The sequence below is a fragment of the Cupressus sempervirens genome, chromosome 2, assembly GCF_028749045.1.
Source record: "Cupressus sempervirens isolate cs-2001-9-10 chromosome 2, ASM2874904v1, whole genome shotgun sequence".
Classification (NCBI taxonomy): domain Eukaryota; kingdom Viridiplantae; phylum Streptophyta; class Pinopsida; order Cupressales; family Cupressaceae; genus Cupressus; species Cupressus sempervirens.
This window is the reverse complement of record NC_143119.1, coordinates 1,188,373-1,476,730: the sequence shown is the minus strand read 5'-3', so window position 1 is coordinate 1,476,730 and position 288,358 is coordinate 1,188,373. Positions and strand designations below refer to the sequence as shown.

Genomic DNA, 288,358 nt, shown 5'->3' with positions numbered 1-288,358 from the left:
TTTTTAAATGTTAAATTTAGTAAGTATTATCATTTAAGATTTTATTTGAGTGAGATGTTTAGAGGTATAAATAAATTAAGATTACTATTAGTTAAGTAGGTATTAAGAGTACATAATAAAGCTGGTAAAGGTTGGTTAGTACGATTTTAGTGTTAGATATAATGTTAATTGTTGGTGTAGGATTAATAATTAGTTTAGTCAGATATTTAGTAAAGTGTAATTTAAGTTTTTAGTTCTAATACTTAGGATTATAAATTAGATAATATTAAATGTAACTAGATGATAATTTTATTTAATTTTAAAATAATAATTAGTAATTAAATAGTGTTTATTTCTTTTGCTTGAAGGAATGAGTTATTTTAGAGGTTATGTAGATCAAGCTTAATGGATGGTGAGTCGATGATTTTATTATGTTATTTTTAATTCTTAGTATTTAGGGTGAAGATTAAACTATGTGTATTAGAATTCTATAGTAATATATTTTAGTGGTAAGTGGCTTTTAATTTATTTATGGTGTAAGATATCGAATTAGCAATAGGGTTAAAAGTTATTAATGTTTGAGTTTTAGTTTTTAATATTGAATATTTTGAATGACCTTGAAAATTTTGATTCTTAATAGAGATAGTTTGATAAAGTATATTTTATGTTACGACTTAGAAACCAATTGTTCAACTGGAAGATAGAACTCTAGAAAACCTAATATGACTTATGCGTTTCTTTAGTCAAACTGGTATTAACATAGTATATTAATTAAATTTTTTAAATAAAAAAATCATGTGTTTATTCCCCATTATTTTGGGCATGATAGATTGTTAGGAGTGCACATGTAAAGCTTGATGAAAGATTTTAGGTAAAATAGATAAAAATTATTTATGAATAAGATGCAGAAGAAAATCAAGAGAGCACCAGTGTCATAGTCAAATCAAATTCAAAATTAAAATATAGAGCAAGAAGAATTCTTTGATATTGACAATGGGATAAATTTTCAAATTGGATAGCTAAGAGAAAAGAAGAGAACATCAAAGTATATCAAATGTAAGTAATGGAGTACTAACTACAAAAAGAATGAGAAATGAATTGTGTTTAGATTCACAAGTTGAAGCTAAGAGTAAAAATGGAGCATGTGAATATGAGTCATGTATTAACGCAATGAAAGAAGAGCTAGAACATTTAAAAAGAATAACACAAGGGATTTGGTTTATAAGATTAAAGAAAAAAAATGTAAGAGGAACTCAATGGGTATTTGGTGTCAAGATAAATGAACAAGGTGAAGTTGTTAGGAACAAGGTGAGATTGGTATGTAAAAGTCATTTTTAACAATAAGGTGTTGATTTTGAGGAGGTATTTTCTCATGTGGCTAGAATTAGAGTAGTAAGATTATTTTTGGCATATGAAACTATTAAGAATTTCAAGGTATATCATATGGATGTGAAATAAACCTTTTTAAATGGTAAATGAGAAGAGGATGCATACATTGAGAAACCTAGTGAATTTCCTTTCATAGATCAAGTTAGACAAGTATTTTTTGTATTTGGGTTTCAAGAAAGGTAGTGTAGATGGTAACTTATATGTAAAAATTAATCTTGAAGGTCTTAGATGTGTATGATAGGTTGAATGAAGTACTTTCCTGGACTATAAATACCTCAAAATAAAGATGGCATATTCACATCAAAAACTAAATATCTTAAGGATGCATTGGTACAATTTGGTATGGAAATTTGTAAACTATTTAAAATATATATGGTAACATGATGCAAGTTAAATTCTATTGATGATTCTTCTAATACTTTTTATACTAGAAACAAGTCAATGATTAGAGGATTGAAATATCTAGCTCACAGAAGACCTAACATAGAAAATGTGGTTGGATTTTTTTTCTAGATATCAAGCAAAACCTAAGGAATCACACTTAGTAGTTGTGAAAAGAATATTTTGATACTTGAAAGGAACAACACAATATGTTCTATGGTGTAATATATCTAATGATTTACCCATATGCAAAAACTAATATAGATTGGGTACGAAACATTCATGACAAGAAAAACACACATGGAGGAGCATTCTTCCAAGGTGGAAAATTAGTTTCATGGCTATGAAAGAAACAAGAATGTACATTTCAATCTACTAGTAAAGTAGAGTATGTTGTTGTTGCAAAAAATTGTACCCATTTGATTTCGATGAAGAATATGTTGAAGGACATTGTATATCCTTTAGTAAATTTTTTATTATGCATTGTAATAATATAGGCACTATAAATATGCCAAATGATCCCATTTCATATTCAAAGACTAAGCACCTATCCATAAATATAATTTTCTAATAGAGAAAGTGATAGAGAAGGAAGTAAGACAAGAATATATAAGCACAAATGAATTAATTGTAGATATTTCTACTAAGCCTTTACCTAAATACACATTTGAGTATCTCAGAATTATACTTGGTGTGATAGCCCCTCTCAATGGAGATTAATTGGTGCAAGAATGCATTAGTTCAATCAAAATCACAACATATTCACACATCTTGATGTGATGCTTGGTATTGCGCTTAAGGGTGAGTGGTCAAATTGAGAAGAGCTAAGGCTAAGAACTCTTTTACTCATATTTTGTCAAAGTTGTTTGTTGGAATTTGATTTGTGTATTTTGGTTGTATATTTGCTTCATATAGGAAATTGATGAGATTGGAGGAATTGTATATCCTTTTTTGGGGAACATATGAGTTTAATAATAAGAGAGGTCATTATTTCATGTTTTTGACATTGATATGGCACCCTTTTTCCTTGATGTCAAAGGGGGAGTGATTTATATGAAAAACCGCCATCTAGCAAGCAAAGACTCATGAGAGAGATTCATGTGTATGAGACGCTAGGGAGATGTATATGTTGAGGATATTCTGAAATTTGTATACATAAGACTTTTGGATTTGTGGTTTTTCACCATATGTTGCCATTAATGCCAAAGTGGGAAAATTATTGAGAATATAAAAGGTTATTGGTACTTGGAGAGATTGTTGAGATGATAGTCACATCATACTGATGATAGATTTTTTTCATTGATGTCAACATATGCTCTATAGTTTCATAGAGACTTAGACTATGTATGATGCAAGTTATCGACCAGTACAATACAGACAATGATTGGTAGTCTTGAGTAGGAGAGAATAATTTTATGTTGGAGGTTTATTTTAGCCATTATGTCTATTATTGTAGTTCTCATGTGATGTTTTGGATACATTATTGTTGATTTAGTAAAGACCAGTTCCAAACTAGTGGATAGGGAATTATGGTAGAGTAAGTTGTTGTATTTTGGTTGTAGCTTAATGGTGAGATGGAACCAATAGATCTAAGCATGAAATATGGTAGAAGACTCTATTGTACACATATCTTCAGAATTGTGGATCATTTGATTTGTGTTGAAATGCTTGTTCATGTATAATGTAGGATGTGTTTCACTAACAACCAACTGGATGGGATAGTGTTGTTGACCTTTGTTAGAAAGAGATAATTATGGATCTTAGCACATGGGTTACATTATGTAATGGTTGTATACTTGTTTAAGGAGGCATGTATACCTAGTGTAGTCATATGTATTTATTTCTGCAGTGGGGAAGTCCTAATAAGATGACCTAATTGTGTATTTTTAATTTGTATAAAATAAAGATTTGTAATGTATGGAATCGTATGGAATGATCAATTTTTACTTGATCCTTGATGCTAGAAGATTAGAGAAAATCTTTATGATTGTTAGATTCTTTGAGAAGAGGTATGAGTGGAATCTATCATTCCTAGTGGACTTCAAAGGAACTATTTGGGCATTCAAGTTGCAAGTTAGTCAAGTCAAGCTTATAGGTTTTTTTATTCAAAACTAAGTCTAGTTTAACCTTTTATCCTTGAGAAGTGAGCTCAAATAGTGGGCCTCTTCTATTCCTAGAAACTCTTAATAGGGTTGTCGACCTTCTACCAAGGGTTCAAGGTCCTTTAACATGGATCAATAATTTAATAGGGGTAATTATACTAAATTCATTGTAATTGACCCCTAACAAGGTCACATCCTTTAATATAAAATTTATATATTAGCACATCATCTAGTGGGTATCATACCCACTGAGATTTTCCCCTCTATTCAAGATTTTTCCTTGAGAACAAAAATCAGTGTGTTATGATGTTGGCTTTCATATTATTGTTTAGTGTTATTAGTTGGTGATCATTTTTGTATTCACTTTGTTTATCCACAATTGGTTCACCTTCCCGCCCCTTGTGAGGTGTGAAATTTTCTTATTAACAAACCCATCATCTCTCCCTAATGGAGACTAAACCATCATTTAGCCTTCATAGATGCCAAATTGTTGTTGGCTTTGCAAGAGACCAACTAGCATTACCTCTATAGGGTCCAAATCTTTCTTGCCTTTGCATGGGCCAAATTGTTATTTCTTTCATAGGGGCCAAACTATAGTTTCCTTTGTAGGGGCCAAAATATCAATTCCTTCACAAAGGCTAAAATTTCACTGGCTTTGTAGTGCCAATCTGTCATCATCCTCCTTTTGTGGGGGTCAATCCATACATCAACACTTACAAGGTCTTCCTACCATATGAATCAGCATAATACAAATTGACAACTATATCAATGTACCTACTAGTGATCTCTATAAGAGGTGTCAACATCATTTATCATGCTACAGCATATTAGATCCATCTCAATATCACTACATGGCTTCTTCACTAGGGTAAACCCTATGTGATAGAATTCTTGATAGGAAATTCATGTAAATTCTCTTACTTTATTTTCTCACCTCTTTGAATGTATGATATGCTCACTAAAGTGGGGAATAATTTTAATGGCTTAATTTTTTACCCCCTAGTTGGGCAATTTGTGCATCTTGTTCCCCTTTAGCCTAGGACATAAATTTGAAGCATTAACCCATTTATGTCACTTGCAAACCCAAACATTAGCCAAAAAGCCACTTAAGAAAGCATTGTCAACTATAGAACTATGCACATTGTGGAGACATTTGCATGCCACGTTTGCATCCATAAATCTACAGACATGTGGAAAGTCATTTGAGCATTTGAAACATCCCACCCTATAGTTTGTAACAGCTAAATGATGGCTTCATGTGTTGATCCAATGTAGGTTTAATAAAAAATATTCATGGAGGTTATTTTACTCTCTCTAATCTTTCAATCTTTAGATCTTGTAGTCTCTACAAGCTCCCTAACATTTGAATATCTCTCACAAGCTTTATTCACACTACTTAATCACTAATATATATTTCCCAACCTCTCTGAATCATTCCTGCAATCAATACACCTATTTTATAATAGGTTAACCTCCATTATTGTATGTTCAAACACTCTACTTGGCTTCACATCTTGTATCCACACTCTCCATAGTATTTGGGGAGGCTTTCTCTACTCTTTCCTTACATAATTTCAAGAGTCCATGAGAATATCTTAGTTTTATATCTCATTTTTCTTTACATTATAGCATTTATCATTGTTGTCTCTTTTATTTCAATCTAGTTACCTATCACCAATTATCATATTCATATCCCTTTGGTTATCCATTGAGGTGGGAAAGTCAAAATGGAGATTTGATTAAGGAAAACCTCTCAAATGGCCTCAACATTTTTCCTTCTATTTTATGTGCAAGTTTCAAGTTCCATGGATTCTTGATAATTTGTGAAGATTGCATCATTGACCACTAGATCTAGTTCGATTTGCTCCCCTCTTTTCATTCAATATCTTTTTATAGTTTCATAATAAATCTATAGTATTTTATTTCATCATTTATATATCATATTAGTAGCTTTATTTCATTCTATAATCTCAATTATTGTTTACCCTTTAGTCATTTTAGCATTTTGGGATTAATCCCCTTATTTCCTATTTTCTACCTGTGACTTTATAATCTATCTATGCAAGACAATGATGTATGACATATACATTCCTAAAACACATAGAAGTTCTCTAGACTTGCATATCTATCTATGATAGAGCTAATTGATTATAAGTTCTCACATCCTGAAATTGTCTTTTCAACCTCCGTGATCAAAATGTTTTTATATGTCTAGTATTGCCTTCTATTTGCACTTATACACCTCAAACACACTAAAATCCCACACACATCATCCATTTATTATTCATAAGAATTAATTAATTAACTAAAAAATAGTTGGACTTAATAGAATAAATGTAATCTCATGATTAGTAAATTTATCACAAACGTGTGGACTCCTATTTGAATCCTTGACTCTCTTAATTGTAAACGTCAATCATATAATCACTTAACCATATCTTCCCAACACTCTTGATAGGTGAAGTGAGATGGTTATAAGGGAATCATGTATCCCTTTGAGGCTCTAACTTATCTCTAGGGGGTGCACTATTTTCTCCTCCACAAAAAATACAACTTGGAGTACAAAAGGCCAATAAAGGCCAAGTGCAACAAAGAACTACAAGCTCCAACTAAACATCTACAATGTTGGTACAAAAATTGTGATCCATACATGATGTGGGGCACAAAGGATAATGATGACATAAAAAGAAAACCTACATTCAATGAAATCCCACACCTACCTTTTGCACACTATTGATGTATCCAAAGCCTTTACATTGCAAACAAGAACCCTCTAAAGAAATAATTCTCCCAGCCGCAAAAGCCCTTCTCACCTCAATAAAAAAAAGGACCACCTAAATAAGAGAAGGCAAAAGTAATACCAGCTACATGAGAATCCTACTATTAATTTGATTCACCTCCCAATAACCAAAGACAGGGTTCTAGATCAAGCAATATGTGTCCAAAACCTTCACATGGCAAACAAGAACCCTCTAAAGAAATCATTCTCCTATCTACAAAAGCCCTTCTCACCTCAATAAACAAAAGGCCCACCTAAATAAGAGAAGGCAAAAGGAATACTAGCTACACGAGAATCCTACTATTAAGTTGATTCACCTCTCGATAACCAAAAACAGGGTCCTAGATCAAACAATAGTTGTTGATTCCACATAATAAATCTCCACCTTTATAGGAGAAGTCTCCACCTCTATGGGAGGAGTTTTTGGGTCTATAGAAATCATGGAAGGAGCATTTATCTACAACAATTAAACCCACACCCTACCCCTCAAAGTACAAATCACATCTTTAGGATCAAAAGTAACCCTTGAACAAGTCACATCTATACACTAAAAACACAGTTAGAAAAATCCTTTTAAAAACTATCAACAATCTTTTGGTCAACAACAGATAGAAAAACACTACCCAAACTCAACAAAAGGGACATGTCACCCAAAAAGAAGCAAAAAAAAAATGTGAGAGCAACAATAACTAAAATTCAAATAAAATACAAACATTACAAGTCTTGTCACATCCATCATAGCAAGCCAAGAAATAAGCTTAGGTTACAAGAAGCTTGTTAACCAATCAATACTCTAGGTTAAAGGGTTGACTACTTAAAAAATAACAACCTTCATAGGATCTGCAAGCTTAAATCCATGTCTCCAACACACTCCAAAGAAACCCATAGGTACAAAGTACAACCCCAATGGAAAGGGCTAAGATGCAGACCAACCTTAACAGCAGAAGGAAATACAACAATGTTTGTTGGCATCCAATATTTCATCAAAGAACATGCCCACCAAGCATATGGAATAACATAAATCATAATCTCAGTAGTCTACTCCAAGGGAAATAGTCTTCTACACCACCTTATCAAACAACAAGGAAAAGAAAGCCTCATCCACATAGCCCCTCAAGCCCAAGGCTTCATCAACTCCCTAAGGGTCTATTTGGTTCATGGAATTGTAGAAATTGAGTTCTCTACAAATCTCGATTCAACAAAATCAAGGTTTTGCAAATCTTCATTCTTTTTTTTTGGATTTTACTTGTATCATTTGTTTCACTTGGAAGATGAGTGGAAAGATACATTTTTATGTGTAAACTTGGAGTTGAAGCCAGACTCGAAAAAATAGTCTAATCTAATTTTTTACACTCCTCAAAAAGCATAACCAGGTTGTGATTTTCAATTCCTAATCGCTAGTGGGAAGTCTAATAACCTAATTTTGAGACAAATTAGAAGTCTAGTATTCTAATTCCGTTTTGCCAATTTTGAAACAAACACATAATTTTTCAAATTTGAATTATGAAAAATTTAATTCCCATCATCTTCCATGAACCAAACAAACCCTAAAAGATCATGATAGAGCCAACAATGAAGTTGTCACAACCTATAAGATGATGGAGCAACACTCCACTCCCCAAAGTAAGTGGTGTTAATGTGGAGAAACATAAGCATCAAAGGCACTTATGCACCCAAAATGAACATGTCAAATTGGCCAAAATAATGTAAGAGAAATCATTGTAAACATCCTAAAAAAGATCCAAAACAGGAAATTGTAAAGTAAAGTGCACAAAGAGAAAGAAAATCCTAGGAGAAATGTCTCATCTTCCTCAACAATAAAGTGAAAAATCATAGTACCATTGGCTATTTGAATACAACCATAGTCAATAGGGAAGCCAAGTGAATGAAAGAGTCTACAGTACCCTAAAACATCCCTTAGACCAAATCCTACCTAAAGGGGACTCAATGAAATAGCTAAATTCATTCAACACCACCCACATTGTTGTTAACATTAATGACAACTTTGAGAGTAGACCCTTCTAAAAATAACCCTCTAGAATGAAAAGGTGCCTCCAAACAAGTCCAAATCAAAGCTCCCTCAAAATAAGCACGCAAAAAAGGTACCCTCAATGATAGAAGACCAAGAATTCAAGCGAGGTTCAACATTCCCAAAGAAAACTAGATGACCATCAAGTAGGACAAAAAATGCCACATGGTTCAAGATAACCCCATCTGCACAACCCTTGCCCAAAACCAAAAAAAAGAAATAAAGTAGGAAAGATACCACTGTCTCAAAAAAAATACTTCATCATCATCTAAAATTGAATCTTCACCCCCATGAAGCTTAGAATTTGAAAACCCACACCCCTCCTTGTCACATTCAAAGCCATGACCCTCTTGTAGACACCTAAAAATTGGTAAAGACCTAAAACAATGCAAATTTTGATCAAATGATGCAAATTAATGATAAAATCAGAGGAAAACAATAGACTTTCAAGTCAATCATTACATCAAGTCATTAATCAATCAAATCACCTATTAAATCAAAAAGGACTTAAATCATTTTAAAAAGAGGACAAACAATTCATGAAATCATAAAATAAAAGGAAAAAGGAAAAGACAAAAGACAAAAGTTGAAAATAAATGGAACATTTAATAAATCAATAAAAGTCATTTATCCTTACAAAAGTGAAAATCCTCCTTTTTACATTTAAAAGAATTGGAAAATCATCATTTATCCTCACAAAATAAGTCTGTTGGAATCTTCCTCTTAGTGCCTTATGAGATATTTATAGTTTCACCATTACCATCTAGTCAAAAGTAAAATCTTAATCTTTACCACAAACCCCTCTGAAATTCTATAAATAGGAGGGAAATTCAAGAACAAAAGGACCCAAGTTTGATGCATATGCACTATAGCCATATTTGGAGTTATCATGTTATCATGTTAGGATTTTTATTATAGAAAATTCATGCCATTCTAGTATCTTTTTAGCATTGTTGTGTTGTTCATTTGATATCATTTAGCACTTGTTTAGTCTATTGCATGCATATATCATAGCATTCTAGAGTTATTATATTTGTATAATTCACATACTCACATAGATCTTGCATAGACATTTGTAAATCTACATTTGTAGCATACTCCCATTCTAGAACTATCACTTAGATGTTGGTCTAAGGGCAACCTTAGCCGTTGTAGTTAGGAAAACATGGGATGTTCATAGAGTCTCTATTTGACAATGATTTCTTGGGTCTAGATTAGTCTGTTGTCATTCTATTTTCTCTCTTCTCTAAGGTCTCATGAATATGCAATTCTATTATGTAGAAATTGGCACCCACCATGGGGCTTCATCTTAAAGCCTCATTGATCTTTAAGTTTTCTTTCTAATCTTCTATTTTTATTATAGATTTGTCTTTTTCTTTAGTTTCTTGTGCAGATTTGACTGGTTGCAGGTTTTACAACATTTAGGAAGCTTCATAATAGGAACAACAAACTTTTAAAGAAATTTTCAAGCTTGCGTAGACCAAATCTGCAATTTTCCTAATGTCACAGCACTTCTAAACATTGTTTAAATGCTTCTGCATAGTCTTTTAATGCATTTGAATTTTTTTATAACATATCTAAAGTTTTCTACAATGCATTTGAAATATTCTATAGCATATTTACTAGACTATGTAGTGCATTTTCATATTTAAATAGTGCATTTGACTATTTTTATAGCGCATTTAAAAATTTGTGTAACACATACACCATTTTCTGTAGCACATTTGATCAGAGTTGTAAATCACCATATCTAACATATAGATATGATTGCTAGTTGTTTATAGATCTCTTCTAGGTTAACAAGAATTCTTAGGCTGCTAAAATTGTGAGGCAGGAATGAAGATCCTCAAAAATGTGCGTCGCCTTTTCTAGCATCAATTAGGTAAGTAGACCTAGACCCTCATCAATTAGATTGTGGATTTTCTAAATTCATAACCTAGTTTAAGTAGAAATTTTGGTTTTATTGATCTATCCAGAAGTAGGCCTATGCTCTCAACTCATTAAGTTGATTAGAATGCCAAACCTTCTATGAGGGTCAGTAGCAATCAAGTGGGGAACAAAAAAAAATACATAGAGTTAAGTAGGAGCCTCCTATTTTTGATATGTAAAGGCTCGCAATTGAACAGTATTTGTCTATCATGTTTGGGGAGATCAAAAGTAATAGGGATAGGCTCTCTCTTTTAAAGTGATCAAAATACCAAAACTATTTTTCATTTTCTATTTTGCCTTTTTTTTACTAGCTAGATTACTTAGTCATAGAAGGGCTACCTCTCGCGATTTTCCTTAGCAAGGCTAATGAGAGGGATTGCCTTCCATCTTGCATTCCCAATTGAATGCAAGCTAATCATGTTTAAAATATATCCTTCCTCTAGTAGTCTTGCAAGAGATTGCACCAAACCTCCTTAACGTTGGTGGGAAGCTCTCTATTACAAGAGAGGTAAATTCAAACATTATTGGTCAAACACTAAAACCCTATAGTCACCAACTTTAACCATCCATTCTTAGGAAGCCATCTCTTTCATTTTCTAGGTGTGTGTGATTTTATTTCATTGTCATTTATGCTATTATTGTGACTGGATGTGTCTACTTTAATGCATATTAATAAGACTTCAGATCACAATCCTTCTAAGGAAATGCAACTACAAACCAATGCAAAGCTAAATACAAACACTATTTTTTTCCTTGAAATAACACATTCACTACTTGAAATAGTACATTTGACCCTTTCTGTGATGCATTTGCCTTCTGTAATAGAGTATTTGACTCAAACAAAAGTGCATTTGGAAACTTAAACAGTGCATATACCCCACAAAAAAACACCTGGCACCCCATAAAACAATGCATACAAGCATTGAAATAACACATTTAAAGCTTTCTATAGCATTTTTAAGGAAAACATTAAAACAAAGGCTATCTGCCCACACAACATTTGTAAACAAACAATAGATTTGAATACCCTTTTTCCTTGTCAACATTTTTCAAAACTAAGAGATTCTAAAATTGACCATCACCATTTTTGAAACAAGCAACATTACAAGCTCCATCTAGAGATTTTAATCCAATAGTTATCGTTACTTTAACCTCACATATCAAGCTAGAAATGATGAAAACACACATTTGTTCCCCACCTGACTTCATGAAATTGAACTTACCATTAACAACATTAGTAAACACCCTTTCAAACATAGCTTGCTGCTCCAACGAACTACAATCTAAAAGAAATCCACATCTCATGCCACTATGTAAAACTAGTGTAGCCACAAAATAGAAAGAACCAAAATGATCACCTATATGGGTGAGTTCTAGGATAGCCAAAAGTACCATCAAATACACACAATCTATAGGCCTTATTAATCCTATCGCACCAATGGACTATTCATCAAATATAGCTACCCACAAATCACCCTTGTTAAACCAAAACTTAGAGCCCTTTACCAAAATGGGTTCATCTAATGCATGGGATGAAAAGAGTATTGAAACCAAAATCGAGGATTTTCAGCAAAATTTTAAGCTTGTTGATATCATGGAAAAAAATACTCAAAAGACACAAAAATGTTACTTAGCTAGGATTAGCACAACAAGGTGTGAAACTATTGTCTGACTTTGATGTAACAAATCTTAAACAGGATGAAGAAGAATTAGCCTTTGAAGTTGTTACACAAAAACTCCAAGATTTACAACTAGAAATGGAAAGGATGAAAAGAAGGAAGATCCAACCCCTAGAATTCAACCTTGAAAAAGTGTGTCCCCTTCTGTTCGATAAAATTATCACCTTTACACTTTTCCTACAGAACATGTAACTACCAAAATATGATAAGTATTTTGGTACATCTAATCCTCAAGATTACCTCAGACAATTCTATACTCTAAGTATGGAATTTGTCCATGACACTACTTACCTAATGTGACTATTTCATAGAAGCCTAGGAGGGCAAGCCATGGAGTGGTTCTCTAAGATACCCTCCAACATTAATTCATTTAATCAATTGGCTTTAGTTTTTATTGCCTAATATTCTTACAATATTGAAAGAGAAGTAACTATGATTGATTTGTGCAATACGAAGCAATTCCCTGGAGAATCACTCAACGTCTTCTTGCAAAGGTAGAGACACACATTTTCCAAATACCATCAAGACATCCTAGACAAGGAGAAGATAGAAATCTTCATCAATAGCCTCTCAAAACCTATGAATTACTAGCTCCAGCTTCAAGGACCCAAAGACTTTAAGACTACTTTAGAAAATGTTGCTAAAGTAGAAGAAACTATTAGCCTCAAATTGGTTTTGACATTTGACTATCAACACACTTAACCAACTCTTCAGTTAATGTTGAGTATAATATAGAAGTCAAGCTACAATGTATGCCAAGCCAAAAAAATTCAATAGGTGCCAAGTAAACTTCAAGCACTGAGCAATATTTAGGTGTCAAGCAAAGTATAGATGCCAAGTCACTATAGATGCCGAGTGAAATAGAATAGCTATAGGAACTGAGTGAGCCAATTTTCCTATATGTGTCAAGCATCAGCAACTAGTATGTGTCGAGTAACACAGAATTGGCATATGAGTTTGTGTCTTCACAAACTTAGATGTAAACCATTTTTGAAGCTGACATGGGATGAATCTCGAAGGATCTTGAAGATAAGATCAAATCTCTTGTATTACCTATGTAATCAACATGCAACCAATAAGAAAAATGCAAAAGGCATGCAACCAATAGGAAAAGTGCAAGAAATGAGTGAGAAATGAAGATTTAATATTGATCGTAGATTCATACCTAATCCTAAGTCTTCAAAATCTTCAAAAAGAGAAAAAAACCCCATTATGTGTGTGCAGGAGAGGATATGTGTGGGTGAAATATAGCAAAGTTTAAAAGGGTAAAAGACTTAGTGAAGAATGGAGCAGCAGTGTACAATCTAGTTGATGAAGAATAGAGTATCAGAACTTCATAAAGTGACATATCAGATCAAGCAAGGATTAGATTAGTAAGAGTAGAACAAGGATCTGGAATTAGCAATTAAAGATTGCAAAGCTATTAGGTCAAAGATTTTCTAATATTCTCTATCAATTGTATTAGATATAGAAATCCTATGAACTTAGGTTGGCCTAGCAGCCAATTGTAAATCCTTTAATAGGGTGGCATTCCAAGTGAATGCACAAAAGTCCTTTAACCAGGCCTACTTTTAGTAGGGTAGTGAAATTCTTTAACCAAGTCACTTTTAATAGAGTGTAAATTCTTTAATAGGATAGGCCTTTCACAAGGTAGACTATTGGAAGTGGTCAAAAATTGTAACCTTGAATAGTTACACATTGTTGCAATGATATTTTTTAGGTATCATCCCTACCCTAGTTTTACCTTCTCATTTTGGAGGGTTTCTAAGTCACCAAACTTGTGTGTTATCTATTTAATGCATGTCTTTACTTTCATGTTTAATTAGATTAGATGCATGTGAATGGTTTTAGTTAAAAGGATTTGAAAAGGTTAAAGTTAGTTACTTCTAATTCACACCCCCCCCCCCCCCCCCCCCTTAGAAGTAAATCTTTCCCCTTGTTAATTCCAACAATTGGTATCAGAGCCAAGTTCTCACAAGGAGAAGCCTCACATCTTGGAGAAAAGATCTGGAAATGGAAGTTTACAAACTTGGGAAGATCATAGAGAATTAGGCAATTGACATACAACTTGCTTTACATTCTTTGGAAGAAGTTGGAGGAGAACTGAAGAAATCCTTAAAAAGAAGAAGAGAGATTGCCATAGCTAAGAATGACACACAATACAAGGAGATTGACACCTCAAATATGTTGTCAAATGGAGAATCCAAAGAGTTTGATGCAGCAATAGAAAACCTAATGGAGAAGAATAGAACTCAAGCAAAAGAAATCAAAATACTCAAGCTTGAACAAGAATCACAAGCCATGATGCTTTTTGGAGTGACTGAATAGAAGAAAAGAACCATTGAAGGCAATGTTATGCTAGAAGAAGACAAGACAAACCTTGCCAACAGACTGGGAGAAAAGTCAATTGAATTAACAAGAATTTCAAACATATAGCTAGACACCCTAAGTCAAATGATGAATGCACATCATGAACTAAATGTCAAGGATATTGAGATCTCTACACTGAAGATGCAAAATGAATAGCTAAAAAATGACCTAAAAAGAGAGAAGGAGATTGTAGAAAGCTTCAACAAACCCAATGAGACCATCAAGTACTTTGAGCAACTATTAAAATCACCAAGGGCTAGCAACGATACTTCAGGACTTGGTTACACTAGCATTGAACAAGGAGAATCCTCCAAGACTACAAAAGAAAGGAGTAACAAAGGTAAGAACACTAAACCTACTTGTCATTTCTATGGTAAAAAGGGACATACTTCTAATGTATGTAGGAGAAAAAATGCCCATCAACATGACAAGCCTAAGAATGCAAGTTATTGTCATAAGTGCAAAAAGCAAAGACATCAAGCACATAACTGTAAGACTAGGACTATTAGAACACCAAAATTTGAATGTCATTGCTACAATTGCAAGAATTGTGGACATAGAGCTTTTGAGTGTAGATCAAAACCTATGTGGACACCAAATCAAGCAGCAAGGGAAGGTAACCATGGTCATCACTACAATTGGGACTACAACACCAAGTATACTTGTCATTACTATCAAGAATATGGACACATTCCTAAAAATTGCATAAGGACACATTTCAGAGGGAACTACAATAGATGGTTGAGCCAAACCACATGTTTTAGTTGCTTGAAGACTAGTCATATCAATAGGAATTTCCTAACAAATTCAAAGGCACCCAACTCAAAGAATGACAAAGGTAAGAAGGAGATAGATGTAGAAAACATCAAAGGAGAAATGAACAAGACATGGAAGAAGAAAGACGGGAGTAGCACATCCAATGAAGGGATCACTTCACCTAATAGGTCAAGTGGTCACACTTCATCAAACTAAGCAAGAGAAGGCATAAGGGACTAATTGACAAAGTTTTATCATACATCAGTTCCTAGAAAAGGACGTTCTGAAAAAGAATAGATTAGCATGAACAAAGATGTAAAGTTAAAAATTCAAGATTTCACAAGTGTTGTCGAGTTACCCTCAGATGCTGAGTAAAAATCTAGTACAAGCTGAGTTGATTGTCAAAATAGTAGGAGCCAACTTGATAAAGGAAGCCAAGTGAAGAAGAAATCTTAGTTGAGGTCGAGTGAGTAATACTCTAGTGAAAGTCGAGTAATGTAGAATCCTTCAAAAGCGGAGTGGATAGTTATAAACATACTGAGCATTAAATGTGATGAAAATAGGGTATATTATCATATTTTCAATCATTTTTCTTCATCAAGAACAAAGAGAAAAGATGAGAAAGAGTGTAGAGTGAATCCAAAGCAGTGAATCTAGCATATAAGAAGATTGCAATAGCATTCCAGCATGATTCCATCGATTTCAACGTACTTACAACTGTCTCGAGCTATGCAATTTCATGTTTTCTTCATATTAAAACCCTTGATTGTGTAAAATGGCTTCTAGCTCTAGAAAAAATCAAGAGAAGGAATCATTCAAAGTCCAACTAGTGTTGAAATGGTTGTAATGGTTCAAGATGTAAGGAAATAATGGATTAGACTAGTGTTGAGAAAAATGCATGATGGAAGCTTATGGTTGGAGGATGGCCCTATAAAAATCACAAAGATAATTGTTCATAGAGTGGTAGGGTACCCAACCCTAGATCAACTGAAGACCCTTAGGAGTGACTCTAAGGAGGCAACTGAGAAAAACATAGGTGCAAAATGGAATAAGAGAGGGATGACAATTGACACTATCCAAGGCCCTCTAGTTGACTTTTCTGTTAGGGTCATTGCATAAAAATTCTACCAGTCTAGCAGACTCAATAATGTGCCTTGTATTGCAGTAGATGAAGGATACAAATTGGTGAAGAAGGATCATACATATGATCTTGCAAAGCTACAATAGCAACAGATCAATGAGAATCTAGCAGCAATCAGGAGAACAAAGGGAGCCCAATGCAAATTTGGTGCCATTTTGATATGTATTTTCTTTTATGTTTAGAATGAATTTCCTTCTTTTGGCAAAGTGGCATGGAAAGTTGACAGTTCATTTATAGCTCAAGTCAATGAATACATAGAGCAGATAAGAGCTAATTTTGAGACCTTGATAACAAGTTATTTTGAAGACTTTAAGAAGACAATGAATCAAAGGCTCAGAATTCCAGTTTCCTTAGTAGAGAAACATGTAAATGTTGTATATTTTCTTGTAGATATAGACTATACATACATGCAAGCTGCCATACCAAGAGTGAGATGGTTAAGACCTCTTGGGTATGAGATAAGCATAGATGAAGCATCAATAGCAATAACTACATTATTAGCAAAAGAAATTGACAAGGATGCACCACATTTGGAACCTATGACATGGTGAGATCCAAAGTGGATATGGATTTGAAGACTACCTCCACTTTGAAAAAGAAAGATAAGATAGTCAAGAAGCTAAAAGCTAAATTTGGGGAAGGTACTACAAAAGAAGCAGAGGAAGAAGGTGAAGATGTCAAGGGTGATGAAGAAGAGCAAGATCAAGGGCCACTTGCCTTAACCCAAGGTATTGGAGAAGATGTAGATGAAGAAGATAGTGTTGAGGAGTAAGCACCCAAGGCTGAGAAAAATAAAAGAAAATCTCAGAAGCAGCCAACTACACAGCCCAAGGGAAAGAAGAAGGCTACAAAGCCAAGTCCACTTAAGCCAACTACAAGAGTTGACACCAGGGCTACAACACAAGGGGCAAAAGAATAGGAAAAATAGAAGGCAATAGAACAAGGAGAACCTGCAGAGCAAAAAAAGAGAAGAAAGTATGTTGCACCTCCAGAATTAGACAAGGAGAGGACAGAGTCTAATGAAGAACAATTTAGATTGGTAAGACGCTTTACCACATCTAAATTAGAAAACATTTCTAATAATATTAGAGATAATGTAGATTTATCTGATCTAAAGACCATAGATTTCAATAAGTTTTCAAAAGAACAACTAAACATAGTGGAAGAGTCTATCTACACTATGATGGCTAAGTTCAAGACCACCCCACTTAAACTAGATAATTCAATGCCTAAGGAGCTAAGCTCATTAGTTGAGAATAAATGGCATTATTGTCTTAAAATAGAGAAAGAAATAAGAGAGTATACATTGGCTCATGTAATACCAAACCTTACTAAAGGTCAAATAACAAAGGCTAGTAAGAAGCATGGGAGTAAATTTTCACCCAAATATAGAGCCTTCAAAATTTTGCAGAATCAAATAGAAGATGTTGTCCAAAAGTCCACACAAATGTGGAAACCAATATATAGTTTGACAACTATGAAAGAAGGGTAGGAAGACCCATTTGAGGGTAGAAATGATGATGAAGAAGAAAAGGAATAAAAAGAGAAAGAAAAAGATGAAGGAGAGAAACAAACAGAAAAAAGAGACAGTGGAGAAGACACATGGTGAAGAGGAACAGCAAGAAGAACAGAGTGTCCAAGATACCCAACTGCCACCACCAAGTCCTCCACACACAATACCTATAGAAATAGTAATTGTAAAGGATGTTCCTAACACCTTAGGTCAAAACATCAATCCTTTAACTTCAGAGAATCTCAAGAGGATCCTTCGCCAATCTACATTGCAAGCACAACTTTGTACATATTTAGTTTAGGTGAGTGTTGATGAGTTGCAAAAAGTTGTAGTAAAGATGAAAAGGGAGAAAGAAAGCACACAAGAAAAACCTACAAAACCTCCCACAACCACAACAAATCAACTGAAAGAGCAAGAAGAACAAGACAAAATTGCTAAGGTTGATTATACAATAAAAGTGACAACAACTGCCGAGGAGCAAGCAAAGAAACAAATAGGGCAAGATGTTCCTACTGCACAAAGTCAAGGTGCACCTCCACAAATTAGCACTATTGATCAAGGTAGTAGAAAAGAGGAGAAAGAAGAAGAGAAAACCCATAAGGAGCAAGAGGCAATACAAAAATTGGTGAACTTTCCTACCTTGGGGACTCCTAATAAGAAGTCAAGCACTGATGCAGTACCATTGTAGATTTTAGCACCAGTCTCAAGCTCTACCAAGGTTGCAAGGGTACTTCACTATGGAGACCCTACACTTGATGAAGAAATAGTCATACCTAGTTATGACTCAAGAACCATGAATCTACAATAGACAAATGAAGTGCAAGAGGCACTAGAGAGGAGGAAGAAACAAGAAATAGTTAGAAATGAGTTTAGGCAAAAGCAAGCACTGGTGGAAATCAAGGACATATTTCTTGATGCATTCAACTTGCAAGTACCTAATGAAACCCAACCCATCATGGAGGAATTGTCCAACATTGTGGACTAGGTATAGAATGAGGACCTAGAAACTAATGTTAAATTATTAGAATGGTTAGAAAAGAAGTTTCAGATGAAATTAAATGAGAAAATATCAAGTGAAATAACACTTTCACAAGTTGAACTTGCAAAGAAGATTGAAAAATTGAAGAAAGTACTTGAGAATGTATTCTCATTGTACACCAAGTTGTGTGATTCATCATATTTCACATAGGAAATGAGCCAAAGGATACTAATCTTGGAGCGAAATCTAAAGATTTCCAGCACTCAGCTACCAAAAGATCCAGCTCAGAATGAGAAGCATTTTGCAGCTACACTTCACACAGAAAGAATTAACTATGTTGACAATAGAAGAGGCCAATATTAAGGCCAAATTGATGCAAATCCAATCTTCCCTTATCCCACATCTGGATGTACTCCATAAGGAACAAGCCTATGCAAAGAATGTTCTAAAGAAATATCCTAATCTTTCTACTTTGGAAGGCCTTGTACATCTTACAGCGGAGACAACCATCTAGCACAAGTCATTGGAGATAGCTTTAGATAATTGGGATGCTTCTCTCAAGATGATTATGGAGGTAAATAAAAAAATTTTGGAAAGGTATTCTATTCATCCTTAAGACCCTTTGACATAAGTGTTAAAAAAGGGGGAGAATAAGAATGGGGAGTAATTCAATTCATTATTGCATCTAATAAGAATGGGGAGATATAATGTTTTGGGGAAGATGTAAATAAGAATGGTTACATGATGCATTCTTTGATGGAAGCAATAAAGACATTAACATTTTTAGGAAGTAATAAATCCAAAAGGATGAAGAATTACAAAGAAGATATGACAAGGAATAGATACAGAGTACAGGAAGTAGAAACAGGGTGTACAAATATAGATTAAGGTAGATAAGGTAAAGAGTGTCAGATATATCAACATGAGACATATTCAGCACAAGAATTTTGGTTACAAGAAAGGTAATGGCACATCAGCTTAGGGGGAGTTACAAAATTTTGAGGTATACAAAATTTTGAATAAGTTTTTGAAGTCTTGTACATATGTCAAATATAATATGTAGTATACTCATAAAGATCATATTTATAATGTCTAGTTAAGTGTTTTTGCCACTCATATGAAAGGGGGAGGTTGTTAGTCTCAGTTTGGTTTTGACATTTGAGTGTCAAGACACTTAACCAATTCTTTAGTTAATTCTGAGTATAATAGAAAATTCAAGCTACAATGTATGTCGAGCTAGAAAATTCAATAGGTGATGAGTGAATTTTAGGTGCCGAGCAATCTTTAGGTGTCAAGCAAAGTATATATGTTGAGTCACTATAGATGCCGAGTAAAATAAAATAGCTATAGGAGCTGAGTGAGCTAATTTTTCTATATGTTCTAAGCATCAACAACTAGTATGTGTCAAGTAACACAGAATCAACGTATGAGTTTATGCTTTCACAAACTCAAATGTAAACCATTTTTGGAGTCGACATGGGATGAATCTCGAAGGATCCTGAAGATAAGATCAAATCTCTTGCATTACCTATTTAATCAACATGTAACTAATAAGAAAAATGTAGAAGGCATGCAAACAATAGGAAAAGTGCAAGAAATGAGTGGGAAATGAAGATTTAATATTGATCGTAGATTCATACCTAATCCTAAGTCTTCAAAATCTTTAAAAGGGGAACAAAACCCCATTATGTGTGTGTAGGAGAGGATATGTATGGGTGAAATATAGTGAAGTGCAGAAGGGTAAAAGACTTAGTCAAGAACAGAGCAATAGTGCAGAATCTAGTTGATGAAGAATAGAGTATCAGAACTTCGTAGAGTGGCATATCAAATCAAGTAAGGCTTAGATCAGCGAGAGTAGAACAAGGATCTGGAATTAGCAATTGAAGATTGCAAAGCTATCAGGTCAAATATTTTCTAATACTCTCTAGCAATTGTATTAGATATGGAAATCCTATGGACTTAGGTTGGCCTAGTAGCCATTTGTAAATCCTTTAACAAGGTGGCATTCCAAGTGAATGTACAAAAGTCCTTTAACCATGCATACTTTTAGCAGGGTAGTGAAATCTTTTAACTAGGTCACTTTAACATAGTGTAAAGTCTTTAACAAGATAGGCCTTTCACAAGGCAGACCATTGGAAGTGGTCAAACATAATAGCCTTGAATAGTTACACATTGCTACAGTGATATTTTGTGGGTGTCATCCCCACCCCATTTTTACCTTCTCATTTTGGAGGGTTTCTGGGTTACCAAACTTGTGTGTTATCTATTTTCATGCATCTTTACTTTCATGTTTAATTAGATTAGATGCATGTGAATGGTTTTACTTAAAAGGATTTGAAAAGGTTGAAGTTAGTTACTTTTGATTCCCACCCCCCCTCAGAAGTAAATCTTCCCACTTGTAAATTCCAACAAAAACCTTGATAAATAATGACATCATTAAGCTATCAAAAGATGGAAAAAGTTTCTCTAACAACTCCTCACAAACATAGAATTCATATGACCAGTCAGTTGATAAGAAAAAATCATGGTGGGGAAATAACAACAAAAATATAGTTAATGATGGGGTGGTTGAAATAATCATGTTAAACCACAAACTCAACCCCATCCAAACTAGTAGAATATTATCATCAATAAGACCAATGTAAATACTAGAAAAAACCCACCCAAACAAGAGATGCTTGTCCATTTTACTGACATAACGCAGCTACTCCTTCAACTTCCAATTGGAAAGTAGCCTATAATCAAGCTCCTCCCGAGAGAGGATACCAATCTTCTGACATACCCAAGGAATACACACCCATCAGTGTGTCTAACAAGAGTGCATTGAAAAAACTCTTAGTAGATGAATTTATTGTACTCCCAGAGGCCAAGCCCTATGAACCACAAGTTAAACCAAAGTAGAGTGACAAACACTTTTGTGCTTGCCACCAAAATAGGGGGCACTTGACCAACAACTATTACACCCTTAAAGGGGATATACAAAATTTGATCAACATTGGAACTATCAAAGTCAATAACCTCTACAAAAATGAAGACCACATTTCCTTGAAAAACCCTTTCATGATCCATGAGAAGGGTGAATCCTCCAAAGCAAACTAGAACACATCTTCCCATGATAAAGTTAATTATGCTCATCACTACAATAACACTATCAATATGATCTCAAGGTTTGACGATGTTGTAAATGTCATCATAATTAAAGACAAATATAAGAAACAACTGATGAATGTTGTTACCTGAGGTCAATCTTACAAGCTCATTCTACTAGGGCCAATGACTAATTCAGACTAGGCAACTACAAGTTCCACTATGCCCAAATATAATTTAGTTAACCAGTTATTTAAAACTCTTGCCCACATTTCCATCTTTGAATTGCTACAAATATCACCAAAACATAAAGAGATCCTCACCAAAGCCTTAGTGCCAAATGAATTGGATGTTAGAAGACTTCAAAACATGGTAAGTAACCTTTTTTCTCCCCATTGTGTATCTTTTTCAGCCCAAGATGACATGTTTGTCATTCACCCACAAAACTCTTCATTACACATTGAGGTCTTTATTAACAAAAATAGAGTCAAAAGAGCCTTGGTTGATGGCAGAGTGGGCCTAAAAATTTGCACTTTGAATTTGGTATGAACCCTAGGATACACAGAGGATGATGTTGACCCTAAAAAGAAGATTATGATCAAAGCTTACAATGATGAGGAGAGATCCTCCAATGGAATGATCATTCTACCAATAAGGGTTAGCCTTGTAGTAATGGAAATTTTTTGCCAAGTCCTATATTTGAAATTTGACCTACAACATCTTGTTAGGTAGGCCATGGATCCATGACATGCAAGTTTTCCCTTACACCTACCATCAATCTCTAAGATTTCCTACATGGATCAAGAGGTAACCATACAGGGGGGGGAAATAATGCCTAGTACTATAATGCTCTCGTCCCTCACAACAAGGAAGGGGTAAACATTATGACAAGTGTTGTTAGACAATTTACACTAGCAGACACCTACGCATCCATGGGTCAAGACATTGACTATAATGAAATAAGACTCACAACCTCCTATATATACCTAACTATGCTTAGGTTGAATAGACACAACCCTACACAATACCTAGGCCAACCTACCTACCTAAATAATAATATAATAATGATAACATGACTTAATTAAGGATTAAGATAGCCACGAGTTGACTATTCATAACCCTATATACACCAATATAAAGAGTGTAGCATGCCCCCTCTCTTGAAAGAAGCATTCTCCTCAATGCTAACCAAGTGTGGATTCTTTTGAATGAACTCCTCATCCTCCCATGTGGCCTCTTTAACTAATAAGTTCTTCCATTGGATGAGATACTAAGTCAAGGTTCTCTTCCTCAACTTCTTTGTGTGTGTTTGAAGAATGCACTCTGGTTCAAAAAGTATTCCTCCTTCTTCATCAAGTTCTGGTAGTATTGTTTGAGTAGGAATATTCTAACCAATTACCTTCTTCAAACAAGAAACATGAAAAATTGGATGTATCTTTGTTATTGGTGGCAACTCAAGCTTGTAGGTAACACTACCAATCTTTTGCATGATTTGGTATGGTCCATAATATCTTGGAGATAACTTAGTGCTCTTCTTTTGTTGCTTCATTGAGATTTGTTTATAAGCCTACAATCTCAAGAAGACCCAGTCCCCAACTTCAAAATTTCTTTCACTATGATGTTGGTCTTCTTGTTGTTTCATTCGATTTTTTCCTATACCTAAATTATCCTTAAGTCCTAAAAGTACCTATTGTTGATGAAGTAAGTGGTCCTCTACTACCTGAATTTTTGGTGACACCTTTAATGATGATGTGATGGAAGGAGGATGATATCCATAAAGTGCCAAAAATGGAGATATTTTTTATGAGCTATGAAAATAAGTATTGTACCACCGTTCTGCAAGAGGTAGCCAATCTACCCGTTGAGATTGTTTTTTTAAAGTGAAACAATGTAGACATCCTTCCAAACATTTATTAACAACCTCAATTTTCCCATCTGATTGAGGATGGTATGAAAAACTGAGCCAATTGAGTACCCAAACATGAGAATAAATCTTTGCAAAAGTGACTAGTAAATATACGATCACAATCACTAACAATAACCTTGGGTGTACCATGTATCTTTTGGATATGCTCCAAGAAAACTTTTTCCACTATACTTGCTATAAAAGGATGTGATAATGCATTGAAATGTGCATACTTAGTGAGGCAATCAACTACTACCATGATGACATTATGACCTTTAGATTTGGGAAGCTCTGTGATGAAGTCCATGAATACCTCTTCCCAATGTTGGCTAGGAATAGATAAAGGCTACAAGAGACCTAGTATCTTAATTGTTTTCCCCTTTGACAAACCAAACATTTAGCCACAAATTTTTTAACATCACCTTTTAGCCCTTCCCAATAAAAATCTCGCTTGACCCGATGATATGTCTTCAAAAATCCTAAATGACCACCAATTGGGGACTCATATAGCTCTTTAAGAATCTTATGTTTAAGAGTGTAATTCTTGCAGAGATACAAGTGCTCTCTATACCAAAGAATATCCCCCTTTAAACAAAACTTGTCTGAACTACTAGGGTCACTTTTTATTTGTTGGACGGGATTACTTGTTGCAACATCATTTTTCCACTCTTCTTTGGCTTCTACCACCCAATTTTCTTATAACATTGAAAGGGCACACAATAAGGCTTCATCTTTTTCATACTTCCTAGAAAGTGCATTGACCACAATGTTTTCCTTCACTTTCTAGTATACAATTTCAAAGTCATATCACAACATCTTAGTGGCCCATTTTTGTTGCTCTTCTAACAGTAGTCTTTGTTCCAAAAAATATTTTAGTTTATCATGATTTGTTTTAACCTTGAAGTGTTGATCCATTAAATAAGGCATACATTTGTTAACTAGATGAAGGATTGCTAGCATTTCCTTCTCATAAATAGGTTTGAGTTGATTTTTACCTTTTAATTGACGACTCTCAAAAGCAATTGGTCGACCTTCTTGCATGAGAACTACTCCTATCCCATTTTTAGAAGCATCACATTCCACAATGAATTCCTTGGTGAAGTCTCAAGTGGCAAGCACTGAAGTTGTACACATAGTCTTTTTCAATTTCTCAAATGATACATTAGTAGATTCATTCCAATGAAAAGAATTCTTCTTCAATAGAGTGGTAAGTGGTGCTGCTATATGACCATAATTCTTCACAAATCTTCTATAGTATCTTGTCAATCCCAAGAAACCCCTCAACTTCTTAATAGTTTTTGGAATAGGCCATTCCATGATAGCCTTAATTATGTTAGGTCCACCTTTACTCCTTCATGTGAAACTATGTGTCCTAAATACTCCACCTCCTTAAGACCAAAAGCACACTTGGATGGTTTAGCATAGAGTTGATGATCTTCGATTAATTTTAATGCTTGATCTACATGCTGCAAATGTTCTTCCCAAGTCTTTCTATAGATTAATATATCATCAAAAAACTATAGCACAAACTTTCTCAAGAACTTCTTAAAAATGGAATTCATCAAACTTTGGAATGTAGATGGTTCATTGGTAAGACCGAATGGCATCACAAAAAAATCATAATGACCCTCATGAGTTCAAAAAATTTTCTCACAAATATCTTCCTCCTTAATTCAAATTTGGTGATAACACGATCTAAGATCTAACTTGGTAAAATACATAGCTCCATTTAATTCATCTAGAAGATCATCAATGACTAGAATAGGAAACATATCTTTGATGGTGTACTTGTTGAGCACTCTATAATTTGGACACATGCATCAAGTTTCATCCTTCTTACACACCAACACCATAGGTGAGGAGTAAGCACTTTGGCTATGCCTGATAATTCTTGCCTATAACATTTCCTAAACAAGTTTTTTTATCTCATTTTTTTGTATGTGTGGGCACCTATAAGGTCTAATGTTTGGTGGATGACTCCTTGGAACTAGTTGTATTGAATGGTCATGATCCCTCTCAGGAGGAATTTCTTTAGGTATATCTCCAAGAATCACTGAGTGACGACCAATTATTGCTTGTAAATCTAGATGAGTAAGAGCATTAGATTGAGAGACTTCTAATGAACATAGTTGGGCCACAAATCCATCCACACCTTTCATAAGAAATTTTTACATTTGATTAGAGCTTACCATTTGTGGGAGTTTTTCCTTCAATCCCCTTAGCTCCACTACCTTTCCTTTTGATTGAAATTGCATGAATAGTTCTTGGAATTTCATCTCAATTATTCCCAATGTAGTAAGCCATTGTATTCCCAAAACAATATCTGTTGCACCTATGGATATTGCATACATTGGGGTATCAAGTTGATAATCTCCCATGGATGATTTGATGCTATAACACTTCCCTGAACAACTAATTGTGCCCCCATCTGCAATCAAAACCTAAAACTCTAGGGTTGGATATATATAAAATAATTTAGAAGAGTTGTCAACCTTTTGTTGATGAAATTATGAGTACTACCTGAGTCGGTCAACACTGTTACTTTTTGCTTCTTTAAGAAACCACTACCTTGAGAGTTTGTGGTGCACTGAAACCTAAAAGTGCATGACAGGAATTCATTGGTTGAGAATCATGTGATTCCTCACTTGACTCCCTATCCTCCTTTGATATGGGTTCATCCTCTTCTTCCTCACTTGTACCTTCAATACAGAACAATTTCTTTTCACTACATTTATGTCCTCAACTATATTTGCTATCACAGTTGAAACACAACCCTTTTTTTCTTTTCTCCTCAATTTGTTGTCCAGTCAACCTAGTAGGTTGAGGAAGAGAAGGTGTTGAATATCCTTTTTCTCTTGTAACATAAGCCCCTCTCTTTCTAGGAATCAAGAACTTCTCCTCTACCCTACGTGCCAATATAAAAGACTCATTTACTAAGCTAGGGAAAAACATGTGTACCTCATGTTGAATGTGATCCTCAAGACCACCCAAGAATAAATATTTCAATTTCTCCTCTGTAATTGTATCCACTCTTAAGGATATATTTTGGAATTTTTGAATATAATCCTTAATTATTCCTATTTTTTGAAGCTTAGCAAGTTGGCTAAAGAATTTTTCTATCACACTACTACTATATTGTTCTTGGAGTTCTTCTGTAAAAATTAACCATGATACAGTGGGACCTTTTTTCCTCCTATGAATACAAAGACAATGATACCAAATGAATTGATCTAGTTCTAAATATAAGAAAGCCATCATGACATTTTGTCCATATGGGATTTGATGTACTTTGAAAAAATTCTCCATTTGATTTATCCATGTTAGAGGATCCTTGCCATCAAATATGCCCATATCCACCTTTGAAAAAAAAAATCTACATCTCGTAGGATTAATAAAATTAATGTCATTATTAGTCAACTTGAAGGTTTCACCTTGATTGCTTGAGAGCTCCTTCCTTGTTTCATTCATATAGGTGCTTCACATGCTCCATATATCTAATATATCTCCTTGTAGGTCACACATATCCCTATTAACCTCTTCCTTGAACTTACTTAGCTCCTCAATGGGATTACTATCCTCTGTTGTCTCCCAATCTCAATCTAAGAATTTCCCCAATGTGGTAGCATTCTTTTTACCTCTTGTTGAAGGCCCCGTCATGATGGAAACCAATATCTTTGAAATAAATGACACAAATGAAATGTAAATTCTCTAATTTATTTATTTATTTTTTTACTATAACTTACTAGAGCCAAGATACCCTTACTCGAAAAAAATCCAATTTTCTTTTAGCAAATTTGTTCCCTTGAGAGAGAGTTTTCCTGATTTTGCAATATCTTTCTTATTTTTTCTTCAATTTCTCCATGATTTAAAATTTAGGCTCCTCTAATATGTATTCAAAAACCTAATACAAGTTATACTCCAATTCGGCAAGATGTGAGATATATGAAGATCTCAATAAATTGTGTAGAAATAGCAATTCTGTAATAATTTTCTCAAATTTACTCCAATTCCTCTAAATTTTGGACTATAGCTTCTTTAATATGGTCTTCAAAAACCATTTAAAAATATTTGAAAAAATTCACTAAAATATGAAAGTTATGCTCTTCCCAAAATCCTCCCAATATTGAGAAAAAATCTTGCCTCTATGGTGTCAAGATCATACTTTGATACCACTTGTAATGAAATAACTTTCACAATAGAAGAAATAATATGAAATATTATATAAATACTTGATAATACTTGAGAGTAATAGGCCACTTTGAGTGGGCAACCTCCAAATATCTCCAATGAGAACACTCTTCACAATATGATGTTGAAATAAGACTCACAACCTCCTATATACCTAACTATGCTTAGGTTGAATAGACACAACCCTATATAACACCTAGGCTAACCTACCTACCTAAATAATAATATAAAAATGATAGCATGACTTAATTAAATATTAAGATAGCCACAAGTTGACTATTCATAATCCTATATACACCAATATTAAGGGTGTAGCAACAACCGCTTATCTACATATACAAGGGTAAAGAGAAAGTAGGTTGTTCTAGTTCTTCCACTCCTTCACCATCATCATCAAAAATCTCTAAATAGTCACATTATGAGTAAATGGATCACTTAATGAAAGAATTTGATCTCAAGTGAAATTGCAACACAAAGGTGTGGGAAAGTATTCAATCTTATTATTTGATCCTCCACTATCTCTGAGATCTCATGGCAAACCATCTTCAACCACTAGTCCTTATCATGATCATTTTGTCAAAGAGAGTAGTGTACCTTTAAGTTCCACAGAGGAAACAAGAGAACAAATACAAAATATTGATATTTCCCCTCACCTCTTTTGAAAAGGTTTTGATCAAATGAAGAAGATGAGTTACATGGATGATGGTCCTATAGGGAAAGGAATCATTAAACCCCTAGCAGCACAATTTAGGTCTTACAAATCAAAAATAGAGGTAGGATATTCCTCCTCTTCCACCTTGGTATGGGTACCCAAGGAAAAAGACATCAACAATCAAAAAATAGATAATGCAAAGAATGTGAATCCATCCTTTCCTAATTTACATCATAGATGAGAACCATCTGTGGATGCCCCTAACAATGAAGATGATGATGATTCCACCAAGTGGGAATTTGACTCATTATTTGAAGAATCCATCCATAAAAAAAATTGATTTTGTTCACATTCCTACACCCAATAGTTCCATAGCACAAGGATCCACTCCTCATTTAGACCTTACTTTACCAAGAGTCAATCAACATCAACACAACTTAGAAGAGGATACAGAATAGACATGTGACATCGCATCACATGAGGATGATGAACCCAATGATGGGTTCTAGCTTTAGACTTTATTCCTATACTTCTTTCCAATAAAATTTGAAGATGAATACTATAAGCCACTCACAAGCTCTACTTTCCCTAACGCTTTAGAAGAAGCACACATTATAGATCTAATTGATATGGCATATGAGTCATCAAATGAGGTCATGTCTTTGAACCCTTCTGAATCCCATCCATACTATGAGTCACTATCCTCAATCCATCCCGAGCTCATCATCTAGGACACAACTGAACCTCACAACATCCCAAATTTTGACACTGACCAAGATATTTTTGTGTACCTTAACATAGTTGAACCATCTCATGCACAAAGAATAGGAGAAATATCAATCATCTCAATCTTACAAGAAAGGACCGAACACATCAGAGAACCAATGACCCAAACCACCTAGTGGCTAGTTTTGAGTAGGACATTCTCCCTCAAGGATGGTTTTTCAAGATACAACCAAATCAGAATAGCACTAGAGGACCAAGAAAAGTTAGCTTTTACTTGTGTATGGGGCACGTTCTGTTGGAATGTCATGCCTTTTGGGCTCAAGAATGTAGGGGCTACCTATCAGTGGGTCATGACCACCATTTTCCATGACATGATGCACACTTTTATGGAAGATTATGTAGATGACCTCCTTGCCAAATCTCACACCCAAGAGGATCAACATCCTATCTTAGATAAGATATTCACCCACTTAGAAACCTTCAAAGTTAGGCTTAACCCTAAGAAATGTGTCTTTGGTGTGAAATATGAAAAGCTCTTAAGGTACATTGTCTCAACCAAAGGAATTGAGGTTGATCCAAAAAAAAGTATAAACCATTATCACATGCACCTCCTAAGGACTTGAGCCAGCTATGCTCCCTTTAGGGGAGACTTCAGTCAGTTCGGTGCTTCATATCCCTGCTAGTAGAAAAGTGTGTGTCTTTCACCCATCTCCTCCACAAGGACATAATTTTCAAATGGGATGGTCAATGCCAGATGGCCTTTGATCTTCTTAAAAATTACCTAATGAATCCACCTATTTTGGTACCCCCGATGCCACACAAACCTTTGCTACTCTATATCTCTCTGATAGAAAAATTAGTAGGATCCCTCTTGGTGCAATAAAATGATCAAGGCAAAGAAAGAGTTATTTATTACATTAGTTGCACCTTGGTCAATTATGAGCTAAATTACACTTTTATTGAGAAAGATTACTTGGTCGTAGTTTATGCTTCACAAAAACTAGGTCGCTATCTTCTAACACACAAAGTTAAGCTCATATAAAAAATTGACCCTCTCAAATATCTTCTTTGCAAGACAACATTAATAGGTAGATTGGCCAAATGGGTAATGATCCTGACTGAAATCTGTAATGCCTTGCCAAGGGATCCAAAAGAATTAACCTAAAGTTTTACTAAGTTTGCTGAAATTTTTTTTTTTTAAAGTAAGAAATTATAACATACACATCAAACACATAGTAGCAGAAGCAATAACATGTAATTATCAACAAATATACATAACATGTTACATTCCTTAAGGATCCCAAGATGTTGAGTCACATTTAAATTTAATCTAATCCTAAGTCTAACAACTACCACTTCCACATGAAAGAATAATCAAAAAGTCCAATGTCCATATAATATACATTTGTTCTGAATGCCTTTTGGCAAATTAATTCGAAATGCTCATTCATCCACTGTACATGTCACAGGGTATGGAATGCTTAAAAGAATATACATAAGTAAAAATAGATATACATCATCCTCTTCGGATCCATGATACACATGCAATAAAATAAATGAAATCATTCACCATACATGATACATCCATAATGACAAAACATCCATCATAAAATCTAACCATTCATCATAATAATCCATGAACTGAATGAAGGTAAATGCCAACCAAGAAAGCTCCAGCCACAGTGACCATGAACAGATCTCAATGGTAAGAGTAAAAAGCACTACCACCTGACCGCGTGGAACCTAAATGGTCCACTCCCACAGCGCTAAGGAGATAGTCTCAAGTCCCAAATAGGATACCAAAACACAAAACACAAGTACTCTCTAAGTCTGGGAAATCCTAAAAGTACACTAACTCAAAAGTTCCAACATAGATAGACATCTAGACCCAGAGGCACACAAAGACACGTAGGGAATCTACTATGCAAACGAGAAAGTGTCATCGCAAAAGTCACGTTGGAAGTTACCCGAGCATTCCCCTAGGAATCCTGGGTCCCCTATGATCCTGCGGCCACTAGTATCCTCTTGTACTGATGAGGCATACTACGGAATGCAAGGTCACAACCAAGCATTCTCTCTACCCCATCCTAGTCTAAACTAGCACTCAAGGCATGGGAGAGAACATACAGTTATCTTATTAGGTTCATTTAAGTCAGTATTTAGGTGAGATGTTTTCACTTATTTAAACAACTTACAATGGGTTTCTCCAGGCAGCCTCTTAGGGCTCCAACCCCCATTGCAAGTCACTTCCCGACACTACACATAGATAACCTACCCTAGGCTCATGAAATCATAAATCAAAGAATCATAATAAAATCACCTCAATCCTATACAAGTGACTGAAAGCATCATAAATATAATCCACAATAATCACATCAGCTCTCCACGAGTAACTGAAAAGCATCAAATGATAATAATAATAATCACAACAGTTCTCTATCAGCAACTGAAGGCATCAATGATCAATCACAATATCCAATAGTTCTCCAACAAGCAACCAACAAGTATCCCAATAATAGATCACAATACTAATCGAAGACTCCAAAATGGTCAAGTCAAAACATGATATCATCAAGAGCATAGCAAAACACTTCAGTCCCATCAAGGCGACTGGAAAGCAACACAAGTATAACTGATCGATGACTCAAAAATGGTTAAGTCAGGGAACTCAAATACATACACCTCAGCTTCACACAAGGAAATTGGAAAGCAATAACAAACAGTAAATACATCCATCACAAAGCACTCCATCACATTACCATGGTCGGGTTAAGAAAGATCGAGACCAAATCATCATAACATCAGATTCAGAAACCCCAAGCCTCTGGTAACAACCTAAACTAGCCAACATTAGGACAAAGCCCAAAACCCCAAATCATAGACAACACATAGAAAACATCAAAGTCGCTCAGTTGGTTTGATTTGAAAATACAAAGTTCAGAAGAACAATAAAGTTTACGTTTTCTAGTGTTACAATGAGTTCCTTAGTTAACCCGTTCAATTAAACCCTGTCTCGTTCTTATAATAAAAGAAATCGCATCTTGGCTTTAAAATATTAATAATCATTTATTAAATTAAAATAATAATAATTGATTATAAAATAATCCCAATTTCATTAAATAAGTTTTTAAATAATAAATATAATTATGATATTTATTATTAATTCCAAATAGTCTCAATACCAATTTACCTTACTAAATTAATAATTATTAATCATCTAATAATTAATAATTAATTAATTATAAATATCTATTAACAAAACTCTCTAAATAATATTGGTAATCATTAATTAATTTAATAATATTAATAAACTATGATTAAGATTCATTTAACAAATAACATTTAATAATTTAATAAATAATAAACCTAATCTAAAATTTAGTAAAACTTACATGGAATTTTATATTAAAAAAAATACTAATTAATCTACATATGGAAAATCGAATCTAATATTAAAAGGGCATATGAATTAAGTTTTGTTTTAAAAAGCATGTTACAAAGTGATTAATATAATCGTTGCCTGCATATAGTACTGCAATGCATGACTGCTGTCGCAATCGGCCTACATCAGCAGGTACAACTGCGCAGTAGTTAGCCTGCCTTTTATTATAAAGGGCGTGGGTGGGGTAATTCCCCCCACCAATTAATTTTATTTTATTTTTTAAAAGTTTATAAACATACATTTAATCATATTAAATTTTATAAAAATTGTCATTTAAATATATATACAATTATTTATTTTTAAATTAAAACTTTATTATATTTATAAATTATCTAAACAGTATTATTTTAAATGTAAATTTATTTGTTTGATGAAATTAATAAGTATCTAAAATTTATTAAACAATTTGAGTATATATATATATATATATATATTCTAATAGAGAACATATTATTGACCATCCAATTTTATTTTATTTATTCAAGTTTAGAATTTCGTCTTTAAATTCAATCCCTTCCCAAATTCAAACCTATTGTCTTTAATCTACAAGACAGGTTTTTTTTTTTTTTTAAATAATTTTTCAATCTAGATTTACAAATGAACTCAAATAGCCAAAGAATCGAAAATGAAGCGTAACAAGATTCATGCAACAAGGTTTGAGAAAACAATCTTCTTACAGGCACGAAGTAGACATAACATATTAAATTTCATAAATCATTTAGGGATCAAAATACCAGACCCTACCTGAACCTGATGCTAATACACAATCCCCAAAAACTGTGAGAGAATTCGCTCCTCTTCAATAACTTTCTTCTGAAAATCTTTCCTAGAATTCTCCTTTTGAAATTCGCTTCCAAAAGTTGTCTCCCAAAATTCTTGTCTCCAAAATTCACAGTCCCCCAAAAATGAACCCCCAAAGTTGTGATAAAGAGTTTTCTCCTCAAATCGAGGCACTAATTGTGCGTTCCCCTGAGAGAACTCTCCGCTCACCAGACTCAACTTCAAATTAACTTTTATTATCTTTGCTTTATCTTTTAATGCACATTAAATGAATTATTAAATAACTTTATTTAATATTTCACTTGACTTCTATTTTTAATTAATTTATTACTTTAATCTCATGTGCACTTTATGAAATTAAAATAACATTATCATTTTCTCTTATTTTATCTTTTTAATTAATTTCTTTTATTTTAAGCTCATGCTTGCATCATGCGATCTAGAATCTTTTAATAGTTTAATATCTTTTTACTTTTAATTTATTTTAGAAACTTAATTGATAAAATATTTAATTAACTTAAATAACAATAATATTTAGCATTTATTTAAAAATGAACTCTAAATATATTATTATTAAATTAAATAAATATTATCTTGTTCTAAATTTATCCTTAAACTTTTATCTCCAATTTCAATTCTTTTTATTTAATTAATTTCTCAATTAATTAAATATAATTAAATATTAAAATGTCATAATAATTTTTCATTAAATTAAATCATTAATTAATCTTTTAATTAAACTTAATTAATAGAAAATACACCAAAGACTCAGAAAGACAACATTCAAAAACCCATCATAGAACAACACATACAAAATCAACTAAAGGGTTATAATCACGAATTAACGTCATTCGACGCATTCGGAGGGTACTCAACTTAGATACTTGTCCTATTTATCAATTAAGACAAATGGCTAAAGGGTTTAGGATTTGGACTTAAGATTTATCTCCCCTCTCTTACCATTGAGATAATGCGATAGGGTATGCTCATCCTAGCAATTCAGGGAAGTTGATACTCAGTACCTGCAACCTACATAAAATCCACGCATGTACAGATGCAATATTCTAAGCTAAACAAGAAATGGTAGGAAGTGGTGCATCATGCAGATCCTGACTAGTAGGTGACTACGACTCCCTTCCTTAACCACATCAGAAACACCATACATAAAGAAAACAAACACGCACACCATACACATGCAGTATGGAGTAAGTATCCATAAGAAAACACATGTGATAATAAACCATCTAACTAATCATCATCGATAACTGAAAACATTGAATAATCATCATACATACATGAAATATAGAGTACCAAGTAATCTCATCATATAATCAACTAAATTTGAAACAATCTCTAAAAATATAAAAGTAATGCTACTAAACATCAAGTATAAAACTGACCTAAAAGAGTTTGGCAATGATAACTGAAATGCGACTTAGGGGCAGGCACTACAAGTTCAACATTGAGTACATTGATTGGAAAGCTATAAAAGGACAAGCCATTGTAGATCAATTGGCAGACGCACCCATAGAAATCCAAAACCCTATCCTAGCAATCTTTCTAGACACATTCTCCAAATAGAACCGGGCACATGGAAGTTTTACTTTGATGGTTCTTACACACACTGTGGTTTAGGTGCTAACACATTGTTCATCACACCTCTAGGTCTCATCATCCCCAAGTCTTACAAACTTCTCTTCCCATGCACAAACTATATGGTAGAATATGAACCATTGGTTTTGGGTCTTAAGCTAGCATTAGAATGGAAGTTAACAACACTTGAAGTCTATGGGGACTCTCAACTAGTCATCAATCAAGTTACAAACATGTATCAAACCAAAGATGAGAATTGTTACCTTACAAGTATATGGTTGATACACTTAAGGCATTCTTCGTGCATATCACTTTTGAACAAATTCTTAGAGACAAGAATAGGGCAGCGGATGCCATGGCCACCATGGCCTCCTTGCTTCAGCTACCAGATCAACATGAGCGATATGAGTTCTTAATGGAAGAGGTGGTTCAACCCACGTTTATTCAACCCAAATCCCACATTATTTTCCATTTAAATACCCTAGACTCCCCTTGGTATGACTCCATTACTACCTATCTTTGTGATAATATTATCCCTTCTAACCTCTTACAAAACCAAAAATGTAACTTCATCTGATAGACCTCGCCTCACACTTTGGTGGAGGATATGCTATATAGGAAAGGTATCAAAAATACTTTATTTAGATGTCTTGAAAAAGATGAGTCTAGGGTTACTCTACAAGAGATTCACACAGGTATTTGTGCGTCACATTCTAGCAAATTCACATTAGCAAAGAAAATCCTCATAATGGGTTACTTATAGCCAACCATGGAAAAGGATTCTATTGATTATGTAAAATCTTGTAAAAAATATCAAATCTAGGGCAATCTCATTCATGCACTAGCACAAGAAATCAACCCTTTGGCCATGCCATGGCCTTTCTATCAATAGGGTTTTGATTCGATTGGTGCAATCCACCCACCTTCCTCCAGCGAACATAAATGGATCATCACCGCAACTAAATATTTCACCAGGTGAATCAAAGCCACTTGCAGACTCTACTGGAAATCAAATATCTTCCTTCATACTAAACCATATTATTTATTAGTTTGGCATACCTCATGCCATCCTGACAGACAACATCTTTTATTTTAAAAATCAAATAGTTGATGAGTTATGTGAGAAGTTTCACATTATACACCAGTCATCGTTAATCTATTATACCCAAGGCAATGGCCAAGCAGAGGCCACCAACAAGAACATCATCAACATTCTCAAGTGAACGATCAATGATATTGGTCGAGATTGGCACTTGTAGTTAAACCTTGCCTTATGGGCCTATAGGAGCAGTGTTCGAACACCTACAGGTGTTACTTCTTTCTCCTTGGTCTATGGTAGTGAGGCCATTCTTTTGTTACAAGTTGAGATCCCATCTTCGAGAGTTACCCTCTGTGATATCCTATCAAATGAAGATTATAGAGTGGCCCATTTAGAGCAGCTAGAACTCATAGAAGAACATCAACATACAATGCATGAGCATCTCAAAGTGTATCAGAATAGGTTGTCTAGACACTACAACAAAAAGGTCAAACCTTGTTTCTTTCAAATTGGAGACTTAGTCCTCTAGGAAAACCATAAGAATCGGATAGCTAGAGAGAAGAAAGGAAAATGGGAGACCAATTAGATTAGTCCTTACATTATCACAGGATCCTTTGGGACTGGTACTTATAGGCTTTCAAATTGTGATGGAGAAGAACTAGAAAAACCCATCAGCAACATCCATCTCATGCAATTCTATGTCTAGGCTTTGAGGAAACACCTCATTACTGGAAAAATCAAAAATATCAAATAACCAAAAATCAAAAAAAAAAAAAAAAAAAAAAACTTCTATAAAAGGATTGTGATATGTTACCTTTCGTCTAAAAGGAGGAAGAGATAACACCTTTGGACTTCCCTAAACAACACAAGTCTTTCAAGGTGGAACTCCTACAAGAAATGTCCCAAACAACCCTCTCTAAGACAAATTTTTCTTGTTTGTGGACCTTTCCACTCCATCTCACCTCACTATCTAGCACAGTTGAGTTAATTTTACACATGCCCCACTGAGAAACACTTGTGAGTTATAGTTCAATGGTTTCTTGGCATCAGACATAGTTGATAGTAGTAGAGATAGACAGCAAAACAACAACAAAGGGATGATAGGAAACTCGAAGGAAACATGAGTCTGATTATGTTCTAAGATATCACAATCATGAATTACAGGAAAATCTGTGCACATCTAAAAAATCTATTGCAACCAGTCTTTCCCAACATCCATTTTAACCTTCATGAAATCCATTTGAAGTCCCAGAAATCCTTTTTTACCTCCATTCTCTCAAATATAGCTCTTTGGGTCCACTGTTTGGCCTTTCTAGGCCACTTTTGGTCTCCTTGACTCTTTATGTGCTCCAATAAGGCCCCAGTTATCTCCATATTCCAACCAATCTCACACACATCCTCCTTTTCCTTCCCCCAGATCAAAATTGTCAAAAATATTCAAAATTTGTCAAAAACATTCAAAATTTGACAAAAATTATCAAAAACATTTAAAATTTTTCAAAAATCACCAAAAACAATCAAAAAATCTTGAAAATATAAAAAACAACCCAAAACTCGGGCCAAACAGGCTATTTAATTTTACATAAATTATTTTTATATTTTCCAAACTAATGATCCATAGATTTCATGTCAAACTAGTGTCCATCTATAATTGTTATTCCTCCGAGATAGGTTTGCGTACCTTAACCAATTTTATATGGAATCAATGGTGAGGCCCACTATATTTAAAAATATTTAAATATCTTATGGCATATTTTATTGCCCTATTACCTTCAACAAAAATAATAAACAAGAGCAATCACTAATTAAAAAGTAGCATAGTTATGTCTTGAAACATCTCGTTGGGCTTTGGAAAATCTGGCACAACATGGATAGCGGAAAAGCTTTCGACAATGCCCCTTTCCTTTCCTCCTATCAAGAACAACAACTCTTGATAGATTTCTAGTCTTATTTATGTTGCAGAGACCATGATTGATCCAACGCCCTTCAACAAATATATCAATGTTGTCCCGAAAGGCCCAGATATCTACCAGACTCTATCATCATCATCTAATAAGGGCTCAAAATAAGCGTATGTTTGAGAGACTATAAGGTCCTCAAGTACCCTTTTCGGCCCCCAACGCCTTTTTCAAGGCCCAATTTCACCTTTTCAAGCTCAAATTCCTTTTTCAAGGCCCCTCTCATGCCTTTTTAGGCCATCAATGCCTCCTATAGGCCCAAATGCCTTTTTTCAGTCTTGTTAACACCTTTTAGGCTCAAATGCCTTTTTCAAAACCTTATCTATGCCTTTTTAGGCCCAAATGCCTTTTCACAAGCCCCGTTAGTGCCCATCTCAACACACACCTATAGAAAAATCCTAACTTTGGCCCTAAGCTTGTCTATAAAGGCTATCAATATATACAAAATTGTGCCTTGCAATATGTGGTTTAACACTTCCTACTTCTTCCATCTTGAACACCACGGCTCTCCAAATGTTACACAAGTTTGTACTCATCTTTTATTAAAAGCCTACATCAACATTCGGTTCCCACACATAAGTGAAGGTCAATCTTCCTCTACATATCTCATTGTTCCCACTTTTATGGAGATTGACAACCTTCCAAATATTTGAAAAATTTCCAAAAACATCCAAATATTCCCAAAAAATTCCAAAAATTCCCAAAATTTTCAAAAAAAAACCAAATATTCCATAAAAATTCAAAAACATCCAAAACATATCCACAAAATAGAAATGATGATGTTTATTGAAAATTTCCATTCCATTGTCCATTAACATGAGCCGCAGTGACCCCTTTTTTGATTGCCACAAAAACAACACTCTCTTTTATCCTATTATGATGACAAAGACACTATTACATTCAATATAACATATGGTGGATCATTTATTCCAACCTCCCTTAGGGAGGTGGTAGGACAAGATGTCTGATTAGGGGTATTTTCACAAAACCAATCCCAAAGGATGAGGCCTCTGGCTTCAATCCTCCCCGCACTCACACATCATCCATGGGAATTAGAAATACCCCACCATGCAATTGAGTGTTCTACAGTTGTGTAAATTCTCTATCTACAAACTAAGTTTCTTGTTACTTCTCATTGGGGACTAATTGATGATAAAGCCTCGTATAATAGATAGCTTCCTGGTGCACTTTCATTGTCCATTGCATATCCACAAACACATTCTCTGCCAACTTAGTTATACCTGATACAATGATCACTCGTTGGGCCACATCCCACTTATGTTGTATCTCATCAATTGCCATTCTCCAGCGCTCCACATCTACTTTTGCTTCATTTAATCAATGTTGTAACTTCCTGACCTTTGACTCAAACACTAGCCACTCTTACAATTGCAACAATAGGGTGTTTAATTTTGCAATTGCCTCCCTAAAAGACTCAGACTATGTTTGCAATAACACCAGTTCATTCGCTGCACTTTCCAAACCCACTTGCACCATTTTCAGCAACTCCTGCAGTCTTTGTGCTCATGATCGCTTTGTCCGCAAACCCGCAACATTTCTCTCTACTTGTGTCTATTCCACTTGTAGTTTTGCTTCCAACAACCGCACTCAAGCCCATTCTAAACTCACCACCACCTAGAGTTGCTTCACTTCTATTTGCACTCCATCCTCATGTGCTTTCTCTATCAACCCTGGGAAAAATGTAACTTCCTGCTCTACATTATCCATCTAGACTCTCTCTACGGCCAACATTTTCTATAACTCCTTCACTTCACTTGTTGTTTGTGCTTTGCTTTTTGCCTCTAGTTATGGCTCCACCACACTCAATCTACCCCCTCCTCTTTCATTGACTTCTTCCCTGAAATCTCGAGGCTAACTAACTGACTTACCATTCTCGTCACCTCCCCCACACTGACATCTTATGTCATCCTCTAGGCTTTTTCTGCAATCTTCTTTGGATAGTTCATTTTCCTCGCCTCCGTCGCTGCTTTTGACATGCTCTTCATCACCTCTAGCAGACTATTCTTTTCCTACATCATCAATTCATCACGTAGTACCACCTACAATCCTTGTTGTGTTTCACTCCCCAACAACATCATCAATATCAACAATGGTGTTTCTTCCACCCTAACTCCTAAACCTTTAGGTTGTACTTGCGTTAGTCTCGCATGACTTGATTCACTCTACTCATGAACTAACACTTGAAGTTCAAACTAATACACCAGCTCTCCAGATGTCCGCCAAATGTGTTTTTCCCTTTGCCCTTGCCTCACCCATCCTCCTTGGCTGATATTACCCTCATGTTGCAACTGATCTGGTGAGCCCAACATGCTTTCAACCACACACTTACTAGACATTTCAAAATAACTAAACATTTGCGCTATCTCCTTCAATGTGCTTCCTCTCATGGACACATTCCTCATCATTTTATAGTCATCACTGACCATGCCTTCCACTTTTCTAACCTTACCACGCATCCACTCTATGCATCTTGTCACCCCAGTACCCGGTACACCTGTCACTTGGCTCTAACAATGAGACACCCTAATCCCACTAACACATCTTCCACCACAATCACCAGATCCTGTTGTTGAATCGCTACTGACACATCCCACACCTTGTTTCCAAACTCCTACAACAATTGCATCCACCAAGAATTGAACAAACTTGACACTATTGCTCACAACTATCAGCACCATTGGTCCATATATAATAGTATTTCTACAGTTCTACAGTTCTAAACTTCTAGTACCTTGATGATGTATTTGACTAGAGGTACTGGGATGAAGCAATGATCTTCTATTTGTCTTTTGTTTTTCACTATTTTTCTCCAATTATCCTTTGATTTCATGCATTATTAGTGTCCACTTGTAATTGTCTCCTCTTGTCTAGAAGGCCATGTGTACCTCAACCAGTTATGCATGATATCTTAGGTGAGGCTATTTATCTAATATGTGTATGTTTGTGTGCTTGTTTTCATTTACTGTGACTATAGTTTATGTTATTAATGGTTGTCCTATCTTTCATGTACATTGTTTTTTTTCGTAATTCTCAGCATGATATGGTATTTGTATCAGCATAGTTGAGCTAGTGGTGGTTGTACTATGTCACTATTATTTAGGCACTCAATGATGGCATTTAATTTGCATATCTTTACAAAAAGTGATAGTTAGTTGCATTCATCTAGTTTGCATTTCATCTTGGGTACCTTAACAACAAATGGTTGGCACATAAATTAGGATTACACATGTAAGCCTACACAACATCATTCAACAAATCGGCAACACAATTCAAGACCAGTTATCAAATGGCAGATAACAACATCAACATTAAGGCGAGCTTTTAACACTCAACTATTGTGGACTTCATCTCATCACAACACCACCACTATGCATCACGCTTCATTATCCCATAGTTTTTATTCCACCTATTGCATTGTGTGACCTTCGAATCTCAAACAATTTTGGTCACTATTTCCCCTTTTCACATTTCTTCCCCTCATCATCCTTTCATATCATCCTACTACATTGTGTGGCCTTCGAATCTCAAACAATTTTGGTCACCACTCCCTGCTACCACACTTCTCTTTCTCCCATCATTCATCACATTCCATGCATCCACTATTTCACCCTTCTCACTTAGGCTTGAAGGTTCTTTTGGGGCTTTCGAATCTCAAAGGTTGAGTTACTTCTCTTCATATCATTCCACCCCTAGCATCATCATTTCATCCATTACAATTCCTCATTTGCATTTCATTGTCATTCTTATTCATGTTCATCTTTATTTCTATTTTTATATCATTTCATGTCCACTTCATTTGGTCATTTTTCATTTTTCAATTTCATCACACTCCATCTTCATCATATATCAAACTTTAAGCACTTGCTTTTTATTTTTTACATTTCCTTCCATTTTTCACTTTCATTTCACTAGGATCATTTTCACTCTTCTATATTAGCTTGGGTTGTGATTCCATTTCATTATTTTTATCATATTAGTACAATTCCACAATTCTCATCATTATCATTTTTCATATCCATTATTCGTTTCATCTTTCCTTATTTATTTTACATCATAATCATCTTTCATCATTGTTAGTTTCTTTTCATGCCATCATTTCAACCATTTTCATTATCATCAATTCCATCCTTTTATTTTTCATGTCATGTCATTACATTACATTAATCATTTCATTACATCACATTTCACCTTATTACATTTCATTTATACTTCATTTTCTTTTCATTACATTTCATTTATCTACTTCATTTCTACATTCACTTTCCACATATCAAGCATCTCTACGCTACATTAATCATTCATGTTACATCAACATCTACAACTATAATATACATTAAATCACAACATCACACACATACACAGATCAACCCTGTCTCTCACCACCTGCATCATTTGTATGTGTCTAATACGAAGGTCCCTATGTTAATGCAATTTTTTTTAATTCCTAGTGGGTTATTTATTTTTCCCTATATTACTAGGTTTTTCCTACACCTTTATTGATCTCGCTTAGGTTAATAAAGCATGTCTTATTAAGTGAATGGTTGCAAGGTGTCACCTTCCTACATGTGAGCATCCATTAGCTATCTTAGGAAGATACTTTGCTATCTTTAGTCTAATAGATGGATGCTCCTCATTGATCGGTGTTGCCACCTCCTCCCTCTTCCTAGCCTATATAAGCATGCTACCTAGCTTGTATTTGTGTCTCTTGCTTTTGCATCCTATTAATGCTATTTTGCTTCTAGCGTTTGCATTACTCTCTTGGAGATTAACTCTGTATTGCTATTTTGATTTTGTATCATTTGCATTCATAATTTAGATATCTATTCTTTGTGCTAGTTTTCTAGATTATTAATCTTTTCAGATTCTAACATGGTATCATAGCTTTTCTATGTAAGAGTAGATTTTAGTTTCCTTATTTGAGAGATTTGGTGGGGGGCTAATAAATCTTATTATAGTTTTTTGAAAAACCCAGTATGCCCTTCTCTTACATCTTTGGATGATCTTGAGAATTAGAAAAGTTTGGCAAAAAAAGAAAATTAATCTTTGGGGTTTCAATCTCAAATCTCTACATTTTTTCATCATGGATCAAACAAATATACCTATCCTAGCTCCATACAATTACTTTGAGTGAAAATGGAACATTATGTTTGTTTGTTTCTCTTGACTTGCTATTTCACATTGAGTCTTTGGATACACCAAATGAAATATGGACAGAGCTAGAAACACTATTTGGCACACAAGATTCAATGAGAGGTCATACGTTGGAAAATGAACTAATTAGTTTAAGTCCAGGCAATTTCAACACAATCCAAGATTTCTTCACTAAACTGAAATCACTAAGGCTATAGTTAAAACAATGTGGAATTGAAAAGAAAGATGAACAATTGATTCTTAGTATTCTCTCTAAGCTAAGTTCAAAATATTCTATGTTTGTCTCTACCTTCTATGCTACTAAGGGTGCACTTGGTATCCAATTCACCATGACATCTTTAGATGATTTTGCTATCAATCTCACTTGATAATAGGACAAGCTAATCTAGATGGGCACTCTTAAGTCCTCTAAGTCACATTCCTTGGTTGCCAACGAAGGTACAAAAGAACAAAAAGGACAAAGTAGTAACAACAATAATAAGGATGAGAAACAAAATAATAGTAAGGAGAAGAAGGATCAAATACCAGTTGCTTCAAAAGAAACTATTGATACCCCATCTTCCAACGGCGATAAGCCTAAGAAAAAAAAAGTCCAATGTATCTATTGTAAAAGACTCGGGCATGATGAACATAAATGTTTGAAGAAACAAATTGATCACTTGACACACATTCTTGAGAAGAATCTATTAAAGTTCTAATGAAGGGTCTAACAAGGCAAAAGAAAATGGCAAGGGGAAAGGAAAGGGCAAGGTTGTTGTTGTCATTTCTTCCTCACCATCCACTTGAGTTCTTGATTAGGGTTCTTTGCACCACATGGATTCATCTAAGGAAGAACTTGCATCCTTGGAGTCGTGTACTATGCCTTCTATTTTGATGGGTGATGACACTCCTATTGAAGTGTATGGGAGAGGGTCTGCTGATGTGGGGGATGGCACATTCCATGATGTTCTTTGTGTACCCTCATTATCAACTAATCTCCTATCGGTATACCAAATTACTCACACAAGTTTAGGCAAGCGGGTTGAGTTCACCCCTGATTTAGTGGAGATACGTGAGTTGCACAGTGATTCTATAGTTGTAGTTAGGAGAGTAGATCATCAGTCACGACTCTATCTATTTTCTCACTTTGTTCCTGATCCTCCTTCGACTGTTTTTCTCATTCACTAATAATGTGAGTAAATTATGGCATGAACGATTTGGCCATCTTAACTTTCGCTACTTGCATCAACTAACTAGCAAAGAATGGTCATAGGGTTGCTTTCAATTCAGTTCTTAGGTGTTGTTTTCCAAGGTTGCATTCTTGGTAAGCATCCTAAGGAAAAGTTTGACAAAGGTAAGGCATGGAGAATTTCACAGATACTAGAGTTAGTTCACAATGATTTGGCTGGTCCATTTCAACATCCTTCTTTTAGTAAGGCCCGATATGTCCTTACATTCATTGATGAATTTTCTTGATATACTTGGGTGTACTTTCTCAAACAGAAGTCAAAGGTATTTGATCATTTTCAAGACTCCAAAACTTTTGTAGAGAAGCAATCCAAGAAAGCCATCAAAGTTTTGTGCACAGACAATGGTGGCGAGTATGTCAACCATCGGTTTGAGAGATTTTGCACTTCAGAGGGGATTGATTTGCAGCATTCAGTTCCATACTATCCTTAGTAGAATGGTGTTGCAAAATATAAGAATAGATCCTTGAAGGAAATGGCAAACTGTATGATTCACTCTAGATCTCTTGTACCACAGTATTGGGCAGAGGCCATTAACTATGCTTGTTATATCTAGAACAGTGTTCCTCATCAAGCCTTGAAGGGAGTTACTCCTTTTGAAGCTTGGAGTGGTTGAAAACCATCAGTTAAGCACTTTCAAGTTTTTGGCTCTCCTAGATGAGCCCACATTCCTACAGAGAAACACAAGGCCTTAGATCCGCATAGTAGACCTTGCATATTTGTAGGTTATCCTGATGGTGTGAAGGGTTACGAGTTGCTCCACCCTACTACACATGATTTGTTCATTGAGAGGAGTGTTTAGTTTGAGGAGGGATGTTCAAGCTCACTTTCTATCACTTCTCCAACTCCTACTTTGACATTGGAGTCACTTGGAATACATGACAGATCTTTCAATGAGTCAAATTCACCTAAGCAATCTTCTACCTCCACTTACGATGCAGAGAGTGATTCAAAGAACTCACCTCCTTCCTCTACTAGTCATCATTCAGAGGTTAGTGATTCCCCTCCAGATTCTCCATCTTCCAGTCCACTTTGGGCTAGACAAACATTGCATTCTGCAGGTGATTAGGTTGGGGATCCATCGGACACCAAGCGAACTCATTCATAATTCCAGGATGCTCCACATGTCTTCATTGCTACTACCTTAGATTCACTATCCTTTCATGAGGCTTCTAGTATTCCTGAGTGGGATAGAGTTATGCAGGAAGAGTATAGTTCCTTGGTGAGGAAACGCACTTGGGATCTTGTCCCTCTTCCTAAGGGAAGAAAACTTGTTCAATGTAAGTGGATCTATCGAACAAAAGTTGTAGTAGATGGGTCAATTGACAAGCATAAGGATCACTTGGTTGCCAAAGGATTCTCCCATGTTCCTGGGATTGACTACTCTAAGACTTTTGTACTAGTTGCCTGAATGAATTCCATTCGACTTGTTATTTCCATTGCTACAACTAATCATTGGGAAGTACATCAAATGGATGTGAAGAGTGCTTTTCTTCATGGTGACCTTCATGAGGAGATCTACATGGAGCAGCCACAAGGTTTCCTTCAAGATTCTTCACTTGTGTGCCATCTTCGAAAGTCTCTTTATGGCCTCAAACAAGCTCCCCACGCTTAGTATGCCAAGATGGACTCCTTCCTTTTATCAGTTCGGTTCACTTGGTGCCATTCTGATCCTAATGTCTACATTCTACAATAGGGTGATTCACTCCTATTTTTGGTTTTATATATTGATGACTTGTTGATCACAAGAAGTTCTTCATCCACCATTAAGGCTGTCAAAGTTTCCCTTCAGGATAGTTTTTTGATGACTGACTTGGGCTTGTTGCATTACTTTCTCAGGATTGACATCTTTCAGTCTCCTTCTAGGATCACCATCACACAGTCCAAGTATGCTCTAGATTTACTCTCAAGGTTTCATATGGCTAACTATAAGCCTGCTCTAACTCCCTTCCTTTCTAGAGTCAAACTTGAGGCTCAGTGTTCTTCTCCACTTGTTGATGGCACCTTGTATCGCCAACTTGTTGGGAGTTTCATTTATCTAACTCATACGAGACCTGACATCTCATATGTTGTAGGCATGGTCTCTCGATTCATACAGAAGCCTCATGAGTTGCAGTGGAAAGCAGCCACACAGATCCTTCACTACATTCAGGGGTCTCACAGTTATGGGATTCACTATACAAAACAAGTATTGAGCTTGATTTGGTGGGATACACAGATTTAGATTGAGTGGGTGATTCTCAGGATCACAAGTCTACTTCAGGTTACAGCTTCTCACTTGGTTCAAGTCTTGTTTGTTGGTCGAGCAAAAAGAAGTCTACTATTGCTCTATCTTCTACCAAGGCTAGGGGGCTGTGAATGTTGCCACTAAGGCCATTTGGCTTCAACATCTTCTCACTAAGTTTGGCATCCAAATCCGAGGGCCATAAGTCATATTTTGTAACAACTAGAGTACCATTCAGATCTCACGGAATTTAGTCCATCATCAATGGACTGAACACATAGAGATCCACATGCACTACATCCAGGAGCTCATCCATGGTCATGTCATTAACCTTCACTATTGTCCAACTTCCAAGTAGGTTGCTAATATCTTCACTAAACCCTTCACTAAGAGCACGTTACTTCATTGGCAAGCTTTGCCGAGGATGCATGATGCTTCATCTTTTGGGGGGGCCTCTTCCTCTCACTTGAAGTCATAATTTTTTTTGGGGGTCTCTTTTCTCTCTCTTTTGGGGGAATTTTATGTACATGGGTACCTCATCAGGCCTGACTTGTCAGGGACTATTTCTACATCCACCTAAGCTTCGCTTATGGGGGGGTGTTAGTGTAGTTTTTTTTAATTTCTTAGTGGGTTATTTATTTTTGTCTATATTACTAGGTTTTTCCTACACTTTTATTAATCTCGCTTAGGTTAATAAAGCATGTCTTATTAGGTGAATGGTTGTGAGGTGTCACCTTCCTACATTTGAACATCCATTAACTATCTTGGAAAGATACTTTGCTATATTTAATCTGATAGATGGTTGCTCCTCATTGGTCAGTGTTGCCACCTCTTCCATCTTCCTAGCCTGTATAAGCATGCTACCTAGCTTGTATTTGTATCTCTTATTTTTGCATTATCTTAATATTATTTTGCTTCTAGCATTTGCATTACTCTCTTGGACATTAACTCTATGTTGCTATTTTGATTTTGTATCATTTGCATTCATAGTTTAGATTTCTATTCTTTGCACTAGTTTTTTGGGTTATTAATCTTTTCATTTTCTAACACCCTGCTCACTAGGGGCACTCATCCCATCTGTCAAATGTATGAGAACCCACATTTGTCAATCACCTATCGATCGACCGCTAATGATTTGTCAACTCTCCAATGGCCATGTGTACAATCCCCGAACTATGAGGTTGCACCCATGTACCTATTTCATCAAACAATCAAACAACGACGTCAATTTTTATCACAAGTGATCATCCTACATCAATCAAATATCAACATCTAGCTATTCAGCTAATGGTTCTATCTTGAACCAATTATTTGTCCTACTCTATATCTTAAGATGGACATGTTAGTTTTCCCTACTTTGTATCCTGGGGGGGGCGCACTTTTTCTATCAACATTATCTGATTAATTATACACATTACTTTGTGCCTACATCTACCCCACTTTACTATCATTATTCTCATCAATGTTTTTAGAAATAAAATTGGAATATCCCTATTTTTCTACAACAATTTTTCCAATTTCATTTCTGAGGGGGCAGTATACCAGATTATCAAAAAATTTCAAAGGCAGTATACTAGGGCATCTAAACAAGTTATCCTGAAAGAAGGATTTTAAATACCACAATATCAGATCAAACATCAAATCATTAGCAATCAAACATCAAATTATTAGCAATTAGACATCAAATCAACTTTGAATCAGCAAAACATCATTTACCAGATAATCAAACATCAAAATTGGCTAAAAATCAATAAATCAAGACAATCTTCGAACTAATATGTTTCACATATTAGTTCAAAGACAAACATTTGTAGACACCTAAAAATTGGCAAAGACCTAAAACAATGCAAATTTCAATCAAATGATGAAAATTAAGGATAAAATCAAAGGAAAACAATAGACTTTCAAATCAATCATTATATCAAGCCATTAATTAATCAAATCACCTATCAAATCAAAATGGACTTAAATCACTTTAAAAAGAGGAAAAGCAATTCATGAAATCATAAAATGAAATTAAAAAGGAAAAAGGAAAAGACAAAAGTTGAAAATAAATGGAACATTTAATAAATCAATAAAAGCCATTTATCCTCACAAAAGTGAAAATCCTACTTTTTACATTTAAAAGAATAGGAAAATCATCATTTATCCTCACAAACTAAGTCAGTTGGACTCTTCCTCTTGGTGCCTTATGAAATATATATAGTTTCACCATTGCCCTCTAGTCAAAAGAGAAATCATGATCTATAGGAGGGAAATTCAAGAGCAAAAGGACCCAAGTTTGATGCATCTGCTCTATAGGCATATTTAGAGTTATCATTTTAGCATGTTAGCATTGTTATTATAGCAAATTCATGTCATTCTAGTATCCTTTTAGCATTGTTGTGTTTTTCATTTGATATCATTTAGCACTTGTTTAGTCTATTGCATGCATAAATCATAGCATTCTAAGGTTATTATACACGTATAATTTGCATTCTCACATAGATCTTGCATAGACATTTGCAGATTTACATTCATAGCATACTCCCGTTTTAGAACTGTCACTGAAATATTGGTCTGAGAGAAATTTTAGTGGTTGTAGTTATAGAGACATGAGATGTTTGTAAAGTCTCTATTTGACAATGATTTCTTAAGTCTAGATTAGTCTATTGTCATTTTATTTGCACTCTACTCTTAAGGTCTCATGGATACTCAATTCCACTATGTACACTTCCAAGTTGATAAAATAAGCTTTCGAGCCCATAAATGTTCAAACTCATCAATTTTGTTTTCACATTTATAAAGATTTGTTCAAGAACTTCTATTTAAATTTCATCATAAGAAACTTGTATTTACCCGTAGTCTCACACGGCCTTGTATTAGATCCCAAATTTTGTAAAATTAAACGTAGTCAACTTATACATATGTTGTACTTTATCATTTTCTTCCCACAAATATAAATGAAACTTAACCTAATACTAAATCACTCCATTCACATGGGTGTCTTTGATTTGACAAAAATGGTTTCCTCTTATATGGTCTCAAGCCCACAAATGGTATTTTGATTTCAAACTCATCAATTTGTTTTTACTGAATGTCCTTATATTGAATCCAAAACTTGTTAGATTAAACTTGATTCAGCTTATACATATGTTGTACTTTATCATTTTCTTCTTACAAGTGCACTAGTACATGCCAAAAATAATTGTTTCTACCCATGTTCCTTTATAGAGTCTATTAACACTTAGGCAATACAAATTTCTTTTCAATTTTGAAAATAAAATTAGAGATTAACACTTAGACAATACAATTTTTTTTCAATTTTGAAAATAAAATTAGACCTATCCTATGTAATACTTATAATATAATTATAATATAATAATATAATTGAAAACTATTTATTTTAAAATAACATAATATAATAAAAATAATAATAAGCTTAATTGAATTATTCAATGTATATTTCTTATGGTGGCCGGTCATTTCTTTAGGGATCTTTTTATTTTGTTTGTCTAGCTCCTTTTGCAACTTAGTATTTACAAGGAATAACGATAAAGGATTATAAGCCAAAATGTTTACTACTGGAACTTTCCATTATAGTTTTGAAAATCAATGCAAAATTTGGACTTCCTTAGATAGCTTCAGGATTATAATAAATAACCACTATGCTACTTTTGATGTATTTTGTTTAGGAACAAGGACATGTGACTTAAAAATGTGTTCTCCCTATAACTGCGTGAAGTTGCCCGTGACAAAACGGCCGAAGATTTGCACCAGACATGACAGTTATCCGAATTAAATAATTAATTTATAAATCACATAACAGTTGTTATGTGATTTATATATTTATTATTTAATTCGGAAAGTTGCGCGTGGCTAAACAGCCGAGGATTTGCACCAGACATGCACTCCTCAGTGAGCTAAAGACCATGCAAATGCAACTTTTTGGCCATCCTGTGGTACATACATAGCCGCTTGCAAAGAAAAAAAAGGTCATTACAAACAGAGATTTGTTCATCTCCACTCTCACATACTTTCCATTTTATATCTGAGAAACCTTGTGGCAAGAAGAAAACAAGTGGCCGGAGAAGGAATTGAGCACCTGTTTGGCGATTTTCCTCCGCAGTAAAAATGTTATTTTCCATGAAACCATATTACAGGCTTAGTCAAAAAGCTGAAGAAACCGGTTAAAAAAAGGGATTTCACCTTGTTATCTGGCTCCACTGTAAATGAAGAATAGTTATGCTAATAAACAAAATAGTAACTATATTTTCCTTTTAGCACACCGCCAGCAAGCAAAACTAAAATTCCACTCACCACCATGGCGGAAAGGGAAAGACATGCCGGAAAGTAAAATAAAATAAGCAGAAAGTAAAAGCTACGCACCAATAACCCCTGCACATTGTTTCTCAGTTCTTTGTTAGAGTTACTAACAATACTGCTTCTATGGAACAATATGTTGGTGAGATTTGTGGGGATTTAATGTTATTAATGTCTTTGGCCTTTTTAACACTGATATTTTTCCGTCCTCTCACATGCATAGTAAATACATTCGCTGCGCTTTCACTTCCATTGTCAAATACATAATAAATGTACCCGCTGCACTGTCACTTCCAGCATTTTTTCCTTCATTTTCTTGTCCCCAATAAATCAATTAACCCCCAGGAAATTATCTATTGACCAATTGGAAATTAGCATTTTTCATCACGAAAATATTTTTTAAATATAATCTTTACGTATTTTGAATATGACATATGCTTAACTAAAAAAATTAATTGCAACAGAAACCAACCAAAACATTAGTTCCCTGCCTTATACATTAATAAATATGTTTTTTATTATAATCTCCATCACCCCCTTGATTAGGTATTACATAGACATTGAAAAAGACTTTTTTTTCATATATTCACACTTTAGAGTCGGAATCCTTAACCTCAAAACATGCCTTCTCATCAATGTGGATTCCTTCCATTCTATAAAACAAGAAATCGTCGAAAATGTTGATAATTCTGTCAAGATTAAAACATGCACACTTTTAATATTCCCCAACCTTTTGTTGTTGACGGTCATACAAGCTTTTTAAATGCTCCACAATAATAAATTGGCTTGCAAGGGAGTAATTTACCTTGGTGTGTAGGAATTGTCTTCCCACATTTTTTTTTGCTCTTAAAGGTTCTATAATATTTATTATCTATTCTGCTCTCTCGATTAACTTAATACTTTGCAGTTTTTGCCTCTTTGCATTGTTTCGTACTAACGTTTTATAGGTTACAGCTGGGAGACCTCCATCTCGACAAGTACTTCACACTTTCCTAAAGCATATTTTGTTATTAGGAAATTGAGATATGTTTTTTCTTGTCAATGTTAAATTATATTGAAACATAAATTAACAGCTTTGATAGTAACATAATATACACAAATTTCCGATTCACAATAAGTTGTAATTCTTTAACAACATTTCATTTTGGAATATGAGGCATACAAGAATAGCATGATCAAATCTGACAACTCATGGTACAACTAATTCAACAAAGAGAACATTGAGAAGTTTGGTGGCCTTATCATATCAGCCTTCACAAAAGGTAAACCGAATTAACAAAATCGATGCAGTGGGAATAGTGTCCCATAGACTATTTTCAGCCTCGTGGACATTAAAATCTCATCTGATCTAATCTTATCTATAGCTTGCAATGACCATGTCAAAAATAATATTTGTGTAGATAAGTACCCAAAACTTCGTGTTATTCATGGTATGGGCTTGAGCAATGATTTTCTAAAACATTTTAATGACAATTAAACATCATCCGTCATTCCGACCTCTGCTCCCTTGCAGATCTGGCAAAACCTTGAACTACCAGCCGTCTCATAAAAAATTTGAAATCCACACAAGCCAAGATGCAAAGCAGAGGCATGTTTAATTCAAAATGCAACTTAATGCAGATTAAGCATTCTGTATTTTAAAATAACTCTTGAGTCCTTTTTGTTTAACACTATGTCCTGATAAAATTTCTGCCGGTTTACGTTTCTTTGAAACCTGGGACTTCTGTCGAATTGAAGCTGATGGCTCTCTCGAGACGTTCTTTGGCACATTAGCTTCTGCAGGAATTTTAGCTCCAGCAAGTCTGTTGGATTGACTGTTCATCTCGTCACCTGCCCCCCCAATTGGTGGGCTCTCTGTGTGATCAAATGAGTTGGGCATACTATCAGTAATAAGCTGTTTTTGTGATTCAGTTAACTGACAGTTTACATTTTCAATTATGAACACTTCATCCGTGTCCAAAGATATCGCTTTCTGGGATTTAGCATGTGTTAACTGAGAACCTATTTTATGCTTTTTCTCAAGTTTCTCCACAAGTTCAGAAGCAATTGACCGATCTAGATGCGTCTCTGATACATTGTTTACATCTACAGAGAGGTTCTTGTTTGTAAATAATGTAGTTTCCTTTGAGCCATCCAGGTTATATTTTGATACTTCGTTTGAGCTTTCAATATGTCCTTTTTTGCAGTCTGCATCCCTTTCCAAAGTGTTATTATTGCTTTTTAAGGATTGGCAGGCTTGGTTTTCCTCAGACACGAGTTCCTTCTGGTTAGGTGTCATTGACTTCAGTGAACGTCCACCAAAAAGGGCAGTGAGTTTTGTCTGCCCAGTATCCTCTTTGAACCTTTTCATTCTCCGGGAGCTAAGAGCAGGTATAGGGTGTAGAGGCAAAGACGGTTGGTCTTTCAAACTAAGCACTATAGCAGCATGGTCACTCCAACTCTTAGGCACCATCTTCACAATCTCCACATCTATTACCTGACCCAAAAACCCTCTACTGCATGCAGCATAGTCAATCCTACAGGGGAAAAATCTGACTGTTATAAAAATATTTGAGAATTCATAAACAAATGATATGAAAACAATTCTCTGTGATTAAAAAAGAAATGAAGCAGCAAAATGATAATAACTATCTGCTTCTAATTTCTTTGCTTGGAAATAAAGCCATCATGAATGAAATGAAGCTCCTATCACAACAATAATCAATATGGAAACCACAGGATTGTAATTTTACAATATCAATTTACAACCATGTAATGCTAGTTATAAATTATTATTATATGATGCTAAGTAAACATGGACCATAGTAGCAATGTCTTTTCTAGATTTCCAACACTGAAAAGAGGTAAAAAACAACTAAGTGCGAAGAAATTCCAATGTACATTGGCATGCTCAAAAATGAAGGAAATCCGATCCAGTTATCAAATTCCCGTTTAGGGGGTGCAGATGCAAGCCTCAGCGAAAAACATTGAGCTTACATTAAAGTTTGAAAATCCCATTGAGAGCATGAAATGAGCACCTATATAAAGGACAAGTAAACATTCAAAAATCATAGTGTAAAAGTGTGCACCTAATGGAAGAGATAAAAATTCGTCTGATGTTACATTGGAAAGGGCATACCTAGAGGAGAAGTATACACCTTAACAAATGCTTGAATTCAAAATCCAAACAACAAAAAATGCCTTTTGCCAAGTGCATGTCTGAGGTACAGGTGCCCACCTCAATAACAAAATGCAGTTTCAAACTTAATTTATGAAATCGAGTTAGCTGACTTCAGCCCCAAATCAGAGAACTCTAAAAACATTGAAACTCAAAATAACTTTCAGTTTCTTCATCTGAAAACAGGATGAACTATTTTTAGTACAAGGTAAAAACATAATTCTCAAGCAACTCGGAATGATTCGACAAAGCTTTCCTTGCAGACACTCTAAGATCACTGAAAGCTCTATAAATTCACTATCACTTTTGAAACTGAATACCCTGTTTACCGTACTGAGATAATGAATGAATCAATGCATAGAACTCCTTGTTTTATTCACATATGCCAAGAGATTACATACAGATGATTAGATGATTTACAATGACCTAAAAGGGTGTATAAATACTTTCCGAAGAACCTTCCCAAAGGGGTCCATCGGCTACATGACAATTACCGAAGGGCCCGTCAGCTACATAAAAAGAACCTTCCCGAAGGGACCCGTCCGCTGATACACACAATTTTACTGACAACATACCCATCGTTTGTTTACTTCAAAAAAAAAAATCTCTAGCAACTCCAAATGATTCGATGTAGCTTTTTGGCCGACCTTGTTGAGGGGCTGTATCTTTTGGTGAAAACGTGTTTTGTGGAAGGTATAAATAAAGGTTTGCTTGAGGGTTAGAACGCAAGAATTCATTATAGATCTTTTAAATAATAAAAGCAGATTTATTTAAAAAATCAGACATAGTTTGGAGCAGATATATTTCAGATTTAGGAACAATTGTTGAAGATCATATGCAGATTTGTGTGAAGAAATATTTCAGTTTTATGAACATTCACTGAAGATCATATTGCAGATCTAATGGAGATTTTTAATTTTGCAGTTTTAAGAGCAGAGTTTCAAGGCAAATTTTGGTGTAGTGAGCAGATGTTTGAATATAATTACAGCAGATCCTAGACTAAAATAAACAAATTGATCTATTGTATTTTGAAGCATGCCTTCTATTTTAAGAGATTGGGAGGTTGGTGCCTCTCATTCAAAGAGATTAGTGTCTCTTCCTCAGATGGCACTCGATGGAAGTAATTGGTGTCTCCTATGGGTTGGTGTCTATGAAGTTTGTAAGAAATTCCCTATATAAGAAATATTTTGCCATGGTTTTCTTCTGGAAGAATTTTCATGCAAATTGTGTGTGCATCTTGTGTTCTCTATTGTCAAATCTCATTCGTATGAATGCGTTCATTATTTTATTACAGATGCTAAAGTCTATAATAAAGCAAAAAGTTGACCTTATACTGATTCACATGGCAAATCAAGCAGGGTTCTTGAACGGAGCCCCATAATTCAATAGGTTCAACTATGCTTTTTCAAGCACAAGAATGTGTACCTATTTGGTGGTTCATGGTTTTGATATATGTCATTTTGTTTTGGATGGCTATGTGGCACCATCTACTCAACCTACAGATCACCCGGAAAGAGGGCAAGTGAGAACAATGCTAAAGCTATGAATGTGATTCTAAATGGCCCAAACAAATCGAATTCATCAAAAGTCAAAGTCATTCATTGCACATTGCAAAACAAATGTGGGGTAAGCTTCAAAGGACCTATGAAGGAGATAACAAAGTGAAAAAGAAAAGATCTAAACCCACGAGACGATTTAAAATTTTAAAGATGAAGAATGAAGAGAATGTTGCTGCCTGTTGCTCTGCCTAGATGACATCATAAATACTATTTGTGGTCTTGGAGAAAAGTTTGAGGATGAAGTAATCCAGCAAAAGGCTTAAGATCTCTTCCCATTAGATTTGATGCGAAAATTTCTGTCATCAAAGAAATGACGGATTTAGACACTTTAAAGATGGACAAGTTGCACATTATCTTCACCACTTATAAAATGAGGATTGAGAAAGTGAATGTTCCCCCACAAAGAGAGCAAACTGTAAACCGCCTAGGAAATCTAGTTCACTTGCCTAGGACCCTGGTACTGGTCCAGTTTGTTTAAAGTTTCAGATTTCTAGCAACTTTGAAATGAGTTTCTTATGCACATAGATAATTTCTGATTATTTATTTGCAGACAAAGAAATTCTGATTCAGAGATAACTTTCTTTCTTATAAGAATTAGTACTTTCCAGAAGAATTACACTATATGAACTTATCTGAATATTGATAATCTCACGATTTCTGGTCTTCATAGACAATCGACTTTGTTTTTAATTCTGATCCAATATGCAATGTTCCTCCTACAAGCCGTCTTGATCAAATATCTGAATCAGATGCAATATGCTCCGAGTTTGATCGTCTATCTGATATTTTGAGATGTTTCTGAGCATTTGTAATTTCTGATCTGAGCATAGCAATTGTTCAATCTCCTTTAGATTATCTGAGTGTTCAAATATAGTAGTCTGATAATATCGATCAATCTTCAGGGCATTTGAACAATTTTTCTCTGCTATCGTTAACACTGCTCTGAGAGTATATAATATAAGTTGTGTATATTCATATTCTTGTAAAGTGTCTCTCTTAATATCCTGTCGATGATATGATGGACCCAATGTATATACCTATGTCAAAGCGGTTTGAGCGGTCTGAGATTTCAAATGATGTAAGAGTTGTGGCTGCTCAATAATGTATTGATCAGTTGTAATTAATGTTTAACTATGAACGGCGAAAGTTTTAGTCTAATAACATCCACTTATATTTGGCATTATGTTGACTAATTGTAATGGCTGATAATTGCATAATGACATTATCAATATTTGATTGATATTAGAAACAGTAATCAAATAGAGGATATCCTAGATTTAGATTAATGTTAATCTCTATTATAATAATCACAATCACAGTCAGTATGATATTAATGTCCAGATTCGACTGTTAATGTTTATAATACTTATTAGAGATATGAAATTATAGCTTATCAAAGACATTAAATGATTTACATAATTTATTTGTAAGAGGGATATGCAGTTAAATATTAAAATAATCAATACATCATTGTAAATCAGATATGTAAGCCTCCTGAAGCTAACTTCAACACTACATCTTCGCTAGGGAGGATTCCATACATAATGAACGTATCATTATGTCTCACCAAAAACATCACAATGAATTCTCCTAATATGTTATCAGATATCATCTCATGTGCTATTGAACATTACTACATGGCATGTTCTTGGATATCACCTCATGTGATATTTAAACATTAGATTATGTCATGTTCTCTGATGCCACCTCGTGTGATATTGAACATTAGATGTCTATCATTATGGCATTTCTTCATATACCACCTCATGTGCTATTGAAAATTAGATATCTATCATTATGTCATGTTCTTTAGATACCACGACATATGATATTGAACATTAGATATCTATCATTATGGCATGTTCTTTGGATATCACCTCATGTGATATTGAAGATTAGATATCTATCATTATGGCATGATCTTCAGATACCACCTCTTGTGATATTGAACATTGGACATCTACCATAATGGATTTCAATAAATATATGTAAGTCATGAAAATGACTTTATAAGACATCAACCTTCATTGTGAGATCGTCACCTCACAATGAAGATAATAGTGTACAATTGTCTTATAATAGTGTACAAGTGTCACCTCACAAGGATATTCATATCATAGGTACAAAAAACCAAGAATTTTCAGATTAAATGAAAATACATTAGTATATATACAATATATATAAAAACAAATTAATGAGTCGGAGTTTTGATCAAGCTTACCTCGAAAGTACTCAAACTTAACTCTGAAGAGATGCTTGGTCAGAATGTCTATCGTTTGTTCTTCAATATTAATGTATCTTAACTTAATGGTATTCCTTTCTACCATGTCTCTTGCATAGTGATACTTGATCTCCACATGCTTTGTTCTGTCATGAAACATAGGATTTACATAAAACTTTATGCAGCTTTGATTATCACAGTGAATGATAGTGGGCTCTGAGGGTTTTCCAAACAATCTTGTAATAAAACGCTTCTGGAACCAAACTGCTTCTTGAGCTCTCATACATGCTGCAATATACTCGGCTTTTGCAATGCTTTGTGTCATTGAAGATTGTTTCTTGTTGAACTAGACAATCCTAAACTAAAACAACAACCGGAGGTGCTCTTTCTATCAACAAAGCAACCTGCCCAATCAGAATCAATGTATCCATGCAGCTTATGTTAGCAGAATATCTGAGCCCAGATACAATTGTGCCTTGTAGATATCTTTGAATATGTTTTGTTGCAACTACATGTATTTGCCTCTGTTCACACATAAATTGACTGAGGGCACTTATTGCATAACAAATATCTGGTCGAGTATTTACCAAATATGTCAAGGATCCAGTTATGTGCTTGTATACAGTAGAATCTGCCAGTTTTATATTAGTTGAGGCTTCTTTTAATTTATGAAAAATTGTTTCCATAGGTGTGGACATGGGTATACAATCCATCATACCACATCTCTTTAGTATGTCTGAGGTGTACTTTCCCTGACTTAATATAATCTCACCAGATTTCTGACATACTTCTACTTCACCCAAGTAGTGTAATAATCGAAGATCCTTCATCTCAAATTCAGAGCCTAACTCCTGTTTACATTTAACAAGAAGATAATCTTCACCCATAATATGTAAATCATCAACATAAATTACTAGGATTAATGTTTCCCCATTAATTACTTTGAAGTACAAGTTTGGGTTTGCATCATTATTGGAGAAACCCAAGCTCATTAGATAGGAGTCAATCCTCTCGCACCAAGCTCTTGGAACCTTCTTAAGCCCACACAATTCTTCAATTACACGATTAAGGTAAGATGTTTTTGTTGAGATATTGTCATTGATGTCAAAGGTAAGATTGGAAAATTGTCACTGATTTCAAAGAGTATTCAAATATGTGGTACACAAGATTATCATGAATATGTGAAAGATTGATTATAATCATATAACAGAGGACTAATGCCTACGATGGTATTAATGTTCAAAGCAATATCGTGGTGTGATCAAGAAAAAAAGTAGCCATGTGAAGATAATATGGATGTATCTAATAGTATTATGAGATGACCAGGGCCCTCCTATACATGATGCTAACTGTTATTAAGACCAAGATTTTAGTTGAATTATGCAAAAATAAATATATCATAATACAAGCAATGAATATAGCAAAGTCCAGAAACTTTTATAATGAAGTTCTTCAGCATATAATAAGTATTAAGGATTATCTGAAGTCAATGATGCAAGACTGGATGCACATCATACAAATAAGTGGACAGATCATTGAACCATATGCAGGACTACAATAAGAAAAAATACAGAAATAGTCAACTATAACAAAACAGCGAGAGTTCAAAGACAACTTATTTGAAGACAATTTGTTCAATCTGTTTGAAGACAATTTGTGGATTAAATGGAAGTCCATTCATACAATTAATGGAAGATAACTCATATTCAGTAAATGAACAGAAGGGTGGATGGTGATATTAGTAGTCTTATCTGCAATGATGTTGAAAAAGAAGACAAAAGTTCAAATGGTTGAGTGTGATAATTGCTGAAGCCCAGTTCAAGTTCATAGCCGATATATATCTACAGCAAATGAAAATACACATACGCATATATTCAGAAAAGATGACAGAAGCTCGATATGTTTTTGGAAAAGACCCAACAAAGTAAAACGAGAAAATGATGATCATATTAAATCCAAGTCAGATGCCCATAGTCAAGAAACAATGAGATAGAAAGGCACAGCCATCAGCGATATATGCTAGATAGTTTGAACATTGTACAATGACAAGTATCTAACATAGTCTAATCCAAGCCATCAAATAATAAATGACAAAAAGATAATTGTGTCATGAGACGAGTAGAGTATTTATAATATTGGCGGCAATAAAAGAAGCTGTGATATCATAAGAACACATCAGAAAATTGCCAGTAAGGAGATGATTCGGTTGTACAGTCATAAGACAACAGAGCATGATCCACACTGTAGAAATTGTTAAAAGACATTGAACCTGCATACACAGTATTAAAATTTGTGGAATCAACAGAGAAGTTCTCATGTCAATTCAGGGGGAAATGCAGATAATCGATGGAGAAAGGTACTGAGAACAGTCCAATAAAATATATCTGCAGGCACAGTTATACCATATTTATACGATATACCAGTGTTTGTATGAGGCAGGGATTGTATTTCCATTCAATACTGACATTAAATATTGAGTTCTGGATATACTATTAAAGAGGAACATTTAAAAGCCAGTATACTTCAAGCATATAAATCGTCCGTGAAAAGAATCATTACCATGAAACAATAATCGATTCAAAGAAAGGGAGCAATTGGTGTTAACAAAAGGTGCAATTATCATTATAAAATATAAAGTCAACAAGGTGCAATTACATTAAAATGATAATGATAAGGTATGAGACATCTCTTTTGCCAAGAGACGCATCTTTTTGGAATAAAATATACATATATAAGATATTCTCTATTTTGGATAGAAGAGTGGAATCAGAAGAATATCTGAAAAGAGAATAAGAAGTGTTTATATATATATTTATATGTATGTATGTATGTATGTATGTCAGGATATGTTGGTTGATTGAAAGAAATTAAGAGTAGTGAGAAGAATAAGAGTGTGAATAGATATAAATAAGACTTGTATGTCCATAATAGAAGAGTATCCAAGTGCAAATTAAGAAAAGAGAAATATAAAGAAGAGAATAAAGAATTGATTAAATTGTCCATCATCCGTTGAAGTAAGCAACAATTTCAGGGTGGAACAACAGTTTATATGTAGTGGCTTGGTACTCATGAAGACAGCAATGAGGGTTGGTCCTTCAAGTAGGTCAGTGCCTGCAAAGTGTGGGAGTTGGAGCTTCTAGTGAGTCAGTGCTCATAGACTTAGAGGTTGAAGCCTTTAGTAGGTTGGATCCCACAAATCATTGTAAAAGAACAAGTTTATATAAAAGCAATTATTTGCCGTGGTTTTCTCCCGCACTGAGTTTCCACGTAAACATTGTGTTGTGTTCATGTGCATAATTTTTTATTTCAGTATTTGAAATTATTGTTTGGATACAAGTTTTAAATTGGTAAAGTTGTTACACTGCAAGACTATTTGCTATCACTGCAAATTCATTTGCTAATACTGAAAATACTCCTCAAACTTGTGTTCCCCAAATGCCCCCTGACCCTCTTTTAAACTACTCATGTTGGAAAACCAACGATCAAGATTGATTCTCAATCAATGGCTAAGATCTAAAACAATTTAACAACCACTAACAAAATTGATTGCAAGGTGTCCCTAAAGAGCCAAATAATTAAACAAATATTTGTTTTGACACTAACCAAAGTTCCTAGGAAAAGAAAATATTTTCTAATTATTGCTAATGGATGAATAGCTTTCAAGCTACCCAACTAACACTCCCTCTTAGCGAGGAAGTTGTTATGCACGACACCCAACTTATCTCTGAAGAAGATTAATTTTTCCTTCCCCAATGCCTTAGTCAGAATGTCTGCTACCTACTCTGAACAATCCTTCGTTGTACACAATCTCTGATGAACTGATATCTAATGTCTATATGTTTGGACCTATCATGAAACACTAGATTCTCAGACAACTTGATGCAACTTTAATTGTCGCAATGTATCACAATAGTATCTACTATCAACCCTCTGACCAAATAAGACCACTAACAACTTCCAAAGTCATATAACTACACATGTCGCCATGCTAGCTGCTATGTCTTTTGCTTCCTCTGAACTCAAAGCAACAAACTTCTACTTCCTACAAAACCAAGATACAACTCTTGATCCTAAACTGAAACAACACCTTGAAGTGTTCCTTTTGCTTGTTGTACTTCCTACCCAAAATGTGTTAGTATAGCCTATCAACTTGATACCTTCACCTCGAACATATCTGATCCCATACTCAACTATACCATGTAAGTAATGCAGCACATGCATAGCCACTATCCAATGCATTCTATTTGGTTCAACCATAAATTGACTAAGAGAGTTTATTGCAAATGCTATGTCTAGTGTTGAACAAATACATGAGCAAACCGATCAACTGCCTATATAAGGTGGGATCTACATCCTTCTCCCTAGATATATCTACCTTCCTCCAATTCGTGATCATGGGTGTAGACATGGCTTCACAATCCTCCATCTCAAATCTCTTCAAGATTTCAATGCAATATTTCCCATGACCAAGGAAAATCTCTCCATCTGTCTACCACACCTCCATGTCTAGAAAGTAGTGCATAAGTCCTAAATCCTTCATCTCGAACTCTTCTGCAAGGTCCCTCTTGCAATCCTCTATGAGCCCTAGTGAACCTATAAGAAACAAGTCATCCACATAAAGAACACAAATGAGTGTAATGTCCCCAATTTTGTCGGCATTAGAGTTTCAAGAATTAGCCTATTATTGTGATCCTTGTAGGCTAATTATTGTGGATAGAGGGTCTTCTGTGGCAATGGCTTGGCTTGGAAGGGTCTTAACTTTTCCACATCTCAATAAGCTACAGGTTGGTCTTCGTTTCGCTCAAATCAAATTTTGTTTGGGCTTAGTTTTGCGTACTTACTATTAGTGGTAAGTTGGTGTTGATCGAGATGGACCCTTTCTATTTTTGGAAAGTGTATTTGGTCACATGGAGAAATAATAGGGGTATTACTCCTATTTCAGACAACATATTTAAATGATGAGTATTTTTGGAGTTATTATATTTTTAGTGGTCAAATTATTATTAATTATTAAATGACTTATTATAAAGTTATAATTTCACTTGAGAGTTATAATTGGAAAGTGCCATTTATTAATTAGTTAAGCCAAGTGAGATAATCTAATGGAAGCTTCTAATTCATGTTGTGTGGAAAAGCTTCTTGAGTGAAGTTACATTTTGGCAACAAAAGAGAATCTAGGGGTTATAAATACAAGCCCCTTTGTTGAGGAAAGCACGCTTGGATAATTTATTTGCTTTTGTTGCCTGTGGCTTTTTCTGAGATTTTGAATTTTGATGCCCTTGCTGAAGTATAAAGGTTTTGAAGTTGGGATGTGCCTTTAATCCATAGTTGAGGTATTGTGCATAAAAGTTCTGAAAATTATTATCGATCTCTCTTGCTATATATATTGTGGTTGGGAGATATTGTTTATTGCTTGATATTTCCTAAGAGGGATGTGAATCTCTTAGTTCTACATTTCATCTATTGCTGAAGTATAGCAGATTGAAGTTCAACATTGATTGCATTGGATTGAGAATCCTTCCTCTTGTGTTGTAAATCATTGGTGCTGAGAGTTTGTGGCAGATGTAATACTGTGGATTGGTCAAGCTGAATTCAATTGCATTGGGCTGTAGTCGGCAATTGGTTTGTAGTTGACATTCGGTGATTTAAGTATTTAATACTTGTGTTAGTGGGTAGTTAAGAAGTGGGGAGTGTGTCAATTGGTTTCTAACCAATCGACCCCTTTATAAGCAGATTGATACGTGGACATTGTACATTCATGTTTTGGTGATATTAATTTTAAAAAAACTGTTCCTCGCCTCCATTATGATAACATTGTGGTATTGTATATTGGTGATTCTGAAGGTAATAGTTGTGTGATATTCTATAATTTCTGGTAGTATTTGCTCTCTATATTGTTGGCGTCGTTGCCTAAGTTCGGATCTGGAGGTATTGTGCTAGACAAGATGGACTAATGGGACGACCATTTATACCTTGCATCCAAATTACTAATAGCGACAGAGAGGAGGAAATAACTAGGGAGGATCAGTTGACACGCAACCTGGTGACAGCGTGGGAAGTTGCAGTCGGACTATACGTGCAAAGGGAAGCCTGTGAGAGGACAATTCCTGAGAGCACGGTTTGCGACAAACTCTCTATGCCACCGGTGGTGCATGATCTCCTAGGACAGATTCCTTGGCTTTTGGCAAGGAACCTTGTACATATTGAGGATGAAAGAGCACAAATCGAGAGGGAAAGAAGAAGGCAACAAGTTCTTCAACGGTTTACTGAGAGGACGCGGAATCATAGAGTAAAGGAACCCAATAAGCCAAGATAGGGAGATAGGCACTGAATTACTTCATGCCCCTAATTCCAAATAAATACCGGAGGACAGCACCAAAGGACAAAACTAAGGAGGAAGTCGCCCTAAGAACCTTAAATCTCCAGCAGCAACAAGAGAGACGTCGTAACTAGAGAACACAAGGGGATTCCCACCGAAGTCAAGAAGGGTGGATTGAACATACCATTGAGGAACTAGCCAATTTGGTTATTTCGAAAACACCAAAAAGATAGTTCGGGTGCCAAAAACCAAAAACCCCTAAACAGCAAGAACTTCGTCAAGAGGAGATAAGGAGTCAGGAGTCTAGCCCATCGGGGAGTGGTGTTCCATCGGAAGGTAAAATTCCATCAAGAAGTGGTGTTCCATCTGGAAGTGGGGTTCCACCTGGTGGTGGTGTTCCCTCGAGAGGAGGGGTTCCATTGGGAAGGCAGCAACAAGGAAAGAAAATGGCAGTCGATAAACAAAAATTGCCTAAATTTACGAGGGACGGATTAGAGGACCCTGCTTGCCATTGCAAAACTTGTATAACTATATAGCAAGTGAACAGGGACAATGACAGTAACGAATGGTTGAAGGCATTTCCTACCACATTAAGAGGGATCACCATAGATTGGTATGCAGACTTGGATGCTGGCAAGAAGAACACTTGGTATAACCTACGTTGAGCATTTGAGGAGGAATTCAAATTGTTAAGAGATGATGATGAAATTGTCACAGAAATCTATAGCACCAAGCAAGAAAAGAAGGAATCGGTGAAGGCTTATACCAGGCGACTGAAGGAACTCATCAGCAAATTGGACAGTAAGCCTGCCGATAGGTTAAAGAAAAGATGGTTTATTGAAGGACTCACCCCATCAAAAAAATGAAGATAGTCCCACCATCCACTTTTGGAGATGCTTGTACGCGTGCCATGGACATTGAGAGCGAAAATAAAACCTCAAAGAGGAGACAGCATGGAAGCTCTAGTGAGAGTTCTGAGGAGAGTGAGGAACAGTCAAAAACGATCCAAGCCTTGAGGAAGGACCTCAATCAGCTAATGAAGTAGCTGGAACTAAGGATGAGAAGAAGGAAGGTAAAGACCTAAGATGTACAGACTACGAAATAGAGGATCATACCAAAGGAGCATGCCTAATGTTTTGCAAGATTTGTCAGATAGGGGGTCATGCAATCAAAGACTGCCCTTATAACCTAAAAACAAGGCACGCCCAAATATTGTTTGCTAGAGAACAGTCTACACTACTAGCAACTCCCCCAAAGAACAAAGAACAATAATACAAAAGCTTCACCAAGGGGGTACAGGAATAACCATAGAGGCAATGCCAATAGTAGTAATAACAATAGCAACACCAACACACCCCGATGGGCAATCCAATGTGATTCTAGAAGACAATCCATGATCCAATGCCGAAGATGCAACAAATGGGGCCATTTTGCTCAAGAATATCAAAACGGAGGGGGACAAAATGAAGGAATGCTCTGCAAACGGTGTGGGTCGGGCAACCATGAGGATGAGAATTGCCTAAGGCAAAAAGGTGTGAACATGCTGGATATTGCAGGATCAAAAAGTGAGGTACTTGCAATAACAAGGATGCAAGCCAAGAAAGCCATGTACTCAAAGGTGACTGTGGAAAAAGCAAGATTTGAGGAGGTCAAGCAGAACATCCAAAATGAGTTGAGAGAGGAAACAACAGCTAAGCCAGCCAAGACCTCTAGGGGCAAGGGGGTACCTAACATCATAAGGAAAGTATTAGAAACTACCATTCCAATCTCCATTGGGGAATTACTAGATACACTACCCCAATTACAAGTCACATTGACATAAGGAATGTTGCCAACTCAACAAGATCCCCAAGGGGAACCAGATACAGCAGAACAAGTGGAACCAGAAGTAGTAGAGCAGGTAGAAAAAGAAAAAACTTTGTGGAAAAGGAAGAAAATACCTTATTTACAATAGGTCTAGGGAGGGCACCAGCAGTGGTAGAGATGGAGATCATTGGGTAGAAACTCTCAAACACGATAATTGATGGAGGCTCGAGGGTGAATGTTCTATCAAAAGATACTTGGATTGTGGCCGCCCAAATTCCAGCTTACGGGAGTAGATCAGCACGGCATCAAAGCAATTGGCACCTTGATAGGGCAAAAGGTAATAATAGGAACCCAACAATTCGTTTTAGACTTTGTGGTTATTACCTTGGAGAAGAAAGGATATGATGCTTTATTAGGGAGAGGATGGCTAGTAGTAGCAAAGGCCAATCACAAATGGAAACGAAACACCCTCTCTATTGAATCGGAAGGAAGTACACTATAAATCTCAAGAACCAGTCAGTAAGTCAGGACTTGGCATCTGACTCTGAAGAAGAAGAATATGAAGGGATGGAACCTAACAAGAAAGGAGTACTCAGGTTAGGAGAATACTTGGAGGATGACACAAAGTCCCTTAAGGGTTTATTTCACTGGCAGATGGGAGATTATGAAGTCTTCCAAGCAGATTGCAACATGTTACAAATACAAGAATCGGGGAAAGGTGAGCGCAAGTATAGTCCAAGGGATTGTGGACGTACGGCGTACATAGTAGGGTGACATACAGGGTGTCTGGACAACAGAGCAAGGCGACGGACGACCTATCAGACCATAGGAAAGTGGCAGTGTTACAACCATATGTGGGATCAATCGTACGGAGGACAGAAGTGGTGTACCGTACAAAACCCAGCATACGGACAGATTTTGACATACTCGTACGGAATCCAACATACGAAGGACAAGGTTGTGGTGACGTATGGAACCCAGCGTATAGAGGGCAAAATTGGTGTGCCGTACAGAACCCAACATACAGAGGATTGGCGTATAGAAGACCATCTTCAAATGGTGTACAGGTGCCAATTTTGCAGCATACGAGGGACAGGGTATGGGTGGCATCCAACCATACGGCAGATCTTCGTACGGACTTGCACAAAGCTAAGCTGCGTACCGCTATCGTACGATAACAGGGGTACGAACATATCAGCGTACAGTCCGATCAAACATACACTTTACAAATTCTACCAACCAAGGAGACCATTCTACTTGTACGAGAATTGTATGGTTATTTTTTTAGCATGTCGCGAACAGTTCTTTGGGGTGATCATTGGAGATATCTCAGCACACGTTGGCAGAATGTAGATTGGACATATCCCTCCAACATGGTGAAGTCAAGTATGGGTAATCCCAACCGGGGCCACATTGTTGATTCCAAAGGTACCAAAGTTGCTGCCTTACAGGCAAGAACTCAGAAGTTAGCCATGGCATAGAGCAAGACTAAACTGTCACAGAAGATCACTGCTTCCAGTATCAGTTTTGAAAGTGTGCTTGGCAGTGAGTGTAGAGCATGGTGGGAAAAATTAAACGCAGATCATCCTCTCCAGAAGGTGTTGGTCACCGCTGAGGTGGACAAGATTATCTTTATGCCAATCTTTGATTTACGCGAATTTGAACCTATCCTCTGAGATTTGATTACGAGGTATGATGGAGCAAGTCATCAATTTGTCATACAGTATGCTCAGCACCAAGTGGTAGTTCCTTATTCTTCCGAAGTACTTAGTAGGGTTTTTGGAATCCCTAATTGACGGCAGAAGTTGAGCAAAGCCCCTATGACAGGAGAAGACAAGTGGAAATGGCTAAAACTCCTGTGTCGTCAAGATCTTACCAATGAGGAATGGGAAGGTATTCTGAAGAATAGTCGAGGGCTAAGAAAGGTTTTCATTGCGAATGAGGAACAGCGTTGCGTGGTGGATTTGGTAAAAAGTAAGCTCACGGCTAGTAGTCACTCCTCTGATATTGCTCTCTGGATGTTGCCAATGGTGGATGGCCTATCCCAAGGACAAATCTACAACTGGGCTCAACTCCTTCCTGGTAGACTGCGGCAATTCCTGGAGTTGCAGCATAAAGCTTTCTACATGCCCCATCATGTAGTGGCTTTGTTCTTGGAGGCAGTTCGGCTTCAAGTTAGTAGTGAACATCGTGGGACACTGGTACCAACAAGTAGAGTGGAACCGTACCAACCAATGATGACTTATTGGCTACATCTAGACACCTTGGGTGTGGGCTACCAAGGTTGTGGTGAACTCACCAAAAAGAAGGCACCACATGCCGTAGTAGTGAAGGACGAGGACCAAGTCAGATCTAAGGACACAGAGAGTGATACAAATTCCTCTTCTGATTCCCGAGTAGCCGAGATTCGCCTAAGTCACTTATAGGGCACCCCATGTGAAGTAGTCTTTCTGCCACCTATAACAAGGCCCCTTCCTACGGGAGTCGCTGTGGTTCCTCAGTCAGCTTCTCCACCTGGTGATGTTGTAGTACCACCAATTCCTTCTACCGAAGACACAAGCTTAAAAGCAGCAAGTCGCTCAAGATACTTTCTGACATAGGGGGCTTCTAAGCTATCTATTCCAAGGATCAAGCCCCTTCTCTAGCCAGACCAGCCTACTCACACCAAGGTGATTGATTTAAGAGGCCAAGTTCACTGTGTACACAAGGTACACCTATAGACACCTCTTAGGCCAGAGGTGGTCCAGCCTGTGGCTCTCGTTGTTCAGTCGGCTATGGGGGAGCAACTGAAGGACCCTTCCTCTCCTGGTACTCAGGTGACAATGGCAAGAGCAGATACCATTTTAGAAGAGGCTAACAAGTTGCTAGAAGAAGAGGGTTTGGTGTCATCCCCTGTACCCTCACGACTTGAGGAACCAGTGGAGATACAGAGTGGGCATGAGCAACCTCTGGTTCCAGCTCTTTTGCAGCTCAGACAGAAGGATTTCTCACAATGTTACGGGCTATGGAGCATTCTACTCAGGAACTCCTTTGGCATGCTCAGTCCTATGATTTGGAGGGTGTACTTGCCACGGCTGTAGCATTAGCCTAGTTCATGCAAGCTGATTGCTATATAGACTAGGATCTCTTAGAACAAAGTGGATACAGTAAGGAAGATATTGCCATTGCTTGGACCAGCCATTCTATCATTTCTCAGACCCAGGTTGCTTCCTCTCCTCTCATGGCCTCTCTAGTTGCTATAGAGACAGCTTTCCGGGGTTTTTTTTGGAAGCCCAATGGAATAAACATCTTCATAAGCAATGGCAAGCAGAAAAGACTGCTCTAATGGTGGGTTGGCAGTTGGAGCGAGCTAAGTTGGAAGGCAAGTTGGCAGTGGCCGAAGCTAAAAAGATGGATACTTTGCGAGCACTTCACGGCATTCGTATAAAACAGAAACGACGGAGCCGGAGGTGCAACGCTTGCGAGGCACTCTGAGTCCAGGGATGTCCTCCTATCCTTCTTCTTGAAAGATTTCTCAATTATTTTTAGTCGTCATCTGGAAGATGACTCTTTTTTTGGGGAGGATATATGTAGTCGGCAATTGGTTTGTAGTCGGCATTCGGTGATTTAAGTATTTAATACTTGTGTTAGTGGGTAGTTGGGAATCAGGGAGTCTGTCAGTTGGTTTCTAACCAACCGACCCCTTTATAAGCAGATTGATATTTGGACATTGTACATTCATGTTTTGGTGATATTAATAAAAAAAACTGTTCCTCGCCTCCATTGTGATAACATTGTGGTATTGTATATTGGTGATTCTGAAGATAATAGTTGTGTGATATTCTATAATTTCTGGTAGTATTTTCTCTCTACATGGGCAGTTAAATCTATATGCATTTGACGTCTCTTTATCTATGTTTTGTTGTTGTTGAGAGCTGGCTATTGGCTGAAGAAATTACTAATTGAAGTTTTGGTTCTGATAATTTAGAGAGTGGACTAATGTGGCATTGGACACCAGATTAACACTATTGTTTGGCAGCCCAAGTAATCAACATTTTGGGCATCTTTGAAATCTGAAAACTTAATTGTAGACCTACGTTCAAAATTGTGGAGGTCTGCATTCTTTTCTTTGGGGTTTTTACAATGAGAACCTCACCCCTAACCACCAAGTAGTAAAGCTTAGCATCTACTTCACTCTTCACAAGCCTATTTACTACAAGTATCTATCAATGCGTTCATTATGCTCTAGGAGCTTGCTTGAGTCCGTACAAGGCTCTCTTCAATCTGCACACATGGGTTTCTTTGTTGTATTCTACAAAGCCTTCTGATTGCTCTATGTACCTCCTCCTTCAACTAACCATTAAGGAATGTTGCCTTGACATCCATTTGATGGATCTGCCATCCCATCTGTGTTCCAAAAGAGATCATAGCTCGTATAGAAGTATACCTAGCCACTGGAGCACATGTCTCCTCATGGGCTATTCGCTCCTCCTAAGGGGACCCCTTTTCCACGAACGTTGCCTTGTATTTCTCAATGCTACCATCTACATCGTGCTTTATCTTATAGATCCAGTGTGATACAACTACTTCCCCATCTATTGGTCTAGCCACTACTTCCCACATAGCATTCTACATTATTGAGGAATATTCCTCAACAATAGCATCTCGCCATACCTAATGTTTTGCAACCTCCTGATAGCTAGAAGGCTTACTATCTACCAACTGACTAACTAATGCCACATAGTCATTAAACTTGGCTAGTTGTCTCCACTGCCTAATACTCTTCCTAGGAGCTCCCACAAACTCCTAAGTATCCCTTTGTTTATCTTGATTCTCACAGTTCCCACTACTAACTATAGAGGATGAAATATCACTCTATATGTCTTCTTGATGCATTTCCTATTGCTACTTGCTCAATAAACCTTCACCACCTGAGCCTACACTTGTATTGGTAACTGTGTTTGAGCTTTGTTGCCCTTGACTTGGTCTAGGAACTTTTGTTGGTTGCTCACTCTGATCATCTACTAGCAAATCTTTGGCCCTTCTAAATGCCTTGTCCTCTATGAACTTGACATCACGTCTAACAATTATTCTTCTAGTCCTTGGAATAAAAATCCTAAATGCCTTTGAGGTTTCACTATACCCAAGAAGCTAGCCTCTCTCTACAGTCTGATCTTTGTATGTGTATCATTCAGAATATGAGAATATGCCAAACTCCCAAATATCCTGAAGCGACCAACGTCTAGCTTCTTCCCTGTGAAAGCTTCCTTTGTTGTCATCTTCCCTAGTACCTTGTGTAGAGCCCTGCTCTATATGTAAATTGTTGTACTACACACCTCTATTCATAAGTAGTCAGGCATGTCCTAGTCATGTAGCATTGTCTTTGTTGCCTCCGATATAGAATGGTTCTTCTTGTCAGCTATTCCATTCATACCTAAGCTTCGCACATGCAACACATCATGAAGTGGAATTATCTTTCCATTATCCCTCTAAAACTGTATAATCCCTTTCTCAACTGAGTTGAGTTTGGACAAGTTTTCCATAGAAATCTGGATATTGGTGTTCTCCTCCTTACAACTGGAGGACTCTCTAACTCCTGTCATATGAAAGGACACCCCACTATCTATATACCAAACACACTGTGAGGTTGAGCTAACCATACAAGCTATGAGTGCAAACACATCTTCCATTCTACTAGAGAGTTCTTTTGCACTTGTTGAAACTGCAACCTGCATCTTTCTCTTCTTCCTTTGCGGACAATCACTAACATAGCGACCATAGCGTCGTGACCATACTCGTGACAACCAAAGCACTTGATCTTAGACAAGTCCTTCTCAATTTGCGAATTTGATCCTTTACTAGACCCCTTCTTTGCTTTCCCTTAGCCTACTAGGACAACATTTTCCTATTCCACCTCACTTTTCCAACTCTTGTTGGCCACATTGACAAGACTTTTTCTAAATTCCTCTTCAATGAAATCACTGCATAGTCAATCCCAACTAGATAAAGTGTCTTGTCTACTGACAACTTGAACAAAGACACCCCACTCCTTAGTAAACCCAATTAGGGCTATTCATACTAGCTCATCATCACTGGGACTATCTCCAACAGCTGCTAACTTGTCTTTGACAAGTCTAACCCTAGTGAGGTAACTTGTGACGTCTTCTCCTTGGTTCATATGGCTACTCTTCAACTTTGTTTACCGTACTGGTAAAGAAATCAACGCATACAGACAATGGAACAGAATAGCAAAATTATATTCGCATATGCCAGAACATACATTAGGCTTCATAATATTCGCAATAGTAGATGATTGATGCTTTACAATGATCCTAGACGGGCTATAAATACTACAGCCGAACCTTCCCGAAGGAGTTTATTGGCCACAAATATTCTATCCGCTACAAACTATTTACCAACGACGTCGGCTACAGAATACAGAACACTGACGACCATCATTCCGTCGGCTACAGAAACACCGCCGGAACCATCCAGTCGGCTAACACCATCCCCCCCAAAAAAACAATCGTCTCCTGACGACTAACAAAATATTTGAAACAAATTAACAAACAAAATACATTAACAGAGTGACTACAACAAAAAATCTGCTTCTGTCACATCAGTTCCACATTCATCCCGTTACATCTGTAGCCTCTGCTAACACAATACTGTCTCCTCAAGCTGACCTTGATCGCCACTTGTGCTGCTTTCTCTATTTTCAATTCCACGGTACCCTGAGCCAAGTGTCATTGCACTGCCTCCAATTGGATGATTAGCTCCTCCCAAGCTCTCTACACATCCAGCCTCCCGGCCAACACCTGCTCCCAGTGCCTCTGGTACACAGAAAGTCCATTCCTGTAGCAACTTCAACTCTTCTCAACTGGTCAGACTCCCACGATTGATATCGGCAATGACTGGGGGTCCAGGGGGCAACGCCCCCAGCAGGGTCGAGGGGCAGTGCCCTCGCCGCCATGACCAAATTAGTACTTCGCAACCCACACAGAAATGCACGGAACACACTGTTTTTGCCATTTTTTGCCAATTCCAAACTCTTTCTGGTAACCACTGCTGCTTCCTCTTCTGTTTGGCATCGTCTGTTACTCATTCTGAACAACTTGAATCTGTCGTCGTTTTTTTTTTTTTTTGTTAAGCAAACCCTTCTACTTTTGTTTGTCTGTTGCTGTTCCGACTCTCTACAAGTTCCTCCTTCCTCCTGTGGCAGACAAATGAAGTGCCGCTAAATTACCTTCCGTGGAAAAACTATCCGCACCCTCACCTCCGTGGGAAAGATAGCTACGGGAATGATGTTCCTTGCTTAGAAGGAATATGATACTCTTTATCCCAGGAAATCTATCGGTAGAGGCCGAAAGAAGCTGCTGCACTGCATGTTAATAACCCTGTCTGGCAAGATAGTCCGTCCAAGGAGAAAAGAGAAGCTCGTCCAGCCAGCCCGTCCACGGAAGGGAAATACGGGCAGAGAGCATTTGAAGTGTCTGGCGATGATTCCCGGCCAGAGAAGAATGTTACCCCATGAATTTGATTGCCAAAGTACCCCTCGGCTGCTGTGAGGCCCTGCAACAGACTTGCAACAATGACTGATACCAAACTTACTACTCCTTCCCACTAAAAACAGTCTGGCCGCGCAAGATGGCACTACCCAACAGGAGCAACTCCGCTTTCTGACTCTCCAAGAATCCTTCACATCTGCGCAAACTAAACTTCATTCTCCTCCCGTTCTGCCATCGAGCATCTCCCAGCACAAGTGAAGACTGAATAAAGCAGAAAGGCAGCTTGCGTTTTATATTCCCACGAAAGAAGGTTTAAATTTAAGCCCGCGGGAGTCTTTTATTCAACCCGCGGACAGACTCTGCCCACGGGGCTTTTCATTACCGCGGGGCTTTGCTTTTACACCCACGGCCAAACTACTACCCACGGGGCTTGTCGCTTACCCGTGGACAGACTGCTACCTACGGGCCCCCTTTTTTTCTTTTTTCTTTTTTTTTATTTCTTTTTTCTTTTTCTTTTCTTTTTTTTTAATAAATTATTCTTTTTTTTAATTTTTTTTTTTTTTTTTTGTTTTTTTTTGCAAAAATAAAATAAAATAGAAAGACAGCACCTCAAATTTGCCTCCAAGGGTCGCCATTCTGCAACGACGGAGTCAGCTGGCCATTATGTGACAGAGTCTTCCTAGCACCATATATTTGCAATTTAAATTAGTTGACTACCGGAGGCACCTCTTGCTCGTCCAATGTCTCCAATTTTATCACCCGATTGCCGCCGACCTCCCGAATTGGATATGGTCCAACCCATCTGGCCTTAAACTATTCCATTTTGATTTCCTTCCGACCGTCGTACGCCTTACGTCTGTTCTGTGCCACCTCCATTGCCCATTGTGCCTGCGGTCATCGCGCAACTGGATTATTTTCTTGTTGGTGCCCTTCCACTAATTTTATGTTGCGGTGTAACCTTTTCTTTCCACGCGGTCCATTCACCATGTACCAGACAGTGGGATCTTTCGTTTTCCTGTGTTCAGACTGTATGTTCTTCCCCTCAGCTTCAGCCATGGCAGCTTTTCCTTCTTCTGCTTCCCTGCATTCCTCCGGACATTCATTTTCCTGTGTTTTGTCACGTTCGTCAACCGTTAACATATTGCAACTCGAAAACAGTTCGTAGTCTTCTATCTGCCAATGGTAAAGGCCATTCACCGAGTCTAGGTTGTTGTCATTCGATCCTCCGTCTAGTCTCAATATTCTTTCGTCGTCTGGCTCCATTCTCTTCTTTCCTTCATCATCACTTTCGTCGTCACTTTCTAAATCTAACGATGCTGCCTCCTCGCCAACCATTTGTGTGTGCAGGTCAATTGTGAATCTTTTGCCTCCGCCCTCCATTGATAGTGTATTTCTTTTCCAATCATGTTTTACTTTTGCTTGCACCAACCAATCCCGTCCCAGAATAGCATCATATCCTTTTCTTTTTAATGGAATGACCACAAAATCCAATAAAAATGGTTGCGTACCAATTGTTACCGGTTGCGCTTTCAAGATTGCCAACAGTTTGATTCCATGTTAGTTTGCTGTGAGCAACTGAAATGCAGGTGGCCACAATGTTGGTTTTCCCAACTTCTTCCAAGTATCCTTCGGCAACACATTCACGCCGGACCCTCCGTCGACAATTGTGTCTGTCAAAACATTTCCCAAAATCCCCATCTCGACGACTGTCGGATGCCGTCTGGATGTGAGTGCCAGCAACATTGGGTCTGTTGTCATCACTTCCCTACTATCCCTTCCTGTGTCCTCCGGTGCTTTCGGAAACGATGTATGATTCAGAATGGCCGTCCATAATTGGGGCATTGTGAGGAGGTCACTTATCTTGACCGGTATCTCCGTTTGTAAGATTTTTCGTACAATGTTTTGTTCTGCGAAGTTCCTTGCCAAGGTGCCGGTGATGTCCTTCAACTGAGATGTCCCCGCCGACGATGCCTTTGCAATTTCCGCTTGCACTTGCCCCAATTTCCTCTTTTCCTCCACTTGCCTCCGTGTAATTGCCAGAACCTCCTCTACATCCGTGCTGACAGTGATCAAGTTTACTCCAAACTTTGGACACTTGGAATCTTCGTGATCGCTGGGTCCGCACCATCTATATAATAATTTCGGTGTGTTTGCCGCTGTACAATCCCGTGCAAAGTGACCCCACAAATTACATACTCGGCATTGAACGATCGGCCGTCCATTTGCATCATACTGAGTTCGACTTCGGCTCCCAATATTATTGTTATTATTTGTATTGTTGTTATTTTGCCCTCTGCCATTATTCCTGTATCCTTCGGATGTAGCACCGGCGGTATTCGTGTTTCCGCTACTACCCGACGAGGAAGCCTCCTGTGTGAGAAACACCTGCAGAGATCCTCTTGTCTTCATGTTAAAGGGGCAGTCTTTTGTCGAATGGCCCATGATCTGACAAATGTCACAGAATTGGTTCTTCGGACACAATCCTTTAGTATGACCGTCGGTCTAACATTTCATACACCACAGTTCACTACCTTTTGGCTCCTTCTGCATATTTTTAAACTCCATCATGCGCACCATATCCTTCTGTAGGGCATGAACCTTCTTGCTACTACCTTCGTCGTCGCTGCTATCATCTTTGGCAGACTCGTCATCAGAATCAGAGGAGCTAGTTTTCTTCTTCTTTGTCTTCTGCTTGCTTTCAAGGTCCAGTGCTCTGTTATACGCGTCCACATATGACGACCGTGGCACAATTTTCATTTTCCTCCGCAACTTCGAGCGTAGGCCGTCCACAAACCATCTTTTCTGCAATCCGTCTGCCAGCTTGCTTTCCATTTTGTTTATTAAGTCTTTTAATCTCTTGGCATAGACGCGAACAGTTTCGTGCTTCCCCTGTTTGGTATTGAAAATCTCTGCTACGATTTCATTATCATCCCGCAAGAGTTTAAATTCTGCCAAGAACTCCTTTTTAATGTTATCCCAGCTATTTAGCTTCTGTGGATCCGTATCCGAAAACCAATCAATCACCACACCCCGTAGGGTTGCCGAAAATTGTTTCATCTAGTCGTCTTCATCAATTTTTCCATTTGCCCTCCAGATCGTTTCACATGTTTTGCAATGTCGAATGGGATTGACCGTACCATCGCCATTGAACTTCGGCAGTTTCTCTTTTGGTCCCGCCATCACAATTGGTTTTTGTAAACAGGCGTTGCTCGGTCCTCCCACACCGGCGGTCTGCATTCCCACACCAGCGGTCTGCACTCCCACACCAGCAGTCTGCACTTCCACACCGACGGTCTGTACTCCCACACCGACGGTCTAGTCTCCCACACCGGCGGACTAGTCTCCCACACTGGCGATCTGCACTCCCACACTGGCGGACTGGTCTCCCACACTAGAGGTCTGCACTTCCACACCGACAGTCTGCACTTCCACACCGACGGACTGCTCTCCCACACCGTCGGATTGCTCTCCCACACCGGAGGTCTCGACAGCTGCGAACCTTGGTGAAGAAGGAGGATCTTCTGAAGTTGTTTCCTGCGGAAGTCTATCCCGGACGAAGAGGTCACTCCACGCTCGTGCTCCCTCGACACTGCGAGCCGTGCGAGTTGATGCTCTTCCGTCTAAATTTTCTTCCCTCGGGAAACACAAATTCAAGAACTCCTCCCATGCTTCTTCCACCAATTCCACCCGCTGCCGAGTCTCCAACAATTCTTCGGCGCTCCGGTTTCCGTCGGCAATCTTCTGAAATCTCCGTCTGCGTTCAGCTTGCTATGCAAGAATTAAATTCTCTTGCGCACTACGAATTCCATCTTTTCCCTTGACCTTATTTCGATCCTTGTTAAGCTGATTTGGCATTAATCTTCATTCCTCCCACCTTCCAAATTCAGAAAGAAACGGCGCCAAATGTTTACCATACTGGTAAAGAAATCAACGCATACAGACAATGGAACAGAATAGTAGAATTATATTCGCATATGCCAAAACATACATTAGGCTTCATAATATTCGCAATAGTAGATGATTGATGCTTTACAATGATCCCAGACGGGCTATAAATACTACCACCGAACCTTCCTAAAGGAGTCCATCGGCCACAAATATTCTATCCGCTACAAACTATTTACCGACGACGTCAGCTACAGAATACAGAACACCGACGACCATCATTCCGTCGGCTACAGAAACACCGCTGGAACCATCCAGTCGGCTAACAAACTTCTCTCTGAAAATTATCTTCCTATTACTGGTAGCATCCAGGTTCAAATTCAGGATGGCGTCCCACATCTTCTTCACTATATCTAGCTCTAAGATATGTGCAACAATATAATCCTCGACACCATCAAGGATTATCCTCCTCGCCTTGGCATCGTCCTCTTTGTATGCTACAAGTTGTGTTGCATCTATAGGTACACCTACAACAGTGGTAACATAATCCTTGATACCATTCTCTTCCAACAATAAAGAAAGTCTATCCTTCCAGACACCTAAATTCAAGGCACCATCCAATATGGCTTGATACCAGCTGAAGCAATCTAAAGGGATAAAAGCAATAATAAATCTAAAGGGATCAAACTAGGTTTTATAAACCCTTAGTTTCTTTCCTAGGGCAAAAGTTTTCTACTCTTAACACTGCTCTGATACCATGTGAAAATTACTATTGTAGTCACTGATTATTAATCTCCTATCCTAAACAATTATTTAACTTCCAAAAATTGATTCACAGCTAATATCAAAAAATAACACATCTGCAACTTTACTAATAAAATTCGAAAAGAAATAAGCAACACAATGAAGACAATATTTTCGAACAAATCATCCCTGGGAAAACCCCTAAGGAAAAACCAGTTTTACAAATGAAGAATTATATTAAACTTCGACAAATCACGAGATACAAAATTCCTTGCCTCTTATTAGTAGAACCCCGACAACCTACCAATTTGTCCCAATGATATTTCACCACTGTTATTCCCAATGCTATCATTGTGCCCTTGCTATCACTACAAATTCATTTGCTAATACTACAAATGCTTCCCAAACTTGTGTTCTCCAAATGCCCCCTGACCCCTTTTATACTACTCTTATTGGAAAACCAATGGTTGAGATTGATTCTCAATCAATGGCTAAGACTAAAAACAACTTAACAACCACTAACAAAATTGGTTGCAAGGTGTCCTTAAAAAGCCAAATATTTGTTTTCACACTAACTAAAGTTCCTAGGTAAAACAAATATTTTCTAATTATTGCAAATGGAAGAACAACTTTCAAGCTCCTCAACTAACAATAACCATCTTCTACATAATAGTCAGTGCACAAAAATGTAGGTGACCCAATCTTCTATGCCAAATTTCATAAGTGCTAGATAAGTAATGAGTTAATGCCTGAATAGGAACTATGAAATGTACCTTTAGTGTTCTTACTAATGCACATCCTTTGCATGTTCCTTCGTGTTCATGGGTGGGCTTTTGTAAACCGACTAGTGCACAAAAACGTAGGTGGCCCAATCTTCTATGCCAAATTTCACTAGGGCTAGATGAGCCATGAGTTAATGCTTGAGTAGGGATTGTGCAAAGTCTATAAAGGAGACCATGAGAAACTCCAATAACTTTACTTGTCTTGATATTAGAGTTCATATGAGAACTTAGCCACTTGCAAATGCAATATGATATCCCTCATCTTCCAAGTTTGAGATAGAGACAAGAGTTTACTTGATCCCCAGAACAAATAATACATTATGTAATTGCAAGGAAATGCCAAAATTTAATTTAAGAGTGGAGGTTCCAACTCCCTCAATACAATAATTGGAGTCGTCTCCAATGGTCTCTTGATCAAATGAATTACTTGTGGGACTATTACCAATGTCTTTGTACTAGATTCGTGACATGGTTTAACAACCTTTGTTTCTTCTATAAGTCTAGTGGTTGTATTGGGCATTACTAGATCGATCTTTTGGTGCAATAACCACCATTCTAACAAGTGGTATCTAAGCTTGGTCTCAGGTTTGAATCTTGCAATGTCCCCTTTCTCAAATAAAATTTAATAAATAATATTTAATTAATAAGCTTTCACTAATCAATAATAACTAAACAACAAACAATGATAACTAGAATATATATTAATAATACATCGAATATTATTATTAATGTAATGTAACCCAACATTATAAATCGATATATTAGGAAAACTATATATCGATGTAATATGTATATTAAAATAATAATCATCAAACATTATTATATAAGTACAAAATATATAATGCAATCTATGATAAATAGTAATAATAACGCCTTATATTATATATAATTATATTCTTTAAATATATAGGTTATTATGAGAATATAAACAATTCAAAAAATTACTAAGTATATATATTAAATATTTAAACATCACATTGTAGAAGTATTAGTAAAAGATAAATAGAATACTTGTGACCCAAGGGTATGTATCACAACTATTCCAAAACTTGTATAGAAACATAAATAATTAAGACTTAATACAAAGATAGGAGGGGGGAAGATAAGCATTGGAAACAACAGGACATATTGGTCACAATTGGAGCCACAAAATATTCAAAGTCTAGTGAGGGGGGAAAAAGTTGACAACTTGCAAAGAAGATTCCAATGTGGAGGCATATTCAAGCAGTATTATACTAATCAACGTGTCATAGTCTTCAAATATTTATTATGGAAATAATTCAATAGCAGAAAATACGAAATGATTTATATAAAAAGATAAGCAATGAATTGGACTCCAAATCCAATTTAGCATATGGATGACTCTTATTTCAAAGAGATATGTAATCTGAAGAAGCACCTAGTTCCAAATACAACAATGAAGTTGATGAGTTTGGTCAAATAAAGGATTTAGTAAAGATTTTAGACATGAAACAAGAACAGTTTGGGGGCTCTTCATGTGCGGCTGAAGTTGTTCATAGCTTGGAGACTTAGTTGAAGGTGAAGGGGGATGAGATTATTGTAGCATTATCTCATCACGACATGATGCACAAACGGAATGAAGATGATCTTTGGGCAATTCTTAAAAAGTTCGATCCAAAGGGGAAATCAACAACACCTCTACATCGAGAAACACTTAATGATTTGTGCAGAAAGAAGTTGTGTCTTTATCGCAAAGGATTGTATGACGCAAACCATGACTATCTATCAAGGCCTAAGAGGAAGGCTAAGAGTGTTATGTGGGCATTTTATGAGGATACTGAACCTGAAAATTCAGATCAGCAATCTGATCAAGAAGTGTCTGAGCTAGCAGGATCAGAACATAAGGAAGAAAGGGCTGAAAAGGAAGAGACGGTTCAACTACAAGAAGCAAGTCTCACTAGAATACAATGTAAGGGATCCTTTAGGATGTGTAGAATTTTAGCTGGGCAAAAGATCATTACTTGGCTTGACACAGGAACCACGCATAACAAACAAAAGGACATTGGTGGTATAAGAGTAAAGGTTGCAGATGGCTACACTCTTAGGTACGATGGCAAGGTTTCAAATCTGCCCATGCATTTGAATAACTTTGATTTTGAGGCAGACTTTTATAGGGTTAACATGGGAGATACTGATATGTTATTAGGGATGGCATGGCTTACTAACATAGGTCAGTCTACAATTAAACCTTCATAAGATGGAAATGAGATTTCAGATAGATGGGAGGACCCGTGTGTTAAAGGCCCTAAGAGACGCTAGTTGCAGGATTATATCATCCAAGAGGATGGAACAACCAGTGCATCATGACATGTTGAATGGGCAGCAGAATGTGTTCTAACACCAATACAGGAGGAGCAGCAAAAACCTATTTATCATCTAGATATACCGCAGTTGAGGCAGTTTGTGCTAGTTTTCTTGGATGACATCTTGGTGTACAGAAAATCATGGAGGGCGCATATTATACATCTTGATACTGATTTGGGTATTCTTGACAAAGAATCCTTGTATGTAGACTGGTGAAAGCATTATATGGCCTAAAATAGGCGCCTTGGGCTTGGTAAGTAAAGATTTAAGAGTACCTCAATGATCAAAGCTTTTGGAGGAGTCTTTCTGATCCCTCTCTATATGTATTGGTGGTGATATACTTCTACTTGTCATTTATGTTGTTGAAGTGAACAACACTAGTAGTTCAACACTTTTGATTGAGTAGATCAAACAGAGTTTGTGTGAATCGTTTGACATGACAAATTCAGGATGTTTGCACTATTGCTTAGGTGTTAAGGTTTAGCAACTAAACAATAATATTTTTATATCTTAGTCAAAGTATGCTAGTAGTCTACTAGAAAATTTTCAAATGCAAGACTGCAAGCTTGAGTGTTCATATATGGAGAAAAGTCTAAAGTAGTTCACTAAATCAAATTCGCCTTTGGTGGATGAATCCGTGTTTAGGAAACTAGTGGATAGTCTCGTCTATCTCACTGTAATGTCGCTCTAGAATAAGATTTAATAATAATTAGTAAATGAATAATGAGATATAAAAATAATGAATATATGATAATGATGATAAATCTATTATTATTATAATCATATTTTATTATCATACTTTTAATGTAAGAGTATATAATTAATATAATTTAATAATTATAATTACATACCTTTAGTAATAAATCTACCTACATACTATAATTGAAATCAAAATATATACTAATCAAAATATGCTAAAAATTAAATTATGAATAGCCACGACATTCAACCTATACTCGTATATTAGAATGGAAGAATGTCGACAAGAGGGGGATATGGACAGTGACGAAGATGAGTATTAAATCAGATTTCCTCCTAACAATCGGATCAGCAGACTAGCTTTTCCATCAACGGGGTTACATATCTGAGCACACCACATAATTCATTTGGTTTATACCATCAAAAAAATTTAATCCCATAACACCCAGCCTGGTTGAAGCACCCGTTAACACTCCGTCCGGTTGAAGCACAGGTAGATCTCCATTGGAGCTGTTGCCGGAATACAAATTGTGTAGGCAGGGTCGTGTACCCTCAATAGAATCCGCAGACTGCATACATGGTATTAAAGGAAGGGACCATCACATATATATTGCTGCCACGGGTGGCAAGAACATATATGCTAATTATGAAGTCAATGTTCACAATCATCATTGGGTAGTAACTGTATAAATTGGAGATAGACAATTGCATTTGATTACTTTATAGACTCTAGCATAAGTCAGTAACAAGAGGTTGGCATCATTCCAGGGTATCAACAATAGGAGCCTTCACAACAGTCAATCATATAAGGAAGGGAGAAAACTCATATACCAAATAGTGAAGTTTCAGACAGCAAGAGAGACGAGTCATCTCTAAATGATAAAGATCACAGAGCAGTTAGAAGAGACACTCTAATAATTAAATAAAGAATATCCCTGCAGACTGCAACAATAGAATAATAACTTAATTTCTCTTAGTACATGCTCATCAAGTATTTAAATATAAAAGGTTTCCTCAAGCTCGAGAACAGAGGTTTCAATATTCATTAATCCAATTAGAGGCTGTCATTACATAGACCTCAGTATATTATACTCTATCAGATACAAATTTATCTTCAATTCATATTCCATATCAGAAAAGTAGATATACAGATCGTTCTTGCAGTCATATAGACTAGCAAGAAATGACAGAGGATAGCCTTCCCTTGGCTGAAGAAAAATATCGAGGAACCATTAAAGCAGCTTGTGAGGCAATTTAGCTTCAATGGATTCCTTCTAACAGGCATGACTCAAGGTCCTTCAGCTCTCTATTGTGACAATCAAGGGATGCTCAAACTTTCCAAAAACCATGTCTTCCATGAGCAGACCAAGCATGTTGAGCTTCATTTCCATTACATTCGCAAGCTTGCATAAGATGGATCAAGAACAGTAGCAATATGTTCCAACTGAGGATCAGACTAGAGTCATTCTCACCAAATCTCTAGGCATGAACAAGTTTGAGATTTAAAGGGCAACTTGGTGTAGCTGGCAGATTGACCAATTGAGGGAGGGTATTAGAACAATATTTATATATCTTTTAGTTAATGGTCAATAATGTAATATTAATCTTTTCAGATAGTTTCTAATTTTGTCTTCAATTATCGATTCTTTCTTTAGGAAACATTGTCAATGTAATTGCCTATATATGTACTTTTCATTCTATGAATAATAAAAAGCAATTACAATTGTATAACATTTCCTACCTCAAGGCCAATGTTCAAGACATTTTGAAATTCTGCTTGTCTTAACTTATGACAACATACACATGATATGGTGAATTTGGAACAAAATTACTTTGAAATTTCAATAGAAATATGGAAACTACAAACCTAAGTCCTTCATTGTGTATTCTTGCCTCTTTTCGAGCACTCCAAACTGAAAAGACATCTCTTGCACTTGGATGGAAATACCGAAATAAATCCACATAATCTTTGAAAAACTCATCAATCCATGATATCTCCTCTACAAAATAAGCAAAGCAAATCGATGAACAATAGAAGTCTGTTGAAATTATATATAAAAGTACTAAAAAGAAAAGCAGGGTTGTCTTAAATTTGTTACATTTACAAATAGAAAATATTTTTAAAAGGATGTACATGAAATGACAAACTACACACCCTCCCAATTCCATTGATGTAAAATACAGAAATATTGTTAAATATAACTTCACAATTCCTTTCATGGCAGGAATGAAAGTCATGTGTGACTTTTTAAATTCCACTGTTGGCGTAAATTTTAAATATCATCTTATTATTCTTTAAAATAGTTGCCAACATACTTCCATGTGCTCCAAAGTCTATTCAGTACTTATCTGCAACTAAAATGGTGCAAGAGACATTCATAAAAAACTATAGTACATACCACAAATCTATATAAAAACCTCTCAATATGTGTACAATAATCGCAATATAATCATTAGAAAATGTGAACTGTAAATGCCAGATATTTAAAAGCTGCAATTTTTAAAAGCTAATAATGTCAGCTTCCTTGAGCTTCAAAATCACCATAAAGGTGATCTCTCATGCTATATGTCATGAAATTCCAAAATCTATTGTAAAATTGGAATTTCAATGTTTGAACTTTGTACTACTTGATGTCCATTTTTTTCATCAATTTATCACTATATGTGTGTCAAGAAAAAGATTAGGAAGTTCATCTGATGGAGGCTGAAACTTTGGCTTGAAAAGAGCTAGATTGGCAAATTGCTAAAGAGCTCCACAAGACAATTGTATAATGGCACTGTCACTCAAAAATTAATTCAGTACATTTTAGCAATGGCAAAACCATCAGATAGTCTGATGCACATTATCTTCTAATCCTGCAAATAAAACAAAAAAATCTGCTCTCTGTTTGGCACAAAAAGTAACCAAGTAGAAACCTAACCAGAACAGTGGGAAACTGGATTATCCAGCATCCTCTGATGTTTTTTTCCTTTTAAAATTCAGAGGAAAATAATCAAAATTGGAAAGCCATTAAGTACATTGCACCTGACGAGTGAAGGAAAAGAGAAGTCTAGAAAGAGCACTTTATTAGTTGCAACACTAGCACAAAATTCTAACAGAAAACAGAGGGATGTGGAAACATATTGATGAAACTCTGCCAAAGATTTAAAGGTTAACATGATCAAAGAAATGGTGCACAAAATGAAAGGGAATGCCAGCGTAAAACGGCAACCAAGAAGTGCTTGAGACATAAGTGTTAGGCACTAAGAAAAAGAATTAAAATTTAATTTAAGTGGCGAAGGTGGCACACTCTCATTTGGGGATTGCTAGGGAAAAATTTTGTTGTTTATCCTCATAGTGACATTTGTATGAGAATCATCCAAGCCTGACAAAGGCAAAAAAACAAGATGGTGTACAAACTGACTGGTATGGCCAATATGAAAACAAACAAAACAATACAAGTTTAAAACATTTTAAACTGCAATAAAGTCATTAACTTGCTTTAAAAACTGCAAATTAGTTGGCAAAAGCCATACAAAGTAAAATCATTTGACATTTTACATTAGATTAGCAAGGTTTGTTTGTTTTTTGAATATTTTTCCAAGTGTTTTAAAAAACTGATTTTATTATCACACCTAAGTGATTAATATTCAAAAAGTGTCTCCAAATGGGATGCCTAGGCTAAGGGAGATTTAAGTTGTTTTTTTGTAAGGGAATATAGTACTCAAATATCAAATATTAGAATTTGCCCTTATCTTTCTCCCAAGTTCTATATATTGGGGTTTGGGCTCCCATTCATTCATTCAAAGATTGTACACATATTTTGTTGTCATTGATATGAACTTTGACAGTTCTTCAGATTGTACAGGACAATTTGTTTGGTCTCAGTGTTGAAAGATCCAACATAGATGATTATTAGTTTCAATCATAGAATGCATTATTTTTTCTTGAGTTTTGGTGAACGTAAAGATTTATATAGTCATTTGAGGTTTGCCCTATGATTTTCATGTGATTATTTGGTTCTGGTGTGCTGTTAGTATCTGTCATGTCCCCTTTTCAAATAATTAAAAATAATAACCTTTGCTAAGGCAAGCAGGCCCAAAAAGGTGAAGTTTTGGAAAAGGGGGATAATCTTTGGAAGCTAATGGACTAATAAATGAAAATTATTATTAAAATATGTTTTATTAACCCCTCTTGGACGTGAGTTAGGGTTATGCCCTCTTTTAAGGGGTTTGGAGGCATTTTGGGCGGATTCCAGAACTTGATTTTTGTGCATTGCTTTGTTGTTCTTCAGAGGCTGCCAAACCTGTGGAGAAGGAGACCCAAGAAAGGGAGTTTGCAGGTTTCCAAGAAGGCTAAGGACGGGAGTTTGAAGCCATTCCATGTGCATGCTCATGCAGAGTTTGCCTTTGTGCTGAACAGTGCAGATTTGTGGGTTTTCGGGTGTGTTTTTTTATAAGAGTTTGGTGTTTCCAGTTGAGTATTTCATATCAGTTTGGGTTGCTGCTGTATTTCAGACTTTTAGATGTTAAAATAGAGCTGAATATATGTATTTTGTCGTGATTATACTTCTGTGATAGATTATTAGTGTTTTTGTGGTGTTTCCGGACTATTCTATGTTGTTTTCGGGAGCCCGATGAGCATTGTTTTATCCTCCGTTTGGGAGCTGTTGTGTAAATATTATACAGATCTGGAAATGTCATTTTGTAGGCTGTTATGCTGCTGAAATTTCTATAAGAATGTCCACTTTCAGATTTATTAATAATATGTGAAGCTGTGAAGTTTTTGGCACTATTTCGGGCATACCCGATTTGGAAGTTTATTAAGAAATTGGTAAATCTTTGAAATATTGGTTGTTTGATTTTAAAGATCTAATTAGAGGCTTGAAATATCATGTAAATTCAGAAAGGGACATTTCAGTGGTATCAAAGCTATGATCTTCCCAGCTTGAGGGTTTGTAGAAGTTTTGACAACTACCCAAATCTTGCATGTCAAAATTTATGGTTGCATGCTACTTCTAATCATTTGCATGTTAGTTCTTGGTGAATTTGGTGGTTGCATGTTGCTTCTAATCAACTACATCTCAAAATCTATGGTTGCATGCTACTTCTAATCATTTGCATGTTAGTTCTTGGAGAATTTGGTGGTTGCATGTTGCTTCTAATCAGCTACATGTCAAAATCTATGGTTGCATGCTACTTCTAATCAATTGCATGTTACTTCTTGGCGTTTGAAGAAGTTATAACCTATTGGGGTTACGCTCTACTTTATCCAGAATGGACAGGTATAGTACAGAGTCTCAGTGGACACGATCTTGGACAATTGATATCCAGAGTCAGAACAGTAGAAAGGATGGTTATTTAGACATTCGAGATAAACTTAGGAAAATAAGCCATGAGATGTCTGAACAGTTGGTTGAGCACCACCGTCTAATGAATGACATGTTGTCCGACCCAGCTAAGGTGGATAAGTTGACTGGATTTCTATTTGGTAGATTTTCTCACAAGGCAGATGACACAATTACCAAGAACTTGCATGAGGAGTTTGAGAAACTAGCTTATAGCCAGGCTGAGGTCTCAGATTCTACTCCACCACAGGAGGTAGTGAGAAAGGATATTACGCAGATTGATAGTAATGGTCAACTTGATACTCAAATTGAAACAATTGTATACAGGTCGTCAAAGGGTGATGTCACAGGTATTCAAAATGGTATAGTTACAACAGGTAGTGACTACAGCGTAGTGGGTTCAGATGATGATTATGAGGATGTTGTTGTGCATGATGGTGAGATACCTGGTAGAGATGAGCAGACATTGAGCATTCATGACTTTGCTGAGAAAGAGTACCAGGCACAGTTAGATGCTTCGACACATGAGGTTGAGGCTGGCAGTACTTCACATGATTTGTCCAGCCAGCTGAAAGTGAACAAAGATAGTATTGTGACTTCATTATCTCATCATGACAGGTATGTGGAGTTAGTTGGTATTGGTCATATTACTCAGGTGAGGAGTTTTCTTGAGTTACCAGCTGATTCTAGTTTACAAATATGGACTCGAGATTGTTATATTGGCGTTTGGGATTCAGTTGACTGGAGATCTTTAACACTTTTTGGTAGCAGTTTTTGTTTGGGTGCTATCATGGATTTGATTAGCAGATTGCACGGTGTTGTCTTTTCTTGTGCCAGAAGCTTGTCAGATGCTGGTATTAGTTTTTATACACCGGTGTTGGGCTTTGTTCATATATCCAGTCGACCATACTTGCTAGAATGTGTTGATGATCTTTCATATTTGGCAGTGTGTACAAATGAGTCCCAGGATCATATTGGCATTGATGACATCCAAGAGGATGCAGTGGGTAGTTTTGAAGACTTAGTTTCCTTGGCAGTTTCTTTTGGTACAGAGGAGTTAGACATTAGTGCTACAGTTTTTGATACTCCATATGTTGATATGAGCTTTGGAGTTGATTCACAGGATATGGATGGTAATACTCTAGAGACTAGTAACTTTGAGGATACTCCTTTAGACAGTGCATCAGAGGAGGTTTGTAGGAGACAGTCTAGCCAGTGTCATCATGTGTCTAATCAGTTGAGAGTTAGTGAGCAAGACATTGCTATTGCTTGCCAGCATTTTGATGCTGCTCGTCAGTTGTTAGTAGTTTATGGATGGGGTTCTCCTACTAGTGATGAGCAGGGAGGCAGTTATCTTTCCTTGACAGAGTTCCACTCTTTATGGGAGGCTATCCAGATTCTGAGACAAGATTATATGCAGTTGGTAGCCGATAGAGATTATCTTATGGAGTGGGGCAGTACAGCATACGATGCATTGTTGGCCAAGGAAGATGAGGTGAGTGAGCTTACTTAGCAGCTTGAGGTGACTTCTGAGATTCTTGAGAGTACACAGTTGGCTTTCAAGGAGTCACAGTTTCATTTGGCTAAGGTGACCATGGAGTTAGAGCAACTACAGTCTTTACCAGATTCTATACAGCCACAAGCTATGGTGTCTGGTGATCCGAGGATGTCCATGGTCAAGATTGTCAAAGACAGTGGAGATGGGGATGCATCCATCCTTGATACTAACATTGGCATATCGGGTTTGTCCCCACTAGAGTTAGGTTCAGTTGAGTTGGCTGCTGCAACAGATTGTTGTGGTATGCCTCACATGGTGGTGACCTCTAGTACTAATGGCACGAAAACTAGAGATTATGTATCAAAAACCATGTGTGATGTTGGTGAGCCGACAGTTCGCATGGTTCCTGCTAGTAATACTAATCCCTTGGTGATGTCTTCAGAGGTAATAGTCAGTTCCAACTTGGTTAGTGATCAATTGCAGTTAGTTACATATGGATTACAGTCTGAGCCACTGACTGAGATTGGCGCCTTCTATCGACATTACATTGTGAGGTATGCTCATCAATTCACCTTTGATGACCATGTTGATGAGATGATGATACAAAGATGTACTTTGGTTCCTAGTGTTTATCATCAGTTATGGGATAGTTTGATGCCTCGGGATGACAGTTGTGATGGGCACAACATGGCGATAGGTCCTGCAGTTGATAGCTTGATAATACATGACTTCGAGCAGGAGTTTTGGAGTGATGCTTCAGCGGGTGCTGTTATTGATTCTACTCCTTTGGCTATGACATCTCCTGACTTAGCTAGTGATCAGTCACAGTGGGTTGTATCACTTGTTCATGGTGAGCTGTTGACAGAGGTTGGTTTTTTTTATCAACATTATATTGCAGGGTATGTACATCAGTTAGCATTTGATCCTTGTGCTGAGGAGTTGATGGCAGACAAACTTGGTTTGGGTTCCATTTCTTGCTATTTATCTTGTGATGGCTTTTCACCATCAGGGGTGCATGGGAGTTATGGTTATGAGATAGTGGCCGGTGATCTGCAAAGTTGTGTTGACTGCAGGAGTTGTACAGTGTGTGGATTCTCCATACTTGGTACAGTTTCATTCGGGAGCGTTCACCATTGTTGCAAAGTTGGATTGTACATTCCGTATAGGCCTGTGGGATGCGTTGATGGTATTTACTATGTTGGCAATTTGATTTGTCCACTTTACTTGAGTTTTGATATTTTAAGAGTTTGTGTCTCGTGGGTTTCTGACTGTGGAAGTTATGACTTTGGAGTTTGGTTGAGCAGTAATTGTCAGCTTGATTATGGATTCCTCTTGGTTATATTGCAGAGGATATTGCAGGAGCCTGTGTTAATTGACAATAGTATAGTTCATGACTACATTTGGGATCCAGGTGGATTGATTGGTCTATTTTTCAGCCATTGCTTGAGGGCAAGCAATATTTGGAAGGGGAGGACTTGTCATGTCCCCTTTTCAAATAATTAAAAATAATAACCTTTGCTAAGGCAGGCAGGCCCAAAAAGGTGAAGTTTCGGAAAGAGGGGATAATCTTTGGAAGCTAATGGACTAATAAATGAAAATTATTATTAAAATATGTTTTATTAACCCCTCTTGGACGTGAGTTAGGGTTATGCCCTCTTTTAAGGGGTTTGGAGACATTTTGGGCGTATTCCAGAACTTGATTTTTGCGCATTGCTTTGTTGTTCTTCAGAGGCTGCCAAACTTGTGGAGAAGGAGACCCAAGAACGGGAGTTTGCAGGTTTCCAGGAAGGCTAAGGATGGGAGTTTGAAGCCATTCCATGTGCATGCTCATGTAGAGTTTGCCTTTGTGCTGAACAATGCAGATTTGTGAGTTTCTGGGTGTGTTTTTTTGTAAGAGTTTGATGTTTCCAGTTGAGTATTTCATATCAGTTTGGGTTGCTGCTGTATTTCAGACTTTTAGATATTAAAATAGAGCTGAATATATGTATTTTGTTGTGATTATACTTTTGTGATAGATTATTAGTGTTTTTGTGGTGTTTCCGGACTATTCTATGTTGTTTTCGGGAGCCCGATGAGCATTGTTTTATCCTCCGTTTAGGAGCTGTTGTGTAAATGTTATACAGATCTGAAAATGTCATTTTGTAGGCTGTTATGCTGCTGAAATTTCTATAAGAATGTCCACTTTCAGATTTATTAATAATATGTGAAGTTGTGAAGTTTTTGGCACTATTTCGGGCATACCCGATTTGGGGGTTTATTGAGAAATTGGTGGATCTTAGAAATATTGGTTGTTTGATTTTAAAGATCTGATTAAAGGCTTGAAATATCATGTAAATTCAGAAAGGGACATTTCAGTATCTGCAAGGTTTGGGTATTTGTCATGTCCCCAAATTCTGCCCTTCCTTAGTGACAACATTTCTAGCAAGGTTGGTCTATTATCTGGTTCCCATAGGCCAACAGAGCGTAGAGGGAACCAACCCAGGGACTTTGAGAGTCATGCATGAGCTTCGCAAGTAGTTTGGAGCAATAGACAACAGTTTCCTACAATTTAGGAGGGATTCCTAATTTGTAGGGATTGACTAGGAGTGGTCTAGGAGGCATTTTGAGACCTCAACGAACGTTTTGGAGACTTAGAGTGCATCTCCTATTTTTTAGGAGGCATTCCTATTTTTTAGGAGGAACTCCCAATTCAATGACAATTATCTCAAAGATGCACACAGCAAGGGAGTCATTGGGACTCAATTTTGGTTGATTGGGGTTGTCTCCTAATTTTTAGAAGCAGCCCTAGATTTTAGGGATGGACTACCAGTTGACACATCTTGTCCGACATTAGTCACAGACAAGTGACAAGGTCAGATTCATGCTTGATTGGTCATTTTGGGCCTTTTGGGACCATTTGGAAAATATTTTAATATACTTAAATATTTCCTAAGTTGGTGATTAAATAAATTAAAATAAGGTCAATAATATAACCATTTTGGAGTAATAAGGGGATTTTGGCTTCAGTTGATCAGGTACACCTATGTGTTATAGCTCGTTGGAAAGGTCTTGAATTATTATACATGATTTTTACTATCTGTAGACTTTTTGGTGCCTTCAGCTATGGCATTTTAATAAAGTAATGTTTTTCCTATAGCATGGACGACTTTAATTGGGAAAATGTTATTTTATTATATTTTATTTAAAGGGCAAAGTGTAATTTCCCTTTAGGGTTCGATTTACAGTTGGAAGGGGATATAAGGAGATGGAGACCTAATTTCTTATTATCTTTTGCATATTGGAAAACTTGTTTTTGTGAATTTGTTCTGAGAGAGCAATTCTTCATCTGGGACGCAAACCCCAGGTTCTGGATTGGCTGGGATGTAGCCCTCAGCAGTTATTGGCATTGGATTCTTTAGATAGTGTGCGTTGCTATCAGGGATAGAGTACGCCATTCTTTATTGTGGATTCAGGTTGCAGATTTATGGTTTCAGCATTGCAGATTGATTCTTTCAGCTGGGACGTGATTCCTTACAGTCTTAGGGCCGCCATTTGCAACAGTTTGGCATCATCGTTGGATGTAAGCTCCTTGGAACTGCATTGGATTTATTATTTGGCTTTATAAATCAGAAATCTGCCTGGTGCGATTTATAGCAATTCTAATTTGGCTCTATGCTCTTATTTGTTTTCAGTCTCCTCTCATGTTTATTGTTCATTATTCATTACTATTGTGAAAACTATCAAAAAACACAAAACAAAAACAAAACCTTCTGCAACTTCTGTCTATTCTCAAAGACCATCAAAGAAATCACAAGAAAATATAGTTTATTAATTTAAAAACTACAGCAGATCAGCAAGGGCATCCATCAAGGATCTTTCAGTGGTATCAGAGCCTACATCCTGCCAGCCTGTAGGGTTTGTGAGAAATTGTCATAACAGATTTTGGCATCTGGGTATTGGATAAAAAGTTTTGATAATTCATTTTAGCATCTGGGTACTGGCAAAAAAGTTTTGAAAATTCATTTTGGCATCTAAGTATTGAATAAAAGGTTTTGATAATTCATTTCAGCATCTGGGTACTGGCTAAAAAATTTTGATAATTCATTTTGGCATCTAGGTACTAGATCAAAAGTTTTCATAATTCATATTAGTAGTATAGGGTCGATTTTTGCTATGGCATGTTAGTTTCAGTTGGTCAGCGTGGTAGTTCATTATGGCAAAATTGTTAAGAGATATAACCCTGTGGAAAGAATGGAAATAGTCACAACAAAAATTCAAGCTTCAATTGCAGCAGTTCAATGATTCGATGTCAAGGAAATTTGGACGTGCTAGTGGATCATCATCTTCTTCTAGAAAGGATCCATTGCCACTAGATAAGAAAACGGAAGTAATTAGCATACTTGAGGAGTATAATACTCTTCCTCAATATGTTAGGGAGAACTTTCATTTCAAAGATTACATTGACATGCATCCAAAAATTTGTCATAAGGTTCAGCTTGCAAAAAAGGAATACCATGCCATAGTTGATGATATGTTTTCATGTGAGAAAGAAGATTTGTGTCAACCTATCCATGTTCATGATAAAAAAACCATAATGGATCAGTCATTTGCAAGGTATGCAGAAGAAAGGCATGAAGATGTGTTATCATTTGAGTTGCAGCCTATGAAAAACAAAAATCAGTTATCATATGGGATTCATAAAGAAGAAATAACTCTAGATCAGGAGGAGACACATAGCACACCATTGATTCATCAAGTTGATCACAAAATGGAAGAGATTACAATCATGGATCAGTCCATTAGGGATGCTGAAAGCATGTCTCCAAGGTCTGGTACCTATTCTAATTTTTGCAATAGTAGCTCTAGTCATGTGGTATCATCCATTTCACATGAAGGTAATGAGGTTGTTGAGTCTTCCTATGATGGTACTCAGGTTAAGTGTGTTGCACATGAGATTTATATTGTGGATTCAAACCACAAAGGTTCTGATTGTGTTTACCCCACCTTGGAAGATGTGAAAAAGGCTAAAGAGACGTGCAATGGATGGTCACATAGAGCTAAGAAGGCCAAGATGCTTGCTGCCCAAGCAAGACAACACTTACAAGAGGTCAAAGAAAGATGCAATCAGCTTGATAATGCAAGAAGACAAAGAGAGTCATACATTAGATCCTTATTTCTTCCAAGGGAAGAAAGTGAGGATGTTGAGCATACAAGGGAAGAGCTTCTTGAGGTAAGTCCACAAGAAGAGCATGTTGAGATGTGTGAAGAGGAAAAGAGTTATGATTTAGAAAACTCAGTTTGGTCTAGTTTGCATCATGAAGTTTATGATGTTCCTCTTTTAAAGAGCCCCTTAAAGGCTCCAAACAATGATGATATTAGTTTCACACTTGATGGACCAGCCACAAGTGTTATTTTCATTTGTGTGGAATGGAACATTATTGATTCTGATTCGGTTAGTCATGCATCATCTACAATGGAAGGAAAATTGTTAAGATCATATGAAGCATCTTGTCTTAAAGAGATGGTTAGGGAGACTAAGAGGCTGCTTACTAAGAAGATATTGCATTTTGATAATGTTTGGTTTGTTTGGCATACTACACCGTGGAGTTTGTTAGTAATGAAAAACATATCAGTTATGGAGATAGAGGTATGGATCAAATTTTGGGCAGCTAAGACAGTTAATGGGACATGTTATATTCGTTTGAACACACCCCATGGACCAGCACCTTTAGAGGAGTCACCTATTTTGGAAGGAGAGGCAAGAGAAGACCGCAAAAACATTGTGGAAAGGTATGAACATACTTCTGATTTTCTGACTTTAAACAGCAATTCTCTTTCATCTCATGAGTCAAACTTTGAACCTTGGGTTGGTTACATTCAAGTTGGGGTGTTCAAGTGTGAAGTTGATCCTTCCCTACTAAGAGTTGATGATGTATTAAGTTGCATACCTAGTGGACCAGCCACATAGAGTCTATCTTTGTTGAGAATTAGAAACATCTCTCATTCATCAATGGCTTTATCACCTCTTCCATATGATACGGCAGTGATGTACCTTTTGATTGAAGATTCAGGCTTTTTAAATATTACATTGGGCTTTCAAGATCAGAATATAAGAGACTTCGTTGGTTACATGGTTAAACAAAACATTTACTTAACAACCTTTAATGAAGGCACACTAATTTGTGGAAATATAGGTAAAGTTGCAGCAGCTGTTTGGAGGACTTGGAAAAGTATTCAACAAACTTTCCTTGCCGATTATTGGCTCATTTGTGAATTCCTAACAGCATTGGTTGTTGGTAGTAATTGTGGCTTTATTTGGAGTGAAGTTTTTAGTTGGTTAGATGAGGTACAGTTTCACAACAACAACATAATGAGTATCAACATGCCGGAGGGATGTGTCAGTGCAAAGATTTGGGATCTTGGCATCAACATGTGTTGGGCATTTCTTCAGTGGATTCATGTTGAGTTGCTTCACTTTTGGTATACAGATGTTTACATTAGAGTAGCGCAGTGGTTGGGTGGAGCAACATTTCTCAGATCGATATGGGATTCAGGAATTGATAATCCTACAATGTTGGGTACAAATGACACGTGCTTTGGTTTTTCTCATGATGGCATACATACTTCATCTTCGAGTTTGTCATCTACATCCATTGATATGGCAATGGTATCTTTGTTAATTGGTGATTCCATATTCTTCGATTCCTTATGGACTAGTGGTTGTCCAAGCTGGAATCATTTACTACTTGACTTGGCATTGACTACATCCATGATTCAATATGAGGGCATTGAGGAGTGTTTCTTTGGGACATTTGTTGTTTGGCATTGGTATGATGACGTCTATGATATCATTCGAGTTGCTGGTCAGAATTATAGCAGCATTGTTAGGTGGTCATGTGGGTTGGAATACTGGTTTATGGGAGTTCACTTTCACACCTTGCTGTTCTGCTTCATTGTATGTATGTTTCATGGAGTGTGGTTGAGATACTTCTTCATCTCATTCAGTACATTTGGTATTTTGGTTCGGGATTCAGGCCCTGGTCTCATTGATACATTGGTGCTTCAAGGTCCTAATGAATTGCTTCACAACTTGTGGTTCACTAATATTTATATCAGAGTGACAAAGCGTCAGCATGGTGGTTCCCTTTTGAGGTGGATTTGGAATCCTGGAATCACTTGGATTTGCAATTCAATAGTTGAGGATGTGGAAGCCAATGTAGGCTTACTAGAGTTTCCACCTTTAGTGTTCCAGTTTGGTTCTTTCGGAGAGCAGTTCATTGAGGAGTTGACAGAGTTGGTACAGTATTTGATTGCTCTTCCTTCAGGGGGTTTTCAAGAGGTTACTTGTTTGGGTGCAGTACAGGACAATGTTTCTAGAAGATGGAACTACAAACCTTCCAGGATGGCTTGGGACCCTGGGATCATTCTTGGTTATGGTATGGACTTGCCTGATGTTTGTGGAGTTGGATTGACATTGCTTGAGGACAAGCAATCTTTGGGAAGGGAGGACTGTCATGTCCCCAATTTTTGCCCTTCCTTAGTGACAACATTTCTAGCAAGGTTGGTCTATTATCTGGTTCCCATAAGCCAGCAGAGCGTAGAGGGAACCACCCCAGGGACTTTGAGAGCCATGCATGAGCTTCCCAAGTAGTTTGGAGCAGTAGACAATAGTTTCCTACAATTTAGGAGGGATTCCTAATTTGTAGGGATTGACTAGGAGTGGTCTAGGAGGCATTTTGAAACCTCGGCGAACGTTTTGGAGACTTAGAGTGCATCTCCTATTTTTTAGGAGGCATTCCTATTTTTTAGAAGGAACTCCCAATTCAGTGACAGTTCTCTCAGAGGTGCACACAACAGGGGAGTCATTGGGACTCAATTTTGGTTGATTAGGGTTGTCTCCTACTTTTTAGAAGCATCCCTAGATTTTAGGGCTGGACTACTAGTTGACACATCTTATCCGGCATTAGTCACAGACAGGTGACAAGGTCAGATTCATGTTTGATTGGTCATTTTGGGCCTTTTGGGACCATTTGGGAAATATTTTAATATATTTAAATATTTCCTAAGTTGGTGATTAAATAAATTAAAATAAGGTCAATAATATAACCATTTTGGAGTAATAAGGGGATTTTGGCTTCAGTTGATCAGGTACACCTATGTGTTATAGTTCGGTGGAAAGGTCTTGAATTATTATACATGATTTTTACTATCTGTAGACTTTTTGGTGCCTTCAGCTATGGCATTTTAATAAAGTAATGTTTTTCCTATAGCATGGACGACTTTAATTGGGAAAATGTTATTTTATTATATTTTATATAAAAGGCAAAGTGTAATTTCCCTTTAGGGTTCGATTTACAGTTGGAAGGGGATATAAGGAGATGGAGACCTAATTTCTTATTATCTTTTGCATATTGGAAAACTTGTTTTTGTGAATTGGCTCTGAGAGAGCAATTCTTCATCTGGGACGCAAACCCCAAGTTTTGGATTGGCTAGGACGTAGCCCTCAGCAGTTATTGGCATTGGATTCTTCAGACAGTGTACGTTGCTATCAGGGATAGAGTATGCCATTCTTTATTGTGGATTCAGGTTGCAGATTTATGGTTTCAGCATTGCAGATTGATTCTTTCAGCTGGGACGTGATTCCTTACAGTCTTAGGGCCGCCATTTGTAGCAGTTTGGCATCATTGTTGGATGTAAGCTCCTTGGAACTGCATTGGATTTATTATTTGGCTTTATAAATCAAAAATCTGCTTGGTACGATTTATAGCAATTCTAATTTGGCTCTATGCTCTTATTTATTTTCAGTCTCCTCTCATGCTTATTGTGCATTATTCATTACTATTGTGAAAACTATCAAAAAACACAAAACAAAAACAAAACCTTTTGCAACTTCTGTCTATTCTCAAAAACCATCAAAGAAATCACAAGAAAATATAGTTTATTCATTTAAAAACTACAGCAGATCAGCAAGGGCGTCCATCAGGAATCTTTCAGTATTTTCTCCAGTTCTGGCCCTATGATTCCAGATGCACAGAAACCCTCATCATTGTGCATATCTCTTCGAGAGATTTGTTGACGTGGGTTTTGGTGAAAGGTAGACTTATAAAGTCTATTGATGTTTGCCTTTGGATTTTGGTGTGATTGATTTCCAATGTGCTGTTTGTTTTCTCAAGATTCAGGAAAATTTTCTACGTGATCGCAAGAAGGCTGCAAATCTCTAGTAGTTGTCTGCTCTTTTATTTCAAGACCATCCAAATGATAATTCTGGTCTATCGGAAATTCTTCGTACACCTCTATGTGCTGTTTGTTTGCAAAGAGATCCTGGACCAATTCCAGATAGTTTATTTTTACCATATCCATCATATTTTGCTGCCCTAGATAAAAATCCACGTAGTCGCTGAATGATAAATTATTTTGAATTTGGATAGGAAGTTCTCTATACCCTCTATACATGCCAACAATTTTTGCTCTCATATTGGATTCAAAATGTTGGCCTATCTATACTTGTCTCTTCATACTATCCTTCCTGATTTTATCCAAGCCTTATATTTTCCCCATAGGTAGACTACTTACGTGAGCAAGTGAATGTTCAAAAGTGCTCACCTATGACACCAAGGTAAGATCCTATAATCAAAGAAAGAGTTCCCGCACTCAACAACTCTTGACTCAAGATCAACTTTTTTCCATAAACCATGCTCCCTACTTATTCTTAACACAAGAGCTTTCACGACAACAGTGTAACTTAAAGTTCAACAATCTATCATGTGTACTCAGCAGTTGAAAACTCTCTCCCAATCACTGTGAACTAATTAAGATGCCAGACCGTTTTGTTTTACCACCGCTTGTTCATACCAATTCTCTAGCAAAAATGCAATCCAGTTAACATTAAATGAATTTGTGCAAAGTTTATGCACCTATTATGACACAATCAATTCCATGCTTAGTTGCTTTGACCTTACTAGCCAATTTTTTTTATAAAATCAACCATTTCATCAAAAAGCCTACTTTCAGAAGTGTCACTCAAATTTGTAGCTCATCCAATCCAAACAATTGAGAAACAACTGAACTAGTTTAATTAATTGTCCATCTCAATGACAACCACCTGCTTCAGCTTTTGTGGAGGATGTTACTACAAATACCGTGCGACGTCGAGCACCCATGCATAACCATCCAGAGATTCTGAGAGATAGTTTGTTCCAAACAACAACTTGTTTCATCACAACCTGAGTACTATGGACACAAGATTACACCAGCCCTTGCAACTTTGTCCCTGGCATTTCACAATTGATGGCAACCGAGATCCCAAGGCCGATGCAGAGCGATAGATAGCACTCAAAAATCTTGTCCGTTCAATCTGTTCCTTGAAAATATTGACCCATGTTGATGCTGTAACCTATGATGTTCCCGCTCACAATGACCTCATATTTGTCTAACTCCTTAGTCGACACGTCTTCCTATGCAGGCTCATAGATATTCCAAGGAAACGGCTATTAGTTATAACTGTCCAACTAAGACCAGTCGATATTTCTCATCATTAGAATATGAAATAACACTTCCAAATATCCACATCTACTACAATGGTCATTTAAACAGTCTAGCAAGTCCCATGATAATGGTTTTTGTTGACTTTTGGCATTACAAACTCTTGCATGGGCTCCAACTGTGATAACGTTCTCCCACAACAAATCCTTCAAAGAAGTGGACATGTATCGTAGATGATAGATTTTGAGATGTGAAGTTCTTGCTAACATTCATGTTGTCGTTCTCATATCCCTTATGATAACGTCAAACTTATCTCCTCACCAAGATATCAAAACACATATCAACATGGTCAAAGAAAAGGCTACAAACATTTCAAGATTTTGTTTAACCTTCCTTTCGGGAGAGTTACCCCTTTAGAACATTTTGTAGTTCGTGGTGGCGGCTTTTCCGACAGGTGTTTTCTTCCTTCACACTTTCTTCTTCTTTGAACTATAATGAGTATATTATTCGAGCCAACAATAGTAGTCCCAGACGAAGATGCTGGAGTGGCAAGAGTTCTCCGCATAGAGGCACTTAATACATAGTATCATCAACCCATTGATGGAACCTGCTGAAGTTATTAAATGCCAGTCAATAATTTTCCACCCACATATTCTTAGTCTATGATGAAGTTTTAAATGTCCTTCAAATAGTGGGGGTGATTCGATTTCCACTTCCAACTTCTATCGTACCAATATCACTGGCATCCCGTGATGATAATGTTGATATTGGACATTCTAATTTCCACTTCCAAATTATTTCCAAAAGACTACCGTTGTAGATTGTATTACTCTAGTCTCTCTGACCTGTCCATTTGATGAAAAACGTCCCTTGCTATTGTTCTCTAACTCCAATGTGCAAATAAGAATTTGAGACGATTACTCAGGGCCAGTATCCAAGTTGTGCAATTGGATTGTGCTCAAAATCCTACAGATTTCACTATCAATCACCAATTAATTGCTTCAAGCTTCTTTTCAAACTTCAGACGTCTAGCAAAACACTGACTCTAGTCACTGCTCCCTAAACACAAATAATCCAAGAAGTAGCTTGTACCAACTCTGTTACAAAAAATAAGTGCGCCATCAATTTAACAAGCCAATACATTATAATTTCCAAGGTCAAGGCAATTATTGAATCCCAGCTGAATGTTTTACAAATTGACAATAACATCTTATTTGTTGTACTCAAAATACAAAGACCAAACACTTGTTTCTCACGACACCCATCAATTCGGCCTAAAATATTATTATATTTCATGCCACCATGTCTCCCCTTTGTTTTTAATATAGAAATTGGGCCAAAGCTCCTACATGCATAAACTCATTCTCAAAATGAAATGAATTAATTCCCCTGGAAGTATTATAATCCATATAAGTCATAAGTGTTGCGCCCTACAAATAGACTCACGGTGCTTTAGTCTTCGAACATCTATATAGTCAACCTGCAGGTTAGGGGTTGGTTTCAGAGTCATTGCGAACTTAACTATTTCCCGTGGTACACAATAAACCTGATACTCAAAATAAATCTCCCCCAAAGCCCGAAGCAAATAAAATGCCAAAAGAAAGTTGATCTCGACTCCTTAGACTTTCATGTACTTCTATTATTCCATAAATCTCTCCATCTGATAAGAGAAAAGACCGAGGAAAAATTCTGATAAAACCCTTTTAACCCTCTACTTATACCCAACAGGATGGCAGGTTCGAGGCTCTAATACCACTATAGTATCCCTAACCTAGTATTTACTGATTTCTCTTTTTACAATATAATCAGAAATAGAACATTGCGGATAGTTTCCAGCTCAATTGAAAACCCAGTAGAAAACCCAATAGAGATGTAATCAACTTTTCTCAGATATGACATTCAAACTCAAATATATGTAAAAATGGAATGCAATGCTGTAATAAAACCCGAAGAATTCTCCACAAGAATATAACTCGTTATTTCACAATAACATCAAAGATGTTGAACATATGACCATGTGTTGCAAACTAGTAAGATAAAAACAGCAAACTCTTATAACTCCTTACAATACGTTATTGCATAATACAACAGCAATACAATAACCAGCGATAACAAATCCAATCCTAAATACAGTTTAACAGTCAGATTGGAATACTAGAATAAGAACTTGTAAGTGCAAATGAAACACCTGAATTGATGTCTCCCAGGAGAATGGGTTTGCGTTCATTGTCTGCCAACACGAGGGGCTACGTCCTCAAACTAGCTGGAAGCTTAAGCTTTCTGAACACTCTCACAAGAGAGGAAACTGAACTAAATCATAAAATCAAGAATATCCAAAGGAAGGGGTTTTTTCTCCTTTTATTCTTGCAATGATGACCCTTCGACTTCCTTTCTTGGTTTTACATCTTATCTCTCCTCATCCTCTTGTGACCACCAGGAATATTAATTTGGCCTTTAATATTTAATTACTAGCTCACATAGTCAAACTTAATATTGTAAATATGTTCTTTCTAATGTCCCCAAAAGAAAGGACATTACATCATCCTTCAACATAAAGACCTTCTAACCCACATATGTGGAACTTTATTCTATGAATTATAGTCCTCTGCCTGCTTATCATGAAAGAAACCATCTAGACATAGTCCACTTCTTCTAAACCAATATAACCAAGATCCTTGGAGAAAATCCTCCAGATGCTCCTTCTGTCATAGAGGCATACCCTGTTCATGTACTCCAATCATGGATAATATTATGTTTATACATTCATGCAAATGTGGCTCCTTTCTTGAAGCTCCATGTATATGCAATTGCCTCTTGACTTCCAAGTTTACATATGATGGATGTGCCAGACTCCCTCTTAATGATGTCTCCTTCTCAACACGAAAAACATAACATTAGAATTTAATATACTCAAATCTAAATTAGCTAATTTCAATATTCCCTCTTAGTTAGAGAGGATTCAAGATATTCAAAATATTCATATCACCACAACGAAACTCTCAGAGAGTGATTTTGAACATCCATGAACTCTTTCTGTAATAAACTCAACGGATTCTGATCAAACAATATGGAACTGGTCTATAAGAATTTTATCAAACAGTTGCCACTCAAAAGACTTCTTTAGCATAATTTACTATTGTTTGTTTGTTAAATAGCTTATGCAAAAAGGACATGCTAGAAAATGGAAACTACAATCAATATTCCCAACTAACAAGCTACAGAACCAGAAGTTTGATCTCAAGGAATGGTGTTATGCCTCCAAAACATGTCGTTATAACCTTCTCAAACCGATACTAAGTTCCAATACAAATTAATACATATGCAAATGAAGTGCAAAAAACCACAAAAATAACAGACCTGTGACAATAGAGGCAGCGGTGAATACTGATGATGTCGAGGATGTTTGGTCCGTGCTTCACCTCCACACTCGAACTAGCTATTGGTTAATGTGAGGATGAAAGCATGGCTTCTCTATCAGATTACACTCGAAACTCTACCCTCGTTGCGACAAGAGATGGGACGACGTGGTTACCAAACTATTCACTGTGCCCGCAAGTATGTCTATTCTGTGAGATGAAGACACGTTCGAACTGTTACTATCTTCTGCTACAACCTCAGTTCAAATGCAATATTAACCTTGCCTTCTTCCAATGAGCCGCGGCGAAGAAAATGGTTTGTGCTCTCAACTGTAACTCGTATGGTGATATATTCTGCTCAGAACAACATGTCCAGACTCTTCTCCTGTGCCCGCTTTCCTGTCTTATGCGTGGAGTACAAGGCTTCTTCGCCCACTTGATAATGAGAAGAGTTGTCATTCAAATATCACTTCTCAAAAATAATCGACAACCAAGGTAGTTGGGGGTTATGTCCCACTACCAATGCCTAGGTTTTCATCCTAAGGAAGATCAATAACAAAGTAACTTTCAAAAATTCTTATTTGTCCAACATATGATGTGCTCTTCCCAAGGATGATTCTCCTTAAATAACCTTGGAATGAGGAAAGGAGTGTTGAAGCAAGGAATGTGGGATATAGTTCCATTTTCGTCCTCTAGCTGTTTAGTCATTTTAATGAATTAAATGACTTTAAAACATAAAAAACTTTACTAGAGCACCTTTAATGCATTAAATGTCAACATAAAATTAATCCCCTTTGTGACTGTCAGGCATCCTCACTAATGAAGTCGTTAATCTACCCAAATGAGGAGGTAAATTAACCTAGCGCCGAAGAACTAGTACGAAGGAGGGGACATGGCAGTCCTCCCTTCCCAAGATTTCTTGCCCTTAAGCAATCTCAATGCTAGATGCTGCAAAAAGGATTCACCTTTCTAAGTGGCGTCTTCATATGGCAGATCTTTCTAGCGGATTAAATACTCTCTAACAATCCTATTCCGCAGATTCCTCTCCCTGGTGTCAATCACCTATGCCAGCGCCAAAATAAGCTTACCCTCCTCATCAAGGGGTGGCAAACCCTCTAAAGGAACAATCTACTAGCCCACAGCCTTCTTGAGGCATGAAACATGAAAAACATTGTGAATTCGGTTGTCACCTGGCAAATCCAGCTCATAAGTGACCTCTCCTACCCTCCTAGTGATACAATAAGATCCGTAAAATTTGGGCTTAAGTTTCTTTGACCCGCTTTTCTTCAAGGTGCTCTGTCTATATGGCTGTAGACGAAGAAAAACTCTATCACCCACCTCAAAACTCTGCTCAATACGATGTCGATCAGCATGCAACTTCTGCTAGTTCTGTGCCTACTCAATATTATCCTTGAGAGCTCAGAGGATGTCCTGCTAGTCCATAATGCAGTCTTTGGCCAATGGCGCGCTGCTGTCCTATAAGGCCAAATCAATAAAAGAACGGGACTCGTAACCATAAAAGGCACGGAAAGGAGTCATCCAAATGGACATATGATAAGTGGTGTTATACCAATACTCCCCCAAATACAACCACTTAACCCAAGCTCTCTATTGGCCTGCATTGTAGTTCCTCAAGTACCCTTCCACTCACTTATTCACTATCTCAATCTGACCATCTGTCTGTGGGTGATAGCTAGTGTTGGGGGTCAACTCTATACCTATCAATTTGAAAATTTCCTACCAAAAGGTACTGAGAAACCTATTATCCTTGTCACTCACAATAGTCTTGGGTAATCCATGGAGACGAAAAACCTCTTGAAAGAACAACTCAGCTATCTAAGAGGCTGACCAATTTGTGGTGATCGCGAAGAAGTGCGCGTACTTAGTCAATCTGTCTACCACTACAAAGATGCAGTCTCTACCCTGGACTCTAGGCAACCCGGTAATAAAATCCATGGAGATACTCTCCCACCTCTGAGCTGGAATGGGGAGAGGTTATAGTAAATCTGCAGGAAAGCCCTGTTCAGACTTGTTCTACTAACAAGCCTGGCACTCTCTGACATGCTGCAAAACATTGTCCTTTAGCCCCTTCCAAGAGAATCTCTCCCTGATTTGCCAGTAGGTTTTAAAAAACCCTGGATGCCCTATTGATGGTGCATCGTGTACAGTGCGCATGATATCCCCTTTTAACTTAGATTCAGGTACTAGGTAGATTCTGTTTTTGTAATATATAACATCATTCATTACCTTGTACCACTTATCCTGAAGTATACCATCCATAACCTGACAAGCATGAGCATTTTTGGAATACTCCACTAATAGCTGGGACCTCCAATCTACTGAACTCTGAGAAATGATGTAACAGTCTAGCATTGGGGGTCTTCAGGAAAGAGCATTAGCAACTATGTTATTTTTCCCCTTGACATAAATGTCAAAATTGTAAGCTTGTATCTTGCTAACCCATTTCTACTGCCTTTCATTCAATTCTTTATGTTCCAGGAAGTAGCGTAAGCTGTTATGATTGGTCTTTACTATAAATTTACTTCCCACCAAGTACTGTCTAAATTTGGCTAATGCATGCATTATAGCCAACATCTCCTTGTCATAAGTGGAACATAGTAACTCGTTACCCCTAAATTTTCTGCTCTCAAAAGCAATGGGATGATGATCCTGCATCAATACTGCCCCTATTCCGCTCCTCAAAGCATCACACTCCAAAACGAAGGTCCTAGAAAAATCAGGAAGTGCTAGTACTGGACATGTACTCATAACCTGTTTTAGTTTATCAAATGCTGCCTTAGAATCTTCTGTCCAACGAAATCCCCCCTTCCATGTTAGATCAGTAAGGGGTGCTACTACCTAGGAAAAACCTTTGGCGAACCGCAGATAATACGAACAAAGACCAAGCAAACCCCACAACTCGGATACGTCTCTCGGTGGTGGCCAATCCAAAATTGCCTGTATCTTTTCCTGATGCACCTTAACCCCCTCGGCACCAATCACATGCCCCAAGTAGAGAATCTCGATTAGCCCAAATTCACACTCAGACTCTTTTGCGAATAAGAAATGTTCCTCCATGAGGTTGAGGATCTCATCCAAATGCTGCAAATGTTCTTTCTAAGTCCCACTAAAGATTAAAATGTCATCAAAGAAAACCAATACACTCTTCCTTAGCTGTTTTTTAAAAATATGGTTCATGCACGATTGGAAAGTGGCAGGTGCATTAGTGAGCCCAAATGGCATCACTAAGAACTCGTAGTGTCCGTAATGGCATCTGAAAGCTGTCTTATGCACGTCCTCCTCACGGACTCAAATTTAGTGGTATCCCAATCGAAGTTCTATCTTCGAGAAATAAACTGCCCCGTAAAGCTCATCCAATAACTCATCAATGCGGGGAATCAGATACCTGTTTTTAATAGTTCTCTTGTTCAGTGCGCGGTAGTCTATACACATCCGAAGGGTGTCGTCCTTCTTCTTAACCAACACCACTGAAGAAGCAAATGGGCTAGAGTTGGGCCTAATATGCCCCATGTCTAAAAGCTCCTTGATCGTCTTCTCTATCTCTTCCTTGCAGTGCCTAGGGTGATGATAAGGGGTAGTAATGACGGGTTTCGCACCCTCCTCTAGCTCAATAATATGCTCAATCCCTCTATCTAGTGGGATACCCGGAGGTGTATCCTCAAACACTCTCTCGTGCTTATCTATAACTACTTGAATGTCATAATGATATTGCTACCCTGTATCCTATGTCTCCTTTGAGGAGATGAAACATTGTGTCGCCCACTCTATATCATCATGTTTCAAAATGGTCTCCATCCTGTGAGCTATAATCAATCTGGGTCCACTATTTGGTATGGCTTTTAGGACTATTAACCGATCACCATGTGAGAATTCTAACTGCGTGGTCTCGTGATCAAAGGTGTACCTGCAAAGAGTCCTTAACCACTATCTACCCAGAATGGCATCCAGACCATCCAAATCAACAACGTAAAAATCAATCTCCAATAGATAATTGTCAAACTATATCTGGAGACCTACTACTTTCTCTATACACCTCAACACTTCACCGCCTACTACCTTCACCTCAAACTCGGAAATGTCAACTGTCTGCAAACCTCTCCTAGATACCATCTGTGTACTAATGAAATTATGTGAGGCTCCTATATCCAAGAGGCACACAATGTGCTATACCTTAACCATGCCCCTCACTCTAAAAGGATGACATGTCCGATCACTAGAAAGAATGACTATAACTAGAGGTTGTTCTGTGACGTTTTTCTTCTTCTTATCTTTAAGGGGCTGCATTTCAACTTCTTCCTCCTCGCTGTCCTAAACATCTTCACCTTCCTATTGCTCCCCTTCATCCTCAGAGAGAACCTCCACATAATGTATCTTGCCTTTCCCAAGGCATCTGTGATCGAGGGTCCAAGGCTCCCTGCAAGTAAAGCACAACTGCTTCCTCCTAAGTTCATTCCGCGTTTCAAAATCCAACCTGGAATGAGTTGGTTTCTGTTAGTTTTTGTTTCCTTGGCTCGACGTAGATCCCCTATAACGTTTCTTTGGAGGCTGTAATATCGATGAAGGTGAATCCAAATCATGAACTATCTTGATCCTGTCATCCAGGGTGTTTGGTTTAAGGATCTTAACCAAACCCCTAAATCTATCATGTAACCCCTTTGTGAAAACCATCACCTTCCACTGTTCTAACATATCCGGCACCATAATTGATATACGCTGAAACTCATCAATAAACATATCCAATCTGACGTAACTAAGCCAAATCCCTGTAATAGACTTCGACATCCTTCCTGTCAAAGAGGGTAATCAGATTGGAGTTGAAGGTCTAGTATGAAGTTATGAGGCCATGATTCTGTGTGACTAATCCATGATGCCACCAACATACGCAGCTCCCTCTAGGTGCATGGTTGCAAATCTGATGGCTTCCGCTTCAACCATGGGTTTATGTGCCAAATAAGTATCCAGTTTGTGAATCCAAGCTCTAGCGGATGTCTGACCACTGCCATCAAAGGTGGGAAGAGTGAGTTTGTTCAAACATGTTTTAAATCCATGTTAGGTGCTCTCGGTCTCTGATCCTACTATTGCCTACCAACCTCTCTTTTCTAATTTAAATACTAATGCAGGAGCATCCAGAGGTATAAGGGCAATCCTGTGTCACCCAAAAAAATGTACTTAGACTTAGTTTCTGTTTCATGTGTTCTCATTTTTGGATACCCATTTGGGTCAAATAAAGATTCCAACTCTCACAGTTCAACTATCAGTGTGCTAGAAAATCCCGAAAAAATAGGAGCATGCAATTTGGCCATCATTTTGGTGACCTAGGAGGTGTGAATTGGCTAGATGAATGTAATTGTGATTTAGAGCATTCCAGAAAAAGAATCAGGTCAAAAGGCCCCACAGTTTGAAAGTTATTGTAGTTTTTCGGGTTTTGGAGACCTCCTAAGAATGCTTCAAAGTCAGGTTAGGGGCATTAAATGACCTCGAAAAGGGCCGAAAAATGGGGGACGAGCGAAGCTGGTCCACAGGGCTATAGAGCGCTTTGAGAGCTTTCCGGAAATGTAAACGGTTCGTCAATCGGAGCTACAGTTCAAAAGTTATGCCTCCCGGAAGTTCAGTTACCGTTTCTGGATTCTTCTAGATTTGCGCCGAGTTCTAACGCAGCTTCTGGAACCTTCTATTTGGTCGGTGGATGCCTACTAGCACTTTCTAGAATGTACTCCTAGTCCTTAACCCTCCAGGGTCTATTTAAGGAGATTTCTGGCATTACAAAAGGCAGTTCGGAGTGGAGTTTGAGAGGAGGTACTGAAAGGAGAAATTATCTTCAAATTTATGCTATTGTAAGCCCTTAGGGCATGTTTTGAAGTTTATTTTCTCTGTACTGTTTGTACTAGCTTATTTTCTCACTGAATATAATTTTCCCCTTTTCTGTTGTGTCCATTCTGTTCTTGGGTTGTGTCCCCATCAAGTGGTATCAGAGCCGGTTTTCCTGATTGTGTAGACAGAGCGCCGACTGTGAGGCAGTTTGCACCAGGACTGTGTGGTTGTGGGTTCGAGTTAGAAGATGCCTCCACGAAGAGAGCGTGGCGGAAGGGCCAGAGCTATTAATCCTGAGGAGGTTAGAGCCCTCCAAAGGCAAGTACAAGCATTGCAAGAGGAGCTCCGTAGAGGAGCAAATGTTGCCGCAGGTGACAACAGTGAGGATGAAAATGAAGAAGAAGTAATGGAACCAGAAGAGGAATTTGACAGGGAAGTTCTGAATCATGCAGAGGAAAGGCTTTTTAGGGCCATTACTAAGTTTGGGAAAAGACCCACAATTGAAGTGGGTGTATTTTTAGGAAATCTGAAACCATATGAGTTGATCGATTGGATCAATGAACTGGAAGAATACTTTGAGTATGAGGATATCAGGGACCCAGATAGGGTTAAGTTTGCAAAGGCCAAACTGAAAGGCCATGCCAAAATCTGGTGGCAAGAGGTTCAATTGGAAAGAAACAGAAGAGGAAAGGAGAAGATCACAAGATGGGATCGCATGGTGGACAAATTGAAGAAGCAGTTCATTCCTGTGGACTACGAGCTTGATTTGTTTAAAAAGATGCATGAGTTAAAGCAAGCAGGAAGATCAGTCCAAGAATATACAGAGGAATTTTACCGACTCTTGATTAGAGCGGGGCATGCAGAAGCAAATAAGGAGAAGGTTGCTCGTTATATCAGTGGGTTGCGACCTAGCATCCAGGAGGAATTAAGTCTGGTAAGAATGACCAATGTTGAAGAGGCATACCAGTTTGCCCTACGAGTTGAAGAGAAGTTGAATAAAAGGTTTGAAGGGAGACAAAGAGGGCGCGGTCAAGGAGGAAGGGGAAGCGGTAGGTCATCTAGAGGCCGCAATGAAACCCAAAAGAAAAATGAAGATGTGGGTACTAGCAGGAACCAGAGGAATGAGGGTTTCAACCGCTCCCATGATCAAGACTTTGGAAATCAAAGAGGAAGAGGTAGAAGATGTGGACAAGGAAGAGGAGGCTTCCATGGTACCTGTTTCCATTGCAATGAAGAAGGTCATCGTGCCTTTGAATGCCCTCAATGACAAGGAAGGACAGATAGGAGAGCTGAGGGCCAAGCTAGGGTTGCTCATGTGGATGAGGATGCACAATCATCACATTCAGAGGATGCAGAAAGAGGAGAGACCTTGGTAAATGAAAGAGTCCTACTAAGTGGTGAGATTGAACCAGGAAAACGGAGGAGTTTGTTCCGTACCAGATGCAAGTGTGAGGATAAATGTTGTGACGTGATCATTGATGGTGGTAGCACTGATAACTTGGTATCAGAAGAGATGGTCTCTAAGCTGAAGCTCAAGAGGGAGAAACATCCCCAGCCCTATCGGATTGCTTGGGTAAAAGATGATCATAAGGTCCTGGTAAGTGAACAATGTTTAGTGAAATTTGAAATTGGGAGTTACCATGATGAAGTTCTCTGTGATGTTATTTCGATGGATGTTTGCCATCTATTGTTGGGTAGACCATGGCAGTTTGATAGACATCCAGTACATGATGGACATGCAAACACATACTCTCTGACAAAGGATGCAGTTCGCCACAAATTTAAGCCCATGAAAAAGGAAGGTGAAAAGGTATGTACCAGTGCTAGGATTTGTCTTGTTGATGAAAGCAGGTTTTTAGATGGCATGAAACATCAGCATATGTGCTATACTTTGATTCCTAAAAAAGATAAAGAAGGTAGTAGTGAAATACCACTTGAAGTTTCAGATTTACTAGGGGAGTTTGGAGACATTATCTCTGATAATGTTCCAGATGGATTGCCACCAGTAAGGCAAATCAGTCATCAGATAGATCTAATTCCAGGAGCTAATTTGTCTAACAAGGCTGCTCACAGGATGACTCCTATTGAAACAGAGGAGCTAAATAGACAGGTTCAGGAGCTGTTGAGGAAGGGCTTGATTCGAGAGAGCCTGAGTCTATGTGCAGTACCTGCAGTACTCGCACCAAAGAAGGATGGAGAGTGGAGAATGTGTACAGATTCTCGAGCTATAAATAGAATCACCATCAAGTACCGGTTTCCTTTGCCAAGGATGGATGATCTTATGGACTGCTTGAGTGGAGCTCAGTACTTCACAAAGATAGATCTTAAGAGTGGTTATCACCAGATACGGATTAGAGAAGGAGATGAGTGGAAAACAGCCTTCAAGACCAAGGAGGGTCTTTATGAGTGGTTAGTCATGCATATTCGTAGTGTCCTTGAAAGGCTAAGGGAAGAGAAACTGTTAATTAATCTAAAGAAGTGTATCTTTGCAAAAAGGGAGTTAGTCTATTTGGGGTTTGTTATATCACCTGAAGGTCTCAAAATGGATCCAGAGAAGGTAAAAGCCATCTTGGAATGGCCTACTCCAAAGTCTGCTACTAAGGTAAGATCATTTCATGGTCTGGTTAGTTTTTACAGGAAGTTTATTAAGAATTTCAGTGGCATATGTGCACCCCTAACTGATACAATAAGAGGGGATAGAAAAGAATTCAAATGGACTGCAACAGTTGCGAGAAGTTTTGAATTGCTGAAGAAGAAGGTAACAGAACAGCTTGTGTTGGCACTTCCAGATTTTAGAAAGGTTTTCCAGGTGGATTGTGATGCCAATGGCAGCGCTATTGGGGCTGTATTAAGCCAAGAAGGTAAGCCTATTGCATATTTTAGTGAAAAATTGAATGATGCAAAGAAGAAGTATTCTGTTTCTGATCAAGAGTTCTATGCAATAGTTCAGGCCTTAAAGAAATGGAAGCATTATTTATTGCCAAAGGAATTTGTTTTGTATATTGATCATCAGGCATTACAGTACCTAAATAGCCAAGGTAAATTGAATCAGAGGCATATGAAGTGGGTAGAGTTCTTGCATAGTTATAATACATTTGTGTTGAAGCATAGAAGTGGAAAATCTAACAGGGTTGCAGATGCACTAAGTAGGAGACAGTTGTTGCTTACAGTAATGCAGGTTGAAGTAGTTGGGTTTGATGAACTCAAGAATTTGTACTCCGAGGATCCTTATTTTGCTGAAGCATGGAAAGCTTGTAAAGAACCTGTTGTTGTAGATAGAACCAAGTGTTTAGACTATTTGATTCAGGATGGCATGTTGTTCAAAGGTAGTCAATTGTGCATTCCAAGGAGTTCCATGAGGGAAAATCTGATTAAGGAGAAACACAGTGGAGGGATGGCAGGACATTTTGGTCGAGATAAGACCATTTGCATTCTTAGAGAACATTATTTTTGGCCTCAAATTTCACAGGGTGTGAAGAAGTTTGTACAGAGTTGCCAGGTTTGTCAAGTTGTCAAGGGGTTTAGTCACAATACTGGCCTATATCAGCCATTGCCTATTCCATCAAGGCCATGGGAGGACATAAGTATGGATTTTGTTCTTGGATTGCCAAGGACACAAAGGGGTAATGACTCAGTATTCGTGGTGGTTGATAGGTTCTCCAAAATGGCACATTTCACTCTATGCCACAAAACTCATGATGCTGTCCATATTGCAGACTTGTTTTTCAAAGAGGTGGTGAGACTACATGGTCTCCCAAGGAGTATAGTTTCTGACAGAGATACTAAATTTGTGGGGTATTTCTGGAGGACATTATGGAAAAAGTTAAGAACCGACTTGAAATTCAGTTCCACGCATCACCCACAAACTGATGGCCAAACAGAAGTGGTAAACAGAAGTCTGGGCAACTTGCTGAGATGTTTAGTTGGGGATAAGCCCAAGGGATGGGATTTGATTCTACCATAGGCAGAGTTTGCTTATAATAACTCTATAAATAAGAGTACTGGAAAGTCACCATTCCAAATTGTATATGGGAGTAGCCCAAGGACTACACCAGAGTTGAGGAAGATAGAGCAAGGGGAGAGGACAAGTGCTGAAGCTGAGGAATTTGCTGAACATATCAAGCGTCTACATGAGGAGATTCAAGCACACATTACCAAGATGAATCAAGAGTATAAAGCTAGGGCTGATCAAAGGAGAAGACATAAGGAATTCCAAGTAGGAGATTTAGTTCCAGCCGATACTTACAACAAGCTAAAAATGAAGAAATTTGGCCCCTGCAAAATTCTGAAGAAACATGACTCAGGAAATGCATATGAGGTGGAGCTGCCAGATGGTATTCACATTTCTCCCATTTTCAACATTGCAGATTTAACAGAGTATCATGATGATGGTGCAGATGAGGAGCTGGTGTTCGAGCCATGTCCAATTCCTGCTTCTAAGAAGGAGGAGATAGAAGACATTCTACATCATCATGTGGGTAGGAGTACCAGAAACAGGCAGTATGAAGAGTATTTGGTCAAATGGAAAGGACGACCAATCGAGGACTCAACTTGGATTTCAGCAACTGAGGTTTTCCATTTGGGATTTCCTCTACCATTCATAAAGTGACAGGGTCACTTTTTCAATCTACCCTGGGTGTCTGATGCAGGAGCATCCAGAGGTATAAGGGCAATCCTGTGTCATCCAAAAAAATGTACTTAGACTTAGTTTCTGTTTCATGTGTTTTCATTTTTGGATACCCATTTGGGTCAAATAAGGGTTCCAACTCTCACAATTCAACTATCAGTGTGCTAGAAAATCCCGAAAAAATAGGAGCATGCAATTTGGTCGTCATTTTGCTGACCTAGGAGGTGTGAATTGGCCAGATGAATGTAATTGTGATTTAGAGCATTCCAGAAAAAGAATCAGGTCAAAAGGCCCCACAGTTTGAAAGTTATTGCAGTTTTTCGAGTTTTGGAGACCTCCTAAGAATGCTTCAAAGTCAGGTTAGGGGCATTAAATGACCTCGAAAAGGGCAAAAAAATGGGGGACGAGCGAAGCTGGTCCATAGGGCTATAGAGGCTTCGAGAGCTTTCCGAAAATGTAAACGGTTCGTCAATCGGAGCTACGGTTCAAAAGTTACACCTCTCGGAAGTTCGGTTACCGTTTTTGGATTCTTCTAGATTTGCACCGACTTCTAACGCAGCTTCTGGAACCTTCTATTTGGTCAGTGGATGCCTACTAGCACTTTCTAGAATGTACTCCTAGTCCTTAACCCTCCGGGGTCTATTTAATGAGATTTCTGGCATTGCAAAAGGCAGTTCGGAGTGGAGTTTGAGAGGAGGTACTGAAAGGAGAAATTATCTCCAAATTTATGCTATTGTAAGCCGTTAGGGCATGTTTTGAAGTTTATTTTCTCTGTACTGTTTGTACTAGCTTATTTTCTTAGTGAATATAATTTTCCCCTTTTCTGTTGTGTCCATTCTGTTCTTAGGTTGTGTCCCCGTCAAATACTGAACGAAAGTCAAATTTTGTTTAACTAGATCCAAAAACAAATCCCACTCATCAAATGTTGCCACAACATTATCTGGTATTAAATTTGGGGCTGCAGGTGGTACAACTTCTTCTTCTACATTAAAAACCGTCATCAAGGGTCTATTTGTGTTATGTGTGGGAGCTCTAGCTGCTCGAGGAGATCCAGCTATACTACCAACTCCACTATGATGGCTAGAAGCCCTTCTATGGACCGGAAGCAACTGTTGCAAAGTACCTGCTAATTGCTAAAAAGCATTTGCAATGTTGTTCTGTCCATCTCTGATAGCCTGTAATGTTTCCCGGACTTCCCTATCTTGTTCATCTTCATTACGTTTCATTTGAACGTTGTTTTCTGGTTCAGCTTGTCCCAAATGATCAACCTGTTGAGTAATATCAGCTTGTTCACCTGTACCAAAAGTTATTTCCTCATCAACAAAAAAACTATCTTCAATGTCGATATGTATTGAAGAGTCTGCATGTTTTGGCTGTAGGTGATTGAATTTATGTTGTCTTCTACTCATTCCTGGCTTGTCATTTTAGGGTAAAAATGGTCTGCAAAAATTTCATTATTTCCCACAAGATGGCAAGTCTTGTGGCTCTGATACCACTATAATAAACTCAACAGATTCTAATCAAACAATATGGAACTGGTCTAAAGGAATTCTATCAAACAGTTGCCACTCAAAAGACCTCTTTAGAAAAATTTACTACTATTTGTTTGTTAAATAGCTTCTGCAAAAAGGACATGCTAGAAAATGGAAACTACAATCAATATTCCAAACTAACAAGCTACAGAACCAGAAGTTTGATCTCAAGGAATGATGTTATGCCCCCAAAACATGTTGTTATAACCTTCTAAAACCGATACTAAGTTCCAATACAGATTAATACATATGCAAATGAAGTGCAAAAAACCACAAAAAAAATAGACCCATGACAATGGACATGGCAGTGAATACTGATGATGCTGAGGATGTTTGGTCCGTGCTTCACCTCCACACTCGAACTGGCTGTTGGTTAATGTGAGGATGAAAGCATGGCTTCTCTATCAGATTACACTCAAAACTCTACCCTCGTTGTGACTGTAGATGGGACAATGTGGTTACCAGACTATTCACTGTGCTCGCAAGTATGTCTATTCTGTGAGATGAAGACAAGTTCGAACTGTTACTATCTCCTGCTACGACCTCAGTCCAAATGTGATATTAACCTTGCCTTCTTCCAATTAACCGTGGCAAAGAAAATGGTTTGTGCTCTCAACCGAAACTTGTATAGTGATATATTCTTCTTAGAACAACACGTCCAAACTCTTCTCCTGTGCCTGCTTTCCTGTCTTATGCGTGGAGTCCTGGGCTCCTTCGTCCACTTGATAATGAGAAGAGTTGTCGTTCAAATATCACTTCTCAGAAAAAATCAACAACTAAGGTAGTTGGGGGTTACATCCCACTACCAATGCCTAGGTTTTTTGTCCCAAGGCAGATCAGTCACAAAGTAACTTTCAAAAAAATTTATTTCTCCAATATATGATGTACTCTTCCCAAGGATGATTCTCCTTAAATAACCTCAGAATGAGGAAAGGAGTGTTGAAGCAAGGAATGTGGGATATAGTTCCATTTTTGTTCTCTAGCTGTTTAGTCATTTTAATGAATTAAATGACTTTAAAACATAAAGAACTTTACTAGAGCACCTTTAATGCATTAAATGTCAACATAAAATCAATCCCCTTTGTGACCATCAGGCATCCTCACTGATGAAGCCATTAATCTAACCAGATGAGGAGGTAAATTAACCTGGCGCCAAAGAACTAGCGCGGAGGGGACATGACACTTTATATGATATTAACTTGCATACTTGCAGAGGATATCCATCTACCTTGCATTGCTTTCAAAGGGTGGGAGACTAAATGTATCAAAGAGGCAGTCTACATGATCCTCATTTGTATAATCTACATGAACTCTTTTATGAAAAGAAATTACTCCTTCGTAATTTCTCCGATTGCACATTTTGCATTTCTCTGAGCATTCTGTCAAATGGATTCTGCATATAGTCCATGACTTTTGATAGTATCTGTATGTGAACATCTTCAATTCAATTAGAAAGCATGCAAGGTTCAATCGTCAACACTTGATAAGCAAAATTTACAAGTTTACCATGTCCTTTACCAATTCAAGACCTCATTTTTTTATGTAAAACTCTTTGCTTCTTAATCTGCATCACTGCATTTTATTCCTTGAGGTGATGCTTCTCAAGGTATTCAACTATACAATTATCATGCTCTATGGCTCTGTGTCCATGCATTGATGCAAATCACTCAAGCCTATTGTATCATATGAGATAATATATGCGTCTCAGATTCCACATCCATAGTCTATTTTGCCTCTGGGAGAACACTGACACAGTTTGTGCAAACTGAGTCCTACTTTGAAGAATTTTGTCAAACAAATGATATGTGCCTACTACAAATGTTCCAATTCTTTCATCAACTGCAAAGATCGTGCTCAGACAAGTCTTCTCAAAGTGTTTGTCATGCCAAACAGCTTATTTTATGGGCGTGGTTGAATCTGACTTCACACATACTAATTATACCGATACGCAAGTTTTTCTTTTACAACTTTAATCAAACCCAAGTTCACAACATGTGTTTCAATTATACATGATAGATTTCAAACACGCGAAATCTCTAGGCTTTCTCACATATAAATTTATTCAGCCATTCCTTGTCATGTAGGTACAACTCTCACAATCTCTGTCATGTTCTCTACTTGAGTATCTTGCATTTTATTTTATTCTACTTGATAGACTCAAATCATTTCATTGGATGATGCTGCCAGGTTGCTATTAGGCTGATGCAAAGATGATAATTGACATCCATCTCCAAGTACCCGCAACATTCTTTGTGATTGATTTTAACTTTGGTAGTTCAATATACAACATTTATTACATATTTTACTTCCTCTTGTGGATAATTAGGATTATCAACACGATGACATGTTTATGAGTAGCACACCGTTGCACCACATTTCTTGGGTATTTGATCGCAATCATCCTTGATTTTCCAATAGAGGGTAGAGATTGCAGCAACAACATTCATCTACACTCAACCATTGCTTATGTTCTTTCACATTGAGCATATATAATCCTCTCTACACTTTTGGGTAGTATTGAACACTAAATTTGCATATTTATTCACACACGTGAAGGTGAAACAGAGTATCAGATGACTCCCTTCAGCAGCTTGCCCACAATCTAGATCTATCCCATTCGAGCTCTTTCAATCAATGAACATGACAAAAAATAAAATGTGCACAACACAACGTGGAAATTTGCAGACCCACCGACAAATAATTCTTGCCCTATTGTGCAAAGGAACACAATCGTTGTGCATTGAAGTTTCGTGGCTATGATCATACAAATATAGACCAACACAGTGGAAATGTGAGTTCAATCTCAAAATCTTCGGCTGTCAATTACTGGTATAACCCATGCAATGAAAACAAAGACCTGCCAGATTTAAAGTCTAGTTTTATGGCCTCTAATCAGATCGCACAAAAATATTTGTAGGCTCAACTACTGAAGAAGACCCAAAAAAGATTTGTGAGTGCATTTGGTAAAATATTTATCATGTCTGCCAGTCAATTCATTCTCCACTTGCCAAAACGAAAGCAAGAGTCATAGTTCCAGTCTAGCAAATCGTTAATTTCCATGTCTGAAGAAAAATGAAAACCCTATGCGGGATCTTTATTTCTTTAAAAATATATTTATTTTCCATCTTCAAACTCGACTTCACTCATATTGTCCTCTTCATTCTGATTGTATTGCTATCCTCTATGATAATTATCTTTTTCTATGTATGAAATATCATCTCCAATATATACTGCAATTCAAGATATTATCTTCTGTGATAATCTCTTATGTCCTCTATAATAGATAGATACTGCAATCTGAATATTATCCTCTGTGACAATTCTAATATACCATAACCAGATATTTGCTGATTTCTCCTATAAACAAAATAATCAAAACTAAAACCTTGAAGATGTATTCCAGTAGAAATGAATCCAAATGTTTAACCAGCTTCTTAATTATAATATTCAAACCATAGGCAAATGGAATACAATACAATGTTTAAACCAGGAGATTCTTCACAATTTAATAACCAGTTCCTTTCAAAATAATATTCAAAATTTTAGGCATATAGAAATGCATTACAAACTTATAACGTTAAAACCAAAAACTTCCACACAACTCCGCAAATACGTTATTGCATTATACAACGGCAATACAATAACCAGCACAAAAACCCAATCCTAAATACAAATTTGACAATTAGATTGGAATGCTAGAATAAGAACCTGTAAGTGCAAATGAAACACCTGAAACGATGTTTCTCAGGACAATGGGTTTGCATCCACTGTCTGCTAGCACGAAGGGCTACGTCCTCCAACTAGCTGAAAGATGAAGCTTTCTGAGACTCTCACAAAAGAGAAAAGTGAATTGAATCATAAAAATCAAGCATGCCCAACAATGAGCCTCTTTCCCCCCTTAATACACAAACCAAGACTCTTCAGCTCCTCTCTGGTTTTTCGTCCTATTCCCTTGAGGTTCTTCAACTTCCCTAAGGTATTTCATCTTGTTCCTCCTTGACACTTTTCCTTTGTATAACATTAAATTGACCTTTTTAATATTTTGCATCTATGTCTCAAAGTCAATTTTAATATTATATAGAATAAGACTTCATTATTTCTACTGTCCCTAAAAGGAACATTACAAATCTTCCCTCTTTAAAATTGCTTGCCCCCAAGCAAGTAGTACCAGGATCCCATACGAATCTACAGGCAGCCTTGTAGTCCAAACTGAAAACAATTTCAGCCACACTGCAAAGCCAAATGACTCTCTGCAATCCATCTATCAACCGGATCCTTGGATCCCATATAACTCTCTGGAAAAAGTCAGCACTTGTAAATTGATCATCACCGTATTCAACCTTAAATTGAATAGGACCACAATAAAATCCTCGTTCAACCGAAGATACAATTTGTTGACACCTTTGTCCCAAACTCTGTTACGCTGTCTCATTGCTATGATGAGATAGAAATATATCCAAGGTCCATGTATAATCTAGTAGAATGTGAAGACCTGGCCTAAGTGGATGTTGTAAGAAATGAATTGCTCAAAAGCTGAAACCACCATCCCATGGACATCAAAGCGTAAAGTTCCTGCTAAATCCTTACCTCTTAATCAGACTTTTAATCCAGTCATATATGTTGAGAATAATCTTCTAAGTAGTATTTATATTGATGAAATTAGTGCTTATTATAATGCAGATACAATCCTAAATATTTAACCTTTTATTGTGATAGAGAATCTCAAATATAAATTGCAGGATACAAAATGCTTATAGGAGCAGACTACTGTAACAGTGTGTCCTATAATCTGCATTTACAACCTACTTATATATCCTTTCTAAAGGGTATGTCCCTCAAGGGACATAACCCTTCCTAACTTGGCACCTATAGGAGAGATATATATATCATTAAATGCCAACATTAGAGATATATTACTATTAAAAGGAAGTACAGCCTGTACTCTCAAACCTGTAGGTTTATCTTGGTTAATATTCTTAACACTCCCTCATGACCTGATAATCCTACGGAGAGATATTATATCTAGCAACACCAATACAGACGAATAAGCAAGAATTAATACTCTATATCTATTTGTCTCTTCTTAGTATGTGGTATCATAGAACACATGATACAAAGTCATATTACTAAACCTGTGATATGACAAATCACTGCCACTACTGATATTATATAGGATAAATCTAAAAAGTAATCTCTTCATTTATCCAAGTTATGATTTCATAGAAACTGGTATTTCCATATCATAACATGATCCTGAGTGTTAAGATCTACTAGAATACAGGATAAATTCGGAGAATACTAAGATTCTTCCTTTATCCAATTTGTGACCCATGAACATAGCAATGTCAACATCACAATATGATCTTGAACTCATCTAGATCTTATAGTAGAACTCTATTGTTTAGCACATTATCTAAGAGATCGTCACCTCCAATAATGTTTTATATAAGTGTTCATTATTTTCAGAGATCGTCACTTCTTAAAATAATGAATACAAATGGTGGAGCCCATAACAGTCAATAGCCTGACAAAATAAAATTATTTTATTAATAATCAAGCGAGTACAAATGGATTACAACTCAACCATACCAAGTCCCCTCCTGAAGTGTTCTATCTTCACTCTAGATAGAGGTTTGGTGAGTATGTCCGTTGTCTGATCTGCAATGCAAACGTATTCCAATTTTACAGAATTCTTGTCTACCATATCTCTTACAATATGGTAAGGAATTTCAATATGCTTGGACCTGTCATGGAAAACTAGAGTCACTAATAGCTTGATGGAACTCTGATTATCACAGTGAATAATCGTGGGATTCATAACTTGCTCAAATAATGCCACAAGTAACTTCCTCAGCCATACTGCTTCTCAGGAGGCCATCGTTGCTGCAATGCATTCGGCTTCTATCGAACTCTCTACTACTGAAAACTACTTTCTACATATCCAAGATATCATTGCTGATCCCAAACTGAAACAACATCCTGAAGTACTTTTCCTGTGTTTAACACTTCCACCCTAATCTAAATCAGTGAATCCATGTAAGTCTAAAGCAACTGTCTCATATTTGAGTCCGTGATTAAGAGTAACTTGTAAGTATCTAATAATGTGTTTAACTATGACTAGGTGAATCTCCTTCCGTTCACACATAAACTGAGTTAAGGCATTAACTGCATGGCAAATATCTGGTCTTGTATTTACTAAGTACATAAGAGACCCAATCATCTATCTGTAGAGAATACAATGTATGGATGGTGATTTTGTAGCTGCTTAAGTTTTTGTAGATTCGTCTCCATAGGAGAAGATATAGGTCTGCAATTCCACATTCCAAATTTTTTTAAAATATTTGATGTATACTTCCCTTGATTTAGTATGATACTGTCAAAATTCTATCATACTTCCAGTCCTAGGAAGTAATGAAGGAGTCCCAAATCTTTCATCTCAAATTCTCTAGTTAGATCTTTCTTCCACTGATCTATGAGATGATCATCACCTGTTATTAGTAGATCACCAACATACAGTATCAGAATTACCATATCATCTTTATCTCTTTTATAATATAAATTTGGATCAGCTTCATTCTTGGAGAATCCTAAGTTGGTGAGATACTTATCAACTCTTTCGTACCAGGCCCTCTAAGCCTGTTTAAGCCCATAGAGAGTTTTCTTGAGCCTGCAAACAAAAGCGTTAGAATCATGAGTTTCAAATCCTTCAAGTTGCTAAAAATATACTTCTTCTGAAATCTTTCCATTTAGGAATGTTGTTTTCACATCCATCTGATGTACCTTCCACCCTTTGATGCGGCAATTGCTAAGATTGCACTTACGGAGGTATATCTAGCAACAGGAGCAAAGGTTTCTTTATAATCAATCCCTTCTTTCTAAGAAAATTCTTTGGCTACAAATTTGGCTTTATTCTTCTCAATACTATCGTCAGCAGCATGCTTTATTTTAAATATCCACTTGGAAGAAACAACAGATTTTCCTTTAGGTCTTGGAACAATTTCCCAAACATCATTTTTCATGATAGATTGGTATTCTTCTGTCATAGCCTCTTTCCAAGCTGTATGTTTAATAGCATTAGAGGGATTGGTTGGCTCTGCTTTGGATAAATCACTTATGTTAGTTATATACCCAAAGAATCTTTTAGGTCTTTTGTTTTCTCTAACTATTCTGGAAGGTGCAGCAAAGTCTTTAGCTGCTTCAACTGTTTTAATGGCCCAAAGTGGTCTTTTCTTTGAATTTTCTTAAAGGTTCATATTTTGAATTTCATCTTTGATTTCTTCTAAGTTCTCCCTCTGGGACACAAATTCACTATTTCTTTCAAAACTAGATAAAGGTGAAGGTTCATCAAAACTTATGGCTCTTTTGAATGCAAGATCTTCTTCAAAGATTACATCTCTGCTAAGTTCAATAGTTTTCTATCCAGGTACGAAAATCTTATATGCTTTAGAAGTTTCACTATACCCTACAAAAATACCTTTCCTCCTAGAGCGTTCTAACTTGTTTCTCTTTTCTTTTGGAACATGGATATATACAAGACATCCAAAAATTCTATGATGACTTATATTGGGTTTTACTTTAGTAAATACTTCTTCAGGTGTTTTATCTTTAAGATAGAAGTGAGGACCTCTATTTTGAACATATACAGCAGTACAAGAGGCTTTTGCCCAAAGATAATATTCTAGGTTTTGGTCAAAAATCATAGCCCTAGCAGCTTCTATAATTGTCCTATTCTTTCTTTCTGCTACCCTGTTTTGCTCTGGGTTATAAGGAATAATGCAATCCCTCTTAATCCTTGATTCTTTACAAAACCTTTTAAACAAGTCTAAGGTATATTATCTTCCGTTATCAGTTCTAAGGGCTTTAATTTTATGTCTTGAAAAATTTTCAGTTGATACTTTGAATTCTTTAAATCTTTGTAGGATTTCTTCTGATTCCTTGTATTTTAAAAAGTAAATCCATGTTTTCCTACAGAAATCATCTATGAATAGGATATAATACCAGAATCCTCCAAGAGAAGGAACAAACATAGGTCCATATAAATCTAAATGAATTAATTCTAGTACATTATTTGTTTTCCTAGTACTATCATGAAAGGGACTTCTAGTGCTTTTACCCAGAGCACACCCTTTGCAAACAATAGGGTGGTCTTTATTTGATTTGGCTAATCCAGTAACCATCTTTTTCGTAGTTCATAAAGTTTTAAAATTTAGATGCCCTAATCTTTTGTGTCATTTTTCATTTAATCTTTAGCTTCATGGACTAGGGCTTGAATGGATCGACTAGATTTTGTATTCAATTCATAGAAATATCCCTTTCTTTGACCAATTAACTTTGTTTTTTTGATGGAAGAGTTCTTAGCCCAAGTTAATACTTTACTATCCACGAATGCAACATTGTGTCTATCATCTTCAAGTGTTGTAATTGAGATTAAGTTTCTTTTAATCCCTGGTACATAGAGTACACCTTTAAGAAGAAGAGTATTTCCTAATTTTAGTTTCAAAGTACAATTTCCAATTCTTTCAATGGAGTGTGCTGAGTTATCACCAATGGTAACTTCACCGTTAACCTTCTCTAATAAAGAATCTAGAGTTTCTTTGTATCCCGTTATATATCGAGAAGATACACTATCAATTACCCATGCTCTATTTGAAATTTCATTTGATAGAGAGGAATACAAAACACAATTCTCAGGATCATAAGTATCTTCTTCTCTAATGACATTTGTACAATTTGCTTGTTGTTTGAAATTTTCAGGACAATTAGATCTATAGTGTCCAAATTTTTCACATTTGAAACACTTTATTTTAGATAGATCTTTCTTGGGCTTTCCATTCTTTTGATTTCCCTTTTTCTTCTTGAAATGCTTCTTCTTGCCTTTATAGGAGTTTGTATTAAGAAAGTGAAGTTCTTCATCTTCTACTTTTGGTTTCCCTCCTTTCTTTAGTTTTCTGGATTCCTCTTGAAGGTAATCATTCTTGAGTCTGTTGAAGTCTGGGAGCTGATCTATAGCACTTATTCCTTGTGCGAATGTCTCCCATGAATCTGGCAATCCCTCTATAGCCATAAAGTGTTAATTCTATGTCACTAATGATGGTTCTTATGCTTGGTAGTTCATCTCTAATGCCAACAACTCTTAAGAAGTAAGAACTTATCGATTCTCCTTTCTTTATCTGAATGTGATTCAGTTGCCTTTTTAGTGCAAGAACCCTGGTTGCATTGTTTACTTCATAGGCATTTCATAATGCATTCATCATATCAAAGGCAGTCTAATGTTTTGTAAGCATAGGTACAATATCATTTTTGACTCCATCCAAAATGATTTGAATAGCTTTTCTATTTCTTTTGCTCCAGATAGATTTGTGAGGTTCAACTAGGGGTTGTTTGGATGCTCCATCAATGAATTGTTTTACATTATTCTCTTCAAGAATCATCATGATTCTAAACTTCCAGGCTTCAAAGTGCTCTTTCCCATCAAACCTGTCCTTGGGTTTGATTGTGTAAGCCATGGAAGATAGAAGATTGTTGCTTGATGTGTACAAAGTCTGATTACTGAAATTTATCAAAGCCTAGGTTTGATTACTAGAGCTCTGATACCATGTAAAGTTTCTGCTAAATCCTTATCTCTTAATCAAACTTTTAATGCAGTCTTATATGCTGAGAATGATCTTCTAAGTAGTATTTATATTGATGAAAATAGTGCTTATTATAATGCAGATACAATACAGAATATTTAACCTTTTATTGTGATAGAGAATCTCAGATATAAATTGCAGGATATAAAATCCTTATAAGAGCAGACTGTTGTAACTGTGTGTCCTATAATCTGCATTTACAACCTAAATATATATCCTTTCTAAAGGGTATGTCCCTCAAGGGTTACAAGGGACATAACCCTTCCTAACTTGGCACCTATAGGAGAGATATATATATCATTAAATGCCAACATTAGAGATATATTACTATTAAGAGGAAGTACGATTTGTACTATCAGACCTATAGGTTTATCTTGGTTGATATTCTTAACACAAAGTTCATATTGTCGGCATAAACTTGGAGAATTCCCAAACGCATAGGTAATATGAATATGAATGATGCTAAGAATCTAACCAAAAACCTTAAATAAATACTGCACCGAGAATTGTTCAGAGGTTGATGAAGAAAATTCACCCAACTCCTGAATGGGATGAAATCGGAAAATATGTTGGGGCTCATCAAATGATAAGCAACAAAAGTTGATTCATCATTCCCATCCTGAGATCTGGATTCACTACTAGGATCTGAGCCAAGATCCCAAAGTCTGAAGGCGAACTCTTCCTCTTCGTGGCAAATTAGAGATGATCCCTCATTTAACACAAAAAGAGGATTGTCGGACGTCCAATCAGCAACAACTTCAAACAAAGGGTTGTCGACAAGCTGAAAGTGTTTTGAAGTTTTGCTACTTAACCATTTGGGGCAGCTATCCAAATCATGCATCTGTTGAATACTCTCAAGTTCGTCAATGACTTCTTGGAAGAACTCCTGCCTCATTCTGTTCTCATGTTCTCAAGAGTGTTCCATAGGCTTGATTTGATTTTCTACTCTCTGTAGAGAAAATTGAGTTTTACTCAGTGCCTCCCAAACATACTTAAGCATCCTATTAAGATCCTCAATCTCATCCTTTTCCCTTTTTGACTGTGTGCTGCATAAATCTCAACAACCTTAAGAATATAATCCCTGTCAGATAGCAGATATAAGTAATCTGGTTTCATAGTTTCGAAGGTTGTTTTGACATTTTGTAAATCGCCCACATGCCAGTCACCTTCCCCTTCCCTTGGGACCTTCCTGTAGAGCTCCTCAATCAACTGGTGGGTACTGTCATACTACACCAAGGATGCCACCACCATGTCTTTACTAACCTTCAATTGATTTCTAAATGCATACATTTCTTTATCATGTTGATATAGCTCAGCGTCTTGTAGTGTCATCTTTGATTAGTTCTTCTGAATTTTTGTCATGGGTGTAGTTACAATATGGTTCATCACACAAAATTTCCAATCTGTTATTACCTTGTGTGCAACCATTCTCATCCGACTGTTTGTCAACCCTAACCTCCAATTCACCAACATAAAAACTTGTACCCTCGGTAACATTTTCTACATGGTTGCTGGAAGGTTGTAAATCAATGGTAGTTGACTGCTTGTCTTTAACAAGAACCTCTATTGCATAAGTTTGATTTGCTGGAAATTCCACACACATTTTTTTTTTGGTCTTTTGCAAGGAGATCCTAAGCCAAATCCAAATACTTTCTTTTGCCACATCAGTCTTATTTTGCTGCTCTGAATGAAAATCCACGTAATCACTAAATGATAAATCATTCTGAATTTGGGCAGCAAGTTCTTTATACGCTCTATAAATGCTGACTATTTCTGCTCTTATATCAAATTCAAAATCATGGGCTTACTGCGCTTGTGGCTTCATATTAATTTTCATGATTTAATTATAATCCTGTATTTTCTATAATAACAATTTCTCAATACTTTCTTTCTCTTCCGAGTGATAATAAGCCAGTTTACCAGGCCTGCAATATTACTTGTTATCCTTTGCGATGCCTTCACTTTGATTACTTTTTCCTCTACCTTATTGGATTTACTAGTTCCCATGTTTTTCATGCATAATGTTGTGCCATCAAAAATCTTAATTTCTCCATTTTCCTCCCATACAGATTCCTTCTCCTTACTAGCATATTCTTAGGAGAATATCCATCCCATCAACTGTTTTCAGCCTCACTATGAGGAACCCTAGTTGTTATGACAAAGAATACAAATTTGAACTAGCAGAATTAGACAAAAAGTTGGCATGTGATTCCAAATGTTAAGATCAGATATTACTATTATGATTTAATACTCCAGGAACTGATTGTATTTTTTCCATCTACTGTTGTAAGATTTTTTTTAGTTAGGGTGCACGTTGAACTTGAAATCACTTTACTGCTATTATTTGCATAAACAATGCATGTGCTGTCCAAGTATAGACCAAAGAAGGCAATCAGTGGGTCAACTCAAGCCTTGTCTATTGCTAGTCTCAAAACTGAGAGCTAAAAGGACTAAAACGTTCTAACTTTTATATCCAACTATGGTACCATTCATTATAGTGCACTATACTCCATTTTATAGAATATCCAAGTGATATTGACTCACTTACTATCCTAATTGGATTGCTTCTTGTAAGCATAATACATTGAAGGAAATAACCCTTCTCAAATCCATATGTAGATACCTTTTTACCTACCCCTCTTCAACGCCCAGTATGTAGAAATATCGTCAACAAGTATCCAGCTTGTTCCAAATTAGAAATCATTTCCACGAACACTACTCACTATGATAATAGCATTTTGGGCTAAATTGACAGAAAATATTGAGTTCAAAATATTTTTAAAATTACAAAGCACTTGGACATCTTCGTAAGCAAGAAGAGCTGTGCTATTCGGTGGAACATTCAACGGTAGCATACAATTCCTCCCAGTTGATTTGTAAAATATTTCCAACAAAGAATTTGTTATTTTAGGATCTTGTCGGACGTCCTTATTCCTTGCCTAGTCTTCTCGCAAATACAAAATGGAAAGCCGAAATGACGTGTCCGGAATTTTCTTACAAGGTATAATGACAATGTTTGTCTAACATTCTTTGATGGCATTTCATCTCCAATGGCGATATTTGAAACTCTACCACCATCGCTTACGTTCTCATGAACGATAACTTCATTCGCTGTGGTCCCCACTTCCCAAACTTTCACTTCCGCTAACGTTTATCCGGCAATAGCTCCAATTTCTACAACATTTTCCTCATAACTACAGTTGTCCGTGTTTGCTCCCACTAGATTTGTTATTGAGAAATTGTATTTATTGAAACGACTCTTACTACCATCGACACTAGCTTCAAGAGATGGTGTTGTAACGTTTAAGTAATTTTGTTGTGAATTTCTAACTCCCAAATGCCACCAAAACTCATGTCGATGAAACCTTACTAAGAAAGCTTCAATCCTTTTCACACCGCCGTTCTGAGCATTAAACAAATTCTTTACAGTGCTTGTCCAATCAAGAAAAAACTCTAGCTTATGTAAACTCTGCTCGGGTGCCACCCAACACCTATGTGGTTGTTCCCTGTCGTCGCTATTGGAGTTTGTATTTTAAGTGCAATGTTTACTGTCGAGGAGATACAAAGTGCTCCTTTCCGCTGCGATTAGAATGATCCCATTGCTTGTTGTCCCAGTGGTATACCTGTAGAATGGCTACCTATCTATTTGATAATCTCCCTCCTACAACCGAACTTCCAACCTTTGGCTAACTATAGGAAATAAGAGCAAACCAAGTCTATAAAGTCATGACAGATACGAGTTGATTTTTATTTTTATTTTTAAATTTATTTTTTCTATCTCTCCCGTCTCAGTATGTTATGCTCAATGACGTCTAACACCCTTACCAATGTGTGTGTTTTGTTACAGCTATGCGGGTTGGTCCTCAATGGCATAGAATGACAACAAAATGTGGTCGACAATTCAGGTTGGCAACCATGCTGGTTAATGGGATGCCCAGAAACAAAAATTTGATCTAGTCGATATGATGCGGAGATTACTGTGTCTTCTATCTTTTATCGTAAATCTAAAATTCCATGCACAATGGTAATCTTCCCTTCCTAGCAACAAGAATCGACCTTGTTCAAATCTCATGCCTTCCATTATTAGAGCTGTTATACTATCCCAAAAGCCACAACAAGAAACGGCTCCTCACAATTATCAACTGACATAAACTATATTCTCCTTCCAAACCGGATAGAAATTACTTCTGACATTGCAATCTCTATTAAATCTGTTAATAGGAAATCACACGGGTTGGCAAGAAGACCAGCTCTAATACCACTATAATATCCCCTAACCAGATATTTGTTTATTTCTCTTGTAAACAAAATAATCAAAACTTAAACCTTGCAGATGTATTCCAACACAAATGAATCTAGTACAATAGTCGATGGATGTTTAACCAACTTCTTCTTAATTACAATATTCAAACTCAGATATAGGCAAATGGAATACAATATGATGTTTAAACCAGGAGATTCTTCACAATTTAATAACCAGTTCCTTTCAGAATAATATTCAGAATTTCAGGCATATATAAATGCATTACAAACTTATAATGTTAAAACTAGAAACTTCCATACAACTCCACAAATACATTATTGCATTATACAACAGCAATACAATAACCAATACAAAAACCCAATCCTAAATACAGATTTGACAGTCAAATTGGAATGCTAGAATAAGAACCTGTAAGCACAAATGAAACACCTGAAACAATGTTTCCCGGGACAATGGGTTTGCGTCCATTGTCTGCTAGCACGAGGGGCTGCATCCTCCAACTAGCTAAAAGCTGAAGCTATTTGAGACTCACAAGAGAGAAAATTGAACTGAATCATAAAAATCAAGCATGCCCAACAATGAGCCTCTTTCCCCCCTAATACACAAACCAAGACTCTTCGGCTCCTCTCTGGTTTTCTTCCTATTCCCTTGAGGCTCTTCAACTTCCCTAAGGTATTTCGTCTTGTTCTTCCTTGACCCTTTGTCCTTTGTATAACATTAAATTGACCTTTTTAATATTTTGCATCTATGTCTCAGGGTCAATTTTAATATTATATAGAATAAGACTTCAATATTTATAATGTCCCTAAAAGGAACATTACAATAATAACTTCATATCCTCTGCGATATAGTGCAAACTGTGACTTCTATGTTGTACATCCCCTGCAATGTGTTATATATCTTCAGCCACAATCTGAATGTATTTTGAAGACTTTGCATTATTCTTAGTAGTGCTATTGAATGCAATGGGTGGATCTAAAGCAGCTTGATAAGAATATATAGACCCCTGCACAAACATTTTACCACTAATGCTGCCTATGTAATTTCTTCACCAATATTTCTTCTTTGTAGAAACTGGGACTGTGTGAAGAATGTCACGTGACTATAATATCAATGTATGATAGTCTGATATCTCAAATTTAAGTGGATCTTCTTTACCAAGGCTCTGATACCATGTAAATGATTATTAAACTTATGATGATTGCTTGATTGCATATTTGATGGATACTAGTCTTTACTTTGCTTGCAGGCGCTAATCAAAATAGAATGGATATAAATTTATTTTATTCTGAACACTGAGTGCAAAGTCTAGATGTGATTTGATCACTGTACTGCAATCCCGATCTGAAGGGATATAATCATTTATTGATTTCGATAATTATATCTCTTGGTTTAGATCCCTATCTATATTTTCTCAAAGGGATATGACATAGACGGTCACATTTATTCACAACAGGTCTCTTCATGAAGAGACACAATCATATATATTAAGAGTTACATTAAAGGATCCGGTCTTAATCGGGTATGACTAGATTAAACCAATCATTAACAACCTTCAATGTCATGTCCCCTTTTCAAATAATTAAAAAATAATAATCTTTGCTAAGGCAGGCAGGCCCAAGAAAGAGAAGTTTCGGAAAAAGGGGGTTAATCTTTGGAAACCGTTGGACTAATAAATGAAAATTATTATTAAAATATGTTTCATTAACCTCTCTTGGACGTGAGTTACGGTTATGCCCTCTTTTAAAGGGTTTGGAGGCATTTTGGGCTGATTCCAGAACTTGATTTTTGCTCATTCTTTGTTATTCTTTGTTATATACAAGAGCGGAATTGTACATGCAGCAGCTTTTCCTCCTACTTTGCCTTGTCCGGAATTGATTATGGAGTGTGCATCCAGATTTGATCTAGACAGTAAATCCATCATTTTTGGCGAAGGGAAGAGAGTGTTGGCCAACATTGGCGAACAAGCAATTGAAGAGACATTTAATATTCCCCAGAGCAAGGGCATGACAGTTGTAATGGTGGATCAGGCGGCCAAATCATTTCAAGGTAACCAAGAGGCCTACTTCTCACATCTAAAGTGGAATTGGATACACGAAGGAAGGAAAGGAGTTAACAAATCAACAAGGCTTACAGTAGCAGATTTCAAGCCGGAATATGGCGATCTCATTATTTTTCTCAGCCGGATCATGGGCCTAGCTCAAGCTATGCAATTCGAAAACTGGATGTACTTCTTCATTGATGAAATTGAAAAGGGAAAAGGAAAATTTGATTGGGCTAGGATCATAAGTGAAAATTTAGAGTTGCAACTTAGAACAGTTCAAAACCAAAGGCAATTCTACATGGGATCCTATCTGTTTTACTTAATTGCTAGATTGTATGAGAGTCCGGGACTTAGGGCCTTAGGAGAGATTGGTAATGGGCCGGGGCAATATTTGGTGCATGAATGCTATCCGCAGCTTTATTTGCACAATAACAAGGATTACAAGATGTTTTGTGATGCATTCGCCATGAAGACAGTAAGGGTATTACAAGGGGCGCCTGCTAAGAGACTTTCATCGGAAGCAAAAGCAAGGATTAAGAAGTTTGGGAGTTGGTTCATCCAATTCCCGCAATTCACATACATTAGAGTGGCAGGAAGTACAGTTTGTCCCAAGAGGCTTCCAAGATACCCGCCCTACAAGGTAGTTTTGATGGAATTGGCTAGGCAGCTTGAGCACTATGATAGAGTAATGAGGAATGAGGGGAAAACAGGCATTTCCTTCTCAATTATAATTGGCAATGATAGTTGCCCAAATCAGGCCACCTTTGAGGCTGCGGAAAAGGAATTGGAGTGGTATCATCTAGGATGGTACAGAGCAAGGCAAGGATTCGACCCTGTTGGTCTTATCAAGGCATCTCATGGAAGCGAATTTAAGCATGTTCCCACTATAGAGGACTTTTGGGCCAATGCAAAGGATGATTTTCACGTGAGAAAGCTAGCTTTCTCGAGATTGTCGGTGAACATGATGAGAGATATCAGATGGAGAGGCCTTGATATTCCCGATCAATTGGAGGATGATCATAGTGTGTTGAGAGAAGACTATGAGACAGTAGTTGGAACAGAGTTGAATCCAGTGGATTGGGACGATCATCAGGATCCTTCCTTGGAGGCAGTCACAAGGACAGTAGATTTGCATACCGAGTCGTGGTATAATGCCAAGTTGAGAAAGCTACAAAGACAAAAGGTTCTCCTTACTTATGAGATGATGAAACCGAAGGAAGGTCTAGTAGAATCAATCAGACAGAAGGGTGAAGGAAACAGACGGCAATCGGAGACAGTTAGAAATAGCAAGAAGAGGGCTTTGGAGGTAGAGAAAAGCCAAGAACGTTCGGAACCTCCAGCCAAGAGACAGCGGGCAGCGCCGTCAAGGGAGAGTATAACTAAGGCTAGAAGCCAAGAGGTCAATTCGAGTGATAAAGGGGCCGCAGTGGAGGTGAGCTCTGATTCGGAATCAAGTGGCTACAGTGAAAGTACGGAGTACTCTCCTCTCTCGGAGAACCAGCAAGGAAATATGGCAGAAACTAGTAGAGAAGAAGATGGGCCGATTGATATTGAAGAGATAAGTCAGGCGTCTAAGGCCATTGGTGATGCTTTGTTGGTCAAACCGAATCCGGATTTGGGGAGATGCACTGCACCACTATGGTTAAGGCAAATGCTTATGCCGAGAGGCGAGGTGGTAATGGCTCACGCAGTTGATATCCAAGGACTAATAGAAAAGGATGATAGCGAGAATCAAAAACAGATGGCAAATACGGTGGCAAGGGTAATCAGAAGCAACAGTGATGGTCACCGAAGGGTTCAGATTGCTATACCAATAGTCAATAAGGCAGCGGATGAGATTGTAGCCCAAGAGTACGAAATAGTAGAACATAATTTGGGAAGAAATACAGATGATATGGAATGTGAGGAGGTTCAGGAAGGCATAGCATCAATCAGAGAAAGATTGAGGAAGGCAAACGAAAAGATAGTAAAGTTGGAGGCCGAAAATAAATATTGGAGAGATTGCCAGCCAATCCAACAGCTGCATCAGGCAGCCCTTCCTCAAGACAGCGGGAGCAATTCGGAAGAGGTATCAGCTCAGTTACATGAAGTAAGGGGTTGGATCTATGATAAAATCCAAGATGGGCGAAATTTCTTGCCCTCCTTCATCTCAACATTCCAGTCATTGGTGACTGTTAGAAACAAATTCAGATTATTTGAAGAGGAATGGAAGAATTTTCTTCCCATCAAGGATTTGGTTATTCCTAGGCTGCAGGCGTTCATTAGGCTACCAGAGGCATATTTGGAAAGAGCCCGGTTGGTTGATGAGAGAGGATTGAGCATAGTTGAATCTTGGTATGTCGCATTGACTACCAGATTCAGAACACTTGAAGAAATTCATGATGAGATTGCACAACATGGCCCAAGCGTCGACACTTCCATTTCGACCATGATGAGCGACGTTGGGGTGGCGCTTGATTTTGAGGGTATTAGAGAGGAGGATGTCAGTGAGACAGGATTTGGATCGAGATTGGATGAGTTAGGAAAGGCTGCCATCAAAAGGAAACATCTGAACACCCTTTCCTCACTCAATGCTTTTATTGGGTTTGCAAAGGAATATGAGAAGGATCACGAAAGGATACTACAAGCAGCAAACAGCGTGGCAAAGTCAGCAGAACTCCGAGCGAAGCACACACCTTGTCCTCCTATGGAAGAAGTTAACGAAAGGCTAGCTAAGTTCATTGCCTTAGCTAAAAGAACAAAAGAAAAAGGAAGAATTATATTAGAAGATCATCTTATGTAAGCCCAAGTGGCAACTTTCCCTTTCTTCTAGAATAGGACAAGTGTTTGTTTCTGATTGGCCACCATTTTGGTGCCTTCTCATTGGTTGCCACTTTTGCACTTTTTTCATTGGTCCATTGATGAGGTGACATCTTCTCATTGGCCGATGGGGTGGCAACCCTAATTAGGGTTTTTGGATCCAATCTGGATCGTCGATCTTGTTTTGATCTCTACCGTCCATTGTATTTTGGACCTCTATATAAGGCCATTGGCTCTCATTTGTAAAGAGGAGGGGTTGGAGAAATTGTTGCGAAAATAATACCAAAGTGCTCTCTTTTTCATTGCATGTTGACTAAGAACATTGGGTGTTATTGCATGTTTTCTACTTCCACATAGTTAAATTTTCTTTTCAAGTTGAAGCAATTTCATTTCAAGTTGTTAGAGTAAGAGTAAAATAAAATGGATAGTTGCATGGTAGCTTTGGTAGATGTTTGATAGGGGTCAACACTAGGCCACTAGCATCCTAGCGGCTGGTTGGGAGGCTTTGTGTGGTGATCTAGTTTACTTTCCTTTGAAGCGTTGCATCTATGGAGGTAGGGCCGCTGGTTAGCCTTCATTAGATTCGATCCCCGTCCATCTGCTAACCTTCCATTCTTAGGAGTAGGAGTAGTTGAGCAGCCAAATTTCATGCTTAGAAGAGGTTAGTTAGAGAAGTAAACCAAAACATCGGCATTCTCACCTTCCATCGCCATTCACCCTACATTGCCATCATCGCGCCATCAACATCATCTAGCATTCACACCGAACCACCATCTCCATTTTCTCACCAAGATCCAAATTTTTCTCAAACAGGAAAACGCAAGGCCGCCTACGTGATTACCAGCAAATCACATTGATAAAACTGAGCGAGTATCCAACGGTGTAAGGAACATTGGAGTTATACTCATGTCCCATGAGAGATAACTTTTCAAGAGAGGAATTGTATATTTGATATTCTGTATCAAGCATCCAATTACTAATATGTTATGTAGTGACACAAAACTCGCATCAACAGGTTGCTGCTGTATTTCAGACTTCAAGGTGTTAAAATAGAGCTGAATATATGTATTGGGACGTGATTAAACTTCTGAGATAGATTATTAGTGTTTTTGTGGTGTTTCCGGGCATTTTTGTGTTAATTTCGGGAGCCCGATGAGCATAGTTTTTGTACTACATTTGTGAGCTATTGTGTAAAGGCTATACGGATCTAGAATGTCATTTTGTAGGCTGTTATGCTGCTGAAATTTCTGTAAAAATGTCCATTTTCAGATTTATTAATAATTTGTGAAGTTGTGAAGCTTTTGGCACTATTCCTGACATACCCGATTTGGGGTTTCTTGAGAAATTTGGTGGATCTTTGTGATATTGGTTGTTTACTTTTGAAAATCTGATTAGAGGCATGAAATATCATATAAAATCAGAAAAGGGACATTTCATTCAATCTGGATTAAGTAATGGTCATAAACTTGATCCATTATGACCAAGTAAATTATACTCAATCCAAGAGAATATAAAATGATATACATGTGTGTGTGTGTGTGTGTCTATATAAAGAGATATTGAAGTACAATTAAGCAGTGTGTGTTATGCGAATGAAATACAAAAAAAAATCATTCATCACAAAAAGATCATATCAAGAATTAGGAAGATTATCTTCCTAAAGCAAATTTGTCAGGAAAGCCATGACTATTGAAACAGTCTTATCCATTTCAATGAGTTGCATCCATTTGAAAAATCATTAAAGAAATTGATACGAGACGCAAGGAATAAACGTATACATTGTATATATGTATATATATATATATATATATATATATATAGAAAGAATATTAAAAAATTGTGAAGAAGTGGATATAAAGAGTATATATGCAAATATAAAGAAGATATATGCAGATATGTATAAGGGAAAATGTGCAATAATATATGAAGAATTCAAAGGAGAATGTATACAGATTTGGCAGCAAAAGAATATATGAAGATTTGTAAGGAAGATTCATAAACAGCCCTAAACACTTTATGAAGAAATATTATCAAACTGGAATATATACGAGTAAGAGATTTATGAAGCATATATATCTGGAAAGAATATGCAAGCATATGTAATCATACTAGTTTTTTTATGTTATGAGAAAGCGAAATCATTGAGTGAAAGAATGAAGATTGTAATACCAATATCCATCATCAGTTGAAGGGGTGACAAAGAAAGTGCTAATTTCGCTTTGGAAGTCGGTGCTTCCTAGAGAAGATATCGGTGTCTCTCTATTAGGTTGCTGCCTACGAATTCAGTTGTGGGGGTTGGTGCCGATCGGTGCTTACAAATTAAAGGGATTGCTTTCTCCTGAAGCCTATGGAAAACAACCAATATTAAACATATAGAAGCATATAATCAGCAGCTTACATTGACCTCATGATAATATTTTAGAGATTCTTATGGGATCCTTCATTGCAATGATACCAAAGCAAATTGGCTTTGAATTCCTTCCTGTACATGAATTGACTATATATAGCAAGTAACAACCACTTTATATATAATCACATTAAAAAATTCAAATATTTAATACCTGGAGAGTAAATGTCATGAATATTCCAGTCTCCGAACACATCAATATCTCTATGAGCGACATTAAAATCTCCCAAAATAACTATCTCCTTTCCTGAGTTTACAATTTCATCACCTAGAAAAACACATTAAAACAACACAAAAACAAATCTCATAAACCACGACCAACAAAAATTCATGGCACAACACATGCACGTGATATATATTGTAGAAATCTCATGTTCTAGAAGAAAAGGGTTTGCTTTCTGGAAGCATAAGCATACCAAAAATTTCCAAGTACTTATTTAAATTCAATGTCTTTGAGTAAAAATTAGAAGGGAAGTGCAGATAGTACTCACATCTGTCTTTTAAGGCTTTAAGAAAACGAAGCTTGAAACTTAGTCGGGGAGGGATCCCATTGCCTGCATGTACACCAGAATTTGGCACATATACATTGATCAGAACAAAACTACCGTGGTCTGTTTCCATAATCCGGCCTTCCTTGCATAAATCTACATCTAAGTCACTGTCCAGATCACCCAAGAAATCTGCTTTTGCATCTAAAGGTGAAAAGTTTTCCGTAACATACGTAACTACACCTGTCAGAAACAAAGCCATCAAATTAGCTATAGATATTATTAAGAAGTTTACATGTTCCATAACAATTCTCTCATAAGTCTGTCTATTCTGTACTAAAATGGGTATAGATTGTAAAAGGATGGTACAGAAATGGCTATATCAATACCTATTCAATGTGTAACATTAATACAAAATCCCACCAGAGCGCAGATGACTTTTGGATTAAAAATTGGAAGCATATAACTACATAAAATATTTTAACAATGATATGTTTTCAAACAAAACATCTTGTTAAGCAAGCATATAGATGAGACGGGAATATGTACTATCTAGGGAACTTTTTCTACAAGCAATATAAGTACTTGAATAAGAAAGTATACTGGCAACCAAAAATCACCAGATTGAACTGATTGTGTGTTAGTTTGTTGTACAGGTTGTTTATGAAAGTAAATGCTGGGTATCCTGATACAAGGTGCATGTCTTGTCTAACATTGAAAAAATTTCTAAGACAGGGAAAATTTGCAAGTCATTCCCCAAGATGCACTTCAATGGAAGCATACGACATGATCTGTGTATGAAAAGTGACAAGTACTCCTAGAACACCCTTAGGGGAATCTCTGATGGAAAAGATATGAGCACACTTAAGTAACTAAGTCCAATTTGCACTGTGTCTAAGAAGGAAAATATAGAGAGACAAAATCATCCCAAGTATGAACAAAGTGGCATTGAGTCCTAAAGCATGCCTTGACAGTTGTATCCAAATTTAACTGGATAAAAAATTCAGTGTCCACTTTAAAGATTAGAACTAGTTCTTCACTTAAAAAAAAACCATTAAGTGCACTTGGTATTGATATTTGATAGCTTCAATCAGATAAACCTATATATAATTATATATGAGATATTATATATATGTGTGTGTGTGTGTGTGTGTGTGTGTGTGTGTGTGTGTGTGTTCTTTATATTGAGATATAAGGTCGTTGTTATATATAGTTACATACATATATATATGAGATTAAATTTATTATTATTAATTACCTCATTAATGAATAGACATGTCCCATGAAGGAACATATCTATTCATGGCCTATTCTCAATATATATATGAGGATTTTGCATTTGGAACACACATACCTAATAAGGCAGTGCTTAATACATTTACAGCAGATCCAAAAAAAATACGGTATCAAAGCAAAACTACAAATGTAATCAAGCGATCAAATACAGAATGGAAAAATTTCGTGTATGTGATAAAAAATATGAACAAACATTGGACTCTGCAATGTAAACCTTCAACAGTCAATATCCCTATGAATGGGAATGAGACTGTGAAAATAGATCTCCGAAAAGGGTTTGAAAATATACAGTGACAATAAATAATTTGACAAGAGGTATCTCACATCATTTATAGCAACAATATGTAATCTGTGTATACCATCTAGTCATTAATATAGGAGGTCTAAAAGAAAAGTAAACAGGTAGAGATTGTGATGCATGTCTATATCTGACTACAGCAATTCATAAAAATCAGATGATAATGCATGTTCGATGTATCGTTGGAAACATTTTTTGTTAAACTAGTGATGATGTGAATATAATTTATTTTGGATGCCCTTTTGAAATAAAGACATTAGATTTTTAATCATTTTACAGTCAATGAGATTGATGCTGCTGTCTCTAGATTGGATTGGATTTTATTGCTCACTATTTTGAGGAACCATTTAAAACATATCCTGGATCAAATTATGAAGGCCTACTTTAGATTGAGTAAAAATACGATTTTGAAAACTTATCGCATCAAATCTGACATTAATGGTTGACATATTATCATTCAATTTCAGTATGCAGACTTCTACCAAAATAGAATAGAAGAGTCAAGAAATTTTCCTAGTAAGTTTGAGAGTCTACAACGACAATTTTCTGCTTGACGGTGTTTGTCTCTTACTTCACTGATAACAGAAAAGATGCGGGATCTTATCTAAAACAATAAGAGTGCTTTCAAATTTAACATTTCCATTTTAGAAGACAGTTCTGATCCATATTCGGGCATACACAATGCAGAAAGTTTATGGTCAAGAGGGAAGGTCTATGGAATTTCGATGATTGTTGAATGTTTGGTTACTTTTCCTGCCTGAATGCTTTGAAAATATTTTGCTAGTCGCTCATCAAAGTTTGTTTCCAGATTAAATGTAGGCAAAGAAACAAGTCATTTCAACGATGGGGAAGTTATTAAAGAGCATCCCACCTGGCAAAGCATGGAACTGTGCAATTTGAATATGTATAAGACCATCGAAGGTGGCAAAGAAGTAATAAACCCATCCTTCCACGTGGAAAGTTTGGACAGAATGCATTACAGGCAACAAAATTATATAAGATCCCTCCTCCGCTCGATTGTGTGGCATGTATAGGGGTCTCACCGCTAACTCAGCAGGAAGTAAATGATATTAAGGAATCCACTAACATACATGTGGGTAGAGAAAGGTAAAATCAAGGTAAGTTTCATGGTATAAAAAATTTTTTAAATATATTTAGAAAGAGATTCATTATGAGAGTATGAAAGTTAAGATGTGTTATGTTAACTTATTTCAATTATTGAAAATATAAAATAAAGAGTTATTTATGTTATTGTTAGTAATAAGTATGAGTTGAATTACTAACATCTTAACTAATGTTAATATTCTTATTAACATCAAACGAGTTATTTGTCTTGATCTATTCCTCCGAGAATGTTCTTGCAGGAAAAAGAGGGAGACTGACACTCCATTGTAAGCATCACTAGATGAGGAGCTCAAATGATTGATAATTAGTGGGAGTTTGAAAGTCCATAAGTGTGACTATGATTCTAATGGACCTATCCCATGTGTACATCATGAGGAAGTGATGACTTCCAAATGATGTCACTTGTATTTGCAGAAGTTATTGTAAGGTGACGATCTTACAATAACTTGTATTATGACAACAAACAAATTGAGTATATGGTGAATGTCTTGCATCTCAACATTCTGGAAGGCAATTACTCAAAAAACAGTATTTGGTGAATATCATTGATATTCTGGGAGGCCAATACTCTTGATATCAGATGTGATATCAAGCTTTATTTGGGTACTTGATGAATATCATATGTTGATATTCTAGAAGACCAATACTCATAAAATCAAATGGTGGAAATCCTTTGAGACATCAAATGAGATATCCTTAAAATTGTTATTTGTAATACTACGTTGAAGTAATATTTATTCTTGTGTGTTTATCCTTCTAAGCTAAGAGGGAGTATTGATGATTGATAGCTTCAGTCAGATAAACCTATATATAACTACATTTGCAGCAGATCGAAAAAAACCAACACTTGGAAGATTAATAACAAATATTAAGTGGCCAAAAGTGCCATGTAAAATCTGATGTTTGAAGTGGTAACAAATCCCCAATGCACACAACAGCTTCAAACCCTTTGGGAAGTGACAAATATAAAAACAAATTTAGAGTATACTGAACAAAAAACTGAACCATGATTCCATAACAAATAACACCAAATAATATGCAATATTAATTATTATTTTATTTTGTTCATTTGGATATTTCCCATTTGTTACAACATGGCTTTAATAATGCATTTGGATATTTCAAAAGCGACACCAACATGGGGGCAACATATCATTAATAATGTAATAACAAAGTTTTTCGCACAACATTAACTCACTAAGGTAGATTTATTACAAAAGGTAATCTTTATATTTCAATCATAAAATAAAGGTGTGTGTGTGTGACTAAGGCAATTTACAATACTAGTTCACTATTGGGAACTATTAATAAGTTAAGTTTACATTATTAGGAACTATTAATATTATAAGTTTACTTAGGTCCCGGGAATCTTTCTAGAAGTTCTAGTTGTCTAGATAAGAACTTATTTTATTCTTTGGGTTCTAGGCATTTAATATCTGTTCATGTAAGTTGTATCATGTCATAGGATTAAGATGCCTCATGATCTTATCTAATCTTATGTGATTACCACGCCTTTATAAGGAAAGTACCTATCGCATTGTAAATCAAACTAATTTTATATTTTGTATTCTTAATTAGTGGAATAGCGTCTTTTGTTGTGACTTCTCTCTTGAATTGGTGGAGGCTATTTGGTATTGCAGATTAATGATCTCAAGTGCTCAGTTCAACACAACATTAGTGCATAAGTAATTCATGTGTTTCCAACATGGTATCAAAATTTTGAATATGGCAAGCACATTCTATTGATGTGATTTGTGTGACACCTCCAACATGCAAAATCAAGTACTAAGTATTCTATCCTCTCTTGAACAAATCAAACTTCAAATTCTAAACAATGTAACAAATGTGTGATCAGCAACCCTAAGGTTAACAATGCATACTAGCAACTTGGTGTTGGATATAACACAGTTGAAATGATGTGATCTTCCTAGTAATCACAAGGGGACTTATGTAGACGTTCCTAGACTCAATCAATTCTTTCCCCAAAAGTGGTTTGAGCTTAAACTAAAGTGATTCAAAAGGGGTAAGGATTTAAAGAGTTTTGGCTAATATTCATTGATGGGTGTTTTATGACCACACTAACGCAAAACAAAGTGTCAAAGGATACTCTATCCTCTCTTGACCAAAGACCCCTTGTATGCTAGATTGCATAGAAGTGACTCTAAGGTTCCTACTACAAACCTACAACTTTATCATGGATATGAACTTGTTTAGCTTGATCTATGCTACTAATCCAATGCAGCCTTATGTGATCCTTCAAGAAGACTAAGACAACTTTAAATTTTGAGAAATACATGAATGGTTTGGCAATGAAAAGTACTCTAAATGTTCCAACAAAATATACAGAAAGTAAAGAGGATAAATGTTGAAGAAAGAGGATCACTGCAAATGTAATAGCACTACATGTTTAAGATGTGAAGAGCACAAGATTATACTGAGAGGGGGGCCGAATCAGTATAATATCAACTTTGCCAATTTTAAAACTTTAATCGAAACAACAACTTCAAATACTTGAAATAAACAAATATGCACGTTAACACAACAACACAAGATTTATGTGGAAACCAATGTAACATGGGAACGCATCCCCCACCAAAACCGGGCCACACCCGAGACGGGGATGCACCCGGGACCGAGGGACAACGTCTCAATGTCTCAGGCAGCACTACTCAGAGCACCACCTCCACCAAAGATGGCAAGACGTCTCGGCATCCCCAGTGAGTGCGGGGGGACGCGACCGCATCCCCTTTAATGCAGGGGGACGTCGGAACATCTCCTAGGGCAACAAAAAGGGGGATTGAAAATTTAAGGCATTATTTTAATAATTTCTTGGTTCTATTTTTATTATAATGGTATATGGGGCCCATTCCTTCCTCCTCCTTTGTTCAAAAGCCTTCTATTCTTCATTTTTTTTCACATTTGCATTTCTCATTGTTTGCAACAGCAAGAAGAGTGAAGAGCTAAGATTAAGGGTTTGTGCAAGAGTGAAGAAAGTGTTTGCAAGTGAAAAAGGAGAGCCTAGGAGCAAGAAGAAGAAATTGAGGGTTTAGCATCTTGTTGAAGGAGTTTTTCAAGCAAAAAGTAATTTTTTTCACTTATTTTTCTGATTTTCAAATGCATGTTTATAAATTATTGCTTAATGTTTTTAGTTCTAAATGTGGGTTCTTTCATTTTGTTATAGACTTATAGTTATCATTCATTCATTGAATCATTTATAAATAATAGATTAAGATTCTTGATGTTTCATTTTGTGAATTCTTGTTATTTAGTTTCAAATTTTAGAAAATTTAAAGTAGAGCATAGGCTGAAAGTTTGTTTATTTAACTTTATTAAAATTTTAAAAAAATCATTTTGTGAAATGGAGTGCCAAAATGAGCTCCCACATTGATTCTCATAGTGATGATGAGATGGAATTTCATTCAGATAGTAGCAATGAATCAGAATATTAACCTAAGCCTGAGGTTGGGGCTGAGAATGATGATGACATCATTGAGAGGAGTGAGCATTTGAGTGACATTGGGGCTGGGCCTGTTGGTTCCCAAAACTGCAGATTGGAATCCTACGAGCCTTGCTTGCTCGATGTTGGGATATTCAACTGGTTAAGGCCAACTTGATGAGATTGATCAATGTGATCCAAATCTTTTGCACTTCTAGCTTTGCAAAACCAAGCCGGGTATACCTCATCCTGGACAACAATCTTAAATCCAAGACGCTTATAGCAAATTGATTAGAACGCGAATATATTGAAAATTTTCTTAACAACAAGAATTATAGAAAACTTCAGACTTGCAAATTATGAATTAAGAACAAAAGTAAATGATTGTATAAATAAATGTGATAATGTTTTTAAATAAAAATGAATGCAACAAATGAATATATTAATTTTTTAATGGAAAGAAATGAAACAGTTGCCAGCATATGGATTATGAATCAAGAGTAAAAGACCAATGCTTAATTAAATGGGCAATCAAAGTCAATATTATAAGTTGAAACGTACAATTTTATAAAGTTCAATATATTTAAACTATAAACAGATTAATAATCTAGAAGTGACAGATCAATTATACAAACGCAATTTTAAACTAGTCTAAGATGCACTTTAACCCCTATAGAGACAAACTAGACATAATAATGGAAACAATTAAATATTTCACAATATATATGTTTATCAAATTTAAAATACAATAATGACCCCGTCCACTTGTTGAAATTTTATAATATTTACTTTTCGAGAAAATAAATGAAATATTTTTAAAGGACACAACTTAATAATAATTTAAAACTCTAATGCAAATAAATTAAAATAAATATTTCTTACTGATCTGGAAATAAAATTGTACTGGAGACACTCCTTACGGATGATCCATCCAATACAGTTTGACTCCAGAATTGCACAAAATTCATTCAATAATCCACCATTCACAGGCTTAGTTCAAAAAATCATTTCTTTACTGATAAAAAAAAAATAATATATCATAAGTGCCTCTGAATATATATAATTCTAAAAATATGAATATGAATTGTATCTGAATATATCTAAAATCCCTTATTTATAATCTTGCATAGAACATAGGGTGTGCCTTTTCAAAGCATCACGTCCCTTCATAAAGAATAACCGATCCTTGTTAATAATGGGGGTTTACTATAACTATTTATTTTTTGGAATTAAACAAATAAATAAGCGACATCATTTCATGGTGATCTTTCTGCAATCTAAATCTTCAAGTACCATAGGAAATTTAATCATGGTTTGGCTTTATGGTTCTCGACGTAATGGCATCCAGAAATTTGTCTTCATCTCTCGTGAGTGGCCTTCCATCCTTTCTTCTATGCGTAGATTCCTGTCACAGAATCATCATGTTCCAGTTTTCATACAAAGACGTTGTCAATCCTTGAGTTCTCATATAATCTTCAAACAAGACATTCTCTGCTTGGTTCCTAAGAGGTCTTCTCCGCACTGGATAATTCCTGCAACAAACACACAACACCATTAGACTCGAATGGTGACAAACAATGCTCCAGCGGCTCTTCTCCAGCAAGCCCCTCCATCATCTTGTCTATAGCGTGCATATTGGAAACCCACGATGCCTTTGGTAGATAACACACAATTTGCTCAAACGATTTCAAATCAGTGGCTGCAGATTTGACGATATTTGTTCTGACATTGACTAGAAACTTGCCTTTATTTCTTGCACAGCTGACTCAAACTACCATGTATACTTCTTCCTCTAATGTGAATAATATTATTTCTGACTTGAAGAAATTGCCCTGATCATTATATGTGCAATATGTTTTAACAGTAATATACCTCTGATATATTTATTTAATGTATTTTTCAACTGTGCATACTATACACTCTTTTGCTGCCTACCTCTCAAATTATGTAACCCCTTCTTAGGAGTTAGTAAAAGCTTCAAACGAAGAATAGGATCTCTCTCTGCATTCAAGCAATCAATAAATACAAGAAGCATTATCTCCAAATACATCCCTGCGCAGCTTCCAGCATTCTCAAGATTTGTTTATTGAAAAAGAAAGGCTCCAAAGGAGGTTCCAGCCCACTCAGAATGGCTATTTATAATAACTCCAACTCTCAAGTTTAATCCAATCACCTTTACAACATTATTCAGTAACGTGACACCAAGCTGATGTGTTTTATTATCATCCTCCAAACACTGAAGCTGAAGAAAGAGCAATGATACTTCCATATAAGAAGACTGGTACAACACATCCCTTTTCTATCCGGTCTTCCAATACTGCAAATGGCCACTATCGTATTGCAGGATAATCATTGAATCCCAAGTCTGCACCATAGGGCATGTTGGTTAAATGCGTAGGGCCATATGCTGCTGCATGAATTCCTTATAATTTACATCTTTGATTAAACATTAATGGTCGTATTTCCACTATAAATCTCCAAAATTACTTCTCTAATGGAAACCCTAAAGTTTGCAACATTTTGGGCTCCATCAGGGCCAAATCAGCAAGGGGCCCAAACTAGTTCCACTTCCATGGGTAGTGATTTTATGCTGCCTAGTACTCCATCTATTGATTGCCCCTCCCCATCTTTGGCACAGTGGGCTAGGGGTAAGTTTGATCCAAAATCTCCTCTAAAACAATTTGCCACTAGAATAACAAGCAAATTAGCATCAAGTGGCAAAAGAAAGTGGAGATGCAATATTTGTGGTGATGTATGGTGTGGTAGCATCACTAGAGTGAATGTACACCTCCTCTATGGACAGGTAAAAGTGTTGGACCGTGTAAGTTTTTGAGTGAATCCAAAAACTTGAACTTCATAATTGAATTCAACAAGGTTTGGGGAGTTACAAAGGACTTGCGCATTCCAGTGCCTACTACCTTGGCTAGTAGGCAAAATGTTCAGAATATATAGCAAGTGCATGAGCAACAAATACAGGGGCAACAACACCAATGCATGTCTTCTTCTAAACCACATTATAGAGCTTCAGCTACTACATTGCTAGGGGCAGCCTCTACACCTTCCTCTACTTATAGCTCTATGGTAAAGCAGCAGCCCGCCAAGCAAGGGGAAACGCAGGGCACAGTATAGTGACAACAACCCTATAGCAGATTTGTTTGCAACCCAGACAAGAGAGAATTTAGATGCATGCATTGGGAGAATGTTATTTTCCAATGGCATTCCACTTCATATTGCTTGGTCTCCTTATTTTAAGGAGGCATTTCAGAATGTAGCGAAGGTGGGGTTACCACTATATGTGCCACCAGGTGAAGACAAATTGAGGACTAAAATCTTGAATGATGAGTATTCCAAGATTAGTGAATCCATGGAGAGCATGAGGGTTGTTTGGGAGGAATCAGGATGCAGCATTATCATGGATGGGTGGATGGACATTAGACACTGTCCACCCATTCTTTCTTAGGGCAGTTGATTGTTCAAGGCATCGAAAGATGCTGATTTTTAGATTAAGATTCTTCAGGAAGCCATTGAGGAGATTAGGCCACAAAATGTGGTCCAAGTAGTGGCAGATGCAGCTCATGTGTATAGAGCTGCAGGGAGGCTTGTTGAGGCCACATATCGGCATATTTGGTGGACTCCTTATTGTGTGCATGCTATGAAAAATGCTCTAAAGGACATGGGGAAGATTAGTTGGATAAAGCGAGTGGTGAGTGATGCTAGAGATGTGCAAATGTATATCTACAACCACCATACCTCACATGCACTATTTAGGAGCTTCGCCATGAAGGAGTTCCTGAAGCCAGTTGAGACATGATATGCATCCTATGTCATTCTGTTGGAGAGAATGCTTGAGTTGCAAGAGCCACTGCAACTAATGGTTATGACAAATGAATGGAATAAGTGGGATGGTTCCAGGTCAGAGCAGGGGATGAGGGTGAAGGAAATAGTTAACAGTGATGTATTTTGGAGTGATGCAAAATACATTGTCTCAAGCATTATGCCAGTCTTCGAGGTGATCGGGTATGGAGATGGGGATGTGCCTACATTTGGAGAGGTGTACGAGTGCATTGATTCTATGCTTGGGCAGTTTTACGAGAGGACCCCACATTAGCCTTCTATAATGATCACATTCAACCTATTATTCAGCGTAGATGGGACAAATTTAAGACACCCTTACACATGGTTGCATATGCATTGAATCCGAAGTGGTACATGACTAAGCTTGGTAAAGTTACACCAATTCACGATGATAAGGTGATTTATTATGTAATATAACACTACTTGTTTTAATCATCTTTAAGACTTTGTCCTAAGACTTAGACTCTTATCATTTTATAAATTAAAATCATTTAAATTACTTAGTTACTGGCATCTTGATTCTTCTACTTGCTAATAATTTGTACTTTTTAATTTTTTCATGTGAAGAAAGGGTTCTTCAAGTGCATAGATAGGATGTATGAACTTGAGACGAGAGCCAAGGTTTGCACTAAGTGGGCCAAATTTGCTACTCTTTGGGGTTACAACCAAGCAACAAAGGCGCATATCAAGACTATAGCACAAGAGGATCCCATTTTGTGGTGGTGAGTTTATGGACCGAAATCTACAACCACTACACTAGTTATTCGTTTGTTGTCCCAGGTACTTAGTTCCTCAACTTGAACCTATTTAAGTTTTCAATGATCATTGTTCAACTTCTAATTCTCGAGTCTCACATTGGCCAATTATTTTTCATCTTAGGTTTCTAGTTCCTTAGCTTCTGAGAGGAATTGGCCTACATATAGCTTCATCCACTCTCTAAAGAGGAATAGACTTAGCTCTTAGAGAGTAGAGAAGCTAGTGGTTGTGCGCATTGTGTTGTGTATCGATGACCGCAAGACACGTGTGTACAAGGAGAGCCCAGCATCACGATGGGATGTAGATCCTGAGGAGCCATCACAAATTGATGAGAAGGATGCTTTAGATCCAGCCACAAGACTAGTTGGTGTTCCCTTTTCGGCTCTTGATCTTGGAGAGACTAATAGTTCCAATGGTGATGAGTTTCAACTTCCAGCCTCTAGGAGATGATCATTGATCATTGATTTGGCATTTTGATTTGGACTCTTGGAGACTTGTAGTTTTTGTTTGCATTATATACTTATTTTGATATCATGATCCATGGCACATGATACTTACTGTAATCATTTTATGTCATAACTCCTAACTCATATGATCATTGATTACTATTAGATAGTAGAATCTAGATACTCATACTATTGATCTGAAGACTCATATATATACTAATATTTAAAATTATATAATTTGAAACTCTTCCATTTTCTGATGTTTAATGTTCAATGTTCATTGTTTGTCATTTGATCATTAATCATGACATCCCAATTCAAAGCTTCAATGTAATGTTCAATGTTTAATTTGTTTACATTTTTATATCTTATATTGTATAATTGTAGTACATCTTTTCATAACTAGCATTTTAAGTACCCTATGTCTAGTATATACACCCCTGCTCCCCCTGACACCCCCCCCCCCTCCACCGTCCCCTGTCGTCGTCCCCAAATCAAGGCCCCTTTGTCCCCCCATCTTGGAAATTTGTCCCCCCGTCTCGCAGGGTGGTGTAACTATGGTGCAGACCCAATACAGGAGAAAACCACAACAATAAATGTTTTATATATATATAACTTGATCTTTTACAATGTTTGTAGGCTGCGACCTACTAGAGGCTCCAACCCCTCAGTTTATGAGCATCGACTCACGAGAAGCTCCAACTCCCACACTTTGCAAGCTCTGACCTACTGGAAACTCCAACTTCCTCAACTATCGTCATGAGCACCAACCCACTACATATACACTTCTGGTCCACCCTAATAATGTTGCTCACTCAACTAATGATGGATATCTTCAACACACAATTTCTCTTTATCATATATAGATCTTTTAACTCTAGCACAAACCCTCCTCAAATCTTTAAGTCAGCCATTTATACTTCTCCTTGTTTATATATCAGAATACATACTTCTTTCATCTGTACAAGTCTTCTTTTTCATTACAATATACTCTTTTTATCTTCTTTAATAGAGAAGCAATCTTCTTTTTGTTTAATCTTCTTTTCAAAATCCATCACAATTGTGTATATAAAATTCAGAATAAATCTGAATAAATATATATTCTATAATATTTCTTCACCCATTAATCTGCTCCATACACTCCCAACTTTTCTTCTTTTAGATATTTCTTCCTTTTCATACTTTACCGACCTGCTATTTCTCCACTTACATATTTATTTCAAATGAAGTTTCCCTTTATTTATATCTAGTATTTGAGGGAACGTGACTTTTCAAAATCCAAGAGTTACATCTCTTTAGGAATAATATTGAACCTCTTTTATTCATTTTAATTTAACTAAGCTAATCATCTGTCTTTTTGTAACGCACATGTTAACCTTTATTTGCATTATTTTAATGTAATTATTTTTGCATGACATTCTGAAAAACCACTCATACTCAGACCACCTATATTTTTCTTTGTGGTTAATCGTCTTTACCTTTATCAGGCTTGTCTTCATTTTTATCGCACTCTATATTGCACTTCATTAAACAGCATCCCACACTGAGTATTATTGTTTTTCACTAATCATGGGCAAGGTTTCCATTTGAATCAATCTGCCTCCTTCAATTTGTTTATACACTGACTCCATATATGAATGAATTTGCCATGAAAAATCAAACCCTGTTGTTCTGCTCTTGTGTGTTCAAACCTAGGCTCTGCTGCAATTTCCTTAGACATAATCACTGCATATTGACTTTAATCACAGATGAATCTTTAAAACTGTTGTCTTCACCATACTATGTCTGTTGCATGTATAAATTGCCTATTGGCCGCAGCTAATGCTTATGAACTTTTAATTATTTGCACATATATATGTTGCTGCAAGCTCCACCAATTTTAGGCTTGAATGCCAACAATGGTCTGAAGGCCCATGGTAATCTGAAGACTCCTCCTGGTATCTTGACTTAGTCATTCAAATCTTTACAATATGTAATATCCCCATTTGTTACCAGCATCAGAATTTTAGGGATTGGTCTAATATTGGATCCTAGTAGCCTAATAAGGATGGTTAGAGGGTCTTCTGAGGATTGATTCATCTCCAACATTCAAGGATTTATGGATTTGGCCTTCATTCGATATCGTTTGGACTCCATTTGCCATACTTACTATGTATCGTAAGTCAGGAGTAATACAATTAGACGCTTTCTATTTTTAGAAAGTGTATTTGGTCACATGGGGAATTATCAAGAGAGATTCCTATTTCAGACGAGATGACAATCAGACCAGTATTTCAAGAGATGTTAAAGTTCAAGTGACTTAAGTGATTTATTTAAATATTTTAATGTTATTATAAAGTTATAAAGTCGCTTTATCACAAAATGACTTAAGTGACTAAAAGAGGAAATAGTCTTTTATCCCACATTGCTAAGTTGTTTGTACCTCTCCTCATTTCGAAGTTATAAAGGAAGGCATTTGCATTGGGATTGTTACCACGAATATTTGTTATTATTCAAATCCTAATCAGTTGCTTGAATGTGACTGGATATTTCCTAAGGATGAAACCCCTTAAGGAAAAAGGTAAGGCTGGACGCAAACCTGGCACTCACATTGTACTTTCAGAACTAAGGACAGGAATGCTACATTGAGCTCAAGTGATTATAGCTCCAGGACAGAATAGTGATTAAAGTTTGTATTGCCTAATACCACACACAGGGCATTATCTGGAAAGTTGGAGTTGGACAGCACGGAGAGTGATCAGTCATCTCACGGCAGAAGAGTAGTTCCCCACGTAAGTACCATTTTCAAGTCTAGTTAGATTGTAACAGCGTGGTCTAACATCATACTACAGAACTGGAAGCATAGCAGACGGGGGGAATTGTACAGCAGTCTGGCTATCTTCATAGTAGCTCCCACGCACGAGTATCTCACCCAAAGGTAGAAGGTCGGGTGTGATAACAGAAATAAATTACAGAGATTGGAGGGGCTGCAGAGACAATTGTATACTTGACAGTGATTCAGAGACAGCAACTCAGCATTGAGAAACACCAGCACCATTACGTCTGATCCCAGCCACAGTGAATCCTGAAGAGAGAATGGAGGTGAATAAGTGCATTTGGGTTTTAGTATGTTACAGACAGCAGTCAGCATTTAAGACCAGAAATAAGGACATGGGCACTGGGAGGATATTCAGAGCATAATCGGACCTCCAGTTTGGTACTCACAGTAATGAAGGGTCTGTATGATACTTATCCAATCCCCATTCAAATCATTGTATGTTCCCTTTTATATGATGTTTGAAATCTGTCATCAGTACAGTGTGCAACAGCTGTTGGTTTGTTAGCATGATTATAATTCATTATTGCAATATTGGGTTTTGGACCACCATCTAGGGACTTGCTGAAAGAACACGGTTTAATAGTTCAATATAACTATTTCTTAGCTTTCTGTTAGCAATCAGTACAATGGTATGTCAGTAATAATTTTGCTTAAGGACTTGTTTATATAACAACTGTTTGACGAAATACTCGTTAGTCCAAGTTCAATATATCTGATCCAATCCAACAGAGATTATTACAGTGGTCTCAGAATTTAATACCAAGGTTACATTCCAACTTTTTAACAAAATATCTCAAGTCAAGATTTAATTCATTTTGATCATATTAAGACCAGATCATTACACACTATCTCCTCCATATTACAAAGTGGCTTATGAGATATATACTAACACATTGTTTTCTCTTAATCATTGCAGTTTGCATTAGGCTCATGACCTGTGCACTCAATATAACGTGGACTATTATATTGCTGGAGACATAAGACATAAATATTCCTCATTGTCATCCAATAATTCTGCTACATTGGTGCACGTCTCTGCTTCACCAATCACTTCAACTGTGTAAAAACATCCAAATGATGACCTAGCGATTATTTGACAATATTGTCGTGACTTTATTTAGGCACGTTTCATTATAAAATATGAAATCTTGCAAGTCTGTTATATGTTATCGCAGCCCTTTGTAAACTATTTACTATTTGTATTGACTGTGGTACTATGTGTAGACACCTAAAAATCCTTTAGAAAATAAAGTATTTTTATTTTCTGAAAAAAAATCCCTGATGACATCATCATTTATTAATTAATTAATTATTTTATTTATTTATTTATTTTTATGCCATTAAATCCCTTTATCTTAATTAAAAATATTTAATTAAGGAATCCCTCCCAAAAATGTTTAAATCTTATTTAAACATTTTTTCATTATTTATTAATTATTTAATTAATAAATTGACCAAAAATCCCAAAATAAATAATTTATTTATTTTTTGCCCAAGACTTGGCCAATTTTCTTAAGACCACTAACCTCTTCCAAAATCTTCTAATCCTTCTTTAATTTCGATTAAAGGCTAATCCCATCATTTCTTACCCCTAATCCCAACTCAAAATATTTAATTAAGATTAAATATTAATCCTCATGTTTATTAAAAATATTTTAATAAATATCTCCTCAACCCAAACCCTTGAAATAAATAAAACTTTATTTATTTCCTAAAAACCTTATTTATCCTCATTCTAAGAAGGTCTAGACTCTTCTAGAAAGTCTTCATCCTCATCCAAAGCCTAGACTCTTTTAGAAGATGTCAATCCTTATCTTTGACCCTAATCCTAATCCCCCCACCCCCCCCCCCAACCTTGTCACATTCCCTAAACATGGGTTAAGACTTGCTAACCCAAGCCAAAGCCACCAAATATCTCCTCCTTCACCCACCCTCATTAAATGCCATCCACTTGCCCATCTCTAACAAACTTAATCTAATCTTAACCCAAGCCTAATCCAAGCCTTAATCATTTGCACATTCCTAAGTCAAGCTTATGACTTTCTTAATCCAACCCAAGTCAAAATATCTCAACTCTCTCACAAATATCCCAACCATAAAACTTTATGAAGCCCACAAAGCCATAAATGACTCTTACAAGCCCATTTATTGCTCTTACAAGCACTTACGAAGGGTCTTTATGAAGATATTATCCCTTGAGCCTCCTTTGTTGACTCATCCTTGCCCTTTCCTCCATCCTCTCACCCTGTGACATGTGTCACTCCCTGATTGGCTGTAAGGAAGCACAATCCATTTGCTCTCCTCTCGTTCAATCTGAGCCCTCCATAAGCTTTCTCCTTTCCTTCCATCTTAGCCCTCCATCCCTCAAGTCTCTTGCCTATAAATTGGATCCTTCCCCTTTGCAAAAACAACACAATCTAGAAAGTAAAGCCATAATGCCATTTTGAGAAGCCATTTTTACATCAAATCCATTCACCAAAATCTATCAAAAATCCTTCATTGAAGCCCATTTCAGCATTTGAGCATACATACATAATCAAGCCATCTTAGCTATTAGACACACCTCTACATCAAGTGATCATCCTCATTGAGAGAGCCTACCCATGGCTCATATTCTCATTTGAGGACTTCACTACTTTGTCTTTCATGAAGTTATGTTAAATTAGTATGCAAATGCTTTTTGATTGTTTTAATTTAGTGTTTCTAACATACTAAAGTAGCATATACACTATGCAACTTGTGACACACTTCTATATGTTTATCAGAATGCATATATGCGATCGCTGATATTGTTCTCATATTATTCTCGCCTTGTATATTTATTCTGTTCAGGAATTTGTGTTCTGTTTGTGCTCCTTAATTCGCTATTGCTCGATAATATATTTTTGTGTTTGTTTCCTTACTTGAGTGCTTTGCATACTTAAATGCTTTATTGACATGCGCACAGATCTTTCTTAATTTGGAACACTTGTACTTTATATACATCTTCTACACTTCTGTTGCAAAGCTTGACACTTCTATACTAGTGTCACGACAGATGTATTTGTCTCCAATACATCTAACTCACTGTGTAATTGCTTTGTGATATGGCTTTCTTATGTATATAATCATCACAAACTATTGTTGCACTTCTTAATATAGAAAAACACACTGGAGTTTTCTTATGGAAATTGCTTCTTTAACAACTTTTATGATATTCTACTTATGCTTCTAGGTGAGATTGTGTGTGAGCTTATCAGCATCAATGTTTCAAATCATACTCAGTGATCCATCATCAGGATGAGAGAGCTAAGAAAAGACATGATGATGGATCATTGAGTATGATCCGAAATGTTGATGCTGCTAAACTCACACGCAATCGCACCCAGAAGCATAAATAGAATATCATGGATTGTGGAAATCTGTTACAATTAACTTCTATGATCATTGCTTTTGTCCTCCACCTAGTTGGTTCAATACTGAGCTCCATTGGATAATCATCGGCTGTATACTTTCACTAATAGCTATACAGATTCCAGGCTTCTCTTTTAGACTTTTCACAATCTGGTCTTTATATAATCTTTATAAGTATATCAAAATATATTTTATTTTCTCCTTACTAAAAGGTCTGCTCTATCTTTATTATGAGTCTCTGTCAAACATTGATGTTTTATTGTTGTTTTCCATGAAAATGAGTTTACACAAAGGACCAAGTTATACTTATCACTGTATTTATTTATTCCAATAAATAAACTGAGTTGAATGCCACAATTGAAAATACTGTTTCAGACTTAAATCAAGATGGCTGTCATCACTTTACTCAGTTGTGTCTATTAGGATATATGAATTGTTTAGATTCACAAACTCCTTTGACATCAATGACAATATTTCCATCAAGGTGTGTTTTCCAAAGGCAGCAACCCCTTTATTTATAATGAGCATAAGCAAAGAAGAGACATGTCCCTTCATTGGACATGTCTATTTGTTTATTAAGTAATTAATATAGTAATAAATTTGATTTTATATATATATATATATATATATATATATATATATATTTCCGTGAATCATTATCATATCAATTTCTCTCTCATAATAATGCTTATATATATAAGCTCTCATGGGGTTGTTTTTAAGTTTGGCTTGGACATTGGAAAAGCTTATAGAAGAAAATTTGCAAATACACAGTAATCATAAATTGCAGCAATACAAATATCGAACCATAGATATGGCAGAGTTAAAATAAAAATTATCAAATACAAAAAATCTATAAGAAAGGACATAATCGATCATCTTCCAAGGAGCAGTTGGTCAATCCTCATCGGCATCATCTCAACATGACATTTATACTCTGTCAGTTAAAATAAGAAGAAACTAAACAACTTAGACTTCATCCTTCGATAAAGACCACTAGAGGAATGAATAGATGTTCTGATGACATATCATATGCAGGTAGTTGGTTCAGAAGTTGACGTCATATAGAACACTGAGCCAAAGAAAAACATAATCTGGTGTTGCAGATCACTCACTCTAACCCATACAGCAGAGACATTAGATGGCAGGCATTAAGGAAGTATTCAGTTTGGCACTAAGGGAGGATTCAGTTTGTAGACTTATTGATTGCAAGGAGATAAGGACCTTTCTACACTTTTATTCATCTTCAGAGTTACAATTGAGTGCTGCACATTTAGTTAATTACCAGTTGCAAGCACATCGAGGAGGAGGACAACAACAGTTATTCAGTTTAGAAATAATAAATAAATTATCCTGTGAGAGAACCATACATCCATAGAACATTTGAGTGTAAGGATATATATATATATATATATATATATACACACACACACTAATGTCTGTGGTGGGGATATAATTCATTGCTTATTTGGGGAAATCTGAAGTGTTCACATGGCTTGGTGATCTTAAAAAAAAGGAGCAAATATTACTGCAATGCATGTTGCACTGCTCTTGTATCAGCACCATAAGATCAGTGAATCACCAACGAAATATCAAAGGCACAATGAGATCAACAATAGATGTCTTCTAGTTGGGCCAATGTCAATGATCTGAGCTCAGGAGGCAATGTATATATATTTAACAATTAAAGTCACTTAAGAACTATATCACAATAAATGTTTTAAGGATTATTATTCCTTGTATAATAATTTGATAAGAGGACCAATGTTGTAGGATATCTATTATTCATACAATGATAAACATCATTCCATACTATGTTGAAGCAAATAATAGAGTTGAATAAGTCCTTGGCAATTTAATCATAGGAATTCTATCCAAGAATTGAGAAATTGTGTAAGGGCCATTACATCCTCCAACCAGCTGTTGTGCTAAATAGCACGATAATGAGTATTATTAGATGATCATCAACCACCAATGTGAGTGCTTCAACCCAATGATACAAACATGAGATACTGCAAATATCGATATGCTCCACGGTGTTTCCTTCATATATCTCATATTTTCTCAAAATGTGATGAATAAATGATGCCATAAAACCAAGATATGGAGACAAACATTGTAAACCATATTGAGAAATCTGCCCATAAATTGTCCCACTTACATTCTCAGGGTTGGCAGCTGTACTAACTGGAGAGTCGTTGTCTATCGTAACTAAATCAATCCTTTTCTTGAAGAGCTCAGATCTGGGAACTTAGACAACTTGGTGTCTATCTAAAGAGACCAAGGTAAATATGGACTGAGATCATTGTGGCCCACATCATGCTTTGCTGCCCCGGGCGATGCATATGCCATTTCTTCCATCATATATCTGATTTGAGCTTTCAAGTGGCTAACCAGATGATGGTCTCATCAACTCCATGATCCATCTGATGAGCATGATATTCTCATCATGCATAATACTACATAATTGATAAATATTATATTAAAGGAAATGATTTTATTGATCTTGAATCATTGCATATATATATATATATATATATATATATATATATATATATATATATTTATTGGAAACATCTTACAAAGATAGCATTCAACACTATATTGTTATATCAATATCAAGTTATAAGTACCTGGTTGAAGGAGACTCTTGCAAATTAGAAGAATTAGTCCTTAAACCCCCACTGAATCAGATAGGGGACAATTATCTTTCCCTAATAATGGCAAACACAAACTTGTTGAAGAGTAAATTTGTATAAGTTTAAGTGAATATATTATGAGGAATTCTTTGTGGACCAACCAAGAAGGAATTATGACAAATTCTACGAGAGAGATATATACAAATATGTGAAGGAGCACATGCGCAATTATGAGAAGGACAATGCAAATTTGAAAGGAACATTCACAACATTTCATTTCCATAGCAATGGCAATGTAAAAAATTGATATTTGAAAATAGATTCTTCAACAATATAAGTGGGAATTTTACATTGTGGGGGGAATAATAATCAATATTTCATTCCCATTGGTTGAAAGATGCTGATATAGAGATTTGATGCTTATGGATCTTCATTGGTGCAACTTGTATCAAGGATGTTGATGTATAGATAAGTAATTATTATCGTTATGTATTACATTTATCTACTCATTATAGTCCTTCTCTTATTTGTATCTCTATAAGTACTATAAAGAGTCATTTGCCTTGATCTTTTCCTTTTTTCTCTAAGGTTGATCTTGTACGAAAAGAAGGTTGGTGATTTACACATGCTACCAGCAACTGTGCAGAACTCAATCTTATGACAATAGTTAAAAAGAAGTTTTGATCTAGAATTGATTAGTCATCTGATGATCATGCTGGATAAAGTGAGGCTCCCATAGAGAATATCTTTAATTATTGAGATTATGGATATCCTTCCATTATCAAGAGGGAGTCTAATACTTTCTTGAAGGAAATGTTGGATGAGGAGCTCAGAAAATTGATATTTAGAGGGAGTCTAAAAATACGTGTATGACTACATGACTTTGATGGGCCTACTCCTATGTACATCATGAGGAAGTGACAACTTACCACTAGAAAGTCAGAAGATTGATATCAAATTCAGGAGTTTGACAATTTATCATATACATCCTTGGACGAAGAGAGCTTCTAAGGGTGTAATTAGAGGATCTAACTTCCCAAGCTCTTTGTTCAAAGGGATAATCTCAAGGTACAATTCCTTGTTAATGAGTTATTCTCTATGAAACAGAAGTTCGAGGTGAAATTCTTGGTAATGCATTCATCTCTATGAGAGACAAGTTTTGAAGAGTGCACAATTATACTGAGAGGGAGGGGTGAATTAGTATAATAAGAACTTTCAGTTAATTTAAATCTTTTATCCAAACAATTGCCACAATAAATGAATTATACAATTATGCACATGAGCACAATAACACAAAGATTTACGTGGATACCCAATGCGGGAGAAAACCATGGCAAATAATTGTTTACTATATAATCTTAGTTCTTTGACAATATATTGTAGGCTTCGACCTCTAGAGGCTCCAACCCCTAAGCTTATGAGCACCAACTCACTAAAGCTCCAACTCCTACACTTCACATGCTCTGACCTACTAGAAGCACCAACCCCCACTACTTGTCTTCATGAGCACCAACCCACTACACACAAACTCCTGTTCTTCCACCTTGGAGATGTTGCTTACTCAAATGTTGATGGACCTTATTTTTAACTTTCAATCTGAATGCCTTTCCTTTCTCAATCTGTTATTTATTGTAGTTTTGAATCACTTTCTTTTCACATTAAAAAATTCTGCTACATATTATACATCTTTCTCTTCAAGCACACACTCCTTTATTTAAGTGCCTCTATATCTTGCTTACCTTTTCAATTCCATCATAAATAATTCTTATTATGTATATTTCATTTTTACCCCCTTTTTGCTACTTATCTCTGTCTCCTTATTCACTTTACTTCAGATGTTCTTTTACTCCAACCACGGACTTCACATACTTCTCTGACTATTCTTCCATATATTTCATTTTGAATCCACTCATTGCTCTACAATCTGCTCATTACTTTCTTCACATACATATTATTTTTCTGTCCTCCCTTATGTACAGTCTGATCTGCACTTTTCTTATTGCCAGCTCCAACAATCTGCTCTTTCACATATGTTTTTTCATTCCAACTCTGCACACCGCTAACTATCACTACAAAACAATGAATTGTAACCTCTTATTATTATTATATATTTCATATGCCCTTTCAGTTTAGGTAAGCAACCTTTCAACAAAAACAATCTCTCAAATAATTATCCTTTATTAATGCAAACTGAATCTTTTTGATGAGGCATCCTTTTAAACAAATCATATTATCCAACACTTGGGTTTGTTCCTTAATCACATCTTTTTAGTAAGACAAGTTAATCTTTGTGTTAATGTTTTTAGTCAGTATTTTATTATCATCTTCGCTTAAGTATGTGTTGCGATTAATATATTTGATGTGTCTTCTGCAGATCTCTATTTATATGGTTATCATCATATCGATGCTCCTTATAAATATCAATTTCTTTGGATGTTTTCATATTATCGCTGCTTATAAATTCCATTGTAAAGTTAATTGCCGAATAGTGCTGTCGCCATATAAAACAAGCCTCTCTACTATATTTTGTCTTGTTCAATACTCAAAGATGTGCAAATCTTGTTTGTCGATAATCTAATCTCCATCATATAATTGTATTTAAAACAACTCCTAAAAAAATTCTGCCATAGATATTCCATGATATTTTAAATATTTTATAATTGCTGCATGCCCAGATTATTGCCGTAGTATGTGTAGATTTTTGCTTTCGATATCTGATTTGTTTACTAGTATTGCCAGCAATATTATAGCTTTATACACTGTCTATTATTTAAATATCTCTTTCTTTGATAATTATGTTCCCTCAACTCAATTCACACGGTGATGAAATCAATTTTTTTTCAATCAACTTGAATCTATCTTATGTCATTCTTATTGCATTGTGTTGTCAATACATATAATCGTACTACAGGAATGTTGCCACTGGTTCCTATCTATGTGCGATAAAGTCTGTTGTTTAATCACTAGATGCATATACGAGATTACCTTGTGACGTGAGACCATCACTTTGCCATGTAAGCCATCAATAATATAACATTCTTCTTTAATATGGATTTTTTTAAGCAAACCCATATTACTCCTTCGACAAACGTCATCATATCACTACCATGTTTGAATGCATTTCATGAAATCGTATTTCCATATAACATAATTCAAAGCTGCTCCGGATATTTTATTTGGTATTATTTGTGACATGTGTGATCAGGATATGATTGCCCTTCATAATTTCCTTTCACTTTTTATTCCATCGCTGCCATATATGCTTACATATATTCATGTAGAGATCGCTACTTTGTATTTTTCTTTTCAACTTCCGACATCACATCTAAATGTCCCCATCACTGCAAAGGTAAGATATCATTGTGTAATGTCCCATTTTTCTAGGACATTAAAAACTGATAGGCCAATCCAATATATGACCTTTGAGGACTTAATACAGAATTATTAAGCCAATTTAATTAAAGTAGAGTGTGTCTGCCGACTAAATGGTTCCGGCGGTGTTTCTGTAGCCGACGGAATGACTGTCGTCGGTGTCCGGCAGTGTTTCTGTAGCCGACGGGTTGATGTCCGGCGATGTTTCTGTATTTTGTAGCCGACGTCATCGGTAAACAGTTTGTAGCGGATAGAATATTTGTGGCCGACGGACTCCTTTCGGAAGGTTCGGCGGTAGTATTTATATCCCGTCTGGGATTATTGTAAAGCATCATTCATCTACTATTGCGAATATAATTCTGCTATTTTGTTTCATTGTCTGTATGCGTTGATTTCTTTTACCTGTACGGTAAACATTTGGCACTGTTGCCTTATGAATCTAGAAGGTGGGAGGAATGAAGATTAATGCCAAATTAGCTTAACAAGGATCAGAATAAGGCGAAGGGAAAAGATGGAATCCGTACTACGCAAGAGAATTTAATTCTGGCACAGCAAGCCGAACGCCGACGGAGATTTCAAAAGATTGCCGACGGACACTGGAGCGCGGAAGAATTGTTGGAGGAGACTCAGCAGCGGGTGGAATTGGTGGAAGAAGCACGAGAGGAGTTCTTGAACTTGTGTTCGCCAAGGGAGGAAAACTCTGACGGAAGAGCATCAACTTGCACGGCTCGCAATGCCGACAAAGCACAAGCGTGGAGTGATCTCTTCGTCCAGGATAGACTTCCGCGGGAAACAATTTCAAAGGATCCTTCTTCTTCACCAAGGTTCGCAGCTGTCGACACCTTCGGTGCGGAAGTGCAAACCGCCGGTGTGGGAGTTTAGACTGCCGGTGTAGGAGCGCCGACTGTGGGAGTGCCGATTGTCGGTGTAGGAGTGCAGACCTCCGGTGTAACAGTGCAGATCTCCAGTGTTGTGATGGCAGGACCCAAACAGAAGCTGCCGAAATTTGAAGGCGATGGTACAGCCAACCCCATCCGACATTGTAAGACATGAGAGATGATCTGGCGGGTAAATGGAATCACACATGTCGACAAATGGGTCAGGCAATTTCCTGCAACCATACGAGGTGTCGTGATTGATTGGTTTTCGAATATGGATCCGCAGAAGCTGGATACCTGGGATAAGATTAAAAAGGAGTTCTTGGCGAAATTTAAACTCTTGCGGGATGATAATGAAATCGTAGCGAAAATTTTCAAGACCAAGCAGGGGGAGCACAAAACTGTCCGTGTCTATGCCAGGAGATTAAAAGACTTAATAAACAAAATGGAAAGCAAGTCGGCGGACGGATTGCAGAAAAGGTTGTTTGTGGACGGCCTACGCTCACAGTTGCGGAGGAAAATGAAAATTGTACCACCGTCATCATATGTGGACACGTATAACAGAGCACTGGACCTTGAAAGTGAGCAAAAGACAAAGAAGAAGAAAACTAGCTCCTCTAATTCTGATGACGACGAGCCTGCCGGAAATGATAGTAGCAACGACGAAGGCAGCAGCAAGAAGGTTCGTGCCCTACAGAAGGATATGGTTCGCATGATGAAGGAATTTAAAAACATGTAGAAGGAGCCAAAAGGCAGTGAACTGTGGTGCTCGGAGTGTAAGACAGACGGGCATACTAAAGGATCATGTCCAAAGAACCAATTCTGTGACATTTGTCAGATCATGGGCCATTCAACAAAGGAGTGCTCCTTTAACATGAAGACAAGAGGATCTCCGCAGGTGTTTCTCACAGGAGGCTTCCCCGTCGGGTAGTAGCGGAAACACGAATACCGCCGGTGCTACATCAGGAGGATACAGGAATAATACCAGAGGGCAAAATAATAACAATAATAATGGGAGCCGAAGTCGAACTCAGTATGATGCAAACGGACGGCCGATTGTTCAATGCCGAGCGTGTAATTTGTGGGGTCATTTTGCGCGGGATTGTACAACGGCAAACACACCGAAATTATTATGCAGATGGTGCAGACCCGACGATCACGAAGATTCCAAGTGTCCAAAGTCTGGAGTAAACTTAATCACTATCGGCACGGATGTAGAGGAGGTTCTGGCAATTACACGGAGGCAAGCAGAGGAAAAGAGGAAATTGGGGGAAGCACAGGCGGGAATTGCAAAGGCATCATCGGCGGGGACATCTCAGTTGAAGGACATCACCGGCACCTTGGCAAGGAACTTTGCAGAACAAAAAATTGTACGACAGATCTTACAAACGGAGATACTAGTCAAGATAAGTGACCTCCTTCTCACAATGCCCCAGTTACGGCCGGCCATTCTGAATCATACACCGTTTTCGAAAGCACCGGAGGACACAGGAAGGGATAGTAGGGAAGTGATGACAACAGACCCAATGCTGCTGGCACTCACATCCGGACGGCATCCGACGGTCGTCAAGATGGGGATTTTGGGAAATGTTTTGACAAAGACAATTGTTGACGGATAATTCGGCGTGAATGTCTTACCGGAGGATACTTGGAAGAAGTTGGGAAAGCCGACATTGTGGCCACCTGCATTTCAGTTGCTCACGGCAGACCAACATGGAATCAAACCGTTGGGAATCTTGAAAGCGCAACTGGTAACAATTGCTATGCAACCATTTTTATTGGATTTTGTGGTCATTCCATTAAAAAGAAAAGGATATGATGCTATTCTGGGATAGGATTGGTTGGTCCGAGCAAAAGTAAAACATGATTGGAAACGAAATACCCTATCAATGGAGCACGGAAGCAAAAGATTCACAATTGACCTACACACACAAATGGTTGGCGAGGAGGCAGCATAGTCAGATTCTGACAGTGAAGGTGAGAGTGATGACGAAGGAAAGAGGAGAATAGAACCGGATGAAGGAGTGTTGAGACTTGACGGAGGATCGAATGACAACGACCCGGACTCGGTGAATGGCCTTTACCACTGGTAGATAGAAGACTACGAACTCTTTCCAAGTTGTAATATGCTAAGGGTCAACGAAGGTGAGAAAAAGGAGGAAAACGAATGTCCGGAGGAATGCAGGGAAGCGGAAGAAGGAAAAGCTGCCATGGTTGAAGCTGAGGGGAAGAACATACAGTCTGAACACAAAAAAACGAAAGATCCCACTGTTCGAGACATGGTGAATAGACCGCGCGAAAAGAAAAGGTTACACCGCAGCATAAAATTAGTGGAAGGGCACCGACAACAAGGAAATAATCCAGTTGCGCGACGACCGTAGGCACAGTGGGCGATGGAGGTGGCACAGAACAGACGTAAGACGTACGACGGTCGGAATAAAATCAAAGTGGAAAAGTTTAAGGCCAGATGGCTTGGACCATATCAGATCCAGGAGGTCAGCGACAATCGAGTGGTAAAGTTGGGAACTTTGGACGGACAGAAGGTACCTCCGGCAGTCAACGAAACCAAATTCAAAATATATGGTGCCAGGAAGACTCCGTCGCTGTCACAGGATGGCCAGCTGACTCCGTCGTCGTTGCAAAATGGCGACACCTGGAGGCAAAATGGAGGTACCTCTGTTATTTGATTTCTTTTTAAAAACCAGAAGAAAAAAAAGAAAAAAATTGAAAAAAGAAGAGAGTAGGCCCCACGGACAGAAAGGCCCACGGACTGAAAAGTCTCGCGGGCAACTGCCTGTCTACGGGCAAGGAAAGTCCCGCAGACAACTGCCTGTCCACGGGCACAGAGGCGGAGGTCCCTGCGGACAGTTTGTCCGCGGGATGTTATAAGCCCTGCGAACATAAGATTTTTTTTTTAAAAAGCATTCTCGCCAAAGAAAGCCCCGCAGGCATAAAACTTGTTTTCCTCTGCCGGTAACAAGGGAAGGTCCGCGGGCAGTCTTCGCTAATAAAAAGGAAGGCCGCAGGTTTAAAATATAAAAAATAAAAACTCCTCCGCCAGTCAGAGTGTCTATGTCGGTCGATCTCCTCTGCCAAAAATTAGCCACGGGCATAAAACTTCTAAGTTCCTCCGCCAGAAAGGCCGTGGGTAAAAAACATTCCCACCAGACTCCATTCCCTCCTCCAGCCAGACTTTCGCGGGGAAACAGAGACATAAAGAAGAGTGCTTGTTCTGCCAGAAGGAGAAGAATTTCTGTGTGCAGAGGGAATGGTGGTGGATTGTAGAGGAAGAAGTACAAATTTAAAAAAAAAAAAAAACGACAGAATCAAGTTGTTCAGAATGAGTGACAGATGATGCCAAAGGGAAGGGGACGCATCCGTGGTTGCCAGAAAGAGTGCAGAATCGGCAGATAATAACAAAAATGGTGTGTTCCGTGCATTTCTGTGTGGGTTGCGAAGTGTTAATTTGGTCTTGGCAGCGAGTGGCACTGCCCCTCGACCCCGCCCTGTACTGCAACAGGGAGCACACCCGGGGCGCTGCCCCAGGACCCTGCAGGGGCGCTGCCCCTCAACCCCGCCGGGGGCGTTGCCCCCTAGACCCCCAATCGTTGCAGATATCAGTCGTGGGAGTCTGACCAGTTGAGAAGAGTTGAAGTTGCTACAGGCATGGACTTTCTGTGTACCAAAGGCAGTGGGAGCAGGTGTTGGCTATGAGGCTGTCTTGGTGGATGCGTAGAGAGCTCGAGAGGAGCTGATCATCCAGTTGGAGGCAGCGCAGCGACACTTGGCTCAAGGTACCGAGGAATTGAAAACAGAGAAAGCAGCACATGTGGCTATCAAGGTTAGCTTGAGGAGACAGTATTGTGTTAGCAGAGGCTCCAGATGTAACGGGATGAATGTGGAAGTGATGTGACAGAAGCAGATTTTTCTTGTTGTAGTCACTCTAATAATATATTTTGTTTGTTAATTTGTCTCAGATATTTTGTCAGTCGTCAAGAGACGACTTTTCTTTTTGGGGGGGATGGTGTCAGCCGACTGAATGGTTCCGATGGTGTTTCTGTAGCCAACAGAATGATTGTCGTCGGTGTCCGGCGATGTTTTTGTAGCCGACGGGTTGATGTCCAGCGGTGTTTCTGTATTCTGTAGCCAACGTCGTCGGTAAATAGTTTGTAGCGGATAGAATATTTGTGGCCGACGGACTCCTTCGGGAAGGTTCGGCGGTAGTATTTATATCCCGTCTGGGATTATTGTAAAGCATCATTCATCTACTATTGCGTATATAATTCTGCTATTTTGTTTCATTGTCTGTATGCTTTGATTTCTTTTACCTGTACGGTAAACAGAGTGAATAAGAGATGAGTTAGCATGAGGGACAGGGACAAGAATATAGAAGCTGAAGAGTCTTAGGTTGGGTCTTCAAAAGGAGGAGAAGCTCATTCTTTATGCTTGGATATTTACTTGGTTTTTTATCTTATCATTGATCTCTCTAGGAGAGTCAATTGGAAGTTTTGGCCTCAGCCCGCTTGGAGAACGAAACCCCACAAATCGGAAGATGGTGGACGAAAACCCATTGTGGTGGAGGCATCATTTCAAGTGTCCCACTTGTGCTTACATTGTATTTTTGGTCTAGTATTCCAATCTGATTGTAATATTGTATTTAAAATTGGATTGTGGTGATAATAATAGTTATTGTATTGATGTTGTATAATGCAATAACATTGGAGGTATTTTAATGAGCATTTATCAATTTATTTGCTGGTTTATATTACTGGTTGGGTTTGCATGAGTTATCTATTGGTGCTGAAATCTGTTTGTGAGAAAAATTGGTAGAATATTCATTTGAGATATTTCAATTGTGTTCTCCAATATGGCATTGCTCCTTCTTGTTAACTCATATTGAATATCATCTTTCATGTTATCTTCTTTGTGTAATAGTTGTCCTTCTGTTTCTCATTATTTCTTTGCCTTGCCTTTTCCTTATTAGCATTCTGGATACAATCGCTGCCTGTATATAATGTTTCTTGCCTCGGTTCAACTTTTTCTTTCATTCATGATAATTTTGTACTTTTAATACTTCAAGTTGCTTCTTTACAAATCACACATGATCACTATTTTAACTGTGTGCTATCTAAATAAAGTCTAAATCTTCAATTTAAACTTCAATAGCTTTTATTGTAACTAGTCCAAGGAATTGTATTGTAGACTTCATCTATCTATATGTTATTAATACATTTCTTTTAGTGTCTTCAACTATTTCATCTTGATTTCCTTCTAGACTTCAACCATGATATTTTGCTTCATACCTTTGGCATCGACATTACCAATGCTTATAATTTTGTTCATTCTCATGACATCCTTTGACATCAATGACAATACTTTCATCAAGTTTAAGGTGACAGACCTTGTTCCACCCTCTAGGACAAGCCATGATGGATCCACCCTCTAACTTGGTTCATGGTGGATATCATAAGAGTTGGTGTTTTTCATATGTGGATTATGTCATGAAAGGTGACAATCTTTCGTTGATGTATTTGTGAGGTCGCTATTGTAAGGTGACAATCTTAACAATGTTGTGACCTGTTGTCATGACTGACTACATTAAGTTGTTGTCTTGGAGTATCGGATATCATGATAAGGAATGTATCATGATAGACTACATTAAGTTGTTGTCTTGGAGTGTCAGAGAGGGCTAGATCATAACAATTTGATTACTTGTTATCTGATAGACTTTATTTAGTTGCTATGTCAGAGTGTGCCAAAAATCAGATAACTCATATCCATCTAGGATATAACATTTTCTTTTGGTAGACATCATGATCATGATGTCAATGCACATACCAAGAGAATATAAGTATGATTGATATTTCTTGTTGAATCATACTTCGGATGATATCGAAAGATAACATCTAAGTTGATGGACATCTATTGATATCCTTATATATGTAATTCCAAGAATATCATATTGAGATGATATCTCTCTATATGCTTGAGGGCATAATGTCTTCTATAACAATCCTCCCTAACTAAGAGGGAGTGCTAATGTTGTAGCTTTAGTCGGATTGAATAGACCTAGAGATAATCCTTATATATGGTTGCTGGTTAATCGTCAATCATCAATTAGACAAACTTCTATATATATATACTTATATATATAATGTATATATATAATTATATTTATATATTATTATTGATATTGTCTAAATGGTTATTAACTTATAAATTACCATAGAGACATGTTTCTTCATGAGACATGTCTCCTCTACTCATATTTATATGCATTCCAAGCTGCACTTGGAATACACATAAAAATGAGTGTTATTACATTTGTAGAAAACGATCTTTAATGTTAACACTTACAAGTGCACATGCCGATGTGGGTACAAGAATTCGGGTCCGCGGCTACGTGGAAAAAAAATTGGTACCCTTGAAATTTAGTAACTTATTTCATAAACCCTTTATCGCTGATTCGATTCACCGATTCACAAAAAATAGTTTGGCTTGAATCAAACTGTTGAATGGCATGAATCGCTGCAATTCTTGTTACTATGCTATATACTCCATCATTGATTAAGATAGATGTTAAATGCCAAACGATAGTTTACAAATATACTATCGGTCATTCATCTACAGGATTTCAAGTACTATTTAGAGTTTTGTATTAGCGCATCTTTGTTGATGATTTCTGCTCTTGAATAAATTTTACATGTTTTGTATAGAATAGCTACATCATTGGGGTACTTCTCTCTCTTGTATTTGCCCCTTATCTACCTGATAATATGCAATTGATTGCTCCTTTCCCTGGTCCCTCTTGGGCCGAGTTGCAAGGGTTTTTTATACATATATCTCTTCTATTTCCTGACATCCTTTAGTATTGGCATTCCTCATGCTACATGCTCCAGCGCAGTCGGAACTAATTCATGATCTTTTTGCAATCTTGTTGTTTATGTCAAGATTGGTGCACAGTCTAGTCCAAAAACATTCCATAATTATTTGCAACTATTGCACTTCATTTCCCTTGTCAGAGGGCTACTACTTCTTGGATTCTATGTTTATATCTATTTGTTTGGGGCATTTATAGTTTAGTATCAATCATTTACTCTGGCCTTGGCACGTATTGCATCCCAATGCACCTCCCTATGTGCTTCGGCAAGCATCCACTTCCACATCAGCTTCCAGATGCATTTGCATCCACCTCCAGTCCCTAACCAAGCACACCCAGTAACTTAGATGCTTACAGCTTTCCACATAACTAGTGTTCTACCTGAATTTGCCATTTTAATTCAGATCACATCCTTTTGATTGTTTTATTTTAAAAGCAATTGAGTATTTAGTTGTGTAAACATGATTACTTTTTATCGCTCCAATTGTTGGGGTTCGATTAATCACAGAATCTATTTTCGTGGTATACATTTTGTGGGGTTTAAGTTAATTCAAAAGCAGAAGTGTCTTTCTTGAGATAACAACTTAAAAATAGATTTGCAGTACTAAAAGGAAATTATTTTCAAACAACTTTATGTTTACAATCATACATCTAACACTTTGTTTTCATCTTATAATCAATCAAAACACAGTTATTTCATACCACCAAAACAAATTAAGCATTGTTCAACTTGCCTATCAAAATAAAGATGGGGGACATGAAATTCTAAGCAATCAAATTTAAATTTCCACGCTTGAACATGGCAAAAGTTGCAAACATGGAATACACAAAGCTCCTATTCAAAATAAATTAGCTATCAGTACAAAATTGGTTTCACAATGTACCATAACTGGTATTAGAGCTCCATAACATGCACCATAATTTTCCAATATTGTCCAAAGTTGATACCATTTTTATAACAAACCTAGCACAAAAATTATTAGTGGAAGTAGATATGCATCAAAAAGCATCTGAAATGCTTCTAGCAAATTTCAAAATTACTAATGCGATTAAACAGATCCAGTAACGAAAATGAGCATTTCAAATGCTTACCACTATATCCTTTCTTTACAGAAGAAAATGCCCAAAAGGACTCATAGTTAGGAACACAAGCCATCCACTTTTCCAATTTTTCCTCTTGAATCTTTGCCTCCTAGATGTATAGCACAGATACTTTGCATTATTGTAGTTTGCAATCAAATTCAAAAAATTAAAAGCAACATTTAACCACTATTGCACAATCTTGGAATATATGTATATCATTCATCGTGTGCTTTCAGGAGTAGAAGTATTCTTTTGTGATCATCTAAATATTTGCCTCCTAATGTATAACACACATACTTTGCATTAGTGTGGTCTTCAATATAATAAAGAAAATTAACATGCATATCATTCATCATGTGCTTTCAGAAATAGAAGTAGTTCAATTGAAAACATTTATTATGATATAGTAAAACAAATGTCTAAATTAATGATTAGCTAATTTTAAATTAGAAAGATTGCATGGCTTGAACTCCCAGACTTAAACACTTGTTAGTAGATTTTTAAAAAAATCTCAAGATAAAAGGCGATTGTCATCTCCTTGTCTTCCATAAATACAATGCACCTTCAACTAAACTATTACAAATGCTAAGAATCCTTCAGTTGTCTAATATATGAACCTAACATAAATTTCTCTAAACCAAAGCACTGCAAAAAGAAGCTGGTGATGGTAGCTGGTCTCATTACAATGGAGACTTGCAATTTTCTCCGGAAACAGAGTTCTTAGACAAAAGAGTGACAATCAAATGATGCTCACAAAAAAGCTGATTAAAGAGCATCTAGGCTCACTAAGGAGGTGATTAATGATGCCTTCTCAAGGGTTCTAATATCTGTAAAATGCAGCCTTCGGTGGTGTTAGGAAGCAGCAATCAACAATAGCAAGGTTGAAAAAAAGAACTTGCAGGTTGCTCCAAAAAAATTGCATAAAGAAGAGTACACAATTAGCTTACCAAGAGGAGAAAATAAAAGAAGAGAGAATAATTTGTATGTGTGTTGTAGGCACTCAAGGTAGCATGAGAGGTGCAAGATGGAAGAGAAAATCAGATTTCAAACAAGAAGTGAAGCCAAATTGTGAAAGCATGAAGATACAGAGACTTGTAGGCATGAAGTGCCTAGAAACATTGTAAAATTTCTGAATTTTGTCTCTTATTGTGATCCTCCATATGTGTGACTGCTTAAGGTATTTTGCTATATGAATATAAAAATGAAAATTTATATGAAGAAGTGTTTCAGAATTTGTTTTAATTTATAGATTAAATGGCATTAGAAGGCTGTATATGAAGAAGTGTTTCAGAATTTGTTTTAATTTTATAGATTAAATGGCATTGGAAGGCTGCAAGATTGGATAGTTTGATAGACAAGACCTCTACAGTCTGGTCTGCATCAGGAGGGATATTGCAGTATAGAAAAGGCCATTGAAGTTGAACCTGCAAATAGAGATCTACGACAAGTAGAGTCACTGATCCATAAATTGCATGGATCATAGTTCAAAATATCATTGCCGGCAACTTATTGCCAAGGACAAAAAAAAGATATTGGGAAATATCAAAGATAAGTCGGAAACATATCGAGAAAATATCGGGAACTTAAAAAACTGCTTAAATTTAATTAGAAATGCTTTTCTTTTTTGGCAAAATTCAATAAGGAGATGCATCTAATGAGTTGTTAAATAAACAAGCTAAACAAGCTGATCTAGATATATATAAATGCAAATAGGTAAGAAAATCACATCCTCCTGTAGAATGTTGATGGTTGGTAGCCATAGTCTGAACTCTGAAGCAAATTAAAAATAGCAAATTGTCTTTGTAAAACTATAAGCAAATACTAGTTTAATATCAAAATAGTCTGCCCTTTCTCTCCTCTCCAAACCTGTTTTTGCAATCAAATAAATTATGGTTTGCCCTTTTTTGGGCCGTCATTGTGTGTATGTGTCTGCCGATGATACATTTTTGACTTAGCCCAAAAAAACATCAAGTTAATGCCAATATTTTGTCAGTTTCTCTAAAATATTTTCTTACCAGAAAGCTCATACTTCTCGCACCACAAATCTTCAAGTGATAAGTGAACTTGTCGCAAAGATATCTGCAATATTTTAATCTATGTCATGGATAATCCATAGAAGGAACCATCAAAAGGAATCATACATTCATAAAAATATTATTTTTTGCTCATTGGTTCTATACTAAACTAGAGCAACAAGGCAAGTTGGAATTAACAAAGATAGGAATATTTACAATATTTATTAAAAGTTATAACTTGGTTGTAAGAAATTGTAGCAACAAGGCATAATGTAATGTATCTGTACCACCAATAATCATGTGGTCATGTTGGCACACCTTCGATAGTATACTGTGCATAGTAACAACTAATTATGCAAGCAATTTTGAGTGCTTGGTTTGGTGAACTGCAATTATTTGTCATACAACACACACACCTGACCCCCCCCCTCGTACGTCACTATTGTACTCGCAGATTAGATGCCTCCTCACTCACTCATACGAACAAAAGAGATTGTGTATAGTCAACAATGGTTTCCTACACCATACGATGGTAAGACAATTGTTGTGCATCATTGTATTTGTCATATGGTAGATGTTGAGGCTTGGCGTACAGTATGAATGTCGCGGAGCTCCAATTCACCCTTTGTTTGTGCAATGTGTACAGCCCAAAACAACATTACTAGGATTAAGTAAATAAAGATAGTCCATACAATCAGTATTATTCGAATTTTGCTAATATTGTTAGTGTCAGATTACAATATGAAACAATATAGTTCAATGCCACATAACACAATAATGATAGCACTTCAAATTATATCAAATAGATCTTCAATCCAACAATCTCGGACTGAGAGCAAAATAGGGTAAGGAGTTACTCCCACCAAAACTACAAATACCAAATAGGGAAGATATTTCACCTCTAAAATGGCAAACAGGTTAAACTCCAATAAGAATTCGCATGTACTACGCAAATACCAAATTCGCATACCTACAACAATAATTAACCCGGCCTTGCGCATTGCTCTAAGAAACTTCCTGAAGGATTAAAAAAATGTGCTGACACAACCAAAACATTATCGCAAATAATATAAAAAAGGGCCTAAGGTATAATAATATTAATTTTCGGGTCCAATACACACATAACTCTTAAAAGTAAATTATTCAATAATCTCAGCAACATTACAATCCTCATGGCCTAGGAATTGCTTTCCCTCAAGCAATTGTAAACTTGGATGCTCCAAAATTTATTCGCCTTCCCAATTAGCATCCTCAATCGACAAAATATTCCATCAGACTAATAATTCCTTGACGAGGCACAAACTCAGCTTCTTCTCTCAAACGTTAATGATCTCAACCGATTTCAAAATTGGTTTCCCCTCTTCATCAATGGGTAGCAATTTCTTTGACATAGTGACATGCTACACAATGGCCTTCTTGAGGCATGACACATGAAAAAAAAATTGAATCTAGCTCCCCTCTGAAAGTTCCAACTCATAGGCAACTTCACCCATCCACTAAACCACTTTGTGGGTCCATAAAAGTGTAGACTCAACATCTTTGTACCACATCTCTTCGGGGAAGATTGTCTGTATGGTTGAGGCCAGAGGTATACCAAATCACCTACTTCAAAAATCGCTCAACCCTGTATCGGTCAGCACACATCTTTTGTTGCTTCTAAGCCCTCTACAAGTTGTCCATGAGAGATCTCAGGATATGCAAACTTTCCTACAACCACTCCTTGGCCCTCGCTGCAAGATTGTCACCTAATGCTAGATCTACAAATGATGAAGGCTCGCACCCATAAAGAGCTTTGAAGGGTGTCATACATATTGACATGTGATAGGTAGTGTTGTAACAATGCTCTCATAAATGTAGCCAATGGACCCACACCTTTTGTTGTACTAAAGCATACTTCCTGACATAATCATCCACCCACTTATTCATGATCTCCATCTGAGCATCCTTTTGTGGGTGATAGCTCGTGTCGAAGACAACTCCACTCTTGCCAACCAAAATTATTCCATCCTGAAAGTGCTCAAAAAACAACTCTCCCCGTCACTATCTATGTTTCGTGGAAGACCATGCAAACAAAACACCTCTCAGAAAAACAAATCAATCACTTGAGTTGCTTGACATCCAACAGAAATGGCAAAAAAGTGTGCATATTTCGTTAAACGATCCACCATGACAAAGATGCATTTGCTCCCTTGCACTTTATGAAGCACCGAAATAGTCCATCGAGATGTTGTCCCACTTCTAGTCTTGATTGGCAATGGCTGAAGCAGTCTTGTAGCAAATGTGTGCTTGGATTTGTTCTAGTAACAAGTGGAGCATTCTCGCACGTATTGTAGTACATCATTCTTTAAGGCCCTTCTAAGAAAACCTTTCTCGGATTTGTCTCTAGGTCTTCAAGTATCCCAGGTCTCTGGCAAGGGTAAGTTGTGCATTTCTTTTAGAATTCTTTCCCTCATCTTGGATTCCGGTACCAAGTAGATTTTTCCCTTGTAATAATGATGTCGTCAAACACCTTGTGGTTGAGATATCATCATTGATGTCAATAATACAATGAGAAAGTCATTGATGGCAAAGATGCAGAAACAAATGAATGAGACATTATGATGATTCTATTAATGAAAGATAAGAAACAAATTCATGGACAATTTGAATAGGACGGAGACCAAAACAATCAATTGATAGTGTCTTCAGCATCTAACACCACAGCAGCAATATACTTATAAATATTCAAATACCTATGTTCATTTGCAACACCAATATAAGTAACTATAACGTTTGAATTGATATCAATCCCATATACTACAAAATTAATATTCAGAAATACATATATACAGATGGCAGTAGTATGAAGAAATCACATGTTCAAATGGTGATGGATGGAAGTTGACTCATAATGGATGAAATGAATCATTCAACAGTGATAATGATTAATGATATAAATAATGAAGTGAATAGTCAAAGATGTGTATCTACATAGCAGCGATGTTTAACAGATGTTTACAATGAGCAGAAAAGTTTGTGAATGAGTCATGATAAATATTCAAGGCACAATAATCTTGAAGACATCGATTCATGATAAATTTGGAGCAGCATTCAAACATGGATAGTGACATTGGAAATGAAAAACAAACTCATACAAGTCAGCAGTCAAATGGAGTGACCACATCAGCGATATATATTTATATATTAGCGGCTAGTAATGTTTGAGTCTGGGCTTGCTGTGCCAAACATACAAGTGTCATACATACATACAACAGTCTTCCTAAGACATAATAGGCATCAAACAGGTTGGACAGAGTATACAATAGAAATCTAAAATTTGCATTGATATGCAACAGAATATCTATCAGGCAAGCATACTTGGAGACATATGCCAAGATATTTACACCAGCGATGAAGATAATTTATGACAGTTGCATTATATATGAAACCTTTTGAAGTCAAAGAGTGTTGATGTTTTGGTAGCTTTAGTAGGATAAACCTGTGAGATCAAAGAGAAATTAATATAATTATATATATATATACAACTATAATTAAGTTTGTCATTATATTAATTATATTGATGAATAGACATGTCTCATGAAGGGACACGTCTCTTCTCTTGGTTTATTCCTCATACAAATACAAGAGGATGCTGCCATTTGGAAAGCATATTCCAAACGACATGGCAGTGCTATTACATTTGCAGCGATCCAAGAAACTAAGAAAGAGTATACATTTAAAAATAGCAACCATGGATACGATTTACACATGTTGTTTTGAAGAGCAAAAGTGCAATTAAGTACTTATAAGTGAGGCTGAGCGGAATATTTTGAGTTCGAAGAACTATAGAGGAGACAAATAAAGTTTAAACCATATGTCATTCCAGGCCAGCAATCTGACGAAACATATCATACATATGCTGCTTGCCAAGACATCACGAATCTCTTGCAGTTGAATTTGGATCAGTTTAACAAAGATTATGCTCAAAATTGCAGCGACAAAAAAATTATTTGGTGAAAGACAAAGGATCATGTGCGATGGCATATAATAAGGATGTGATAAAATTAAGAGACAAATAATAACCGTTGAAGTGGATTCACATTTAGTAATAACTAAGTCATGTCTCTTATATTTAGAGGATATAAAAAGTTATATCATTTGCTAAAGCTGAAAAAAAATGGAAGAACCACCAGAGTATAAATAAGAACAAAAATAGAAAATCTATGAGTAAAGAAAAGACAGAATATATATACAGGTAGATTTAAATATCTGATATGTATATTGGATTTATGAGATAAAAGGAATAAATTCCCAGTACAACCTATACCATGCAGTTTGGGGCAGATATGAAAGATATATTTATGAAATGAATATGCAGACATAGAAGAACATACAGATAAAAAGGATATATGAATTTGAAGCAAAGGTATAAAGAGGAGTATCAAAAGGAGTGATTTAACTGTCCATCATCAGTTGAGAAAGCAACAATATCAAGGAAGAAAAGAAGTTTGTGTGCAGTGGATCGGTGCTCACGAAGTCAACAGTGAGGGTTAGTGCTTCTAGTAGGTTGGTCCCTACAAAGTGTGGGAGTTGGAGGTTCCAGTGAGTGGGTGCTCATAAACATAGGGGTTGACACTTCTAGTAGGTTGGAGCCTACAAAACATTGTAAAAGAACAAGTTTATATAAAAAACATTTATTTGTCATGGTTTTCTCCCATATTGGGTTTCCAAGTAAATCATTGTCTCATTATGTTCATGTGCATAATTGTTTATTTCAGCATTTGAACTTATTAAGACAATTGTTTGGATAAATAGTTTTAATTGGCAAAAATCGTTATTATACTAATTCAACCCCTTCTCAGTATAATCATGTGCTCTTCAATTGGTATCAGAGTCAGTTCCTTTTTAAAAGCCTAGCTGCTTGAAGGTAGATAGATCTAAAGAGCACAAATGGCCAAAAATTTTCAAAACAAGATTTATCCATATGATAACAAAGGTGGATATATGAATTTGAAGCAAAGGTATAAAGAGAAGTATAAAAAGGAGTGATTTAATTGTCCATCATCAGTTGAGAAAGAAACAGTATCAACGTGGAAAAGAAGTTTGTGTGCAGTAGGTCAGTGTTCACAAAGTCAACGATGGGTTTAGTGCTTCCAGTATGTTGGTGCCTACGAAGTGTGGGAGTTGGAGATCCCAATGAGTTAGTGGTCATAAACATAGGGTTAGAACCTCAAGTAGGTTGAAGCCTGCAAAATATTGTAAAAAAAAAAGTTTACATAAAAAGCGATTATTTGTCATGGTTTACTTTTGCATTGGGTTTCCACGTAAATCGTTGTGTCATTGTGTTCATGTGCATAATTGTTTATTTCAGCATTTGAAGTTATTAAGACAATTGTTTGGATAAATAAATTTAATTAGTAAAAGTTGTTATTATATTGATTCACCCCCTCTCCAATATAATCGTGTGCTCTTCACTTGTACCTATCATCTTGCACTTGACTATCCATCAATTGGAATGCAAACGTATTCTCGGAGTATTCAACCAACAAATGTGCCTTCCACTCAGCCGAAATTTGTAACAAAGAACATATGGCAGGTCTTCTTGATAAGGCTTTGACTAACACATTATTTTTGCCCTTCACGTACTCAATATCAATCATATGCTTCAATTTTTCTCACCCACTTATGTTGTCGTTCATTCAAATCCTTCCGCTCCAAAAAATATCTCACAATGTTGTGTTTTGTATGTACAAAAAATTTTGCTCCAACAAGGTAAGGCAGCAACTTCATTAGTATGTGTATGATGGCTTGCATCTTCTTGTTGTAAATGGAGTACAACAACTCCGCTCCCAAGAGCTTTCGACTCTCAAACACAATGGGATGTCAATCTTGCATGAACACCGCTCTAATGCCTTCTCACAATGCATTGCACTCCAAGACAAAGGGACGAGTGAAGTTTAATAGTGTGCCAAAATCAAACAAGAACTCATGACTTCCATCAATTTGTCAATGTGTTGTGCCTTCTAATCCCAATGGAAAGATCCCCTCTTCATCAAATCTATCAATGGTGCACCAAGATATCAAAATCCCTTCACAAACCTTTTGTAGTAATTGTACAATCCAAAGAATCTACGTAGCTCCAAGAGAATCTCAAGAGGCAGTCAATCCAAAATGGCTTGAATCTTCTCTGATGTACGTGAAGCCCTCAGGCTCTAGATGTGCCCCATGTACAATATCTTTGTCATTCCAAACTCACATTTGGACCTCCTGGAAAACAATAATTGTGACACCATGATCCCCAATACTTCATCCAATTGCATTAAATATTCCTCTAACGTCTTGTTGTAGATGAGTATGTCATTGAAGAATACTAATAGGAACTTGCATAGTAGCTTGTTGAATATGTGGTCCATGCAAGCTTGGAAGGTGGCACAGAGCATTAGTCAACCCAAGCAGCATGACCAAGAACTCAGTGTTTGTAATGTCAACAGAAGGTTGTCTTCTCCACGCCATGCTCCCTTATGCAGATCTGATGGTAGCCAAAGCAAAGATCTATTTTGGAGAAATCAACTACATCGCGTAATTTGTCCAACAACTCCTCAATCCTGGCAATGGGGTACCTAAGGGATCCACGCAAATCCTAAGGGATCCATCCTTCTTTACTAGCACTACCAATGACGCAAAGGGACTAGAGTTGGGCTTGATCCATCCTTTGTCGAGAAGTTCCTGGATCATCTTCTCTATCTCATCCTTGAACTTCTTAAGATGGTGGTAGGGTGTGGTGATGAAAAGCTTGGCTCCTTCCTCCAATTCGATGGTGTGCTCAAATGCATGGTGTCAAGGTATGCCAGGTGGAATGTCAACAAAGACCAAACTATGCTTATTCAACACCATTGAAGCTCCTGATCCTAAGAATGAGTTTGCCACCCATGTGTAGGTTTTGTTGAGACCAAGTAGTGTGTTGCCCAGACTACATTATCATGTCTAAAGATTACCTTCATCTATCCTGTCGAGATCTCCTTCAGGCGGCCATTTGACATACCCCTCAATACTAGAATTTTACCATCCACTTTGATAGATAACTCAATCATCTTGAAACTCTGTGTACTCATCAAAAGTCTTCATCCATTCAATGCCCAATATGACATAAATGTCATTCAAATCTACTACAAAGCAGTCATCTATCACTATGTAGTTTCCCATGGTGATGTTCAATTGCAAAACCAAATGACTACATCACAAGAGATTTCCTCTTGCCACCTTGACTTTGAAACCTTTGTGTCCCTCTGTCTACAAAACCCTTTGGTTCACCAATGATGAATTCATGAAGTGTGGCCCCGTTGTCAAGCACGACCATAACCCATTGCCTCAAGAGTATACCCCAAACCCAGAATATACTACACCTCAAAGTACCAGCAAGTGTTGCGATGCCTCCTCAACATACCAGTATGGAAATCCTCTCCGCGCGATTTATGTTAGCGTCCTTGGAAACTCACTATCTCCTTCAGGCTCAATTTCCTCATGCCCCTCATCATCATCACCACAATGTAAGCGATTTTCCCCTTGCCTAACTATTGGTGTCTTGGTTCCTACAGCTCCCTACAGGTAGAACAAAGTTTTCTCCTCCTAAGTTCCTATCTGGTGGCCTCATCCAATGATGGCTTGTTTGAATGGGATTTGTAGTCTTTCTCCTTCAGAGTAACAGGTAGCTTAGGTTGTGATTAACGTTTGGAGGAAGAAGAGGATGCCACCATGTCACATACTTTCTTGATTGCTTTGGTGAACTTATTGGGGTTGAAACTTTTCATCCAACCTCTCAGAGGTTCCATCAACCCATCCATGAACAAAACAATCAATCTTGTCTCTGAGATATATATAACTAGCTTGAACAACCTTGCAAACTTTGTAATGTAACTGTCAGCTAATCCAAATTGCTTTAGTTGCACTAACACCTTAAAATTAAGTTTACAGTCCTTCTCATTGAAGCAGTCTATAAGCCTCTCTGTGAATTCGACATATGAGATAACTTGATCTTGGTTGAGCGTGACCATTCCAAGATGCTATTATTCATGAGCAATACCTTCCAAGTGAAGCACGGCAAATTTGATTGCCTCATCCTTAGGCATTGGGTTAAGTTGGAAATATGTATCTACCTTCTATAACCATGCTCATGCGGAAATTATCCACATCCATCAAAGGATGACAACTTTACATCACCTATCTTTCGTTTGAGGTCATTGTTTTAGTAGCCATGACTTCTACTCGAGTATCTCATTTAGAGATCAACATAATTTCCAAAGGATATGTCTCCTTTAAGGTTTGCGTCCCTCCAGTCTTGCTTTAGGTGTTCTTATATTTCTTGGAAATTGGGCTCTTGCCCTCTACCTATTGCTTTGCTTCTCGACTGAAATGTTGGCATGATGATTAAGAGCATGAATGTTGAGAGTTTTCTCTCCCTATGACAAAATTATCATCGTGTCCATTTTCTTCTCTATGTGTCTTCCCGTCTGCTGATTTCCGCAACATCTCTTCCATGAGTCGTCATTCTCCCCTCTAATCATGGTGTCATTGAGTTGCACTTGGCTTGTAGTTAGCTCCATTAACAGTGTCATGACTTTCACCACATACTCCTATGCTTCCCATTTGCATGATCCTTAACCCACTTGAACTTGTTTGATCTTGGTTTAATATGGTTCAAAGTGGTTCATTGCAGTTTAGAGTTACAGAATGGTTCTTGCATTTGAGTTTAGAGATACTTAAGAACATATGATAACAAATTACAAAGACATAAAACTTAAACCGATTGGAAGAACTCTACGAGATTTGACCTTGGGAACTTTAATAATGGAAAGGGGTTACATTACACCTTATTTTTAGATATGACTTATGCTTCTGAGATCTCATGACTTATGACCATGAATTTCATGGACCAACCAGACTTCAAGTAAGATTAGGGTGACTCAATATAAAGGGACTTACAAGACAAAAATTATAAAAAACTTCCCAGAATTTTTTAAGGAAAAAATTATAAAATCATTGCACTGTAAGAAAGAAAACGTCATTCCGAGCATGACAAACAAAACAACCCATCACAAAAATCTTTACATGAAAAACACCAAACTTCTCATGGTAAAATACCTTCGAAACGGTCAAACTTATAATGCGATAAAACAAGAAAACACTTCACACAGAAAATAGCACCTACCAGCAACATGCAAGTCAAAAAAAGCACATGCAACCCACATAATCTTGGGCCTGCCATAAGAGAGTTAGAACCAAACCCGCTCTAGTAATTTGATAAGAAAACAAATTAAATAAGAAAGTGCAAGATAATATTTCTAAAGAAAACAAGCATTAACTGAAACAATAATAGAAACTAACTATAAAACTAAAACTCGCTAAAGATGACCTTTAGAAATATTATTATTATCTTGATAGCATATAATAGAATAACACAGAGTATCTTGAAAGATATGATTATTTAAGTTTGATCATTTGTGTGTATATATATATATAAACATAATTCAAAGGAATTAATTATGCCATCAATTTATATTAAAATGTAAACATTGTTTGAGAGGTCATGGCCACCTAGTATAGATAATATTAGAACTAACTAGGTTCGAAAATTGAATTTCATACGTAACATGTGTGATTGTATTTTGTGACATTTAAAACCTAAGTCATTTTCATCTATATGTATATCCCTTATAAGGTGTAATTAGACAACTAGGGACATGATTTAGAAAATATTTATTTGTAATATTTTATACATGTTGTAATTACACTCACAAAACATGTACACAATAAATGGTGACAAGGATAAGACATAATGCAAGAATATTCCCTTTGGGCATCCAAATTGGCAATGGGGTACAAGTGGACTGACATGCCTATGCATTTTGGCATGTCAGTCATATATCACCCAATGTTGGGCACCCAACTTAGCATGTTGTGTATGTTAACCATCAAAACCATCACTGAGATATGGCGCACTCAGATCTGATGAGTTCTGATTAGGTGTGGGTTAGATGCCTATGTGAAAGCCATGTGAAGATTTATTACTTTTTACTACATTTACAAGTGGTCTACTAAGGGGGACATGATTTTGGAGGTGGTATTTTTGCCTCTTGTTTTGGGACACCACAAAGGTTTTTTCACCTGCATCTTTCCTATAAATTGGCATCTTTGGATAGTAGAGTTGCATCATTATTTACAGGAAATGAAATGTTGTAAGATTGAAGGCTCAGAAGTCATAGAAGTGAATGTATTGTAATCTCATGCACTTGAAGAAAAATACATGCTTGGTCTCTCTTCTTGGTAGAGTTTTAACCCACAAGGATTTCTCCACGTAAATCCTATGTTGTGAGGCGGCCATTTTGTAGTGTTGTTTCCCTGTCATTCTTGTTCCTGCTACCTTATGGTGAAATAATCTTCATTTCTTTGATATTTTATGTAAGAAATAATTTGATGGCATCAATGCAATATAAAATTCAAACCAACTGATAACACAAGAAGATAGCCTGGGAAAAACCCTCCTCTCCGAGGGAAACAACCCAGCCTGCCAAAGATAATACCTTTATTCAGATTATGATTCAAATAAACAACAATGTTCCTGTGATTGAGGTCGATTCACAGTCAATCTATAAGTCTCAGAGATACTAATTGCAATAGATTGCAAACACAATCTCATACTCAGGTACAGACTGATTACATGCTAATCAATGAACATTCTATATCATATATTATATATAAAACGAACATATGACACAACCGATTGTTATCAGAAGAGACAATGCTGACAAGCAGCATCCGTATACTCAGAAAACGTAAATAAGAAAGATCTTAATAACTATCCAAAAATGCTTAAGGCTCGATGAATCTGAAGACATGATGGGTTCAACCATGCAATAGTAGCAGATAGCAGAATATACAAAAGATAGCAGAAAACAACTCCACATTCATACGATAAAATTATATTCATCTCAGTTCAAGTTGCTGCCGTGAAAGGAACATCCCAGCAACAATCATTTTTTTAATTCTAAGCAATAACTGAAGGAAGTCTTGTGAAGAATATGAAAGCACGGCAGTTACTATCACCGCTTGCTTCACACAAGCCATGACAAGCATCATGTGCAATAAGAAAAATTAACGGCACACTTAAACTATTACAATGTAATTTGTAAAATACTTGCTTAATATTAACGGAGATCAAGAGGTCAATATATACAAAAGAATGAGATGATGTTTCCTTAGGAAACGATCGTAAAGTATAGAAACTTTCTATTCTAGCTGAAAGAAAACAAAGAGTTATCTACAGCCTAACTAAATATTACAAACATGCTAAAAATTACAATAGATTACAAATAGATAACCATTAACTAATAATTGAAGCTATCTATTATTGTAATACCCTCCCTTAATGGTTAATATATCCACAACACCAAGCAGTCCTTTGAATTTGAGAAAGTTATCAGGATTAAGAGACTTGGTGAGAATGTCTGCAGTCTAACCCATGGTAGGAACATACTGCAAGACTATTGTCTCATCTTCAACTAGTTATCGTATGTAGTGACAATGAACATTCACATGCTTGGTTCATTCATGGAAGACTGGATTTCATGCTAATTTCATAATGCCTTCGTTATCAACAAAGAAAGTGGTTGGTCCTGCTAGTGACATCTGCATATCCCCAAGCATCTGACGAAGCCAAACAGCTTCACAACCTGCCTTTATTGTCCCTCTTTATTCAGCCTCTATAGAGGAGAGAGAAACTATCTACTACTTCTTACTGGTCTATGTGACGACACCAAATCCCAAACTGAACACATATCCAAAAGTTGACTTTTTATCATCAATAGAGCTTGCCCAATCTGAATTTGTGAACCCACTGCATCTAGAATTAGAACTCCAAGAGTAAAGAAGTCCATAGTCTGAAGTGCCTTTCACATAACGAAGCATACACTTTATTGTCATCCAATAATCAGTCTCGAGAGCAATCATAAAGCAAGAAATGTAGCTGATTACGAAGCTGATATTAGGCCTAGTAGCAAAGAGATAGATGAGGCTGCCTACTAGTTGCCTATATGTAGCATCATCAACGCAAAGAGAATCAGACTTGGCTCATAACTTGAGAGTTTTCTCCATGGGTGTAGATGCAAGCTCGCGATCCTATATACGGAATTTGTCTAACATAACCCTGGCATATTTGGATTGAGAAATGAGCATACTATAAGACTGTTGCCAAACCTCAACACCTAGGCAATAGTGTATGAGCTAAAGGTCAATCATATCAAAAGACTAGCATTACTTTGTTTGATTCCCTGAATCAAAGATGTCGAACTTCCAATGATGATCAAATCATCCACATAAATAAACAAAAAGATGATGTCACTGTCAATAGTCTGAAGAACTCCTCTAGAACCCTTGATCCCTGAGATACTTATCAATGTAAATGTACCATACCCTAGGGGCCTGCTTCAAGCCATACAGAGCTTTCACCAATTTGAGAACCTGATGGTCTTTACTAACAACCTTGAAACTAGGTGGTTGCATCATGTAGACCTCTTCGTGGAGATCACCACTCAAGAGAGCACTCTTGATGTCCATCTAATTGACCTTCTAGCCAAACTGTGTTGCCATGGCTAAGACTAATTTGATTGTACTCATCTTTGTAGTAGAACCAAAAGTCTCCTCATGATCAATGCCCTAACCTTGAGAAAATCCCTTTGCAACTAAACGAGTTTTGTACTTATCCAAAGTACCATTAGATTTGTATTGATCTTGTAAAGCCATTTGCAGCCAATGGGTTTCTTTCCTAGTGGAAGATCATAAAGGACCTAGGTGTTGTTCTTTAGCAAGCTCTAGTGTTCAAATGTCACGGCTTGTTCCCACTCTAGAATTCTTTTAACCTCGAAATATATTTGAGGTTCAAATACACTATGAATGTTGGCCATGAGAGCAAAGTTAACAGACTCTATGGGTTTGCTCATTTTTCAAGCAGTTGTCCCATCAATGAGCTCATCATCACGAAGATCAACAAGTGTCTTAGCCCACCACTTAGGCTGTAGAAGAAAATGACCAACATTAGTATGAAGAGATGCTCTATGATCAGGTTCCTCATCTAAAGAATCTAGATCAAACTCATGCGAAGCATCTACAATCTAGGTGATCCAGCTGGAGAAGCTAGACGTGTCTGTACAGGAATCACTAGTGTAACTGGAGCCGCAGGAGCTACTGGAGCCCTCCCATCAGGTAGACCTAATGAAAGCCTAATTCCCATATCATGGGCCTTCATTGGCTGGTCTACTGGATCAAGAACAGGAGAAATGGGCATGAAAGGTCCTCGGTACTCATCAAAGACTACATCACGACTAAACAAGAGACGAGATGTCTCAATGTTGATCAAGTGGTAAGCTTTGTAAAGACTATTGTATACAACAAACATGAGTTTCTAACTTTTGGCATCCAACTTGGTGCATAACGCATTAGGGATCCAAACAAAAGCAAGGGAGCCAAAAACTTTCAGGTGACTGATTATGAGCTTACGACCTGACCAAACCTCTTCCAGAGCCTTACCTTTGACTGTGATTGTGGGTGACCGGTTCAATAGATAAACTACAACTTTAATTGTTTCTACCCAAAACTTCTTCGGAACATATCTGTGTTCGAACATGGACTGAGCCCTCTCGGTGATCAGTCAATTCCGACATTCAACTACATTGTTCTGTTGTGGTGTGTGGGGTGTAGTTAACTGACATTTGATGCCATGAGTATCCAAGAAGCTAGAAAATTCATTAGAAAAAATTGCCCCTATTGTCTGACCTAACAGTAATAATAGATTTCCAAGACTCTTTTTCAACTACAAGTTTAAACTTTTGAAATACTAGAAATGCATATGATTTCTTTTTAAGAAAATATACCCACATCTTTTGACTAAAATCACCAACAAAAAACAAAAAATACCTAGACCCCAGAACAGAAGGAGTGGCCATAGGACCGCAAATGTCAACATTAACAAGGTGAAGCACCTAAGAAGCTCGCCATGAATCGCCACTGGTAAAAGGTGTGCGATGTTGCTTCCCAGCATGGCATGCAGCACAAACTCCAAGCTACTGAGTCAGAATCTCTGGCAAACTGAGGACAAGCTCTTCCCGAGAAAACTGAGAGAGATAATGCACATTAAGTGCCCATACCGTTGATGCCAAAGTGTGCTAACAGAAGACCATCAAGCAGCCATAGCTAAGTCCCAAGAATCACCAAAATTATTAAGTTGGAATACACCATGATCCTCAAGACCCACTACAACAATATACTAAGTCGCCCTATCAATGATGGTACACTAATGTGAACTGAAGGTGACATCCAACTATGGAGAATGTCGCAACAACTGACTAATTGAAAGTAAATTTAGTTCCATCCCTGGAATGTAGTACACATCGAGGAAAATGAGATTCCTCCTAGCAAACTGAATCTGAATGTTGCCTTTGTTAAGTCTATGGGTTGCTGCAAATGTAGTTCCATTGCCTTTTTATGGTGTATGCTTTTCAAATGCATCAATCTCCTCTCATATATATTGTGAATGAGACATGGAGAGACATGTCTCCTCATTAGACATGTCTATCCATTATTATTAATAAAATAATAAATTATATAATATCTCATATATTATATATATAATTAATATACATATATATATTATATCTGACACTTATATATGTAGTATATATATGTATATTTATACTATAGTCTCATAGGTTTAACTAACTGAAGCTACCAAGCATCATCACTCCCTCTTAGCTAGAGAGGATAAATAAGAATATGAACAACATATTACCTCAAAAAAAGGTTTCTGGAATGTCAACTCATTTGACTTCTTGGTTTATTAAATGCCAACTCATTTGACATTTGAAAGTCAACTCATTTGACTCTAAATATCAACTCATTTGATATTTGAACGCCAACTCATTTGGAAAATGTCAACTCATTTGACTTTGAATGTCAACCCATTTGACATTCACTAGGAACTTAAATGTTCATAAGGTATGTGCACTTGGATTCTCATAATGCATACCACATAAACATCTGCCATGCAAAGTACAATCTATCATGATTTACATAGACATCGTAAGATATCCATCATAATAGATTAAGTTATTGAAAGATCCTCACCTTTCAATAACTTTTACAAATACAAGTGATAATCATTTGAAAGTTGTCACTTCCTCATGATGTACACAGGGGTCCAGCCCAAATAGACATGAAGTATATTCATAAATCACAGTCCTCTTGACTGCTACAATTTATTGATCATTGGAGAATCTATCTCAATATAGTCTACTCCTCTAAATCAATACAATCGAGATCACCAAAGGTTGATTGGACCATATCCTCTATCTACTCTCTCGAAATCTTAGTCTCCCTCTTCCTGCAGGAGCATACTCGAAGGAAAAGATGAAGACAAATAACTCTTAGGAAACATAGTTACAAATAAATCAATATCTTTTGTGTTTAGATTACATGACTTTATAATCCAACTTTAGAATTAATTATAATATATATATATATATATATATATATACTCCATCAAATCAATTTTATTTATTTATTAAACTATTGTAACTAATTTTAACTCTAAAATATTTCTATCATTTACCAAATGGTTACCACTACTCATAGTAAATACATATTTAATCCCCTAGACATGACCGCTTATCTTGGCGGGAGTGTGTACCATTATTTGGGCAGAGATTTGGTGACGTATCTTACGTACACTTAATCCCTTCGAACCTCATTTCAACGTCCTTTCAATTCCATTCAGGTATAATATGGGGTCTCCATTATCCTTTTGCCACATGTGGCCATGTCTTATGTTCAAAGCCTATGACTCTGTGGAGCTTTTTACTGCGATGGGGTCTAACCAATTATATCGAACTTTCCAGCTTGATAGCAATTCTAAGCGTGCCCCAAATATTAAAGTTAATTGTCTTTCCCAATTCTCTAAAATATAACCTAGGCCGATTCAAAGTGAAATCCCAAATAGCTGGCAAATTCCTAAAATATTTCTAACGAAGAACCAAAGTATACAGAATCAGAGGGGAAGCCACATTATGGGACAACTTTTTTCTCTCTTTTTGTCAAGGATGATCGATAATGCTCCTCTATGTGAATTGCTTTGTTTCTTAATACGACTAGTAATACTCATTTTAATCTGAATTGCTTCTCATTAAATGTAATGTCGGATTATCTAATCCGTCAAACCAGGCTTTTCTAAATTTGTACTAGTTTATTCAATGCAAGAGGTGTGTCCTGTCTCATATTCTCCTATAAATTGTATTAGTGTCATGACATTTTCCATTTGGTTTTACATACAAAAACCCTTCCACCTCTATCCATTTCTTATTGTTGCAGTAATATATATTCCTATCCATACTTGCCACAATGGCAGTGGTATTGCCAACATACTTATTAAAAATGGGTCACCGTGTTTTATAAATCCCTTATCAATTCATGGGCTAATGTATGCTAGTCTCACATTTAATTTCTTCTGCCATTTGGTGGGCTTCTCCCTCAGCAACGTAATGAAGTGATGTCTTTCTTTTATTGTCAAGGTCAAAAAAAAAAAGTTTGACACCTTCATATCCAATGCCGTCTATGGATTTCAACTTCTCTCCCAAATAGAGAAAAACAATATACATTTGCAGCTTGGCTTTGATACCATGTTAAGTCTGTGGATTGCTACAAATGTAGTTGCATTGCCTTTTTGTAGTATATGCTTTTCAAATGCATCAATCTCCTCTCATACATATTGTGAATGAAACATGGAGAGACATGTTTCATGATGAGACATGTTTATCCATTATAATTAATAAAATAAAAAATTATAGAATATCTCATATATATAATATATATAATTAATATACATATATATATTATATCTCACACTTATATATGTAGCATATATATGTATATTTATACTATAGTCTCATAGGTTTAGCCAACTGAAGCTACCAAACATCAACAACCTTTGCCAACAATGGTGTACTCTTCTCCGCCACCAAAAATAATAGAATCTGAATACGGTTGGTAGTCAGTAAACCAATCTCTACAGTAGGTGAAATGACGAGAGGCGCCTAACTCAATGTACCAGGTAGACGACTTCACATAATTTGCAAGTCCTTTAGCCATGACGACATAAAAGGCAAATTCCATCTGCTCAATGTGCTATGCACTATTCGCTTTGGGTTGTGAACTTGATTGCTTAGATTGAGTAGCTAACTGTTTTTGACATTCAACCTTCATGTGACCAAACTTGTGGCAATAGTTGCATTGAATGTTCTCCTTCTGAGAGTCTTTTAAAGCTGGAACAGAGGACTTATGTCGAGAAGACTACTAAGACTTGCCTTTATCCTTCTAAATTGATTTAGCAACAAAGGCTTGCTCTGTGGAACTGGAGCTGGAACTACTACCAAACTATTGTTTCCACCGATCTTCTTGAAGCAGGAGTGTCAAGAGATCTGTGAATTTCAAATCAACACCAGCAGAAATGATGTTGAAAGTCTCGATAAAATACTCATAGGACTTGGGTAAACTCTTAAGAGTGATGATCATTATGTCCTCTTCCTCCATCTTGCGACCAATGGCAAGCAACTGATCACGGATTTCCTGAATCCTATTCAGGTGAGCCTAGAATGATATTCGCTCATCCATAATAATAGAAAACAAAGCATTCTTCAAAAAAAAAGATCTTCTTTTGTCTGATGTCTCATGAAGATTCTTGAGATGTGCCCCATATCTTGGCAGTTGTCTTGCTGGATGGAATTTGAGAGGGCTAATCATCGGCTACAGATAATTTGAGAAGCATCACTACCCACCGATTATTCAAATCCCATGTATCCTAATCAATACCAAGGTCAGTCGAACGTTGTGTAACACCTAGAACAATAGCTAATCATATTCAAAAATAGCTATTATTCGTTGCTTGAATTTTGAATTGCTCTCAAGCAAAATATTAGTTAGAGATGCCATAGCATGTCTTTCAATAAACAGGTGTGAAAATTTGTGAAGGCACGTACTTCAAAGCAAAAAAATGGAAGACCCTAAAAATTGAAAGGGTACCCAAAAGAGAGCTTGAAATATCCAGAAAGAATATGTTGTCGATTTCCGAATCTACTGGCTTGAAAATCAAGACACCCAAAAAAATCTTACAAGCAATTGAGCTCTCGAAAAACCCACCAAGAATCAATAATCAAAAAAAAAAACTTCGAGCCCAAAAATTAGGCTTTTCGAATGAAACCTTAATTGACAGCCATGGAGGAAAAAGTTGTAGGAAAAAATGGCTATTCTAGATAGAAATATGTCCAAGTCTTCCAAGAATAGGGGCATTCTTGCTGAGACGACATAGAACATGAAGAGTGGACACAAAAAAATAAAGATTCTTCACCCTAAAATTGCAATTTTAGCAAACACATGACCTCAGGAAAAAAGTCTGAAAAAAAGACCTCAAAAAATATCAATGGATGCCGCAATTTGTTAGTCAAAACAAGCCTCAGTAATTGCAACGCGAGCATACAAGTCGACTTTGGAAACTCATGATTTCTGAGATTGCTATCTAAGTCGTAAATTTGCAAACCAGAAATCACGATTTGCAGAAGATTTTCTAGTTCAGAGCTGAAAAAAATTTGTGTTTTTCCAAACTTTGTCTCTAATAACCCTAGCCAAAACTAGGTATTTTGAAGCAGGTACGTCAAGAAAAAATCAATTTCATAAATAACAATCAGAAAATTTCAATTAAGACATTATTATTTCAAAAAAAGAATTCAACCATGCTCTGACATCATTGTTGTCCTGCATTCTAACACCACAAATGTAACAATACGAAACTTTTCAACTTCGTTTCATATTTATCAGAGTTTAGTTCATTATTTACTTGGTTAGTATTGATCAATCAGTTGACCCCAATTGATATAATGATTCCTCTTACTAAAGATTTTCGTCAAGTTTTTTTAGTTTTTCTATTTGTTGAGCCTATGCTTGATTTTTGAAGCCTTCAACATCCTTTTTCTCTTTTTTGATTGTGCATTTGTTGGCTTTTCGTCTTTTGGTTTTGTTCAAGTCATTGCTTTCAGTTTTCCCTTTGATTCGGTGCATCTTACAGCTTAATCGGAGTTGGCAATCAAAAGATATGACCATTTTAGTGCCCAAAAAATGGACTTTCTAGGTGCAACTGCATGAATTAAAATATCATGTTATATTTTGAAGTTGACATTCACTTTTCGATAAATATAACATAAATTCACTTTATGTTATGTTTTTAAGTTACTTTATCATTTTATTTTTTTAAGTAAATATAGAGCACGTATGTTATATTTTTAAGATGAGTTGGTTTTTAATTTTTCACTTGAGTGACCATATTAACTACATAGTTTGATTTAATTTTCTGAATTTTAATTCAAAAATCTTAGTAAATATTACTTTTTGAATGATATTTGCACATAAAATTATTATCTACTGAGTCACAAGGTTCGGCAAATATCAAACTTGATATTCGGATATTGCCGAATGTGAAACTTGCTGGAAAAAATCACTAAAATCTGTTGTTGATTCGGCTGCTAAAAACGAACTTCCTATTTAGAGTCGAATAAATTTAGAAATTGCCGTTTGCAGAGTTTGTAGGGTTTTGTCAAGCAGACAAATCTATAAAATGATGTTCGAACCCTCAAAGAAACCACCCTGCAAATGAGCAAAGTTTGAGCGGCATTTTCCTGAGATGTTCGTCCTGAGCAAAGTTTGAGGCAGCAGATTCTAAAACATTTGTCCTAACTCCTCTCCCGCGTCGTGCCTTCCTCGCCGCTTTCCCTCTCGACTCTTTGTTGTGCCCACCTGTGCCCGCCTATGTGAAGCGGCAACGCTTGTGTCAACGCAGCAACACCTGTGTGTGATAGATTTTTTTTTTTCGATTTGTATAGTTTGTATTACATATTACAAGGTTTAGGGTATTACATATTACATAGTTTGTATTTTGTAATATGTATAAACTTTTCATATAGTTTGTATTACATATTATATAGTTTGTATTTTCTAATACGTATAGAGTTTTAACTTTTCATATAGTTATTAATTTTATATTTTGTTTTGTTTTTTAATATAGTTTTAACATATAGATTGTATATAGTTTTTTACATAATATAATTTGTATAAAAAAATTATTTCAATTTATATAGCTTTTGTAATCAATTTAATTTTTTTATAATTCTTTGTAATCTATTTTGTAATAGTTAATTTAATATTTGATTTAATTTTTAAAATTGATTTAAAATAGTGATATATTAATTTCTAAATTAAAATAGTTTGGAAAACTTTTTAAATATTAGAGTTTAGAGTCCATTAGATATATATTAATATGTTTACTTTAATTTTGCTTTGTAAGTTTATAATTTTTATTATAATTTAATAAATAAATAGATATGTTATATTATGTTTAATAAATTATAAATGTATATTTCAATTTTTAAATAATATAATTATTAGTGTAAAAAGTTGACCTTTAAACATTTTTTAATTATTTATTGAATAATTTTGTTTTAAAGTTTTAAATAATAATATATTATTTTGTTTTTAATTCTACAGATTATAATATGGCTCCCAACAAATCAACTTCGGAGGCATGGAAACATGTGACTCAAAATGGTCCTAATAAAGCTCAGTGTAACTCGTGTCCAAAAGTTATTACTGGAAGTTTAACAAGGGTCATGGATCACTTTCTTGGTATTATGGCAGGTAAGGTGAAGGTGTTACTGCATGTCCAAGTGTGACCCAAAAGCTTAGAGTGATTTTAGAGAAAGAGCATTCATCTTCTATTGCTCAAAAGATGAAGGCGGCACAAAAGAAACAAAGAATTGAAGACGTCTCTAGATTCACATCCACTATATCTTGATGTCTACCTCAGGTTGTAAAGGCAACAAAAGAGAGCGGAACTCGGCATAGCTTTTGGAAATCATGTAAGAAACAACAAGTTGATGATTTACTAGCTGATTTATTCTATACTAGTGCAATTCCATTCAATGTAGCTAGAAATCCACTTTATCGTGTTGTATTTCAAAACGCTGCAGAGTTTGGCAAAAGGTACATACCTCCTTCTTTTAAGGCTTTGAGAACAACTCTCTTAGAGAGGTCAAAAGATAGAGTGACTGATAAATTAGTTGTGGTGAAAGCCTCTTGGAAGGAAATAGGGTGCACTATATTGAGTGATGGATAGTCAAATATCTATCAAAGACCATTGATTAATGTTTTAATGGCTTGTCCTAAAGGTGTTGTATTCTTGAAGGTTATTGACACTATGAATCATAAAAAAACTTCTGAATATATATTTCAGATATTAGAGGAAGCAATTCATGAAGTAGGGGTTGCAAATGTGGTTCAAGTGGTTACTGATAGTGCAGCAAATTGTGTGGGAGCTAGCAAGCTGATTGTAGAGAAGTACCTAGAAATTTATTGGAGTCCATGTGCAGTTCATTTTTTGGATTTGTTGCTTCATGATTTGGCAAAATTCCCTTGGATACATGAAGTAATAATAGAGGAAGAGAAGTTGCAAATTTCATACGAAATCATCGTCTCACATTGAGCCGTTACAGGCAAGATGCATCTAGAGAGTTGTTGAGGCCTTGTGATACAAGATTTGCTTCATTTTATATCACTTTGAGAAGAGTGGTTGAAGGGAAAGCAGCTTTAAGATCTGTAATTTGTTCCAATGAGTGGGAAAATTCAACTCTCTCAAAAAGTGGTAAGGGAAGATCATAGAGCAAATTGTTTTAAATAGTAGCTTTTGGGAAAGTGGGGCAAAGGTTTTAAATATATGTGGTCCAATTGTCGACATGCTCCGCATGGTTGATGGTGACACTCCTTGCCTTGGAATGCTTTATGAAAGCATGGATCGTTGCAAGAAAGCTATTCAGAGAGCACTAAATAATGTGGAAGCAAAGTACATAGAGATATGGGAGACTGTTGATTCAATATGGAAAATGATGCACACTCCTCTACATGCAGCAGCTTGCTGTTTGGAGCCTAAAATGTTTCACATCGATAGACAAGGTGTAATAAATGTGTCAAATGTTTACTCTTCCTCATATCTGCTCACATATTTATATATGATGTCCTTAGCATCGATGTGTCTAGGTACAATATGGCAGATGGAAACCTTTCGCTTGGATTGTTCGGTGATTTTCTCTATCCTTTCTTCTCCCTCCAAATCATGTCCACGATATCTGGAAATTCTTTGTCATCTTCTATTATGTGATGATCATTCCTTCTGCAAGTCAATTTGTCTATTCTTCAACTTCATGTCTCCACTCGTCATTTGGTTCTTTCAACTATGTTTTCCCCTTGTCTCCCCTATTGGTGCCCTGTTCTTCTTCCCCGCTCTCACTCTTATATAAGCGAGGGGAATCTATGAGTCACTGACCAAAAGTCGTGACCTTCTGGTCTAGCAGTCACTGTATACAAAATATTCTTTATCAACTTCTATTTATTTATTATGTATTGATCAATTATATGTTTCATGACTCATTAATATATAAATAAAAAATCAAGTATTGGTGTAAACAAATGAATTTTAATATTGACTTATATTTTTATATTATCAAATATTGAGTCATCATTGATTATTATCCTTCAACAATATCGATTGATACTTTCATCAATAATATTTATTTGGTTTGATATCATTGACTAAAATATTTACAAAATTAATTATGTCAATATAGGGTTATCACAAATACATGTGAAGTTGAATCTTCCTTTGCCAATGTCAAATCCGGTCCAAAATTGTGTTCCTATTGTGATCACTATGGTCATACATTAGTTTTTGTTTTGGCCAACACCCATGTATTTAATGTGGTCAGCATACTCATGATGCCTCTAATTGTTTTCCAAAAAGTGTCCAAACCTATGTTGTGTGTTTCAAAGCTTTTGTTAGAATTAGTTCTAGAGAAGACAACAAACGGTTCTTCAAATGCTGCAATTGTGACATCTTTGATGGATATTAAAAGTGCTATGGGTTTTATACATGTTTGTGATTCTTTTGATGATTTGGATTTTATGATTTGTTTTCATCATATTGATGTAGTCATCCCAAAGGATTGCTTATGCCCATTATGTAATTCTGGCATTAGTTTGTTTCCCTTGTAGGGTGGACCCTTCTTTGTATTCTCCTCCCTTGTCTACTAGCGGGGGATCAAGGATGGGTCATATGATAGATTCCAAGATTATAGATATCACGTTATATTAGGATTTTGAGATTACAAATTACAATCTTTTAGACATTACAGATTGAGATGAGTTGTTCACTATGCATTGTCATGATTTGGAGTGAGCACTAGATATGAGACTGACCCACCAATGGTCATCTATAGCTTGATTACCTTTAATTGGATGACAGTCATCCCGCCATGGTCAACTATTTGGAAGCTAAGACGCCACTAAACCAAAGATGGATTAATCACCAAAACGATCAGGTGCTTAACGGTAGAATATCCCAACAAAAAATGGGAGATCCTAAGTTCAACTTCTGGATGGTGTATTAAAGTTGGTATCAGAGCCCAGCCTAGCAGAGCCAAAACAAGCTAGGTTCCCTGAGAAACTATGGTGTTGTTCAAGGGGGGAGTTTTCAGAAATTTACCACACCCGACCTAAAAATGGGTCGATCGCCAAGAAGGCCAGTAGCTCAGTTGTATCATAGCCCAATAACAAATGGGAGATCCTAAATTTGATACCTAGCTGGTCGAGGAGAAGTTAATAGAAATGAGCAGTAATTCTCCAAATCACTACTACCTTAATGATTGAAAAGGAATCTTAGGGGATTGATGTACCCTGACCTCCAAAATAAGAGAAGCCTAAAAGAAAAATAAGGACAACGGTTTGGACTTGACCAAAGATAAAAAGAAATGCACTATCAAGGCCTCTCCATGCTCACATAACTAAAGTAAGCCTCTGTTTTCAACATTCTAAAGCCACTGAGTAGTATAAAAATGAAGATTATTTTACAAGACTAATAATAAGGAAGATTTTATATGGTTCCAAATAAGTAATAGTTTCTGGTCAGCCAATGGAGGAACCTCTTGTCCATTTTTTCCATGCCACAAAGGAATGAAAATTAAATGCATCACAAAACTAACAATAATCAGATAGAGAAAGTGGAGTTGTAGACACTGAAGATAAGGTTATTCCAATAAATGTTCTTTAATCCAACATGGATGGATCAGATTCTCCAGCATATCCTTAAATTGGTATTTCAAAAACACAACCCTTCTTCAGAAAATTTAAGAATAAGATGTTAAGGTATAGGATTCTGTAGAATGTGTGGAATGTTCTAGAAAGAAAGAATTTTCTAGAAGAGTGAAACAACTAGAAGTTGTCCAAAAACAAGAATGTTACAGTTTTAATTCTCTAGAATTCTAGACATTTCTAAGCTCAGCTATAAATATGAGGCTGCTAATTGTGAGCAGGAACGTAATGCAATGTAATTGTATGTTCTTTGATTGGTTAAAATAACAGCTAGATCTCTTCATTATTTCTTTTTGATTTAGTACTCTACCTTGTCCTCTTCATTGTTGTTATTTCAATTTATCATTATATTTGGAACTATTTTTACATGGCATCAGAGCTAGAGTTGGTTTAGAGATTTTGACAGTGCTGGAGTATTGTTGGATTTATATTTGTTTGAAGGCTATTTTTTCTTGCTAATATGGGTTTTTCAAATGAAGTTTCGCCTATCTTTGATGGAAGTGGTTTTGTAGATTAGAAGATTGAACTCCAGAATACTTTAAGAGAAAAGAAAAGGCTTTGTGAAGGATAGTGAACAAAGAAATTGGAGAACCTCATCCTACCAAAGAAAAGGAGTCATGGAAAAGCAAGTTGGAGCAAGCTAGAGGTATCGTTTGCAGAGCCTTGAATCCCAATCTCGACAGAAGGTTTGTTGATATTGTTGATCCAATAGAATTATGGAAAATTTTAGAAAAAGATTATAAAGATGCAAGATACTGCCAACACTTATTGTATAGAAGGAAAATTGGTGAACTTGGCTCCTACTGATTTTGGAAAAACTGATTGATTACTTCAATGAAGTAAAATATTTAAATGCCCAGCTAAATGATTGATTTCCAATTGATTGCAATGGTTGAAAATAAGCTTTCCCAACCATACAAGGTTTTTAAAGAATCGAGGAAAAGAGTTATTAATGAAATCCCAATGCCCCCCAACAAACTTTTGATCAATTTTGTAATTCTGTTTTAAATGGAGAAGTTCAACTTGTTAAAGAAGGTTATATTAAGAAGAATCATGCATATGTAACTAAGGGAAGATCATTTTATAGAAATGTGGATGCAAAAAAGAATTGGAAACACAATAATAAATTTAAAAACAAAGATGATTCTAACAAAGTTCCTAGAAATAAAGGTGCAGAAAAGCAAGTGGGAAGAAAACCCATTATTGGACGAATTATGGTGGCGAGAATAATAATGAGAAATTTTGTTTGAAAAAGAGGGGCAACGAAAGGGAGCAGTACAAGCCCAAGGAAGAAAGGTTTAAGCATTGCAAGGCAGATAGAAATGGGGATGCAAAGAAGAATTGGAAATACAATAATAAATTTCAAAACAAAGATGGTTCTAACATTTTTCCTAGAAATAATGGCACAGAAAAGAAAGTGGGAAGAAAACCCATTATTTGTAGTAATTATGGTGGTGAGAATAATATAGAGAAACTTTGTTTGAAGAAGAGGGACAATGAAAGGCAGCAGTACAAGCCCAAGGAAGAAAGGTTTAAAGATAGCAATGCACATAGACATAGCTCCGTAGCCATCTCCCTAAAAAAAAAAAACAACAACCCAAATATGGAGGTAAGTGCTAGACCCAGAAGTGAATCTATTATCAAGGAGGGATACTTTGCTTCAGAGACTAATCAAGAATGGATTTTACAATCAGAAGCATCATTTCACTTGACTGAAAACAGATCTTTGTTTATTGATTTTTATGAGGAGAAGAATTCAGATCAAAAAATTACTATTAAAAATAAGATGAAACTTCTAGTATTAGGCATAGGGATTGTCGATGTGACAAATGAATCTTTGAAAAATATTTTATTGGTTGAAGGATTAGGGCTGAATCTTATTTCAGTATTTAAAATTATTCAAGTTTGAAATGAAGTTCTTGTCTCTAGTAATCAAGTTATTGTTAGAGATGGTATTGGTAGAATTGATCATAAAGAGTCTCTTCAAAGTTGTTGGTTTGGTTGATGATAAACTCACACTTGCCTGTGCTTTTATTGCTCAAATTGATTACATGTTAAAACTTTGGCATGCTAGACTTGGACATATAAATTATAGAAAGTTGAAAGATATGGTTAGAGGACTAACAAAAAATTTAGCTAGTGAGAGAGTGTGTAGGATGTGTGTCAGGTAAACACCATTGAGATCCTTTCGAGTGAAGAAAAGCATCGAGAGCTAATCACCTAATGCAACTCATTCATAGTGATTTATATGAACCAGCTTATTCATTACTTTCAGGAGCCAAGTACCTTCTCACTTATATTGATGATTGTAGCAGGCCCGTATGGGTTTATTTTCTTGAAAGAAAAAATGAAGTGTGCGAAGTTTTTCAAAAGTTTAAAGCATTAGTTGAAAATCAAAGTGGAAACGGAATTAAAAGATTAAGGACAGATAATGGGGGTGAATATCACAATTATGCATTTGAATCATTTTATGAAAATTATGCCATTATAATGCAAAAGACAGTTCCTTATACCCCTCAATAAAATGGGTTGCTAAAAGAACGAATAGAACTCTTTTAGAAATGGCTTGTTGTATATTACATTCTAAAAGTTTGTATAGTAAATTTTGGAGTTTGGCTGTTCCTTGTGCTGCAATAGTGAGAATAGAATCTCCACCAAAGCTCTCACAAATATTAACCTTTAAGCAACATGGAGTGGTAGAAAACCTGAGAAGTGCTTATGCATGCATTAAAGTGAAGAATCAAAAGGCTTAAAGATTGTATGATTTGGTAACAAAGAAAATCTTTGTCAATAGAGATGTAAAGTTTGACAAACACTCGCAACTTCCAAGTGCTCCCAGTACCAATGACTATAAAGTGTGCGCTAATAAAACATCTAAAGCTTGACGAACCATTTTTGCAGGAAGTGATGATGAAGAAGATAATTATTTCAGCTACACAAAAGACAAAGAATGTTGAATAAATCTAGAGGCAAGGACCTGAAAACCAATAAGGGAATAGTAGTGCTCTCAAGGCCAAAGTGTTATAGACTAATGACCCAGTCTCATATGAGGAAGTTAAAAAAAAAGAAAGAAATGGGAGCAAGCTATGAAAGAGGAATATGATGCACTGCTAAAGAACAACACTTGGGAACTTGTGCCTCGCACCAAAGGAAAGAATGTTATTGGTTGCAAATGGGTTTGCAAAACCAAATTTAAATGAGATAGTGCTATTAAAAAATTCAAGGCTGGATTGGTTGGCAAAGAGTAAAAACAAAAAGAGTGCGTTGATTATAAGGAAACATTTACACCAGTTGTTAAATTGGATTCATTTACAATTATTGTCTCCTTGGCTGCAAGTCTTGGGTGGCATATTCATCAAATGGAATTTAAAAATGCTTTCTTGAATGGAGACTTATATAAGGAAATATATATGGATCAACCACCAACTTTTATAGAACATGAAAATTCTAACTTTGTCTATAGATCAAAGAAATCTATTTACGGTCTAAAACAAAAAGATTGAGTGTGAAATGGCATCCTCCAGACCAAGGTGTTATTAAGCTGAATTTCAATGGTGCATCTCATGGCAATCCAGGGATGTCTGGTATAGGTGTGTGTGTACGAAATCACTTGGGCATACCTCTATTTATAAAATCTTCACCTATTCCATGGGGCACTAACAATAATACTGAGGTTTCAGCTTTGCTCCTTGGTCTTGTCACAGCATCATCTATGAAGAAACCTCGGCTCCAAGTGGAAGAAGCCTCTCTTATTATTATTCAGGCTTGTATTAATAGACAAATTCAATGCAGAAGTCTAGCATACAAGCTAAAACAGGCCTGGCGCCTAATCAATACTTTTGAAAATTGCCTCCTCAATCATCCTTATCGTGAAGGTAACCAATTGGCTGACTACCTCTCAAACTTAGGATATGATGGAAAGGAACTAGATAGTTGGGATCCAACTACACTGGCAGAGCTATACCCAAATTTATTGGATATCATTAACAATGAAACAAGTTTGTCATGATTTATCATTTGGCACTCTCCATGTCGTCATCCAGTACCTTGTGCTACAAAATACTATTGCACTGTGAATGATGCTCCTGGCCTTCGTGATTTCATTAAGAATATGATTACTGGAATTATATGTACAGGGCAAAGAGATCAATGGTGCAGGAATAAACACTAGTTTTTCTGTTCACCAGGATGTTGATGGAAGAGCAACTGATATTGCTTTAGGTTGGTCAGTTGCTTTAGGTTCGCCATTTACATTTGTAACTACCCTGGAGGATGAATACAAGAGCGATATATTTGGAGTGTGTGGAATTTTATTGGGAGCTGTACATGGTACAGTTGATGCCTTGTTCAGAAGATATACTGAACATGGAATGAATGAAGAACTTGCTTAAAAAACACTGTGGAAGGCGTACCTGGGATCATAACATTTTGTCATGGCTGGGCGTTGATTTGTCGAAAAGGATGGTCTTCCAGCATTTCCAATGGGACAAATTGATCAAACTCGGATGTGGAGAGTTGGTGAATGGGTGCGCAATGTTTGACCTGCTGGTGCTTTGGGTCCTCTTAATCCGTTTACTACTGGTGTTCACCAAGATTGTTCTATGCATTTATAACAGTTTCAATACTCACTGCTCCCTCTGATTGTTCAGAGGTTTCATTCCCTTCCCAAATTGCAGGCAGGGCTTCCTTAACATTGTGAATGCTTTCAAGTGCTAAGTCTGCTCCTTCTGTCCGTATTGAAGTGCCAAACAATACAGTATGCAGGCCTATATGTTTTCCAGCTGCTATATTTCTAAGACTGTTGTCAAAGAAAACAGTTCTTTTTGGATCAGCATTTGCAAGGACAAGAGCGCGCTCTATAGCCTCTTTTGAGGGCTTGCAAACGACAGGTGGTTTGCACATATCAGAAAAGGTTGTATCCCAGCTGTTATTATTTTCAGTAGTTTCTTGACAAGAATTGAGAGTTTCAAAGCATATCACACCTTCAAAGCAATCTTCTAACCCAAGTCTGCTTAGCACTTTTGCAGCATGAACTTTGTCACTGTTTGTAAATATAATTTTTCGTTGAGGCATACTCAGTAAAAGATTCTTTAGCACTGGGTCAGGTTTTAACGTTCTCATATGGCAATCACACTATTGCCAATCACCAATGCCCCAAGAATATTATTCTCATGCAAATCAGTCTTCCCAAATACAGCGTTCGCAGCTTACCTTTTGTGAACAGCTTCACACTCCTTCACAGTCATTAAGCTCACCTCAAGGGCCTTTGCAGTTGACAGGGCAGTCTTCTGGTGCTAGGGGCCATACTTGGTTGAGAGAAATTTGTGCTTCAAGATCCAATACAAGAATGTTGGAGGTTGTTATGGGTGAGGTCTTATGATGAGTTTGACTAAAGTGCCATATGCAATTTTTTGAGAAAGATCTAAACTGGTGTGGAGATTTTAAAACATTGCTGTGAAGTTTTCTGAGACTATGACCTTCTTGACATTTTGTACGGAATCTCCTGGCATCTTTGTATTGGTGACGATTTCGGGTTTCCTTTCAGGTTCTTTCCCAAATGAACCCTTAAACCTGTTTTTATTTTAAATAATATATATAGTGGCTCCGTCAATTTTTTATTTTTTTTTTTAAACATGAGCATGGAATGAGAAAATACTTTCGACTTCATGAGTGTAAACGGTGCAAATCAGATCCTAATCTTTATGTGAAAAAAGTTGAAGATGAGGTTATTGTTGTTGCACATTATGTAGATGATTTACTTATTGCTGGACCAAATATTGGGTCAATCAAAGGGGAATTCAGCAAGGGTAAAGAGAAGGTTAGTGACTCAAAAGGCAAGTCAGCTGTACCCTTCGATAAGGAAACACTTAATGACCTATGTAGGAAGAAGCTATGCTTCTTTTGCAAAGGTCCCTTTGAGTTTGGTCATGATTGTGCTATGAGGCCTAAGGGGAAGGCTAACCGAGCGATGAGGGCTTACTACGAGGGTTCAAATTCAGACAGCTTAGAGCACCATGATGAGGATCCTAATGGAGTAGAGGGTGAACAAGAGATAGATAGTGCTGAGAAAAAAGAGGCTCCAGAGTTACATTTACAGGAGGCACGTCTGTCTAGTATTCAAAGAGAGGGATCTTTTAGACTCCGGGGAGTCTTGACAGGGCAGAAGGTTATTACTCTATTGAATACAGGTGCCACACATAATTTCATTGATGCACGATTTGTGGAGAGGCGTGGACTCATTACCGAGGAGTTCGAAGGATTGAGAGTCAAGGTAGCTGATGGATATACTCTTCGCTATAACAGGATGGTGCGAGATCTACCTTTGCGCCTGAACAACTATGAGTTCAAGGCAGACTATTATGTGGTCAACATGGGTGACATGGACATTGTACTCGGAATGCAGTGGCTACATTATTTGAAGGAGGTTACTCTAAGACTAGAGGATATGGAGATACGGTTCGAGGTGGATGGCAGGACTCATGTGTTGAAGGCTATTCATAATGGTGATGTCAGGACTATCTCACTTAGACGGATGGAGAGATTAGCCAAGCATAATAATATAGAGTGGGCAACAATATGTGCCTTGATGCCTACCCAGGAAGAGCAGCATAAGACTGAATATCATCCAGATATTCAGAAATTGAAAATCAAGTATGAGAAGGTTTTTAGCGAGATTCCACAAGGCAGGCCACCAGACAGAGGCATTGAGCACATTATCGAGCTGGAGGAAGGCGCTAAGCCTATCATGATCACACCATACCGGCACCCAAAACGACTCAAAGATGAGATCGAGAGGACCATCAAGGAGTTGCTAGCAATGGGACACATCAAACCAAGTAAGTCACCTTTTGCATCTTCTGTTGTTCTAGTAAAAAAGAAGGATGATACTCTACGAATGTGTATTGATTACAGGATGTTGAATAAGAGAACTATAAAGAATAGATATCTCATCCAGCGCATCGATGAGTTGATAGACGAATTGCATGGGGCTTGTTATTTCACAAAAATTGATTTGAGATCGGGCTATCACCAGATTAGAGTTCGAGAGCAGGATATTGAGAAAACTGCTTTCGGGTGTCATTGTGGGCACTTTGAGTTTGTAGTCATGCCTTTTGGTTTGACTAATGCACCTGCCACGTTTCAGTCCACTATGAAAAAGGTCTTCCACAATCAATTGAGGAAATTTGTGCTGGTGTTCTTTGATGATATTTTGATCTATAGTAGGACATGGCAGAAACATTTAGAGCACTTGGAGACAGTATTGAGCATTTTACAGAGGGAGTCCTTGTATGCCAAGAAGCCCAAATGTGATTTGGGGATGACAGAATTGTTGTATCTTGGACACATCATTAGTGTGGAAGGAGTGCGAATGGATCCTGAAAAAATCCATGCTATTGTTGATTGGCCACCACCAAAGAACCTTACACAGTTAAGAGGGTTCCTTGGTCTATGTGGATTCTATCGTAGGTTTGTCAGTGGCTACTCATGACATGTAGCGCCCATGACAGATTTGCTGAAGAAAGGGGCATTTGTGTGGACTCGGGAGGCACAGGAGTGTTTTATGCGGTTCAAGGAAATAATGACTACATGCCCAGTATTAGCATTGCCTAATTTCACGAAGCCATTTGAGCTTCAATGTGATGCTTCTAGAGAGGGAGTTGGTGTTGTACTCATGTAGGACAAGCATCCTATAGCTTATGAGAGTAGGAAACTCAAAGGACCTACGAGATCATTCAGCATATACGATAAGGAGATGTTGGCCATCATGCATGCCTTGGCCAAATTCAGACAGTATCTTGTGGGCAGCAAATTTTGTATTAAAATTGATCATAATAGTTTGAGGCACTTTTTAGGACAACGGGACCTGAATGATCATCAGCAGAAGTGGGTGAGTAAGTTTCAGGCATATGATTTTGATATCACATATGTTAAGGGGACACAAAATATTGTTGCAGATGCTTTATCCCGTAGGCCACACCTCACTTCTATGATTCAGATATCAAAGGATTGGCGACACTTGATTGTAGCAGAATATGCCAAAGACACGTGGGCCTCTGCTATAGTGGAGTGAACAACAATCGACACCAAATACACTCTCATAGAGGATTTGATCATTTACAAGAACAGGATTTACTTAGTCCCAGGATCGAAAGTGAAGCAGTTGATTTTGAGAGCATTCCATAATTCACCTACAGCAGGCCATCCTAGGTATTTCAAGACTTACAGGTTAGTACGGGAACGGTTCACTTGGAAGGGACTTAAGGCTGATGTTTTGCAGTATGTGCATGAGTGTCATGTTTGCCAGTAGAACAAACAAGAGCACACTTATCGAGCAGGGCTCCTACAGCCACTTCCTATTCCTAACAGGAAGTGGGAGTACATCTCTATGGATTTTATTACGGGCTTACCCAAGGCCCAGGGGCGCAATTGTATCTATGTGGTGGTGGATAGGCTAACAAAATATGCTCACTTCTTCCCTATTGCTACTACGTACTCAGCAGCTCAGGTGGCAGAGGTCTTCTTCAAGGAGGTTTTCAAATTACATGGTTTGCCTCAGAGCATTGTGAGTGATAGGCACAGCGGCTTCATGAGTCACTTTTGGCAAGAGGTATTACAGTTGTGTGGTACTGAGCTTACACCTAGCACTAGTTATCACCCACAGACTGATGGTCAAACAGAGATTGTAAACAAATGGGTGGAAGGCTATTTGAGGAATTATGTGGCAGATCAACAGCGAGCTTGGGTCCGATGGATATATCTCTGTGAGTATTGTTATAATACTACATACCATATGACTATACAAATGACACCCTTCATGGCACTTTACAGTTATGAGGCACCTAGTTTCTTAGATTTTTTGTTGGGAGACAATCGGGTACCCCATGCAAGTGAACTATTACAAGAAAGTAAGGATATAGTTGCTACTCTCAGAGACAACATTGCTAGAGCTCAGAACCAGCAAAAGCAGTATGCAGTCAAAAAGAGGACTGAGCATAGCTTTGAGGTAAATGATATGGTTTACCTGATGTTGCAGCTATATAAGCAGTCCACTCTCAAGAAGAGTGGTGTAAAGAAACTCAAGCCACGCTATTATGGACCATTCAGGTTCGTCAGGCGAGTTGGTGAGGTGGCTTATGAGTTGGAGCTTCCTGCAAATAGTAGAGTGCACAATGTGTTTCATGTATCACGCCTCAAAAAGGCGTTGGGTTAGAATGTGATGCCTTCTGCAGTATTACCTGCCTTGGATGATGAAGGAAAATTGATCTTAGTGCCAGAATCCATTCTGGATAGTAGAGAGAAGCAACTTCGCAGGAGAGTAATCAGAGAGTATCTGGTTAAGTGGAAAGATTTATCTATTGAAGATGCTACTTGGGAGGGAGAAGTGATTTTGCAGCATCCAGCATTAAGATTGCTTGAGGCCAAGCAATTTTAGGGGGGGCGGACCTGTAATGTCCCCATTTTGGAGGAGTTAATTATTTATAAAGTTATCGATAAAAAAATATATTGCAAGGTAACTTTATATTTAATTAAGTGATATATCTTATAAAGTCATTAAATAAAATAATGTTCTAGAGGTTGCTGGAAGGAGCAGAGAAATAATTTAAAAAAAGAGGCCGACCTATCGAGGAAAAAAGAATAAATAGGCATTGAGGGCTCACTGCCTATCATCGAGATTTATTATTGATTTTTGCTGATGTGCATTGTGGAGCCTAGGGTTTCTGCAAATAGTCACAATTGGCCATTGAGAACGAATACTCTCAATTGGTACGCAATTTTGAGGGTGTGAAAGATCACCTGAATTATTGCAGCTGTGGGAAGGATATTTCAGTCCTTTCACTTGTGCTTAAGTGTTGGTTTGGTGTTTCAAATGGAGTTGCACTTTCACCATATCATCTTCAGCAGTCAGTCTCCAATATCAGATCAATCCAGGTTCTTCATTTCAGTTTGTAGTTGTAACAAGTTCTCAATTGTATACAGCCAGTTAGGGTTTGTCTGTAATGTGCCATGTCATAATGTTTCGGTGCTGAAAATTGCCATATCATTTGTAAAAACATTTGGTTTTCATTGAATGAATACATTGGCACTATTATTTTCTTATTTCAGCAATATATTTTAGCAATGTATTAAATTTAGGGTTTTGTTTAGTGGCCTATTGGAAAGGGTCTTTACATGCAAAAGGGTTAATACCTCAAAAATATAGGATTATAGACAAAATTGATGATCGTGGGTCCGATTCCTAACTGGTCTACAGAAAATTAAGGCACTGAAAAGGTTGGGAAGTGCCGGCAATTGGATTGCAACGCCATTCAGTCTAATATTTGTATTTCCAAAAATTGCAGCCTTCCTCCGACTAGAAAACATCCCGGCGTCCTCTCTCAAAATGTACTTAGCAAACTCTTAGAGGTTGGTTCCATGCAGCTGCTTGTCTTAATTTACTATTAAATTTGAACCGAAAAATAATACAGAAAAAGGGTAGACGTACCTGAAAGCAGATAATATCGGCTCGAAGACAGTTTAAAAAGTAATTGGATACTGAATCATATCGATGTGCAGCATCTTTCAGTGTGTTGTAAAGGCCGTTTATATTCCAGCTGACGATCCGCATGGCGCCTAAGCTCGGGAGATAAAAGAGTTCCAAATCCGAAGAGCGTTTCGTGTATTTCAATACGCGCAACGTCTATACAGCCACGAAAATGCACTTCCTTACGAAGGAGAAGACTTTGGAAAAAAAATTTTGAAAAGTTAGAAAAACAATGTAAAGGGAGTGCATTCCTCAAATATGTCCATGAAAGATTAGGACAATTAGAGTTTTTCTAGAAATTACTTATGATGAATAAAGAATACTTAGGTCCTACTATTAAGAAATGCTCTTTTGTAGTTAGAAATATAAAAGTAGGAGATTTTGTGATAAAAAAAGATAAAATAGTTTAAATAGATGCATGCATAGCAGAATTCATGCTTCCTATAGCCACTGTCAGGACTTATGACTTAAATGATTTGGTGAGGCATGATCTCAAACAAATGGGAAAATATACTCTTCTTGACAGAAAACTAAATTGGGAAGAAGATTGTATAATGAATTGTTTAGATACAGAGGTCTGTAGATATAGAACCTGCAAATGGAGAGAAATAATTAGAGTAGAAGAGGCCGTGAAGGTAGCAGATCCATAATTCTAGGGTTTCTACCATTAAGATAGGTACTTGGATAGGTACAATAAGTCCCTTGATAATTTTGATCATATAATGGTACAAATACTTGTAGAGATCAGATATAGAGTAGTGCCTTAATCCCCTTGACAAGAGGATATCATAGCAATTAAGGTAAAAGATGATCGGCTAGAGAGCTCTTCATGGGCTCAAGGAAGAAAAAGATATATGATTGAGATTCTTGAAAAGGTCAGAGGGAAAGCATTGCAAATTTTTCCCACAGGGTCTCAATATTTTGATACAATTAGGCAAAAAAAAAAATTGTTCAAAAAGGCCAAAGAAAATGATAAAATCCCTAATAAAACTAAGCTACAAATCTAGATATTGGATGAATGAATTATTTAGGCTCAAGATTTTATGAATAGATGAATTCAAGTCATTCTTATATAAGGTCAAGAAAAATTAGCTTACCTTGTAGTTGCAACCATGAGACTCCCCAGAGAAAATTGTTGAATTAGTGTAGAGGTTGCAGGAATATGACCAAACAATGATGTCCTCGCTATAGAAGAAGGTAGAGAATTGGTGAAGAGAATTTGTATGCTTCTTTTCCTAGGTTGGGAGCTCAATTCATCCTTTATGCTTGATCAAATCAGAAGGAAGGATAAATCATTCTCTTTTGAAGAGAGAAATATTACTAGTGAGCTACACAAGTCTGGCTTTAGTATTTATATTAAAATAATGATAGTATGGAGCATGGCTCCTAAGGGAAACAAGCCAACCCTAATGGAAATAAGGGATTCTCCCCAAGGAAATGTTATATTATGGAATACCACTACTATATCTAGTGACTGGATACATAATTTGATGAACACAACATCACTCGTGGGGAAGAGCAAAATGGATATGTTAGAAGAGAAGTTGTATCAAACATACAACATATCCATTAATGCTAGAAATAAATATGAAGATGAAATAAAGATTGGCTGCCTTGGATGAGGAGGTGAAAAGCTTGAGAAATGTGGCCAAGCCCATCATAGAGGAGAAAACCAAGAAGTCCAAATAGAGGCTAACATAGAAAACATGGGAGAAAGCCAACAAATGAATATTGATGAATGGGATGGTGCAAAGGAGGTAGAAATCAGGACAATTCAGAACATGATGATGCAAAAGATTGGTGCTTTAAAACATGCCTCACAAAATATACACAATTGTTATATCTCTTTGTAGGGAGCTAAGTTCCAATACTCAGAGGCATTGACTTTACTATCCCCTTTATTCACAACATGTGGGCCCTACACAAATTCTTTGATAGCTTGGTCCCTTTGCTAACTCAGAAGAAAGAATTGCCCAAGGGAATAATCTTTTTTGTTAGGAAGATGATAAATAGGGTAAAGGAATTAAATGGGTTTTTCTTAGGTAAAATGCAATTAATCCAAGAACAATTGCCATGGGGACTCCCAATTTTATTCCTAGTATATTATATGCTAATGGAATAATAAAAGATTGGAAGGAGTGGTCTTCCTCTTTTGAGGATATTTTGAGGCATCCATGCTTTGTTGCTTATTGTAATAATGAGACTGATGTTACAATTGTCTATAATATGATTGTCCTTTTATTTAGTATCAAATTAGATGTGAGGAAAGTTTTTGGGGAAGTAAATGAAATCACTGATGCTAAGTGGAACAAATGGTTGGATGAATTGAATACCATTCAAGGTGCCACTTGGCTAAACATTGATACAAATATTGCTATTTGGGAGGTTGTGGTGGAGATCAAAGAATTACCATTAGTTGACAATTATTGAGTGGTCAAGGTCATAGTTAGAGGCAAAAGAGACAAATAGGGTAAAGAAAAGGCAAGGAAAGTGACAGGTAGTTAGAATACAAAAAGAATTATGTTGAAGACTCCTAAAGAAATTGCCACCTACTGATTTTGCAACTGCTTCCCCAAATTTTGTCTGAATACACAGAATATTTGAAATATAACAACATAAAATATCTTTGTATTTGTTTTCAAATGATTTTTTGGCATGTGTCCTCCCATGTGAAGCTTATTTCAATCCTTCCTATAAAAGGATTTCCAAGATATAGAGGTGAGGGTCTAAAGTCTGTAGAATTTTCAGTATCATGTTAATTATAATCAGTCCAAATTTGGTGTCAATTGTATGTTGTACAAAATTTTGCAAATATGAGAATATAGTGAACATTGAATGATTAAGTTTGTCAAGTTTTGAGTTATACTTTGAGTTTAATACTAATAATGAATGGTTTTCAAGGAAAATTAATACAAAGGAGATGCTCTACATATATGTGTCTTTGAGTTTTTTCTCCATTTTCATGTATTTGTTATTTTGAGATTGAAATGAGCAAGGTTCTTGAGTTGTATATATTTTTATCTATTGCTTTTTATTCAAGGAATAAAGTAAGTGCTTTCATGAATTGATAGGGTTTCTAGGTATATGGGAGGGATATCATAAGAATGAAATTTAGGGTTAACAATTGATAATTTTAATTACAAGTCAATTAAATAGATATAGGGTTATTGGTTAGACTCTATATAACAATGGATAAGGCATTAATCATTAGCTCATATGCAAATTGATGGGGTCATATGGTTGCATAGTACACATAAAAATCAAAATCAATTTTCCATTTTTGTAATGAAGAACTAAATTATCGGTCATCCCTTTATTTTAATAGCTTTCTTGGAGTTTATAGTTAGTTGTAACACATAAGTTGATTAAAATATCAAGAAGATGATTGACCATTTATCTACTATAAGGGATAGATCTAAAGAGAAAAATATTAGTAAGCAAATTTTGAAGAAGAATAAGTCATTTAAATCCCTAAGGTGCACCTGCCTTGGCCCTATAGAGCCTAAAGTGTAAAAATCCCTTATGTTCTTTGTTGAAGTTGTTTCAGATCTAAGATGAATTTAGTTGAAAATGGGAATTAGCTAATCCTTAGACTTTATTTTATCTCCTACATCCTGGTTTTGGGTTTTTACATACTGGTAGTTTTAAACACCGACAGGTCTATCTAGGACTATTCTAGGACCCTAGTTAAGATTCGTAGGACCTATTAGCTTCCCAAATACCTTAGTTGCCCATACCTAACAACTTTTGACCTATTAAACAACTTTTGACCCATTGAGTAACTTTTGATAACTCTAGGACCTAATGAGCAATTTTGGCTCTTTTACAAATACATTGGGAATAGTTGAATTCCAAGGACCATTGGAACTTATTAAAAACACACAACTTCTCAACTAATCCTTAAAAACTCCAAAAACCACAAATAAGGGAGGTTACCTACACCATACTCCCTTGGGATAAAGAAAGAAAGTCCCTCAAGTTAGGAGGTCTTCAATGGTGACCCCATGCTTTAGAATATATGCTTCAATCATCCAAGTATCTTCAACATTAGTAGTCCTTTCCATTTCACTAAATAGGTCTTGAAGGTTCCCTTCCTGGTCTTATCAATCACCTTAGAGTCTACTATGTTGTCTAATTGTAAAGGTTGGGGAGTGGGAAAGTTTTTAACCCAATCAGTTACCTCAAGTATGCAATGGTGTGCTGACCAATATCAGTATGAGTACCTTTGTAAACAAACAAATCACATACATTGAAAATGGGTGAAATCCCCAAGTGAGAAGGAAGTTCTACTTGATAAGCATTGTTGCCAAACTTATGTAAGATTTTTAGAGGCCCTATATTCTTCATCAATAGTTTAGTTGGCTACCCCTTCAATAATCTCTCCTTCTTGGGGTAAACAAGCATCAAATCACCCACCTTAAACTGCAAGTCCCTCCTTCTTTTTTCTGCTCTAGTCTTTTACTTTCCCCCTTGATATTTCAAAGCCTTTCTAACCTATTCATGAAGCTCTTTCATTTTCTCTACAAATGACTCCCCTTGTGCACTCCTCTTGTCATGTAAACTGAGACCCTCAACTCCAAAATCCCCCTAGGGTGAGTCCCATTATAAACTATTTCAAATGGGATCTTACCAATACCCCTATTAATGGAGTCATTGTAAGCATAGTCTACCTACCCTATGATGTGATCCTATGATTTACCATGCTACCTCGTCAAACACCTTAATAGGTTGCCCAAAGACATGTTCACTACCTTAGTTTTACCATGAGACTAAGGATGGTAAGATGAAGAAAAAGACAAATTTTTACCTGGCATCTTCCAAAGGGTCCTCCAAAAGTGACCTACAAATTTATTGTCATTATCACTCACTATATTAAGTGGAAACCCATGTATTATCACTATATCAATGAAGAATAGGCCTTCTATATGTGAAGAATCATTTTTTTTCTTGCAAGGGATGAAGTGTGCCATTTTTCTAAAATAGTCCACCACAACAAATACATTGTTATGCCTCTAGGTGTTTTAGGGAATCCTAAAACAAAATCCATACTCAAGCACTCCAATCGTCTTTGTGGTATAGTTAGGGGTTGATATAACCCTACATTGTTGCTATGTCCCTTGGCCCTCTAACACACCTGACATTGCTCCACAAACCTCCTTACATCTAACCACAACTTTGGCCAATGATAATACCTAGTGACTTGTTCAAGTGTCTTGTCTACCCCAAAATATCCCCATAAATTGCCTTGATGATTTTCCTTGATTGTATTCTTCCTCATGGAACATTGGAGAATCCACAATAAGTCTCCTTGTAATAGAAAACCTTCATACAACATTTAATCAGTGAAATCAACTTTAAAACCTTGTTTGAATTTTTCACATACCTCATAGGCATCTTTGAAATCTTAGATCATTGATTCCCACACTCTATAATTTTATCTCCTCTATAGCTAATACTCTTCTACTGAGAGCATCTACATCTTTTTTCATCACACCTTTCTTGTGCTTGGTCACAAAGGTAAATTCCTTCAAGTATTCCACCCACTTGAGGTGACTCTAATTTAACTTTGTGTACCCATTCAAGAAGCTAAGGGCATGATTGTTTGTATACACTACAAATTTCTTTGGTAAGAGGTAGTTCCTCTACTTTTTCAAGGCTTGAACCATTGCCTATAGCTTGTTGGTCTATAAAAATTATAGGTTCAAAAATACCAGTACCAGGATATAGAATAAATATGGATGCCTAGGGGCTAGCTATTTCCCATATTCAACATGAAAGCACTCAAATTTAGACCAACTTCAAAACAAAATACAAGGTCTTTCTACTCTTTAGGCTCTACAAGGCCAAGGAAAGTGCACCTAGGGATTAAGATAGCTTATTCAGTGCTTTTCTTCTTCAACACTCCTTCACTAATATTCTTCTTCTCAAATCTATCCCTTATAGCAAAAAAATGGTTGGCAATTTTCTTGGACTTGCAATTAACTCCTTGGTTACAATAGCCAAATATAATTCAATGGAAAGCTATTACAACTAGGTGAATGACCAAAAATATTTCTCTTTATTATAGAAATTAAATAGTTTATTTATATGTGTATTGTGTAACCAAACAATTGCATCGATTTGCATCACAATTTATGACCAATGCCTTATCCAATGCTATACAGAGTCACACTAGTATATCTTGACCTATTTTAACTGACTTGCAATTAAATTCATCAGTTGTTAACCCTAAATTTCATTCTAATGATATCATCCCATACAACTAGAAACGCTATCAATTCATGGAAGCATTCACTTAATTCCTTGAATTAAAAGAAAAAATGAAATGATATACAACTCATCCAAGATACATTAAATTGAAAGAGCTTTTCTCATTTCAATTACAAAATAATAGATATACGAAAATGGACACAGAAATCAGAGACATAGATATGCAGAACTCTCACTTTAAATTAATCTCACTTGAAAATAATACAATAATGATGTAAATCTCAATACATAACTCAAAATATGACAAACTTTGTCATTCAATGTTTATTGTATTCTTAGTGCTAATTGAGTTTCACAGTATCAATCATGGTCTGTAGCATCTACCGAGCTCACAGTGTTAGTGTTGATCGAGCCATGTAGTGTCAACCAAGTGATTCAATTTATATATCACATTTTGCAATGTTCTCCAAGTCACTAGTGTATGCACCCTAAAATGGTCACCTAGACTATGGGCCCCCATTATTCAATTTATCAAATTTCCTAAATCAATGGTTTACAATATTTTATTAAACCAATTCAAATCAATTTCTTTGATCATATTGTAATTAATTCAATTATTTAAAAATTTCCTAAGGTTTGATTATTTTATCCTAAGTCTTGTTTAATTAAAAGAAATCCTCTCTTTTAATCAAATAATTAATGCAGATTTAATTAATTAAGAGAAAAAACCCTTCTTTTAATTTAATTAAATATATATTATTTAATTAAAAGAACTCACTCCCTTTTAATTAAAGAAAATATCACTTGAAAAAAGGAAATAAATCAAGTAAAAATTAAATAAATTCTTTTTTTCCTCTACACTTAAATGCACATATCTCTAATTGGGATTCCTCTTTTTCCTCTTTCCACTTTCTTCTCAAACACTCCTCTTTTGGAGAGCGATTTTGGAGAAGGAGTTTGAGCCTTAGAGTTTGGACATTGGAGCTTCATTGAAACTTATCTCTTCTTGTCTTATTCTCTCTTACATCCATGGCTTCCATCAAAAGGTTTCATCCTTGCATTTTCATATTAGCTTAGATCCATATTTGTTTCCATAGATTAATAATGCATTGTTATTTCCTTTCATAGATTAGATTTCCTTTCTTGCATTGCTTTGTTGTTTTCATTTCGATTATCTTGCATCTTCATTTGCATTCATATTTTGGTCCTTGAATCTCTCATTTTATGGTGTACTTGCATGGGTACAAACTAGGTCAAACTGAGGGCCTCCCTTATAAACCCTTACACTACATGAATAGAGAGATATTAGTTGCCATTTAAGACCTCATTCTTGAGCAATCTTGGATATAATGATTCATAGAAGTGTGTCAACATTTTTGGCACACATTTTCTTTGGCACCCATTGTGGGGCAACCCACCTTTACTTGTTGGTTTTAGATATTTTTGGAGCTAACCCCCTTATACATATTTGTTTGGAGACAAAAAAACCATAGATCTTAAAGATTTGATCATATCTCCCAAATATCTTAGTGTCTTGGTCTGAATTTTTTTTTTGTAGGTTGCCGACATATCGGAGAAGCTTCAGTTAAATTTTTAGAGTTTTCTAAGATATTTTCTATTTTTTATAATTTTCTTGATTTTTCATGAAAAAATCATTTAAAGGCAAAAATTAGAGATTTTTTTAGAAAATTCAATAGTTTTGGAAAGATCTCTAAATTCTAAACAGGGTTGGTTCTTTGTGTTTTTATTTTAGAGACCATATTAAAGCTCAATAATTCAATTTGTAAAAATTGGTCTATTTTGACAAAATAGCTCCCTAAGGCACAAATGAAAAGATCTTTTCAAAATTCTAACATTTTTATAAAGCTCTTTGATTTTTGATAGGGGTCTCTTATCTGTATTTAGGGCTTTGCATTTGAATTCATGGCATATAGGTCCAATCTTGTTGCATAGTTTAAATTTATGATTAACTTGCACAAACTTCAATGCATGATATGAGTTGTCATTTTTTGTGGAATCAAATAGTTCAATATATTTTCATGAGAATTTTCCTATTTCTTCACGGTTTCATGCACTTGATTGAAGTTTGTGAAGGTAACTTGGAGGTCTAAAGAGCAAAAAATTGGAAAGCATGAAATCAAGGTGCACGCATTCCAAACCTTCTCATTTGAATTATAAAAAGCGATCATTGTTTTCTTTCTCATTGTAAAATAATTTTCTTTCTTTTGTCAAATTGTTTGATGTTTCTTTCCAACATTGAAAAAGGAGCTTAAAATGAATCATTCACATTTGGATTTGAGCTTAAAATAAAAAACCCCTTTTGTCTTTCAATCCACAAGATTTTCTTATTGATGTTTTCTTCTTGCATCCTTGTTAAGGAGTTTGAGGGGAACATAAATAAGGGATCTTGATTTTTATTTGTTAGGGGGCCTACATAGAGAAGTGATCACTCTATTGATGTAAATAAGTATTTACTATTTACACTTTAGTTTACTTAGGTTAATGCATTATTTTATTATTTATTAAATTAGACACTTAGGAGTATGTGTATTCATATGAGTTGTCTTGTTGACAACACAAGAGTTAGCAACTCTTTTATGCACATGTTGTCTACAACACAAGAGTTAGCATCTAATTTAAGCACATGGTATCTACAACATCTCTACACAAGATACACCTCATCACACTTATCCTCTCATTAATGCACGTACATTCATGCATAATGGAGGATAATCCACTTCTGGTGGATGTGTGCTTAGTTGTAATGCCTATCTCCTAGCTCATTCTAGAGACATTCTAGATGCATCTTAGAGGCCTTTATATATAGGCTCTCCTGGTATGCATGTACACACAACACATCACATCAATTCATTTTGATATTTTATTCTAATCATACTTTATTGGTCCATTTTGTGCTAGTGCTTGAGTTTCTTGATCTTGGGTGATTTTTTCCTAAGGCAATTCTTACATGACATCAAAGAAGAGGGAGCTTCTCTTCACATAGTCATTGGAGACCATTCTTACTTCACCTCTCGTAGGACCTCGATTCAAATTTGGAGTATCATAGTCACTGGGAGTGTCTAGAGCCAAAGTAGACCTCACCATTATGTTTAGAGTGTTGATTCGGTAAAATTTACTTTGCCTACCCTAGGCCATAGTCAAATTTGAGGCAATTTTTTTTTGCAAACTGGCACCCAAAGGCCCAATTTGAAAATTTGGTATGATCATTTTTTAGATCTATGAATTTATTTTTAGATCTGTATTTTCTCCTTAATTTTCTCTGGAATATTTTTGAATTTTCAGATTTGTATTTTCGAATTTTTTTTGGCCATTAGGCCTGTAGGAGAGATTTTTTGTTGGTAAAGTTTGGAGCTTGTAGGTACAAATCAGATATTTGCATCACATTCAAAAGTTCAAAAAACTCCCAAATAGACTTTTGTTTCATCAAAATCAGACAACTGAGGTGAAATTTAGAGTCATTCAATTTTTGGAGGTGCGACAATGGTGATTTAGGAAAAATAATTACAGAGGTGAATTTCAAATAGTGATATCCCCCTCATACGAACTCCTTTTTTCAAGAATTTTTTTTGTTTTGTTTTGGGATAGAATTTCATGATCTACACATTGGTGTAGGATGTTTGAGATCTCTATTCTTGAATTGTTTGCAAGTAAAAAAGCCTAATTTTTGCAACTTCAAAGGCTTAGTACAGGCTCATCTAGACACATAATCAGGTTTCAATTTTTTTGAAAGTGCATAATTTATCGTCTACTTTCTAGATCTATAATCAAATTATAGGGTTGTGTACATAGAAATACCACTTTCAGAAATAGGTCATTTTTTACATTGGAATTATTTGATCAAACTTCAAAATTATTGTACATATGAGCTACAATGCTAAATACTAGATTTGAACTCCAAAAAGAGGTTGTACACAGTAAAATTAGAAGTTCACTTTGTCCATTTTGACAAGTGGCCTATTGTAAATGCACTACATATAAAGTGCCAAAAGCATCATTTTTGGGGGGTTCTTTGATTGAGTGAATAGGGGGGTGTGTCTTGTGTTATTGTGTGTGTCTCTCTCTCTTGTGCTCTTTTAATTTTCTACATCATGGGTTCACCTAAAACTCCACTTCTAAATTCACACAACTATACTACATGGAAAGATATTGTATGGAGTAGAATAATGGAAAAGGGTTTAAATCTATATGTTGATGGTACAATTACAAAATCCACTGATGCTACAACACTAGTTGATTGAAAAATTAAAGACAAATAGGCTTTAGGAATTATTTAGAGTTGTCTTCGTAGAGATCTCTTCTTCCACATTTCCACCTTTAAGGATTCCAAGGGTGCTTGGAACAAAATTGAAGGGTTGTATGGTAAGGTGGATGAGGAAAAGGGATTCCAAATTGAGGATGATCTACTTCTCTTGGATCCAAAGAATTTTGACACAATTTAAGACTATGTCAACAAAGCCAAGGAGTTGAGAGCACTACTTAAGGATTGTGGTAATCCATGAAGGATGATAGATTGATAAACTATTTTGTGCATATTGCAAGAAACCAAATCATGATGAGCATCATTGCAAGACTAAGAGAATAGATGAGTTGGAAAACCTACTTATGAAGAACAAAATCAATGTACCAAATGCTTCTAAGGATTCAAGTCCATCCACCTCAAAGGAAAAATGACAAGCATTTATGGCAAGTTCAAGCTCTTTAGGGGAATGGATTCTTGACTTAGGTGCCTCATATCATATGGGTTCTTCAAAAGGACACTTTTCTTCATTGAAATAGTCTAAGGTACCTCACATATTTTTAGGGAATGATACAAAAATGGAATTTGAAGGGAAAGGACAAGTGGAGATGGAAAATGGAGAGCTCAAAGATGTTCTCTACTTTCCTAACCTTAGCTCAAATCTCCTCTCAATTTACCAAATCACTCACTATGGAGATGGCAATAAAGTTCATTTTCTTCTTGATTCAATAATGGTGTAGAATCTTAAAGATGATTTATTGGTTGCAGTGGGTAAAGTCAATCATGACATGAGCCTTTGTTCTTTCTCCCACTTTGTGCCTAAGTCTCCTTCACATGACTTGTTGACACAATCTCAATCACAAAGTAAATTATGGCATGAGCAATATGGACATCTTGCCTTTTGCTATCTTCATCAACTTAGCTAAAAAAATATGGTGAAAGGTCTACCTACTATCAACTTTCTAAAGGTGAATGTTCAACTTGTTCAATGGATATGCATCTATAAGAAAATTTTGACAAAGGGAAGTCTTCAAGAGCATTAGTTGTTCTTCAGTTGGTTCACACTATTCTAGCAGGTCCTTTTGTAGTGATATTATTTAGCACGGGTCACTATACTCTCACTTTCATTGATGACTTTTCATGCTACACATGAGTCTACTTTCTTGATCACAAGAATGAAGTGTTTGATAAGTTTCTAGCCTTCAAGAATCATGTTGAGAAGCAATCAAGAAAAGCCATCAAGGTTCTTCATATGGACGATGAAAGTAGATATGCAAACTCAAGACTTAAAGACTTTTGTGAACTTGAGGGTATTCATCTTCAGAATCTAGTAGCATTTAGTCCATAAAAGACAAATTTTGTAGCAACGAGGATTCAAACTCTTAAGTCAATGGCAAGTTGTATGATTCAAGCTAAGTCTTTTGATCCATCACTTGAAGTCGGAGCTATAAGCAGTGCCAATAACATACTTAATAGATCTCCTCATAATGTCTTAGATAGAATGACTCCTTTTGAGGCATGGTGTAGAAGAAAACCAATTGTGAAACACTTCAAAGCTTTTGGTTGTCCATTATGGGCACACATATCTTCAAGGGAATGCAAGGCACCACCACCTAGGCCTTGTACTTTCATTGGATATGATGTAAGTGTTAAGGCATATAGACTTTACACTTTACTTAAGTTTACTTAGGTTAATACATTATTTTATTATTTATTAGATAAGATACCTAGGAGTATACGTACTCATATGAGTTTTTTTGTTGACAACATAGGAGTTAGCAACTCTTTTATGCACATGTTGTCTACAACACAGGAGTTAGCATCTAATTTAAGAACACAGTGTCTAAAACATCTCTACGTGAGATTCACCTTATCACACTTATCCTCTCATTGATGCATGTACATTCATGCACAATGGAGGATAATCCACTTCTGGTGGATATGTTACTCATAATGTTTATCTCCTAGCTCATTCTAGAGACATTCTAGATGCATCTTAGATGCCTTTATATATAGGCTCTCCTAGTATGTATGTCCACATGATAAATCACATCAATTCATTTTGATATTTTTATTCTAATCATAGTTTATTGGTCCATTTTGTGCTAGTGCTTGAGTTCCTTGATCTTGGGTGATTTTTCCCTAAGGAAAATTATTACACACTCTAGGGGATGACCTCAACTCTCATGTTTTGGCAAAGTATAAATAGCATGAATTGAATCTAAATACGGGTCTCTTGGAAGTAGAAATATTGTCAATCTTTGCCAAGACCCAAAGAAATGTATACCTTTGGGAAGTAAAGGTGGAGATGGGGTTACCATTTTCTCCCAATTATTTAGCATTATTCTCTTTCATTTACAAATTTGGGCCTCACATACCTTGCATATATCGAAGAAATCCCCTAGTTGAGCTTGTGCATCCTTATAGAAACCTTAATAGGTTATTGGTGTGTTTGATGTGCTTGAATGTTTAGAACCTTCCCCACTTTGAACAAAAGGGGACACATCCATCAAACTGAGCCTTAAGGATTTTTTCCTTTTGTTAGTGTAAATAATTATTATTTACACTTAAGTTTACTTAGGATATATGTATTGCGTTATTATTTCTTAAGGTTAGAAACCTAAGAGTTTGCATACTCATCTGAGTTCTTTTATTGATAACATAGGAGAATGCAATTCTAATTTAGCACATGGTGTCTACAACACTGGAGTATGCATAAGCAATTGAGTTGTCATGTAGATGATACAGTTGTTCATACTATTATTTTAGCACATGGTGTCTACAACATAATTATACATGCTACACTTTGTAGGCTTATCCTCTAATCATCACACTAACTCCTGTGATTAATGGAAGATAACCCACACCTAGTGGACATGTGCTTGGTTGTAAGACTTATCATGTTGCTAACTCCTAGGTATTCTAGATGCATCATAGAGGCCGTTATATACAGGATCCTCTAGTGTACTATACAATGAATTAAATATCATATTGTTATTCTGATCATACTTTGTTGGTCTTTTGTGCTAGTTATTATGCTTCTTGGTCTTGGGTGAATTTTTCCCTAAAGTAAATTCTTACATGGTATCAGAGCCATAGAGGCATCATTTCATAGCCATTGGAGACTTATCATGCTTCACCTCTCTAAAGAAACCTTGCAAACTGGCACTCGAAGGCCCAATTTGCAAATTTGGTATGATCTATTAGATCTACAATTTATTTTATTTTTAGATCTGTAATTATTTTTTCTCTACAATTATTTTTTAATAGGACTTGCAGAGAAATTTTTTTTACAGGAATCGGGTGGTCAAACTTGGGCCTCTATAGGTAGAATATTCCTTCCTTTTCCAACGGGCTTCATCAACATTTCTGGCCACTTAATATAAGTGATGGACAACATATAGTTTTCCATGGGTGAATTTAATTCTGGCCGATCTCTCACAATCCGATGAACCATTATTCGAACCAGTGTCAAAATTTTATTATAGCATCCGATGGACTAAAGTTTTTTTTGAGTTCTATGGGCTTTGATCTTTATTCACCATGCATGGTTTCCCCACTATGCATGTGGGATAAACAATCATCAACTTTTGCACATCCACCAGTGGCCTTTTTAAACTTTCTGACACCCCCTTGTCTTTCAACTCCACTCCAGCATTGTCAAATATTTTTTGGTCATTTCAAAGCTAGACCACCAACAAGCTCTTGTTCGTTCAAACAAAAATCACTGGCAGATAATCCAAATAAGGACACACAATGCCCTCTATGCAAACGAACCTAGTCCTCCTTGTAGATAGCAAAACAAGTAGGCCCATAGTACCCAGCTCTGTGACATGTGGCACTTCAACAACTAAACATGTGGAGTGCAGTCTCACACATAGTTTGTAGCCAGCTTACGCCACATGGAGTGACAACTCACTCTCCACACAAACCCTACTAAAATGCCACACATTGCCACATGGACAAATAATAGCCCTAACACGTTAGCATGCACACTCAGCTATCTATATAATCTAACTCAATAGGTGTTTGTATAGTCTATACACTACCGATGTCAGCAGTGACATCATCCAAGGGGCCAAATTTTTGTTGATGTCACCTTTTTGCTATGTTAAAATTGATGACCGTATGACCATCATTTTTAGGCAAATTTAAACTATTGTGATAGCCATATGACCATCAAATTTAACCTCGTGTTTTGTTGATCCAACCCCTCTCCAGATTTTTTTTTGATTTGATAGTCTAACTTTGGAAGGCCATATCTCAGTCATCTGAGCTCCAAATTTGGTGCAATTTTGTTTTTATTTTGGGTAGAATTTATTGAATTTTTTAGTGGTATAGCTCTTTTATGGTTTTGGTGCACGGATTTGTCAAAAATTGTAGTTTTTGGTGACTATATCTATCTAATCCTGCATTTTGCAACTTCAATTACTCCATACGGGCTCATTTGGACTCCAAATTAGGTTCAATTTTTTTTGAAAGTGTATAATTTTTCATCTACTTTTTAGATCTATAATCAAATTATAGGCTTGTGTGGATAGAAATATCACTTTTAGAATTAGATCCTTTCTTTGCATTGTATTTCTTCAAAATTATTGTACATTGCTTAGTCTTAGATTTGGACTCCAAAAGGAGGTTGTAAATAGTAAATCAAAAGACCACTAAGGCCAAAATTGGAAAGTGGCTATTATAATTGCACTAAGTATAAAGAGCCAAAATCTTTCATTTGGGGGAGTTTCTTGATTAAGTGAAAAGGTTGGGGGTTTCTCCTGGTGTTGTGTTCCTCTTTTTCTGTTGTTATATTTCATATCGTGCATCATGGGAAATCTTAAGTTTCCAAAATTAACACCACATAAGTATTCTACATGGTCTATTAAAATGTCGCGTCAATTAATGCATAATAAAGTTTTTCAATATGTAGATGGTACCCTTCCTAAACCAACAAGTGATCAAGTATCTAAAAGTGATATTGATGCTTGGGAAACAATAGATGGGAAAGCCCTAGGTGATATTATGTTGGGGGTTGAAGACAAGATCTTCTATCAAATCTAGAAGTATAAGACAACCAAGGAAGCATGGGATGCCCTCAAAAATCTATATGGGTATTTGACTGAGGAGGATGTTTACAAAATTGAAGATTAGCTTGTCTCCCTAGATCCTAAGATATTTGATTCTATATAGGATTTCATTATTAATGTGAATAAATTAAGAATGAAGCTTGATGATTGTGGTATTCCTATTAAAGATGTCAGGTTAATCTATCTCATTCATAATAAGTTGTCATCTGAGTACTCCACATTTGTTTCTTCTTATAACACTACAAAGACTAAATTAGGGGTTGCCTATCAGAAAGTCACTTTTGATGGTTATGCTCAGTTGTTGGATAATGAAGAAAAGAAGTTGCAATCAATAGGAATTCTCAAGTCATCTAAGTCTAAGGCATTGGTCGCTAATAATGAGGGTTCTCAAAATTCAGCTACTCAAACTTAAAATAAAGGAAAGGGAAAAAATAAGAAGTGAAAGAATAACAAACAAGAGGATACATAAAATATAACACCACCATCAAATCAACAAGGGAAGTCTTCCTTGAATACAAAAAAGAAGAGGGACAATAATAAGAGAAGAAAAAATGTGCTTATTGTAAAAAGATGGGTCATGAAGAACATCGGTGTTATCACAAGGAGGTTGATGAGTTGAAGCACATCATAAAGAAACAAAATATTCCAGTGCCTAATGCTTATAAGGACAAAGGAAATTCATCCTCAGATTCTAAGGGCAAAGGGCATGCTTTAGTCACAAACACTGTTAGTTAGGGAGAATGGATCATTTATTTAGGTTCCACACATCATATGGGTGCATCAAAGTGAGATTTTTGTTCCATGATACATTCAAAGGTACCACACATCTTGTTAGGTCATGATACTAAGGTGGAAGTTGAAGGCAAAGGTGAAGTTGAGATAAACAATGGAATGTTCAAGGATGTTCAATATGTTCCTAACCTCACCTCTAATCTTCTTTTAGTCTACCAAATGACTCACTATGGAGGTGGTAATAAAGTGGAATTTCTTCTAGATTTAGTGGTAGTGAAAAGCATTAAGGATGACTCAATGATTGCAATTGGTGAAGCCAATCATGATTCAAGGCTTTACACTTTCTCCTCCTTTGTGCCAACATCAAATGTACAAGCCTTTTATTACATTTAAATGTAGAAAGTAAATTGTGGCATGAGAGATTTGGACATCTCAACTACAGATATCTTCAATAGCTTAGTAGCAAGAATATGGTCAATGATCTACCTCAAATTCAATTTTCAAAAGGTGTTTGATCAAGTTGCTCACTTAGAAAACATCCTAAAAAATTATATGAAAAGGGGAAGTCTTGGAGAGCATAACGTGTTCTTGAATTGGTTCATAGTGATGTGATGAGACCATTTCTAGTGCCACCATTTGGAAAGTCTCACTACATACTCACCTTCATAGATGACTACTCTCGAATTACTTAGGTTTTCTTCATGGCTCACAAGAGTGAAATGTATGAAAAATTTCTCAACTTCAAATCTCAAGTGGAAAAGTAGTCAGGGAAACTCATCAAAGTTCTATGAACAGATAATGGGGGGAGTATGTGAACACAAGACTAATAGAATTTTGCATTCAAGAGGGTATTGAACTTCAGCATTCACTACCATATATGCCACAAAAAAATGGTGTTTCTAAAAGGAAAAACAAAACTCTCAAAGAGATGACCACTTGCATGCTACAAAACAAGTCTCCTGATCAAATATTTTGGACAGAAGTGACGAATTGTGCTAAATATATCCAAAATGGGAATTCTTACAAAGCTTTAGATGGTGTAACTCTTTTTGAAGCTTAGACAGGAAAGAAACCTATAGTTAAGCACTTCAGAGTCTTTGGTTGTCTCGCATGGGCAAGAATACCTCCACAAAAATGCAAGGCATTAGAAGCTCAAAGCAAACCTTGCATTTTTGTCAGATATGCAAACTCACATAAAGCCTACAAGTTAACGGATCTAGAGACACATGATATATTCTATGAGAGGAGTGTTCATTTTGAAGAAAGTTGTCCAAAATTTTCCTCTTCAACTCCTCCTTCTTCCTCCTTCATTGAAGAGAGTGATAATGAAAATAGTGACTTGGAAGATGTTCATCCCCAACCAACATAGAGGCATTAGTCAGTTGAGATTGAGGATACTCATACGACATCTACTTCTTCTAGACCTAGATGGGCTAAGTAGACATTGGATGCGAGAGGACCATTGGTAGGGGATCCTTCTAATACAAGGAGGACAAGATCACAACACAATTCACTCCCACATGCTTATATTGTAGTTTCTTTAGATCCACAATCATTTAAAGAAGCATAAGGTATTCAGGAAGGGGATAGAGAAATGGAGGAAGAGTATAACTCACTTATGAGAAATGATACATGTGAAATAGTCTCTCTTCCTAAGGGAAGAAAATTGGTTCGATGTAAGTGGATCTATTAGACCAAATTTGCAATGGATGGAAGTGTTGATAAACATAAGGCTCATCTTGTTGCAAAAGGTTCCTCTCATGTACCAAGATTTGATTACATTGAGACCTTTGCACTAGTGGCAAAGATGAATTCCATTCATTTAACCATAGCTATAGCAGTAGCTCATAGATGGGCTATTCATTAGATGGATGTAAAGACTGCATTTTTGAATGGTGATCTATATGAGGAGATATATATGGAGCAGCCACAAGGATTCATAGAGGATACTTCCTTGGTTTTCTAGTTAAAGAAGTCTATCTATGGACTTAAACAAGCTCCCAAAGCTTGGTATGCCAAGATTGATTCCTTCCTTCTCTCCAAAGGCTTCACTAGATGTCATTCTGATCCAAATTTCTACATTCTTTAGAGGGATGACTCATATTTTCTCCTTGTGCTTTATGTGGATGACATGATCATTATAGGAAGCTTTGTATCCATCATTGAAAATTTTAAGGCTACATTACAAAATAAGTTTTCAATGATAGACTTGGGTCTACTACACTATTTCCTTGGTATAGAGATACTTTAGTCTTCATCAGGGATAACGCTATCACAACCCAAGTATTCTCTTGATCTTCTAGCTCAGTTTCACATGAGTGACTACAAGGTTGCATCTACCCCATTCCTTTTAGGTGTTAAGTTAGAGACAAAGTGTTTCTCTCCACTTGTTGATGTGACTTTGTATACATAGTTGGTGGGAAGCCTCATCTACTTGACACATACATGCCCTGATATTTTATTTGCAGTTGGCATGGTTTCTTGTTTCATGCAAGAGACACATGAAATTCATTGGAAGGTAGCCAAATGCATCCTACATTACATCCATGGTACACATACACATGGGATACACTATGCAACTGATACATGACTTCAATTAGTGGGATATATAGACTCAGACTATGCAAGGGACCTTGATTCTTGCAAGTCTACTTTAGGATATGTGTTTCATCTTGATTCCAACCCCATTTGTTGGTAGAGTAAAAAGAAAAACAACACTTCTCTTTCTCGACTGAGGCTGAGTATCAAGGAGCTGTAAATGCAGTGACAGAGGTTATTTGGCTACAAAAAATTCTGAAGGAGTTTGGATTTGATCTACCCTAACCCACAGTCATCTATTGTGATAACCAAAGTGCTATTGAAATCTCAAAACATCTAGTGCAACATCAGCACACTAAACATTTTTAGGTTCATATGCACTACATCAGAGAGTTGATCCATGAGCAGGTCATCGCATTGCAATATTGTCCTGCTGAGTAATAGGTAGCTAACATCTTCACCAAGCCCTTCATAGAGGTCAAGTATATTCATTTGTGAGACCTCTTGGGGATGAAGAATTTTTCATAAGGGGGGTCACATGATCCTTCTCTTTTATATTGTACATATCTCTCCTTTTGGGGAGGGTTTTTTCCATGAGGTTTTCTATCCTTCTCCATTTGTAGAGAGATTTCATGTATTTTAGCACTGCATTGTACTTGGGTACCTAACATGGCCTAGTAGCTGAGACCCATTATGCATTTTATCATAGCTTTTGTGAGCTTAAGTGCATTCCCCTAGGTTGCACTTAAGGGGGGTTGTTAGTGTAAATAATTATTATTTATGCTTTACTTAAGTTTACTTAGGATAAATGCATTATTTTATTATTTCTTAGGTTAGACATCTAGGTGTTTGTGTACTCATATAAGTTTTTGTGTTGACAACACATGAGTATGAAACTCTAATTTAGCACATGATGTATACAACACTGGAGTATGCATAATCAACTGAGTTGTCATTTAGAAAATACAATTGTTCATACTATTATTTTAGGACATGGTATCTATAACATAATTGTACATGCTACACCTTTGTAGGCTTATCCTCTAATCATCACACTAACTCCTATGCTTAATGGAGGATAACACACACTTGGTGGACATGAGCTTAGTTGTAAGACTTATCATGTTGCTAACTCCTAGGCATTCTAGATGCATCATAGAGTCTTTTATACATAGGCACCTCTATTGCACTATATAATGAATTGAATATCATATTGCTATTTTGATCATACTTTGTTGGTCTTTTGTGCTAGTTATTGTTCTTCTTGGTCTTGGGTGAATTTTTCCCTAAGGAAAATTCTTACACCTTTTATATTCTTTCAAAACCACTATGGGCTTCAAACCCTATGCTACCAAACCTCAGTCAAGTCTAAATAATTATGAGTTCTCCTCTACCATTGAAAAGTATCTAGATTTGATAGAAATGAACAAAGTGCTAGAGAAAGAGATTGCATCTTCTAATCAAAGACATAAATTATCTTCATCTTCTAGATCCAAAGACCTCTTGAGAGAGAAAGTGATTAATAACTCCTTTGAGAATATGCCAATTTCTATGATGGGCCTATCTTTGACTAAGATGAGAATGAAAAAAATAGTCCTAGACATACTTTTTAGAGAACTTTTACTCCTTTGGGATTTTCATATGACATGGTGCTTCAGACCTTAATTACAAAAAAAACCATTACTTTACCATACAAATTTTCTAAACCTTATGAACTTGATGTAAAACCTTATTGGTGGAGAGATGACCACTATTGCGGCTATCATACATGCAAAGGTCATAAATTTGAAGATTGTATTGCATTTAAATGTATAATTCAAGATCTTATTGATGACAGAGTCATTGATGTTGAAATTCCTAAAGACTTATGTAATGAAGATGCTTCTCTTGAGCAAGATCATGTTGATGAACCTATTTCAAATGATGGTTTCCTTGATACCTCCATTTCTTCCAATACTTATGCATCTCATAAAACTTCAAATATATCCCACATTATTTCATCAAATAAAGGTCCTAATTATTTTCCTGTAGTTCCCTATAGTTATCCTCAAGGGTTACCTCTAAAAGAAGCTCAAGCTAATCTACACTTGGCTAAAAACCCTTTTCATGCTTCTAAGACTAAAGATCTTTAACCTTCATACAACACTATGTCTACTATTTACACTTCAGCTAGTCCTTCATTACCTCTTCAAGATCCTAGCATGAAAACCTCATATATTCCCTTGTCCTTAGAAGTGACTCCATGTTAAGAGGATTCTCAAAAAGGTAAAAATAAAATCGTCAAGGAAGATCAAGGTCAAGCACCCCTTCATCTCCTTCAAGATGTCACCCCTCCATATCCTATGTCTTATCCAACTCCTAAGTATGATGAAGACATTATTTCCACTATTTTCATTGAGCTTACTAAAAATTGTGAACAAAGTTCTATGCCTATTTTATCCAAAGAAACTTGTCAAGATCAAAGTATCTCTTCTTTTACTTTTCCAAATTCACTTCAAAACTATGCTCAAGATTCAAATACTCCAATCAAATGTGTTTCTCCTATTAAAGATATTCATGATTCTATTTATGGTCTTAGTTGTATTGCTCACTCTAAAGATGCTAATATCTCTATTCAGTATCCCTTTGCATCTCTTAAATATATCCTTGATCCTTATTCATCAAAGCTAAAGCCTTCAAATCTTCCATCTATATTGGGACCTTATGTTCCTCCATCTCCTACTTTCACTCCTATCTCATCTCCTATCTCTCCTATCATACCTTGAGATCAATAAAGACACTCATCCTTGATGAATTCTCATTCACCTATCCATATGAACTAGTCATATAATCCTTATTCATCCACAAATCCCAAGTCTTTTGGAAGCAATTTAATTGATCAATTTAAGAACAAACATAATAATCCATTGAAAAATGAATATCACCATGTCCCATCTAATTGACATTCAAGCTTCTAAAGGCTTCCACTCCATCTTCTTCCAAAAATCTTCCTAAGAAGCTTCCAAAGGCTTCCACTCCATCTCCTTCCAAGGTTCTCTTACTTCCTCATACATTTAAACCTCAAGCTATTTCATCCATGTTTACTTTATCATTTCACAACCCTTCAAGTTGTGTGTCAATGTTAATCTTTCCTACTTTCTCACCTACCCTTACGCAATAATTTCAAGGCTATACTTACCTAATATCCATATTCCTTCTAGCTTTCCAAAGCATAAAACCTTGTCCTCCATATACATTGTCTGCCATCTCCTTTCCATCACCCTATTAGCATCATTGAGCATACCTGTCTATGGTGTTGGCTTATCATGACTCATCTTTCCTATAGGAGCACCATCTAAATTGAAATAACTTGATCTCTTTCTAAAAAAAATTTAAAAAAATGAAAATGTGCCTTGGTGAAAACCTGGTAAACAGACACCTTGGTAGCAAGAGTAAATAGAAATAAATTTTTCCTATGGTGAAAACCACTTCTTTTGGCACCTTGGATAAGTAACATGATGAAAACCTGGCAAACAGGCATCATGTGTAATTCTCCCATATTTCATCTTTGATCTTGACAATGTTGAGCTATCCTTGCATATTGGCTATCTTATCCACAAACTTCCCTATTGTTCTTTCTCATTCACTCATAGACTTCATATGTAGCTTTAGTCTTATTTCTCTATCCTATCATTATCCTATTCATTATTATTGCTCTATCCTATCATTATCCTATCCATTTGATCCCTTGGGCTTGATCACACAATGAAAAACATGGTTCTAAGGCCTCTTGACATGCCTACTTTTTTTGGACTATACTCTTTCATGCTTCTTACTTATTAGTTTCAACTACTTATACCACATGCTATCTCCTTTGTTGGATTTATTTTCTTGTCCAATACATGCTTCATATGGTTATCTTTCTCTAGCTTGGGTACTCCTAAGGAGTTAGTCCTTGAAGATCACTTTCACTTGCTTCACACTTCTTGCTTATCCATATTATCTACCTTGCTACTAAATCATACCTTACACCTTCCTTAGCAATGGAACAAAATGATGCGATCTTACTCAAGAGTGAGTAATCTCTAAGTCATTCTAAAAATTTTAAAAAATCATATATGATGCTAAAAAAATCCTAAAAAGCATAAATTCCTTGAAAAAATTATCATCTTAGTGAAAATCTAGGAACAAAAGCTTTCATGTATCAGCAAAATATATCAAATATCTCAAAAATACAAAAAGAAATAAAAAGTCCTAAAAATGTTTTTAATTTTTTTTTTCCAAGTCACAAAAACGTAGAACAAGCATTACTTGAGACTCTTGTGCTTATGTCTATCACCATATAACTTTGCATTTTAAGCTTAATCCATTTCACTTCATATGTCCTTTTGGTATTCTTGGTTTGGAGTTGATTCTAGTCTAGGTCTAACAGGAATAGGTGGTCTTTTGCTTTATCTATGGTCTCTTTATTGCATTGGCATTTCTTTGGCAACTCTTGCAAATAATGTTTTTCAACACTTCCCCTTGACATTGAGTGTTTCTTAACACTTATTGGATACATTTTCTACACTTTAGGATGTCATGATGCTTCTTACTGGCAGATTTGATGTCATAAGAAAAATATTCATCTGACTTACACACACCCACTTAAAATTTGTTGAGACTGGTTGGCTTATTTTTCTTTTGTGTGTTGTCTACGATGATTTATTCATTGAGTGTCCTTGTCTGATAAGTCTCTCTAGGATGCATAACTAGAGGACTTGGGGCATGGGGCATATCTTTCTTTGCTTTCTGCTTGTAGGTGTGGTCTTGAAACTCTAGAGTGTCTCTTGTTGTCCCCTTGAAACACTTGGGAGATTTGAGACTTGATCCTTGACTATTTTTGCACAACCATTCTAATGGTCATCCTAGCCTCTATGCCTTGATGCAAGCATGGTTTTCCTACATTAAATTGGGTAAGCTAACATCAAAGTCATCTTGACCTTTCTATAGTTGATGCTTATGTTAGAATCTTTCCACATTCCAATCCGATATAAATCACATTCATATCTTTGTAGTTGTACTTGTAATTAGTGATGATTGTGTGATTTTTTAATGTTCGTTAATAATGTCCCAATGATGAAAACAAGTTCTTTTACATTCTCTAATGAATGATGAACACAAAATACTATGTTACAATTGCTCTTTTTTCAAGTACACCTTTGCATTTCATGTAGCTTGTATTATTTGACTTCATGTTAGTTTGCATTTTTAGGTTGTATTATGAGTTTAAAAGGGTTATCCCTTCATCTTTCTCGTAGACTTTTAATCAACCATGGTCATGTTTTGATCTTCATTCGTGATCAAAATAAAAATTTCTATCTTAAATAGTTGATTGATTTTGGGGCATTCCATTTCTTATGGAAATTTTTCTTTTCTTCTTTCTATTTATTTCCATATCTTCCAAATTTATACCTTCTTTTCTTCTAATTTACGTTTGGGGCATAATATTTCATGCTTGATGATCAACCTTGGTTCTATGACTCATATATCTTTCATCTTACATCAAGAAATTTATCTTTTGTTCAATTTGATCAAATTTATCAATTTGTTGTTTTTCCTCTCTCTTTTCAATTTCGATCACGAGGGGGCAGCATCTATCAACTTCAATTCTTGATTCAATTTTATAAATTTTATCCTGCACATTTTCTAAGTCAAAATTATTTCTATGCTTTGTCCTGATGTGTTCCCAAATCGACCACACATCTCGGTTGTTTTGTGATCCCAAATCAATCTCACACTTCAATTTCTTTCTTTGACTATATGTGCTCCCAAACTAATCACACATTAGCCAAATAGGGGCAAATGTATGCACCCTAAAATGGTCGCCTAGACTATGGACCCCCATTATTCAAGTTATCAGATTTTCTAAATCAATGGTTTGCAATATTTTATTAAATCAATTCAAATCAATTTCTTTGATCAAATTATAATTAATTCAATTATTTCAACATTTCCTAAGGTTTGATCATTTATCCTAAGTCTTGTTTAATTAAAAGAAAACCTTTGTTTTAATCAAATAACTAATCCACATTTAATTAATTTAGAGAAAAACCCTTCTTTTAATTTAATTAAATATTTCCTATTTAATTAAAATAACTTGCTCCCTTTTAATTGAATAAAATTCCACTTTTAAAAAGGAAATAAACTAAATAAAAATTAAATAATTTCTTTTTTTCCTCTACACTTAAATGCACATGTCTCTAAGTGGGATTCCTCTTTTTACTCGTTCCAGTTTCTTCTGAAACACTTCTCTTTTCTCATTGGTGGAATTTTGTCTCACATGGATCAAACTCTATTATCCCATATTGGTTGTGAGAAACCTCCCACCTCAACACTTTCCTTTATAAGGAGCCCTCTCCTTCTCATTTTGATATAGAGAAAGTTAAAGAGAAATAGAGAGAAATATAGAGAGAGATATAGGAAATATAGAGAGAGATATAGAGAAAATAGTTCATTGCTTTGGTATTTTTATGGTACAAGTTTAGAGAAGGAGTTTGAGCATCAAGGTTTGGATATTGGAGCTTCATTGAAACTTCTCTCTTCTTGTCTTATTCTCTCTTGCATCTATGGCTTCCATCATCATGTTTTATCCTTACATTTTCATATTACCTTAGATCCATATTGGTTTTCATAGATTAATATTGCATTGTTATTTCCTTTCTTGCATTGTTTTGCATTGTTATCATTTAGATTAGATCACATCTTCATTTGTATTCATATTTTGATCCTTGGATCTCTTGTTTTATGTTGTACTTGCATGGGTACAAACTAGGTCAAATTAAGGGCCTCCCTTACAAACCCTCGTATTCCATGAATAGAGAGCTATGAGTTGATATTTGAGACCTCATTCTCAAGCAATCTTGGATGTAATGATTCATATAAGTGTGTCAACAATTTAGGCATACAACCAGTGCTGACCTAGTTTAGACCACTTGGAAGTGATTAGCATAAACCAAGCTTCTATGTCTACTGAGAGCATAAGGATTCTAAGTGTTAAAAATGGTTGCCAAGTATCAAATCCTCACTAAATTTGTATTTAGAACCTTAGTACTGATAGTTGAGTCGACTTTGTGTATTTTGGTGAATCTTTTGTTGTACCCAACTTTAATTAATTATAATTTGAATTGATATATATGAAATGTATTGTATCACATCCAAAAGAAGATATATATGTGTGAAATATAATAAGACTAGAAGTGAGAATTGTGAAAGCTACAAGTAGTATAAGGAGTAGAGAAGATTTATCTATCATAGCAAGGTGATCGTTACACTTCAAAGGAATCTCAACTAGCAATTCAGAGTTACAGATCATAGATCAACCACTGGTTCATCCTAATAGTTGTATCAATTAAATCCTTTCAAGAGATAAACTTAACAATCTTTTGCAAATCTCTTTATCGAGTGCATACTTTATTGTATATTTTGAAAATTCTTTAACAAGGTGGACGTAGTAGTCCTTATTGCTCCTAACAGGGTAGATCATCAGAAGTGATCAATTGTAAGCCTTAACTGACCAACTTTATAATGCAGTACTAGAGCTTGTGGGTATCATCCCCACCCTAGTTTTACTTTCTATTTGGAAGGTTTCTGGGTCACCATATCTTGTGTCAATCTGTTATAAATGTTTTAATGCTTTTAGTATTTCATGCATTCAGTTAGGTCAATATATCAATGAAGGACTATTTGGTGTAATAAGATTAAGTTTTATTGGTTCCTGATTCACCCCTCCCCTCTTAGTAACCTAGTCTATCCTATATTTCCAACAATTGGTATCAGAGCTTTGTGGTTCTCAAAGAAGATTTTTAACATCTTGAGAAAAGATTAGAGACAATGGAGGTATACAAGATAGATAAGGCTATTGATAATGAAAAGCTAGATTTGGAATTAGCTATTGGGAAACTTAAGAAAGCAAAAAAACAACTATCTCAATCCTTGAAAAGAAGAAAAGATCTTGCAGTACAAATAAATGGAAAACTCTACACTACAGAAAGAATTGAAGATATCTATCTAGAAAGAAATTCATATGAAGCTAATGAGGCAATCAGATACCTATTAGAAAAGAATTGCAATTTTCAAGAAGAAGTTAAAAAGCTAAAAAGAGAACAAAAAAATTAGTTAGTTAGGTTATGTGAAGTCATGGAAGAAAAAGACAAACACAAAGAAGAGATAGGAGGAAAGAACAATGAAATCCAACATCTATACCTTCAACAGGCAGACTTAATTGATGAGCTTACTAATATAAATGAAGAAAGATCATGAATTCAAGATCAAAAAATGAAATATTGCAAAATGATCTAAACACTAAAACGCAAACCAATGAAAGGATGACGAAATCTCAAGTAGACATGAATCAATTGAATGAGAAAATTCAATATAAATAGAAAGAAAAAGCAAGAATAGGGTACACAAAAGAAGATGAATCATCTAAGAAAGGAGCTCAAAAGAATCAAAGGCCTACTTATAGTCATTGTGGTAAGTTAGGTTACAAATCAAACAAATGTTGGAGTAATGGAAAGTGTTACAATTGCAATAAACATGGTCATAGAAAAATGATTGAAAAGAGAAACCTAAATTTGAAGGTAAATGTCACAAATGCAACAAGCATGGACACAAATCTTCTAAATGTAAAACCAAGATATTGAACCCAATAGAATAGATTGTGAAAGCTATATTTGGATGAGACTACAACACATTTTGTAAATGCCAATACTATGGAGAATTTGGGCATACTAGAGAAAATTGTGTGAAACATTAAATGAGGACAAGAGACACCACTAGAAGATGTTTTATTTGTAATAAACTTGGACATCTTGCCAAGAAGTGTATAAACACTAGAAGAATAGAAGATGAAATGAAAGCCAAAGATGACAATATCAGAAAGTAGATAAAGGAAGCAATGGATTTTGAGATCTTCTAAGAATGCAAGTTTGAGCCATAAAGCACATGTCACTCAAGAATTGGGTGACTCAAGTATTTAAATTTGATCTCCCACAGGGATGAATGGAACTAAGACTTTGAAGAAGACATCTTACATTAGTTCCAGCCAGCTAGAAGGAAAGATCCAGATTAGTATTCAAGATATAAGGGGATCACCAAGTAACTAAGGAAAACTCAAGATCTTACCGAGCTAGGTCAGGTTGCAAGACCCTATCGAGAAAGGTCAAGATACACTAAAAATATTGTGTGGACACTAATTTATGAATAGTTTTGCCAAGCACTAAGGTTGAAAGTGAGTGAAAGACAGTCTATCACTAAACGAGCAATCATACCAAGCATTTATGGAAATTGAAAAGTGAAAATTTGTTAAAAGAAAGAAAATGACATTGAACATGTGGTAAAGAAAACTACAACTAAATGGAAGAATATTTACAAACTTCATCAATCAAGTGATTTGGTTGTTCATATTAGTGACATAGATGATGAAGATAACAAGGAAGAAAATGACATTAATGATGAAGAAGATATAAAAATAAATGATGTAAATGTGGATGATGAGGAGCAAGAATAAGAAGCTACAAAGGAGAATCTCCCTAAGATTCAGAGTGTTGAGGAAAATGACCAAGAGAAGATTGTAGCAACATTTCTGGCTTCATTTCCTCACTCTTCAAGAAAAGCTTTAATGTCATCCAACTTAGAGAAAGCTTCTACTGAGTTGGTTGTGGCAACCACTACAACATAATGCACCCAACCAATCTCTGCACCTATTCAGCTGAGTACCATATTAACTAAAGTGATCACCACTTCATCTATCAAGCAGCTAGTGCTTCCTCCATCATCAGATTTGGCTACATAGTAACAAGGTATTTCTACTATCAGTGCAATATCTAATTTCATTGCTAGCCCTTATATTCCTACTGTTGTTACAATTCCAAGTATGTAAATAGTAAGTACAAAGACAATTGAGAGCAAACCTCAACTAAGTACTAAAGTTTCAAGTAAAGACATAGGTAAAGAAGAAGACATTGATCTTGATAAGGATATAGTTATCCTGGATTGGGATATTTCTACTCTGAATCCTAATCAAATGAACATTATAGGTGAACTATTGCAAAAGCAAGTTAAGCAACAAAATCTTAGAGAAGATAAAAGAAGAGAAAATCAAGTTCTTGAAGATGTGAAGAACATACTTATAGATGAACTAAGTATTGAGGTTGATTGTACACAACCTATTTTTTTTTAAGTTAGTAGAAGTTGACCATAAATTCAATGAAGATCTGAATAGACAAGAAAAGTTTCTACAGAGAGAACAAAGGAAATTTGAGAACAAATTATTGGAGCAAGTTACACAGAAAATTGCAATAAATCAAGTAGGACTATCTACTATTCTCAGCTCATTAGAAACCTCTACAAATAGTGTTACTTTATTATTTAGAAAATTATTTCATAAATCTATCTTTACTCAAGAAATCAAAAAATAAACTATCTAAGATAGATGAAGATTTGAAGGCAAGTGTACACCAGTTGTCATTTGAGCCGAGCTATAATTTTTCTCACTACTCAAAGATCAATTTTTTGATTACTATGCAAGCATAAGTATTAATGGAAGAAGCATTGCATAAATACATTGCATATACCAAAACTCCCATCCATGACATTAACTTCTCCATAGCTAAATATATGATGGAGTTATCAATAGAAGTACATATAACACTTCATGCAAGCAAGGTGTTACAGGAAAATTGGGACAAGACAATGGCATTGATTTTGTAGGTACATTCTATACATTTTGACTTCTTGTCACATTTTGGCATTACCATGTAGCATACACCTTTGGCATTTATGTCAAAAAGGGGGAGCAGATGTGATATAAAAGAAAAAAAATAAGATACAAGATATATGTATATATTGAGAAAAGTATAATATGTGATATATGTATAGAAGAGTAGAATAATATTATACAAATACATGTACATTATTTAGAAAACATCTATTACAAAATCAATTTTGAAAAATCTAAAAATAGAGTATGTTACTGAGCTAAAGAGACTGGATGGAGATAAAAAGAATGTTTTGGACTTGAAATTTTGAGAATTTAATTTTGATTGATAAGTGTTTCTGTCACTAATGCCAAAGGGGGATATTGTTGACATTATGGTCAAGCTTTTTTATTGGTGACTCACACTTACTCAACTGGTTATCAGTTACTGAGCTTATCTTGTAGCCTACAGTGTTAACCAATTAATCCAAGTGCTTCTGAGTTCTACAATTACTATTGAGTTCTAGAATCAGTATTTAGTTGACACTAAGTTGTATCTACTGAGTTGATAAGTAACAATGCAAACCAAGCTTCTTAATATTAACTGTGTTACATAGTATCAACTGTGATCTCTAGTATTTATCGAGCTCAGAGTGTTAGCATTGATCGAGCCATGCAATGTCAACCAAGTGATTCAATTTATATATTGAGTTTTATAGTATTCACTGAGTCACTAGTGTTGACCAAGTTTAGACCACTTGGAAGTGATTAGTATGAATTGAGCTTCTACGGCTATTGAGAGCATGATGATTTTGAGTGTTCACAATGGTTGCTGAGTATCAGAAACTCATCAAGTTTGTCTTTAGAACCCGAGTACCAGTAGTTGAGCTGACTTTTTGTATTTTGGTGAAACTTTTGTTATAGCTATGAATTGTAATTTGGATTGATATATATGAAATGTATTGTATCACATCCAATAAAAGACATATATGTGGAAAATATAATAAGAGAAGAAGTGTGAATTGAGAAGACTACAAGCAGTATAAAGAGAAAACAATATTTATCTACTATAACAAGGTGATCCATACACTTCAAAGGAATCTCCTCCAACAAATTAGAGTTTTAGATCAAAGATCAGTCAATGGTTCATCCTAACAAGTGTATTATTTAAATTCTTTCACAAGGTATACTTAACCATCTTTGGAAAATCTCTTTATCGAGTGCATACTTCATTATATGTTCTATAAATCCTTTAACAAGGTGGACCTATTAGTCCTTATTTCTCCTAATAGGAAAGATCATTAGAGCGATCAATTGTAAGCCTTAACTGACCAAATTTATACTATAGTACTAAATCTTGTGGTTATCATTCCCACCCTAGTTTTACTTTCTATTTGGAAGGTTTCTGGGTCACCATATCTTGTGTCAATCTGTTATAAATGTTGTAATGCTTTCAGTCTTTTATGTATGCAATCAAATTAGTATATTAATGAAAGATTATTTGGTGTAATAGGATTAAGTTTTATTGGTTCTTGATTCACCCCTCCCCTCTCAGTAACCTAGTATGTCCTATATTTCCAACAATTACTTTAACCACTTTGTCAATCCCAAATATTTTATATCTAAACAATGTGTGGAACAATTCTATTGGCATAAGATCTCCTAACTTCCTTGATAGCTCACCCTTTTCCTTTTTTGCCTTGGGGATGTGTCTTCTCATGACTCTTCTAATAAAGAATCTCTTTTGGCTTTTGAAACTTTCATTCATTTTATCCTACTCAATTGGTTTTGTCATTGGTCCTCCTAGGTCAAAGACTTCAATGAAAGTCTCCCTATCTTGTTTGCATAGGATACTCATATCCTTTTTATGGAATCCTTTAGTTGTAGGATTATATGATTTGATTAATTCCTTCATCATATCAACATCTATTATAACTTCTATCATTATAAATTTTGCCACGTTTTTTATCCAAGGGTTACAGATTGGTGACTTGTCAGACCTGTTGTTGTAAAAATACCATAAAAGCTCATTCTCATTGGTATTAGGTACAATGAAATCCTTGAAAAAGTGGTTTGTATCCTTGAATATATGATAATTCATGGTTTGAGCATTGGAATATCTTGGAAGGAAGTATACCCATTCTTTTACATATAAATTTGCCAACTTTGGTTTAGCCTATTTAGTGGTTCATGAAGCCTCTTCCATGTCAACCTAGGCTATTATTTTTTCATATTCTTGTGCCATGACTCTAGAATCAACTCTTAAAACAATAATTATCAATATTAGCTCTGAAAACTCTAAATATTTATGCAAACTCTAAAAATTCTTGGTGTTCAAACTTCTATCTCTGAACTATGCAAATATTGTAATTTAGAAAAATGTTATGTCAACTATTTAAGAGAAAATGAGTAGCAAGGAAGAATTTATATGTTTTTATGTCAACATATATGAGAATTCTCAAAATCTATAAAATTACCAAAATCAACTCCTACTGCTAGCCTTTCAAATAATTTCATGCACCTTTTGATAGGGCATCACTTTTTAATTAGAATTGCATCTCACAGTCACTCCTTCTTATTAACATTAACATTTATTGTTGATGATGGCCAGATGACATTTAATAGTCATGAAGTCACAACTTTGCATGTATTTCTTTCTCTTAGATTTCTCTTGTTATGACCACATGATCATTCCTCTTTTATAATCTATTCAAGATTTTGTAGGGTCATGGTTCTCCACACTTTATAGCAATTTTACCCTACGACTGTGTGAGAAAAGGACTTTTTATGTGCTCTTAACATGGTCACTGCTTCGCGGCTTATCCTGACTAATGTCTACTTAGCATCACGATATCGTGATTAAACATATTATTCTTTCAATCTAACCTTATTTCCCAGTCACGATCTAAACACTTCTTTAACCATGTAGCCAAATGTTATGCAAACGTGGGATAGGAAAATGATACTTGATGGTTATTCTACTGATGGCTTGACTGCCTATGCACATCCTCCAGGTTTCATCTTTCTTTGGAGTTAATAATGCTTAGACAACACAGGGGCTCATGTTTTCTTGTACTAAGCCTTTTTGTATGAGCTCAATCACCATCCAATACTGGTCTTGCTTTTGAAATAGGTAATGTGATGCTTTGTGTGTCATCCTCTTGTACCAATTATGTTCCCTTTTCTCCCATGGATGAGCTAGAACCATTTTTAAGGACATCTTCCCATATTGCATTCCACCTAATTACAATTATAACATTTTCCAGTGAAAACTCAATTTCCCCTACCTTGGGACTAAAACCTACCTCTAGATGGTCCTCTTCCTCTATATCCCCCCCTCTAAAATGTGTTCTTGTTTTGATTACCCCCATTTTCATTTGTTTAAGTCTCTTCTGGCCTATTTGGTCCTTATCCTTTGCCCAAGTTACCCCTACCTCTGAAACCTATATTACCTCTGCCTCTTTGTTGTGAATCATATCTTCTCCTAGTCTTCTCTTCTACCCTTAAGGTCAGCTGAAAGAATTTATGCATACTATCAAGAGCCATCACGCTAATTTCATCTTGAATCCCTTATCTCAATCCATTAAGGAACCTTGCCATTCTTTCCACTTCCTCTTCATGTTTTCTTTCTCTTAGGCTTAGTTTATTAAACTCTTCAGTGTAGGCATTCACTATGAGATCCCTTTACCTTAGGTTTTGCAACCTTTGGTATATATGTATTTCATAGTCTATGGGTAGGAATTGTGCCATCAACATAATCTTCATTCTATCCCAAGACATTATTGTCTTCTTCCTTGGTGTACCTCTATCATCTTGCATCATATTCTACCAAACTAATGTCAATCCCTTGAGTCTAGCCTTGGAATAGCTGACTCTCTTCTCCTCTTGTACCTCTTTATAATCAATGTAATGACCCTTTTCTGGACATTTCTCATTTTCCTTTAATTTATATTATAGACTTCATAAAATCCTTTTCATATTCCTCTTCCCAAGTTCAATACTTCTCTTATATATAATATGATGAGAATAGACACGTCTTTTTAATTAATTATATTATTAATATTAATATAGGTTATTATTTATTAATATAATATTCTTAATATTAATTAATTTTTATATTATTAATATCATTTCAACTATTTCATATTAAATAGAATATAATGACTCCTAACTTAAATAATATATTATTAATGATATGATTTCACTATTAAATTTTAAGATTTAATACTATTAGATTATAGTATTTAGTTTATTTAACAATATTAAGTTTATGATATTGCTATCAAGATTTAACTATGTGATTATTGAGTCAAAATTATTGACCCATATTTCATGAGTAGTGATTCGACATGAATCCATCTCTCATGAGAATAAATGGAACACTTAGCACTCATTGGATCTAGGTGATGCTCACAGGGGTGAAGCATTGGGACTTCCCGGGAGGTCACCCATCCTAGTACTACTCCCGGGAAGTCCCAGTGCTTCACCCCTGTGAGCATCACCTAGATCCAATGAGTGCTACGTGTTCCATTTATTCTCATGAGAGATGGATTCATGTTGAATCACTACTCATGAAACATGGGTCAATGAGTTTGACTCAAAAATCACATAGTTGAATCCTAATAGCAATATCATAATTTGACTTGCTATGGAAATTATCTCCTACTTATCAATATTAAGTTTATTGGTAGATTAAATATTACAATAACATCTATTAAATACAAACATTATTTAGTTATATCATTTCATTTATTTATAACTTTAATCATTATATATTACAATAGTATCTATTTATTTATCTATCTTTACTTAAAATAAAAATATTATTAGTTATTTATAATTATTATATATATTTCTTATTGTTTTGTATCTTAATAATTATTAAATATTATTTTACCTAGGCTATCACAGTCCTCCCCTCTCAAATTCACTTGTCCTCAAGCAATTGATTTGATTTTTAATTAATTCATAGTTCAGATTAATTTTCTTCCCTACATATGTATTAGACACTTGGAACGTAAACATGTTAGTATATAATAGCATGTACAAGAACATATGAATAAAGATGTGCAAAGTACACACATTAATGAATGAAGACGCTATGCAAATATGAGGTTGACACACAAATGCATGAAGACACAAAGAAGACATGAAGCAAACGCATTGACACATAAAGACATGATGTAGACACATAGTATATATGTTAGAATCTTGCTTACAAATTGAAATAAGAAAAGGTAAGGAAATGTTTTACCATTTTGATCGTGAATGTCATGCTCCTTTCTCCTATCTCAAAATCAAAATTTCTTGAAGATGCATATTTTTAACAACCTTTTTATAGTTGGCACTATAATAGGGTGCATAATTCCATAGTGGATGGTAGATTTACTGCTGCTCGAGTTTGGACATGCTCAGCTTGGGGCTCCCTCATATTTTTATCCATATTGGGATTCTCTTGCCCCAACGCAACCAATTTACTCCTCCCCCTATGTACACTCCCTACCCACTAGGAACATGTTTAATTTGATGTGGATGGTAGGTTTACTACTTCTCAAGGTTTGACACGCTTAGCTTGGGGTTCCCTTAGATCTTTATCCATATTGGGATTCCAATGTCTCAATTAAGAACACATATTTTGAATAATGTCCCTTCTTAGACCCCAAAAGGAATTTCTATCTTTTTTTTTTTTAGTTTTATCTTTCAATTTAGGCAAAAAATTAGTTTTGATATGTCACACAAAACATTATTGCCCACTTATATATAATTATCTCTAATCATGATGTACAATATATCAAATTTATTATTTCAAATATTAATGACTTTATTGATAAATCATCATACATTTCTAGAATATAAATATAATTCAAAATTAGTGAAATTGATGCATTTATTTCAAACAAATCACTAACAAGTAATATCTCATATTAATTAAGATATAAGAAAAATACACTTACCTCATTAAATCATGAACATACCTTATGCTTTTAGTAATGTCCCACCCCAACACCCCCCCAACACCCCCCCCTTTATAGACTTTAAAGAAAGTGTTAATGTCACATGCTTTCCATTTTAAGAATAATAACATGTTTTCCAAGATTAGTCCTTATTTACTATGTTCAAAATATTATAGAGGGTCATTGATTCTCACATAAGGAGAGGTGTTGTTTGGTAATAGTTCTCAAAAGCTTCAATATCAAAAGCATCCATCCCTATTCATCAAGTAGCCTAATTTATTGAAGTCTCTTTCAAGGATATGTTCTTGTTAGAATGATATATCATCAAATAGACTGTTCCTAGTAGTCACGCAGGATAAATATTTTGTTCCATAGATGCCATCCCATAACTCTGTTCTGTAAATTTTATGAATGAACAATGAGAAGCATTTATGTTACTAGAGGGGTTGACATTGATAGAGGTCAAGATTTTTATAGCTCATATTGTGTATGTGATCTGAATCAAGCTGACAGTCTGTCAGCTCCATTTCTGTGATTCTAATCCCTTAGGTTATACTTCCATAAATACTAGTGTTCTTCCTGTAAATGAGATGAATCACCATTGGATAGATTCAATGAAATTTATGGTAAGATATTAATATATCCTCATCAATATATAAATATTTAATAAATGGTTCTTCCATAATATCAGTTCAATTTCTTGCATTAGTATTTAGGATTGTCTCTCTAAATTTTGCAATATTTGTAGTCATCATATTCATGGCTACAATCATTTTGTTAAGTTGTTCATAATGAAAAATACTTTTTTCATGTTATTAAAGGACTACAATGTACTAGCAAAGGCCTTCAAACTTGACTTCACTCATATTGTCCTCTTCATTCTGATTTTATTACTATCCTCTGTGATAATTATCTTTTGTTGTGTATGAAATATCGTCTCCAATACATACTGCAATCTAAAGATATTGTCTTCTATGATAATCTCTTATTTCCTCTTTGATAGATAGATACAATGGAATGAATATTATCCTATGTGATAATAACTTTATATCCTCTACAAAATAGAGTAAACAATGACTTCAATGTTGTACATCCCCTGCAATGTGATATATATTTTCAGCCATGATCTGAATGTAATTGTTTTTTTAATTATTATTTTAAAGACTTTACAAAATTCTTAGTAGTTTCATTGAATGCAATGGGTGAATCACAAGTGAGAATAGGTAATAAATATAGATGATTGGGAGGTTTAACTTTGTCTAGAAATGACACGTGAATGTTACAAACTGTCAACTACTTTTGATTCCCAAAATACTAACAAAATGTCTTTTGCAAGTCACAAAGTTCTACTAGAATTTATTCTATCCACTTCCCAATTCATTCTATTTATTCTTTAATTGATCGTGTTTCCCTACTATTTTAGAAAATTTATTTATGTTTTGAGCTTAGGTTGATTCATCATTCGATAGTAGATAAAATGTCTGGAGATTATGTGACAAAGACCACTATGCATGTAGTAATTGTGCCATTCCAAATCTAGCATAGCTTGATAAGAATATATAGACCCCTATACAAGCATTTTACCACGAATGTTGCCTATGTAATTTCTGCATCAATATTTCTTTTTTTTTAAGCAATTGGGACTGTGTGAAGAATATCATGTAATTGCCATATCAATATATGATAGTCTGATATCTCAAATTTAATCAAATCTTCTTTACCAAGGCTCTGATACCAATTGTAATGACCCCTTTCTGGACATTTCCCATTTTCGTTTAATTTATATTATGGACTTCATAGAATCCCTTTCATATTCCTCTTCCCAAGTTTAATACTTCTCTTATATATAATATGATGAGAAGAGACATGTCTTTTCAATTAATTATATTATTAATATTAATATAGGTTATTATTTATTAATATAATATTTTTAATATTAATTAATTTGTATATTATTAATATCACTTCAACTATTTCATATTAAATAGAATATAATAAATCCTAACTTAAATAATATATTATTAACAATATGGTTTCATTATTAAAATTTAAGATTTAATACTATTAGATTATAGAATTTAGTTTATTTAAGAATATTAAGTTTATGAGTAGATTAAATATTACAATAATATCTATTAAATACAAACATTATTTGGTTATATCATTTCATTTATTTATAACTTTAATCATTATATATTACAATAGTATTTATCTATTTATCTTTCTTTACTTAAAATAAAAATATTATTATTTATTTATAATGATTATATATATATTACTTATTGTTTTGTATCTTAATAATTATTAAATATTATTTTAGCAAGACTATTACAATCAAACTGATTGTCTATGGCCACTGGACAATCCAAAAATTCTTCTTTATTCAAGCTACCATTGTAATAAGGAATATGCTCCATACTATCTTTATTGAGAGACTAACAGGCATCCAAGAATACCTTTTGGTCCTTTTCCACCTCCGGATCATTGCCTCTATCAAATATCTCCCCTAATTCACTTTCATCTTCTTCCTCACTCTCATCTCCTCATTCTGTGATTTTCTTTTTACTCTTTGTTTCTTCTTGGTTCGCGTTGGCCAATAGATACTTGACCAAATTCACTATTGAACCCTTTCTCATTGCCTTGGGTGGTATAATATCAACCTCTTGGTTATCTTCCACATCTGACATATACCAAACTCAAAGTTGGCTCTAATACCACTTTGATGCAGAGGGTGTTAGAGTAAATAATTAATTATTAATTATTTATTCAATTTACTTAAACTTACTTAGGTAAATGCATGTAGTTAATAGTTGTAGTGATGAGTTGTTGAAAACACGGGAGTTTGTTCCCTTCTAGCATGTTTCACCTTTTTGTGGAAGAATGCTTAGTTGTCAACCTTATCTTCTACCACCTTCTAGCTTGTTCTACAAGCTTCCTTGAGGCCTTTATAAGTGATCTCTCTCTCATTGTACATTTGTTCATTCACATAGCAATTTCATTTTCCTATTGTGAAATATTTTCTCTTGCATTCTTTGCTTCAAGCTCTTGCTCCTTCGATTTCTCTTCAACAAGCTATTTGCATGCAGGTGATCTTAGCTAGTTGTGGAGTTGGATTTCATCAACTACTACATGGTATCAGAGCCTCCATGTTGTTTCTTGGTTGAAGGATTTTTGAAGCTGTGATTTGGAGACACAAACCCTAGTTTGTTTGTGATTTTTTCTTTAGTCGAGAGAAAGAGCATTTTTTTAGTATTTGGAGAAATTTGAGAAAGAGGGTTTAACATAATAGATCTATCATTTTTTGGGCTTTTTTCTTTATCTTTTGGAGGTGTGATAGCGGCGATTCAGGAAAAATAACTACAGAGGTGATTTTCAAACAGCGACATCTCCCTCATATGGACTCATTTTTTCAAGCAATTTTTTTTGTTTTGGGGTAGGATTTTGTGATCTACACATTGGTGCAGGTGGTTTGACATCTCTATTCCTGAATTTTTTGACAACTTGCAATTTTCAATTTTTACCACTTCAAATGCTTAGTACGAGCTCATTTGGACACATAATGAGGTGCTATTTTTTTTCAAAGTGTTTTTTTTTTTGTCTACTTTGTAGATCTACAATTAGATTATAGGTTTTGTGGACAGAAATATTACTTTAAAAAATAGGCCCTAAATTGGCTATTGTAGTTGCACTAAGTATAGAGTGCCCAAATCATGCATTGGAGGGGGGGGGGGGGGGGGTTAATTGATCTCTTTTGCATTTTGGGGGAGCATTTTCTTTTCTATAATTTACTTTAGAATAAGACCCTTCTACTTCTATCTTCTTCTCTCTCAATGGCAGATCCATCTGTGACCTGTCTTATGCCACATTACTATCACACCTAGAAGACACAAATGACTAGGCATCTCATGTCAAGGGGCTTATGGTCATGTCTAGATGAGAATCAACCTAATATTACATGCCCTTTTGAGGTTCTTCAGCACAAGAATAAAATGGATGAGGCCATGGGATTGATTGCATTGAATATTTTAAACAGTCTACTATTTCACTTGGATGGTTTGACCACTTCACGGGCTTATTGGCTCAAATTTCAAACTTTGTTTGGTATAGTGAATGAAGTTTTGGGCACTTTAGCTTGATGCAGAGTTGACTTCTTTGACACCTGATAATTTTTCCACCATTGAGGACTTCTGGATGAAATTCAAATCTTTGCATACACTTTTGCAGGGATGTGGGAAAACCAAGACAGATGATGAGTGTATCTTTTTGATACTCTCAAAGTTGAGAGGCCAATATTAGATCTTCTCTTCTACTTTCTACTCCACTATGGATGCTTTGGGTGACAGACACAAGATACCTTCATTTGAGATTTTTTTGATTGGTTAACTCATGAATAGTATAAGATCAATCAGATGGATTCACTTTCAGGTTCACAGTCACAGGCATTGCTTGTCAAGGATACATAGCAGCAGAAGTCGAAGCAAATATTAGATCCCTCTTCTACTAGTTCATCATATTCTAAGAAGAAAGAGAAAAAGAAGACTGAGACTCCTACCTATTCATATTGTGGGAAAGGATATCATAATGAGGAACATTGTTTTTAGAAGAGATTTAATGGCTATGAGAAACAAATTGCAGATTTGCAAGCTCTTCTTCAGAAGAACACTGTTTCTTCTGCATCTTCTTCTACCTCACAAGGGTCTACCTTTTAGTCTTCTTCCACATCTTCATCATCTACATCAAATCTTGGAAAGGGTCATGCATTATAGGCTTCCATTGCATCTCCTTCACAGGTTCCTTGGATACAAGATTCAGGTGCTTCTCACCATATGACATCTTCTCAAGGTGTCTTCTCTACTCTTGAGGCCTCTCCTATTCCTCACATTCTCATGGGGAATAACACTGCCCTACCAGTCTATAGGAAAGGTTTAGTTCACATCTAGGATGGTATATTCAATGATGTATTATATGTTCCATCTTTGTCTGCCAACCTTCTCTCAATTTCTCAAATTACACGCGGTGGATTAGGGAAGATAGTTGAGTTCACTGCTAATTCAGTCTTCATTCAAGGTCATGTAACAGGAGTTCTTATTGCTATAGAGGTATTTGATTCTTCCACCCATCTCTATACCTTCTCACACTTTTTCCCACTGTCTCCATTTTCAAAGCATTCCTCTTCTCTTTCACAAGAGGATCATGTGGCACAGTCTGGATACTTGAACCTTTGTATTGTTCTTGAGATCCCAATTTTGACTACCACACCACATCCAGTTGAGGGCTTTTCTCCTCAGCAAGATTTGTCTTCCACTCTACCTGATCCTCTAGCTTCATTCATTGAGACTCCAGGTAGAATTGTTGTGGATACTACAATGGACATTCATGACAGTGTCATCACACCTGCCTTAGGGATTCCATTCCTGGATCCTCATACTTTTCCCTTTGAACATCAGATAGGCCTTCCAATTTTCTCTCTCATTCAAGGGTTCCCTTGTTTACTCCGCATTGGAGTTTCATTGATTTGATTCTTTCTTTAGGGGCTCCATTATTATAGGGGGGCTTTGGAAACTTTTCTATCTCTCATGGGGGGGCTAATTGTACTTATGGTTTTGAGAGAGTCTCTTGAAACATTTTTAGCGAAAGTTTTCCTTGGGGGGTCTTGTTGAGGCCTTCCTTCCTTACTTCATTTTTTTAGCATGTTTTTTACCTCTTTTTGGGGGAGGGTTTCTCCCATGAGGTTTTCCCTCTTTCCCCATTTTTAGAGGTTGCATTTCTTTGCATTGTACATGGGTACCTAACATGGCCTTGTTGTCAGGACTCATTTTGTATTTCATCTTAGTTTTTGTGAGCTTAAGGCATTCCCCTAAGTTGCACTTAAGAGGGGGTGATAGAGTAATAATTAATTATTAATTATTTATTCTATTTACTTAAGCTTACTTAGGTAAATGCATGTAGTTAATAGTTGTAGTGATGATTTGTTGACAATACAAGAGTTTTTTCCCTTCTAGCATGTTCCACCTTTTTGTGAAAAAATGCTTAGTTGTCAACCTTATCTTCTACCACCTTCTAGCATGTTCTACAAGCTTCCTTGAGGCCTTTATAAGCGGTCTCTCTCTCATTGTAAATTTGTTCATTCACATAGAAATTTTATTTTCCTATTGTGAAATATTTTCTCTTGCATTGTTTGCTTCAAGCTCTTGCTTCTGCGATTTCTCTTCAACAAGCTATTTGCATGCAGGTGATCTTAGTGAGCTGTGGAGTTGGATTTCATCAACTACTACAGAGGGACTAGGGATATACCAATTAACAAATCCTAATTAGGAATCTAATCCTTGAACCATCCAATGGCTCTTTCTTTCTTGATATTTCTGAAAGGAAACTTGGCAACAAAAAACATAACCGTTTCCACATAACCCATAATAGATCTGAAATAAATATGGAATTAAAATCCACATGCAAGAGAATAGACAACATACCCACAAAATTGTGACACAAGATATACCCTGAGAAACCCTCATTGAGGGAAAAAAACCCAGCCTCCAAAAGCATCCATCACCATGTATTATTTAGCAAAAATGCCATTGCCATACAACCATGGAAGCCTTCATGGCCATAGCCACAACCGAGCAAACTATGTGAACAAGCATGAATCCACACATCCCATGCCATGCTTCCAACCTTCACAAATGCTCCCTTGGCTAACCTGTCAAGCCTTGTCCCGCTCGACTCTTGCCTTTTGTCTTCTCCTTGTCACTCTTTCTCTCTCTCACACTACAACAACTACCCTTGTGGCTGCTTATATAGTAGCAAGCCCCACAAAACCACCAAGTGGTATTACATAAACCATGTGCTAAAACCATGTGCTACCTAACCTACTGACCCCACATTTAATATTGGGCATTTAATTCTTTTCCCCAATATTAAATAATTACATGAAATATTTTCACAATGTTACAATACAACTCATCAAAAATATTCCATGGGAATCTTTACATGTTGCATGTCCATCTAGGTACAACACTACATAATAAAATAAAATAATAAAATAAGAATATTATGCAATGTGTGCAACACCCATTATCTCAACAATTTCCACCAATCATAGCCTCCAAGACTTTTGCCCCAACTTTCCTCCTAGGTATATTTGGATTGGAGTAGACTCAATCTCTCTTGTTGAGGCACTAGTCCTACCAGTCCTTCCTTCCTTTATAACCCTAACCATTTCTTAGGATCTTTCTCTCACCCTTCCTTGATTTCTAATAATGTTTTAGATACCCCCCATATCCTTCTTGACCTTTCCTAAGACCCTTGGTCACATCAACAACCATTAAAAAATCACTATCTTCAAATTGGGCTATCTAGGACTATTTTCTTTAGGTCTAGTAACACTATTTTATTCCATTTCTCTAAGTCCTTCCAAATAAACCCATGTAAGACCTTAGGATTATAAAATCTATCACCTAGCACTTCTAAAACCCAAATTTGTAGAGCCTCAAAACATCCACAACCCTTTTCACCCTCAAGCCCTAGTTTCTAGGCTATCTTTTAGGCCTCTAAACCAGTTTCCACCAAAAGACCTCTAAATCCTTTCAAAATTCCAATCAATATTTCAAACTAATTTTTCTATCAAGGTAACATCCTAGGGATTCTAAGCATGACATTGGATTGGCCTAGTCTAATCATGTGTGTGCTTTGCAATAACATCTTTACACTATCCTGGCTCACCTACTCCTAGCAATCAGCCTAAGGCATCACTCCAAGGCTTAGAAACCAGTTAGAAAATTATAAAAGAAAATTAAAATCATATGTACTATGTCTAAGTTATCATCGCACAAGGTTAAATACATTTTCCACTATGGATGATCAAATTAGAGCCATTAATGTGACAATGGCCCTATGAATGGAAACCATAGACTAGTCACCAATAAAAATTCCACAACTAACCAACCTTGTAACTTTAGAATAAGTTTGTATATGAAAAAGAAAGATGAAACACTGCACTACAAAAACCAAAAGTTAGATCATTTGTCCCAATCTATACATAGCCATACTGGGGCATTAAAGCTCTAAAAAAATAATGAAAAATGTTGCAACAGTCTATACAATAGACTCACACGTATGTAATCTAGCTAGAAACATTTTGTTATAAATATTAATCTTTCTTTGGATGTATTTAATTTTGGATATTTTATGGATACCTACATGTATTTTATCCTACTGTACACGTGTGGAGGACATGTAATTTACTTGTCCTCTAGTCCACATGTGAGGACAACTCATTCTATAATTGCTTTTATAAAGGAAATTAGTTTATCCTCCTTAAGAGGATCTTGACACTTTGCACACACTTATTATAAATGTGGCATTCATAGAAATGAGAGTTACACATGTGACAATATACAACTCCTTTCTAATCTGCATAAAATAGATGCTTCTTTCTCTTTCTTCTTTACACATCACATTGATGTTATCGTAATGAGCTAGTTTGCTCAACCATTATCTATCTCTCTCTTCTCTAGGCATTTTCCTTCATACGTAATACTCACAAGGAGTTTTCTTTTCTTTCCCCTTATAAATCCTTGTCTCCTTTATTGATATACTTTGGTGTAAGCTCTTGGATCTTGATTATCTCATGGTAACATTATTTATCGCTTAACTCACGTGGGTTGATTTCATTTCCTTCCTCTAGTTTATCATTTCTTACATTTTATTAGAGCTTGGTTGCTAATCCTTGTTTTGATTTTTTTAGTGTTGAAGGTTTCCATTCATTGGAGCTCACCTTTTTTTGGAGACATTATTGAGAGAAGTTTTTGCAGCTTTTTCTTATTCTAACATCTTGTGTGTATAGGTCTTACTATTTAATCTATTATTCTTCTCGAATCCCCTTTGGAAGGCTTGCCGCCAAAGGGTTATTCTCTTTTAAAAAAAAAATTGCTCTTGTTTTGGAAGGCTTGTCGCCAAAACAAGAAGCATTTAACTCTCATATTCTCATAAGTATTTTTTTTCTCATCATTATAAAGTGTGCAATTTGTTTTACAATATTTAAAACAAAAATTGTTATTATCCTAATATTTCCCTTGCAGGAAATTCTTCAATATTTTCTTTTGGTTAATATTTTTTTATTTTATTCATATTGGTTGGTTAAAATGTATGCTTAAATTTCTTTCAATTTTTTTTTTTTGTAATTTGTAACTTCTTGGTTTTTTTTAACATTCAATTTTAATAATATCTTTTTAGTATCTCTGTGTCAATATTTTTCTTTCCTAATCTGAACTAAATCCTATCTCATACATTTCTTGTTTTTTTAAGTCATGTCCTTTATTGAGTCTTGTTTTTCCTCTTTTTACATCCTCGTCTATTTAAACATCGGTTATCTCAAGTAATCTAACCCAATTGTTTTGATTGCTTTTGTAATTGTTGTTTTTGCCTGCAGTTGCTTCCCATTCTTTGTTTTATCTCTGTTGCTCCTCTTTTTTTCAACCCCATATGCTTGTATTGTGGCTCTTGCTTCAACGACTTCTCTTAGTCTTGATTACGTGCTTGGGCTTTACATTCACTACCCTCTCCTTTCACTCTCTCTCACCTAGTTTATCATGTTGCTCTCTTCCTTCTTGAAACTTTTGCATAGACCTACCAGTGCGCTCTTCCTGCCTATGTGCTCTCCCCTACCTACCTAGTGCCTCTCTCCTACCTACGTATTTTACCCTCCCTCCATCTTGTTAGCAACCGATGCTTGAATCATTGGTCCTATAACAAGTGTTTTAATCCCTGCCACCTTTTTTTAGTCTGCCTCTTATTCTGCAATTATTCTCTGACACATTTTGTCACAAGGTGTCTTATTAATTAGTTTTTTTGGCATTGGACTTCAAGGAATGTTCTTTTCTTTTTATAGGTTCATTAGCTTGTTAGGATTTTTATCAATTTCACTTCTATGCTAACATTCCTTCCTTCTCACATTACTATTAAATTAAATATACATCACCATAAATTTTGGTTAGTTTAATATCTTTTAAAAATAATATTTTTTTTCTAATACTACTCATTTCTTTTCCTTGCTATACTACTTTGTTTAAATTTTACAATCTCAAGGGTTTTCATTAGTGGGTTACATATTTGCTAACTTTTTTTACCCTAAATATGTCAACTCTAATTTTGTAAATTAAGCTTAATAATTTGAACTATCATTCATGGAAGACTCACATTCATTCATTTTTCATTTTAAACACATGTTGAATATTGCCATTGACACTTTTGTTGAACCCGGTTTAGCCACCACCCAAGATGAAAAAGATGTTTGGAAAATTAAAAATGAAGAATCTTTAAGTCTTATTGGTATTTCTAAAATTCCAGATTTATATGTTTTAATAGAAAACTATTCCAAAGCTTGTGAAGCCTGGACAATTCTACAAACTACTTATGACAGTACAAACAAATCCTGCAAAATACAATTGCAGGGTCAACTTGAAGATCTTAGGTTTACAAACTTCAAAACTATGGATGATTTATTTTTCAAATTTGATGCTCTCAAAATTCATTTTATTGTTTTAGGTGTTCAATTACCTGATATTCATTTGATTCATATTATTCTTAAAATGTGTTTTCCTAGGCAATTTCAATAGTCTATAACTAGCATTCATGCTCAGCTTGCAATTCCTAATTTATCTACTCAATTGACTTATGTTATTTTTCAAATATTATTGCATCAAGAATTTAAGCTAATTCAATTTGGTACTCTTAAATCAAGTGAGCATTCTTTTATGTCTAGGAATTCAAATAATAACTTTTGTTCAAATAATAATAATTATAATCATAACCACAACAACTCTAACCATTCAAATAGTAAATCTAATGTAAAAGATAACAATAATCACAATAATAATCATAATAATTTTAACTATAATAATAATAATCAAAGGAATCATTCAAATTCCAAACCTCATTGTACTTATTGTGGCAAAGATGGTCATTTGTTAGGAATTGTTTCAAAAAGAAAAATGATTAAAAACCCATGAACAACAATAACCACCATAAAATATCCAATCATAAATAAGGTAATTCTAATGGTTCTACTTCTCTTCATGCTTGAACTTGTGGTTATAATTTTTTTATACCATTAGAATGGATTGTGGATAGTGGTACTTCTCAACATGTTACTTCTCATAAGGAAGTTTTTGATTCTTTGCAACCTAATTTAGCTAATATTCCAATTCAATTACTTAATAATCATATGTGTTAAATTTAAAGGTTAAGGTGATGTAAGTGTTCCTAATGGTAAATTGTATGATGTGCTCTAAGTTCCTGATTTGAAAACTAATCTTTTTTCTATTGCAAAGTTATGTCATGACTATAAAGTTGAATTCTATAAGGATATGTGCTATGTGATTGATCCTCAAACTAATGAAGTTGTTTCTAATGCTAAAATGGATCATGATAATTTATTTAAATTTCATGAATTTATTAGTTCAAGGTATTCTTTACATACCTCCTTTGATTTCAATATATGGCATGAAAGACTTGGCCATTTAAATTTTGATTATTTTACTTTGATGAAAAAAGCAAATATGGTTGATGATTTGTCCCACATTATTCCTTCCAAAATTATTTTCATTGGTTGTATGAGTGGTAAGATGCATAGGGAGCCCTTTCTGAGTGGTAGATCATTGCAAGAAACTCATAAATTGTATCTAGTCCATAGTGACTTTTTGGGCCCCATGGAGAATAACTCCATCCAAGGTTCTTGGTATGCACTTTCTTTTGTTGATAATTTTTCATGAAGAATTTGGATCTATTTTCTGCATAGCAAGGATAAATTTCTTGATATATTTATTGAATTTCATTTATATGTTGAAAGGCAATCCAATTTTAAACTTAAGATTCTTAGAACTGATAATGGGAAGGAATACATGAACAATTCTTTTCATTCTTATTTAAAATCATGTGGAATTAAATATGAGCTTATTATTCCTTATGCACCACAAAAAAATGGTGTGGCAGAAAGAAAGCATAAGACCATTGTTGAAATGGCTAGGTGTATGTTACATGCTAAGAACTTGAATTATCAATTTTGGGATGAAGCTATGTCTTGTGCAACTTATCTTATCAATAAGACTCTTACTAAATCTCTCGAGGACATTACTCCCGAAGAGGTTTGGTCTAGTAGGAAGCCTTATTTACATCACTTGAGGATTTTTGGATCTATTGCTTATGTTCATACTCTTAAAAGAAAAGCATAAATTAGATGCTAAGTCTTCTCCTTATATTTTTGTTGGGTATGATGAATATACAAAGGGTTATAGAGTTTATGATTCTACTAGTGAACAAAGCACAAGTTGTAAGGGATGTTTGTATTGTAGAAAATGGAGTTCATAATTATTCTAATGCACATGATGCAGAATTTAGTGGTACTAAAATTGTGCTAGTGGAGGACCAACCTCCTTCTCTAAACCCTGCTCCTCCTATTAACCCTCCTTCTCAAGCACCAATTATTATTTATGCTCCTTCTCCTGCTAGTAATGATATTCATATTGCTACTAATAATGCTTTTATTGATAATGATTCTTCTTCTAGTGATGATTCTTACTACTAAGAGAAAACGTTAATGGCTTCAAGGCAGGCTTAATGAAAGTGGTGAATATGTTACTAGATTTGGTGGACTTAAACCTAGGAGGATTAATTATTGCAATTATTCTTTGATGACTTCTATTATGAATTCTAATGATCCTAAGTCTTTTTGTCAAGCTAACTCTCAAGCTCATTGGCAAAAGGCCATGCAAGAGGAATATGATTCCTTAATTGCTAATCAAACTTGGGACTTAGTTACCTTACCTCATGGTAAGAATTTATTTTCATGCAAATGGTTGTATAAAAAAAAGTTGAATGCCAATAATGAAATTAGTAAGTTTAAAGCTAGATTAGTTGCTAGAGGCTTTTCTCAAATTGAAGGGTTAGATTATAATGAAACTTTTGCCCCCGTTGCTAAAATGTCTACTATAAAATTAGTTATTGTTTTAGCTTCTAAAATTAATTGGTGTATTCATCAAATGGAGATTTACATGAAGAGATCTATATGGTGCATCCCCTCGATTTTATTTAAAAAGGTAGTGAAAACCTGGTTTTGCAAATTGAAAAAAAAAAATTTATGGTCTCAAATAATCTCCTATGGAATGGTTTCTAAGATAAATTCTTTATTTATTTCTCAAGGCTTTTCTTGAAGTAAGAATGATTGTAACTTTTATATTAAACATATTCAATATGATATTATCATTGTTATTCTTTATGTGGATGATTTGATTCTTACTTGAAGTTCAAATGCTTTAATTTTTTATATTAAGTTTCAGCTTAAATAGAAATTCCAAATGATTGATTTAGATATTTTATATTACTTCTTAGGCATGCAAATTTGGAAAATTCAAAAGGGTATTTTTGTTTCTTAAAGCAAGTATGCTCATGATCTTTTAGCAAAAATTAAGATGAATGATTCTAACCATGTTTCAATTCCATGCAAACTAGGAACTAAGTCAATGGCTGATATGAATACTCCTTTTGTTGACAAAACTTTGTATTGGCAATTAGTATGAAACTTGAGTTACTTAACTTTTACTAGTGTATTGCCTCTCTCATTTGATTTCTATAAGTCATCCTAATGGATGCAACCTTGTTGATCTTTCTTTGTGAAGTGAACATGATTGGGACCATGAGTATGCTTATGGTTGATTTATGAGATTATGATGTGTTAGATGGTTTCACTGATGTTTGTGCCAGTGGTCACGTAGACAGATGTGGTATCATGAGGTTGTTCTATAATTATCCTAAGATGTGTGCAGAGATTGCACTATGTATTATTATCCTGCTACACTAGGCTAGGTTCCTGTAGCAGTGGTTAGTCATGTATTTGACCAATTTCACTTATCTCTTTTAAGTTCCATTTTAATGCTTAAATAATTAGAAATGAATTGTCCATGTTGGATTCATTGGTTATGTACTACAGATATTTACCTTGTTCATTTTGGTAGTATAATGATATGGTTATTTACTTCATTCTTTCTTTGTGATGCTTTATGCAAAAGTGTGTGATGTAAATGGATTATTTTAGTATAATTAAATAGATGATTAAATTAGGTTATTTAATGCATTTATCACTTTGGCTATATTATTATATGCAATTGTACTTGATCATGTGGGTTAGTGTGTAGGATTTATGTCCCTAGCAGTGGCACATGGAGTTAGTGACTCAGTTGTTCATGTTTAACCAATCTCATCCCTATATGGTCAACGTATCTTATTCAATTGTTTAAATTAAACCTTCCAGTGATTTAATAAATCTGGACTCATTTGCATTATGTGATTGGACTAGTAACTGTGTTTGTGCATTTAGAGGTTTGCATTTGTTGTGAAAGTAATTAACGAATTGTGTGATTTTGGTTTAAGGGTTTTTGGGGCTTTATCTTATTTAATTTAATTCCTAGTAGCTTTGTCATAGTTCAATTCCAATTACTTGGGATAACCTATTCTCATTTGGGTTGAATTAGGGTTTAACTAGGTGACCTCATTAATTACCCTTATCCTTTATTCACTTGAAAAGCGAATAAGTATCCAAAAAAAAATTTATTCTTGACTTCTCACTTTTGAATTAGAAATTTTGAGAGTAAAACCCAAAATCCTCTTCATGAGGAATTACTATTATGTTCATTGTGGGAGCTATAGGCATGAGATTGTTTCAAGGATGGTCTTGTTGGATCCAGCTCGAGGATACCTTGGTTTGCCGCAACTTTTGGTAGTTTCCACAAGATATTTATTTTAGCCTACTATTTTCTATTTTTTCCCCTTTTTCTATTAGGTAGGGCTCTCCTATTATATTGTTTCAACTTCATTTCTGCTTCCATTTATTGTAATTATTTGTTAGGAGGCTGAGAACTAGTGTTCCCCTTTCTTTATGTTTGATGTCTCTACCGGTTGGGTGGGTATGAGCATTTCCCTAATTTTTGGGATGAGAGTTTGGGGTTTTGCATTTTTATACTTGTCATTTTTGCATACGAACTCCAAACCTAGATTTTGTTTAATATTTGTGAATTTGTGCCCTAAGACCAAATGGGTTTTAATTTTGACATTTTTGATTTTTAAGGTTTTTTACCTCGATTTTCATGTCACCCAATTTTCTCAAGTTTTCTTGGCATGATGTTAGTCATGGTCTTGGATTATCCATAGGATGTCAGTTAGACCATTGTTGCATCTTTTTTTTTGCATTGGAATGCATGTTGCATCTATAATCTCGATCTTGTGTTCAATTGAGTGATGTTATACCTGGTGGTATTGGTTCTAGCATAACCCTTCTTATTTCGTGGACACTAGGATTCATGTAGAATCCATACTCCCAAATTTAGGCCAATTGAGTGAGTTCATGATGTTTGGTTTTGTTGCATTATTGAGACTTGTGTAGAATCCATACTCCTAGATTGAGGTCGGTTGAGTGAATTCATGATGTATGATTTTATTATTCTTTGGGATTCATGTAGAATCCATCCTCTTGAGCTTATATTCGATTGAGAGTTATTTTTCTTGTGTTCTTATCCAATCCTTATGCTACGATCTTCATGGTGGTGGTGTGCCACACATAAGCATGTGCATGTTCATATGTTAGGTGACTTGCAAGGTTCTATCTTTCATGGTATTTCTAAGAGTTATGATCATTTGGGTTTGGCTTGGGAATATGCATGCCTATTGGCACTCATCATTAGATAAGCATGGGTAGGGTAGGGTATGGTAGCACCATGGAGGGGGCTTCTATCTCACAACTAGGTGATCATTATGCCTCAAGGGTTGATAGCGGAATTTTTAATCAAGTGATAACTAAATAAAATATTGGGTGGTAATAAATCTAAGATAATAAAAAGGCACATGATTTGTTCCTTCTGTTAGGAAGTGTGAGCTAGCAATACTAGCTTGATATTTCTGATGCCAAGTGACTCTCCATATAGCAAGCTCCTACGTAGTTATCCATTGATTTTTTGACCAGGACCTATAGTACTTGCATTATCTCATGATCTTGGTTTCATTCATCTTTACTATTTGGCATGAGTCTTAGCCATGATCCTTGTGTTATGTGTGTTTGTTGTTGGATCATTATCTCCATTAGCAAGGGAAGGAGTGGACCAATGGGTTCCACATGGTCAGGAGGTGTAGCTACCTTCACCACTACTAGAGACTAGTGTACAAAGATAGTCTATTTCCAATTGATATCAATGCTTGATGTGTCACTTGGAATTTTTGTTTTCTCCAAAGTATGTTTCTTTGTGATTTATGCTTTCATTAGAATGTATGGATATCATGTTTATATGATGCTAGTTTCATTGGTGCATTCTTTTATTATGATGTTGTAGCATATGGTTATATGCTATAATTCACTATTAGTTGAAGTATCTATGCTTTGATGGAATATCATGCTAGATCTTGTTGTTCTTATGATGTTAGTTACTTTTTTAGTAGTGACACCCTCATAAGATAGCTCTGACTATCTAGTTGGAAATTTGGGATGTCATGTGTGGGGGATGGCTAGGACCTTCAAGGTCTCATGATGCTAGTATGGTTGGCAGGAATTGTGCATGAGTTTTGTCATGTTGGTGCTTTGATGTTTATGTTTTTCCTTTATATGATGTCAATTTATGAACCATGTATGTACATTGTGATGTTGAGTTCTGCATGTTCTTTTATTTGTCATTATGGTTTGGATTAATAGATGTATTCTCCTTCCTATTGCTCATTATCTTTCTTTTCTTGTGTTCGAGTGTCCAAGCCTCAATTTAAGTGCATCTGGTACACCTCAGTGTGAAGGTTCTAACTCTTTTTCCCTTTTGTTTGTTCATTAGGTTATTTCTTTTCAATCTTGGGTGACAATGGTTCAGTGTTGGGTGATATTGGAAGAGTATCACATGCCTTAAGGAGAAAGATCATATAATATTGGAACGTATCGCACCATAGTAGTGCAAAATATTGTACAATACCAGTGAAGCATCACATCACCATACTAAGAACCATCACCTAGCAATACTAAGAAGTATGGCTTGGCTATAGTGAGAAGTATCACCTTGGGAAAAAGTATTGCCTAGATATAGTGAGAAATAATGCTTGGCCATTGTAAAGTGTTGCTTGGTTTTCTTGCAAAAAATTGCTCGAGAAAATAGAAGGTATCTCTGGACTTTTTGGTTGAGAGTTGATTGGTGTTTTGAGTACCCTTTAGGATTGCACTCCTTCCTAGTTGAGTAGATTTAATTCCTTATACTCATATATGATTCATTTGAGATAGGTTCCAAGCTTCTCTGAGATAAGATAAAGATTCTTAGAAATTTCAGGGCTTTAGGATTTCAAACTTAGCCAAATTTTAGGAATCAACATTTATCTTTTAGCATGATGTTTAGTTGGTGAGTGGATGTATCTTTGAGCCCTCATCCCATTTTTGGCCATTATTAGTCTCTGTTTGTATATTTGGATTATGATATGACTGGTAGATATGGACTTGTTGTTTAACCATGCTAGGAGCTTTTACTTTGGGATTGAATGAGAACATCACCTTGGAATATTCTAATGATTCATGTGTTCTTTGGTTTGTGAGTTGCGGTTTAGAGCTTAGAGATCATTGGAAGTGGTTGTATGACTTCCATTGGTGTAGGTAAACATGTGAGTCTTTCCATGTTCCCTATTCTCATCACCTTGTGTTGATGCTTCACTCTTGCACTTGGTTACTATATGTTATGGCTATTGAAAATTGGCTATATCTAGATAGGCAAATATTGTCATTAATGGCAATAGATAATGTACATGCTTGTAGAAAACTCATAAATAAAGATACTTAGATTTTTGGTACTCAGAAAATTGTCTAAGTATGAAAATGATTTCCAACAGTGTATTATTTTGCATGCAACTTGTTTTTGATGTCATATTATGACTAGTAAGGTTACATGGAGGTAGAATGAACTGAGAAAAACACGTGGTTAGCATTGCTTGTAGGAATACTAACTCTAACACTTGTTATTCAAGTTCTAGTAAATGCAGTTATGTGTTTATTAGATAGGAACATAGAACAATATTTGAAGTATAACTTTTTTATATGATGTTATTGTTGAGAGAAAGGTTAGATGGAAATAGTATGCATATTGATGATGATGTGTATAACCTCAGACATTAGTACGGATAATACAAAAAGAAATATTTATGATTTACCAGTATATCTATGTACATAATAACAAAATGAAAGGTCAAGGAATTATTTTATTTACAAAATAATTACTTGACCAATTAGGGATGACAACCTAGATGTTTACTTTAAGTTGGGAAAATTTATTTTGGTCTTAGCTGACCTAGTAGAAATTTGTGGAAAGGCATGGTATTTATGCAAATACATCTTGTGACATTATTTGGAAGTCACGAACGAAAGTTATGAATGCGAAGTTTTGTATCATATGTAGAAGTGAGTTTTGACAACCTAATTTTGTGATTTGAGATTGAGTTGAGGTTAGAGATCAGCTTAAAGAAGTTACAACATCTATACTTTTGCACTTGAGGAACTTAAAGGATAAATTACTTCTTTGGGCAATGAGCTCTTCTTGTAATTGAAAGTTCATGTTTTGATAGTGAGCTTTTCTTGCATACATTGTACCAAAACTCCTAACAATTTTGGAATCTCCTACTAGGGATTCAAAGTATCCTAACAGGGACTCATATGCACTAAATGAGTTTATAGACTCCTAATAGAATCCATCTTCTAATGAGGAACATTTATATTAGTACATCATCTTATGGGTATCATCCTCACTAGGGTTTTCCCTTGGCCAAGGTTTCCCTAGTTAACAAAATATGGTGTTATGAGTTCTCTTTGTGCATCGTTACTTTTACTGTTCATGATTACTTGTTTACTTTAGTATGTATGGTTTAAAGTAATAAATAATATCCAGTTGGTAACAAAATTTTGTAGAATACTGATTCACCCCCCAGTATTCCCTATTTCTAATAGTGGGTCAGTAACTTATCTAAGAAAATAATTATTCAGTGCATGTTTTATCCTTGTGTTCCAAAGATCTTTAGGTGGGGTATTACAACTAGACCTGATATTTCTTATAGTGTTGGTTTAGTTTCAAGATTTATGTCTAAACCTCAACAGACACATCTCAAAGTTACTTAAAGAATATTAAGATATATTAAAGGAACAATTAATATGGGATTATTTTATGATGCAAATTCTGATTTTATTTTACAAGTCTATATTGATTCTGATCTAGGTGGAAATCCCAATGATGGGAAATCTTCTTGTGGGTATTGTTTCTTTGTTGGTTTAGGTGAAATTTCTTGGAAAAGTAAAAAAATAACACTCTATTTCTCTTTGCTCAACTAAATATGAATAGAAAGGTTGGACTAATGCATCTAAGGATGATTTATGGCTTAGAAGAATTCTTGAAGATTTAGGTCTACCTCAATAAGCACCTACTCCATTACATTGTAACAATCAAAGTGCCATTGCATTAGCAAAAAATTGAGATTTTTAGGTAAGGACATATTTCTCTTCAACATCACTTCATCCAAGAACAAGTTGCAGACAAGCAATTTACCCTCCTTTATTATAAGGGTGAAGATCAAGTGGTTAATATTTTGACAAAACCACTCTCTAAAGAGAGATTTCAATTTCATTGTAAAAATTTGGCTTTACAACCCCTTGATGTAAGCTCCCCAAGTAAAGATTAAGGGAGGGTGTTAGAAATATTAATCTTTCTTTGGATGTATTTAATTTGGGATACTCCAAGGATCCCTGCATGCATTTTTTCCTATTGTACACATATGGAGGACATGCCATTTACTTCTCCTCTAGTCCACATGTGAGGACAACTCATTCTATAATTCCTTTTATGAAAGAAATTAGTTTACCCTCTTTGAGAGGAACTTGAAGCATTAAAAGAAAATCATAAAGAACTTCAAAAGTACAACACTATTGTGAAAGGTGAACTAACTCAAAACAAGGTACAACTTGAAAAGCTTTATTCTAGTAGAGAAAGGATTGATGAACAAATAATAGTACAAAGACCTACCTATGATAAGACTAGTCTTGGTTACCTATTTAGAATGTTTACAAAGAAACCTAAAAAATAGATTAGATCTAGAAGAAAAAGATAAATATGATGATAAGATTGAAGCCAGTCAATCCTCTGATAAATCTAAAGAAGTAGGATAAGACAAGGAAACTGAGAAATTGGATAAACCTAAGCAAGTTGAATCTCCTAAAGAAACTAGGTATGAATTTAGAGGTAAGTTTTTTTTATGTAATGAAATAGCTCATATGAAATGAGATTGTACAAATAAGTCTTTTAATCATGTTGCAAATTTTTAATTGTCATACTTGTGATGGTATTAGTCATTAAGTAATTGATTGTAAGAAACCTAAATATGATAATGATAAAAGGAATAGTAGAATGTTTGGAAATACTAACCCTACAGATACAAGAAGATCTAATGTGAGGACATCAAGAGAAAGAAGACCTTATGAGGAAAGAAAGTAGATCGTGTATTACAAGTGTAACAACATTGGATACATAGCCTAGAATTGTCAAGCACCCATTGGTCAATAGAATCCTAGAAGTAGAACCCCAATATGTCAATTATGCAACAACTTTAGACATATAGTGAAGGATTGTAGAATGGACAGAAGGAATAATGGAAGAAACTTTGGAAATGACAGAAGGAATCATGAAAGGAACTTCGAAACTAACATAGATAATGAAGATCAAAGAAATGTAGTTAATGAACTTCGATAAGAATGGGATGAGACATTTGTAAAGGGATTAACTATTGGATCTGAGGAAAAGTTAGAAGACGTGGAGAAAGGAATATTGAAGTCAATAATGAAGTTTGATTCAACCAAGTCGAATTAAGCTTGTTCACAACATCAAAATGTGAAACTTCATTTAGAGATCGAACTATGAGCAGTGAGGTTGGGAAAAAATGTATCTAGATGAGTTTAGACTATAGCTAAGCTTGCTTACAAATTGGAGCTTATCATAACAAGTTACGAAGGAAATAAGAGTTACTATTATAACAAACAAAGTTTATTCTATGACAACAGATGAAATCTATGTTTTTATAGCAAATTTCATTGAGAAAAGTTTTGTGGATCATTTTCATGATGAAAGGAAGTTATGGTTAACCTTGAGTAGCATTTGAAGATTGAACACATGATTTTGAGAAAATATTTGATTTCAAAATGAAATTAACAACTTTTTCAATTTAGCAAAGTATGTAGTTAATGCAAGTTCAAGACGAATAAATAAATAGAGCAAAAATGTAATTACTTCCACATTACAATTATCTCAAAAGATTAGAGCCCCCAGAAGCCACTAGTAAATTTAGACCTAATTTTTGACAAGGAATTGTCATGATTTTGACACAACTATGTTGATAAAATGATGAACACTGTCATCAATATTTTTTGGTCAAGCTTATGACACCCAAAATGTTTGTCAAAATATTGATATTACTATTGTAGATATATCAACAAAACTATTATCGAGATATCCACGTCAACTCAAAGGCATTGTAAGAATCCTTGTCGAAATTCTATGCTCCTTATCACCAAAATTTTGATGAATACTTGTCATAACTCACGTCGCATAGATAGCATCCTTATCAAAATGCTATGCTTTGTCTCACTGAAATGGCAATGAATAGTCACTGAAACTTACGTCGCATGTATAGCATCTGCATGGAAATGCTATGGTCCATTTCATTGCAATTTTGAGGAATAATCGTTAAAACTCACGTCACACATATACCATCCTTGTCAAAATGGTGTGGTCCCTTTCATCAAAACTGCAACATCTGGTTCTATTTTTAAAACAAAATTATATTATTAATTAAAATATGTAATGCTTTCAAATCAAAATATGAATTGGACATGCAAATTTTCCCATTGTCTGAAGACCTAAAAGATCATGTATAATTGGATTAAATATGTTAATTTTGTGTTAGCACCATAACATACTAAAAAAGAGGTTTTAAGGAGAGAATATATCACAAAAATGTGTTAGCCTAAGGGCATCATGTATTATCCATACAAGCATTGCATGGAATTGAAATTGTCTCTATCCTATTGGTCTAGAGATTTCATACATAGTGATCCCATTCATTAACACCATCAACTCATTGACAAGTGGCTCAATATATACATTGATATCTTTAACTTGGTACTTACCTCTCATTGAATGAATAAAAATATTACATAAATATTATAACCATTTTAATGGATTATTTATAATAAAGTAAATATATTACTATTAAATGAAAAATACCTAGAATAATTAGTGCCAACATTATGTGCTCCCTCTTTGTGGTCATCCAAGAAGGGATTTTATTGTTGATAACAAAAATAGGCCACACCGAGTAAGAAGATCTCATATCTCCAAATGGGTTGACATCGTCTGCTGCCAATGAAAGCTTGAGATTACGAGGTTCTTTTTTAAAGTGTGGTAATTTTTCCTCTATTTCCTTAAATGTTGAACCATTTGTAGGCATTCACATAATGTTATCTTGACTTATATTATGTGCATGGTAATCCATAAAATCTGCCAAGCTATTGCATCTGAATAATTATTGCAGACGTAGAATAATGGGAATAACTCGAAGAACCTTGTGAGGCACCTTTTTTATTATCTGGTCTAATCAATATCTACTAATATGAAAAATAAGGCTTGTGTTGCAAATTCATGTTGTTTACAATATATAATATGATCATTCAGACATGCATGCATTATTTGATACTCCATTCCAATATCTTTCATAATGGAATTTAATTCTCAATACAAGTGAGGTAGAAGGTTTGATGGTGGTAAAAAACACTCACCTATCAATCTACGACAAAAAAAAAATTAATATAAAAGAATATTAATTGTAGAAGAGTAGCAAAGTGAGAGCAAGAGAGAGAGAAAGTGAGAGAGGGGGGATGCATGTGTGTGTGAGAGAGAAAGAGAGAGAGAGAGAAAGTAGGGGATGGGAGAGGGGAGAGAGAAGAAGTGAGAGAGAGAGTAGGGGTGGTAGAGAGAGTACGTGATAGGAGAGAGGAGAAGTGTGAGAGAGAGTAGGGGTGGAAAAGAGAGAGTACGAGATGGAAGAGAGAGAGATTAAGAGTAGGGGATGGGAGAGAGAGAGAGAGAGAGAGAGAGAGAGAGAGAGAGAGAGAGAGAGAGAGAGAGTAGGCAGTGGGAGAGGGAGAGAGAGAGAGGAGGATGGGAGTGAGAGAGAGAGAGAGAGAGAGAGAGAGAGAGAGAGAGAGAGAGAGAGAGAGATAGAGTAGGGCATGGGAGAGAGTGTGAGAGTGTGAGAGAGAATAGGGGTGGAAGAGAGAGAAAGTAAGGGATGGGAGAGGGGAGAGAGAGTAGGGGATGGGAGATAGAGGAAGTGTGAGAGAGTGTAGGAGTGGTAGAGAGAGTACGAGATGGGAGAGAGATATTGAGAGTATGTGCTTGGGGAGAGAGTAGGCAGTGGGAGAGGGAGAGCAAGAGAGAGAGGAGGATGGTAGTGCATGTGTGTGTGAGAGAGAGTAGGGTATGGGAGAGGGGAGAGAGAGGGGAGATGGGAGTGTGTGTGTGTGTGGGTGAAAAAGAGAGAGAGAGAGAGAGAGAGAGAGAGAGAGAGAGAGAGAGAGAGAGAGAGAGAAGGTGGTGGGAGAGGGATTGGGAGAGGGGGAGAGAGAGGGGGATGGGAGTGTGTGTAAGAGAGAGAGTAGGGCATGAGAGAGAGTGTGAGAGAGAATAGATATGGCATAGAGAGAGTAGTGGATGGGAGAGAGAGAGTAGAGAGGGAGAGAGAGAGAGTAGAGAGAGAGAGAGAAAGAGAGAGAGAGAGAGAGAGAGTAGGTGGTGGGAGAGGGAGTGGGAGAGGGAGAGAGGGGGCAATGGGAGTGTGTGTTTTTGAAAGAGAGAGTAGGGGATGGGAGAGGCAAGAGAGAGTAAGGGATTGGAGAGAGATAGTGAGAGAGCGTAGGTAGTGGGAGAGTGAGAGAGAGAGCGAGAGAGGGGGGATGGGAGTGTGTGTAAGAGAGAGAGCAGGGGATGGGAGAGAGTAGGGGGTGGCAAAGAGAGTATAGGATGAGAAAGAGAGTGAGATGGGAGAGATTCTAAGAGTGAGAGAGAGTAGGGGGTGGTAGAGAGCGAGAGAGAGTAGTGGATGGGAGAGACAGAGTAGGTGGTGGGAGAGGGAATGGGAGAGGGAGAGAGAGGAGGAGGATGAGACTATGTGAGTGAGAGAGAGAGTAGGGGATGGAAGAGGGGAGAGAGTAGGAGATGGGAGAGGAGAGAGAGGGGGGATGAGAGAGTGTGTGTGTGTGTGTGTGAAAAAGAGAGATTAGGGGATGGGAGAGGGGGAAGAGAGAGAGAGTAGCCTGAGAGAGAGTAGGGGATGGGAGAGAGTAAGAAGTGGGAGAGGGAGTGGGAGAGGGAGAGAGGGGGGATGGAAATGTGTGTAAGAGAGAGAGTAGGGGATGGGAGAGAGTGTGAAAATATGGGAGAGAGAGTGGGGGTGGAAGAGAGAGTAGAGAGGGAGAGAGTGAGAGTGAGAGTGAGAGAGAGCAGGCAATGAGAGAGGGAGTGGGAGAGGAGAGAGTGAGAGACAGAGTAGGGGATGAGAGAGGAGAGAGAGAGGGGGGATGGGTGTGTGTGTGTGTGTGTGAAAGAGAGTATGGGATGGGAGAGAGAGTAGGTGGTGGTAGAGGGAGAGGGAGAGGGAGAGAGAGAGAGGGGGGTTGGGAGTGTGTATAAGAGAGAGAGTAGGGGATGGGAGAGGGAGTGGGTGATGGGAGAGGGAGTGGGAGAGAGAGGGGGGAATGGGAATGTGTGTAAGAGAGAGAGAGTAGTGGATGAGAGAGAGTGTGAGAGTGAGAGAGAGAGTAGGGGGTGGTAGAGAGAGAGTACAGGATGGGAGAGAGAGTGAGAGTAGGGGATGGGAGAGAGTGAGAGAGAGAGTAGGGGATGGTAGAGAGAGTGAGAGTAGGGGATGGGTGAGAGAGAGAGTAGAGAAGGAGAGAGATAGTGAGAGAGAGAGATAGCAGGCAGAGGGAGAGGGAGTGGGAGAGGGAGAGAGAGGGGAAATGGGAGTGTGTGTGAGAGATCTAGACAATAGGGTATGGGAGAGGAGAGAGAGAGGGAGGATGGGAGTGTGTGTCTATGAAAGAGAGAGTAGGGGATGAGAGAAGGGAGAGAGAGAGTAGTGAATGGTAGAGAGAGTAGGTGGTGGGAGAGGGAGTGGGAGAGGGAGAGATAGGGGGGATGGGAGTGTGTTTAATAGAGAGAGAAGGGGATGGGAGAGAGTGTGAGAGTGGGAGAGAGAGTAGGGGTGGAAGAGTGAGAGTAGAGGATGGGAGAGGGAGAGGGAGAGAGAGAGAGAGAGAGAGAGAGAGAGAGAGAGAGAGAGAGAGAGAGAGTAGTGGATGGGAGAGAGAGAGAGAGAGAGAGAGAGAGAGATTAGGTGGTGGGAGAGGGAGTGGGAGAGATAGAGAGGGGGAATAGAAATGTGTGTAAGAGAGAGAGAGTAGGGGATGGGAGACAGAGAGTGAGAATAGGGGATGGAAGAGAGTGTAAGAGAGAGTAGGGGATGGGAGAGAGAGTGAGAGTAGTGGATGGGAGAGAGAGAGAGTAGAGAGGGAGAGAGAGTGAGAGTGAGAGAGAGATAGTAGGTAGTGGGAGAGGGAGAGAGAGAGGGAGGGAGGATTAGAGTGTGTGTGAGAGATCTAGAGAGTAGGGGATAGAAGAGGAGAGAGAGAGGGGGATGGGAGTGTGTGTCTATGAAAGAGAGAGAGAGAGAGTAAGGGATGGGAAAGGGGAGAGAGATTAACTCAAGAAAGAGAGAGTAGCAGATGGGAGAGAGAGTAGGTGGTGGGAGAGGGAGTGGGAGAGGGCGAGAGGGTGGATGGAAGTATATGTAATAGAGAGTAGGGGATGGGAGAGAGTGTGAGAGTGTGAGAGAGAGTAAGGGGTGGTAGAGAGAACAAGATGGGAGAGAGAGTAGGGGATGGGAGAGAGAGAGAGAGTGAGAGAGAGTAGGGGATGGGAGAAGAGAGAGAGTTGGGGGAGAGAGAGAGTAGGGGATGGGGGATGGTGGGATAGGGAGAGATTTATTTTCACATAGTGTGTACGCAGTATAGTGCATATGTGCTTTATAGTACGTAGGCGCTATAGTGCATACGCACTATGTGAAATCACAAAAAAATGGTCATAAAGCAAGTTTGGGTCCCTTTTGATCCATATTCTATTTTTTGTCTATTGTGCATTATGTTGCTTTGATAGAAAATACGGGTTTCAAGCTGTTGAAAGTTAGCAAACACTATTTGAAGACTTTTTGAAGCAAGTGAACACCAAATTCAATCATTGGATACGCTATTTGAAGGCTTTTTGAATATTCTTTCTATAGAAAAGGTTAACTTGTAGTACTTTTTAAATATTGTTTGTTGATATATAGAGACAAATTTGATTATAATTTAACATGTTCTTTAATATATAACGAATTCATTGCAATTTGTATGTTTGAATGAATTGTTATTGGAAATGGTTAGAAATTTGGCAAGTTGTTTCATATATATATTGTGTATTCATTGAAATAATTGTATTTTTTTATATGTATTTGAATGATTTGTAATTTACAAATTGTAAGTAATTCAGATGTTTGAATAATTTGACATATAGAAATCATTATCATGCCAAGGAAGAAACCAAAAACTCAAACAAAGGAAGAGAGGGAGGCAGATTTGGCAATTAAAAGAGATAAAATGAAACTACTACATGAACAAAAAAAATTGCAAAGAAATAATGAAGAATTGACATTCAAAGAGGAACAAGAACCACCAATACAAAGAAATAGAGAGGAAGAATTAGAAAGACAAAGATAACGAATGAGATTGTTATGCTCAAGAAGACAATTAAATTGTGAAGCTACACCATCTTCCAATGTTGGAGTCATATCATCCTCTCATGTTGAAGAGATGCTAATTTGTAGATCTGATGATGTACACACTCCATCATGTCATGTTGAATGTTATCCAAAATGACAAAGTTTGCTACCTTCCTTCACAGATATAATGACAAAATGACAAGTGCATTCAATATGATAGCTTCCTTCACAGATAGTAATCAATGTTATCTAAGATGACAAATTTTTCTACCCACTTCTTTGCATTCCAAACTCCTTGGTCATAGAAGAGAAAATAAATATTAAAAAAATACATGAAATTTCCACAATCCATATTGATGGTTTCTTAATATTTTTTAATTTGACCATATGGAGATTTTTATTAGAAGAAAAAATCCAAAAAAGTACTAAGCAACAATGAATTTTTTTTAATAGAGCAATTTGAGATAGGTTTTCTAATTATTTGAGGTATATTTATATACTTTGTGAGATCTTTATTCATATGAGCAAGATTTACACAAATGTAGAAGTCTCTAATTAGATTTTTGAGACTAGTTGTTGGGAAAAATGGTGTGGATTATTCATATGACACAACTGATACAACCAAGGGGATCATCAATTCTAAAATACACAATAGTCTAAAGATATGCATGCTAATATACGCCATCATAATGATAAATAAGATTAGTAGACGCAATGTTCCCTCCATGATCTTAGATACTATCCCAATCTAGTGGTTTTTACAGAGTTCATAGAGACATACAAAGGTATCAAAGGGCCTCTTCAAATACATCACGAGATTTCCTATAATTTAATGGAACGATAGACAACCATGGTAGAGTTGTCATCATACTAATAGGAAAAAGCATCAACCTTCAATTTAGGTGTAATACCAAATTTGAAATTGATAAGCCAATAACTGCTTGCAACTTGGTTTATATTTTGGTTTTCATGTTTTTTTTACCTACTTAGGCTAGAACAAACAACCCTTGGATGACAAATCCATGGTTGTCAAAGAAAGACACCATTTTGTATGCTTAAGGCACTTTATGCAATTTATAAACAAAAGTTGCTCATTAGGAAAATTTAGGATTTTTAATTTTTTTGGTCAAGAATCCTAGGACTAAGTTATTTTTAGTTGGTTTTAGGTATGTTGGAACCTTTTCCAAGTCGTAGAAGTAGAATCAAGTGAAAAATGTAAAAATTGCACTCTTTGTGGAAAGTTGCATTGTTGAAAGTTGTAGAAGTTGCTCAAATTTGCAACTTAGTGGGAAAAGGGTTATAAATATTAAAATATTGGTTGTAACCATTAATATATATATATATATATATATATATATATATATATATATATATATATATATATATATATATATACACCTAATTTTTGAGGTTTGGAGGGAATTAATATACATAGTAGAAGAAGGCGTAAAGAAAGAAATTCAATTTTTGAGTCATTTTTACTGTTGTTTGCATGTTGCATAAAATGTATAGATCTTTAAAATAGATGTGATGGATTTTTGAGATAGAGTTTTGAATTAGTTTTCTTTTTCTTCTAATCTCATCGTTCTACGTGTTTTCTAACTCAAGTTATTGCATTTTTAGTGAAACTAGGTTTTTAGGACAACATTTTGGTGCACACAGCAAAAATGGGCCTCTAACTGCAATTTTCTTGGCTGAAATTTCACGCTTACTTGGGAAATGGTAGTTAGTAGGGTCCTTTTTAAGATTCCATGGTTTCAATACTAAGGATGTGTTTTGTGAATTTTTCAATCAAGCCCTAGGTCAAGTACCATAAAGGATTTGACCTCTTGTAGTGTGTTGATTTGTGAATGGTAGGAGTTTGGGAATTGGTGAAGGGCTAAGTATTTGGAAATATTTTTTAAAAGTTTTTTCAAACCTTTTCCAAGTCATAGGAGTGGAATCAAGTGAAAAATGTAAAAATTGCACTTTTTGTGCAAAGTTGCATTGTTGAAAGTTGTAAAAGTTGCTCTAATTTATAATTTAGTGAGAAAAGGGTCGTGGGATCAAACTATCTATTATGTTAGCTTTGGGTGGCTAGGTAAACCCTAGTCCCATGCTTATCCCATCCCATTGAGTGCTTCAATGTTCTCAGGCACACTAAATTGAAAAGTCCCAAAGGGTTACTAAATGCCATAGGGTAGTGATCTTTGATAGGGCATATCTTTAAGCATGTACAAGGTATGAATGCGATTCTAGGTCCTATAGGACCGTGTTGCAGAGACCTACAATAACCTCTCTTTCTTTTTGGAGATCTTACTCCATTTTTATTTTATGATGTCATTTCAGGTGATGCTAAAACTCGTAGTGTTGGCCAATACAAAGTTGCCAACTGCCAAATCTCCCTCACCGTTCATCATGGGATCGAACTATCTATTTCATTAGCTCCAGGTGGCCAGGTAAACCCTAGCCCTAATCTTGTATCATCCTGTTGAGTGCTCAAACATTCTCGAGCATGCCAAACCAAAACATCCCTAAGGGACACTAAATACAATAAGGAAGTAATCTTTGATGGGCATATCTCAGAGCTTGTGTGAGGTATGGATGTGATTCCAAGTCCTATAGGACTGTGTTGCATAGACCTACAATAACCTCTCTCTCTTTTTGGAGATCTTACTCTATTTTAATTTTGTGATGCCATCTCAGGTGATGTTGAAACTCATAGTGTTGCCTAGTACATAGTTGCCAACTGCAAAATCTCCCTCACCATTCATCGTGCGATCAAAAATTCTATTTCATTAGCTCTAGGTGGCTAGGTAAACACTAGCCCCAAGCTTGTCCCATCCTGTTGAGTGTTTGAACATTCTTAGGCATGCCAAATCGAAACATCCATTGAGTATTCCTATGTTAACTAAGTCTCGCAGTTTACACTGAGCATTCTAGAGGCTACTGAGTGAATACAAGAAATGTGAAGACTAGCAGTTATTACCGAGCTTCATAGTGTCTACTGAGCAGTTAGTTAGTGTGATGGAAAATCAATGTAAACTGAGTGTTGGAAGAAGCATCGTTTACCAAGTGCAACAAGGTAAACACAATATCTAAGTATTTATATTAAATAAATGCTTCATGAGAAATACCTTTTTTGAAGCGGAGGGCTTTTCATATAGTTTTTCTAGGGTTTTAATTAACCCTTCTGTTGTCTTTTATTTTGTAATATTAAATTTCATTGATGGTGCCAGGCATAATCAAATGCTTCCAAGTTATTTTCTATCCAAAAGATCTCAGTCGTCATTTGACATAGATCCCTGATTCTTGGTTTTGCCTTCCAAAAGCTTCCATAAATCCTTTTGATAAAGATAATCTTCCATTTGTATCTTCCATAACTAAAAGTTTTGACCATCAAACCTATCAACCCTCAACTTACCCTCATCTACCATCGCTCGCACTCAACTATGAGACTCCCACTCAACCGTGAGGCTTTCCTACAGAGGATAACTGAAAAACAACCTCACTCTGATACTGCTTGTTAGGATTAAACCTCAAATAGAAATAACAATTACATGCAAATTGATGGGGACACAACCCAACAATAGAATGGACACAATAGAAAAGGGGAATTATATTAACTGAGAAAATAAGCTAGTACAAACAGTGCAGAGAAAATAAACTTCAAAACATGCCCTACGGGCTTACAATAGCATAAATCTGGAGGATATTTCTCCTTATAGCACCTCCTCTCAAACTCCACCCCGAACTGCCTTTTACAATGCTAGAAATCTCCTTAAATAGACCCCGGAGGGTTAAGGACTAGGAGTACATTCTAGAAAGTGCTAGTAGGCATCCACTGACAAAATAGAAGGTTCCGAAAGCTGCGTTAGAAGTCGGTGCAATTCTAGAAGAATCCAGAAACGGTAGCCAAACTTCCGGGAGGCATAACTTTTGAACCGTAACTCCGATTGACAAACCGTTTACATTTTCAGAAAGCTCTTGAAGTGCTCTATAGCCTTATGGATAGGCTTCACTTGTCCCCCATTTTTTGACCCTTTTCAAGATCATTTAATGCCCCAAACCTGACTTTGAAGCATTCTTAGGAGGTCTCCAAAACTCGAAAAACTGTAATAACTTTCAAACCGTGGGGCTTATCGACCTGATTCTTTTTCTGGAATTCTCTAAATCATGATTACATTCATCTGGCCAATTCACACCTTCTAGTTTACCGAAATGATGGCCCAAATACATGCTCCTATTTTTTTTGGGATTTTAAAATGCACTGATAGTTGAACTATGAGAGTTGGAACCTTTATTTGAGCCAAATGGGTATCCAAAAATGTAAAGACATGAAACAAAAACTAAGTCTAAGTACATTTTTTGGGTGACACAGGATTGCCCTTATACCTCTAGATGCTCCTGCATCACAAATATAACCATTATCAAAAAATAATAGATCACAAAGAAAAGAACACAAGACATCAAGAATTAACATGGTTCATCCAATTCTTAAGCTATGTCCACCAAATAGAAAGTCTAATATTATTACGATCTAGTGATTACAACCTGATTACAATCTGTAATCCCTTACAACTCAATACCATTGCAAAAACTAATTTTTTCATCACTCCAATAAAACAATCCCTAACCCTAAGCCCTTTTATACAAGTATTTTTGCCACTTTAGGGTTACAATATGTCAGCCATAAATTGGCAAATATTAGTCCATGCTTTAGTGAAAAATCAACGAATAGTACCAAAAAATTTTTGAACCCCAAATAATGTATGAAGTATGTACTGCACTTCCCTAATTAGTCACCACAAACTAACACTTTCCTTTTCCTTTGAGATATCTCACTTGCAAGAAGAGCTTCAATGACTTCAAGATCATTGTCAGAACTTTATTCCTCTTCATCACTTTCAAATTGCTTAGCTTTTGATTTTCTATTTTTCTTGTTGAATGAAAGCTTGGCTTCAAATGAAAACCCAACACCTTTGGAATTAGAAACATAATTATCATAGTTATCAAAATCAAAAGTTGTCAATCTTCCCACTAGAGCATCTAGATTTATCTTGTTATTTGGATCATATCTCATCTCTTGAATAGAAGATACTCTAATTAAATGTTGAGATAATGGGTGTTGCACACATTGCATAATATTGTTATTTTATTATTTTATTTTTATTATGTGATGTTGTACCTAGATGGACGTGCAACATGTAAAGATTCCCATGAAATATTCTTGATAAGTTGTATTGTAACATTGTGATAATATTTTATGTAATTATTTAATATTGGGGAAAAGAATTAAATGCCCAATATTAAATGGGGGGTCAGTGGGTTATGTAGCACATGGTTTTAGCACATGGTTTATGTAATACCACTTGGTGGTTTTGTGGGACTTGCTACTATATAAGCAGCCACAAGGGTAGTTGTTGTAGTGTGAGAGAGAGAAAGAGTGACAAGGAGAAGACAAAAGGCAAGAGTCGAGCGGGACAAGGCTTGACAGATTAGCCAAGGGAGCATTTGTGAAGGTTGGAAGCATGGCATGGGATGTGTGGATTCATGCTTGTTCACATAGTTTGCTCGGTTGTGGCTATGGCCATGAAGGCTTTCATGATTGTATGGCAATGGTATTTTTGCTGAATAATACATGGTGATGGATGCTTTTGGAGGCTGGGTTTTTTCCCTCAATGAGGGTTTTCCAGGGTATATCTTGTGTCACATTTTGTGGGTATGTTGTCTATTCTCTTGCATGTGGATTTTAATTTCATATTTATTTCAGATTTATTATGGGTTATGTGAAAACGGTTATATTCTTTATTGCCAAGTTTCCTTACAAGTGGTATCAGAGCTATGGTTTTATTATTGTAAACCTAGATTGAATCCATGAGAATGCATGAGAGGATAAAAGAAAGGGCAAGATATATGAATGATTTATTGCAGATCTAAGGGTTTTTGGATTTGCTATTATGATGGGATGTTAAAATATTTTGGGCATGTGAAATTGTTGGAGAAAAAGATTTTTTCGGATGTTTTATTTAAATGAGGGTTTTGGGGGGTAGCTTGCAAAAATGACCTCCTGGGTAAAAACAGACCTCACCATTGGATCCGGATCGACATTTCCATAAAATTTGATATATAATATGCCCTAGTTTGGCCATGTTAAGAGAAAATGAAAGAGTTTTTTGGTTTCAGCTCATGATGGCCGTCAAATTTAATCCCGTCGGAATTTTCGTCACTGAAAAAAATAAAAAATAAAAAATCGTACTGAAAATGGTAAAAAGACGGTCTTAGTAAAATGGTCATAACTTTCTCTCAGAATATCAAATTTTAGAGTTCTTATAGGTGTTGGAAAGCTAATTCAGAGCACTACAACATGGTGTAGGTTTGGTTCTATGATTTTAAAATTTTGTCAGATTTTCAGAGCCCTAAATTCAGATGTTATTTATTTTGAGCACGGATTAGGGCATAACTTTGGCATACGGAGTCGGATTTTGGACTTCGAGTAGTCAACGGAAAGCTCTTGGAGAGCTCTACACATTGGTTCAGATTTGGTGCAGGTTTGACATGATTTATTTGGTGATATATTGATCTGAACAGTTTATTAATATATTTTTTGACTATGGTAACATTGTGAGTTTATGACATTGGAGATTTAAGTTTTGATGTCATTGTATACTCAGTTCATATTTTAGTTTGGTTTCATGATGATATGGTTATCAGTGTTTGGTTTGGATATGCATGATGACTTGTTGGGTCTACAAGTTGTGCAGTGTTGTAAGCGGTCTATACTTACAAGTTACATTTATGGCTTGGTTATGGGTTGTCTTTGCCCATTGATCTTTTATTATTGATGCATATTCAGATTGGTGGCTTGGATTTGGGTTGTCTATGCTCTAAGTCACATGATTTTATCTTCATGTAGAAGGGATGAGATGTTGTTACCAGGTACAGTCATGGCAGAGGATTGTGGTTGACTATGCTGACAGGTTGGACATATTGAGAGCCAGATGCTCGGTTCATGGATGTGATCATGGTGCCATAGATTTTGGCATGACATGATTGGTTATACAGGTACATCCTTGATGTTCATTAGCTTGGATTTCTGATTTGGTTATGGTGGTATATCTTCTTGGTTGAGGATCATGGCTATTTGATTTCTTTTGAGGAGCTCATGATGTGCACTTTGAGTTCTTTGATGGTTTGATGCCTTGGTTGATTCTCATGGTTAGAGGATGAGTTTTCATCATGATGTCATGGATAGCTTGGATACACGGTTTAGTGGGAGCTTGTGACAGTGATGGGGTGACAGTGCAGGATTAGTTCCTGGTTTGGTTTATATCTTCTTGGTTTAGAGAGGATGGATTTTATGATGCCATAGGTGACTTGGTACCACAGTTGAGTGGGAGTTGTTGGCATTGATATATTTATTGAGTGTTTGCAGATGTTGGAGGTTTGTCTTAGATCCTGTTGCTGCAGAAGCGTCTTTGACATTCGCATGGTGCACTTGTTATCTTCATGGTGTATGAAGATGGTTAGATCTTGAGGACTCATGGAGTTCTTGGTTATCTTCATGGTATGTGGAGATGGTTCTTCCTGGTATGTGGAGATGGTTTTCTTCATGGTGTGTGGAGATGGTTGCATCTTGAGGACTCACAGGGTTCTTGGCAAAGGTGTGGTTTATATATATTTTTTATTTGGCATGTTATCCTTGGTATAAGGATGGTTTCATTATTATGTCATGGTATACTCTTGATACGCATTTAGAGTTGTGACATGTTATGGTGTGTTCATATAGAGCATGTTATCTCTTTGTTGAGATGGTTAGATCATGTTGTCATGTTTATGTTCCTGAGGCCATGGTTGGAACTTTGACATTGATCTTGGTTTAGTTTCTTGGTATTGAGTACACTGATCATAAGCTAGATACTTCATGATATTGCTATGTTGCATTTGGAGTTGGCATGGATTGATTGGTTACAGGTGCTCATGGATACTTGGAGACGGTGGTGATGCTGATTTCTCTTGGATTAGAGAAGTATTTGTTGGCACGGTTGATGGTTTCAGCAGGAAGTCCGAGGGGTAGTCACCTGATATGGAATTGAGAGGAGATTGTTCTTAGATGAGTCTTGGTTGGAGACTTGGGTATCTTGATGAGCATTCTCATTCCCCACTCTTGGTCTACTCGACGGTTTGCTACTTGAGAGGTATAGCCCATTGTTTCTCTCAGTTGCATTATATTTATGCTTGTCTTTCATGGATATGGATCTTGAGCTATGGTACATGAGTTAGTTCTGAAGGGTTCATTTGAGAGATGGTTTAGCATTGGTTATCTCCATGTGCATGTGTTGTTATGCTGGTTGAGTTTGGGAGATGGTTTTATATTGGGCATTTTCTTTGGATTATGAATGGTTATTCCTTGGTTTAGGAATGGGTTTATTGAGTTTGATCTTCTTGTGAGAGGCTTACATCCATGATTAGTTATATGGTATGGTTTGGGTGTTGTTGAGGCTTCTTGTTGGGGTTTAATGAAGGAGATCATACTTGCACAGTTTACATCTAGAGGTGTGTGTAGAAGGACATGATACAAGTTATGATTTGCATGGTTTCTCTGGACTTGGTTATCTTCTTGGATGTTCAATTTTTCCTACATTGGATTTGAGATTGGTTGGAGATTGTGATCACTAGTTTGTGCTCATGTATGTCATGTGAGAGATGACATGGTTATTCCTTTATCTCTTTCCTTTTTTGGTTGTGGTGAACTTGGGAGACTGTTGGAGACTTGTTATGAGAGTTGTTCTTGCAGGATATTAGTTTATGTATTGCGGGTGTCCTTGATACTACATGGATTCACTTCTTTGAGATGTGTTGAGTGGATTGGTTATAGATTTGACATTATCTTTTGCAGTGGGAGCTTCTTGGTATATATGTGGCAGGTATTGCTCTTGAGGCTTGTGATTGCAGGTTGCAGATTGGATATGTCAGTGATATGTGATTCACTTGTTATACCTTTGAGGTATGGATAGTTGGATGGGTTTGGCACTTGCTGTGGGTGCTATTTCAGCTATGGATATTTTGACAACTACGGATACATGTGATTACCTTTGAATCAGGTTATTTGTGCTTGGAATTTCAGTTGGTACAGGATTTTATGATCTTCTAATGCGACAGGTTGGGTGGTTTTCTCTTTGGATGGCTTCTATGTATGTCCAGTGGGAGTGGCATAATAGGAGGTGAGATCATTCATGTTTGAGATGCTAGATACTTTGATTTTGTTGCGGGTACCAGGATGGAGCACTTGGTGTATTTTTGATCCATGATGGTGGATGTGCTGGGAGGGATTGTTCCCTTGTTCATTTATGTGGCTATGGATTGACCCTATGCAATGTATACAACAAGTGGGAGATTGTTGAGATAATGGGTGTTGCACACATTGCATAATATTGTTATTTTATTATTTTATTTTTATTATGTGATGTTGTACCTAGATGGACATGCAACATGTAAAGATTCCCATGAAATATTCTTGATAAGTTGTATTGTAACATTGTGATAATATTTTATGTAATTATTTAATATTGGGGAAAAGAATTAAATGCCCAATATTAAATGGGGGGTCAGTGGGTTATGTAGCACATGGTTTTAGCACATGGTTTATGTAATACCACTTGGTGGTTTTGTGGGACTTGCTACTATATAAGCAGCCACAAGGGTAGTTGTTGTAGTGTGAGAGAGAGAAAGAGTGACAAGGAGAAGACAAAAGGCAAGAGTCGAGCGGGACAAGGCTTGACAGGTTAGCCAAGGGAGCATTTGTGAAGGTTGGAAGCATGTCATGGGATGTGTGGATTCATGCTTGTTCACATAGTTTGCTCGGTTGTGGCTATGGCCATGAAGGCTTTCATGATTGTATGGCAATGGTATTTTTGCTGAATAATACATGGTGATGGATGCTTTTGGAGGCTGGGTTTTTTCCCTCAATGAGGGTTTCCCAGGGTATATCTTGTGTCACATTTTGTGGGTATGTTGTCTATTCTCTTGCATGTGGATTTTAATTTCATATTTATTTCAGATTTATTATGGGTTATGTGGAAACGGTTATATTCTTTATTGCCAAGTTTCCTTACATTAAATAGATAGGAAGAAGGGTTCTGAGTACTTTACTTACAACTATTTTATCATCAATTTCTCCTCCAAAAGCTTTGATTGCATTTATACTCGCTTTGATTTGGTCAACATCTTTTGCAATGTTCTCATCCTCTCTCATCTTCATTTGATCAACCTGACCTCTAAGACTTTCTGCTTTGGCTCTTTTGATATTATCATCACCTCTATAGATATCCTTCAGTTTGGTCTATATTTCATGAGTAGTAGAGAAACCTTTGACTTCATCAAATTCAACATAGTTGAGAGGAGAAGCAATATCAATAATCATGATATTATGATTTTCATTTTCAACAATTTCTTCAATTGTTAATGTTCCAGTGGGAGTTTTGTATTGATTATCAAGATATTTCAAACTTGAATCACTAATGGTTACCAAATGCAACTTCATAAGTTCCTACCATGTTGCAAAGTTATCTCTGTTCATCTTGGGAATCTCTCTTTTGTAAGACATCCTGATCTTTAGCTTATGTCTTTGAAACCTTTTTTGCAAGCACCAAAATCTCTTATATGAATTATTGGAAATATAAGAGGAGTAATTGAGAGGGAAGGGGTGAATCAGTTACTACAAAATAAATCCTAGATCCCTTAGATATCAACACAACTTAAACATAAATTTTGAAAAATTGTATTCTGATGTAACTCAGCAAACATTGGTTAATACTAGCAGATGTTGTAACTCGAAAAATACTGAAAATCAATTGTTACTTGGAAATAAATGATCTTTAAGATGTTAACTATGATTAACCTTAATTAAACTTAGTTGTATACACATGAAAGTAATTAGAATGAACACAAGTGACACCAAGCTTTAACATGAAAACCCAATTTGGGAAAAACCATCAATTGTAATTAGTTACTTATTTTTGCTCTTCTAAAGTGAGCCCTGTTAAGAGCCAACCTTGTTAAAGGTTAAAAAACACACACCCTATTAGAGAATTTAATCACCCTATTAGGAGTGGCCTTATTAGATGTCTTTAGACACTTCAATCTAGAAATGCCACCTTGTTAGACGATTTACAAATAGTTATTAAGCCAACTCTGTTAGGAGATTTAGATCACTGCTATAATGGTTAGAGAGTAACAATAAATTTTTTTGATTTTCGATGCAACTGAATTACTGATTACAGATCTCAATTATAGCTTCAATACTTGATCCTTCTTGATCAAATGTATCTTTGCAGCTCTACAAGGACATGCTTCTTATCCTTCAATTTTGTTTCCTTTAAGCACCCTTCTTTTTCACACACTACTATTCTCATTCAATCCCACAACTTGACCTTATATTTATATCTTATAAAATGTAATGTTATCTTGAATAAAACTTATAATATAAATGATATTTATCTTCTCAATCAGCTAAAACCATTAAATAAATTCATTTAATTCAATAAGCCAAAACTAGAAAATCCTTCGTTGGCCGACCATGCTTGGTAGGCATTAGCTCAGAGGTGATTTTCTTTCATTAATCAAGTGAGCTTAGTTAACACTAGTTTTCATTCCAACTGTCTTTGTCTCTTGAGTGAACTTGGTAGACACTATCTTTTGTGAATTCTCTTTGGTAACAAATTAAGCTCACTTAACACTCGTTAGCTTCATTACAACTTCTTGCCTAATATGCTAATTGGAAGATTCATTCCTTTGGCCACCATATGAAGCAACACCTCAGACTTCTTATCTATATTGATCACACACTTTGCTTTTGTCCTTGTATCTCTTTAAATAGACACTTTTAAACTTTTTTTTTCTTAATCACAATCATCCATCTTAGGATTAGGTAAGATTCATTGAATCCTCCCTTTTTTCCATTATGTTCCCTCTAAAAACTTCTCTTACAATCCTCATAAAATCATCTCAAAATGGTTTATTTTGAATTCTATGTCACCAACTCATCATGCTTATCATCAACATGATTCACATAATTCAAGAAATTAACTTATATCAGCTCATATTTGTCAAATCTTCATTAAAACTCTTTATGTTCTCACTCGGCAATAACTAGCTTTTGATGCTCAACCAAAACTAGGTTGTCTACATAAACTGAATCTTTTCGTGATCAATACTACAAATTTCTAATCCTTCGCACATACTAAATTTTCTTGTCACATACTAAACTTTTCTTTTCTCGACACATACTAAATTTTTCTCACCCATAACCATCTTTTTGTTTGGCCTAGACTAAATGCTTGACCTCCATTGTTTGTTCGGTCAGGCTTGACAAGCACATTCTTTATTTAACATCTTCTTCTTGTCTTTGCTTCAGTATCATTTCATTGCAACCTTAAGAAGATAAACAATACACTATATCATAAAAGTCTTATTTGATCTTAGTGCTCCTTTTATACACCATATAACTCAACGTTTCTCTAGGTATTCTTGTTATTCATTCTTTTTATATCATTTTCATCAATTAATCAAATGCTAACATTATGACCAAAATAAGCAACTATCTTACCAACAGGTAGCAGGTTTTACATTAGTGACAAAATAATGATTGTTCACATGATAGGTTCCTATACCCAATAATCTTCTTTTTCAACAAGAGTTTCTCATTGATGTCCACATATTGGTTATTTAGTAAAGGCTGGAAAAAAAGTAAATAGAGATTGGTTTAGTACAGTTCATGGATAAAAGACAAGGATATGCATAGTTGAAGACATGTTCTACATAGTTTCTAGATGGTACAGTTGTGTGTGCATACAAAAATATGAAGATTGGCACAAGTTATGGAAGATTTCGTAAAGGTGGTGTTCTGGTAGAGTTCCTGAGAAGAAGTTGTTGATGTTTGCACATGTTAAAGATTTCCTAGTTAAGCGAGAAAAGTTGGAGGTGACCTGTATGAAGGCTAATGAAGAGTGTTAGCCAAAATTCTTGTATAATTGTGAAAATATGTAATGATGTAATGTAATTTGTAAGTGTAATATCTTAAAGTAGTCCTATATTATTATTATAAATTGGTAAATCCCTAAGGCCAACTCAATAATAAATTTTAGGACTTTGTATAAAGGAAAGATTATTTCTTTATAGTAATTGTGCAAGTGGATTTGGTTTTAATGTGAGTATTCAAACTTGTATGCGAGATCCAAAGCTTGATAAAGAATATATTTTGATTAGAGAAGTGTTTAGTGTAGTTGAGGCAAAATGAGATGACAAAGCACTATATCTAGCAAAGAAGTTAATTTTTATGTATTGTTGAGGTACATATGTATTATTCAGTGAGGATAGTACAAAAATTTTTTGGGCAATGAGTCCTTTTGTATTCCTATCAACTCCTAGGATGGTTGGAATCTCCTAACAGGGATTCAAAGTTTCCTAATAATGATCGATATGTAATAAATGTATTTCATTTACTCCTAATAGGATCCATCCTCTTACAAGGAATTTTTATATTAGTACATCATTTTTTTGATACCATCCCCACTGGGGTTTTCCCTCTAATCAAGGGTTTCCCTAGTTAATAAATTTGGTATTATTGTGTATAATTATCTTCTTATGATTGTTGCACTATTGTTTACATGTTTTGTAATTAGTAAACATATTGGGAGTTATCTATATCAAATAGTTGATTTGCCCCACCCCCCTTTTAGTTATCTTGGTGGACTTTACTTTCTAACAAACATAAATACTCGACAATTATATATATTCTCCAGGAAGGAACCTCGTCCCATCTATCATACATTTTTTTCTTAGAAATGGGCATTTTATCTAGTAGGTCAAATACATCCCAACTCATCAAGAGGTCACACATTCATCATCATAGCTATAGAGTACTTAACAAAATAGGTTGAGGTTGTACCAATTTCTACTGCTATTGGAAAATAAGTGTCAATGTTTATCCTAAACTACATAATTTTTCATTATGTTGTGTCATCCTCTCTAGTTACTAATAATGGAGGACAACACAAAAATAAGGATTTGAAAGAATTTTGTAAAATATTTAAGATCAAACAAAATTAGTCATCCATCTACCACCCTCAACGAAATGGACAAGTTGAAGCATCAAATAAGACCATCCTAAAGATCTTGCACATAATGGTTAGTAAGTCAAGTAGAGATTGGCATCTTCAAATCAAATCTTGCTTGATGGGCTTATAGAATAAGTATACGCACACCAACAAGACTTGCTCATTTTTCTCTATTCGATGGGGCTGAAGTTAACTTTCCTATCGAGGTAGAAATATCTTCACTTAGTCTCCCTTAAAGGGATTGTAACACATGAAGACTAAAAAATATCATGCATCGAAGAGCTTGAACTATTGGATGAATGTAGGAACATGAGGGTATACTAGAAAAGAATGTCAAAGAGCTATAACAAAAAAATCATCATAGAGAATTTGAGATTGGTGACATGTTTTTGAGAGAGAGTCAATAGAATCATCAACAAAAAGGAAAGTATGAACCAAATTGGTTCAGTCCCTAAATTGTCACTATTAAATTTGGATCTGGTGTATATCACCTCTCTCGACTCCAAAGGGAGAACAAATTCTTCAGCCCATGAACATTTTCCATTTGAAGAAGTTCTACACTTGACATTCTCAGCATTTAGAGTTCCTACACATGGTATATGACCTTGAAAGACTCAAAAATAATAATAAAAAAATTGTGAAAAAAATGATCATAATAATGAAAACTTGGAAAACATGTGCTTTGATGTATCTCCAAAAAAAATTAGAAAATCAGAAATACAATATATATATATATATATATATAATGTCTTTAAAAAAAATCCTTCAAAGTGGTGAAAACCTAGAAACATGAGCTACTTGTACTTTTGCACTTTCATATCTCAACTCATGGATTTGGTGATGAACTAGTTTATTTTTCTACACTTGCGCATATTTATGGCCTAGGATCGGCCTTTGTTTAGGTCTATGGGTCAACTTTCATGCCATCTTTGTCTCTAGGACACAACTAGTGTTTCTCAACACCATCCTTACTATTTTTTCTTCATAATACCCTTTTGACATTAATGGTTTCTCATCACTTGTTACATATGTTACCTAACACAATACAAGGCAAGAGAATCCCTAATGGAGATGTCCTATCCCCGAGAAAATAACCACATAGTGCAAACACAACACAAGAATACAAGATCTAATACCAAATCACAACTCTTTATTCATAAAATAATTGATTACATGCAATGTGACATGTTGTAAGGCCTTCCTAGTTACAACCAAATACAAACAAGTAATAGTTCTGCAAGATCCTTCAAGATCCAATCCAAACCCTGGCTATTCTAAATCCACAATATGGTAGAAAGTTCCAAGGAGATTTCAACTTGTGCCCGCAAGCCCACCAACCAATCTGCTTGTTCCCCAAGCCACAACTACTAGCCCTTCTCACAAACTCATAACTCCACCATAATCCTGCTATAAACTCATAACTCCAGCATAATTAAACATTCGATGCTTTGTCCACAAAATTAGGAAAACTTACTCTTCAGCTACTCTCTAGTTACCACTTTGAAGTGTGACTCACTCCTCTAGATGAATTAATTCCTAAAACTCTACAAACACCACCTACTTATACCCAACTAAGCCCCAGATCAGCCCAATTTATTAAAAATTAAATTAAAACCCTTACATTAAATATATGTTGAGCCACAAGTTAGTTGCAACACAAATTAAATACCCATACACAAATTTAATACCAAGATTGGCTCACACTAGAGATCAAACACAGATAACTCGAAAAATTTAAAACCAAGACTTGATCGAGTGCCATAAACCACCACTCTGAGCAACAACAGCCTCCAAGCATAACCGAGCTCCTTCACTAACCGAACCAACATGGTTAACACAACAACCAAACTAGTCAAACTCCACATTATATGTTGAGAAAAAATAGTAGATGTCAAGAAAGCCTTCAACGATTGAGCCCCCTTCATTGGCCAATCTCGTCAGCCAATACTACACCTAGTAATGATCGAGCACCACTTCTTTGGTGACCGAGTCCACAACTCCAAAGCCAAAATGCCAAAATCTTTAGGAACCTTTGATGCCCCTCCATCACTACCTTACACCAACATCTTGTTAGTATTAAGATTGTGCAATGTATCTGACTTGCAAACATAAGTCTTAGGAAGTCAGTAATTTTCTTTTACTCCACACTTAACTAAAATGTGTGTAATGATAGTTTATTTTTCTTCTATCAATTATTAATGATTTTTTCTAAATCGTCCCTCATTAGTCTCTCTGGGATGTTTCTTGACTAGAGGACTAGGGGCATGGGGCATATTTTCTTTGTCTTATGCTTGTGGGTTTAGTCTTGATGATCCTATGTATTTAGTGTATCAAGTATTAATGATAAGTTTCTTCATCTCAATTGGAACATAACATATACCTAGACCTAATTCATTTGAACATTCAAGTGAGTTTGGACCATGTCCATGACTTTTTTACAATGTGTTTGTTCGTGCAAGACCACACACATGGTTATTGTGGCACCTATGCATTTGCATAGGTGTAATCTTGCAACATTAACTAGAAAATTAACCAACGTTTCCTAGACTTTATGTATGTGATGCATACGTAAGTTTCCTACATTCTAGCTGATATAAATCATATTTGTATATTAATAGCTTTTCTTGCACTAGTAATGGTTGTATAATCTTGTGATGTCCCTTAATAAGGCTCGATGATGAAAATAAATGACCCATTTAAAATATTTTTGCACCTTGCACTTATATTTTTATACTAGGTTGCATCTAAGTCTTTGTATTTTGCATTACATGAGGAGAGAGTCATATTCACTATTAGACAAATATGGTTATCATATTTTTTGCATTCAACTACACTTGGTCATCTTTCCTTCATTTTAATCAATCTCCTGATCATTCATTGGTCTATATCACCATCCATCATCACTCTCTTCTATCATGTAACAAAATGATTAATCATATCATCACATCTATCTTCCCTTTTGGGTACCTTATATAGATTTTGACTTGTTTTCAACTATCTTGTATTTCCAAACAAATTATACACTAACCTAATTTTGGTGTACTAGAATAAGTTTTGGGATCAAAATCCAAATCTAAATTCATTTTCCTTTTCAAAATCATGATTTAAATTTCTTTTTCTTCAATTAGTTGACTTGCCTTTTGGGGCTCATCTTTCATCTCTTTTGAGGAAAAAACATTTACATTTCCTTGTCATCACTTTTCTTCTTACTTTGACCTAATTTCAACACTCTATTTCTCTAGTAAATTATAGTCAAGTTGGGGCATTCTCTCATTTCTTGGTATTCAAACTAGGTTATATGCTTCTATAGTGATTCATCAATCATTTTTAACCCTTTCGTGTCTTGATTGGGTCAAATCTATCCATTCTTGTATCTCCCCTCTATTATTTTGATTTTGATACCAAGGGGGTAGGAATAATTTATCCTTGATCCATCAAATTGTAAATTGATTATGTTGTGGTATCATTTCTAGGGGCATCTAATCTTAAAACTTTACTTAGTCATCTTGCCTAACTGACATTGTTTACATATAGTATTTTCAGGTTTCTTCAATTTTGGTAAACGTCTTACTTTTTTCATCTTACTGATACTGACCAAATTTTCAAAGTTAACATGACATAGTATTTTATGCCATAGCCATACATCATCAAACTATACCACTAGACAAGTAGCATCATTCATGTCAAGATAGAAAGTATTACCTCTATGTTGGGAATACAATAAGAAAGTAAACTCTGAGAGAGGTGGGGTGAATCAGAACTTAAAACTTTCAACCTCTAAAACTATTCACCACACATCCATATCACAATTTATGCATATAAACTCAAATACCAAATTAAACATATACATCCATAGCATGAAAGTAAAATATTTAACACATGTATGACACAAGATATTTGGTTACCCAGAAACCCTCCTAGGAGAAGGTAAAACTAGTGTGGGGAACAAGTGTTGATCAAGACCAAGATTCCTTCATCCCCTTTCAAATCTTCCAAGATCTTGTGCCTCCATCTCAAGAGCCACATAGTCCTCCATCTCCCATGTCATCTACCTCTACTAAGAAAGATCAAGATATTCCTTCCACAATCCTTAAGGAGATTATTAAAGACCAAGAGAAGGATACTTTTCTTATGCTACCTCAAATTCCTTTTGAAGAGAAAATTTTTCCCTCACCCTCTTGTTCTACCTCGCTACATTCACTTCAAAACTATGCTCAAGCTTTCAATACTCCTATCAAAAGTATTGCTCCTGTAATAGTTACTCATAAATCTATTGATGGGTTTGGTCATGTTGCTCACTCTAAAGATGATGATATCCCTACTCATGTTCCATTCACATTTTCTAAATCTATCCTTGGTCCCTATCCATCTAAGTTAAAACCTTCAAATATTCCATCCATATTGGGACCTTATGTTCCTCTATCTCCTGCTTCCACTCTCAGCTCATTACATGTTCCTCCTAGCCTACCCCAAGAGCAACAAAGATACACATACTTGAACTCTTCACATTCGCTTTTCCATCTAAGCCAGTCTTATTGGCCTAATTCATCCACATGTCCCAAGTCTTCTGGAAGAAATTTGGATGATCAACTCAAACACAAGTGAATGAATCCATCTTCAAAAGTTCCCTATGCCTCCTCTAATCAACATGTGAATTTTAAGAAGGAAAATACACAAAAGAGATCGCAAAGGTTCACTATTCAAAGAACTCAACCAAAGAAAGTGTAGGTTCTTATATCTATTATTGAATAAATGTGTTCCAAAGCATCTAATGCAAAATCAAAAGCTATATGGATTCCCAAGTCTCTTTTGAAAGACTTGAATATTGAAAACAAATCAAAGTTGACATTCAAGCTTCCAAAGGCTTTCACTCCATCTTCTTCCCATCATCTTCCTAGCAAGGTTTCAAAACCTCCACTTTTCTCCAAAATGGCTCTACTACCTCATTTATCTAAGCCTCAATCTATTTTTTCCATGATTTTCCCATCATTCCATCACCCTTCAAGGTGTGTGTCAATGTTTATCTTGCCTAATATCTCATCCACCCTCATGAAATCCTCTAAATCTTACGCTTACTTGCTATCCTTGCTTGTTTCAATCTTCCAAAACCAACAACCTTATCTTCCATCTACCTCTCATTTTTATATCATTTCCCTTCTATTACCTTATTAGCATCTTTGAACATACCTTGCTATGGTCTTGGAAATAGGTGCCTTAGTAGAAAAAGTGAATAAAAATAAATCTATCCTATGGTGAAAATTGCTTCTTGTGGCACCTTGGATAAATAACATGATGAAAACTTGATAAACAAGCATCATGTATAATTGTTCCATCCATGAAATCCTATCATGATCTTGCTTATCCCGTAGATGTCCTCATTCCCAAAGCCATTCACTCATAACCTCGATAACAAACTTTGCTATCCTATTCAGTTAACCCTCTAGTCTTGATCAACGAAAGAAAAAAAAAAAACTCAGTTCTTAGTAATCTCTTGACATGGTCATTTTCTCATATTACTTATGTGATGTCCTTCATTAAACCATGAGCTTATATTGTTATGTCCTTTTCCCTATCTTGGGTACTCTTGGAGAGCCAGTTCTTGAGGATCACTTTCACTTGCTTCATACTCCTTTCCTATCCATCTCTACTTATCAACCAACTTACTACTATGTCTTGTACTACACCTTGCTAGACACTGGAACAAAATGATATGATCCTACTTGAGAGCTAGTAATCTCTTAAAAACTTCTAAAATTTTGAAAATATCCTGAAAAATCTAAAAATTGCAAGAATTCCTAAAAAAATCTATTATCTTGGTGAAAAACTAGCAATAGGTGCCTTGGTAATAATATAAAAATTAAAAAATTCCAAAAATTCCAAAAAAATGGAAAAATTCAAAAAACACATAAAAAATCAAAAAGAGACAAATACAAAAAAAATAGAAAAATAGAAAAAAGTGTCATTCCTCTTGCAAAGGATCTCTTAAGCTTTAGTCACCAATTGTCCCAATTGTGTCTATTTATTGTTTCTTAGTTTCCTACTAAGGTTCTTCTTACTACAGATTAATCTTTGACTTTAGTCACCAGTTGTTCTAATTGCATCTATCTACTATCATCACCCTACTAAAGACATTTCTTTCATATATGTTCTGAACATTGACACTTCACATCAATCCTACAACACAAAAACTGAACTCAAAATGATGAACTTGTTTGGGATATGTTGAGCT

The 288,358-nt window shown here is 36.1% G+C and overlaps 2 protein-coding genes across 5 annotated transcripts; both read right to left on the bottom strand.

Annotated features, from left to right (window-relative positions):
- Nucleotides 1–52,421: 52,421 nt before the first annotated feature.
- LOC149570778 (uncharacterized) lies at nucleotides 52,422–205,868 on the bottom strand. Of its 4 annotated transcripts, XM_089812342.1 has the most exons (7): nucleotides 205,604–205,742; nucleotides 170,863–170,926; nucleotides 168,857–168,956; nucleotides 136,576–136,815; nucleotides 136,239–136,352; nucleotides 84,173–84,305; nucleotides 52,422–53,837 (listed from the first exon to the last, which is right to left on the bottom strand). In XM_089812342.1, exons 2-7 carry the CDS (start codon nucleotides 170,872–170,874, stop codon nucleotides 52,943–52,945), a joined length of 1,494 nt encoding a protein of 497 aa, XP_089668468.1. In that variant the 5' UTR covers nucleotides 170,875–170,926; nucleotides 205,604–205,742; the 3' UTR covers nucleotides 52,422–52,942. The 4 variants fall into 4 exon arrangements, with proteins under 4 accessions (XP_089668468.1, XP_089668466.1, XP_089668467.1 ...); XM_089812340.1 differs by lacking the exon at nucleotides 170,863–170,926 and having other exon boundaries at nucleotides 205,604–205,868; XM_089812341.1 differs by lacking the exon at nucleotides 168,857–168,956 and having other exon boundaries at nucleotides 205,604–205,862.
- LOC149570779 (uncharacterized protein C24B11.05-like) lies at nucleotides 199,649–200,263 on the bottom strand. Its single transcript, XM_089812344.1, has one exon. It carries the CDS (start codon nucleotides 200,239–200,241, stop codon nucleotides 199,720–199,722), a length of 522 nt encoding a protein of 173 aa, XP_089668470.1. The 5' UTR covers nucleotides 200,242–200,263; the 3' UTR covers nucleotides 199,649–199,719.
- Nucleotides 205,869–288,358: the final 82,490 nt, after the last annotated feature.

What these genes read in the sequence shown, in the direction of transcription:
- LOC149570779 (XM_089812344.1), bottom strand. Translation starts at nt 200,241, where the DNA reads ATGAGAACGTTAAAACCTGACCCAGTGCTAAAGAATCTTTTACTGAGT.
- LOC149570778 (XM_089812340.1), bottom strand. Translation starts at nt 205,726, where the DNA reads ATGCGGATCGTCAGCTGGAATATAAACGGCCTTTACAACACACTGAAA. An exon ending in CCGATATTATCTGCTTTCAG is followed by an intron (nt 168,957 to 205,603) that starts GTACGTCTACCC and finishes CTATACATCTAG; the next exon opens with GAGGCAAAGATTCAAGAGGA. An exon ending in TAAAGCCTTAAAAGACAGAT is followed by an intron (nt 136,353 to 136,575) that starts GTGAGTACTATC and finishes GTGTTTTTCTAG; the next exon opens with GTGATGAAATTGTAAACTCA.